Source organism: Manis javanica, chromosome 2, assembly GCF_040802235.1.
Source record: "Manis javanica isolate MJ-LG chromosome 2, MJ_LKY, whole genome shotgun sequence".
Lineage (NCBI taxonomy): Eukaryota > Metazoa > Chordata > Mammalia > Pholidota > Manidae > Manis > Manis javanica.
Genome location: NC_133157.1, coordinates 83,331,414 through 83,575,205, shown reverse-complemented (window position 1 = coordinate 83,575,205; position 243,792 = coordinate 83,331,414). Strand labels below are relative to the sequence as shown.

The window sequence follows — 243,792 nt, the reverse complement described above, 5'->3', positions numbered from 1 at the left end:
TATAAGACAAAATAGACTTCAAAACAAAGAAAGTAACAAGAGACAAAGAAGGACATTACACAATGATAAAGGGGTCAGTCCAACAAAAGGATATAACCAATGTAAATATCTATGAACCCAAGATAGGAGCACCTAATTATGTGAAACAAATAATAACAGAATCAAAGGGGGGAACAGAATGCAATATATTCATTTTAGGAGACTACAACATACCACTTACTCCACAGGATTGATCAACCAGACAGAAAATAAGTAAGGAGGCAAAGGCAGTGAACAATATGTTAGAACAGATGGACCTAACAGACATCAACAGAACACTCCACCCAAAGAGCAGCAGGATACACATTCTTCTCAAGTGCACTTGGAACATTTTCAAGAACAGATCATATACTAGGCCACAAAAAGAGCCTCAGTAATACAGGAGGACTGAAATTTTAACAACGAGCTTCTCAGACCACAAAGATATGAAACTAGAAATAAATTATGCAAAGAAAACAAAAGAGCTCACAAACATATGGAGGCTTAACAACATGCTCCTAAATAATCAGTGGATCAATGACCAAATGAAAACAGAGATCAAGCAATTATGGAGACAAATGAAAACAATAACTCAACAACCCAAAATCTGTGGGAGGCAGTGAAGGCTGTGCTAAGATGAAAGTATACTGCAACACAGGCTTATCTGAGGAAAGAACAATCCCATATGAACAGTCTAAACTCACAAATAAGGAAACTAGAAAAAGAAGAACAAATGAGGCCCAATTTCAGTAGAAGGAGGGACATAATAAAGATCAGAGCAGAAATAAATGAAATCGAGAAGAATAAAACAATAGAATCAATGAAAGCAGGAGCTGGTTCTTTGAGATTATAAACAAAAGAGATAAACCCCTAAGCAGATATATCAAGAAAAAAAGAGAGTCTACACATATAAGCAGAATGAAAAATGAGAAAGGAAAAATGAACACCATAGAAATATAAAGAGTTATTAGAGAATACTATGAAAAATTATATGCTAACAAATTGGATAACCTAGAAGAAATGGACAACTTTCTAGAAAAATACAACCTTCCAAGGCTGACCCAGGAAGAATCAGAAAAGCTGAACAGACCGATTACCAGAAATGAAATTGAAGTGATAATCAAAAAACTACCTAAGAATCCCTGGACCAGATGGCTTCATCGCTGAATTTTACCAATCATTTAGTGAAGACCTAATACCATCCTCCTTAAAGTCTTCCAAAAAGAGGAGGAGGGAATACTTCCAAACTCCTTCTAGGAGGCCAGTATCACTCTAATACCAAAATGAGACAAAGACACCACAAAAATAGAAAATTACAGACCAGACCAATATCCCTGATGAAAACAGATGCAAAATACTCAACAAAATATTAGCAAACCAAATTCAAAAATACATCAAGAGGATCACACATGATGATCAAGTGGATTCATTCAAGGGATGCAAGGATGATACAATATTAAAAAATCAATCAACATCATACACCACATCAACAAAAAGGACAAATATCATATGATCATCTCCATAGATACCGAAAATGCATCTGACAAAATTCAACACCCATTCATGATAAAAACTCTCAACAAAATAGGTATAGAGGGCAAGTACCTCAACATAATAAAGGCCATATATGACAAAACCACAGCCAACTTCATACTTAACAATGAAAAGCTAAAAGCTTTTCCTCTAAGATCAGGAACAAGACAAGGATGCCCACTCTTCTCACTTTTGTTCAACATAGTACTGGATGTCCTAGCCATGGCAATCAGACAACATAAAGAAATGAAAGGCATCCAGATTGGTAAGAAGCAAGTTAAACTGTGACTCTTTGCAGGTGACATGATATTGTACAGAAAAATCCCTAAAGAATCCACTCCAAAACTATCAGAACTAATATCTGAATTCAGCAAAGTTGCAGGATACAAAATTAATACACAGAAATCTGTTGCATTCCTATACAATAATGATGAACTAGCAGAAAGAGAAATCAGGAAAACAATTCCATTCACATTTTAGGGAAATGCAAATTAAAACCACAATGAGATATCACCTCATACCAGTTAGGATGGCCAACATCTAAAAGACAAGGAACAACAAATGCTGACGAAGATGCAAAGAAAGGGGAATCCTCCTACACTGTAGGAGGGAATGCAAATTGGTTCAACTGTTATGGATAACAATATGGAGGTTGCTCAATAAACTAGAAATAGAAAAACCATTTAATTCAGTAATTCCTCTTCTAGGAATTCAACCAAATATAAAAAGATCCCTGATACAGAAAGATATATGTACCCCTATGTTTATTGAGCACTATTTACAACAGCCAAGACAGGGAAGCAACCTAAGTGTCCATCAATAGATGAATGGATAAATAAGATGTGGTACATATAAACAATGGAGTATTATTCAGCATAAAAAGGAAACAAATCCTACTATTTGCAACAACATGGATGGATCTAGAGGGTATTATGCTCAGTGAAATAAGGTAGGCAGAGAAAGACAAGTACCAAATGATTTCACTCATTTGCGGAGTATAACAACAAAGCAAAACTGAAAGAACAAAACAGCCTAAGATTCACAGACTCCAAGAAGGGACTAGTAATTATGAGAGGGGAGAGTGGGTAGGGAGGGAGAAGGATAGTAAGCGGCACTATAATTAGCAATCACAATATAGGTAGGTCACCAGGAGGGCAGTACACCACAGAGAAGACAAGTAATGACTCTATAGCCACTTACTATGCTGATAGACAGTGACTGCAGTGGGGTATGGAATGGGGTGAGGACTTGACAATATTGGTGAATGTTGAAACCACAATGTTGTTCATGTGAAACTTTCATAAGATTGTATATCAATGATACTTTAATAAAAAAATTTTTTGAAAAGGAGTAACGTGGTAGCACTCAGTCTATCTGATTTCAGTATTTATCATATACTATACATTTTTGCATGCAAGTGTATATATATATGTATATGTGCATATATGCATATAAATGTTAATGTAAATAATATTTAAAACTACATGTAGCATTAATGGAGGAAAAGATACAGAGATCAGTGGAACAGATTAGAGAACCCAGAAATAAACTAACACAATGTCCAACTGATTTTGACAAAGTATAAAAACAATTTGATGTAGTAAAATAAAACAGCCTTTCAACAAACGGTGCTGGAGCAAGTAGACATCCATAAGTGAAAAAAAAAAATTAACCTCAACCACAGTCTTACACCTCATAAAAAACCTTAGTTTAAATGGATCATAATCTTAAATGCAAAATTTAAGTTATACAACTTTTAGAAAGAAACATAGGAGAAAATCTTCAGAAATCTAAAGCTAGGCAAAGTATTCATAGACTTGATACCAAAGGCATGATTTATAAAAGGAAAAAAATGGTTAAGCTGGACTTCATTAAAATTAAAAAAACTTTTTCTCTGCAAAGACTCTACTGAGAAGATGAAAAGACAGGCTACAGCTGGAAAACATCTGCAAAGTACATACATAATATAGGACTACTATCTAGAATACATAAAGAACTCATAAAACTAAATGGTAAAATAATCCAATTTGAACATAGGCAAAGGACATGAAGAAACATATCACAAATGAGATATACAGATGGCAAATAAGCATATGAAAAGATATTAACAGTATTAGTCACTTAGGAAATGAAAAATAAAATCACAATATCACTTACATAACCATCAAAAAAAAAAAAGTGACACCACCAAATGCTGGCAAGGATGTAGAGAAGCTGGATTATTAATGCATTACTGGTGGAAATGTAAAATGGTACAGACACTGGAAAACAGTTTGGAAGGTTCTTAAAACTAACATGCAACTACCATACAACCTAGCAGTTGCACTCCTGAGCATGTATCCCAAAGAAATAAAGATTATGTTCACACCAAAACTATTGTAATGCTTATAGCAGCTTTACACAACCCAGATGTCTCTCAAAAGATGAATGGCCAAACAAACTGGTTTGTTACCATGGAATACAACTCAGAAATAAAGAGAGACAAACTATTGATACATTCAACACCTTGGATGAATCTCTACAGAATTAAGATGAGTAAAAAAAGCAGTGACTGCAATGGGGGTGGACGACAGTGAATACTGAAACCACAATGTTGTTCATGTGAAACCTTCATAAGATTGTATATCAATGATACTTTCATAAAAAAGAGTAAAAAAAGTCCCAAAATACTACATATTATATGACTCCATTTATATAAATGACAAAATTACAGAAATTATAGTAGTTGCTAAGAGTTGAGGGTGCTGAGCAAGAGGGAAGTTTGTACGGAAAAGGGAAGTATGAGAGATCCTTGTGATGGAAATGTTCAGTATATTGAACATATATCAATGTCAATATCTTAGTTGTACTATTGTACTATAGTTTTGCAAGATACTACCACTGGTGAAACTTAGTAAAGTGCACATGGGACATCTTTCTTTCTTATAACTTCATTTTTTCTTACAACTTCATATTATTTCTTATAACTTCATTTGAATCTAAAATTATCTCAAAATTACAAGTTTAATTAACACAAAACAAGATTAAAAGTTTGAAAAAAAAAAGTTTGTGATGTTCCAGAACATTTCATAGTTCTGGATTTTAGTATCATATACTAAATTATAGACTTTTATTATTATTTAAGTAAAAGCATTGATAAATAAAGCATATAATTCAAGAATTTCAACTTCACACAGTGGCAGTACTGATAGTGAGGTTTATCTGAGGTGCAATTACTACTAATCAAAGAGATTTTCAATGTAATATAACAAACTTTAAACAGGAGGCATTTAAAAATAAGCACTAAAAAGTAATGAGTAAGTACAAGAACTGTTGAACTGATTTTTTTTAATCTAAGGGGAGAAGAATGATCATAAAATTGACATATTTCATCAAGAAAAATTATAGAAAATGCAAATTTAAAGCATGGAAATGAGAAAAGGGTTATTTTTAAAAGCAGAGACAAAATGTTTAAGAAAATATCTCAAACCACATTTCATTAAAAATTTGAAAAAGCTGACATAACATAAATTATCAAAGAAAATATATGTGAGCAAAATTAAGGTTAAGATACAAAAATCTTAAATGGGTTTTCAGCTATAGTTCGTATGCAGTAACGAATCAACTTTACCCAAAGAAAGGTCTTGCTCTTTTGCCTCCAGCTCTTAGAAGGTAACTTCCAAACCTCTGGCATAGACTGCCTGGTAAGAGTGTTTTTGTTTACCTAGGGGCTTTGAGCCACACAAGATAGTCTATTCTAAGAATATGATTTATGGTTGCAAGGGAGGGGGCTTTGGGCCACATGGCAGCACCTTGACCTCTGGAGGGGCTACAGACTAAGGTCAGTCACACCAATGGCCAACCATATCTACATGACCAAGCCCCAATAAAAACTTGACACCAAGGCTTGGGTGAGCAACTTGGTTGTAATATTCCAAGTATGTTGTCACATTTCGTTGCTGGGAGAAGTAAGCACTGTCTGCATGACGCTACTAAGAGAGGACAACAGGAAGTTCTGTAGTTGTAATCACTTGTCAACAGATTTTCTTTACCCTGCTCCATATGCATCTTCCTTGGCTTGATTTTAACCTGTGTCTCTTCACTGTAATAAGCTATACCGGTGAGTATAAAGGCTTTGCTAAATTCTGCGAATCCTTCTAGTAAATTATTGAACCTGAGGGTGGTCTTGGGGACCTTCTGAACTTTGCAGATGGAGGAAAAAGAAAAGTTAACAAAAAATTACTGCAAGGAAAGATGGTTTTACTGCTGATAATTTGAAATTTCTAAACAAATGATCTCCATGTTACAGAAATTAATGCAAATTTTTAAAGATGCCAAGTGGCCCAATTAATCTTATGAAATTAACATCAAAATGATACAAAATACAAAGCTTTAAAATGAGCAAGTACTTCAAAACATGTTAAGTTAAAAAGCCTGCCACAAAGGACTACATATTGTATATTTCCATTTATATGAAATGTCTAGAACAGGCAAATCTATAGAGATAGATTATTAAATTAGTGGTTAGCTAAGACTGGAAGGGATGATGGAAGGAGGTTTGTGGGGTAATAGAGGTGAGAGGTTTCTTTTTAGAGTAAAAACATGTTCTAAAATTAATTGTAGTAAGGGATACATAACTCTGAGAACTTATTGAAAGCTACAAAACTGTATACTTTAAATGGGTGAACTATATGGCATGTGAATTATATCTCAAAAGAGTTGTTAAAACTATAAATAGCAAGCGCACACATAAGTTGATTAATTTCATTGATCACTATAGATCCTACAACAAATACTAAAATAACAAATATAACTACATTACATATGAACCATCCACTATGACCAAGTAGTAGTTATCCTGAGACTGAAAAGATGGTTTAATATAAAAAATATATTTACATATAATTTTTGCCAAGTTTACTTTTTTAAGTTCAGTTTCATTAGATAGCAGACATTATCTTTTAATCTAATATTTTATCAAAATCATACCATATAGTTGTTTTTTTTTAATTTTTAATGAGGCATATTTGGATTCTCCTGGAAGTGACCATTGTGACTGACTTCCCAACACTGATTCCATCTTTCTTAAATAATTTAGTCCTTATTAATTAAGACCAATGTCTTTCTGCCAGAAAATGATTAGTTGGGGGATAGGAAAACCTAAATTCACTGGTAAAGCAGAATGCTTACTCTTGAGTGAGTCACAAGAAATTGACTTCTCTTATTTGCTCAATGTGAACATGTACAATGTTATTACTGGAATACATCATCATATCATGAGGGAAACCAATCTAGGTATGGAATGAATAGTATGGATAGGAAAGTAGTGTTTTGTATTTATGGTAACATAGTTTAGTCAGTATGTTATTTTTGTTACTTACAGCCAAAACCAACCTAACAAATATATTTCACTTACATGGTTAAAAGGAATAATAACAATGTCTTAAGCTTAACAATGAAATTATTTGACAATGAGCACTAAAGAGTTCTCCACAAGAATTAACAGTAAGTATGCCTATTATCAAAGATTTCTATATTAAATTGTTATGAAAACTAACTTAGCATTGAGAAAGAACTGTAACTACTGAACAAAAATATAAAATAGTATCTAATACAGTTATTAGGTGTCAGGAATTGCCTTACATACATTAACTCACTTAATCCATAAAACAACTCTATGATGTAGATTCTATTATCCTCACTTACAGGTAAAGCTAGGAGAATCCAAGTAACTTAAGTAAGGGCAGGAGTTTGTATTTGTTCCCAGGCAGATGGTCCCAGAGACCATAGTCTTAATATATACCCTCTTTCATAATTTGCCTATGGCACACATATGCAGTCTAGATAATAAGCACTAAAACTCTTAGAATTACAAAGAATGCTTGATAAAAATTCTAGATGTAGGGTTAAAGGAAAGAGTTAACAGCTGGTTCCTCTCCTCTAGCCTCATGAATGGCTACAATTAATTTAGGAGTGTATCTACAAAGCTTCCATAGTAAATAATCATCTCGACTGAGGATTTTTACTGGACTAAGCACCTGTAGCTCATTGTTTGCCAGAGTCCAGCTCTGGCAAGTCCAGGAGTCCCTGAAGGAGGAACGGTGTTGGCGACTGATGGAATGAATGAATGAGGACACAGACTAGCAAAAGCTGAGTCTGGCCTGTTTTACTGAAATTTAGCAAGGTTATATATATTTTGAGTATGCAGTTTTACAAATATCAGATCATTTGATTCTTTCAGAAAAAATGTACACGTAAAGGTCAATCTGTAAAGATTAGATTATTGGTACCTTAGCAATCATTAATTTTTTGTACTTATGCTTGCTTGGCTTCCCTGGTGGTCTTGGAACAAACATGACTTGTTCACTCATGGCTGGTTGGCCTGGGCCTTACTTGCAGTTTCTTTATTATTGATTCTAAAATAGCCATGGTTACTATTCATCTGATTAACAAATATAGCTAAGTCTATTTTTCTAGGTCTAGAGCATTACGTGCGGATTTAAAGAAAAACATCAAAACAGTGTATCATTAAAGTAGTGTAGCAAGACTAAGCTAATTGCAATTGTGGGAACCGAAAACTTTGTCCTCTTGGGTAGGTGCCCATTTTCATAGAGATGAAAGCGTTGCACCTGGGGTAATGAGGTAAGGGGATAATTATCACTGAATCAGAAGGCATGGGGCCCAGTCAGGCCACTTCTCTTCCTCAGTGGGGAAGCAGAGGCATGTCTATCTTAGAGTTTCCTTAAACCATTTACAATAATATCTGTAGTAGTGATCTTTTCTATTGGGAGAGTCTCTGTAATCATGCCAGGCCCTTTTACATGCCTTCATTCATGCTGATTTTCCTTTATTGTTTTATTATTCCCCGAGACCCAACAGGTCTAGGAGTCATTTAGAAATTCCTCATGGAGCAGAGCTGGGCAGGGAGAGAGAACTGGAACCTACTTAAACAATTATTATTTATTATAACTTGATACTTGTTTCCAATATCTTTGCTGCATCCTCCTCCTATTATTTTTTAATAATATGTTGAAATGGTAGGTAAAAGTAGTAAAGATTACAGTTTCTAATAGCTGTTTAACACAGTTTACTTTTTCATAAAAGGTATTTAAATCTTGATGTAAAATAAACATGGAAAGTAGAGTTTAGTGCAGTAGGAAAGCAAGTGTAGACTGTCAGATCCATGCCTACAAACTGGGTATTGATCCGAGCGAGACAAGGGCAACAACAGCCATGGGAGCAGAAGCTTTCTCTCAAAACTGTGGGGGGTGGGGGTGAGGTTCTGAGCCTCACCTCTGTTGACCCCCTATTGTTTACCTGATGGCCCCCCTGTGACTGTGCCTGTCTTAGTTGTTCCTCCCTTGAGGAATCCTACCCATCTCTGGCTAACCATTCATATTCCAGGGCCATACAGAGAGATGTAAAGTTGGTAAGTGAGAGAGAAGCAATGTTCTTTGCAGATTTATGCCCTGTGGCTTCTATGCCCAGCAGTTATCTTGAGGTATCTTTACCACCTGGAAGAATTAGGGGGGTCTTGCCTCTAACATTTCTCTCAAAGCATTTTAAATTTGGTTTTCTAATTTAGGTGTATAAGTGACTAATAACAACATTTCCAAACACTATAATAATAATGAGAGATAGTGGGGATGTTCATTTCAGAAGTTGGCTTTGCAGTTTCTTCTTTCCAGGTATCTGGGCAGTGCCATCAGACTCGCGGTTTGGCCTGGCTCCTGACAATTGTTGAAATTATTTATCAAGTAGTGAGGGAGCTATATTCAAGATGCAGCTGTACCAGAAAATGGACTCCAGTATCCCTAAGGAGGCTACTTGATAAACTATATAAAAGCTGAAGGGACCCTAGAACTAATGGCATCCCTAAGATGAGATGGATTACCCACATAACCTCATCTCTTATCAACGTGCCTATATTGCATATATTAAGTAACATATGTGAACATACTTCACATATGTGAAGTAATTAGGACTTTGGAATCCATGCTGGAAAAACACAAATACCTCTTCTATATTGCTGCTGAGCATGCTGTTTATTTTCATGTCTATCTGTATCCCTTCCTAATGCTAAGTTAATTTAAAGCTGTGTGAAGCCTACTGTGTCTTATGAATTTGTTTCTTCCTCCAAAACCCAACCACTGCTGCATAATGGACACTGCACAAGAAGATACCTATTGATTTCCTATATACCTGAAATAACTAGTTAGAAGGTATACTGCAGAATAGCATCCTTTAACAAAAAGAACTATAAAACAACACTGGCAAGAAATGTACATTAATATTTAATGATGGCAGGTAAAATGAGATAAGCATTTTCTAACTCTTCTTTGGCAGAAACCTAATAATATACTCTTTCTATGAAAAAAAATTATTTATTAAAACAAACCTTTAAAAACGTTCCTGTCTTTTTAACCACTCACTTCATTTTTTTTTTTTGAGAGGGCATCTCTCATATTTATTGATCAAATGGTTGTTTACAACAATATAATTCTGTATAGGGGACTCAATGCATAATCATTAATCAACCCCAAGACTAACTCTCAACAGTCTCCAATCTTCTGAAGCATAACGAACAAGTTCTTACATGGTGAATAAGTTTTTACATAGTGAATAAGTTCTTACGTGGTGAACAGTGCAAGGGCAGTCATCACAGAAACTTTCGGTTTTGATCATGCATCATGAACTATAAACAATCAAGTCAGATATGTTATTCATTTGATTTTTATACTTGATTTATATGTGAATCCCACATTTCTCCCTTATTTATTTATTTTTTAAATAAAATGCTGAAGTGGAAGGTAGATGGAAGATAAAGATAGAAAGCATAAGTTAGTGCAGTAAGAAGGCAAATGTAGATGATCAGGTCTGTGCCTATAGACTAAGTATTAATCCAAGCTAGACAATGGCAAAAAAACGTCCACGGATGCAGAAGATTTCTCTCAAAACAGGGGGCGGGGTGTGAGGTTCTAAGCCTCACCTCTGTTGACCCCCAATTTCTCACCTGATGGCCCCCTGCGATTGTGCCTGTCTTAGGTTGCTCCTCCCTTGAGGAATCATACCCGTCTCTGGCTAACCAGCTGTCTTCCGGGGCCATATAGGGAACTGTAAATTTGATAAGTGAGAGAGAAGCAATATTCTTTGAAAAGGTTAGTTTGTTACTTCTTTGCAGATTTATGCCCTGTGGCTTCTATGCCCAGCACTTGTCTTGAGGTATCTTTTCCACTTGGAAGAATTATGATACTCAGTAATTTTAAATATGAGGCACAAATTCTACTAAAGGGCTGTAATTAGGAAGGAGGAAGAAAAGCTATAGAAGTAGCAGACAGAACACTCACTTCATTTTTAAGAATGTGTCTTAAAGAAATATTCAGTCTAAGCAAATATATATGGACAAAACTACTCATCACAGTGTTGTAATAAAAAATATTTTTAAAAAGGTAAAAATAAATATGACTATTAGTAACCATTAAAAGAATGCTTTTGAAGAATGTTAAATATCTTAAGATTAAAGGAAAAAAGTAGAATCCAAGACTGTATGCAGAGCATAATTCCATCAGTTTTACACATACACATATACACATACACCATTCAAGTACATATGTAGGATATGCACTAAAATATTAACCATGTTTTCTCAGAGACTAGGATTATGGCTAATTGTTGTTTTCTTTTTATACCACTAAAATTTAATCTCCATGAGAGCAAAAATACATCTGTTCTGTTCACTGCTATTTTGAAAATGCCTCATGTATAATAAGTGCTAAAGAAATATACTTCAAATGAATACATATTTTTATCTTTACACTTTCCAAAATAAGTATTTATTGTTACTAATAGGTCAAATTCAATAATTACTTTTAAATGTGTTTATGTATATATATATATATATCTCTGTACTTGAGTAAATTCTATTTACTGATTAGTAAATGGGCTAATTTCTATATATGGGCATTTATACATCATGTAACTCTAATTCAAAAGAATTTCCTCCCCAACTCAAGTCTATGCACCTAGAATATCAAATTTTTATTGGTTATTTCCTTTGCTCAACAAATATTTAAGTATATCTACTCTCAGAATCTTTTTGACTTACATTTTCCCTTTTATTCTCAAATTCCACACCAAAAAATACAGTTAGATAGATAATATAATTCAGGGGAATAAACTTGGGGCCTTATTAATGAAATGTTTTCACAGAGAGAAGGTTTTGTCCTTAATAAACAAAAGTTTAAAAGGACATTTGAAATGAAGTTCTAAGTGATTATCAGGGTTATACAAAAGTAAGGAGCTTCTTAATAAAAATTTCATTCAGTAATGTACGTGGAGTTTTGAGATTCTTCAGGAGAAACATTGGGTCTAAAGAACAGATGTTTGACAAACTCTTTGATTGCAATGGTGAAGGCCAGTTCAAACTAGTTTAAGTAAAAAGTAAATTTAATGATTTACTGAATTGGGAAGCCATAGATACACACAACATCTGGCATGGTACAGTGAAATCAACAGACTCAAATGATATTATCAGGGCTCTCTTTCTCTCTCCACTGCATCATTTTATTACTCAGCCTAGCTATATTCTGCACACAGGCTATAATCACATGGTAATCAATACGGCCACCAGCAAGTAAACCACATCTTTCGAGCTTAATATCCCCAGCTTAACTTTTCCAGAAATAGAATTTCCCTGTTTGTCTACATATAAACCCTATTTGACTTACGAAAGTTGGTCAAAGGTTGAGAGCTCAGTCCTCTAGACTGCCAGGTCTGCCCAAGACTTGTAACACTAACCACACTGAGTAAGTCAAGGGGTAAAGTTAGAGGGAACAGTCCCCACAAGAGTGTCCTCACCTCAGAAACCAGCCACAAGTTCAGGGGCCCTAAAAAGCCACCCTCACTTCTGACAAGCTAGATACAAATTCAAGGGTTCCCATGACCACCACCCCAGGGTTCCATGATTCACCTGAACGATTCACAGGACTCAGGAAAACATTAGATATATCACTACAGTTTTATTACAGCAAAAAGTTACAAATTAGAACCAGTCAAAAGAAAAGATGTATGGGGCAAAGTCTGGATGGGTTCCAGATGCAAAGCTTTCATCATCTTCAGGAAAACTTTACTATCCCAACAGCAATGTATGGCAATGTATCACTCTAAGAATACTGTCTGCTAAGGAAGTCACCAAAGTCTCCATGTCCAGAGTTTTTGTTAGGGTTTAATATGTAGGCATAATTGATAGGGTATTTGCCTTACGTGATTTAACTTAATTTCCAGCCCATGTATTTCCCAAAAGTCAGCCTGACAGCATGTGATCTGAGGGGCCCACCATGAGTCACTTTGTTAAAATTAACTACTAGGTGTCACCCAAGGGACTCACCATGACTAACAAGACACTTCTAGAAGGAAATACCAAGGGTTCATATGTTACCTCCTAGAAATTGGGGACAAAGACCAGATTTTCCTTTCAGCTGTAGCTAAATTCTTTATTACAAAGCTCTAGTTGCCTATCTCTTAAAGAACTGATCACTAATGCTTTGCAAATGAAATAATCTAATTGGCCAAACTGGATCATATTTCTATCCCAGTGGCAGGAATATGGGGTGCTGGAGACGAAGTTCCCAGAAGGAACCAGAGAGGGTAACCAAAACCAGGATAATACATATACATATATAATATAACCTTTAGTCCACTACAACTGGTCACAAACATTATAGTAGTTACCTCTTACCTGCAGTTTCATTCATACAATTTTAGTTACCCATGATCAACCATGGCCGGAAGCAATCCTCCTGACGACCTGTCAGAAGGCCAATAGTAGCTTAACACAACTTCACAATGCCTACATTATTCACTCACTTCATCTCTTTTGTAGGCATTTTATTACCTCACATCAACACAAGAAGAAGGGTAAGGACAGTGCAGTGTGGTATTTTGAAAGACAGAGAGAGACCACATTCATACAACTTTTATTACAATATACTGTTATAATTGTTCTATTTTATTTATTATTGTTGTTTATCTCTTACTGTGCCTAATTTATAAATTAAGCCTTATCACAGGTATGTATGTACAGGAAAAAACATAGCACATATAGGATATGGCACCACCCATGGTTTCAGGTGTCCACTGGAGGCCTTGTAATGTACCCTCATGGATAAGGGGTACAACTGTCCTTTGTTATAAAAAAAATTCAGACTTTAAAAACAAATGATCAGAAATTAATCAAATAGAAATCGTTCTAAGTAAAGCATTAAGCATGAAGAGCATGGTCTCAATATTCATCTATGGTACAAACTTTAAAATTAGGAATACATTTTTCCTTTTCTTCTTTCCTTTTAACTGGAATGCCTAATAAATACAACTGTTTTTGTTTGTGGAAAAACATCATTCTAAGCCTGTTTTCTTATTTGCAAAATGAGGTTATTACTTGCCCACTGCAGAGGATTTTTAAAAGATTAGAAGACATGTTTCTACAGTTCGAAGCATGTCTGGCATCTGATAGATAATATCGAACTGATCCATTGTTGAAATTGCTGCTGCTCTAAATTAAAAGCTCAGATACAGCAAGTGAGATGACCAAATTTGAATGTTTACTACCCAGGAAAAGCAGGACTAAGAATAATCACCCTTTAGTGCTTTAGAATGGGAGCGCAGTGCATAAAGGAAAGAGATTTGAGGTGGGAAGCCAAAGCCCCGCTTTCATGATTCCTTCCCACCATTTATGTACTGAGTAACCATGGGCAAGTCACTTTACCTCTACTGGCCTCAACTATTACATCTTAAATGGGGGTAACAGTACTGTTTTTTTTTTTTACTAGATTTGTCATGTGATATTTTGAGAAAGTATTACAAAGATAAGTGGCCCTAGTAGTTTTATGTCTATCTTTTGCTTCATACATATAAAAGAAACACAACACAATTAAGGCGAAGTATCTAAATTTCAATTCCTTGCATAATTATTGTGTCAAGAGAAAAAAGTTATTTCTATTACTCCACAAACATGAGAAATACCTTGCCACATTAAACAAGCATAAAATGTTAAAGATATATCTAGTAGTATATGTTATGTCAAGGGTTACAACTTATGACCAAGATGGAAGAAAAGAGATGGCTGTAAACTTCTATATTTAGAACTAACTACTACCAATCCTGTCAACTGCTGGAATATTGACACTAGTACAATATGACAGAATTATGAATAATATCTTCTGAATAGCCAGGCTCCAAGTTTCATGGGAAAAAATTTCTCAGACCATATCAAATACATTTCATTTCATTATATGATAGATCATATGATTTAAACAGTCACTTTTAGCCTAAAAGAGTTAGTAGAATTTCTAAGTTGTGACCAAAGAATAATCCAGGCTCAAAGACAAGCTTTTTCATTAATAATGAGCATCTTCCCTTTTCCAACTGAAAATGTCAAAGGACTATGCTGATATTATTTTCCACATAGTCTGAGCATCACAGTATTTCAAAGAAGACTGCTTCAAAGCCAGACTCCCAGCCTGGAAATCTTCACACCACCTTCAACTCTGCCATCTCTTCAAGCCCTGAACATTCAATCAGTTATTATATTTCCTGGGTTTTTCCTTAAAATAGCTCTCAAATTTGTTACTTTCTATTTTCTCTGCTAGCATCACAGTACACATTGCCACCTTTTGCCAAAACTTTCTCCTTTGGTTTTTCTCCCTTCAACACTGCCTACATATATATCTCTGTCCATTTATCTCCCTAAAATAATGCTTACATCCTGCCATATACTTGGCCCAGGAGCCTAGAATCCAGTCAATCCTTTGATTTCAGGGAGAGGCTTTTTAAAAGAATTAAAGTCCAAGTTCTACTTGAAGAAGTTTTGATTTAATTCATGTAGGATGAAGCCCAATTATTAATTTTTCTTTCTAAGTTCCTCAGATTGTTTCTAGGTGCAACCAGGTTTGGGAAGGACTGTGATGAATCTCGAGTACCTGTTAAGCCAAACTAGAACTCCTACAGCAGACACTGCAGGTGCGCGGCCCAGATTCCTTCCAATTCCTTTGCCCTTTCTGTATGCCCACCCCCTATCTTTGGTGTGGATTTGCTCCAAATGGCCATGAGAATATACTACTCTTTCCTGATGACTACCTTTGAGCACTAGAGCACCTCTGTCCCTGCAGCTGCAGAGAAAACGGAAAGGCCTGGGAGTGTATATCCATTGGGACAGTCCACAGTCAATGCCTAAGTAATGTGGGAATGTGAATGCCAAGCTCCCTTATCTGTATCTGGACATATCCTGAGGTGTAATTTACATTTCAGAACTCCCGGCAGGACCAGGCTGAGATGGGGACTTTGCCTAAAAACACACACACCCTTGCTTAGCTTCCCTTTCCCTTCACTCCCTTACTTCTTCTGGGAGCACTTCTTTAAGAAGTCACTTGCACACAAATCCTCAGCACAGTCTGCTCACAAAGAATTCAACCTGTTTTGACATTTTGGTCAAAACAGCTCACTACTTGGACCTATCATCTTTTCTGCAATTATCCAGCATGCCCCGGGGGTCCTAGTTTTCTCATTCACTGTGCTTATCGACAACACTCCTTAAGCATCATGTTTCACTTCACCCAAGATGCCTCTTACCCGCCTCTGTGACCATCACAATTTCCTTCCTTTCAAAAACAAGCTGTAGATATCACTCCTACCGCATGCAACGCCGAAGGCCCTGTCCAGGATAGGTACTCAATAAATATGGGTTTAACGGGTACTGCCTCCTCTGTGAAACTTGCTATGACAATTACAGCACACATACCTCTAGCTTCCATATTTAATGTCAAATTCACACTCATTCAATCAAAATTTGTGTACTGTGTACCAAGGAACTGTGCTCGTCAAGGGGAACGAAACCGTGAGTGAAGCTATTTCTGTCTGCTATGGGGCTTAAGTTAAGTATACTGACATTAAGGGAGTAGTCACATAAATGTTAATTTATAAACATGAAAATCTAAGGTGAGATAAATGGTACTGTGAGAGAATATTAGAGTAGTAAATGCCCTATCTAGGACTTCTCTGAATAAATAAGAAATGGTGACTTAAAATTATGGTCCTGTTCTCTATAGTAAGGGTTCTTGGTCTTCTCTCCTTGAACTTGCATACAAATTTTGTGTGATGATGTAGTATTCTTTTACTGGACCTCCAAAAGGTCCATTATCCCAAATTTTGCACAATGCCAATCCTGTAGAAAACAATGCCATGTTTACTAATTGCCTCCTACATGTGCCTGCCTGTAGGTCCCTGTTCACAAAAACAATATTTTTCTTGCATATCTGATATCATTTAATATAATGTTAGACATATGCTCATCCCTTAACAAGTATTTGTTTTCCTTACTCTATTTTCAGCCTAAGAATTTCTATAGAACTCAAGACTCTAAAAAACAAATAAGAAAAGTCTCTTTATTTCTTTATTGAATAAGAGCCCGTTTTGAGCACTTCTGGGTGGAGTGAAAATGGTTATTTGATTTTGTTTGGGTACCAGAAAAACAAGAGCAACAAAACATGATTTGCATGTTAAAACCTGCTTGTGCTAGGATAGTGCCCAACAACTGTTACTATCATATCCTTTCAGAGGTCTGTTTCTTCAGGGATTTAACACTGCCATTCTGGGAATTCCCCATGCTTCCCCATCGCCTGAACCTTAGCTACCCTAAAGGTATGTTACCAGGTAAAAACAGAAAACATTCATTTCATACACAAGAATATAAAAGCTGATTACAGATAAAAGAAGATGTAAGATGCAATAATGTTGATACTTAATAACAACTCAGGTACAAACTCTGATAAAGTAGTTGAAATCTATAGTTCATTTTCAAAGCAATATTTAATTCATGGTTTCTTATTGATGGTTTTCCTTTCCTGTTAGCATATGCGATCAAATGTATGTTGAATGGTTATGTATTAGAAATCAAGTCTCCAAAATTACTTCCCATACAGGGAATGATCACAGGGAATTAAAGAGTATAATATCACATAATTTTGCCATACATGGCTTTTACTTTTTTAGGGCCTTTGAGCCTGGATCCACGTTTATTAATTATTTTGTCCTCCCAGTAATGTTGTACGCCCACGGACACAGCAATTCTCTAAGCTAACTCTATCCTTTCTTCTGCTGCTTCATTGCCAAGTAAAGGAAAAATGGTTTTACTATAAATAGGGATAGCTCTGATTTAGCCCCCATTATTTAAGTAATTTATTCTTAAACATCAGCATCTGAATTATTTTTTTAACATTTTATTAGCATTTTTATTATTAATGGCAAATTATCCACTACATACTTCATGCGTGATGAAGACCTACTGCTATGTTGATATCCCAAAGCTGGCCTCAAATAATTAACACTAACTTGCCTATTCTAACCAAAGAGCTGCTAAGCATCTTGCATGCCCTCACAGAATTGAAAGAATTCAGTCCTATATTAAGCAGCTCCACTGTCTGGAGCGCTCACATGCATTGAAATACTACCGTTATTTTTCTTTTCTTCCTACTGAGTTTTGGCCAGGAAGAAGGGAATGAAGGCAAGGGTAACCACAGTGGAAGGAGATAGGCTGAGGAATATGGAGGAGGTTTCACAGTGTACTGTATATATAATGTGATTGTGAGTGAGTGCTATGGATGAAACGATGTTTAGAGGTCAGGAAAATAGCTTCACTGTGCCCCAGTGACTGGGCTGTCAAAAACGAGGGAAGATTCACTAAAATAGCAATGGGATAGGCCCTAAATGTTTTTATTTCACTTCATTGTTAGCCCAAGAACGCCAATGTTCAAATAGGATTCATACTTGGGTTGCTTTCACTATACAAATAAAAGAACCCAAGAATTTTTCTGTAGCAGTGGATTTTTTAATTGGCATATTAAATCCTCACTACCCCAACCCCCATGCCAAGGCACTCCACCAGTGACTTCGATCAAGCCTTTTGTAGAATTATGAACTTGGAGAGCTTTTTAAAGGAGAAAGAGATTGAATGCCAGGTGGGATTTAGCCAAAGCTGTCACAGCTCTGGTTGTTACCCTTCATAATCCATCTTGCTGAATCAAAAGCAAACTGTGAGCAAACAGCTTAGTCAGTTTGTTTGAAGATACACTCCTGTCTTTCTAGGAGGGATTAAGTCATGGCTACAGTTTGTTTGGAAAATGATTATCCACATGAAAATTACTCTTTGGGCCAAAATGTTTTATAACTTCTCATCTCAGGATCACAGTGATAATAATGCTATAGTTTTTATAGTGAAACACAGACCTCCACAGTCTTCAAAACATTGTTGAAATTTTTGCATTTGTCACAAGAACACAGAAAATGTTAACCTTCAAATTTGTAAATAATAAGGACTCAGGTTTTGCCTTTAAAGAGGAATCACAGCAATACCAGATGTGGAGAGAAGGGGATTATTCTTAGCATTTATTATAAACCCTGGGCTCCATGAAAGCCACACTCATGCTCTGCTGCAACAGGGGAGACAGATGAGGTGGCTGAAAGCTTGAGCAAGAAGGAAAGAATAAAATCATCCCTGTGATACAGGACCTCAGAAGTGTTTTTTCCGTTAGAACAGAGTAATGTTAAATTTTCATCAAGGCAAATGGATCTAAATCCTGGAATAGAGTGTAATCTCTAAATAGCTAAGCAAACAGCCTCCTTTTTATCACCAAACATTGAATTTGAAACTCAAGGTATTTTTGGTACTCAAGTAATCCTTGAATAGAGATGGGGGAGGAAGATTATTCAACAAACACTAAATGGTTGCTATGTGTCATGCACCATGACAGGTCTTAGATAAGCAGGATTAATAAAACACTAGCCCTCTCTTCTGGAGCTAATAGTCTGGTAAAGGAGCCAGACACATAAACAATAGACTACTAAGTGTTATGATAAAGACCAGAATAGAAAGGTAACTATTAGGTTGAATGATGCATGAAAAAAACAAAACAAAACAAAAAACACTTCATTTGTTTCCCTTACAGGCCCTTTATAACCAATCTGAGGATTCACTTTTCTCTTGCCCTTTGAAGGAACTGTTGGGTGAGGGGAGATCCCATGTTTTTCTTGGACACTCTTCTTTTAAATCACTTGTAATGCCAAGAATAATCTAGCTCACTAAGTGAAATGTCCAGCCCAGTTTATTAATCAAAACAATAACTTTACTTAAAGTTAAAGCTTCTTCCCCCTGCCAAATTGGAAGGGCTTTCAGTCTGGGAGACCTAGAGCAGAGGAGAAGGGTATGGTTTTTCTTTTCCCCTATTTTCCCACCTTGCATTTTCTTCCCCAACCAACTCCCCACTCCCCACAAATTTGCCTCTGCTTTCATCAGGAATGGAGCTAGGCAAAGAGAGTAAAAGGAAGCATTAGGAAATATCCTGACTTTTAGAATCTGAACAAAATATTCTTTCTCTCATAAAGCGTTATTTATTTATTCCACAAATATTAATAGAACACCAATTACATTCCAGCCACTGTTCCAAAACAGGGCAAGAAATCAAAGTCCCTGATTCCAGACATTATAGTCTAGTGGGGCCATAAGTCAACTATACACACACACACACACACACACACACACACAATACACACACATATATATCACATATAAGTTATATATAAAATATGTTCGATGGCGACAAGTGCTAATGGAAAAGGATTAAACAGGACGAGGGAGCCAGCGTGAAGAGGTAAGTGTTATTTTACTTAATGCAATCAGGAAAGCTTTCTCTAAGGTGCTATTTGAAGAGAAACCTGAAAAAAGAATTGAAGGACTTAAGCTAAGCAAATATCAGGGTAAAGAGCATTCCAGGCTGAAAGACCAATAAATGCAAAGGCCCTGATTTTTGCTTAGGCAATGCTTAATACATTGAAAGAACAGGAAGAAGGCCATTAGTATGAGTAGAGTAAGCAAAGGGGAGAATGCTGGAGATGAGACCACAGAAATAGAGGGAAGTCAGATCATAAGGAAGGTACACAGAGGCAATTGGCTTTTTTCTGAGTTAAAAAGCAAAACTGTTAGAAGTTTTGAGAAGAGATGTGAAATGATATTTTTTTTTATATTTAATCTGGCTTCAAGGTACAGAAGACAAACATGTAAGGCAAACATGGTAGCAGCAAGACAATTGGGAGGCTCCTACAGGAATTCAGGCATAACTGATGGTGGCCTGAACCACTATGATGGAGGAGGAAGTAAAGAGAATTGCACAGATCCTCAATATACTACAAAGAATTTAATGATGGACTAATTATGCAGCATGAGAGTGAGAAAGTAGTCAAAAAGCTGACTCTAACTTTTTGACCTCAGAAAATTGAAGAATGTTTTCTATTTACTGAGATAGAGAGAAAAAATGTGAGATTAGTTTGGTTTTTACAAAAAACGAGGGTTTTGTTTTGTACATGGTAAGTTTAAGCTTCTTATTTGAAATCTAAATAGATATAGAAGTAGAGAAATACAGCCTAGTCAGCACATAAATAAATTTAAAGACATGAAAAAGGAAATGTGTGGATAGAGAAGTGACCTCAAGCTAAAGACCTGAAAAAGAATGGTTGCTACTACCTTTAAGATACTTTAAATTGTTAGGAAGAAATATATTATCATTAATGAATCACATATCACCTTTAATTACATATTCCTTAATTTAAAAACCTGTAAATATGAAAAAAGTATAACACTTTATATCTGATTTTAATGTTAACCATAAATCATGAAAGTAAAATGGTAGCTGGCAGCTTAGAAAATTATCAAACACATTTTACAACTAAAGACAAAAAAACCTTAAATAAATGCTTAAAATAAACTCAAAAAGAGTTGCTCATAATTGTGAGTTGGAATCAGTTGCTTTTATTGCCATTAAAGGTCTAAAGTCATGATGACTTTTTAAATAAAAATCAGTTTCAAGTCAAATAACTAATTTCCCTCATTTGAAGCACAACCATATATCTCCTAACAAAGATTCTGCTTCTCTTGGCAGTGATAACACCGTACAAATACCTACAAATGTGAAATTAGTGATTCTATTTCATTTGATATTTTCTAAGAGGATACATGCAGATTGAACTTTCAAATAAAACATGGTCATACATGCTTTCATGTTGCATGATCATTGACCCTAGTATACTCCAAGCCAGAGAGGGTAAGAATTAATATTGGCCTACCAAACATCCCATACCCTGTTTTAAGAATAAAAGGAGTCTTGTTATATGTCAATTAAATCTTTCTTTAAAAAAACAGAATAGGAGCCAGATTTCTCACTATTGGAGAAAGGAGTTACACATATGGACAGGGAAAAAACTAAAATTAGCCCTGCAGTGTTGGGTGTTTGATTGGAATTGGGAGATATTAGTGTGAACTCATAGTTTTCAATGTATATAGATACAGAATAAACAGATACATATTATACATGTATATATACAGCTTTGTCCAAAGAGAAGGCATACACACTTCTCATACTAAGCACCCACATATTGACTTCTAAATAACATACACCAGCAAATGCAACCAGCAAATGGCTGCTTTGAGGACTGCTGCAGGGAACATACAAGATAGTCTTGATAGATGTTGGTGTATGGGAAAATAAAATGTTCAAAGAATGATGGAGATATATCAGAAAGATCCAGAAGCTGGTTTTAAGGGGCTCCCACTGTCCAAACCTATGACAATATGAACATCAAAATAAATATTGATAGTAACAAACTATAATTAACTAAATAAAATGAAAACCATGAGCACATATGAATATAAATGAATGAATGAATGAAAAGTTTGATGAATAGAAAGATATAAACAGTCTCAAAGTACCTCTCCACAAAATAGTAATTACAAAAAAACAAGTATAAAAAGCTGGCAGACAATAACTTAACCACATGATTAAATTGAACATCACCAGTAATGGGATTAATAAAAAGCATGCATCACTTTACAGGATGAAATAAGAAGTCAGTCTCATTTGTATGCTATTCCTACCACAGACATATAACCTAAAACTAAACATAGGAAACATATGATAAACCCAAATTGAAAGACATACTACAAAATGATTGCAATACTTAATACTTAACACAGTCAAGCATCAACTGAGGAACGGTTCCAGACTAAAAAAGACTTTTCATTACACAAATTTTCATTGTTTTTTACAATGTGCATTTACTTCCTATTCAAAAATTTTATTCATTAAACATTTTAAATAAATATATATTTTTTAAAAATGTTAACAGTCAGACCCAAAAAATCCTATCTCAGGCTATATACTCCAGAGAATCACCTGAAAATTTGCACAACAGGCATATACAAAGGTGTTCATGGCAGCACTGCTTATAATAATAAAAAACAGGAAACAAATATTCAGAAATCAATAAAAAACTGCTGAATCTCCATTTAAAGAAATACTATGCCACAGTTAAAAGGAATGAGGTGCATCTATAAGCACTGTTAAAGGTAGACTGACAAGATACAAATAATAGCAGTAATAACATGTTATCTATTGGGGAAATTAACAGAAATTCTCCTAATTAAGTACAGACACTGCACTTACTAGACAATATTTTAAATCAATGGCATTAAACATATTCAAAGAGCTAAAGGAAACTATGAGCAAAGAACTAAAGGAAAATAGGAAACGGATACCTCAACAAATAGAGAACATCAATAAAGAGATAGAAATTACAAAAAGGAACCAAATATAAATTTTGCTACTAGAATGTATAATAACTGAAATGAATAATTTACTAGAGGAGTTTAATTGCAGATTTGGGCATGCTGGAGAAAGAATCAGTGAACTTGAAGATGTGTTAAACAAAATTATCCAGCCTGAGGAACAAAAAGAAAAAAGAAAGCTTAAGTACCTACATTAATACCAAAGTGAATTTCAGAGGAAAAAAAGATTATGTGGGACTGAGGGTCATTTTGTAAATAAAAAGAGGTCAATTAATCAATAAGATGTAAGACTCATAAGCACTTATGCACCTAATAGAATTTCAAAGTACATGAAAGAAAAACAGCACTCCAGAGAGAAAAGAACAAATTCACAATTAAAGTCAAAGATTTCAATAGCCCTCTCTCATTAATTGATAGAACAGATAGACAAAAAAATCATTAACAACACAGAAGACATGAACACACTACCAACTAATTTGACATAATTAGCATTTACACAATACCCACAAAGCAACACAAGAATATACAGCACAGACAAGATTTCTCAAGATAGAATATACTCTGCATTAAAACATAAACCATACATACACACAAATCACCAAATTTAAACTTTTCAAATTAGACAGTATGTACTCCCACAATGGAATTTTTTTAAAAACCAATACCAGAGATGATCTGCAAACATCCCCAAATACTTAGAAATTGAATACACACTTCTAAATAACCCATGGATTCAAGGTGAAATGAAAAGGGAAATGTAAAATATTTTGAACAGAGAGAAAACACAACCGAAATTTCTGAGATGAAATTAAAGCAGTGTTTAGAGAAGAATTGTAGCATTAGATGCCCATATTAGAAAAGAATGGTCTCAAATCAATGACCATAGTTTCTATCTTAAGCAAAGGGGGAGAGGAAAATTAAACATGAAGTAAGGAAAAGAATGTGAGGCAGGTAGTGCCGGGTCACAGGCAGATGAAGTTCAGGACCCTTGTAAAAAGCCCCAATCAAACTCAGCCACTTAGATAGACCTCAGCTGCTGTGACTGGTTGTGCCCTATGCAAATAAAGCTCAGCCATACAAAGGTACATAGACCTTAGCTGCTCTATGCAGATGAAGTATTATACATTCAGCCAATCAGGAGTGAGTTGTGATGTCATTAATTCAGTTCACTATCTGGTTGGTGAGTGAGACTGCCTCCTTTCAAGAGGCAATATAAACCCCAGACAGGGCAGCCCTGATGGCCATCTCTCTTGGAGTCCCTCCTGGCCAGCAGGAGCTCTTGCTTTCTCTTTTCAGTGATTAAAAGAGCTTTGCTGATTCCTCCATACTCTTGTCTGATGGCTTCATTGTTTGTCGCCTCAGAGACATGATCCTAGGGAAAAGGCATTCTGGCTGGTAACAAAAGGAAATTAATAAAAAAAGAAGAAATCAATGAAAGAGAAAAAAGAGAGAAAAATCAATGAAACCAAAAGCTTGTACCTTGGGAAAAAAAAAAAAAACCCCAGCCAGACTTACTATATAAAATCTGAAGACACAAATTATCAAGATCAAGAATAACAGAGGGGACAGCACTGTAAATCCTAAAGATATTTAAAGAATAACAAGGTAATTATCTCAACAAATTTTCACTAACAAGTCTGAAAACTCAGGTGAGATAAATTTAAGAAACACAAACTATCACAACTCACTCATTATGAAATAATTTGATAAGCTCTATAACTACAAAGGAAATTCATTTAAAATTTAAAATCTCCCCCCAAAAAGAACTCTCCAGATCTATTTGATTGCACTGGAGAATGCAGCCATATGTTTAATAAAGAGTTACCACCAATTCTACAAAATCTGTTCTAGAAAATAGAGGAGGAGGAAACATTTTCCAATTCATTTTATGACATCTGACCCCAACACCAAAATGAGACAGTCAGTAAAAAAGTAAGAAAACTACAGACCAACATTATTTAAGAATATATATATATGCAAATGTCCTTAACAAAATATTAGCAAAGAGAATTCAGCAATATGTAAAAAGAATTATACACATAATTAAACAGCATTTATTCTAGGGATGCAAGGCTAGTTCAATATTGGAAATCAATCAATGTAAGTGCCTTATTAGCAGGCTAAAGAGGAGAAACCACAAGATCATATAAATTAATGCAGAAAAGCCATTTGACAAAATTCAACACCCATTCATGACTCCAACTCAGAAAAACAGCAAAAGAGGGAACTTCTTCAACTTGATAAAAAGCATCTACAAAAAACCTACAGTAACATATTTTTGGTGGAAGCCTGAATGCTTCCACCCGAAGATCAGGAACAAGGCAAGGATGTCTGCTCCCATCACTCTCATTAAACACAGTGTTGGAAGTTCTAGCCAGTTTTATTGGTATGGTGATCAGAAAGGAGGAAATAACACTGCTCCTATTGTAGATGACATGACTGTCCACAAAAAAAAACCTGAAGAAATTCTCACTCTCACACACACACACACACACACACACACACACACACACACACACACACAAACACCTCCTGGAATTTACATGTGAGTTCAGCAAGGTCTTATATATAAAATAAACATAGAAAATCTATTGTATTTCTATATATAGCATCAATGAGTATGCAGACAAAAAATGTTAAATGTGTTATACCATTTACAGTCACTAAAAAAACAAAATATGTATAGGACTTGTATGATAAAAACTAAACAATGTTGATAAAGATATTCAAGAAGACCTAAATAAACGGAGAGCTAAACTATGTTCATGGATTAGAAGATTCAAAATATTAAACATGTCAATTCTTTGCAAATTGATATACATATTTAACACAACTGCAATCGAAATCCCTGTAGATTTTTGGTAGACAAGATTTTCTACAATTTATATGGAATGGCAAAGGAACTAGAATAGATTTTTAAAAAGTTAAAAAAGAGGAATAAAGCAGGAATAATCAACCCGACAAACTGTAAGAATTAGCTTACTGTAGCTAATGTAGTACTGACTATGTGGTATTAATAAATAAATTACAAGATCCTTCAGGTCATGAGGTCTATTTGTGCAATTCATTCTTAATTATATTAGTAATGTGTTCACATTCCAGATCTGAGACAAAATGAAACCATTCTCATTAAGGTTAAATATCCCATTTCTAAACAAAAATAAATATCTCATTCATTCTATATTGAAGTTTTAATTTATTTATTTACTTATGTCCTTGCTATTGATAGCAATATAGACTCTGGGTTTCCTACTTGATTCAATTCAGTCATTATCAATACTTATTTTGGTGCCCAACTTTTATATTTAGCTGGTTAATTCAGTCTGACTTCTGTGTTTTGATTTATCATTTTTTACTTTCTGGCACAAATGTTGCAGGCTTTTCCTATGCTTTTCCCTGGATCAGCCCAGCTATTTCTCCAAGTAACCCTGATTCCTTTAATGGAGAATGATATTTAGAAGCTAAGTGCTCATTATTATTAGGATGTCGCTGATTTTAGGCCCTCTCAGTGATCAGAGCTAGGAAACGTGTACGTTTTCCAAGCAGTTGGTTCACTGGCTTCAAACTCGGGAAAATCTAGCACTGAAACAGGTAACCACGTGAGTGGAGAACTCATCTAAGGGAGCTGAAGAAAGAAAGAAAGCACGTGGCCCAGAGCAGAACCCTTGGTTAATCAGACATTCGGGAAACGCTTTACACAGTTTTGGAATACGGCTGTATATAAACAAACACAATTGTGACCAAACATGGCAAGCAAATTATTAAAATTTCAAAAAATTATGAACTACCCAAATGTCAACAGAAAAATGTCATATTCTACCACTTAAAAGGATGTAAACAAAAATGTTTCTGATAGTTTATAATAATATAAAAGTACTTATGATAGTGTTTTCCCTTTAAAGTACTTGTTATTTAAGCCATGTAAAAATGTGCATTGTAAAATCTGGAATGAGATGCATCAAAATGTTCATAATAATTGTTTTCAATGTGGGATTCTATAAGGTTCTTCCTTCTACTTTTCCATATGTTCCAAATTCACTACATACTTCTAATAGAGGAAACAGTCACAAAAAGGATTTTCCTCCACCTCTTACTATGATAAATCATGGTGACAATTCCTAATTAACACATAAATATATTAACACCTGCAACCCGAGATTTTCTGCCCTATAAACAAGCCTGCAGGACTGTCTGCCGGACAGGCTGCTCGGGACCTGCTTCCCTGGATCCTGCAGGGGCGACCAACGGTTCTCCTCCCCGCTCTCTGCTCACTGACACTGATGCCTTGACAGGCCCGGCGTTCCCCCAAACCATTCCTACCTCACTCACTGCGGGGTCCCAGGAGCGGTGAGAACTCCTACGGCTTCTCCGAAAACAACCAGCCAGCGGTGCGCATCCGTCCTCTAGTTACGTGTCCTGAGAGGGGAGGAGATTCCGGTCTTAGCGGACAGACTGGCACCTCGGCCTCCCGCTGCCCTGACCTGCCCAGGCGCTTCGAGGCCCTGGAGCCGTGGGGCTGAGACCCTGTGCTGACGGGCGGCCCCGGGGCCGGTTCCCTGACACCCGCCCCCAGCAGTGTCCAAAGCTTTTCCCTGCCCCCTCCAGTGCTCAGGACAAGCCCCGCTAGATACTGGTCCTCACGCAGTAGATGAGATGCGAGACTCATATAACCGATGAGATGCGCGTCTGGCCGCGTCCCCTCAGAGGAGCTGCTTTGCGCACGCTTAGGGACGCGCTGTCAACGGCCAGGCGCAGCCACGCCCACTCGCGTGCGTGCGGTTGGGCGGTGACGCCGTGAGGCCTGGCCGTTAGGGGCGTGCGTGCTGTCCGGTGGTGACGCCGCGAGGCCCGGACGTTAGGGTGGAGGTGGCGGGCGGGGGGGTGGTTTCTTCTGGCCGGGCAGAAACGGTTACCCCCAGGAGCGTCCAGAAACCGTCCCCAGGACCTGTCTGTAACGACCCCGGTGCTGCTGCCATTATATAAACAAACACCAGCCTGACAGGGTGTTCGGTTGGGACAGACATTCTGTCCCTGTCCTGGCCCATGTCTGGAAACTGCTGAGTCCTGGGCCTGAGCAGTTTGAGGCTTGAGCCTCTCACCAGCACGTGGCTTTTGGGTGCAGAGATAAAATCTCACTTCACCCTCAGGTGGCTGCCTAAAGCTCAGTCAGAACCCCCAAAAATAGCTCGTGAGGGCAAATTCCTCAGATGGTGCACTTGAGCCCCATGGCCGTCTGGGTAGGCAGCCTCAGCACCCCAGGGTCTGTGCCCCTGCTGTGAGGCCAGGACTGCTGCCCACAACAGGTGGTCAGCAGACATCTGGGGAATGAGCAAGCAGAGCAAGTCACTCCTCACCAACGTGGTGCCTAGTTAAGTCCTTGAGAAGCCAAAGTCCTGAAAAGAAAATAGTGCATCCCATCTATGAATTCAAAACATTTTTCACAGCGAATCAGAAAGAAGCCAAGTAAAATTATTACCTGTTCCTTTTATGACAGCCACTTCAAAGATTTTTTTAAAGTACCAAATATCAAATTCTCCCATAAAGCAGTCCATCATTTTTCCTATCCCCTTTTGGGGGAACCTGCTCTGTTAGGCTGCTCTGAACACAATGGGGAGTCTTATACATTACTCTGCATGTCTTACTGTGACCTGGATATTAAGTTTCAGCTTTATCTATTTTTCTTTTCCTTTTAAAAAATTGTGGTAAAACAGACATAACAGAAAATTTTCCATTTTAACCATTTATGCCTCACAGTGCAGTAGCATTAGGTACATTCACATTATTCTGACCATTATCCCATCCATCTCCAGAACTTTTTTCATCTGTTGAAAAAAACTATTTCTTCACTCTTATTGAAGGACTTAACATTTTAAGTTCAGATCTCCCTACGACCCTTTCAGTTTTACAGTCTGACTGGAACTGATTCACTGTTTTTTAGGAATAGCCGGGCCAGGCTCTTCTCAGTGGACTGGCCATTTTGGAGTCAGAGTTCAGGTACACCCTCAGTGTTTGGGAAGACCGTTGTGGACTTTGGACATTGATGGGGTCAGTGAAATTCTAACATTTCAGTGAGTCCTGTGGTGGTAATTAAACCCCTTCCTGCAAAAAGACCACCAGAACCCCCCCCACCCCCAGAATTCTGATTCCTTCTCCAAAGTGTGGATTTCATATTTCAGCACCAATCAGAGCTCCCAGAAGTGCCCTCCAGCCACAACACAGAGGCCCTGAGGCCCTGGGAAGCTCTTGCCGGTTGCTAGACTTCAGGCCCCCAGGGTAGCCCCAGGCTGGACTTTGTGTCAAAGGACAGCACAGCTCAGGGGGATGAGTGTAGTGCAGATGACGGTCCTCCAAAACATGACCAAAACGAAGCTGTTTTGCGTTAAGCAGTCACAAGCTGCAGTGTCATATTCCTTATGAAATCCAGAGGCATCCCTTTATATTGCTCATGACCCTAGGGTAAGGTTTAAGGAATGAAGGAACACCTAGTAGCCAAGAAAACATTGAAATAAGGGAAAGAGCTCCCCCCTCACCTGTATTTCCTACACAGTGCTAGCATACCTGTGATTGTCCTGCTGCACATTCCTCATTTTCCAATAAAAGCTTAGTTTAACAGGGTAGAGGATGGGATCCTAACGAGAGTGCTCTCTGAATGCTGCCCACCACTCTTAAGTAACCCCAATAAACTCATTTACTCACCAAACCAAATCTGTCCAAGTCTTTTGTTGGCCAATCAGCGCCTTCTCAGTTTGGGGAAGGAGCTTCTTTTATGTCTCCTTGGGAATTCATGCAACAGTGAGGAATATGGCCCCAAATGCACTTCACAGCAACTAAGAAAAAGGGCCCGTGAGAGGCTTTTCTTTCTGGCTCCTAAGAACTTGCACCTACTGATTCTCACTGCAGCTGCAGGAAGAGAGCTGTGGTCTGGCTTCCTCCTCCTGCAGGAGCAACAGCCAGCTACCCATCGTGGGGCGTTGCCAGTTTCAGCCCAGAGGTCACAGCACTGATGACCCATTAGGCCCCCTGGAGTGTCCTGCACGGCCTTTCCAGGATGGGGCTGTGATCTTGACGGTCCTCAAGCTCTTCTCATGGGTGGCATTGTATGACCCCTAAGTGTGGCTTCCACATTTAGGACCCACGTGGCTCCATAACCTCATGGACAGGTGCCCATCCTTATTACTGCACAAACAAAAGTACAGAGATGTTGCAGTTCGTTGCTTGGATTTGCTGGCATCCTCCCTTTGCCCCTTCTGCTGTTAACAGAACCACCTCTGTGGGGAGAACTGTTCCTTCCCAGCAACGGTCCCAGGGTCACTGGGGCCAGGCCCGGCAGGGAACTCTCTCCCCAACCCCACATATACCCAGGGAGCTCTGGAACCCAAGCTGGACCAGTCAGAATCCCTATCTGGGATCTGACATGCACGCTGCCGGAGGCACCCGCCCGTCCCTGGGTTCCAGCGGCTGGTGCTGCGTTCCTGCGATGGGAAGTCTCCTGGAGGTGGGAGGGAAGGAAGTCGACGGTCAGGAGGGAGGTGGCAGAAGAAAAGCAGGTTCCACTCTTCTAAGGTGGCCTCAATTACAATTTCAGTGCCGTTTCCTAGGCATGTCTAGGTGAAGTGTTAGGTTTTCTTTCATTAGCATTTATTTTATCATTATAATAGCAAACCATGGTTATGATGGGCAACTGGGGCAAAACAGAATCGAATTGTCTTCCCAGCACCACAGAGAAAATAATTGCTAACATTTTAGTCTTTTTTCTTCCAATCTTTTATATTTGCCCCATTGTTAAAGCAGTCTTTTTACTAGAGATTTGTCACTTGGACCTTATGTCACTTCCAGCCACCATGAAGGTCACAGGTAAGAGTTTCTAGCTGTTGTCTGGGCACAGGGTATTCTATACTTAAGAAGACAGGCATCTTTTGTAGTAGATTTCTCTTCCTTCTTCAGGGCACATTCCTCCACATGTGCACAGACAGAAATACAACTCCCTGTTTCCCCGACTGCTGGGACTGAAAGAGTCAGTTTGGCTATTTAGTTCTTTCTAAGAAAAATGGAAGGAGGCTCTTTTTTAAAAAGTGAGAACAGACGTGAAAATCAGCTGGGCTCTTGTTACTTCCCTGCACCACCCCTGATTTTAGGAATAATTAAGCACCTAAATATTGGGTTGTTTTCCATTTCCAGGACTTTAGGTTTAATGATTTTCTGGATTTTGGATCAGTTTGCCCCATGATATGGGGTACTGGTGAGGGAAAACAGAACAAAGGAGAATTTATTTTGAATTAAAGACCAGGAAACTAATGCAACACGCAACAGTTTATTTTTAGAAAAGCAAAAAAACCCCAAAAAACAAATAAGAGAAACAATTTTTTTACTACATATTATAGATTAAGTAAAAATACCTGTATTAATATATATGTATATACATACTGCATATATATATATATGTATACATATATATATACACACACACACACACACACACACATGACATAACATTAAATTACATGCTTCCCAGGACAGAAGAATTAAGACATGTTTCAACATTTAAAACTTTCACAATTTTAAATCACTGCAAGAAAACTTGCTTCTTTTATATTTTCCTTTTAAGATTTTGAGTACAGCAAGTTGTCATACCAGAACCTAAATGTGGGAAACCCCAGCTGTGCACAAATGGTGCTGGGCTTCCAGGAACCCTGAGTCCGGGGGGGTCCCCTGAATCCTCACACAGGTCTCTGTTACCCTACAGTTGTGTCCACCTTCTCCCTGAGATGAGAGGGAATGATGAGGCGTGACAGAATGTAGGGTCCATGTGGCTGTGCACATGGATGTTTAAAAAAAAGCAAATGAAAACATGTCTTATCATAGCAAAAGCACTGGCCATGAGATCTCACTAGAGGAGGACTCCTTTCTCCACTTTCCTTGCCAAAGGAAAATAAAAATTTCAGGTAAAAAAGACTGCAGGTGAAGCACCTCTGGCGATGATCAGCTTACAGCAAGGGACAGAGAGGGAGTGTTTCCTTGCAGACAGCTCCTGGCTGATGGGGATGAGGTCAAACACACCCTCTTCTGCAAAAGGCACTCACGTATTGTCTGTTTATAATCATACAGTGGGATCCCTTACATGGGATTCTTTCCTACAAATATAAAAGAGATACACTGAGGATATGTTACAACAAAGAAAAGAATATAAGAAATACATATTTGGGATAAATATGTGCTTTTTTTTTAAAGGGACACTCAACATAGTAATTAAAAAATTTCATTGAAAAGATAGGAATTCCAGTAAAATTAACAGTAAGAATCAAGATACTGGAAATTGAGAAATGGAACCCAGAACATGGAGGGAAGGGATGATAGCTTTTCAAATGGTCAACGGAAAGAATGTAGTCTGCTCTTGAACTAGAAAGATTATTGACACAACAGAATGTCTGAGCAGGAGGGAGGTAGCGGCAGAGAAGTAGGTGAAGCAGGAGGGAGGGTGGCATCCTGCATGAAGTGGGCAGAAGTCGGGATGTACCCAGAATGTCCCATGGAAAGATGGGCTATATCCCCCTTGCTTCTGCAGCCCTAAAAGACCCTGTCCAAGACAAAGCAGCCCTCACCGGGACACAACGGAGCTAATGGAATTATAAGATGTGCCACTGTTGCAGCTTGAGTCATAGGCCTCCAGGCCATTGCCATCAAGGTTGATTTTGAACACAGAGGACGCCTTCAGTAGAAAGTCTGCGGCATCGCGGCGCCCCAGCTCCCGCAGTTTGGACATGAGGATGCCCACTGTGCTCTCAGGGAAGGAAGTCCATTCCCGGAGCAGTGCATGGACTGGGCTTGGGAGAAACTCCTTGGGCACCCCATTATTGGTGTTGTACTTTGCCACAAGGTCAGGGAGACCCAGGTTCATGGCAAGAAGGCACCAGTCCTTCCCCATGGGATCAGGTGGGTCCAGCAGGCGACACAGTTTCCTCTGGGTCAGGAGGTTCAGATCTGATGCGTGGATGTCCATCCCCAGGCTGGCCTGCGAGTAGATGTCATGACACCCAAAGCACATGATGCTGCTGAAGCTTTCCCGGTACCCACCCATGGTGTTAGTCAGCGAGGTCTCCTTCAAGGTCTGTGCCCGGAAGAAGTCCCGCGGCTGGTAGATCATGACAGGCTCATGGTGCTCCCTCAGCTGCTGGGGGCTTAGGTAATGCTTTACCGTCAACAACCCTGGCAGCGTGGTGGCCATGACGTTCTCAATGGTGCTGCACACTGAGTCCAGCAGGAGGCAACACTTGATCTTTTCTGTCTCCAGACCTCGCACCTGGACCTCGATGCCCTGGCCGTGGTTGACTAGGAGCACCAGCAGCTCGGCCCCTCGGTTGGCAATCTTACAGCCATTTACCCACAGACGGATGTCCGCGTCCCCCTCGGTGCTCTGCTGGTGGATCCACCGGCACAGGTTCACCTGGACCTTGTGAAAGATGCCACATGGGAAGGGGGTGAGGTGCTCCACAGGGACGATGCGCACACCACCATAGACCCTCACCTCATCCTCTTCATCTGTCCAGGAGCGGTGCAGGTTGTCTGTCTTAATCAGGGCAGGTATGTCCACCATTGTACCACTGCTCAGGTCCCGGGCGCAGATGTCCATGGCATCTAGGATCTGCAGCAGCTCCTCCACGTCACTGTCAGGCACCAAGCGCTGGACATCCTCCATGGTGTAGCGGCCCCGGTAATGGTGCAGGGCCCGTGGGGTCTCAACAGATAGAAGTTTCCCCAGGACATTGGTGCAGAGCCAGCGGGGATCCAGGAGCAGAACGTCCTGCACGGTTTCACTCTGCATGATATTAATCTGTCAGAGAAGACAACAGGAGGTCAAGCCTAGGCATAAATGTGGCCAGATGCACCATATGACTCTCTGCAAAACTGAGCCTTGGGTTGAAAATTTCTGTAGGGTACAGCAGTTATAAGTTTAGCCACAGGAAAGGCATTCAGTGTAACAGTAACTGTGATTCAGTCCCACACACTGCTATCTCAGGGTCATGAAACAGGCTGAGGAGTGGTCCTGTATTGAGGAGGCTGAGGACACAGATGACTAAGTGGGTCCTGGAGAGAAAAGGATGTTAGAAGGCAACTGAAGAAATGTAAGACCAGGGCACCGGTTACAGAGGGCAGTGACAGCCTGGAGGAAGGGCTGGCGGCCTATCACAGGAGGGCCACCTGATTTAGATTTCCTTTCTTTTCTTCCCTCCTTTGCTTAGGTCTTCGTGTACTTTATTAAAGTCTCAAAGGCAAGGAGAGATGCAATACCAAATGACCTAGAAACTTACTGGTCAAATTCCAGAAGGCATGAGAATACTGTACCAAAGGAAGAAGTTGAGTATTATTAAGATTTTTTTTATATCCTACTGGTTATACATTGTATAATGTGAGCTTTGATCCTGCACTTATTGCAGCCCTTGGATTCAATCACTTTAAAAGTCCTGCTGGAGGGGCCAGTAGATTAGCAGGTCATTTCAATGGAGTTCAAAAGTTGACACAGTCATTGCTTGAGGCCCTAGTTTTCCAAATCACTGGCTTCTGGACTGTTTTAACTTCCAAACCTATATGATCCACATCAACTAGCTACAAGGTCATACATGGCACTGAGATTGGAGAAACAAGCTTCTGGTGTTTAAACTTCTCAGAACTGATCCTGTTTTGTAATACTCAGAACTGCTCTTTTTGGCTCAGACTCGCTCACTCTGTCTCCTGACTTCACAGGACAGAGGAATGCACAGGCTCTGTCCCCTTTCTGGGGACAGGCTGTGATGCAATTAGAACAGGGCTCCCAAATCACACCCCAGCACTAAATGTGACACAACCAGGAGCAAAGATCCCCACGTCTCGGTCATTGATGGGGACACTGTTTGCTGTGGTTTAGTGTCTCCAGACATGGCCTTAATGCTGATCATCCATCATCTGTGAACCAAAGAGGTCTGTGTAGTGCTGAGAACAGCCCGTGGAGTGCAGCTGTCCTGAGGCTGTGGAAATCCCAGCTAATTGGCAGGTGCCCCTTGGGAGAAAGGAGAGGTCCTGGCATCCAGTGCAGGGGGTGTGTGCCCCTGAACTCACAGAGAGCCAAAAAACAAACCAAAGCAAAACAAATGACCAATTTTAGGGTGAACAGCAGAGCAGATAACCACCTTTAAGAAAATCATATGAGGCTTCCATGTATTTGGAAAATTGTGGATTGCTGGGCAGTTTGAACTTGGCCTCCTAGCTTCATACCACCCTCAGATGCTGGAACTGGGCACAGAAATGACCCCTGGGGCCCCTGCCAGACCCCCCACCTTGGCTCTAGGAGCCTCACCTCGCCAGTGCTGTGTAGCTGCTGGGCTATGCACCTGAGGTCCTCCTCACTGGCCAGGGGGTTCAGTTGGTCCTGCACATCATACACGAACTGCTGTAGGGACATCAGCTGGTTGGGCCCATTGAGCTTCCTCCAGGAAGGCAGAGTGGAGATGATTTTCTCACATAGATGAGTCATTGCAGGGCATACCTGGAACAGAAAGGGTGCCACAGGTCAATGTACAGCTGTGGGGACACAATGATGGACACAATGCCACTCATTTCTGCAGGCTGCATGTAATTCTTCGCATGAGTTAGTGTTTTTTGGGGTGGGTACTGAGCAGTTCTTTTTTAAAGTATTGCCAATAAGCAGAATCTGTCATCAAAGATCAAATTCTGTAGAGGCTTTCCTTTCTAATGTTTATGTTAAAGTATGATGGTGAGGCTTCTCAATGCTTTGGAATTGTGGACTCAACCAATGTTCACCAACTCCTAACGTTTTACTCCCTGCCTCCCTCTCTCCATCCCTCACTTGGAGCGACTGCTTCAGCTAGGCAAAGGTCACTTTAGGAGCATGGAGAGAGGCAGAAACAATAAACACCATTATCAATATTAAAGTGGGTTTTGGTCCATAAATCAGGTATTCATGGAGTCTGTTGTTGAAAAAATTATTTCAAATTGAACTAATTAATCTTGGTAATTGGCTTGAAATACGTTTTTAATCTCTTACTTGATTAAATAAATCTCTGAACTTGCTTACAGACTCTTATAATCAACGCACCTTCCTGACTACATACACCAGCCATACGGTGCTCTGCTTCACCGATCAGGCAGTCTTCTCTTGAATCCTTTTATACCAGCTAAACTGTACTCCCTATTCAAAAAACAAAATTCCCAGGGACACAGGCCCTTTCTTTGATGGGTGCCATCTGACTGACCTCAGGAAATGGGGAAGGGGGAATGTTAGGCAGATGAGCACACCACATCCCAGCTCAAAACTCTTCAAGGGACTCCCTATGCCTGGGAGCAGGGGCCCTAATGCCAGCTGGTGGGGAGGTACTACCCAGATTGCTGTTCCCAACCCACATGCACTAGTTCTTCCAAGGCCTGCCAGACTGCTCCCCACCACTGACTGTGCCATAGCGGGGACCCATCATAAAGCAAGAACCAGGCTTCCTGAGCAAGCGGAGAGTTCCTGAAAATTCCAGAAGCAAATCTGGAACTGGAGCCTGGTGCTGGAAACACAGCACATCCCATCAGGGAAGCAGTAAGTTGTAAGTGGAGGGGCAGCTGCCAGGCATGGAGAGAGGGTGCTGGGAGGCAGGGCAGGAGCATTCCGGAGCACTTAGCAACTTGGCATTGGGATGTTTGCCCTGAACATACCCATTTAGGAGCGCTACATAAAACATAAAGCCGCTGTAATCGGTAAATCAAAAAATAAAAAGTGAATGGAATAGATTAGTTAGTGTAGATGTTAATTACCACATCTACAGAAATGTAATAGGAAATAAAGATGTTATAACAATTTAACAGGGACAATTTTTATTTTATAAATGATCTGCTACACCTGGCTATCTGCCTCTTGGGCATACTCACTGAAACAATCTGGCTCCGTATTTCTTGCAGGTGATTTCGAAGCACCTTCATGTCCTTAGAGCCTGAAGCCCCAGCATCCAGAACAAACAGCTTATTTGAAATGTGAAGATCATTCCCGAACCTAAAGGAAGAGCAGTGGCCTCATCAGAGTGACACAGACTCATCAGTTATTTCCACGCAGGGCCAGGTTCTCACTGGTCCAAAAGGCTGGTCAGAGGCCAGGAAGTCCTGGTGACCTTGCAAAGTCTCCCCACCTGCTGTTTGCTGGACACTGTCATGTACACCAGTAAAGAGGCCTGGGGACACATGTGTGGTCTGAGTCATACAAGCAGACACCTCAGATGCCACAAAATGGCAGGAACACAGCGTGGAAAGACTTCAGCTTCCCTGACACAGGAAAAGGGAGGCCTAATGTGCTCACCTTGCAAGTTAGGATAAGGGACGCTATTGCCAGTTGATGGAGCAGACAGAGAGCATGAAAGTTCCACCCAGATTTACAAATATTAGTTCTGTAGTTTTTTACAGATTAGTTTTGTAGCTTTGTACAAATACACCTTAGTTTTCATGTCAAAAAGATAACAGGTGTCTTCAGTTGACACACAAAGAATTTGAGTACAGAGTGCAGGTTCAAACAGACACTAAGTAAAAATACACATTTTTACATTGAGACCCTGTGCATGTCTATATTTATAAGTGGAACAAAAATTTACAAAAGCACTTGATAGGAATGCTCTGTGCACTCCATCCCACTTTAAAGAGTTGCTCAAGGTCTATTAAATGAATTTCATGACCCCTTAGTGTGTTTTACCTTGTATTTTGAAAAAATGCTGCTCAGCGGTAGATGATAATTATCAAAAGAACTGAAAACTAAAATAATTAGAAAATCTGAGGATCTGAGGTAAAGCATAGTGACAGTAGTTGACAGTACTGTATTATATAATTGCTATTTGCTAAGTGAGTAGAATTTAACGTTTTTAGCATAAAAATAAAAGAAGATAAATGTGCGAGGGGATTTATGTACTCATTATGTAGAGGGGAGGAATCTCTTCACAATGTAAATGTACATCAAATCACCACGATATAAACTTTAAATATTTTACGATTTTATCTGTCAGTGGTATTTCATTAAAGCTGAAAAAATATACAAAAACCAACTAAAAGCAGTTACTTCTGCACAGTGGCACCGGGAAGTGGGGAAGGCAGTGAAAAGTCTATTGTTTTTTAATCCCTTGATCTTTCCTGCTGTTGGATTAGTTATATGTGTATTTATTGCCTTGATAAAAATGAAAATACAACAAAAAAGGCAATCAAGCAAGGGGCCTTTAATTTCTTTAATTCCTTTCTCTGGTCACATGATTCGGTTGCATTGCCCCTGCAACCACCCCTTACCTATTCCTGATCTCTTTCAGCAACGATATGTCTTTGTCATATCCAAACTCGCCTCCAGCTGGACGTGGGACATTCATGATGTCGGCGTGGGTGGCCACCAGGACAACTCGGAGTGGGTTCTTCAGCTTGCCACCGAAGGCTGAGGGTGCGGAACAAACCGTTTCAGAGGTGGGTCCTCCTTCCCGGCTGCCTCTACCCCCCAGGCACTACAGGGTGCACGGGCCTCAGGCCACACTGTTTCTCCAGGTGGATATGCAACCTGCCTGCAGACTTGAGGGCCCCACATCCGCTGTGCAGTATGACCTCTCGGCCAGGTCAACGAGATGAGCTTACTTTCTGGGCTCAGGGAAGGTGGCTGGAAGTGAATCAGAGCTGACCCAGAATACGAGGCAGTTTCTCAGCTCTTCCTCTGGACAGTCCCTTTGCATGGTGAGGGGAGATCTAACCTCTGACCAGGGGGTGCCCATTATGAACCGCAGAGAGCTTGCATGGTGAGGGGAGATCTAAACTCTGACCACAGGGTGCCCATTATGAACCGCAGAGAGCCCCCTGCATGCAGCAGTACCACAGAAGTGACTCAGGAGAGATCCTCCTGCCATTTGCTCCTGTAGGAGAGCCTCCCACTTACGGAGGGTTTAAAACAAAAATGTGAAAAAAGGATGAGAAAGCAAAAGTAGAGGTTCCCTGAGGGGGAAGAAGTCCAATAGTTTGATTATTATATATGCTTTCCAATGAAAAAACTGACTGTTGAGTTTTACATTTCTCCAGTGAAGGCTGCTGGTTTTGTTGTGTGAAAAGAACAAAGAAACTTCTCCAAATGACTTGCCCTCTAAGAATAAAGTTAAGGTGATGCATTCAGTCAGTATGACCCTGTGCTGTTCTTCCACTCCCGATGGGCAGAGAGAATGAAGGTGAGCTTATATTGCTTAGTAATCGTGCACCCACTAGGTAAAGGGCCTGCAGCTGTCAAAGGAGGTATGCCGCTTTGTACCCAACAAAGTGACTGCAGCTCTATGGGTAGAAAGAGAGAGAGAGAAATGGTTCTCAAAGAATTGATCAGGATTGGGTCTTTGATGCAGCAAAATACAACATGACACAATTCCTTGCCAGGAAAAATGAACAGCTGAGCCTTAGGATGCTTCCAGAGTGAGCATCTTCTAGCAGAAAGGAAGGACCAAGGGAGGTGCGGGCCAGGGGGAAGGGCTCTCGCTCCCCAGGGGTGTCGTAGCTTACCTATAGGCTCTTCAACTGGCACAAGGGACTTCAGGAAACTAAGCCAGAAAATCACTTGGTTCAGCTGGATCTCATAGGGTTCTTCCAGACTAAAAACGATGACATGGATGGATGTGGGATCATTTGCAGCAAAATAGTCGTAACAGCAGAAGTATACAGGATTTCCGGAGAATTCCCACACACTGAAATCACCGACTCCTACAGAGACAAAGATTACTGTTGTGAAATGCCACCACCAAAATTTCAATTCCAATTTTTCTTAGCATGTTAGGGATTAGCAGTAGAGAGAATGCCATCTGGAGCACTGATCTGTTTGTTTATGCATCTACGTCCATATAGATCTATATTGGTAATACATATCTGTGGGGAAGCTTGGGTTCCTATGGCCAGGATCCTCACTGAACTTAAACCACCTGATGATGTAACTGGCCTGTTGCTAGGCTACCGCTTCCACACCTTTAGGCAATAAGCTATTACTGTGCTATATAGAGAGCTTGGCCCAAGGCTCTGGGTGGAGGCAGAGAGGCTAGTGCTCGACCTACCGCTGGGAGAACAAGCCAGGTAATAAACTGTTTCGTCCCAAAGAAATGTTCTATTGTCATTTCTTTGGTCTCACTGAATCCATAGTGAACTTGTCAGGGGCTGAAACCCATTGGCAAGACAGTATCTCCCTTACGTGTATGTGCCTATGTCTGTTTATACGTCCATGCCTTTTGTCTATCTATAAATCTAGAATATCTGTGTCTGGTCATCCATTTCCCTAAATACATTTATTGTTATATCTGTATCTATATCTCTATCATATTTATAATTTTCTGGGATGGCATACACACACACAACGCTCACATGCACACATGTGTACATGCCTATAAGCATACATGAAAATCCGTATACACATTACTTTTTTTTCCCTCCAAATATTGGTATGTAAAAAAAAATAAGAGAGCACCACCTGGGCAAAGAACAAACATCGTCATGCTGCTTACACAGAGGCATGAGTTATGCTACATCCATAAGAACACTGCTTTAGACACTCACATCTTAATACAAACACTGTACCTTTACCTATAGAATTTACTCCTGATGAGGAAGGAGTCAGGGAACAAACTACCTACTTTGGGTCCCTGATTGTCAACTCACAGTGAGAGAACATACACGAGAGTGAGATTCTGTATTCTCAAGTATAAATTCTCTTCAGAACATAACAGGGTATATAATGTTGAACATAAAAGTCACTACAAAATGTAACCTTAATTGTAGTTAAATCGTGACAGAATTCTCCTCCCCCAGGTGCGTGAGTGACCTGTTCAGGCTGGTCAGATGCCAGTAGGCTGCTGTGAACAGGTGGACGATGCCATAGTTGGTTAGCATCTCTGCATAGGAAGGATGTGGGTGGAACCCTGAGGAGGGGCGGTCCCCGAGGCCTGTGCTGAGGGAGGCAGCAGAAGCCTGGGTGGAAGGTTGTGTGGTGGGGGGCAGCTGCTCCCTGTCCCAGAGTTGTGGGTATGGCTGGTTTTCCTGCACACGTGTGTGGGTGAGATTCTGACCAGGAAAGCCTCCCAGTGGAATCTCCCAATGACTGTCCAGACACATGGGTGCCCCCAACTCTCCACTGCCACATCCCGCCAGGATGTGACCATCCACCCACTGGCCTCTGGGACAGCCAGGCAGGACCACTTGTGCTGTAGGATTTGTCTCCATTTCCCTAATTCTTCCTTATGGTGGGTGCTTATTCTGTACCAGAAATTCTGCAGGCAAGAGTCATTTTGGAAGATCCACAAGGCTTCTTAGAGCCTCCTCTTGGAGCACAGGCATTCTCGGGGAGGAAAGCCCTACGGAAGGTGCAGAGTTCTGGGACACAGAAATAGGCTCCTGAGCATGGACAGTATTGGAACACTGAGTGTGAGCACCAAGGCCTCTACTGCAGGGCCAGCTCTGCTCACCGACCTCAGCGGGCACTCCTTTCTGAGGGCAAATTGCACATGAACTGTAATTCGGCTGCACTAGGGCCAGTGGTTCTCAAAGTGGTGTTCCTGGTAAAACAGCAGCACCTGGGAGGCCTGCAGACCTGCTCTATTCTGCACTTGGGCAGGCCAGGCAGTCTGCTTCCACATGCCCTCCAGGGGATCTGCCTGTGCTGTAAGCTGAAGAACCACTGCTTTAGCTAATACAAACAGAGCTTCTACTTTACACTGGGGTTGGGATATTAAATGGGCCTTCATGAAGATGCTCCCAATTGTGGCATTCTGGGTATGTCCCCAGTGCCAGACACTACAGCAGGCCCCTAAACATCAGCTCACAAACTCCTCACAGCACCTTTATAAGGTTGGTATTATTGACCCCATTTTACAGATTTGGAAGCTGAGTCTCAGAGACATGCTGCCTCCCTGTTCTAGTAACCTGGGCCCAGTTGGGGGCCCTGTGGGTGCAGCTGAAGGGCAGAATGCTTGATGGAGTAAACCTTTCTTGGTAATATTTAAGACTTCACCTCTTGGAAATGTTTGAGAACACACTTGATATTTCCCTATGGAAAAATTGCCTGTGTCTCTATCACAGAATTAGCCAAGACTGAAGGTGTTGAAAAATAATTCCCTGCATATCCAGATTTATTAAACTGCTAGTGGGATTGTATTATATGTGATTTCCCATCCAACCGGATGTTTGGCTCTACTTCAAAAATTTATCTGACAATCATGTATGAAGTACCTACTGTGCACCCAATGCTTTCTGGGGATGGCAGGGTGTTGAGTTTTACTTTGTAGGGGTATCAACCCGCCATGCTTCTGTCCTGGGTCACTCCCAACATCCCTTTGCACGGCTCTTCCCCTGTCCTTTTGGGGCTATGACAGATGCCCACCAGCACAGGCTCCCTTAGGGGAAGGACTTACAGCCCAGCAAAGGGAAGCGTGAGGTCCTTTCCCTTGGGGGTGGCAGGGCTTACCATTCAGATAGGCGTTCTGGATGTCGATGGCTTTAGTGGACTGGTCATCGGCAGAACAGTGTGGGTGGTGGGACGGGGCCACCAACACCTCCAGCGTCCCTTTGGTGAGGCCTGGCTCGAACATCATGCTGCGGCTCCTCACGCTCACATTCTCACAGCCCGGGTACAGGGTGCTGATGCTCACAGAGACTGCAGGCCAGAGAGGAAGCTGGTGAGACCTCGCACAGGGCAGTGTGCCCACTCACTCTCCCTCAAGCCTTTACCCATGTGTTGTCCCTTTCTGATACATTCTCTGTCCCCATCACACTCCTGCTTCAGGCTGGGCTTTGCGAACCCCATGTGTGTGCCTTACAGCTGTGTTTCTACGGATGTACAGTTGATTCTCTTTGCGCCACCTCCCATGTCCTGTTCCTGCCCTGCTCTGGGCCCTAGAGGCTGACCCCATGGCCTCCATCTCCCAGGCTTGCTGGTCATTTGCCTTCTGGTTAGGCTCAGCCAGTGGGAGGCACCAGAGAGCCTGGAGGAAGAGGAAGACAGAGGTATTTCTCCCCTCCTCACTCCCTGCTGCTTCCCAGACATCAGCTGTGCCTCTCTGAGTCTAGACCTCTCAGGAGTGGCTTCACCCCAGGGCTCTGGCTCTCACAGGAAGACTTCTGTCTCATCAACCCCAGGGGATGTAATGCTCCCCTCTGTTCCAGGCCTCTGGTGTATGATCATGTTTGATTTCACGTGATTTTCCCAAGACTCTGCCCTTCTGTAAAGTCCCATCAGAACCCCGACTTATGCAGATGAGATGATACTGCTCTGGTACACCAGACAGTTTTAGGTTGAATGAAAATAACTATATACATGGCAGGCCATGGCATTAAATGACACTGAACCACACAGTGAGAAAGTCAGTCCTGTGGAATTCCACTGGAGGCTTTTCTGCTGCTCTGGTGGCCAATCTCAGTTTGTGCCATGAAGCCTTGAGCATCTTTTCACTCTTTGCTAATCTTCCCATTTACCATAAGGAGGGAGTGGGCAACTGTATATACTGAGATTTTAATCACATCATTTGCTGTTCACTGAATTTTCTTGTATTTCTGGCAGTAGTACTGGTTTTACATTACAGAAGGTTATTAACCACTTCATCTTCAAATCAATGTATTTTAGTAGTAAGAAGGTGAATCAGCTTAAAATTACATAGGCAATCATGGTGGAACTTGGGGGAGAGGCAGCTGATTAACAGTGCGGGGGGGCCCCGTGTCCAGGCACAGAGCCTGTGGTTCCCAGGGACAGAGCCCTGGCTTACTCACTGTCACAGTGCTTGCTGGCTTGCCTGTCTCTCCCAACAGACCCCCATCAGCATGTGAAGGCAGAGCTGGTCTGTCTGGGGGCTCCATGAGCAGGATTGTACCTATGGTTGGTACCTTTGGTTTGCAGTTAATAGGGACACACATTGCAAGGAAGTAAAGAAATGACTATTTCACCCGGCACATCTGGCTTTGAAAGTGGTGATCCAAACACAAAGGACATTCCTTGTTTAAAGACCAAAGTTTTCAGACTAAGACTTGGACACGGGAAATATCCAGGGTGAGCAGGCTGGGGAGTGGAGCTCAAGGGCAGGGTCAGGGATAAGGGAAGGAGAGGGCAGTGAGATGGAATGAGTTATTCATATGTATGTGTTTTCTCTTTATAAAAATAGAAAACTTGGTGAACAAAAATGTAAAGAGGAAAACAAAATGACTTGACTTTCAATGCCAAAATGGTCCACATTTTAGTGTATTTCGTAGCAGGTCATTATTCCAAGTCTGAGAAAAGCTATATGGTTTCACAAGAATGGGTTTGCCATTCCCCAGGCTGTGAAGCCTTTGCGGAGGACAACAACTATTAGGACAAACCTTGTTTTAGTGGCATGTGGGCTCCAGCTTGCCCAGGGAAAGGAGACCAAATTGGGTAAATGACAGCCATTTCTGCACATCACTGACAGTTTTCACTGGGAGGATAAAAGGTTGGACAGGCTTTGTTCACTGTATTAGAAAAATAGTAATTTCACAGGCAAACACTGTTATCAGATTAGGACATTATTTTTGGTAACTACTGACCCCTAGTGGTGGAAAGTGGTGGCAGATCCTGATGGAGAAGCTCTGCACCTTGGTCCAAGACTCCCTCCCTCTGCCGGCTCTGGGGAGAGCAGGCAGCAGCCTCCTGCTGCGCTCCTCCTGGGCACTCGCTCCCCCACTGCCCTGGTACTTCCTGCCTACTGTGGAGCCACAGCAGGGCAGCTACAACACTCAGTTGGCCACAAAGTGGATGCATGCGAGACAGGCAAGCAAGCATGGGGGGTTGGCAGGCAGGTGCGGCAAGCCTTGCAGGCAGGGGCCGCCAAAATCCACCCACACGGCCTGGTCTTGTCTCCTGGCTGGTGGCTCAACCTTTAGCATCCAGCATTTTCAGCTGGCAGCACAGAGGGCCTGGTCTCTAAAGGCAAACCAACGTCCCACTGTCTGCATGACGTAAATGTGCACACACTGGCATCCCTTCCCATGAAAACAAAAAGCCTGATCATCCTAATTCTAATGAGTTCATGGGGCCCCCGGGTGCTAGCAGTGAGACCATGCTGTTTCCGGAACCAGACCTCCTTCCCTGCAGGACATAGCCGCCCTGGGGAGCCTGCCACCATCTCCCAGTCTGTCCTCCCAAGATGACCACCGTGGCACCTCACGCATGTGTCTTGATCTGCTTTTCCAAGGCCTGACTTGCTGCTGTTTGGTGGGGGTCAGGAGGTGAGCTGAGCTGGCCAGTCTAGGGCTCGCAGGCCCCAGGCTCCCTGTGTGGTGGCCTCCTGCTGGTGGCCCCTCAGCCCAAGGTGTGCTTGCTCCCTGCTGGGCAGGGGAGCTCCTGGCTCTCCTGGGCCTCAGGCAGGCTTAGATTCAACTGCATGTGAGACTTTTCACTTCCAGGGACTGTTTGGATAGAAACTTTCCCCACCCTTTGGAACAAACAGGCCACTGGAGAACTAAGCAACACAGGCCTCTATGGGGCTACCCATCTGTTCCATCCTTCCTAGGCCTTCTGTGAGATGACCGCCTGGCTTTGGCCAGACAGATGTGGGACTTAATTCCACCTCTGACACTGACTAGGGGTGATCTTAGCTCAGGCATCTTAAACTCCACTGCATCCCCAACATGTCCTCTCTATCACAGGGCAAAATGTCATGCATGGGCTGGGGGAGTCACTTTCTGAGTTCTCTTCTGGTCCACTGGCTCTGGAGTTAGGGAGCTGGGTGGGGACAGGACTGAATGCAGAGTGCCTTCCTCCCTGCCAACCCACCCCAGGCAGGAAAGCATATCCACTGTAGCCAGAGCTTCCAATTCTCCACAAAAAGCCAAATATCCAACATTTTAGGTGAAATCTCTTGATTTTTAAATGTTGGCACATAATTTTTTCCCCTCTCCTTCCCCATACTGGACAGACACTGCAGCTGAACAGGCCCCAGGTTTTGGCCTTTACATTAGGCAGACATGCCTTAGGTCTATGAGCCTCAGGTTGCTTTTCTCTGAAATGCGTTTATGAAGCAACCTCACAAGTTGTGAGACTCCCATAGTAGACTCATGCACAGCACCTGGAACACAGGTCACCTACTGCCTTCATCCCACATGGGCCTCTCCACACTTTATTGCCTCTATACGGGTTTTGCTGTGTCTCCAGGGAGCTGCAGCCTTGCCCGCTTGACCACCTTCTGCTGTCCCCAGGCCTTCTCTCCCATCTTTCCAGCATTCGCTACCTTCTCAAGTCTTGCAAATCCCAGGGGCTTCCTTTTAGGGAAGTGACCACAGAGAGCAGAGATGCACTTCCTTGGGGCTTGTGACATCACTCCAGGGGGCAGTGGGGCACAGTTTGAAGGTTTTCTCCCTTCAGTTCCTTCTGGTAGCAGAGCCAGCATTTTCTGGACCACAGGACACCAGGACGATTGTGAAGAACTAAGTCACATGGGATAAGGAAGAGCAGTGCTGGCCTCCTACCAGTGCTTTCAGAGAAGCCCAGCCCCACTCATGAGTCACCTTGACATGGAAATGACAGGTTTTGTCCAGGGAAGGCAGTCCTGAACTAAGGAGAGAACAAGAGAAATGGCCTCTGTGTGAGGCCCACACCAGCTCTGTGCTGGCTGCAGATGTGGGGCTTGGTTGATCATTAGAAAGCTATAATATCCTGGAGGGAATCTTCAGTCACTGAGGCCCGTGACCCATGTCCCAGCACAGGCTGAAGGACTTGGTTACACACGGAGACTCTTGCTGATATTCCAGCCAGTGTAAGCTGCACTTTATCCAGAATCTACTTCTGGATTCTTCCAGATGTGGGAAATTGACCAGGAGAAAGATGAATGGAGATGTTACTCCTGAGAGGTGAGGGTTGAGTTGCAAATAAAATCTCTTCCTCCCAGGAATTCATATGCCACTTGATGTGTGGCTAGTTCAGTTTAACTCATAGGCTCCTGGGGCATAATCTTCACTCCAGTGAGGACTTAACAAAATTCACGATCACAGATCCAGATAGATCTCTCTGTCTCACACACACACACACACACACACAGTCTCCTTCCCTCCAATTCCTAAGTGCTTAGACTGGAGTGACCTTTTGTCACAGCAAAAAAAGCTGGCTCCTCCTAGGGGTGACTTCAGAAACCGCCAGAGATGCTGACCTTGAACTAGAAACACAGTCTAGTCCAGACACACAGGCTGAACCCACCTACTAAATCTGGAAAAATACTGGCATCAGAGAAAACATGAGGCATCTTACATCCCCAAACTGGACCAAAATTACCCTGGAAAATGGAGAATGTGTGCATGAAAATGCCCTTACTCAGATGGAGCTACAAGCATCATTAATAAGCAGTGGCTTTAGCACCTGACACTCTTGAACGGAGCTGTGTGACACCGAGCAGCCACTCGACCCCCGCCCTGTTAAGAGTACCCCAAAAGGCTGTCTTATGGATTAAATGACGTGTCACATGAACCACACTTGCCTAGTTCCTGGCACACAGTTAGTGCTCAATGAGTATCAGCAGTGTTACCAATGTTACAATCATTTTAATTGTAAACCCACTTTGGTTATTATTTCTTCCCCCAGTTTCAATTCCAGGGCTGTGTTCAGAGAAAAGAAGTTGAAAAGAACATGAAAGTCTTAGCCAACTGTCCCCCATCCCCGAATACTGCTCCCCAGACATCCTCCTTGGGGAGAGATGGAAACACAAACCGTAAACAGTTGCTTTCATGCTAGGAACAGATATAAAAGTTTGCAATATCATTTATAGAAAGTGAATTCAATGCATAGAGCTTCAAAGTTGACACCATTTAGGAAACTCTGAAATTCTCTGTTCCTATCTCTGTAAAACTAGATTCACTCTGAAAGGGGGGCTCAAGAGAAATTAACACCCCAGATTGCACAATTTCTGTCTGTGCACTGCTGGTGTTTCTCCCTAGGGAAGGACAGGGAACCCTGCAGTTCTGTCTGTGAACCCACCTATAACTGGTCTGCAAAGGCTGGGGAAGACAGCAAAGCCTGTTTCAATCAGGGTCTCTTGGGAGCCGCTGGACCAGCCGTGAGAACCATTCAGCAGGCTTTCAAACCAACCCACTTGGAGTCGCGCAGGACAGGTGTTTCCTTGCGGACCCAGGTGTGTTGCTCTACGTTCCTGCGTTGCCGGGTGTGTCTGCAGCATGCCAAGTAGCCTGAGGGGAGAGGCCCGGCCTGGAGCCAGGATTCCATCTGGGCAGTCTGCAGTGTGTCAGCCCCCGCTCTTCTGACGCCCAGGGCAGGGTCCCCGAAGAGAACATGGTGCGACTCTGCTCTCTGTGCGTCTGTGGTTGTGGCCTTTGTGTCAGCGACCACGATGTCAGCGAGGCCCTTTCCTTGTCACAGGGACAGTCTGCACTGCAGGCCAAGAGCAGGTGGAGACGAGGCCCACAGCCAGGTGGACCACACCTGAAAGCCACCCAGGCAGCAGGTTCCAGTCAGAGGCAGCCAAGGGACAAAAATAAAGCCACCACTCATCCTAGACTTTGCGAGGAGAAAGGGCAAAAGCAAGCACCTCGTGGAGGGACAGCAGCTTGGGGGAGGCACCCACCTGCAGGCCTGGAGGCCAGGGGTGAAGGCGGGAACCGGGTGGAGTTGGTGGAGGAGAGTCTGGGCCGGCGTCTTCTGAAAAAACTCCTCAGCAGCCCGCACTTGAGAGACTCCACGAGGGTGGTTTTCCCAGACCCAGAATGGCCGAACAGCTTCAGTTTGATCCTCGGCTGGAGGTTCTGTGTGGGTCGCAGCTGCTGGGTGAAGAGTCCTCGGTGCGCGTCCTGAACACAGACGAAAGAGGAAGAGAAGGGAGGCCCTGAGCAAACTGCAACTGCTGATTCTCATGGTTCAGAGTCCCTGGCTATGTCTTTTGCGTTCTGTGATTTATTCTCTATTTTTTGTCTTTTTCTTGAAGTATAATTGATGTATAACATTATATTAGTTTCAGGCCTGTAATATTGTATTGATATTTGTATATATTGTGAAGTGATAATAATCTGGTACCACAGTTACAAAATTTGTTAATCTTAGTATGAGAACTTCTAACAACTACTCTCTTAGTGATGTTCAAAATGCAGTTCTGTCCTATTAACTGCAGTCTCCATTCTGTACATCACATCCCAGGATTTATTTAACTACGCTGGAAGTCTGTACCCCAGTCTGCAATTTTAGCTTACTGAAAGTCCACTTCCATACTGCCCATGTTAAGGCAAACTTTTCCTGGCTTTCCTGCTCAATGTCAATGGAAAAGAAGGCAGCAAGATCCACAACATGATACATTCCTACTTCCTGACTGAGGGTGCCCATCAGGTCTGCAAGAAAGGAGACAGCAGCATGCAAAAGGGGTAGGATTTTATTTAATTCTCTGTAATCCACGGTCATACAACAGAGGCCATCTGGCTCTTTTACTGGCCATACTGGGGAATTGAAAGGACTACGGGTAGGCTTTATAATACTCACCCTCTCCAGTTCCTGGAGGGCTTCTCCAATACATTTATGCCCTCCAGGCAGTTTGTATCGTTTGGTATTAATCACTGACCGAGGCACAGGTAAAGCTATGGGTGGGTGCTTAGCATGTCCCCTCAGAACTGCCTTCACCACACATATCCTCAGTCTGAACTCACCTGCAGAGGTCTGTAACCACAGGCCCTGCAGCAAATCTATTCCCCAAATATATTTGGGGATGGGAGAGATACACATAACACATTCTTTTACGGGTAGACACCCTATTCCCAATGGGATTCTGACTTCAGTCCAATAGCCTTACCCCCAGTATCCATTTATAACAGCAGGGGTCCTGGGAAACCGCTCAGGGTTGCCATAAATCACTAAACACTCTGCTCCTGTGTCTACTAGAGCCAGGACATGTACGTTCACTGGGGACCAATGGATTAGTATTTAAACATGTGGTCTCCAGTTCCCCTCAGTCCCTCAGGGTGGGTACCTCGACCCTCCCCTGTCAAACTGTATCCCCCAGTCATCTTCCTGCACAGGTTCAGCCGAGGTCGGCTCACTCTCTAGCAGGAAGTCTTGCAAACACACAGGCCACACTTGTAGCTCTGTCTCCAGCCTCTGCTTCTTGGTCCTCAGCGGCTAGGAACAGGTAGGTGCTCCAGTGTCTGTTGTTGCCACAGCTTCAGTAAAATTCTATTTGACTTCCTATCTAATTTCTCCCTGTCTGCTCCTGCCCCTATTAAATCAACCTACATCTGGAACCCTGCGACCTTCAAGGGCCCTTTAAATTCTTCCTTTGAGTAGCAGACTGCTTTTCCTTCTGTGCTCACTGCTTCAGCCTCTCCCAAGTCAGCTACCATATGGGTAACCTCACTTACGGGCTGCTCTAAATCAGGGGCAAGAATGGCTACTGCGGGCCTACAGCAGGACACAGGAGACATGTGAAGCACCACATTTCTCATCCCCATAGTAAAAGGCTCCCCACTTGGCCATAATTATCTGGATTATACAGGGTATTTTTCATGCCTAACTCTGGTAACACCTGTTGGAGCTCAGCATACATCTGCCATCTAGTGGGGAGGATGGTAAATTACCCTGATTGGGCCATACAGCGCAAAGCATGGCCATAACCCAATTGAGGAGACAGTGATTTTCTGGGGTCTGATATGCATTTTGTAATCACTGCCTTAAGGCAGGATGAACAGCCAGGGAAGCCAGCTTTCCCATCTCTGATCCAGACAGAACAATCCCATCCCCCCACATCCCAAAGAGGCAGGAGCCAAGCTAATACTTGATTCTGAAGGCTTTTTTGCTGAAACTGGGAGCCCCACCAGCTCAGCCTGAGTACAGGAGCAGAGAGCATGGAGTACTCCACGCCCTGGAGAGGGGATTGCGCCCCTCCCAGAGGAACCTGCGATTGCTGTGACTTTATTTTCCTGACTACAACTGGGCGAGCTTTCAATAGAAGAGTCCTTCCCTGGCTCCTCTTCTATTTCCAGGTCCGATGACACCTTTCTCACCATCCCCCAGAGCGCCTACTCTGTTACACCCTTTACCTTTTCTACAGTGCCTCGCAGCAGTGCTAGCTCAGTCTTCAGCAGCTCTTACCTTCACCTCAATACCTTGCAGCTGACATTCTCATGCTGCCTCTTCCTGTGCATTTCGTACAAGTACGTCCTTCTCCATGGCCTTTGCCTCCTTCAGAGCACCTTGCAGCACTGCCATCTCAATCTGCAAATAATATTTTACCTCCTCCACTGCACCTCACAGTGTTTCTCACTGCTGCTTTTTCTGCTTTCTACAGTACTTCTTCATGGCCTTTCTCTCTTCCACAGTGCCTCACAGCAACACCATTTCATTTTTTAACATATCTTTTACCTCCTCCAAAGCACATTGCAGCTCGAATTCTCATGCTTCCTCTTCTTGTGTCAACGCCATTTCATTCTTCAACAAATTCACAGCATTGGCAGCTTGTGTTCTCATGATGCTATTTCTCATGACTCTTGCAGGAGCATGTTCTTCTTATCTATAGACTCTTTTAATACTCTGAGAAACAGTCAATCCATGGTTCCCGCCGCCTCACAGACACTGTTTCTCAAGTAGACACTTGTTATGCTGAGGGCCACCTCTACTGCCTCAGGTGTCACCTCCATCTGCCCCCAGTCCTGGGGCAGGGCCCAGTCCTCTAAGAGGAAAGACACCTCAGACCACATGCCCATTGGGTGACACTTAAATGTCTCTCCATCCATAGGGGTGACCTGCTGGTGCACCCCTCCCATGAAGGCAGCCTGTTCCATTCTTTGGTCTACAGTGAATCCTGCCGGATATGCCAGATGTCTTGCCTGAGGGTTTCAGCCCAGAGCAAGGTTACTATAGATTCAGTGAGACTGAGAAATGACAATGGAACATTCTTGGGGTAAAAGGGTTTATACCCAGCTTTATATTCCCAACAGCAGGTTAATCACTAGAATCATATATGCATCCAACAGTCTGCAGGTCCATAATCCACTTCCATCTCTGCCTCCACCAAGAGCACTGGGAGAAGCTCTTTATATAGTGACTCAGTCAATAACAGCTTTTTGCCTACAGGGTGCGGATATCAGTAGGCCAATTACATCAAGTACTTTAGGGTCAGGTGAGGATCCTGGCCATAGGAACTTCCATTTTCCCCACACCTATGTTGCAGATAATTTTGCTGTGTCCCATGGCCTTGAAAAAATTTCATGTAAACTGCACATCAGATGAAATTCACCAGTTAAACCATTTGAAAGGTGGACAGTTGAGAGCTTTTGGTGCATGAATGCTTCAAACTGTCAATTGTGTCAGAGCACTGCCACCCCAAGAGGAAGCCCCATACCCAGAAGCAGTTACTTCCCTCTTACCTCTGCACAGCCCCAGGCACCACCAAGCTGCTGTCTCCATGCATTTGCCCATTTCCATGGCATTTTGATGCTTAATGAACTGGGTAGAACCATTTCTATGAAATGATTGATCTACTAGTGAAGCAGGGACACTCTGTTAGCCTGGCCAGATGCACCTGCTCCTCTCTGAGTGGCAGGTCTGGGTCCATATGACCCTGTGATGGGACCAGGTGCTGAGATGGGGCATCATGAGGAACAAAGCTAAATCCCATGCAGAGGTTGGGGGACACCACAGCTTTTCCACTTTCTTCTTTCTCAGCCCTTCAAGGAAAGCAAGAGTCTCCCCAACTCTGGATAATTCATGATTCACTCACTACTCACTCATTCACTTATTTATTCATCAACAAACATTCACAGAGGGACTCACCTGTGCCAGGCACAGTGCTAGGAACAGGAAGATGTAGACTCACCCCTTATCTGTGGTCTTGGGGAGACATGTGACTATAACATCCAACATAACATGCCAGTTTTTGATGGGAAGGTGTTGACAAGGGTCCTCTGTGCACCCAGAGAACCCACCTCAAGGTCTGCATAGTGAGGCATCCATCCTGCCACACTGCCTCCATCCCAGCCTTACACCTTAGCCTCCTTTTTGACCAGCCTGGCTTGGCCCTGGCTTCCCTACAACCACCTGTTGGGGTTGTGGCATGAAGCCTCTTCTTCCAATCCAGGACAAGCCCCTAGGCTTTAACCTGGTAACTCCCATGCAGCCATAAGTCCATATTGTTGTGGTATCTCCTCTAGCTCCCTCCCCAGCAGGCTCATGCGGGGGTCTCCACCCTGACCCACCAGCCTGTAGGTAGCTGTGTGAGGCTCTCACCCTCTGGACCAGGAGCCAACTTGATTGGAATGCAGTGTTCCCAGCACCTGGGACAGGCAGAAAGCTCAAGGAAGAGGTGTTGTATAAATGACAGGACTGAGGTGAGCCCTGCAGGAGTACTTCAGAGGGAAGAGGCTGCCTTTAGTCTCAGTGTGACCCGGGAGGCCACCACTTCCAGTTCTGAATCCTGGACGCACTGATGTATGGATGATGTCTTCCAGCTGAGTGCTATTACTTCCCTCATTAAAGACCCTGCAAGCTCAGAAAACAAACTCCCAGCTCTCCTGAAGGCTCCAGTGTTCCTATCCAGGTTTTGTTTATAAACTGTGACTCTTCTTTCTCAACAAGGCAACACCACCCCCTCCGGAAATTTCGGAAATTGACAGTTGTGCATTTTGTGTGTGGCAGTATGCCACTGAGGGTAGGTGCCAGGTGTCCCAGCTCAGTGGTAACGTTCACCTGGGTCAGCTTGACGTCTAAGTGTCCGCTGAGGACATGTGTACAGGAGGAAAACCTGTTTATGATCATCTGAGCTTAGGGCTGGACATTTTGCATTTGAACCAGAGTTTTGAGGAGCATGACTTCATACATACTGAGGTTTTCAAGACTGTATTTTATAAATTGGTGGAGGAATATATATATATATTTCATATATAATATTTCATATATTTCTTGAGTTCTGTTCCCTGACTTATGAAAAACAAGTAATCATGGAGCCTAGCACTTCTGGCCACTTAGGGGAAATGGCAGTTCCTCAGATCTGTGGGAGGAAGGGATGAACCAGATGTGCAGGCTGAGGGCCGAATCCCAGAGAGGGCGGTGCTGGAGCTCCCAGCACTGAGGGGCACCCAGAGCCATTTCCAGTTCTGCCCACTCAGAAGGCACTTCCCAGGTAGCCAAGGTCTGCAGTGCAATGTGGCCATGGGGCCTCTGGATGTGAAGTGAGATTTATAACTTGTTACCAAATGTCTAGCAGAAGGGAAAGGGGTGCTCCCCGTCCTGGATTTTCTCAGACAAGGGGCACATCTCTCAGTGCCTCATCATCCCTGAGCAAACGCCCGGATCCCTGGCCTGGGTCAGCAGCCTCCGTGACCTTGGGGAGCAGCAGGGGGCCAGGCTCAATTCTTCAGAGACGCAGTTTGAGCCTTCACCTGGGGGCTGAGCTCCTCTCAGAGCCAGTTCCCAGCTCACAGCTGTTCCCAAAATAATAATCTTCAACAAGGAATCTCATTTGTCCAGGAAAACGCTGCCTTACCTGAGACTCACAGCTCGGCTTCTACGATGCCCTTGATTCCTGGTGGTCACAGGAGCACGCTGGCACTTTCTTCCCCGTGGGGATGATTGGCAGGTGAGGACAGCATGTGGAAGGCCAGAGGGTGAAGGGGCTGCTGGTGTCCGTCCCCTCCTGCTCCTCTGCCCAGGGGCCTCCCACGGCTCCCCAGCCCCTCCCTGCCCTCCCGCAGGCAGCTGTCAGCCTTGGCTGGATGGACTCAACTGCCCTTCACCTTGTCTTGGGAAGAGGAGCCTGGAAAATCTCTCTCCTCCAAGAGGAAAGAATTTGCGCAATCTTGAAAAACGAATGATACTCAAGTCTTCTCCTATGTAAGGAAATCTGACCTGGTCCTGCAGGGTGATCCCTCCTCCTGGTCACTGCAGTCCTCAAAAAATTAGAAGCACCGAGTTTGATACAGAAGTACAGACAGGTGTATTTCCTCAGCGTGTGGGGTGCGTTTTCACTTCTCACCACTAGGTGGAGAAGCGGGGGGGGGCGGGGGCGGGGGCGGGGCCCAGGCTCGTGCCTCCAGGAAGGCAACCTCCATCCCCGATGGTGCGTGCTCTCCGCGGTGGACTCCGGTTTTGGCGCATAGAGGGCGGAGGATGCTGAGTTTGCTCTAGGCTAGCTCTGAAGAGGGTAGAATATCGATTTCTTTGTAGGGGAACACAAAAGCACATCGTGCTCTATAGTTAACAGGAGCTCCAAGACCAGCCTGGTCAGGCCCTCCCCTCAGTAACACGGCCCTGGGGGAAGACTTGGGACACCGGTGCATCCTGAGTTCTGGCTCCAGCATGGAAACACTCTCCTGTGTATCCCCCGCATACCTCAGGCTGGCAGGTGTGGCTGTGGGCCTCTTGCCAGCAGGGTTCCCGGGCCTGGGATGAGGCGTGAAGCAGTAGCAAATCCCAAGCAGTCAAATGAACCAGAACCTGCCTTCCAGGTGCCAGCAAGGAGCATGTGTGAAATGGGAGCCAGAACGCGCGCTGTTCCCCGTTTATGAGCTTTAACCGTGCACTGTGTTTACACAGGAATATGCGCCTGTTTGTCTTCTTGCCCAAGGTGCACACTGACCTGGACATTCCCCAGCCAGGCCCCGTCACCGCTCCTGGCCACCAGATCACCTTGCACCTGGTCTGCCTGTCTGAGCAGTCACAGGGAAATTTCTGAAGCCAAACTCAGATCTTGCTCCCACCTGCGTAACACACCTGGACCCAAACCCCATCTCCTTACCAAGGTCTGTGCAGCTGGCCTGTCTCACTGCATCTCCTCGGGCGTCATTCTCCACAACACCGCCTGGCTCCACCTCTGGCACCAGCACATCACCCCTTCTTTTGGTCTGTTTACTGGGACACACCCGGCGCTTGGCTGCCTCAAACCCGTTGTGCTCACCGTTTCCTCTACCTCCCCCCAGGCCTTCCCCTCTGCTGCCTCCTCCTTCTTGTCCTTTAGGTGTTGCTTGGAATGTCACCATCAGTCTTCCCCTACTCGACAGTGCCAAGTAGCCCCCGTCACACTTTGTCTCATTTCACCCAGTTTGAATCCCTTGCACTTGCACCAGGGCTGTGCAGCAAACCACTGTGCAGAAGGCCAGCTGGTCTCTGTTTTGACCGCCTTTTATCCAGAGAACAGCCTTTGACAGTAGTAATGAAGGGGTGTGGCTGTGTTCCAGCAAAACTTTATTTACAAAAACAGGGCCAGCCAGCCCTGGCTCACAGTCCATGGTTTGACAAACCCTGATTTATCATCTCTCTCGCATTTTTCTTTTCTGCTTATTGGCTGAGTCTTGCCTCTTTTGTTCACTGTTATCTCTGGTGCCTAGGACACCTCCTGGCATATGTAGACACTGACTTCTCTCTTAAATGCACATTATTTGGTAAGTGCATTGCTCTTTGAAGTCCTGGCGCATCTTGGTCTAGTTTCCTTTCTTCCAGCACCTTTGCCTCCTGGCAATTTGCCTTCACATTCTCATCAGCAAAGATGACTGAACACCAGCAGATTGACAGGGAAGAGTATTCCCAACCTGGGAAACCCAGATAAGAGCAAGGAGAGGTGACATGGCTTTTTGCACATGGCAGGATACAATTAGACCCTGCGAGGATGTAGCAGCAATTTTTCATTATGTAAATGCCATTTACTAGTGGTGAATTTTAAATTCTGGGCAAACTCCCAAATTCCCCTATTTTCCAAAATATTCCTGAGCATCTGTGTTCACTTGTTTTCTCTTAGGCTTAAGAAAGTAACTAGCTTTAATACCAGTTTAATGGAAAACCTGATTAGGACAATCAAACACAAAAAAATAAGCCAACTCCCCCAAGCCCCATTTTAGTATTTTAAATATTTAAATATTTAATATTTAAAATCAGATAAGAATGGGACAGGCAGAGATAGTAAAAATGGATGCTGATGCAAAATCAAAGCACAAACCCCTCCCTGCCATAACAGTAAGAGCCCTCCTGTTTTCTGACAGAAGGTTTGGCTGAGCTACATTACAGTTCTTGGGCAGGTGTGTAGGCCTGAACTGGGCTTGTTTAGTTGAGGGAATAGTAGAAGGGGCAGCTGCTTTTGTGAGAAGGTGGTACTTACATCCCAAGGTGTGCTTATGGGGAATCCCTGAGGCCCCCAAAGCAGTGGTGTGCTGGTCAACCAGCTCTCTGGCAGGGCCGGGGGTGGGGAACCCTGATTTGTAGTGTTTGCTTTGCTCATGGTAGAAATACTCCACCACAGCTGATCTCAAGCCCCCAGTGTGATCCATGAACACACACCTGGGAAGAGATGTGTGTGCTGGGCTGTCCCAGACAGCACTAGAGGCTCCAGTGCACCACAAGACCCAAATCACTTCAGGATGAGCTGCATGTGAGCAGACCATACCTCCCCGTGATCTTCCTTCCCCCACAAGCCTAGGCCTCAGCCTCCTTCACCCCAACCCTGCCCAGAGGCATCGGCTGTGTGGTCTCTTCTCCTCCCGGTCAGCCTCCTTCATTATGTAAGGATGGAAATCTAACTCCTCTGGCTTGTCTTCCACTGCCCCATGCAGGTCAACAAGACGACTTTGCTTACTTCGTGGGGAGGAAGCCCCATGGTTCCCAGAGTATGTTTAAAAACACATTCCTACGCCTATTCTAACTGAATAGAAGTGAAAACACGGGAAGCTTTCCTGTTGCTAATTTGCCTCATTTGGAATCCCAAGGAAATGGCAAGGCCATTTAATGCTAACTAACACCCATGCTGTCCCAGATGCAGCCTCTTCCTGCGGATGTGTTTAGGTCTTAATAGAGGGTCCCCAGGGGGTGTCAGGAAAGGGGTGTTAGCGTTTCCTTTTGGTTTGGTTTTGGTTTACACAATGAATGGGGAAGGGAAACTATACTACATTAGATGCTTGTGGGTACTGTCCTCCTGCAAGGGCGGGAAGTCCCACCCACCCAAAATGGGGGCAGCACTCCAGGGGAAACAGTGGGGAAAAAAAAGGAGAAAGTGTTATTGAAAGTAAATTGGAATAAGATGCTCCTGAGTATTAATTCTTCATTCCTCTTACCCATTACATATGGTTGTGGATAGTGTCTTCCTCTATATGATTCAAGATAAAATTGTGAGTAAGTATAATTTCCTGGCTCTCTCCGCAGGTATTGCCTGCTCCTTGCAGCAATTTGCCACAAATCCTCACCGAGATATTCTCCAGGGATGTTACCGTGACATTCAATCATTTTCAAGAACCAGATTCCAGGACTAGTTGTCCCCAAATCCCAAGCAGTTATTTATTTGGGACTTTAAAGTCAGAATGTGGTTAGAAATCTTGGCAGCCAACTCCTCTCTTTCTGGCTAATCAGGTAGCTGAGGTCTAGAGTCTTTTGAAGGAATGATGGAGGCAAACATACACAGTCTGCCTGAGCATGGAGTCTAGGAGACTCTGCTGAAGGGGATGTCCAGTTTCCCGTGGAAGGTGACCTGTGTATGCCACAAGGTGGATGAGCCCAGCGCAGGCAGGTGGAGCGGGAGGACCATCCCTGGCTGGGGAGGACTCGGCACTGAGGAAGCCCTAAGCCTTCTGAACAACTCTAAAAGCAGACACTTCCACTTCAGGTCTGAACCTTGGCTCTGCACTCATTAGCCTGATTGAGTCTGGGTTTCCTGTGGGGGCATCTCCACCCTGGGGATGCTGTAAAATTACAGTGCCTGCCACACATCTCAAGGATTAAATGGTGGCTGTTTCTAAAATAACTCTCACGGGTACCCTGCCACTGTGGCCTTGCTGACACCCCCACATCTGCTCCCAGGGGCTGGATCACAGGAGGGGCCACTGAGGAACACCTTCATGTTTCCCTGGAACTCCAGAGTGGTTGGTTGGCTGGATACCAAGAACAGCAAACATACGGCACCTACTGCATGCAGGCACTGTTCTAAGGACATCATTTACATCATCACTATCCCAGGAGGTAGCATTATATTCACCCCTTTTAGTAAATGGGGAAACTAGGCACTGGACTGTTAGGCAGGTGGCAGCACTCAGCCAGAAAGTGGCAGAGCTGGGATTTGAACTTAGGTGGTCTGACTCCCAAGTCTGTGCTCTCAGCCATTAGCCTGTATTTTGCTTCTCAAGGCAAAGATGAGAGGGGAACCTTTTCGTGGATTCTGGGTGCTAAGAGATGATGCCCTTTGATCACAGATATTAAAATGAGTTTTTTCACCTTGATGCCCCTTAGAGAAAAGTCACAAATTGGTAAAACGCTGAACACTGTACTAGTACCTCGCCTATCCCATTTTGGAAAACCTAGGCACCAAATAACAAAGGAGCAAACTGGTGAAAGAAAATAAAGAAAATCCCAAAATGCGTCAGTGCAAGAACCTCCCCCACACTGAATTAAAACTTCTAGACCAGAAAGCAGCAGCCACCTTCGCTCAGGCACATGGCGTTGGCAGCAGTACCACAGAAGCTTCGTTTTATTCATATTGCAATTATAAAAGCAGTGTAAATACACTCAGATCAGATTAGGGGAGAAAGTGCCTTTAACCCCACCCATCAGGTAAAGTCCTGGCTATTGTTTCAAGTGGTCCTTTTTCTGGGCGTTTATACATTGCTTCAGACCCGTCATTGTAATGATACCCGGATTTGTACCCAGGATAGCCATCTGTTTTTAGATGGAAGGAGGGACCCTTCTTGAGGGGTAGATAGACGGCAAAATGGAGCACAGTCAAAGGAAAAGCCCAGTCCCTCTGCCAGAGGAGGGCGTTTCTCTAGGTGGCTCATCGGAGGACTGGAGATGGAGGTGGTGGGTCTGCAGCTGAGTCCTCCTGGGTCCCTGTTCTGTGGTAACAGCACTGCAAGTCTGGAAAGAACATGGCATCTGGATTTCCCAGTGTGCTTCACTGTGAGAAGTTCTGCCCACTGGGTCAGCTGAGCCCACAGACACCAGGAAGGACAATGCCGGTGCTCAGATTAGGGACTACAGCGCTGGGAGCAGCCGGTGGGTCAAAATCCTGCTCTGTGCAATTTGGGGCACCTGAAAATACCTGACTCAGCACGTTTATGTTCCTTGTAAGGTGTTAAGCCGAATAACATGCTGCTTTCTAGACCAGGGGACTGTAATAGCAGCCTAATAATTAACAGTAAAAAGTAAAAAACAAAAACAAAAACAAAAAAACAATACAACAAAGAAACCTGAGCCTATGGGAAGGCCAGATTTCAGTTTCTCTGCATGACTGATGGACACTCTGTGGATGACAGATTCACCTCTGCCCTTGTATCACGACACTGTGTCTATGAGCATTAAGACTCCACACTCGCATGCAGGGCACCCGAATGTAATTTCAGTAAATGCAGAGCCAGTGTGGCCTGGAGTTGTGTTTCACCTGGCTGACATGCTGCTTCAAATAAAGAGAATTTAAAGACCAGGAGACTGTGTGGAAGTTCACTGCTGATTTGCTGACAGCCCCTTCTTGTTTTGCTTATTGCCAAGGTTTCCCTTGTGTTCCTCGTGCAAATTGTCTTCACAGTGAGACAGTCCATGGTGGTACGGCGTAGAACATGAAGCCCAGTTACTTGACCTATTTCCTGTAAGCCCATGTAAGGCTGGGGGAATTTCTCCCAGACTGCTCTCTTTCTGGAATTTGCAGCACAAAGTGAGATGGAGTCCCCGCAGTGGCCTGGGGACCTGTTTTCCTCAGGCCTCTGCCCAGCGCCTTTGTGGCCAGCTCACAGACTGGAAAGCACAAAGGTGGGAGAATGACTTATGCCCCGGGTCAACTCTAAGCACTAGGGAGAAATTATTCCCATCTGTGGGTCCTCCACCCACCCCCAGCCCCAACCAGCCATGGGACCACTATGAAAATTCCAACTTTCAGTAGCTGTGAAAATTGAGACATTATTATCGTCCCCTCTGTGCTTTTCAATTCATGTGGCAGGGCCTTTGCGGGATGCCCCAAACTTGGTTTGCACAATACCTCTTCAGTGAGACTCAATTATTTTTCTGTTTCTATAAAGTTATTTTTGAAAAATTATTACATGATTTATGATAGGAAACTTGGAACAATATAATCATGTTTAAAGGAGAAATAATTACAGTAACAAAATCCCAAAGCATCACTGTTAAAATCTTCTTTCTTTGTATTTTTAGCAAACTTAGGTGGGATTATGTGCACATCATTTCTCTTCTGCTTTGAAGCCCAGGAACATCCTAAACATTACATTCCTGTTACTAAAACCTCTTCAGAAATATTTCAATGGCCAAAAATCATTCTATTCTATAGCTGCATGACTATTTACTAGACATTATTGTTGATCATTTGATGTTTCCAACTTTTATTAATTATAAGTGTAGCACTGCAGTGAACATCTTTGCACATAAAATATTTTTTTCCCCTGCATTTCTTTCATTTCTTTGGGACTGGGTCCTAGACACAGAATTCAAAGCTTAAAGGGTGTGACTATTTTGAAGTCTCTTGATATACATTGCTATGAGGTGCGCTAGGAAGGCACACTTTCTTTTATTTAATTTTGTCATGTTTCTTTAAGCCTCGGAGCAATATGTTCAATGAACAGGAGCACACATGGCATCATGGACCTCAAACAAGAAGCAGAGTCACCTTTCTCATTTCCCCTCTACTTTATGGGGGCAGTTATTACAGGAGGACAGGAGGAGGGAAGTCAGGTGCAGCAGCTATAAGGAGGCCAAATGATTTCCAAGTACTGATAGAGAAGAAGACACCAGATAGGTGGTGATGCACTTAGGAGAACTGTATGCAAACCAGAGGGTGGGGCAAATGCCTTTCCTATAGCCTGTGTGCCCAAAGCCTCATATTGTTCATTCTCATCCTTTATAAGGAGAAAGTCAGAATTTTTCCCATAAAACCAAAGAATTTCAGACCAATAAACAGAATTTCTCACCTTTCGGAGTCTTGCAAGGAGACCTGCTACATGCTCATGCTGTTCTGATTTAGCAAGATCTTCTGCTGTCTTTCCATCCTGTTGGAGAAAAATGATTAGTTTCTGTTCTTCGCACAAGAGCAGTGTGTTCCTTATACCATTTCCATCATCTGAGGCAGAAACAAATATAAATAGCATCAGGAGCAAATAAAGTGGACAAAAAGAGCACGTCCTGGAGTCTTTCCCTTTCCGTGGGCTCTTTGTTTCACTTGATTGCTCACGAAAGGAAGAAACAGGAAAAAAATTGTGCATTGGTGTCGGGAGGTTCAACACTGAGATGTCTCAAGCCCACAGGCTTTAATCAAACTTGATGCCTCGTTAGCAGGTGGATTACTGCCTGTCCTGAACGACTCTCCAATTAGGCAGACAATAAAGATTGTCATTAGATGCCAAATTCTAGTTATTGCAAACTAATGTCTTAAAATCCTTTCATGGACAAATCTCAGCACTCATTATTCTAGTGACTGGTAATTATTGTGCATTTCAAACAATAGCCTGAGTTTTACAGACCATTTTGATCTTAAGATTTTTGGGTAACATAGAAGGAGGAAACAAGGGCCCACAGCACTTCAGTGTTTGCCTTTTAATTAGAGACTTTTCATATGGCTGCAGTTTCATAGTCAACGGATATATGTGTTTCTACATCGTGAATATGAATGACACTGGCTCACATGTATTGAGTGCCTTCTATCTGTGCCTGAGCCGCGCTCAGCCCAGGGCTGGTCACATGCCACCAAGGAGGAAATGGAAGCTTAGGGACTGTTTTGCTGTTTCAGAAATTTACACATTTAAAAGTAGAAAAGATGAGAAGCAATTAACAAATAAATAAAAGCAATGTCACTTTTTATCAAGAAGAGTAAGGGCATTGTGGCCTCTCAGTGTTTACCAGTCAGTGAACCGTCCGCTCTGGTAGAGGCATAGGGATGCCTGAATCTGCTTGACAGCACAGCTGCCAATTTCTTGACTAGAGTCATAAGGTAAGTCATGCGTGTGCTGCCAGTAAACAGCATTTCTCAACCTCTGCACTACAGACATTTCGGACGGGAGGGTTTGTTGGGCTGTTGGCCCTTTGGGAGGTTTAGCAAATCCCAGGCCTCTACCACTAGATGCCAGTAGCATTCTCCTTCCCCAACTGATGACAATCCAAAGTGCCTCCAGGCACTGCCGAATGTTCCCGACAACTGTTCCCTGAGGGGCAAAACTGCCTGGTTGAGAATCACTGCCTCAGGCTGAAGCTGGCTGCTCAGATGGGTGATCCAAAGGAGGCGTGCTGTAGGGTCTTGTTGCCTGTAAAGCCCCCAAATGTTCCAAATGGGTGGGCAGGGGCATCCAGTCTGCCTGGGGTGAATTAGGTGTCTTCTCAGACACTACAGCCCCACAGAGATCCGTGCCAAATGATCTAGATCCTTTACTGACATCATAAGGGTCCTAGTCCAGCAGTGCCAGACCTCCCTGCACCCTGGCACCACAGGGTCTTGGGACCTCCTGGGGCCTGGCTTTCACCCAGACAAGTGCTCTGCTTTTGTCAGTTCCAGGTGCAACCCCAGAATCAGGGTTCTTAGTGTTCCCAACTGATTCTACTTGGTAGTAAAGTTTGGGAACCACTGCCCTAATTGGAAGAAATCTGAGCCTCGACTTAACTTGTCTTCTGTGTGTCTGGCCATAACATACCTCTCAGAGACCTCAGATCTGCATATCACAGAGGCAGATAATATTCACCAGCAAAGGTTACTCTCCACCCTTAAGCCTCTGGAATGTCATGAAAACCACCACCAACAATAATTCCTTATGTCTGTGCAGAACTTTACAGTTTGCAAAATATGTTGCTCTAAAGGACATTATCCAGGATGCCAAAAGCCATGTTTGCCCGTGAAGTGGGAAGTTTGAACTTTGTAGTTAGAAGCACCCATGTTTAAGACTTGAATCTGCCCCTCACCAGCTGTGGGTCTGCCAGTTGGTCTCCTAGAGCCTGGATGGGAAGAGATGACCTCTGTTCAAAATCAAATAGAAAGAATGAGCAAAGTGCCAAAAATGGAAAAGCAAGCAGCAGTAATTACTAATAAAAGACCTGAGACTCTCCCCAAACTCCCTGGCTTTCTGTCCAAGAAAGATGAGGTAGGAGCTGGATCACTGATTCTGGTCTTGCTCTTCTATGTACCCCTGAGCAAGGTGCTAACTTCTTGGGTCATGCCTGGACCACCAGCGATCTTAACACTCAGTGACCAACTTGTTACAAACAGTGGTCCAGCAAGGCCTCACTGAAAAGGTGATATTTGAGTTAAAACATGATGGAGGGGAGAGCCCGCCATTTGGATACCTGGGGAGGTCCTGCCAAGAAACAGCAAGTGCAAAGGCCTTGAGGCAATCAGATGACTGTCATGTTTGAAGAACATCAAGGAAGCTCATGTGATGGTGCAGGGGAAGAAAGGGAAGGAGGAGGAACAAGAGATGGGGGGTCAGGGAGCCAATGTGAGGGGCAGAGGTTCAGGGACACCCCCAGGGTAAGGACTTTTACCCTGACAGAAGGTCTGAACAAAGGAGGGACATGATCTGACTTATGTCTGAATGGGGTCACACAGGCTGCTGTGCAAGGAACAGACTGGACAGGTAAGGGTTGAAGCAGGGAGGCTAATTAGGAGACAAATTACACATGATCACAGCCAAGGGCTTGCCGCCTCGTGGGAAAATCAGCAGACAGTTCCAACAGAGCAAGGAAGGGGACAACTCACAGCCTTTAAAGAGGGCTGGGAAAGAGACGCCTGAAAGTTGAAAGATGAGGAGTTGGTTTCTTGGGAGCTTCCTGCCACTAAAGTCATTCGTCACCATGTGCCCAGGCACCTGCTATTAGGCTTTAAAAGTCTCTCACTCTGGAGGCCAAAGCACACCCTGTTGCCTACAGCAGGGGGATCTGTGTGCATGTGTGGGCCCTATATGCAGTGGGTGGATGGCGGACACAGGAGATCCCAGAGGGACATACAGCATATAGCAACTCTACGAGGTCAGGGTAAGCCAGGGGCTTCTGAGGACCAAGCGGCCAGACACATATAGGAGCCTGTGCATGGTCAGAGGCTGAGAGTGAGAGCAGCCTGGGAGCAGTCACAGGGCGGGGAGGGGAGCCGGGGCAGGGGGCTGGAGGGCAGCAGGCAGCGGGACCAAACAGCGCAAGAGGCAGGGCGCTGGAGGAGAGCCGGCAGAGGCAGGAGAAGCAGGGGCGGGTAGGTTTTCTTATCCAAGCCAGGAGAGACTGTCAAGTAAGTGTCAAGCCCTGGAGAGGTAGGCAGTGAAATGGGATTTAAAGGAGCTGCTGGCACTTGGTTGAGAAAGACTATAAAGGCAAGGAAGTGATTGTTCCCCAAGTCAGAGGTGGGTGACCCTGGGGAGGGAGAGGGCGACGGCAGGGCCAGGCATGGGGACCTCTTGGGGGAGCTTAGAAGTTCTATTTCTTGAACTGAGTGGGGAGACAAAGGTATTTGTCTTATAATAACAAGCTTTACTTTTGTTTATATGCTTTTTTTAAAAAGAAAAATCTGTTTTACTTTACAATACAAAGTTTTGAAGTTGAGGCCTACTAGGAGGTGACTGGGACTCTGCCGAGAGGCATGGGGAGCCCAGGACAGACTGGGGAGGGGAGGAGGGGCGGGGGCGAGGGCGAAGGTGAGGACAAGGACAGGACATCGAGGAAACGTCAAGTTCTGGCTGAGAAAGAGGGAAGGCAGCCACTGGAGGGCGCGGGAGGCTCCGGGAGTGGCTGATGGCCCTGGCTCCGGCCAGGAGAAAAGCTGGTGGAGAGGGGCTGATCCCGCTCCTTCCAGCAGTGCGGCATCCCTCCCTGAGCGTAGCTGCTCAGTGCTTGGAATGTGGCTGAGGTAAGATGTGCCGTGGGTGCTAAACACATGCTGGAATTTGAAGACTTAGTACAAATGAGAGAATATGAGAAATACCTGAGTAGTTTTAAATGACAATATTTTACACATCTTGTGCTAAGTAAAATATATGACTAAAATTAATTTCCTTAGTTTTTTTCCTTTTAGAAGTGGCTTCTAGAAAATTCAGAATGACACATGCAGCACATACTATCACTCTATTGGCGACACCCTCAGCACACAGAGGGGTGTCCTTGCTTGACGCCTGGGACGGTGTCCCCTGCTGTAAGAGGAGACAGACTCTGCACTTGCCTGTGGGAGGCCATGGGCAACTGGCCCTTTTTCCTCCACCACGGGGCCTCTCCACTCGGTTTCCCAGCCAGCTGTCCTTTAACTCCCGGAAGGTGTTGGGCCCCCATGCTCGGGCCCTCACACATGGCACATCCAGACTCCTGAGGGGTGCCCCAACCTCTGGGAACTCCCTCAGGGCCCTGGATCCAAGCTCCCCCTGGCCCCGTCCCACCACAGTGTATTTGCTGCTCTTACTCTGGGCCTGACTGTTCATCAGACTGGATGTTACCTGAGGGGAGCTCACCTCCCCGTGTTCTCGCGTCTCAGCACTGCCTGGCGCACGTCATGTACCCAGTATATGTGGAGTGAAGAAATGAGTGAGGCCCCGTGAGGTGGGTCTCAGGTACCAGGAAGGAACAGCTGTGAGCAGAGGAGGAGTGTCCCCAGTGGGCTGGGGAGGGCAAGGAGGCGCCCAGGGCCGGCTGCAGGGAGAGGCTGTGGGTGGAGAGCAAGGAACAGCTGCTGTGGGAAGGGCAAAGGGAAGTGATGAGGCTCACCAGGCTCATGGGTCCATCCTGAGGACCCAGCACAGGCCTGGGCCACACCACACATTTTAATGGCTCCAACCCACCTGCTGGGTTTGACATCAGTTAGCGGCTGGCATCTGCAAAGTCATCCTTGACAGGTTTTTTGAGGCAACATCTGTGACAAACCACTACTTTCTTTATAAAGTGCATATAAATGCTGTATCATGGACCAGGGGCTGGTCATCGATGGCACATCAGGCCCAGAGGCCCATGCATGGCTCTGTGAGAGCCTGTGATGGGCTAGGAGGTAACCTAAGAGGGATGCCCCAGGGAAAGTACTGGCAATCACTGGGCCTGCGGAGAAGCCCAGCTCAGGGCTAAATACTGCAGAGAGGAGACCCACTACTCAAGGAGGGAATGGCATCAAAGTGAGACCAGTGAAGCCAGGGAGGCAATGTCCTAGACTAGGGGGTCAGTGAACATTTTCTGTAAAGGGCCAGACAGTAGGTATTTTGGGCTCTGTGGGCCACAGGGTCTCTGTCGCAATTGCTCATGAAAGCAGCCACAGACAGCACGTAAACAAGGAGTGTGGCTGTGTCCCAATAAAACTTTATTTATAGAAACAGGCAGTGGGCTGGATTTGGCCTGTGCACCATAACTGGCCAGCCCATCTATGCCTCTCTAAGAAATGGGGCCGTCCTTCCAGCCTCAGAGCCCTGACGGTCCCAAGGCTGGCTGCCATATCTCAAGCTCCGAAGGATCCCCTTAGAGAAATGCTTCCTGTCAGCCAAGCACTGGTGAGTTTCGGGAATCTCCCATGTAAGAAAAGGGAGACTCAACCCCCTATTGGACCAGAAACACGTCAAATGGTAATATTTCTTCGCATCAGTAAAGTGGCAGCCTTATCTCATTAGCTGAGGTTGTTTTCCTCTCTGGCATTTCAGGAAACGTGAACCAAAGGACTTCTGCTGGGGGATCTAGAGTTCGGAGTGAGGGGCAGAGGGAATGAAGAAATAAAAATACCTTGCAGGCTTAAGAGCAAAGTCACTTCTTAAATCAGAGAAAGTAGCTCTTGTCTGCTGTTTCCACCCTGACGGGTCCCTTCCTTGTCCCTTCCCAAAGAGCCCCCAGCACCTCTGGTGCCCTGCAGTGGATAAGGAGCCTTCAGGAAAGAACCCCCGCCCCCTCCTCCATCCCCCGAGCTAATAAGACCTGCAAAGGCACTGCATGTAACATGGGGACATGGCCAGTGGGAAGTAGCAGGCGTTCCTGGCAGCACAGGAACAGCGAAATGAGAAGAGGACAGAGAGTTAACTGGATATCACCCTGGGTCTGCGTGGGCAAATGTTTATGTAACCACAGTGGAGATGCTGTACTAATAGCAGCCTGTCTGCTTTAGAATGCAGTTGCCAAGCAATCCCTTTCCTCTCATGCCCAGGAGCCCTGAGATGTCTATGATCGCTTTCTCCTGCCAAAAGGCTACTCACTGAGGTCAGCACCTCCACGTTGGCGCCTGTCAGGCAGAGGTAGCGGACCACGTCCAGAATCCCATTGTTGGCTGCAAGGTGCAGAGGCGTTCGTCCATACTGGAAGAAAGAAAAAGACCAAGGACAGTCCTCCTCATGACTGTTGCTGAGGATGACATGTACAGAGTGGATCCCACAGGGCCAATGTTGTGTGAGGGATCTCGGATCCATGCCTTCTCCTGCGGGAGGAAGCCAAGCAGAACATTTTCAAGTATTAGTCATTTAAAAGAGTAACTTCAAAATAAAACTTCAAAGGATGAACAAGTGGGAGGCTTATCACAAGATAACTAAATTAAGTTTCCTGCTGCGCCAGCAGAAAGGAGGCATGAGTCAGCGCTTAAAGGGCCCCAAAGTTCCAGAAAGATCTGCACCCCAATCCAAATTTAGACACAGTAAAGGAAGGAGGGATGGAAGGACGGCTGTTGAAAACACACTAATGAGCTGAAATTTCCAGGCCATGCCCATCAGGCCAACTTTTATGCCCGTGGTTCCCAAACTGTGTGCCAAGGCACCTCAGAGTTGTGAGGTGAATTCATAGGGTGCTGAATAATATATTAAATTTCTGGTGGAACCAGTGGGTTTGGATACCAGGTGAACTGCCAGCTCCAGGTAGTTCAGAGTCTCAGCATTAGATTGCACTGCCTTCCTTTTGCTGAGATCATGTCTTTGCATGGCGGGGTCTGGCAGCCACTGTAATAAGCAAGTTTCTTGAGAAATCAGTGTAAAACAGAAAATAAGGGGGGTGATGACTGAATTGAGTCAAGGCACACGGATCCCATTAATACAAAATTGTGGTCATGTAAGAGTGAAATAAAAAGAATAGTTTCTTTTCAGTTTATATTGATCTTTTTTCCTAACAGATCCTAAATATAAATATAAATTTTTACTGAGTGGTCTGGACTGAGCTGCTTAATAGACAAAATAGGTGTTTCTTTTTTCCTGGGAGAACCATGAAGAATATTACTGAGACATTAAGGATGTTGAGAACTGAGAAAGTTTGGGTACCTGTTTTCTGTTTATTTGCAAATACAGGTTTTTGTTATGAAGTTACCACATTCCCATTTAGAATATCCCCATAACAGGATAGGAAATACGGTAAAAAACAGAGGTGCCCCTTCCCTGCTCTTCCCGCCCCTGGTGCTCCGACTGAGAGATAATCCTACTTACCCTTTGGTACATGTCCTTCCAAGCATTTATCTATGAATCCATTCAAGGAGATAAATAATTTGAAAAGCCAAGACATGCTCATACTGTCATGATCATTTTATTCTGTGAATACTTCGTCCAGGTCTGTAACTCAATCTAACACATTCTTTTAGATTCCCAAACACTATTCCATATGCGGATATGTCATCATTCATTTGCCAGCCATCTAAGGATGGATGCATAAGGGGGTTCCATTTCTTGCCTGTGTAAATAATGCCCCAGTGTGTGTACAAGTTCAGGCTATTTCTTCTAGAGTGATTTTGAAAGCATATATTAAGCTTTCAAATACCCGAGAGTTGAAGTGAGAAGGAAAAGAGGAGGCCTTGGAGATTTGGATGAAATGTTTGAACTGCGTGCAAGGAAGATGACCTTGGCAATGGAATGGAGGGTTCTAGAGCGGAGAAGGACAGCAAGGGAAGTGGGAGGGAGGAAAGGGACCAGGAAGTTTACACTTTTGAAGGAACCCAACCTTTGACAGAACAAAACCCTAACTCCTTGGCGGTAGAGTCCAGGGCTTTCACCCTCCAGGCCCAAGGCCCTTCTCAGCTGCATTCCCCCCTCTGCCCATTCCCTCCTTCCTGAATACCTATAGTGCTTTGCCGGCAGGGGCTTCCAGGGGCTCCCAGTCAGTCCCCAAACACACTCACGCACCACGCGGTCTGAAAGATACTCTCCCTTCTTCATCTGCCAAAGTCCTAATCATTTAAAATGATCACCTCTGAAAAGCATTCCCTGGCTTCTTTAATGTCCAGATGGCCTGAGCCTCTGTCCCAGCAGTGACCGCAGTGAGATGCTGTTCAGGGACAAGCAGCATGGGGCTGAGAACAACTCCCGGTGTTGTCCACAGCTCCCGCACACCAGGCTGTCAGAGAAGGGCACTGCCATGTGCTGGGCAGGCCTAGGGTGCTCATTCATGCTCACAGAGGTGTTTGCACATGTGAGCAGGTGCGTGTAGGTGAATGCATGTGTATGACATGCTTTATCTTCACTGGTAAGAAGAACCCACCCAGAGGAAGAAACGTTTATGGGCGTGCACTCTGCGCCATCCAGCTCAGCTCCCCCAGGTGCCTCCCAACACGCGGAGTTCTACAGCCACTCTCCTGATTTTCACGAGAAGACAAAAATGTCTGCAGTCTGCAATGAGCACCAAACATAGTGCCAAGTCCCTGTCACATACTGAGGATAGGGGTAGGAGCTCAATGGCCATCTTTGTCTTGCAGACACTGAATCTTGGTAAGGAAGAGGCAGGGCATGGCACGGGAAAGGGGGTGAAGTCTGCCCGTGGGACACGGGCTGTCACTGTGCCACATACATGGTTACTAGGGTAAGTCCATGTAAAGCCAGATATGCTTTTTGGGGAAATAATGTCTTCCTCTTACTTTCTGCACATCTTTAAGCACTGCTAGAGCCCCACCCACTTTCCTAAAAAAAAAAACAGAAAAAGGAATAGAGAAACAAAGCTGACATCAACCCTTCTAAAGAAGGTGTGAGGCCCAGAGGTGGCAGTGCACTGGGCCTCTGGGCACTGAAGGCGCCCTGGGGGCCTGTCTGCAGGTACAAGAACCAGAGCTGCTTATCACCAGCAAGCTGATGCTCTGGGCTGTTTCTGAGTACTGGTCTGAACCATGCTGGTGATTTCAAGAGGCTGAAATTGTGCAACTAATGGTTCTGCTTCACCTGAGCTCCATGTAATGACAAAATCATCCACCAAATGCCTTCTCTGGGCCACATTCAGTAAGAACACATTTGTGGGCATATATAAATAACCATAACCATTTGCAGAATCAAAAGCATAGAGACTTTTCCATTAACTACACCAGTTGTTTTTAAACATGAAGTCTAGGATTATCTTGCTGGGTATTTCAGTGTACCTTGCATACAGGTATGGGATAAACACCTGATCCCTTCTTTAGATGAGTGCCAAGCAGTATGACACACTTTGTCCCTCCCCTTCACAGGAGACAGCTAAGCCCAGAAGCTGTGCACACACATCCAAAGCTATTCAAAAGAGTACCACAATGTTCCCTGAATCTGCTTTTTATTCATTTAGACACTCTTGGAAGGAAAGCGAAGGTCTTGATGTTGCTTAATATTATACTTGGCTTTCCCCTTAAGGCACTTACATAACAGACTTGGCAAGATTAGAATGGAATAAACTAAGAAAGCCACCAGCAGCTAATGGCTAAGACCTGGGATACTGCCTTTTCATACATCTAGAACGTGAAGATTACCAATTTCAATTTCCACTAGGATTAATCACATAATATACAAGAGGAATAATTTTTTTGTAGAAGAATAATTTTCTGGCTGCTTCAGATATTCTTTTACTTCAAACAAATCATCATAAAATTCTGCTGGCATCATGCCTGCCATTTATAAACAAACATTTCCCACACTTAAACAGTTAATTCTACTTGGATGTTGTTATTAGCACAATCATAACAGAACAGTGCTTGCTTACCATAAAGTTACATGGACAAAACCACTTGAATATCCATGTTCTATGGTACTTGGTGATGAAACCCTAGATGGTATTCAGGGAAAAGGGAGCATGTGAGCTAACTTACCTAAGTCAACATACTGGGTTTTTAAATCAACCTAGATGATGTAATTGTTTATTCTCACTTCTTTATTATTCACCAAATTACAGTGTGTCTTTAGTCTTACTAACTTTATTTAGCACAAGAAAGGTTATTTAGCACAAGAAACATTTGATCATCAAACTCTCAGGAGGGGAAACATAAGAAGTAAGAAATCTGGTCCTAGGAATCTCAATCATAAGTCATTAGCTCTTTTCCTGAAGATGTAGTGCTGCAGAAAGATACCCTAATTTATACCATGTTGTTTGATTCCTCTACAGGACAATACAGCTCCCCCAACCCCACCATACACACACTCTTTCAATGCTCATAGTGGTAAGCCAGGTATGAAGTATTTATGAGTGTAATAATTTTCTGTTACTCTAGAAAATTACTCCTAAGTCATATGTAAAATATGACTTAAAGTGGAGAGTCCTATAAAAAACAGCCGGTCCATATGAGTAATGCTGACTCTGAGCAATGAAGAGATGCAGAGAGAAACTTGGCCCAAACCCAGTAGCAGGGCAACGGACAGACACAGGCGGCCTCTGTGGGGACCTTTCCCTCCGGCGTACCTTGTTTGAGATATCCAAGCTGCAGCTGGCTTCACAGAGGGCCACCACAATAGGCACGTTGCCGTCTTTGCAGGCCACGTGCAGAGGGGTGTTGCCATGCCTGTCTTGGAAATCGACGAAACATCCCTGGCTGAGGAGAGTCTGGATGACCTCCATCTGACATCGTCTCACAGCAAGATGAAGAGCAATGTGTCCGTCCTGCAACAAACACCAGGCCCATGAGCGCTGTCCCTAGCACGTGGACCTGGCCACTTGCCTTTCCTGCCGCCACTGAGCCAGGCTTACCTGGCAAAAATCGCTCCCACAAAGTCTGGAGGAGGATTAGAAAACCCAAACTTTACTCCTGTGGGGCGGAGAAGAGGCTTCAGCCATTCCACTCTGACTAATCACAGGCTAAAGTGGCCATCAGTGTGATTAATCTAGGCTTCGCCAGCACTATTACAGAGAAAAACTCAACACTTCTTTTTATCTCTGAATTTATAGGACCTGAGTAATCATTGGTACTCTAATGGCCTGCTTTACCAGTTATTTGAAAAACACTTTCAAAAACGTTTGCTCAGCAATGTTTACTAACCAGTAGAAAGCCTATGATTTTGTTTTACATTAGGAGAAACCAAGAAAGTGACTGACATGATTTCTTCAAGGTCTGTCACATACCTGAGAAGCAAATAGAACGACCTCTGGCTCCCATGGAAAACCAGCCTGGGAATTCCTACCAATTATTACAAAAGCTCCTGGTATTGAGTCAGGAGCTAGGAAGGGTTTGGAAACACTCCTGGGACTTAGCTGCTCCAGGGTTTCTCTGCCCAGCACTGCTGATCTTGTGGGTCTATCCCGTGGGTGGCAGGATGTATAGCACTACTGGCCTTTGTCCACTGGATGCCAGAGGTGACCTCCACCCTCACCGTGACCACCAAAGGATGTCCCTGGCCATCATCAAATGTCTCCTGGTGACAGAGTTGCCCCCAGTTGAGAACTGCTTCCCTGTACCAACAACACCCTCCACAAATGGCAGTTACCAAATTCCCTAGAGTCCCAAATCTAATGATATATGACATCATAGCCTCACTTAAGTACAAGTTCACAACAAAAACAGATTATGCTGATTTGCTTAATTAAAAAACAACATCTGGTCTAGAACTGAGATTGTTCAACAATTACAAGTGGTCTATAGTCCCTCTATGAAACAGCAGGTGATGGAAGTCAATAAATCACCTATTTCTTTGTTTACCTACAAATTACTAGTGTGTTGCCAATTCTGGTCCTAAATGAGGATTATCTTGGGCTCAAAGATGATCACTGGACCTGCTCCAAAGCTAAAATGTCTAAAAATTAAGGAGCACCCTGAGTCATTCCGGCATAAATAGTTATATGCCACAAATGAAAATTAATTAATAAACTGAATCTAGAAAAGTTCACAGAGTCTTTGGAACAGAGCAGAGAAAGAATAATTACAATTTGCTGCATTCAAGTTTATTATTTTAGGTAAACTTGTCAAGGAGTCTTGTGGTCCCTCCAGCCCCCCAGATCATTTCTCAGTAAGTGTGATGCATTTGCTCACAAAGTACCTTGTCAGAGGCATTAAGGTCGGCTCCATGTTCAGCCAGACACTCCACAATGTCGTGGTAGCCCCTGGCAGAGGCTGTCAAGAGGGCTGTCTCTCCCTCTCGGTTCTTAATGTTCACATTGCAGCCAGCTTCACAAAGGGCTTTGGCCACAGAGTAATAGCCATGCCAGGCAGCACAGTGCAGGGGGGTTTCTTCTTCCTGGCCAAGGAGACAAATGCAGAGGAAGAGAGAAGGCAATAAGATGTAAGAAAGGATGGCATGGTGAAAGTCCATGCCGAATTCGGCAGCGAAGTCAAGGCAGTGGAAAGAAAGAGCTTGTAGTTACTGGAGACAGTAATGTGAAATAACGGACACAGGTCTGATGTCTCTCCTTCATTTGTTTTCTTTCCTCAGTGCTTTTGTGTTGGATGAACTCGGCTTTCTCAGCATTTTACTGACAGCTGACTTTTGGGAATCTACTGGGACCACTGGCTCAGCTCTTCTGGACAACAAAGCCCCCAGTATGGGTGGATTTAAAGCATCTTTCCTGTAGAAGTGCATTTGTTTTTACTTCACCTGAGACTGCTAACAGTAGGAGAATGCTTCTCTGAATAAGAATTCTTCTAACAGTTAGAATGTCTCAAGATTTGTGCATGTATCTAACACAAAGATGTGCCTACTATTGCTCTGGGAGATGATTGTGATAACTGTGCTTTAATGAGTCAAGCAAAGGGCAGGCTGTGAGGTCTCTTGGGCTCTAAGACCTAGATGCTCATGGTCAGCATCATCAGACACATATTATCTAGCTAAGAAAGGCTGCTGTAGTGTAGTGGTTACAAATATAGAACCAGACTATGTGGGTTTGAACCCTGGCTCCACCACTTATGGGCTGTGTGACCTCAGGAGAGTTACTGAACCACTCTTTGCCTCAATTCCCTCTTCTGTAAAATGAGAACATTGATAATAGTAACATACCTCATAGGTTGTCCAGAGGATTAAAAGAATGAATGAATGAATGTCAGTGCCTCTGAGGCTCTGTCCTCTGTAAACAGAAAACCTAACTTGGATAAAGCTCCAGAGGACTCAACCGTATCATCTGGCTGCCTGCACATCATGCACAGAGCAGAATGAAGCGAGGACTTCCACTACCATGACCCACCTTGTCCTGGAAATTGGGGTTAGAGCCGAGGCTGCACAGTAATTGAACCACATCGGCGTGGCCGTAGCGAGCTGCCACATGAAGGGCTGTCTCTCCAGACTGCAAAAGAAAGGGCCATAGGTTCAGAGCTGTCCGTGGGAGCAGGAGGCGAGGATGAGAACCCACGGACTGGGGGCCCACTCCCACACATGCCCTGCTCCACGTCTTCCGCTTTGGTGGGGCCTACCCCCGCCAGGCCAGTTGCCTCTTTGGTGACTGGGCAGGGGCCTCAGGTGGAGTGCCCACCAAGCAGCTAGGGTCAGACCCTCACACCTGGTCACCCTGTTTGTCATAAGCCTGCCCCAGGGAAAAATAATTTTCCTTTTTGGTGAGGGCTATTCTCAGCCTTCTTTATATACTGATATTTCTGACTATGTGATTTGTTTCTAAAACACAAAATTTCTTTTTTAATAGTAAGTTCTTTAAGCAGTTTCTCATTTATTAACAAATTTCTCATTTCAATGTCTATGTGTACAGTGTTATTTCTTACATTCTCAGAGTTACCAAAAAACATCACTGTTAGCCCATGCAATAACTTCCTGTGAATTAGTAATAGGTGCCACTTCCTTAAGATATTTTACTTTCTGCACCAAAAAATTGTCAGAATAAACTAACTTAAGATGAAACAAAGCAAGATGCTTGTTGCCACTAGACAGAAAACTGCCATAAAAAATACAAGTATCTTTGATGTAAATGTCATCCTTAGATATGGTACAGTGCACAATCCATACAACTACATGTGGTGGCCCCAAATGAACATGACAAATTAGTCTACAAGAATTAGAAGCAAGAAGGGCCGCGCACTATATACAACATATGAGAAGGTGGGAATCCCAGGTGCAGGTTCCAGCCTTGCTGACTAAGCCACAGGATTGCTGTGTGGCCCGAACAGAACACGTTCACCTGAAAGGAAGGTATCTGCCAAAGTCAATCATTTTCATATTTTTGCCCCACAATGCCTTACTTTCCATGCACTGTCTCATTAAGCCATTGCCAGCAACTGGGAAGTCGGCCTTGTCAGCCACGTCTAAGAGGAAGAGGATGGTAAAGAGATGCAGCACGTGGCAGGTCAGTGAGACAGTCAGGACTCGGCTTGTTCTGGTTGCCTTTCTAGCAGAACTTAGAGTTTTCATGGTCGGAGGAAGACAATTCATGGCTCGCATATTCTGCCAACTATCTAACGGACTTCCGCGAAAAACAGATTCTGATATTAGATCAAGCCAGCAGCGTAAAAAAACTTACAAATTAAATTCTCTGCAGGAAGATGCTGGTCCTGAACTCTTCCCGTTCTTTGGGTCCCAATGCACATGGCATGCTAACACTCACTGCGGCCTTTTATTATGTGCCCTGTCCCTAAGAAAGGAAGTGGCCTTACCTTGTCTTTAACATCCAAAGGGCATCTGTTTGCACTGAGAAATGTCAACGTCTCTACATGGCCATGCCGCGAGGCCCAGTAGATGGCATTGGAGCCACCCTGTACAGAAATCAGTGAAGAGTCACATATCCTGAGAGCTGGTGGATGTGAACGCGCCTCTCACCCAGACCCGCTCCATTTCCCTCTCTGTGACCCCACCCTCCAAAGGAGCTTCCAAGGGGAATGGAACCCCCATTTCACTCTTCAGTTCTGATAAAGGGACCAAGTTAAATAAGATGTTAACATCCGGGAAGCTGGGTGAGGGAACACAGGAGCTCTCTCTACTATCTTTGCAACTTTTCTAGTAAATCTACAATTATTTCGAAAAAGAAGTTGTTCTTCTTTTCTTAAAATCTTCATTTCAACCTCTGGTTAGAATTCCCTCTATTGTCAAGGGTGGGATCCAGTCCACTTACAGCTCTGCAGGAAGTCTCTGGAGGCGGATGACACATCCATTGTAGTGACTATGGGCTGCTCATCAACTGTCTATACTTCCAGTGCAACTACAACTCTAAGTGTAGCACCCTTACTCTGTTGCCCTGATAAACATGCAGGCAAATACATTACTCATGAGATTAATTAGATAGTGAAAACTTTCCCAAATGTGACGTCTGATAACACTGTTGAGTCAATGTGATTGGTAAGGAGTGAGTCTGGGGTACTGCACAAAGAACAGCTGATGTCAAGCCAGCAGAGCCAAGCGGGAGGGGTGTCTGCCTCTCTCTTTCCAACGTAGGTTAGGTGGGACCAGGCTGTTTATAGGAAACCGTTCTTTATAGGAACCTGAGAAATGCAGTAGGGCACACAGGTATTTTTCTAAGTTACCTCTATGATCAGGGAATTTGGGAACACTTAAAAGATTAATTCCTTTGCAATGAAACAGAATAATGACCTTATCCTGGATATCGATTCTTGAGCCTCTTTTAAGGAGCAACTGTAGTATCTGAATATTCCCACAGCCAGCAGCAATAAGTAACGGAGGTGTCCCATGCTGGAATAGGAGAGAGAAGAAATACTACTTTTCAGGTTTAGTAGGGAAGGAAAACTGTCATTGCTGTTGCACACACAGGCACGTGGCTACTACTGGGTAGCAGGCAGGGAGAATCAGGAGAACACACAGCACTTGCTGGATTCAGTCAAAGGTGACATTTTCATTTGCGGGATGAGTACATTTAAAATTTCATGGTTAGAAGTGCAACAGGTACACGTGGAAAGGCTTTGCATGAAGAAAGGTCCTCAGTACAAAAGACCTTATTTCTCGCTCAATTCCCTCCCCAAGCTGCAGTGATTTTCCCCACAGTATGTAGATGGCAACAGGGAGAACAGAGCTGCAGATGTGGCCTTTCCAGCTTGGACTTGGAGGTGCAGTCAGTGTGACCCTCCCACTCCCCCGCTGTCCCTGGCAGAACATATCAGACCTTGTTGGGTTGGTTGACGTCATAGTTGGACAATGAGCCCAGGAGGTGCTGCAGGCCTGGGACGTTGTCGTCGTTGATAGCATGGATGATGGCTTTCATCACAAAGGAGTCCTCTTCATCCTGAGAGAGACAATGAAGAGAAAAAGAGTTAGTTTGCTGGACACAATCCTCTTATCAACATAAGAGAAATCGACGCTCATTTGTTAAAAGGAGCCTTCCAAGGAAAGCATGTCACCTCATCACCAAATCCATGGGGTCATGAAGGGAAGCAGGCTGCTTTCTGCCACTTCCATGTTGGAAACTAATGCCATCCACTATTCACCTGTGCCTTAATGCCACCTGCATCATCACCCGGAGAGCAAGCAGCTTTCCAGATTTAGATTTAGAACAATAATTGATGACCGACTACTCTTTGTGTTTATCTTAGGAATCTTTCAAAATACACAGCCCCAGAAACCACTGTGGAAATTGTAGGTATAACTCAGCCTCTCATCCTAGATGAGGAAATCACAGAACCAAGGAAATGATGCTTTTGAATAAGATAGTCTCAATTTGTGATTTTTCCAATTACAGGATTATCATTTCTTCAATTACAAGAAATTCTTCCTTCTCTAGGGATAGATATGGCAAAATACTCTGAAAGCTGTTAACAATTTTTTTTACAAATAGGCTGTAAAAGAGGCAGAAAGGTAAAAATAAAGGCCAGAAAAAGGAAAACAGATACCTTTCTAATTACAAAGGGAAAATAACTAGAGAATGTCGAACAAGTTTGTTAAATCTTTGCCACTTTATCAAAGTTTTTCGTAATAAGATATTTCCAAAATACAGTCCACATTAAAACCAAGGCATAAGCTTGAAAAATTCCAAACAAAATTTCTGGATTGACAGAGGGATGGCTGCTAAAATTTCAGATCTGGAAAAGTGTATCTACAGAGGCCGCATCTCTGCTCGTGGTGATGGAATAGCGAGCATTCCTCTGCCTGCTTTTTCTTCTCTATGGATTTGAATTCAAACAAATTTCACGGAGTTCTGATAACATTTGTGTTGAATACATGCTTAAGAATGCCACTGGTTTTGCCACTGGATGGCGAAGAGACCAAGAGAAGCAGGGAGAACAGGAGTGGTGAACAGACAGTTAAAGCCGGGACCAGGAGGGTGGGATCTTCCCACCTGCAGCTCCTCCTACCCAGGCCCGAGGCCCTCTCCTGCCCTCAACTTTTGATTGCAACACTTGTATCTTCCCCCAACTGATTATTCAGGGTGATTTTAATTTACAGTATTTGCAGTATTTCATCATTCTCATTATTATCTTACTTAGATGAATAGTTCTTTTTTGTGCACAGACCCACTGCTACCCTCAGTTTCAAAACCAGCCTCTTCCCCTTCCTTCTACTCCTAATTTGCCTCTCTCTCTCTTCCTTTTTCTTTTTAACATCTCCGAGCCCTTTCCACTCTACAAAGCTAGCTCTGAAACCGCAGCGAGGCAACCACCTTCAGGGAAAGGAAAGAGTTGGTGAGGTAGGATCCCACCCTTGGGGTCCCCGGATTCTACTCAGGGAACACTGACTATTCAGATACTGGAGCTGGTTCCCACCCAACCACCCTTTCTGCCTTTCTGGAGTTCCCTTTACCTCCGTGGTTCACAAAGCCCCGTTGTCTGACCATCAGGGGAAAGTCTTGTTGAATTCAGATGTGTCCAGTTATCTGAAGAGTTAACCTATGATTAGGTTTCAGTTTGGATTAGAGGAAAAAGATTATGAAGTTGTTTTCAAGGGCCTTGGACAGTTAATGAGATGACAGCCAAGCAAGTGGGTTTAGCCTCCTGGTCTGCCACCGATAACACAGAACGCCCTCCTGCATTCCCCTCATTTCCTGGTGTGAGTGTGTGTGTGTGTGTGTTCGCTTGGGAGGAGAGTGCCTGCCCCTCTTGTACTATTACCCTCTGCCAGGCAACAGAGTGCTCTTGTTTTAGTTCATGAAAATTAGAATAAGCTCTTTCCTCTTCTACTGGTTAGTACTTTTATCAAACTGAGTTGGGGGAAGGAGGAGGGGTGGAAGTGCCAGAGGTAGTGGGGTGGAGTGGGTGTAGCGCCACCAAAACAAGGAGAAAAAAGGACAGAAGCAACAATCCGATACACCAGATCAGCCACGCCACCTCCACACCTCAGAGGAGGAGGAACAGGCCGGACATGCCGTGACTGCACGGTTCCTCAGTGGCTGGACAAATCAAACAACTTACCCGTTCCAACTACACAGCGCTGAGAAAGACCCTCCCCGAGGCGGACCGGTCTGCTTACCAAAGTGTCGTCACTTCTGGCAACACTCATGTTACTTCTGGACAAGAATGACCGGGACAACCTTTGGCACAGTGATATCAAGCGGACGGATTGCTTTAAAAAAAAAAAAAGAGGAGAAAAAGGCAAGGGAAGAAGAGAGCTTAGGTAACAAAACTCAAATCAGTGCAGATGATACAGTCTTCTGAGAGGCATCACTGCTGACCGAATGTGCTCAGGGGAATACGCTGTGTCATATTTGCTTAAAGCATTATTCTGAACATCTCATAAATCCACGCATCATGAGAGAGAGTTTCTTCTTCTGCCTTATTATTTTTAACCCACAGCTGGATGCCCTGCATCCCTTCTCTCCTGGTGTTCTCTCCTCCTTGGGGAAGAGACCTTACACTGACAAACCCCTTGCATGCCCCCCTCAGAGCAGCACAGCATGGAGAGGCCTTGCCTTGCGTCCTTGTGCCAAGCAAGCTAGTAACGGCACCTAGTGTGACCATCACAACTCAGACAGTTGTTGAGCATGTAGGGGACTGCCTAATCTATAGGACAAACAGATCTGTGCTTACTCTCAAAGGCAGAAGCAACAGGTAAAGATTGTGTGTATGTGTGTGTGTGTGTGTGTGAGAGAGAGAGAGAGAGAGACTTAGGGTAGTTGGCTCTACATTTAAAGCCTTTTGAGAGTAAGAGTCACATTAAAGTAACCCAGTGCTGAGGTCTTCCTCATCCTTATCCTGGCACCCCCAACCGAATGAGTATAAAAATGAGGCACATTTCTACCTAGCGGGGAAGCATAGCAGGTACCCACTTCCTCTGGGCTTGGTATCACCATGGGCCACAGGAAGCCCTCCTGTCACCTTCTGAACCCTGATTCTGACTGTCCACAGCTGGCTGGACTACCTTGGAGAGCTGTGTCCCACACAGGCCCTGCAGAGGCCACCCACCCCGCTGGGGAGTACACGAGACACACTGGATATGAGCATGGCCTCCGCCCCCTCCCCACAGACCATAGCTGGATTTAAGGAACTGTTTACATAAGTTCTGGAATAAACGTAATGCCATGCTGCTTACCACAAAGAACAAACGCATTTAAAATGTGGCTTGTTGCAGTTAGAAAAAGACTGCACTATAATTTTATTGTGCTGGCTCAAAACCTGCCCTGGGAATGGTTTTGATTTTAAAAATGCAAAATTACATGTGAGAAGATGAGTTAAATAGGACTGAAATATTATTTTTGCTTGTCTTGAAAACAGGGTAATGGTGCAAAAGACTACACATTGATTTTATTTTTTAAGATGCATTTTTTTGTATTACCAGCATCAGGAAAGATGAGGACTGACCAGGGGGAGCACTACAGAGGAAATCATATTAGTGAATATGTCCCTATCAAATAATCTTACTTTCCATTTTTTCCGGGCTGCGAACTTCTTGAATTTCTCCATGTTTACTGCCGATGCTTTTCTACTAAGTGCTTGTTGGGAATCTTTAGGCTAAAATGAAAGTCCGACAAAAAAAATTTAGAGCTCTCAAATTAGGGAAATGTGTTACACAACAACTTTATGAAACCTCTCAGTATTTGGGATACTTATACATTCCTCTTACCGAAATAACAAAACAAGTTGGGATGATATACACGATATTGAAACCTACTCCCTGGAGCCTAACACATGAGGCTAAGAGTGTGATGAACTCCATACACACTGAAAGTTGGAAAGTTGAGCTTGGATCAGGCTGAGTTATAATTTCCACAAGAGAGTTTGGAAATGTCAAGAGTCATGATGAGATCATGTTAGGAGGCATCTGAACTTAATATCATCAAGTACTTTAGAGTTGGTAGGGACCTGAGAGGTCAGCAAATTCAGTCTGTCCAATAGCATTAGAATCTCTTGTACTGCATTGTTTTCAGGATGCCATTTAGCTTTACCGCTGAGAGGAAGAGATACCCCTGCCTTCTGCAGGAGCCCACGCAACTGCTGGGTGCTCCCACAGGCAGGGCTCTCTGCTTCCCAAGCCTACCTCTGTAACTGAGGTCACTGCATCACAGTCTGTTGATGGATTCCATGATTTTATTCTCTAAATACCCTGTTCCTCCACCCTTCACCCTCTCTGCTCTAGCTGAAGCAAAGTCAGTTCCTGCACCCAATGCAGAGACAGGCATCAGGCAGGTCATGTAAAGGTGTAATATGCCAAGGGGGTGCCACAAGCTCTGGCACAAAGGCAGCTGTGCCATGTCTCCTGAGGCCTTGTGGAATGAAGGCTCAGTGTTGGCAGACCTTCAGATTTTTCAAGAGAAGCTGGATATCCAGATTTGATATATTTAAATTCTGGAAATCAATTAAAAAAATTCAAACCAAAATTGGTTATTGAGGGGACTTGCCCTCCCATTCCCCGTTTTCAATCCTGCACCGCGGTGGCTTACTCCTCTCCACCTCCATTACCACTAGAACACTGCCATCTGTCAGTTGTCTTAAAATATGTAACCAATAGCAAATACAATACACCCATACATGTCCTGTGCTTAGAACCAACCCATGGTAACTAGTAATGCCCTAGGACAAACGAATTCCAGGATGCCCTAGAATACCCAAATGCATCACAATATACAACTCACCTTGATCCAGGGATGCTGCAAACTATCTTGAATTGTCATTCTCTTCCTTTGTGGAGGGAGGGGAAAGAAAAAAGCAAAGCTGTGACCTAAAAGCAAACATGAAGGGTGTTCCCACGCTGCTTGGGCCCACCAAGCACATGCTATGGAAAATGCAGTTCAGAGCCCCTTCCCGGAGAGAAGCCAGAAACCCCCACGTTGGTGTGATGACGTCTCCGTGCCTGCAGGGACTGGCTGAGCAGGTACTAAGGGCCCTGCCAGCATTTTCTGAAGTGTTCCACATGGCGTGCTTCCCTTCGCCAGGGAGACAACCTTGCATCACAAACGTGGCCATGTGCACACACAGGTGCTAACCTTCATCAAGCTGAGGCCCACGGCCAAATACCTTTCAGGAACAAAGGACACTCACTTTGGATCTTTGATGAGGAGTTTTCTTATGAAATCTCTGGCTAGGGCACTGGTATTACTGAAGTACTCTTCCTCAAATTCATAGTTGACAGCAGATACATTTGCTAATGTTTCTTGCTTAGTGTCTCCAAGAAAGGGGGAGGCCCCACTTAGGCTGTTAATAAAGTAGGGCACAGAGCATGAATAATTACCTCATGTGCAGTCATTTCATTCCTATAATGTCTGATAAGGGGAATGAGGAGCAAGATTATAATCTGGTGGCTGGGTGGTCACCTCAGATTCAATTACACTTTATAGGACATTTACTTGTCATGCACAAAAATGTCAGCTTTAGGCATAGGATGCATTTACACAGTTAATTTGGAACAGGATCTAGTAGTTAAAAAAAAACTGCTTTCCAGTTTCTCGGCAGTGATGGACAGCAGTGCTTTTTTTCAGTGATTATGCTGTAGTTTATGATGACTCATTTCAAATCAGGAGAAAATGTTTAATTAGTATAAACTAAACCCGTTTCTGGGGGTGTAAAATGAATATGTTTACATGAAAAGCATGCATAAACTGAAGAGATCAACATGACACATAGAACGGTTAATAAAACATATGGTCTCAAAGGAAGAGGGAAAGAATATGAGTTGTAGATTTGATACTTACAGAATATAGGTTATTACCCCAATACTCCTAGACACACATAGAAAACAAAAATACATGTCAGAAGACTAGTAAAATAAATCAGAAAGATGACAACATCAAGGGCACATGCTCCTTACCACATATCTGCCTCAAGACCCAGAGGTTCATAGTTGACTATCTCAGGAGCTGAGAGGAAATAAACGCCCATTCAGTTTTGGAAGGAAACAAACCAACCTATCTTTATAAACAAACCAGAAACATGTACTAGGGAAATAAATGATGCTACAGCAGGGGGAAGTTCGCCAGCATAATATTCATGAGAAATTAATGACCACAGGAGTAAAGAAACTTACCAACAAACTCTGGTGTCCCAAATATGTTTTTGAATTCATTTCCAAAGTCAATTTTATGGGCCAACCCAAAGTCGATGATCTTGATCCGAGGTTTGGGGACATTTCTATCCAAAAGCATGATGTTTTCAGGCTTGAAGAAAAGAAAACAAAAAATAGCACAGCCACGTTCATAGCAGTATTTGTCACATGCACAATGAAACCCCAGGTGCATCAGATGATAACCAAAATGTGGTCTATACACACAAGGGAATGCTACTCAGCCTTAGAATGGAAGTAAATCCTGACACAGGTTACATCATGGGTGAACTTTGAAGACATTAAGCTCAGGGAAATAAACCAGACAAAAAAGGACAAATACTGTTATGATTCCACTTAATATGAAGTACCAAGGATAAGTACATTCATAGAGAAGCAGAAAGGTTGCCAGCAGCTGTGGGGAGGAGATGGGAGCTGGTATTTCATGGATATATAGTTTCAGTTTGGGAAGACCAGTAACTTCTAGAAATGGATGGCAGTGATGGTGGCATAACAATGTGAATACACTTAATGTCACTAAACTGCATCCTTAAACAGGGTTAAACTGGTAAATTTAACATTATGTTTATTTTACCACAATAAAAAAAAGCTATGATATGTTATGCTGAGGACAAGGTAGGAGAATAGTACTTCCTTTCCCCCGAAAAATAGCGATAAAAGGATAGTTGCAAGAGAACACCAGGAAAAATGTCTTGGTTTAGGTTCTCACAAAAGCAGATCTGTAACAGGGATCCAGGTGGGAGGGAACACTAGGGAGACTGCCTGGTAGAGGGATGGGGAAGCCGGAAACAGAAGGAAAGATGCCAGTAAGAAGTGTCTTACTTACCAAGGCAGTACAACAAGGCGGGAGTGAATGGAGCCCAGTCCCTTGGGGAACTTGGGGGCAAAGAGCAGCACTCGAGAGTTTTCCAAATGTAGCACAAGGAGGTGGGGATATTTATCCACAATCTCCCAGTGCTCCATGGCTAACAGCTGCTTCTCTGCGCATTTACTCTGGCATTTCCAGCACCAGGGGCTAGAAACCAGATGCCAAGCAAGAGAGCCATGTGTGTGTACAAGTCTTTCAGTTGTAAATTAGTGAGTGTTTGGGGGATCTGGGTGGAGTCTTCATAGCTCTGTCACAACAATAAGTGTGGAGAAAATCCTCCCTGCTCTGAAGTCTTATCCTAGTTCCAATGATCTGAATCATTCACTTGGCAATTGATCAACTTGCTACTCTGTGATTATCTTCTCACTGCCTTAGATTGTACCTAGAACTTTACAGTTCACTTCCTGTAACTCATATGTATGAGACCATAACCTCTGTGACAGTTGGGAGCAGGATATGCCTTTTTATCTCCCACAACACCTTGCCTCCAGCCAGGCAAAGACCCCAGTTAGCCAGTCTCAGAATTTAGCTTGATTGATTGCCAATGAGAGAGTCAGGCCCAGAAGCATTTGCATCAAGATGGAGAATAGAGATCAAGACATCCGCCAACTTATACACCCTGTAGTCAAAGGAGGATGGAAACTGGGCAGCTAGTGGCCATGCCAGGCTGAAAATACCCCATAACCAACAGCAGCCCCCATTTAAAGATCTGGCTGGTAAAAATCCCTTGATTCTTCACCAAGGATTCTTGAATACAACCATTAATCTTAAGCCTCTAGCCTACGAAGAGGTTTGGGAATCCCCAATAGTCATGTGTTACAGACTTTTGATTCATGGTTGATTATATTGATTGTTTTGTTTGTTAAACCCATACAGGAAAAAAAGTGCATCTCTTTCAGATGCTTCAACTTTTCTTAGCAACCAGCCAAGCAATGCTGTGACCAACATAAGCTTCTATCCCTTACACTCAGCAACATACCTTAAGATCAAAGTGGGCGATCTGAAGGGAGTGTAGGTAGTAAACACCATTTAGAATTTGTTTGAGAAATTCAGTGGCTTCCTCTTCAGTCAAAGATTCCTTTTCAGCTAAGAAGTCAAACAGCTCACCACCTGCAACGCTGCAAACCAGGACAGAGGTTATTGGTGACAAGTCTGTTGCACACTGATTTATTCTCACATAGACTGTTGGCACACTCAAATTTCAGGCAAAAAAACTGCATAAAGACATGCTTAAACTGATAAGCAAAGACTCAGAATTCTCCAGGCCTCTCATCACCGGATGAGAATCTGCATTCAGGTACATTTGTGCTTGAAAGCACTTGGGTATCATTCTCCTAATGGGCTGGATGTTCACAAATGAGGGGGCTTGGAGCAGAGATATGGTGGGTGAAAAAAAAAGATCAATGTATCTCTTCAAAAATATTTAGAGGTGAAGTCTTAACACTGATTAAAAAAAAAAACTACAAGCTAACATTCTATAGAATTTATAGAATATGTCTTCCAAGTCAAATCACAGAGTACCTGGAAAGTTCACAGTTTACACACCAGTCAATTTTTTTTTTTTTTCAATTAGCAATAATCGTGCCTCGGATAAACCTCATTGGCTACGATACTGCCACTGCGCAAAGCTCACACCAGTCAATTTTTAAAAAACCCAATCACAATATATGGCCTGATAAGGACTTTTTTCTTGTTTTGTATTTGTGTTATGTGTAAATACTTACATAATTAGAAAAATCACATTTAATGAATCTAACAAATATCTTAACTAATAATAAATTTACACAAAATTGAGATGCACATGGTTGGTTGGGGATTTATTTACTCAGTCCTTCTGGCCAGATGTTAAGTCCCTGGAGGGCAGAGGTCAGCCCCTGGTTGTTGGCTCACAGCTGTCCCTACCTCCTGGCACAATGCCGGGCACACAGTATGAGCTCAAAATTCATTTGTCAAGTGGATAAATGAACAAGCTCCCTTAAAAACATCCACCGCAGTGATTAATGGCAAATAACAGGGAACTTTTTAATAAGAGTTTTTATAAGTTAATCTTTATCAAGTTCAACCACACTTTCACAACATAATAATTAATTGCAATTATGCACATAACTGCTATGTTCATTATCCTTCTTTCAGCAAGGCCGCTCCATAAACATACCTACCACATCTATAGCCAGAATGAGAAAACGGGTGCTCATGAAATGAAACAATAACCACAAAGAAGCCACATTCTTAAAGAAAGTTTCAGATCGCACCCCTTGGCCATCCACGTTGCTGTTTTGGCTAGCTTAGCCCTGGGGCCACTGGCATCAGAACTGCTGAGGGTATTTAAAAATGCAGATTCTGGGCCTCACATGCAATCTTCTGAGAGCTTCCAGAGTGGGGACTGGGAGATGCGCATTTTCACAGGTAGGACAGGTGACTGATTGTTAGCATGCTAAAATGCGAGGCCTGCTTTCCAATGTCTTAATTACACCCTCCTGCCAAGGCCTCACAGTGAGATTTAACTCCGGGATGTTTATCCGGAGAGTGAGGTGACTCCTCCACGTCTGGGGTCCCAGCAAAGGCCTCAGGTGGATCTGTGACACTCCACAGAGCCTCATCCAGCCAGGACAGCCAGGAGCCCACCTGGGTGGCAGGCCCTGCAGCTGATGCCAGCATGACCCAGCCTGGTGGCATCATAGAAAGGGGGACCCCCCATTCCTGTGGAATGCCATGCCAGGGGCCCAGGGCAGGCTCCAGGTATGAATGCCCCTTCCAGCCCTGCTTCTCCCCTCCCCCTCGCACCCAGTGGTTGGGCCGAACCCACACTCCTGGGGGTGGTCCTCCGGTGCCCACAGTGCCAGCCCAGCCTTTCTTCCCTCTGCCCCCCGCTGAGAAGCATCCTTGCTCCCACTTGCTCACACAGACTGTGCTCTTAAACACATCCACAAGTTTCTGGACAATGAGGAATGCCTGGGGCTTGGCTGCCTGGAGTTGGCACAAATCTTCTGGCGCTCAAACAGCCTAGTGCTTAGTGAGGCCCAGTCCTTCCCTGCAACGCCATGGCTGCCCCAGGCCAGGCCCTTGTTCCTCCTCTTTAGCTGGCTTTCCTTCCCTCACGTCTAACCTGTGCTTCTTCAGGTCTATGAAGAACAGCCTATTCCATTCTTCTGAGGGTTCCCTGACACAGGACAGCAGAGGGTAAGGAGACCCCGGGTCACATCCTGCCGAGTTTACCTAACCTCAGAGCCTGGGATCCCTCTTCTATAAAATAAGGAACAACTGTATCCCCCAGAGTTGCTGTGAGGTTCCAGGACATGTTAAGTATCCTCAGTGCTCAATAAATGCTGCTGTGCTTCATGTCTGGCTTCAAACCAAAAGTCCTGCCCCAGCAGTGGTGGTGCACTGGTCCAAGTTTAACAAGGGGCTCTCTGGGGCAGGGGGTGGAGCACAGCCCATTTCCGAGATGTCACATTCCCACAAGGGTCATTTCAAGCCATCCTGTGATAACAGTGGCTGTGTAGTTGGACAGGCATCTGTGCAAACAGCTGAGGGACCTGGGCCCAGCTCTTTGGCCCACTGAGGCACTCCTTATTTTCCAAAGATGGTGTAAGAGCCTGTCATGCCAAGCACTCTTCTGAGCTGTGATTTTGCATCTGTGGCTCCACCCCCTTGAATCTGGGCAGGCTGTGACTGCTTTAACTGCTCTGACCCATGACACATGCTGTGGCCACTTCAGCCTGCTTCTTCCCAGCCAGGGATTCTGCATCCTGCCTTTACGTAAGCAGTGTTGTGATACTGAAACCGTCATGCAGCATGGAAGATGAGACATCCCTTAAAGAGAGAATGAAACTGGGAGTATGAGCATGGTAGGGTTCTTGGAAGTGGCCCCTCTAGCCCAGGAGGTCAGACTGTCTGAACCTTTGCAGAATTCATGTGCAAAATAAAACAGTCATTTTAATTCACTCTGGTAGACACCGTGAGCACCGCCTGTGTTCCCCTTGGAGGAAGGCCCTGCTGTCCCCGCTGCTGGGGTTGAAATCAGCATAGCCCTCAGCCCTCACTCCTCCCGCACCCAAAGTCATGTCCTTTCCCAGGAGACCCACAGCCAATGGTTGCTCAGGGTGGGAACATAAAGGTGGGGTTGACAAACTTCTGTGAACAGCTAGGAACTAAATATTTCAGGTTCTGAGGGCCATACAGCTTCTGTTACAACTCCTCCTCTCTGCCCAAGTACTGTGAAAGAAGCCTGAGACCATACGTATAAGTGAAGGGGTGTGGCTGTGTTCCAATAAAACTTTATTTACAAAAACAGATGGCTACCTGGATTTGGCCCACAGGATGTAATTTGCCCATCTACCCCTGAGATAAAGGCTAGGTCATCTTGGCCCAGTCTGGGCTACTCTCAAGGGTCATTCTGGCTCCAGAACTCTCTGCTGGGCCAGCTGGGACTGTCACTGAGCTGTAAGGCAGCACAATTTCTCTGTCCACTCCTACTCCTTCCCCTCCTTTCCAAGTCTTGCTTCTAAGGGCAGTTCTTAATAAACATCCTACAGGCTCTTCATCTCAGAGTCTGCTTCCCAGGGAACCCCCACTGCACTGTACAAAACTTGAGGGTAGTTTATTAACAGCAGTAGGTGACCAGAACACTCATCATCTTAAACTGGGTCTGTCTACTTGGTTCGGCTGACAGAAATCACCTTTGCCTTTCTCTGGGCTGAGTTGCCTTGGGCCCTATTCACTCTTCCTCTTGAGCAGCTCAACTCTAAAGTGCTTATCTGACCACAGAGGTGAGAGTCAGAACAATCCTGGGGCCCCAGAGTGAAGGGCCAGCCTGCAAAGAGGCACTGCCTGATCAAGACAGAGGGAAAGGAAGCATGAATCCTTACAAATTTCTCCATCTACCTTTCTCCAGGCCCTGTGCAAACCACACGCTGATCATGGTGTGACATGTGCAGGGACTGGTTCAGCTTGATGTTAGGATGGTTGGGAGAGCCCCCATCTCACTGGCCTGGACCTGTCACTGGTCGCCTGCTGCCCTGAAGGGCCTTCATACATATTCAGCCTCCTTCATGCCAACATAGGAAGGCAGAGGTTTTAGACATGAACATCTACTTATAAAATATTTAGTCATTAATCACATGGAAATGAAATGACTTCAGCACAGTCTGGGAGCACAGTAAGTATTCAAATACTCCCCAAATCTCAGAAGGGAGAAAGTGACTTGAGTATTTCTTCCATATACATGTTTAGAACCAGAACTTAAATGCTTACAATGTTGTTACCAAACGGCAGAATGTTAAAAAGATCAGTCAAAACCTCGATACTTTTCACTCTTTGTTCCAGATTTGCTTAAGAAAAGGAAGACTGATGGAGAGAGATGAGCAATCTGTGCAGCAAATTTAGAAAGCAGGCCTAACCTCCTTTATTAAGTCTTTGAGTCAGAGTGTTTTAAATTACAGCATTATTATGGAAATGATGTGAAATGCATGCTAATAAGCAATGGCTGCTTTCACCAAGAGGGCTGGAGAAAACGTAGGTTCCTTCTCCCCATCATGCCTTTCACTACCACCGATGCCTCCCCTAAAAGGTAGATGGAACAGAATGTATTCATGACACACTAGAGTTTTAAAAACAAAGTGGGCCTTGGGGGTGATGTAAGACAGATTACTACAGAGCCCCAATTTCTAAATCAAAACACTGTTCAGGGTCCCTGACTCTTGCTGGGATTTTTCCAAGATAGAGCAGGACTTGATTCTGGACTCGGTCTGGTCATAACCTAAACTGCAGGGGATCTTAGCTACAAGCGAACTTCACCTAATGAGGCATTTCAAGGCAAACATTATGGCTCTTCAGAGTTGGGCTGGGTTTCCCTATAAGGTGCCACACAGCAAGTGTGTGTAGTTGGTGAACTGGGGGCCAATCTGGCACATAAAAGTCCCAGTGAATGGCAATTATTATTCATAAAAAATACAGCTGCTGAGTTCCCTTCCAAGGACAGGGGAAATGTTTTACCTCCTTACCTTAGGGGGTTTGCTCCTTAAACAGTGCTTTCTGAAGAGGCTAGTAGTTTTGGTGGCTTCTTCATTAAACAAGATTAAATGCAAAGTGCTTGGCACCAATACGGTACATAGTAGGTGCTCAGGAAATGTCAAAAATCCTGCTTTGATGCCAGAATGGTTCACAAAGCTCTAACTGCTCTCACACCTCCAACTCCCAACCCAGCCTCCAGGCTACCATGGATCCACTCTCTCTAGAGGCTCTGCCTGATCCTCAAACTCCCCAAGAACTAACAATTTTATTTCAGTTCCTTTGCATCCAGGTAGACATGGGTCCTCTATAATTCAAAAGGGCAGACTGTTGGAGCTGGCAAGATGCCCTGAAATGGTTGTGCATATGTGTGGAATTGATCTACATGCTTTTAGGGAGACATGCTTCATGCACGAGGGACCAGATCTGTTAGTTTTGCCACCTGTGGCAAGAAAGGGAAGATTCCAAGCTTGCAAAAAATACCCACATCTGGAAGTACGCTGGGATGCCCAAAAGGTCCCTGCCTCAAAAATCTGGTCTTCTATCATCATAAAGGACTAATCTGTGAAGCTGGGTTAACATGTGGCCTCTGTGGACAAAATGAAGATTCTAAAGCAATCACGGGCATTCATAAATGAAAGAGCAGAATCATTACTTTCTTTCAGTATCCAAGATGGAAGTAGAATATTGGACTGGTATAGAAAAATGCATCATGATTTATCAATACCAGCAGGCAGACAGGACATGGGACCAGAGCACAACATTCAGCCAGTAGTGGACCAAACATAATATGTGACTGTACTGCAGTCCGAGTGGTCCCCTGAAATGATTACCCAACCCCCTCACTTAAACGACAACAAGTTCACATTCAAGGCCAAATGAAGGGGCCGAAGTCGGCTGAAGCAGACTTTCAAACAGGAGGCTGCAGTTCTCAGCTAGAGGTGGTTCTTTAAAAAAAAAAAAAAAAAGCCTTATTTTTTTTAAATTGAAGGAGCTTTATTATGTGGAATATAATGAGGCATTTATAAAACAAGCCAACAAACCTAAACCAGCTTTGTGTCTCTCTTCCTATTTCAGGGAGCAGAATCTACTTGCCCTCTGTCTATTGACTAGGTCAAAATGATTGCAACTCTTAGAAAATATGCTACTGATTCAGACATGTGGCTTGTTGGAGCCAGCTCTCCGAAAAAGAAAACCTTGGTGGTTGGTTTTTGGGTGATGTAGGCCTGCTGCTCAGGCAGGAGGGTGACATGTCACACTCACAGGATGTCTTACGTAGGTGGTCATCACACCTACGGTGGGTAATGCAAGCCACAGCCTTCCCACACCCAACTTGGTACTTACTCATTTTCTGATTCCCTACTTGCATTTTTGTTTCCATATTGAATAGGGAGAGAAGGAACATGGGAAAGAAGAATGGATGGGGGTGGTAACATAAAAATATTTCAAACAGATAAAATCAGTTTAAAGCTTCCAGAAACTTCCACAATGGAGTTCATCAGTTCAGAAAGGGAAATAGAAAAGTATAAGACAGCAAGAACAAAAAAACTTTGTCAAACAATGGCTTGATGTGCTTCCTGAATAATTCCATGACATCAAAGGATGTGCCCTTGGAGAGTAATAGCGTGCAAGAAAGGAGTGTATAAGGAGCCCAGCTGGATGTTTGCAGAACCTTGGGTTTCTGGGTTAGAGGGGTCCCAGTTCTGTGGGGTGGTGGGGAAGAAAGCGAGGGTAGAGAAGGAGAGTTAAAAATGAAAGTATAAACAAATTTGGATGAGAAAAAGCAGATGCTCGCATCAGAGAGGGAACCCGGGGTCAGAGTAGATCCTTAGCAAGAGTGCTGGGGATGCAGGGTGCACTCAGAGCTGGAAGCACAGGCCAGTACCCCACCAACCAACATCCTAAGGACTGAAGATAGCCTTGGGCCCCCTCGTTCAAGTGAGATGTGGAGTCCAGAGAATAATCAGGAAACACCACACTGACAAGGAGGGTGATCACTGATCACATGAGGCTATTTATAAAAGACTGTCCCCTCCCTGAGAAGTTCTAGGAAGTGAGATATTCAGGAATGCTGGGCATAGGTGGCCCGAGGAATGGCGGAATCCTTGGCTGGCCTGGTTCAGACATGAAACCCCTTAGAAAGGCCACATGTGGCCCTCTGGATAGGCCATCCTGGAATTCAGTGGCTCAGCTTGCCAATGCCAAGTCATTACCACAAATGGGGTACATGTGTGTAGAGGGGCAGGGGCCCCAAGCCTCAGGTGTTGGGATGGGGCCCAACAGTGCCTGGCTGGACCTGACAGTCATCATTTCCAGCCACAAACAGCCTCACCTGTTTACCCCGTACTCTGAACAAGTGATCACGTGTAACATCACCAGCATGATGTGACAGGGAAGAGAAGCATTGCTGTAAGCAACATGGTGGGGGAGTGTGGGTGGTTAGAGATGGAGCTGAGAGAGAAATTAGTTTCTCTTTCCAGAGAGTCCCTGCAGGTTTCTTGAACTAAAGAACTCATGCAAAGGGAAATGAGAAACTCCATAGCAAGCCTGACCACAGCATGCGCCAAGCCTCTTTTTACTTTAACGGCTTCAGTCCAAGCTTTGGAGACCCATAGAAATAATTAGGCCAAGCAAAGTGGGGCAAATGGAAAACCTGGGGCGGCCAGACGTCTCTTCAGTGGGTCGTTACAACTCATGCTAGAATAAAAGGCCAGTGGGAAGTAATCCAAGCTCGGACAGCCATAGATGGAGGTTTATTCCAAAATCAATCTGTCTCATCTAGTTGAAAACAAGGGAAGGCTAGTGTATGGGAAAGCACAGGGACCCATCTCTCCTCCCACTCCTTGACCGGGTTTATTCTCTGACAATCCAGCCCAAAGAGCTCAGGTGAAAGCTGCTGATTGTTGCTGACGAGCTGGAAATCCCAGGATGAGAGACCACTCGCCCATCAGATATGGGGCACCAGCCAACCCAGAGGCCAGTGTTGCCTGTTCTTTAACCATCCCCAAGACGAGACTTAAAATGGGCGTAATGCAGACTGGTCTTTCCCTTGAGTTCAAGGATGGATTGGAGGTGGAGAAAGAGTTAGAAGAGGAGGAAGTGGCAAAGGTAAAAGAGTTGGCATTTGCAGAGCAGGTGGATCTTTTCCTACCTCAGTTTCCCCACTCTGAGCTCTGAAGGATCTGCCACAGGCAGAGGAGCTGAGCACCCTTACTGTCAGCCTCGTGAAGGGCAAAGGAGTGGGTAGACTGAAACCCACTGGAAGAGGAGGCAAGAGCAGGAAGCCACTCCCACAGGAGGCCTCTAAGAAAGAGGAGGTGAGATTTGGATTTTATTTCAACAGCCTGCTTAGCCATGGAAGGGTTTGAGAAGGGATGGCTCTCTGTAGAAGGCTGTAATGGGCAGAGGTGACTGGCTCTCTGTAGAAGGCTGTAATGGGCGGAGGTGACTTGATTTTCTCAAGAGCCCACCTTCTTTTTCTTCTATATAAATGGCAATCAGCAGCTTTAATTATAGCCACCCACCCCTGATTATCATTGGCATCTAGCATTATAACACCAGGCATATGGAAGGTTCTCAATTCCTGTCCCTTGGAATCCCATCCACTATCCTTCTATCTTGCTCTTTCTCCATCCCATGCACCCAACTTAAACATATGGTCCTATGTCCCAAGACTTTTAGCCTAGGAGGAAATTAGCTAAGGTGAGAAACCATTCTGTTACCAGGAGACAGGCTACTTTCCACGGGTCACGCATGACAGAGTTTTTTGTTGTTTCCTTTTTCCAACCCTACTGTTCTTACTCTAGAAAGACCCCTCATTGTTGTTCACCTGTATCTCCTAGCCAGTCTCCCTGACGGAATTCAACCTTTAAGCACTTCTATGGAGCAATAGTGCTAGTATTCATGTCCCCTTCTAGATGCTTGAGATAGAAAGACAAATAAGTAAAATATCAGTCCACCCCTGGAAAGGTCAAAACCGATTACAGTAGAAAGACACATAAACATTTAAAATACAGTATGGCAAGTACTCTAATCACGCACTTTCAAAAGATGATGCAAACACACATAAGAATGCAATTAAATCTAACTGGGGCAGGTAGGAAAACCAAAGAGAGGTGGGATGTCTGAGTGGGACTTGGACAGTTGAGGAGGAACCCTCCTGGGGAACGAGTTGGCATGTCTGGTAGAGGATACAGCATAAACATGGGCTGGGGGTACCTAAGAACATGGCATAATCTGGTAAAGGCGAGAACTTCTCTGTGGGTTGAACATCAGGGGCGGAGATGAGATGGGTGGAAAGGAAGTGGTTGGATACAAGGAGATGGCTGGACATGAGTTCAAAGACCCTAAAACATTCCACTAGTTCTGGGCTTCATTCTGGGGACAGGAGGGAGCCACTGGAGGTGTTCTGTATAGCTCTATTGAGATATAACTCACATTATGTAATAGACTCTTTTGAAGTGTACAATTTAACATTTTTAGTATATTTATCAAATTGTGTAACTACCACCACAATCTAACTTTAAAACATTCCCATTACCCCAAAAGAAACCTTGTGACCACCAGCAGCCAATCCCGTTTCTCACCAATACCACCCCGCCTGCCCGAGGAAACCACTCTTCTACTTCCTGTCTATACAGATTTGCCTACTTTGGACATTTCACATAAGTCAACTCATATGATACGTGGTCTTTGGACACTGGCTTCTTTTGCTAGCGTAATGTTTTCAAGAGTCATCCATGTGATAGCATCTGTTAGTAACTCATTCTTTTTTATTGCCAAATAATAGTCCATGGTATGGATATGTCACATTTTGTTTATCCACTTATTAGGTGATGCATTTGGGTTGTTTCCACTTTCTGAATATCGTGAACAACGTTGCTATAAATTTCATACATATATTTTTGTATGGACATGTATTTCCATTTATCTTGGGTAGAGGCTGAAGAGTAAATATACTGAGTCATATGGTAACTCTACTTTGAATATTTTGAGTACTGGCCAAACTGTTTCCCAAAGTAGCTAATCCATTTTATATTACATTACACTATAATTATATCACAGTGTAATACTTTGGAGGGTTGTCCCAATTTCTCCCAAATCCCACCAACACATGATATTGTTCATGGTTTTTACTATGAACATCCTAGTGGATGTGAAATGGTCTCACTGTGGTTTTGCTTTGAAGGGATACCTTTTAATCACAATGAATGACATTGAGCATCTTTTCATATGCTTATTCACTGAAGATTTTTAAGCAAGAGAAGTAGTGGATTTGTAATAAATATGGAGATGAACTGTAAGAAACTAGAAGATGCTGAATAATTCAGGGAAGAGTTAATGAGATCCTGGACCAGGGAAAAAGTATGAGAATTGCAATAAAGATTCAGGAGCTCTTTCGGAGGCGTAACTCCCAGGACTTAATGAATGACTGGCTGTGGGACACAGTGGAGAGTAGAGAGAGAAGGAAGAAGCAAGGATGGTCTGGGCAAGGTCCAGTCTGGGCAAGTAGGAAGATGGTGATTTCATGAACCAAGCTAGAGAGAAGAGGGGAGAAGCAGGCTGCAGATGGGAGCTATGAGTTCAGCTTAGGACCTTATGTTTGAGGTACCTGGGGAAGATCCACTTAGGTGGAGATGCTGAATAGACAACTGGAGAAGCAATTGTGGGGCTCCAGAGAGACCTAGAGGCATGGCTGTAGGGGTACCAGTATAATGGGAGGTGACAACTGAGTATCTTGGGTTGCATATACACTAAGAAATTTCGCAAATTATGAAGCATTGGCTGGGGTCCTTTCAGTGGCAACTAAAGAGATGGAAGACAAACAATAAAGTTGACCTGCGGAGGGAATAAGAGTCAAGGAAGAAAAGGGGGCAAGTGCAGAGTGTTCTCCATCTCTGTGGGAATCCTTCCCACTGCATCCATGAGATATGTGGGTGCCAGCACGGAGAAAACTGTTTCTTCAGTGAGGACGGCAGCATGCAAAAGGTAGAAGAGGCAGGCAGAACACAGCTCTACTGTGGGGTAAGTTGCCCTGGGAATGGAGAGCTACCACCTGCCAAAGAGCCAGGACTTCTAGCCCTTGCCTTCCATGTCTCTACCTCCTCATTCCAATAACGTTTTCAATAAATGAAAAATAGGGCAAACAAGAAGGGGTCATGCTTAAAAAAACTGTACTTCCTTTTTAAGAATTTGTGATGAGCACACAGCCTTTGAGAAAGGAGGACATGAGATAAAATAGATTCTAAGCATCTAATAGCAAATTATGTATTCTTCAGTCCTATAAAGATTTCACTGGGGGAGCACCAAGAAGTTTGAATTGTAATTACTTAGTGTCGAAAGGACTAGGGAACTGAGAAAAATCCCTCTAAACCTAGAGCAAGAGTATTTTCTGTTTATCTCTCCAGATTCATTCTCTACCCTCCTCCCTCCAGTTTGGGGTCCAGTTCTCCATCCATTCAGTCCAGAGACTGAATGAGAAGCTTCCCTTCTCAACTGGCTTCTAGTTTGGTTTGTCTGACAGGGAAGGAGGATGAGGTCAATCCTGCCTGCCCCGCCAGGTTGCCATGGGTTGGCCGAGTCCCTCTACTCAAGGCTCAGCTCAGCTCAGGTGGCTCTCTCCATAACATCACCATTTCCAGGTTCCCCAGGGCACCTGCCTTCCTACCCTTCAGGTCGAAGGGTGGTGTAGCTCCTTGGAGGACTGTCACTGGTCTATTGAGCACTTCCCTATCCCTCATTTTCTTTAACCCTTGGACACACCTTTATTAAGAGAATCTTTATCAAATGGTCTCTAAATCTCCCTGTTCATGCATGCCATCTACCTCCTGGTAGAACCCAGAGTGGTGTGAATCAAATCCAAACGTTTAAGGTTTTATTTCTCACCTAGGAGACTTAGTCAGGAGTATGTACTGAAAACCAAGCAAGCAGATCAGCATCTCACAAAGGTAAACGTCCCTGTCACTGGTCAACTGGCTCTTGACCACATGTGACCCTTCTATCACATCATTAAGTTCCTGCTCTGTTTACACTTTCTGCACATGTATCAGGTCAAGCACAAGTGCTGTGGGTGCCAATGCAGGACACTCTTGCCCTCAAAGAAGCACACTGGGGGTGGGGGCAAAAAAAGCACATGCAGCTGTTAACACCAGGGCTCTCTCAGAGCCATCCTGCCGCTTAGCCTTCACCACCTCCACAGGACTACTGGAGTATTTTCTACCCTCTCCCCGTATCATGAAAATGCTAAGAAATGGGGGACAAGAAAACACAGCTGCTGGAAAGAGAAACAGAAAGGTCCTCAAGAGCCAGGTTGGCTTTCAAAAGCTGCTAAGGAAACTGAGGAGGCATAATGTGGTTGAAGGGCCACTGGACTGTGAGAACCACTGCCCTGGGGTAACAGTCCAAGGTGACTGGCCAGCCCTAGGTGAGAGTGAGGGTAGCAGGTTTGGAAAGCCTCCTTGCTCCAATGTGGTCTTTTTTATTTCATTCATGCTCCCTGCAACCCTCAAAGACAACCTTCGAAAAGATAGGCAGTCGGTCCTGTAGGCTGCATTTTACAGGGGCTTAGCAGAATTCTAGGACTCAAATAAAAAAGTTCCCTCCCCAAGAAGCTGCTGTCTGAGAATCAGAATGCCCAACCCTGTATGTGGACAGAATGGGCACAGTTTTCAGAATCTGTGGGGTGGTGGTATTATCACCCTCCTGGGGTTGTACCCAAGGATTAAATGAGATGGCATAAGGCAGGGGTCCACAGCTGCTGACAAAAAGGGTCAAATGAAGGGCAACTTCCCTTTCTTTTCCAAGGAAAGCCTCTCTCATCTTTTATCTACATCCTCTTTCTCAAAACAGTTTACAAAGATCTGCACCAAACTGGAAGAACTTTAAAAGAAGTGGGTATTCTATCCTATGCTTCTGAAACAGTCAAATTCACTTGGGTTTTTCCATAAAAATATTGATGGGAAAAGTCACTGATACTTTGGTCATCTAGAGAAGAGCAAGTACTTCAGCCCGTGGTCTCACTTATGCATAATTTTGTCAATAAAGAAGTATTCACATCATGCGGTAGCCATGCCTGCTAGCCATATTCATTTAGACTGGAAATGAAACTGACATTTTAGTATGGAATGAACAAATATTTACTGCTGTCCCCCTAGACCCCTGAGGTTCCTCATTTGCATTACAGTAATTTTGACTATATTAAAAACAAATTACACTTATGAAAAAAAGGGGTTAAACACAAGAAGATCATACTCAGTTGTTTGGAAATACAAATTAAGTGAAAAATGCAATATAAATTGTTTTTAGAAGTATTTTCGTTTGTTTTTAAAATAACATCTTGTGATAAAATGAAGCAGAAGGGAGGTTCCAAATGGCTGAAAATAGTTTGGAGAGATTGTTACGGACCTGTCCTAGACACTAGCCTAATTAAGGGACTCCCACCCATGACCTGTGGTCTGGATAGTCTTTCTTCTGAAGCACCAGCTGCTGGACAGTCTCCCCAGCCTCCTGTCTCCGAAGCTGACCCCAACCCCCACCCCAGAATCCTGAGTACTGTATGTCTAGACATGGCTGCCATTTGACCTGCATGGGAGAAAGCCAGGCAGAGGGTTTGGGCTAAGCCTGGACCACCAAGCTGGTAGCATTCAGCCTGGGAGGGCCCTGGGTGCGGAGAGGTTGCCAAGTGGTGCAGGGAACCTGTGACTTGTGATTCAGTAAGTATTTCTCAGATATTTATTTCTTCTTATGCAAAAAAGAAACTATGGCAAGCAGTACGGAGGCAAAACAGAGCAAAAGGGGAAACCAAATACTGGAGGGGTTAGTTGAAGCCACGATTCCATAGAATTCCCTTCTGGTACCCCCTCCTCAAGTGCTGGCTCGGAGAGTGGTTCACTAAGACAGAACAGTAACATGTGTGATGTGACTGTGTTTCCAAGAGGAAGTGTGAACAGTTCCCAGGGATTTGGACTGTCCCAGAGCATCATAAAGTACAGTCTGTGGTCCCGGGGAGGGGGTCTAAGAATAGCCCATGAGTAGAGCTATGGATGTCCCCCGAGGGTAGTGACTGGTAACAATGTTGCCCGGTTTACCAAACTTTAACGATGATGACAGATCTTCCTTGGAAAAAAGCCAGAATTTCAAAATACTTACTATCTATAACTCATGTATCTAGCACAGAGAACATCGAGCCAGACATCAAAATCATGAACATATCATTAAAAATCTGCTCACAGATACCACCTGTCATTTGCTTCTCATGATTTCCATTGTCCCAATTTTTCTAAGACTGTCCAGAAATCAAATAATCCACTTATGTGAATGAAAATGCCCATTTAATAAATACTGAGGAAACACTTCGCAATAGAACTGGCAAGAAGTAGGAGCATGGGGGAAGACATCCACACGGGGTTTTATTTTCAAGAGAATGCCTGAGTGGAAAATAACCTATTGTACGTGATTTAATTCTGTTGTGAAAGGTTGAGACTGTTACCAAATGCACTTCAGTTCTTTATTCTTGCCAAATAATAGATACCCGAGGAGCCAGATGCCAAAAGTGTAACCCAGAACAGATCTTAAAATTACCTTTGTGAATAAAAACAAAAGTTCAATAAGTCAAAAGAGCTGGCTCTGGCTCAGAGAATAAAGAACGAATGTAGAAGGAAAGAAAGCATTTAAGAAATCTGAGTATGCTTTTGTGTCTTATGAAGACAATGAGGGGATCAGAGAACAGAGTTGAGGAGAGGGAGGGGGATCCTGAAAGGCCTCCAGGATCGGATACACCTGAGCCTCCAGCATCGCTCTGGCCCTATGACCGCATTCAGTTTAGCAACTCTGCCACTTCTAACGTAGCTCAAAACCACCACTTTAGTCACTGGGTTTCTTGAAACACTCCTGCAATTCTAGATTTGCTGACAGCGCAGCATGAATTCATCTACACACATCCTCTGTGCTGATATACCATGACAAAATTCATATTCTTATTATTTTGCTTCTCTGCTTGGCTATGAAGGAGTGAACCAACTTAACAACGATCCTACATAGAGTGAGATAATATTACACAAATGTTTGAATACAACTCATCAGTCGTTTGTGATGAACAAACTGAATTCCAGAAATTATTAACTGAGACCAGGTCAAAAAGCAAGCTTAAGAGGGGAGCTGTTACTCCATAGGTATAGAGTTTCCATTTTACAAGATGAAAAACTTTAAGAGATCTATTACACCAAAAGGCGAATATAAGTAACATTACTGTTCTGTACACTTAAAAACAGTTGAAATGGTCAATCTTGTAGTATGTGTTTTTTAACTAACAATAAAAAATAAATAAAATGTGCCTTTTTAAATTAAAAAAGAAACAACAAAGAATGCATTGTTCATTCCATACACTGCCCTTGGCTACAACCATAACATACTGCACTAATTAAACTGAATTTCCTGTGACAGACACACACACAGACACACACACACACACACACACACACACACACACACACACAGGCACATACACAGAAAGCGAGCAATGGTTAGAAAAAGGATTTACTCTGATTTACAGCTCTATGTTAAATTCTAAGCAGAACAAATAAGGGGGAAAAATTCCCAATCTAGGAATTATAGTTTTCCCTTCAACTAGTGCTTCTGTATTAGTTGGCTGGGTATGCCCTAACCAAGTCCCACACATTGGGTGGCTCAAAACAACAGAAATTTATGTCTAATAGTTTTGGAGGCCAGAAATCCAAAATCAAGGTGTCTGGCAGTCTTTGTCCCGAGGGCTCTGAGGGAGAGGCTGTTCCATGCCTCTCCACGTAGCCTGCAGATGCATCTTCCCACTGCCCCATGTTCCCCGCAGGCCTTTGCCCTGGTCTCTGTCTTCACAGGGCCCTCTTCTTATGAGGACACCACTCATCATGGATCAGGGGCTGCTCTAGCCCAGAACGACCTCATTGCAGCATCTGCAAACAGCCTGTTTCCAAACAGGTCACATTTGAAGGTACTGCAAGTTAGAACTTCAATTTATCGTTTTGGGGGACACAATTCAACCTTTTAATGGCTTCTCAAAGGGGAACCCCAGACCAGTAGCACCACCTCAGAATTTGTTTAAAATGCAAATTCTCAGGCCCCACGTAGCCCCCACTGAGTTAGAAACTTGGAAGTGCAGCCAAATAACATCTATTTTAACAAGGCTTCCAGGAGATTCCCATGCATGCTAAAATCTGAGAACCACTGTTTCACACCATACTGAACATTCAGAACATGTAATACTAAGTGTGTACCTTGCCCTTCCAGCAGAATTACTAGCCCTTTGGGACTGTGCCTCTGACTGTAAATATCACATGTTGTTTCTCCCACAGTAGTGATCAACTAATACTTATTGCTTAAATATAGCAGGTAAAATCTGTGGTCTGTGCAGGTCACATGGGGCCTTTAGATGGGTTTTATCTTTTTATGAATATTATGAAATAAGTACCAACATTACAAACATAGCTTACAGACTTTTCTTGAAAAAAAAATGCAAGATTTAGTAACACTAGATCCCAAACTCCCCATGACCACAATCAACAGATTGGTGGGTGTCCCTTTGAGGTAATGCATAAGGGTTCCAGTTAGCCATAGTCCTCACCATTCCCTGATATCTCCCCAACACTGAGGCTTTGTGAAGCCTAAACCTGTTCATTTACATGACCTATTTGGCCCCTAAAGGCATTTGGGTTTGAATGAGCAGAGGAGAGTCAGACAGAAAAATATATCACTCTCCACAGCCTGAAATACTTAGCTGTTTCTGAACAGCAAGTTTAGGAATGGAATGCTTCAAGCCAGCATCTCTGATTAGCACCAACTTTAAGTTCTTAGAGTTGCTTCATTTTTCACCAGGTAACAGGTAAGCTGTGAAATGACTCAAGCACTGAAGCTCAAGGTTGTGTAGTGGCTTCCGCATGCAGCCGTGAGGGTGAGGAAGAGCAAAGTAAGAAGAGAGTTTTGTATCGGTATGATTGCGGGAATATGGAAGGCATGAAATTGTGACTTTGAGACATCTCACATGCCTCCTTCTTCGTGTACATGCTATGCTGGGCTGCAACAGCAGATCAGCAATGAAAAGATGATTTTCCTGTGAAGCAAGCAGGAGGACGTCACTCTTTAAAGCTCCTTTCAGGGCTTCCAAAATTTTTAAAGGGCAGATCCTGGACTAGGATTTGACAACGGTGCCTTTGACACAGACACCAAATAATTTCTGTACAAAGGACTAAAAAGATATCATTTCTGCACCATGCTCAGGTAACAGGAAGCAATTCATTAAGTAGCACACATAATAGTGGTTTAGGAGTTCTCTGTCTTGGTGGTAAGGCTGGGCCTGGAATCTGGAGGTAAGAACTCACACATAGAAGTAGAGAAAGGCACAAGTTTCCAACCAGGGGACAAGCTTTACCAGTAAGCCTAAAGAAGCCATGGAATTCATCCCAAAGCCATACATCAGAAAAATACAACCACTCAAAGTTACTGAACCAGAGGATTCAGAAAAGTGGCTAGTGTTATGTAATAGTGCTCTTTTCTGACAAATTCTTAGATTTTATTCTCTCCTCAGCCACACTGTACCTCAAGCATTCTTAAGAAGGAAAAGAGATGGAATATGTCCCTAATGACTCAATCTTCCTTTAGAGCTATTAGAATTTAGAATGACAATAATTTTCTCACAGGCAAAGATGACTATTCTTCCTGGGCAGACCTAATATTTTGAACAGTCTATTAAAAATTAATAGACTCTTCAGGGCAAAGTAAATATATAACAAATGGGACAGGATTGTGATGTGGAAACAATAATGTACTTTTCCTTCTTGGTACCTAGTACCATTTTATTAGGCAGGGTTTTCCAGAGAAAGAGAACCAATGTGCAAAGAGAGAGAAAGAGATTTATTATAAGGAATTGGCTCATGTGATCACAGAAGCCAATAAATCCTAAGATCTGAGTCAGCTGGAGACTCAGGAGAACCAATGATACAGTTCCAGTTGGAAGACAGGAAGAAGCCAATGGCACAGCTCAAAGGCCATCATGTAGGAAGAATGCCCTCTTATTTGGGGCAAGATCAGCCTTTTTGTTCCGTTCTGGCCCTCAACTGATTGGATGAGGCCTACCCACACCGGGGAGGGCAATCTGCTTTATCAGTCTGTTAATTCAAATGTGAACCTCATCCAGAAACATCCTCACAGACATAACCAAGAATAATGTACCAAATGTCTGGGCACACCACAGCCCAGTCATCTGACACATAAAAGTAACCATCACAACCCCCTACATGCCCAGCAGGTGAAAAGGCAAGGGCGATCAGCTCACAGGGGAAGCTGGAATCTGTGAAGAGCAAATAACCAGGGAAGAGAAACACACGTCTGACCCCAGGAGGAAGGGGCCATCTCCTAAGGTCCCTCCTGCCCCTTCCATCTAACAGCCACTCCTGCTGAGCTCACTGAACTTTACTCAAGGTTGCCACACAATGAACTATGTAAAGCTGTGCACCACTATGCACCTACCAGAATGGCCACAGTAAAAATCAAATACTGACAATACCAAGTGCTGGTGGAACAACGGGACCGCTCAGCCCCTGGGGACTGTAACATGGCCCAGCAGCTTTAGAAAATGGTTTGGCAGTTTTTTATAAAGTTAAATATACAGTTAGCGCATGAAACAGCAATCCCACTCATAGGTATTTACCCCTAAGAAATAAAAACGTACATCCATACAAAAGTCTATAACTAAATGGTTACAGCAGCTTTATTCATGATCACTAAATATTAGTAACAACCCAAATGACCTTCAGTGGATGAATGGGTAAACAAAGATCCATTCAGGGGAATACTACTCAGCAGTAGAGGAGCAAAGGACTATGCACAAATCTCAGAAGCAATATGCTGAGTGCAAAAGCCAGCCTCTAAAGATTGAATACTGCATAATTCTCTTTATATGATTTTTTCAAAAGGACAAAACTTCAGTGAGGGAGAGCAGCTCAGTAGTAGGAGGTGGGAGTAGGGTGTGACCATAAAGGGTTAGGACAAGGGCATTCGTGGGCTACTGGGACTGTTCTGAACCCTGATTTGGGTGGTTACAAAAATCTACACATTAACTTCCAAGACTTTGTACAACCAGCAGCAAAACTTCTGTGCACCATTTTAGAAATTTTAAAAATCCAATGGTAAATAATTGTATATCACCTAATTTACTCACAGGATAAAAGCATCTAACAGAAAGTACCTGTGGACTGGAGTCAGTCAACAGAGCTGAATCCCAAATATACACACCCAAGTGGCAACAAGAAGAGCAGTAACTCCCAGGCATCAATCGTACAGTTTGGTATGAAAAAGGATAAGTGCCATTCTGGAGTCACTGGGCACAACCTGGCAAATTCTCTAAAAAGGCAAAACAGTTCTGATTTGTAACGCTGCTTTCCCAGGAACTATGTAATACACAGTCTCTTACAGTAGCCTTAAGGGAGGAGATGTAGGCCTCAAGATGGTAGGATTGGCCCTGGTTTTTGATCTTGGTTCACATGAAGCCACAGTGAGGATGACGTGGCAATTCTTTCCTCTGCTGTATCCTGAGCAGGCTCCTTAATCCTCTGTGCACCCAGCATCCTGCTCTCCTTTTAGAGCAGTGCTTCTCAATGGGGGTAGGAGGGGGATTTTTGCCCCCCACAGGACATGTGGCAATGTCTGGAGACGTTTTTGGTTGTCATGGCTGGGGGGTGGGGGGATGTGCTATTGGCATCTGGTGGGTAGAAGCCAGAGGTGCCACTAAACATCCTACAGGGCATGGGACAGTCCCCTAAACAAAGCCTGAACCAGCCCAAATGTCACTAGTGCAGAGGCTGAGAACTTCCTGCAAATGTGTATCTCACTCACCCACAAGCCAGACGCTGGGCTAGGTATTTTTCAATTTTTATCTCATTTATCTCAAGACCCTTTGAAGTAGGTATTATTAACCCTCATGTATAGTTAAGAAGGTTGTTGCTCAAACCCATAAAGGAATGTGCCCAAATCCCAGTGACAGACAAGAAGCTGTGGGTGCCTCCAGACTTGACTGCAAAGCCCAGGGCACCTGCAGTGTGGGGCCCCGGGGTCTAGGCTGGGCCTGCCCAAAACCTCTCTTCACTTTCAGCAACTCTGGTCTCAAAAAGCACCTCTTAGTCCCAACAGATCTGCAAACATGGGGAGATATTAGACTGGCACAAGGGCAAATCTGAATTCTAGAGGCTTCCAGGAAATGGGTGGGGCTTATCAGCATCAAGAACCACCAGGATTGGTTTGTCACCAGGCTTCAGAAGCTCCATCGTTCCCTCTACCCTCAGGACAATGTCTCCCTCCACCCAAACAGCCCAGAGACATACCCTGCCAAGCTCTTACAAAGCTTCCTCTCTTCCCTCACTGGTCTGTGGTGCTGGACTTGGTCAGGAGTGGCACACTTGGGCAGGGGCCAGGGCCAGGGAGACACATCAGAGGACAACATGCTACACTCAGGTTCCCATCATAATGTCTGAGGGGCAAGGTGTGTTGGAGAAAATAGGCAAAAAACTTTAAAAATAAGTCTTATAATCACCTCTGAGTGATTCTGGTTCGATTTTACCCTATTGCATAAATTGTGTTGAGGATTCCAACAGTTAAATATCGGGGTGGGGGGAGTGTAAAGACACAGGGGAAGGGAACAGAAGGAGAAAACAGAGGAAGGCAGAGGAGCATTATGACAGGAGAGAGGACATGTAACGCTTAACATAAAACTCAGAAAGCAGATGATCTTACGACAAATGCAGAAGAGCCCCAAGTTTTGGGGACCTGCTTGAAATCAGGTGGGACTGCAGTCAGGGGGGCTGCTCTGCAGGATTATTCTAGACAACTGCAGCTAGGCCCCAGGGCAGGCAGCACACTCGTGGCAAAGAAGAAGCCATCCCAACATGGCTGCAGGGCAGGCCACTGTGCTGTCCTGCTGCAGGGAAGCTCTGGGTTGGCCTCAGCAACTCCCTCAGCCCTCGCCCCTGCCTACCCCTGGCCGGGCCACAGCCACACAGACAGCACTCACAGTTCTAAAACCAGGATGACATCTGTCTTGTTCTCGTAGACCTCATGCAGGGTGATGACATTGGGGTGCTGGATCTCCTTCAGGATGCTGACCTCCCGCTCAATGTCTTCGCGGCTCACGCCCCGCCGGCTGGATTTCGTCCGCCTTTTCTTGATAAATTTGGCGGCATACTGTAGACCCGTGCTTTTCTCACGGCATTTCTTCACGACGGCAAACTGCCCACTGAAGGCAGAAGACAGAAGAAGGCCCAGGTCACTTAAGACATTTTTTATTGTTCACTAAAAAAAGCAGGATTTGCAGAAGGCTGTAGCATGAGGGAACAAAAGCATCACGAATAGGCAAAATCCCAACTGCAGGAAATTAACAAATTAAGTAGGACTATTTCTTATGACATTTCAGTTTCATTAAGCCTGTTTCTGTATAAACAAAATTTCAAGGAAGGAAAATTCTTTTCTTGAGGTACAATTTATTGGATGGGCAATAATGCTTCCATTTCTGTGCTCCTCTCCTTCCCTCCCATTTCAGATCCTGGGACAGCAGGAAGAAGCTCCCTCATCTGACCTCTTTCTGACAAGCTCTTTTCCTATGTGTCTAGAAGAACAAGGGACTGGGAAAGGGAACTGGTAGAAAAATATACCTGCCTTCAGTGACAGATTTCTATCACCAATATATATCAATTGAGATATTCAGAACAAAAAAAATGTGTACAGTTCACCCCTGAACAACATGGGCTTGAACTGTGTGGGTATACTTGTTATACAGATTTTTTTTTCAACAAACATACTAGAAAACTTTTCAGAGATTTGCAACAATTTGAAAACAAAAAGGCCTTTCTCTAGCTTACTTTATTATAAGAATACAGTACATAATACATATACAAAATATGTATTGGCCAACTATTTATGTTATTAGCAAGGCTTCTGGTCAATAGTTGGTTACCAGTAGTTAAAGTTTTAGGGAAATCAAAAGTTACATATGGTTTCTGACTGTACAGGAGGTCAGCACCCCACACTGTTCAAGGGTCAGTTGTATTTTGTTCACACTTCAGGAACTGATAAGCCATATATGTTAGTTGCTTCTCTAGCACCACCTCCTTTTCCTCTTTTACTAATTAATAGCTATCCCTGTGGTTCTGGGGAAGCTGACTCCACTCCCAGATAGGTAATGGTCATGTGAGCTAGGCTAAGCCAATCAGGGAGGGCACTGTATTTCTGGGCTTCAGTGATAGGCGCATGACCTAAGTAAGACCTTTCGGAGAAGCAGAGACAAAAGACTTTTTCTGAGGCTCTTTTCTCTTCTGGATGTGAATAGTGAACTATATGACCCCAAAAGCTACTGCCAGCCACCTTGGGACCAGAGAAGAGCCATTCTTGGTTTGAAGTCAACTTTTGTAGAGGCAGAGCCAGCCAAAGGAAAGAAACCAGGTTTGTGGTAACGCTGTGGGGTGGCTGATCAACCCTAGCCTGAGGCCATCTCCCTGTGGATTTCTAGGCAATATAAGCCAGAAAACTGCCTTTACTGCTAAAGTTAGTTTGATTTTGGTTTTCTGTTTCTCGCAGAGGAAAAGTATCTCATACATCCAAAGTTATAGCATATAACCAGAGCCTCCTACTCATCTGTAACATAAAATAATAACAGAACCTAACACAAAATAAGGTGGAATAATACAGTGGAAAGATCGTCCTTTTATTTTATGCTGGCATCCTTGCTTATTCCCCAGCGCCCAGGGGAACTATCCACCTATCACAGGATCTGTACTTTTCTTGGCACCTGCTGGAGAGCTGCTCAGTAGAGAATTATCAGTTATTTTTAGCTAGCTTTATTCTCCTCACACGGAGAAAAAAGGGAGAGAGAAAATCAATTAATAGTAATATTTTGATGTTAAAGAATGGATACTTTAAAATGTAACTTTAGCATTGGAGGTCAGTGAAAAAAACACATAGTGGAGGATTATTTTTATAACAATGTCAAATTTTTTGCATGACAGATTATGAATCACCTTTTCCCCCAAATCACACTGGAATGTTAACCTCGACAGCCCATAAATTCACTAACTTAAAGAGTCCTGGGACCTGTTATGACTTTATTACATTTTCTGACTTCTTTGAGGAGTAAAGTACTGGGCCTTTTCTCTGGGGGGGCGGGGATTGGCAGCAGAGATGGGGCTTATGGATAAAAGAAGAAAAACAGCCTGAACACACAGCAAAACTAGCGAATGCTTTACAGAATCCAGTGAAGTGGTGCTACTATCCCCATCTTTCCTCAAAGACAGTGTTATGTCCCCACTGAGCACTCTCAAGGGGCCCAGGACACAGAGTGGGCACTGCACTGGCCCAACCTGGGACCTCCACCCACAAGCAACCCGTGCTTCCAGAGCCCAGCCCGGGCATGCCTCTCACACAATCACAGGGACTTGTCTCAAGGGCTGTAAAGACTCAAGGCCAGCTCAAGGGAGACTCAGTGGTTTGGATTGCATCTTTAAAAAAACAAAACAAGATCAAAGACCCAAAATTAAAACTGATCATGAGAGCCATGAAGAATTTAAATACAAGCCTAAATTCAAAGACCATCCCCAACTGTGTTTTCACTGCCAAATGTTCCATGTTGACCTTTCCTGCTTTTAATTTTGGGCAGATGAGAGCACCCAAGCCCACTCACCCCAGTGGTTTGTTAAGGAGAGACACTGAACACCCTGTGTGCAACACGATCCAAGCTGGCCATGTCAGCCAGGTTTGCAGAGGAGCATTTGGAGCCTAACTCCTTCACCAGATGATCAATCCCTCACTTATACTTCTGGGTCACACATAGGGACAGTGGTGGCAAAGGAGGAGTTAAGGGACCAGCAGGTAGGAAAGGCCCCTGTCCAGGAGAAGATACAATTCTAAGGTGCATGGCGGCTAACCTTGGCTGCAGACAGTCAGAGAGGTGTAGAATGATTTTGAGGCTGACTTTCCAGACCCATCTCAATACTGTCTCTTTAAGGACACCTTTCCTTATTTATCTCCACCTGCCCACTGCCTGGCCACAGCCGCCTTGTCCGCACCGTGCTCTCTCCTGCACCTGTGAGTCCACAGAGCCCCCAGGTTTTCACCTACTTCTATCCCCCTGAGACTATGATTCCTTGAGAACAGAGGGCTGCAGGCAAATCTTTACGTCCCTGGAGGAACTGGGTGATGCTCCTCTGGGAGCCCACAAGCAAGGTTTATATGCTGCCCTTAAATTCTGAATCTAGAATCCCCAAGACCAGAGGTTTAAACTGAAGATGCTTCACTGTAATTCAACTGAGTTGAGTGGGGCTAGGAGCACAGACTGCCTGTGTTTGTCTGGGTTCCCCTGCCCACTGGCTGTGTACTGTGGACTCATGTACTACTTAACCACTCTGTGCCTCGACTTCCTTATCTGTAAAGTGGGTCTAATAGCAGCACCTACCTTGAACTGTGTTTTGGGATGACAGGGAGGGATTAAATAAGCTAAAACATGAAAAGTGCTTAGAACAGCACCTGGCAGTAGGAAGTCTTCAATAACTGTTATGTTTTACTAGTCTTTGACAACTGGAGTTACAGTCATTAGCTTAGAGCTCCTTAAATCTCAAAGCACTGCAGTATTACCCCAAAATACCTCTCATAACTATTAGAGGGAAAAGAACCCTCAGGAAAAACACACTTTATGGGTAAAGTGTGTAAAACTACTGCCGAATCCAGTGGCTGCTTTAATCTTCAAACATGTTATCTGCATCCCTTCCCCAAGCAGGGTGAGTGATACCGGTCCCCACTGCTTCCTTCAACACCTGGGAAACAGTCACAGCCCAGTCAAAGAGCAGGCAGGGCACCCTGGAGAGGCCCCAGGGCCTTGATGTGCCCTAGGTAACTGTGGGGAATTTTCCCAGCAGAATCTCCCAGGCAGCCAGCAAACTGAGGACTGCCTCCTCGGAGAAGGAATTTTCTCAGCACAGCAATCTGCTTTGTGAGGCCCAATTTAAGTTGCACTGCTAGTTAATTGATGCTTGATCTTTTCCTTCCTGGGCAGCTGGCCTCAGCCCCCAGCTCCCTCAAGCCTACTGTGGGGGCAGTTCTTCTCCTCCAGTCTTCTCCCTACCTACCAACAACTGAAAAACCAATTTGTTCGGGTTTTGGAGGCCAGGGCTTCTACATCCTGGGCTCCCAGAGCAAGAACCGGATGCAGCTTCCAGGGTGAGCTCTGAGCAGGGAGGAAAGTAAATGCACACAGACAGGCAAGACTACTGCCGCCCCCTCCTGTTAGAAACCCGGGAGGACCCTCAGCGATGGACACTCACATGGGAGCTGCAACCACGGTCAGTAGATGGGGAGTGTGTAGCTTCTTTACTGGGAGGAAGAAACCCACCCTATATTAGGACATTTACAGTGACAAAACAGAGCACACTTGTGACCCTCCCTTTTGCAGCTTCCATACTTGCACATTCACCTACTCACTCCAATTTATTTATAACCTTAGTTACAGTTATCTCTTGCACACTTCTGAGGTCATTTGTGGATCTAAGTGGCCCAATGTGCATGTCCTGGGGCTGAGGTCTATCCAGGTGAAGTCTGCCTTCTTGTTCCAGCTCATCCTGTAAACAGTGTCCTTTTGGTGGTCTGTTTAGTGCCTTGTTTTCTGCTTTCTGTGCTTTTTGTTGATGGTATCACTACTTAAAATGGCCCCATGCGTGACATCCAGTGTCCATAAGTACAGAGGCCATGATACTCCTTAGAGAGAAAATATGTGTATTACACAAGCTTTGTTGGGCATGAGTGATAGTCCTGTTGGTCATGAGGTCAATGTTAATGAATCAAAAATGTACACTAACTGAGGTGCCTTTAAGCAAAAACACATAAAACAAGATTACCCAGTGATCTGTTGACAAAAATGTTACAACCGGAGGCTCAAAAACCTAACCCTGTATTTTCTCTAGGATGAATGGTTCAGTACTCCTTGATTCAGTGTTTGCAGTGAATTTATAGAACATAACTACCACGAATAATCACCATAATTGCTGTTTTTTTTTAGACCCGCTAACATTCTGTAATCTGATAACTGACAAGAGTTTGTTGCACGAGGTACAGGCAGCCAAATGCATTTTGAGATAAAAACTTTCAATTAAATGTAATAAATATTTATTACTTACTAGAAGGGTCAGAAACAAAGATCATGTGACACATCCTTGCTTAAAAGAGTTTTGTACTAAAAATAATTTGAGTCAAAAACAATCACAAGTTTTATTAAAAAGAAAAACTTTGGCTGAAAGGGATCAAAGCTTCATAGGGAACAACCTGCCATCCAATTTCTTTGTCCAGCTTTCTAATACATCTAATTTGATCACTACCTTTGCAGTCACTCAAGGAACCATAACCAGGATTCTATAAAGGAGATTTCACACATATTACCTTATTAATTATCACAATTTCAGGAGAGTCACATCATCACCTCATATATCAATGAGAAAACCAAGCTTCAGGGAGATTTTTAAAAATTACCCCAAATCATCAGCAAGTTGCATAACTGATAAGTAAATCCAAACCCCAGTGTATCTGCCTCCAAAGCTCTACTCACTGAACCCCACTCCTGTACTGGGCTCGGGCCCATTTTGTTTGAAATACCAGTCACCTGCCTGTGAACTTACAGTCGGACTAGAACATCATTCTAGAAAAGAGCTTTGGAAGGCGGAGGCAAAGAGAGGAGGCCTGTGGTCAAACACATTTGGGCAGTGTTGCTTTCCCCTTGCCACTGACAGTTCAGCAAGTGTCTTAATTAATTAAAACCGTGTTTCAACACACTCTGAGGCGCTCTGCAATAAAACGTCAGCCACCCTTGTGTGTGTGCTTCATAAGCACCACCCTAACAATTAGAGAATCATAGAAGATTCTCAAGGTCAGCACACCAGGATGAATGCACACATTTGTGAAGTGTTTGTGTGTTTGCAGGTCTCACACCTTTCACAGTGCATTAAAATAAACCTGCTGACCTTTGTCTAACACAGTCAGGTTTTCTTTCAAATTCATTTATTTGTGGGAGCTACGTTCACTTGGGGAGAGATGCGTTGGACATACAAGGTCACAGATGCTGCCCTCAGAATGGAAGAAGAGCAATCTGGCTGGACACAACAGTTTGTTCTGCCTTATGGGATAAAACCTAACTTAGGGTCTAACATTTTCATTGCTGACCTTCATCTAGATACCACAATAGAACAAGCTCTCCCATCCGGATTCAAAAAAGTGACTAGATGGCATACAATTTTTTTTTTACTTTAAATGTTTCTACCCAGCACATAGGACAGTTAAAAATTATTTATATAACTATTTGTTATTGTGAATTCCCAACATTAATACTGAAAAAAGATCTGGCTTGAATCAACCAGCTGACAAGCTCCATCTCTTCCCTCCTCCCAAGTCTTCCCAATAAGGTTTCTAATTAACACAAAGTAAGTTTAACTTTTGAATTCATATATCAACCCCTGGCACAACTTTATGGGCCAACCATTCTTGAAGAGCTGCCTTGAAAGAGGGGTAGCAGCTTGAATCCTGCTAGAATTCTGGGATTACATGTCTTAAATGAGAGATGAGGTGATAGAAATGAACTTCCAGGATGAGTTAACATCTGGTAATAATTCATACATATGGCAGTGGAAAAGACGCCCAAGGGTTTACAGACTGAAGGTAGAGACAAGCACGGACCACCACCATGTGGGAGGGGCACTAAAAGGATTTGACCACTCCAGGGGATGGGGTGGGCTCTGGAGACCCAGGCTGTGTCTTGAAGGCTGAGTACCAGTCAGAGGTGAAGCAGGCATGTGTGTGGAGGGCCAGCATAAACTGAGGCAAGGAGGCCATGAGAGAACCTGCGTAGTATTTCTGAGAAGAGGGAGTGGTGGGGACATGTGAGGACAGCCCTACAGACAGGCCCTGCCCAGGAAGGAGCAACGCCAGCCCCAACTCCGCCAATGCCACAGGAAAGCAGGGACCTCTCTGAGCCTCAGTTACCCCTCTGTGCAAGGACAATGACAACATGAAATGGGGCCATGTGTGTGAGTGTACACTGTGTTCTCTAAGTGCATCAGCACAAGTAGAGGGTAAAATGAACAAGCTATCTCACTTCATTCTTCACAACAGAGCCAGATGGTAGGATTTCAGCAGCTGAAAAGCAGCACCAAATTTCTTCTCAGCATTTTTCTACTCCCAACAACTTTGAAATCAAGTGTTAGTTTGCAGCATTTTTTTTCCCATTAGGGCTCAGCAAAGTTAATTTTATTTTGGATGCAGACCTATTCCATTTGTCCCCATTGTTCCCCAAAGGACCTTGTGGCTTTGCTTGGATGTTGGAGTTTTACCTTGTGGGTAGATGATGAGAAGCAGATCGCACTTTTCAAAGACAGCTCCAGTCCCATCTTCCATGTCATATGCTATTCCACAGTGTGACCCTGCCTGTCCGGGCATGAGAGGCTCTTATCCAATCTCCTGGAATCCTGGAATCAAGCCTTACTTGACCAAGAGAATGTGGCAGACGTGATTCTGGGGCTTCTGCCTAGGTTTCTTGGAATGCACGTTCTTGGGAGCTTCCTTCTGGAACCCAGCCACCCTGCTGGGGGAAGCCCAGGCCACATGGAGAGGCCATGTGAGGATGCTCCCATGCACTACTCCTGCTGAGCTGACAGCAGCTTTAAAAGGTGGTTGGGTGAGTGGCCACTGGATACCTGGCCCATCAGAGCTTCAGATGGCTCCAGCCCCAGCCAACATCTTAGTGCAACCGCATGAAAGACCCAAAGCAGGAACACTCAGAAGCATGAGGGGTCATAATTGTTGTTTTTAAACTACCAAGTTTGGGGCAGTTTATTATGTGGCAATGGACAGGTGGAGCAGCACCAAGACATTCTGGATGGTGGGCTTGACTGGACTGATGACCTGAGAAGCTGAGGGGGGGAAGGATTCCACACAGGGGATGAGGGCCAGCAGGTGACCAGGCCATGGACCAGCCTCATGGCAGAGAATGGGAAGGAGCAGGAGTGCCCAGCCATCCTGAGCCAGCCCACCCAGGCTCATGGAGTCCTCCTGTGACATCAGCACATGTGGCTGGCTCACTTTTCAGGTGCTTTGCCCCTCATCTTGGCAGATCCCATGTCTCCAGGAAAGAGCTGCACCATTTAGGAGGGTCCTCTGTGCCAGAAGCACAATCAACAACACACCCCAAGGACTCTGGCTGAAATGCTTTCACAAATTTCTGGCTGAGCCATGCTTATTGCTCACCTCTAATTTACCCTTTCCCATCTTTGTGATGAACCAGGTCTCCATCCTGAGAAATACACAAAGCCAAATGCTCCAGGAAGACCCAGGAAACATACTTCTACCGAATCTTCACGCTGACTGGTCCAAATGCCCAGGGCATTCCCACAGTGACTCCGCTATTAGGGGAGGTCAGGTGAAGAGAAGCAATTTGTCCTTGCTCCATGGAAACCTCTCCTCCCATCCTGACTCACTAGCCCCAAGGACTTCGGCAGATGAGAAAGGCTAGCCCTGTATGGATCTGGGTACATCCGACCAAGTTCAATCCCCTGGCATGTTTCGGTGGCACAGCACTCAGAACTGCTTTCCTCCTGCTCTTTGAGAAGCCACTCACAACAGGAAGACAAAGCATTTTTTACAGAAAAGCAAAGCCAGTGATTTACTATGATTATTATTAAGAACAACCCTCCAAAAATTACTTTGAACTGCTACCAGGGTTCAGTCAAATGGCACATGACGTGGAGAACAAGGGCTTCCCCCACCAATGAGAAAGTGGTGCCAACTGCCAAGGTCCCAGCAGGGCGAGGCAGTTCACCAAGGAGACAAACAGCAGCATGTCACCTGGGAACCGGAACACACGTGAGTTAGGAGTGAGATACAGATGCGAGGTGCTGCTTAACGGTGGCTGGGACACATGGGAGTAACACGCTGGGCAGAGGCAGCCCCTTGGGGACAGCATCCTCCTGGAGGACAGGGCCACACAGACACGTCAGCGCCTAGGAGAAGAGAGTGAAACCCAGGTGCCAAGACCAGGGGCGGGCAAGGATCTGGCTCCCACACAAGTGTGGTGCTGCCAGTGGGTCAAAGAAACCAAATACAGGGAGTATCGGGTAGCTTGAGCAGCCTCCTTATAATTAAGAAATAAGCAAACCAGAGCAGGCGAGGACTCAGAAATAAGGAAGATTAGAACGACAGCAGTGGGTCCTTGGCTCACTGCACTTGTCCTGATGGTACCTCTTGGAGGGCAAAGGTCTGAGATCTATCTGGAAGAGCCTTTCCCAAATGAAGAGATGCTGCTTGGAGAAAGGGTTTCATAGCCAAGCAAGTTTAGGGAACAGTGAGGAAACAGTCACAACAGGTCTCTGCATGTAGGACTCTGCCCTTTCTCAGAGGGGGTCTAGCATTCAATGTTTCAGAGGATTGAGGTCTGTTGTTAACCACACAATCCTTTGGTTCTGGCTCTTTGGTTTTTGTCATGAGGCATTTTGACGCCAGTTTTTTATGAAAGTTTGCTTTTGATCTTCTCTCCCTGTTCAATGGTCAGCTTCTTGAGAGCTGGCACTAGACTCTGAATGCAGTGCTTCCTTTTAATTTTCAACACAGAGCTGCCCTTTGAGGCTATTTCCTAAGATAGGATGCAGTCACAGTACCCCTTCTCTGGGCCTGGGTGGAGCTGGGCGCAGCTGGGGAGGAACAGTCAGACCTTTTTTGGGGGGTGTCTGGACGGTTAGAAGGACGGGGACCAACCGCATCAGGCTTGGAAGAGGAAGCAGCCCACTGCCTCCTCTGGCCGCTGGTCTGTGCTGCTTGAGGAGACAGGATAACCTCACTCCTGACAGAAGCCCGGTACCACTGGAGACTAGTTTTTCTTTTCTTTCAGATGGTCTGTTGGGTTGGTGTGTTTGGTGGCAACAGAGAGCAGGCAGAGCACCACCACTCCTGCTGCCTGACTGAGAGCCCTCGCTGCCACCCTGTGCCAAGTGAGGGTGGTGGTGGGAAGGAGCCCGGGTCCCGTGGAACCCTTGGAGCGAGTCCTGAGGCCTCCCTGGTACTTGATGCACACAAACCTGGAGGTGACGCCGCTATCTTGTTCTGGGGAAGTTCCTTTGGTTTCTGTCACTCGTTGCCATACCTCATTCTTGCCTGATCCAGATACGGCCTGTGAGTGGGGATTTACCACCCACAGGGACTGATGAGACATTGGCACGTAACAGAGTGGTGAGGGCAACAGGACAGAGGCGAGCAGAGTGAGCGAGGGTCCCGCTCCAGTTGCGGGCTTGGGGCCGTCACCCACTCTGCTCGGCACCACCCCTGGTCCCTAACTCAGGGCAGGCGCAGAACACCTGCTTGGTGTTAATTTTTTTTTTTTTTTAAAGCCCAAAGGGAAAGGAAGAAAAAAATGTATTGGTACTTACACTTGATACTGTCTAAACAGGATCCCTAATGGACCAGACACATAAATAAAAACAATACTACAGATATTTTCTCCAAATATATAAAGTCCTACATCAGAACCAGGACCTCCTCATGAGTCCAGTTTGCTATGGAGAGACAAATGTCCTTCATCAAAAGGTGTCACACTAGGATAGGCCTTGCCATTTAACTCACAGTGACCAGGCCAGACAACCAGAGGTCGGGGCTCCCTGCCCCAGTGTTCAAGCCGCACAGGGCCCTCTGGGTGTCCAGCTGGGACTCAGAGGGGTCAGTCCCTTGCATGATCACTCCGACTTCAGCATGCTGCCCTTCGGGCCAATCCCATTATTTGCATCCCCTGACTTTGACATGTAATCCCCTTTCAGCTACTGGGCCGAAGTTAACTAACTGGACCATAGGGTACAATCTGTTCTCAATTCGGCAAGCTGCTCTCAAGGTAGAAAAACTGGAAAGGGGGGCAGGAGGTTCAGCTGACTTCATGGGGAAAGAGAAGACACACAAGGAGTTGAGTTCAAGTTCCTTATCCCACAGCCAAGAAAAGGAAAGTCAGCTTCATTCAAGGAGCTAAGATTCAAGATGGGGAAAACTAGCCAAGGTAACACGAAAGGAACTGTTTGTCAGAGTCTGACAGGCATAGGTGATAACTGTGCAAGTACTTCACTGAGTTGCGTAGATTAAAAGTAGCTTACAGGAACTGTGGCATGGTCCTCCCTGATATGGACTCTGCCCAGTTCTGCAGCATGAGAGAGACTGCACAAAGATGTTTGAATAGTTCCCTGTTTTCCCTCTCAACGTTAGGTGGAAATACTATTAGCCTGTGTGTTTTCATGGCAGGTTTGGGACCCTCTGTCATGCTTTGTCTTTGGACGAATTCACTCCATTTTATCCTAAGTCAGATCTGCATGGTGAAGAGTTTGGGCTTGAGTAACTCAGAAGAAATTCAAATATGCTCATTGGTACGTGATTTTCAGTACAGCCATGTGACTGATGTGCTTCAGAGACACCATCCACAGGCTCTGGAGACTGAATACGCTGAGGCTGAGGGTTTTACTTCTCTGGGGCGGCAAGTCACAGGCCCAGGTCTCAACGAGTCAGTGAGTGGTTGTCTGGCCATCAGCCCAGACAAGAGGAATCCTTTTTACAACGTTCTTGGCCAAGCACTGTCCTATGATGTCTACAGATCTGTCACCTTGGCTCTGAATCAGATGGGGACTCACCTCACAGAGGAAGCCCAGGGTGAGGAGAAAACAGGAGGCAGACCAAGGGGGTCACTTCAGGCCAGGCAAGATGACGCTGGCAGGAAATTCACTGCTGGAGTTACACGAAGAGACGGCTGTGCAGATAAAACTGAAAGATGATAAGTTAAAGAGAAACCAGAGCTCCCAGGAAGTCTGAGTATTCCCTCCATGGAAGCAGAACTCCCTGGAAGCCTGCTCTGTGGGCTCGCCTCACCCCCATGATCCCACTGGACAAACAGGAAGCTTATGGGCAGAGGCAAGATATGCCCAGAGACTAAACACACAGAAGATGCTACTTCTCCGAGCCAGGGGGACTTCTGAGGAGCAGATGTCCCTTCTCAGGCCTTAGGTCAAACACTAAGAAAATGAAAAACAATTTGCGTGTGTGAGGTATCCAAGTGAAACCTCCCAAAGCAGGGGTTGCAAATCAAAGACAAATCTTTGTGGGGTATCACTTCCTAAGAAAATGTGGAACCTGAATTCAGGAAGACTCAGAGTGGTCATGCAGTGGGGCTTCAGAAGCTTTGTCTGATGGAAACATAGCCTGCTGGCAGGCCCAAAGGGAGGCGCCTTGGGTGAGAGGGCCTTAGATTCTGCAGAGCTGAGTGAGGCCCCCAAACACCTCCACTGAGGTCTGCAGAGTCTTGCCTCTTAGATCAAAAGCCTATGCTTATTACAGTCATGTGGAACACCCAAGCCAGGCAGAGCACCTGGTGGAAAAATCCACCACGTGGTGGCAAGACTTCCACACAGGTAATGAGGCCCAAAGGGCATGGCTGCTGGAGCCCTAGAGCAGTGGACAATCTAACAGGAAGAAACATTCCCCATTCCCGAAGGCAGGCACACCATACGTTATGTGGCTGCTCATTTAGCCTCCCACTCTGAGTGGGGACTTCTGGGGGTTCTAGATCCCCTCCAGAAGTGAGGGCAGCTGGACTCCAGTGTAGCAAGGTGGTGTCATGGTGACAGTGAGGGGACGTGCTGGCTAAGAAGCTAGAGAAGCCCAACACACGATTTGGAGCTTACTTCCCACTTAACTGGCAAGTGAATGGCACACAGACAGAACCCAGTTTCCAGGGACTTCATGATTTGCTAGGCATTCATGAGAGATACATCACTAGTTACTATGTTTAGGACCATAAAAAAGTAACACTGGAAGAATGGCTTATTGAGTTTGAATTTTAATCCCTTCATAGTGCTCTCTACCAATATGTCAGCTTTTAAAGATTGTTTATGTCATACTGGCATATAGGATTCTTTCTGAAAATTAACACCACTATTGGGTCCCAAGAGCCTAACATGGTGCATTCAATAAAATTTTGAAATTAATATATGTTGATTTAATCACCTTGTAGGTTACCCTAAATTTATACGCTGACTACCTATCTGCTTAAATTATTCCCACTGACCTGCTGGACCTGGAAGAACAGTTGCTCTAGTATTTTAAAATATCACAAAAGATGTCTCTGGGCAGTCCATGTATGTGTATTTTTGCCCAACACTTCTGGGGTCCACTTTGTACTGGGTCTGACGGGCCCTCTGGGAGCTGTGCACCTGCCTTAGAAGCTTGTCAAGGGAACAATAAGTGTATTTGAACTTGTACATTCAGTTGAAAAGCAAAGGTATGGCACAGCCTTCACAGGGGCTATTAATACTTCAGGGAAGTCTCCTGGTCTCCTTGGGAGTTTACTTCCCACTTCACTGGCAAGGTCTCTTTGGGGCTAAGTGCTTTGCATAAGCAGATGACTTAGGCCATACCTTCAGGTAACTGGGGCAATTCCGTAATTGGGGCATGAGCTAAACATTTTCTAAATAACAGTTTTCCATAGCCAGTAAGCAATCTGTAATTGGCCCTTAAAAGGCCAATGCAATTTGCAAACTCCATGAGGTCGGATTCCTAAAGAATGGAAAATGGAAAAGCAAGACTCATCATCTAGTATCAATACAACAGAAGAGTACTGAGATTTGACAAAGAAAAAAACAAACAAACTTAACAGAAGACTGGTAGAAAAAGGCAAAAAATGGCTGCTATAATAAACATGTAGGGAATAAAATTAACTCTTTTAAGCTTCCATTTTTTCATGTGTGAAGCCAATGATATTCACTTACAGAGGAGCTGGGAAAACACTGGGTAAAGGGGAACTGAGGCTTAAATTTAGGAAAGAAATAAAAGATTGCCTGGCTAGGCATTTAAAAGAAATTCAAATGTGCAGGTCTGAAAAAGTTAAACCTCGGTGTGGCAGAATCAATCTCAAATCCTTGGTGATAATCTTGCACAAAGGTCAAGGAGTGCACTGATGTTCAAAAGAAGAAACTGGATCCCTCTCTAAGATCAATTAGCTTGTTACTAGTTCCCAGCAAAAACTGAGAATTGATTACTGATCAGATGAATTAAAAACGACAGGTGATCAATGGGCAGAAAAACCAGCAAGAACATTCCTCCCTCCCTCATTTGGGCTAAAGGATTCAGAAATGGGAAAATATGGAGACAAGAAATAAAATGTTTTGATTTCACCAAGGCCTGTGACATAATTCTTAATGGTATTTTTGTAGATGAAATGGTGACTCACCATGAGGCAGATTACGGCAGGCCATAAGGCTCTCAAGTATAGCATGGCCCTAGACAAGACATTTCCCAGCGTATCAGATAGAAGCATAGTTACCACATTTTTAAATAACTAGTCCAAGAGGAATGACTGTATTCACAGACAGAACCTAGAAACTAAGTTATCTCAACATGCTGAATAATAAAATTCATATGAGAAATGAACACAAATCCCTACAATTAGGTTCAAAGAAATTAACCTCACATGACAGCAGTTCATATAGAAAACACCTGACAATTCTAGTTGCCCGCAAAAGACATAAGCCAAGTCACTGTTAACACTGTGGGAAAAGCCCCAGTATATTAAATGGGTGCAGTATTTTTAAGGGGTACATTCAGCATGAGTTGGGGCCACAAACCAGGGAATTTACATTTCTGATATGGTAAGAAAGATGATAAACAGTATAGGTGGCAATCAGGGGAAGACCAGGGTAAGAAGGAGGTTTTGTTTCTGGGCATGAAAACTGTCACTATCTGAAAGGTTATCAAGAGGAGTGAGGCCACCAGGTGGGAATGAATGGAAGGCTGGACAATGGTCTCTTACATTCCTTTCAACTTTGAGATACTCTGCTTCTGTGGGCTACAGAAATCATGGCTCTGGCTTACTTTCACTTACCTAAAAGAACACATATTATTGAGTACAGTTGAAATCCTATGACAGAATTTCTTCTTCAATCATTTTCTGAATCTCTGTTATTCTAATGATCTTCCCAGATCAAAACTCAAAGTAAAAGCTATATTGTCATCAACTGCTCTAGACTCTACTTGGAAATATTTTATGCATCTGCACCTTAAGATTAATTTTCAAAGTGACAGTACGAACAACCTGAGAGAAAACGCATTGTGGAGGGAAAGAGTGCTAGGCCAGGAGACAGCAGTATTGATGCTGACCCCACCCTCCCATCTAGCATCAGTGGGAACACTAATCCCTCAATACCTTTTCTGAGCTTCAGTGTGGTCATTTGGGAAATTAAAAACAAAGAAGCTGAGATTAGTTATGCTTGGTTTTAACTGTAAGACTCAAAATTGATTAAAAGATGTGATTGTGTTTTATATACTCCATACTGTTACACAAATATAACATTAATATTTGAAAAATGTTTAAGTGATATCACAGCTGGGAATAAAACTACTGTATCTATGTCCAAAAATCCTTCAAAAGGTTCAAGTGAGTCTCTGATATGGGAAGAAGGAAGGAAAAGATCTTTTCAAACAGAATTTAAAAACAGCCAATTCAAGTCTTCCATAATTAAAACTCCAAACAAATATCCATACAGATAAAATTCACCTCCTGCACGACACTCTGACTTGTGAGTTTTGGAGGCAGAGGGACTGGTTTTGAATCCTGACTTTGTCACTTACTAGCTGTGTGATCTTAGGTAATTTATTACTCAACCTCTCTGCAGCCTCAGGTTCCTCATCAGGAAACAGGGTGTACTAACTGCACCTATGTTAACCAGCTGTTGTAAAGATTAAATGAGTTATACATGTCAAGATCTTTCAAAACTACCTGACACATAATATGGGCCATATGCTTGTTATTGCAATTAGAATTAGTAGTACATGTAGTTGCTTAAAACCATCTGCATATTTAAGGCACAAGCTAAGCCTCATATGTTGTCCTATTAGAGAAAATAAGACAAGGAAACACCTTTCAAGTCCTCCCCTACCCTGTTTTGGAGAAACCATCTTGAGCAGAGACTGCTGATGGCATTTTCCATGAAGGCTTCTGGCTTCAGAACAGCTTGGCACATAGGGATGGTGCTATCTGTTTGGACATATAAAATACTGAAATGTTCAGGGTAAAGACAAGGAAAGCATGGGAACAAAAATGGCAGACTTCCCCATTGTAGGTCCTTAATTAATATTATTCTGATGTTGTTCTGGACTAACTTCAGGAGTGAGTGGATAATCAAATGCTGGGGGTGACCTCAAAGCTGCTTGTCCATCTCTTAATTAGAAAGCTGAAAAAGAAAAACCCTAATTGAGACTGTTTCTACTTTGAATTTGAATATGTTCAAAGCAGCCTCAAATTTCTCAAGCTACCTTTGTGACTTTGATCATTTAAGACTAACATTTATCATGCACAAGAAAAACAAGATTAGCATTCTCCTGAGGTACAGAAATGTTCCGTTTCGGGAAACGAAGCATTAATGGAGTAGAGAACGATCTGGTCTTGTTTTTTTCTTTCATTATTACTAATGTAGATTCGAAACACTATCTACCTGCAATGAAAGCGAGGAACATGGAAGAGAGCCTCTGCCTGGGAGCTAGCTTTGAAACTGTGCCCATCAGTCTGCCCATATGAACCAGGCAACCTGTGCAGCTACTAGAACATACCACGTACTTCCAAGTCCATGCCTGTGGGTCTGTCTGCAGATCCACAGAACTCAAGAGGAGAAGGAGGGAGTTGTGACCCTGCTGGGACTCACACCTCACCTCCCTCTTCCTCTCAGCAAATGTTTGCTCAATGGGTGGATGAACTGATTTATTCAGCCTCAGACTTGGAATTCCAAGTTTCTCTGGTTAATTTTTGATTCATTGGCCCAATTACTAAAGAGAACATTAATTAGATGTTTTTCATTACTGGATCTGTAGAATATGGTAAAGATATGTAAACAAACTGAAGAAGGTGACTTTTAGGAAGCTGAGTTAACTTTAAAATTGCTGGGTGTCACATCATTACATAACTGATTCAGAAGAGTTAATGTTAGTAGTTCAGGGTAAAGCAAATGGAACTGAACTTTGCACTGATTCCAAAATCTAACCTCTCTTACACGTACATACTTGGAATAAAATTTTATGCAAGAAAAGCTTTGAAAACTTTAACTATATTAAAGTTGATTCAATTTCTATTATCTATATAGTACTAAGGTCAATTATTTGCTCAGAAGAAATGAATTATAAATATGCAATCTTCATAATAGGACATACATATAAGCTTAAATTTTAAGCAATAAACATTTTAAATTAAACAATAACCTAATGTAGGGCAGAGCTGTCCAAAATAAATATAATACAAGCCACAAATGCATAACCCATGTGCAATTTAAAATTTTTGAGCAGCATGTTAATAAAAATAAAAGGAAATAGATAAAATTAACTTTATCCTAAAGCATCAAAACATTACAATTCCAACATATAGTCAAGAATTTAAAGTTATGACATGGTTTATTTTACTTATTTATTTCTCTTTTTTGGTGTTTGAAACCCCAGTGTGTGCTCACCCACAGCACACCTCAGTATGGACCAGCTATACTCCAAGTACTCTATTGCCACCAGTGGCTAGTGGCTGTTGTATCAAACAGCACAGCTTCAGGCTAATTTTATAGTTCTAATATAAAAGTGGGATGTAGCTTGATTATCTTATTTATAGAAGGGAAATGGAAAGGATACTTGTAAAGTCACCAGGAGGTGAACCACTGCTAATTTAGCACATTAATCACTGGACGATGAGAGATACCACAACTGACCTAGTTAGAAGAAAAATAAGAGACCAAAATTCTCTTGGAAACCCTGACTATGTATTCTGGATATTTTTCTTAAAAATATGTGAATACATTTTCAACTCCACTGATGGGCACTAAGATGGTTTTCCTTTTAAATGTACTCTCCTCTTTGTGGAGTATGGAAGCCAACTGGACCACCCACACACTCTAACAAGCATAACAAGCATTTTTGTACTTGAAACAATTTGCCAAGTCTCCATCAGCCTTCCCTAGCAATTTCCTGGTACTTCGCCATTGGTTCATGCTGACGAGCTAAGGCTCCAAAAAGGCAAACCTCAGGATTTCTATGCAGCCTGTTACCTGAGGCTACCAAAACACATCCTGCCCCAGTGAGGGATACAGACACAGATTCTGATTCAGCTCATCTAAAAAGTTGGATCCTGTTTGGTAAATTGGTTTTTCCACCTCATCTTACTCATTATTTCTCCGCTCCTCCTGCCAAAAGACTAAAGAGAGAAAGGAGAGCAGTGATAGATAGAGAAAAAGTCATGGCTGGACTGGAAGTTTCCAAGGAGGCCAGCAGAGTGGGCAAGTCATGGTGGACGCAGTGGGCAAGTCAATGGAAGAAGCTGCTCAGAGAAGGACTACTTGGAAATGGAGATTTTGGTGGAGTCTCTGGCAGTGGCCATAGAGTGGAAGAAAAGGTTCCTGGTAAGGAGGTCAAATAATAGGATGCAGGTGCAAGGAGGTTAAACCATCTGCAAGGAGGTTAAAGTTGCTGACAGGCTGGCAGGGGAGAGGTGAATGGCAGTCTGCGTGCCTAGTATCCCTGCTCATAACATCTGCTCTCTAGACACTGTATTTCATAAACACAGAGCTGACTCACTTCTTTGTCACTTGTGAGCGATCGTAATATCGATACCCATTGTCTTGTCAATGGGTTTCAGCCCTGGGCAAGTTCACTGTGGATTCAATGAGACCGAAGAAATGACAGTAGAAAGTCCTTGGGGTGAAAGGGTTCTACCCAACTGTATTTCCACGGCAGCAGGTCCATCACTAGAATCTCATCCACTCAGAGCGAGTCTGCCTGCAGCAAGCTGGTCTCTGCCTCTGGGCCTCTGTCCTTGGCGCTGCCACCCCTTCAGCCTCTGCTTTGCTCTCCTGCAGCCTTGCAGCCATGACACCGTGTCACCCAGAGCACTAGGCAGAGCTCTTTATATGGAGTCAATAGCAATGTATTGCCCACACGTGTGTAGTGAGCTAGTCAGCCAGGGTCAGGTGAGAATCCTGGCCACAGGAAATTTCATTTCATCCACACTCGTTATTTCCCCTTGCTTGTAAGATGCATAAGAATTAACAAGCCTCTTATATGGGACTCACTAAATCTGCGCCGCAGGCTTCCATGTGGAGTGTTCAGTGCTCCTACAAAAGGCAGGTTTAAATATGCTACTCAGCATTTTGGGGCCTCTACCTGAATTCCAGGTGCTTGCTACTTGCATTCATTCATTCATTCATTCATTCATTCACTCAATGAATATTTCTTGAGTACTATCTCTGTGTCAAGCACAGTATGTTGTTTTTTTTCTCCCCAAAATATCACAAAAATGGGAATCTATAACAATGGTATTCTTTCCTCTTCTGGCTGAGAGTTACACTCTCTGGGAGTCTTTGCCCCTGTTTACTGTTCCTTGGCTTTCTTCCTTCTCCCTAATAAATAAGAGATAAATGTCATGCTATTTTAAAAGTGACCGACTGTATCTGTTGTTGACCTGGAGAAAACAGGTCCCAAGATACTAGGGATCAGCTACTTCTTAACAGAACGTGAGCACACCGTGCGTCCACTGCTGCTGAGGCTCTGGTCATCAATATCTCAGGGTCCCTTATGGCACAGAGCCTCCATGACAAGTGGGGACGTTCGCCAAGTGTGACTACGGTAGGGAGAAAAGCTTCTTGGTCATGGAAAACCACAGCAGAAGCAACTGGAGTGTCAATCTCAACAAACTGGACAGCCACTGCTGACCACACTTTCTGAGACCTGCCCCCTGTGCAGAGGAACAGTGAAGACTGCCACTGAATTCAACCTTTACTGGGCCCAGAAGGGTAGATGCCACAGTCCCAGAGACACTAATGATCACTGTTTCTCTCTTGGCTTTTTCATGACACATCAACCTTTTAACTCTCTTCACCTGGTTAGGGACTGAATGTTCTGACTACCACCCTCCTCCCAAATTCATATGCTGGAACCCTAAATCCCAGTGTAAAGGTATTTGAGGTAGAGACACCAGAGCGCTTGTTCTCTCTCCCTGCCATGTGAGGACACAGCGGAAGGGTGGCCATCCACAAACTAGGATGCCATCACTGGAACCTGGCCATACAGCACCCAGATCTCAGACTTCCAGCCTCCAGAGCTTGCAAAAATAAGCTGCTATTGTTTAAGCCGCTCAGTCTGTGGTATTTGTTATGGTAGCCCAAGCTGACTAACATACACCTCCAAATTCCCTTTGCTTTAAATCATTGAATACAATCAGAAAGGCTGTCAAGGTTCTAACAATTCTTCCAGTATTACTTGATGTGCATTTAATTCAGGTCTCAAACTCAAAACTTCAGGCTTGTGAAGACCAGAGGAGACGGCCACATCCCAGCAGAGCATACCATCCATTTTTGTGCAGAACATAAAGCTGATAATTTTAAGTAGTCTACCTTTGAAGGACTTCTGGACTCATTTTCTTTTAGAGCTTAGTTATATTTTTACATTTTGGACAGCCTGGGGCCACTATATGTGAGGCCTTGTTAGAATTAAATTGCAGTTAAAAGTTATCACATTAAGCTCAATAGTTTCAAATTAAAGAAAATGAGTGGGAGTAAATGTTAAAGACTACATATGACCTCCAGGTGCATGATCTACTCCAGGTGTTGGTAAACAGCTGGCTTGTTCTCCCCCTACATATCCTCACTCCACTGGACAGAGTTCCTCCAAGTTTCCAGGTAGCTTCAGTCAGGCAGGTTTTGAGGTTAGGTCTGTTTTGTACACAGGTCACATGAGCACATTACTTTTGATCCACAACAGTTTATCTTCCACATGGCCAAAGGGAATTGGGCTAGTTAGGAAAAAGAATCCAATTCTAATTTACATCCCAACCTTACTGCATGTGTGCACATGTGCGCACGTGCACACACACACACACACACACACAGAATATAATGGTCTCAAAACTGAATGGGACTACATGCTTCCAGAAAAACAGGCTCCAGAGTCAGCTTTCTTTATTACTGATCATGATAATTATGCAATTTTAAATCCATTATTATTTCAGGCTATTATTATAGTTAAAATGAACTACATTTTTAAAAAAGTCACAGCTTAGTCCCATTAAGCCACCATGGTTGTGCTCAGGCAAACCCTGAGTCTACCTGCCTCCATATGTAAGAGCTTTAATGATGCCAATCAGGACACAGGAAGAAGGTAACTCCCAGCCAGACCCCACTCATTGCTACTCCCAGCTCCTCCCTCCTAGGAAGGAAAAATGAAAACAAAAGCACAATAAAGCTATAAAATTTGAAGAATACAGTTTGTGTCCAAGGAATAATAAATATGTTCATGTACCTCCAAAAGCTATGTGTCCAAACATCTGAGAGAACTGCCTGCATCTGTGTAGACAATGAGCTGAGAGTGATTAAAGCAGGTCAAGAGAAACAGCTCAGGTAAGTTACATGATTTTTATCTAACTGAACAATGTGCTCACTCTCCTTTGACTTTGTAGTTGGGGGAGTGGGCTTAATGGCTCCACAGAGGTATGTGTCATCTGCATTTTACAGTGGAGTCCACACCAAGTTGTATAAAGGCCACATACCAAAATAACAATCAAGTTCACATTTAATGTCCTCTGGTGCTTTGGGAACCATACTCCTTAAAACTTTAGAAAACCTTGTTAAGAGTTTAACTTCTCAGTTCTACCTGGGAGATTTATACGTGGCCACGTTTACAGATGCAACCTAATCACCTCTGGGACACCACTGAACAGAAACAAAGGAGCCTTAGAGCAGGAGCAGGTTTGTGCAGTCACGCTTACACTAGCTTTCATACAGCAAGTGCTCAATAATATCTGATGAACTAAACTTTGAAACCAGAAATTCCTCCAAAGATATGATAGCTAGAATTCATGACTGTGTGGTATGCTATGGAGATTTTATTTTCCAAACCAAAAACTAGGGCATGTAGTCTTAAACCTAAAATTATACTTATGAGGATGAAATATTCGAGTCTGCTTCTGCACTGGAACCCCGCCCCTTTTGTTAGCTTCTTATTGCCATCTCTGCAAAGATTCTTTCGCCATATTAAGTAACTATGTGCAGGTTCCAGGATTTAGGAGGAGGGCCCCATTAGGGGCCATTATCCCCTCCTACCACACCCCCAGATATATAGACTAACTAAAATCACGTGCCTTTTATTTATTTATTTATTTATTTATTTATTTATTTATTTAAAAAATTGGAACAAAAGGAATTGTCTAGAAGAAGGAGCAGGCTGGTAGTTCTCTCTCTAACCAAAGCTCCCCCACCCAATTAAAGTTTTCTCTGCTTACCTCCTCAATAGTTATTTATCTGCTACAACCACTGTCTTTGAATAAGTAAGGCCTTACTATTGACTAATTCTGTTATTTCTTTAACATAGCATACAGTTTAAGTGAAAGATACGCTAGGGAGTCCATACCAGGCCGGTACTAGACCCCTGGATACTTAGAACATGCTCTCATGCTGTGCATTATTGCTGTGCCTTAGAAAACCATGGACCAAAAGTGGCTACTTTCTAATTTTAGGTATTTAATTTTTACTGGAAGGATGGATAGATTTGATGGATGGATGGATGGACACATCTAGGAGCCTTTGAGATAAAAGCAAGACCATCAGTTCACTCTTGCAGCATTAGTTGATTTCCCTAAACTGAAAAAGAAGAATCACTTTGCAAATAAACAGAAGAGAATGTGTAAACCTGTGGCCTCGACCCTGATGTAAAAGAGTTCTGTCCTTCTTCCTGCCTTTGTCCCTTCTGAACTCCCACCTTCCAAATAATATCAAGTCCTTAGAATTCCCCAACAGCTGGGCCTCTGTTGTTATTCTCCATAAGACCCAGATGCTCTAAGCTAAGGCATAAATTTAAGCTGGCAGGAAGATGTCTACACTTCCAAAAGCAGAGCACCTAGGTGTCAGAAGAAGCCTCATGGATTAGAATGATGATTCACTACTTCCCTGCTTCCAGCACAGACCTTTTCCTAGGGGGACCGAAACCTAAACACATGTTACCTGGTTTTGATTGGTATGGTTTAGCTAATTGACAAGCTGGAATGGTTGCAAGATGTTAAATGTGGGCGGCTGAAGCCCTAAACCCCAGTGCATGGTCTCGACCTCTTTTTCATAAGCAAGGCACATCCACCTTGAAAGGGAAGTTGACAGTTAGAAGTCATTAGGTGCTTCAAGCAAATATCATTTGTCAAGGAAAGCCAAGAGAATGGATTCTCTGATTATTTCAGTTGGGGGTTTTAAAAGACTTCCCTGCATGATGAACTGAAGAAGTGCACCTGATAGTGTGCATGCATATGTGCGTGTGTGTGTGTGTGTGTGTGTGTGCAGATGTGCATGTATGAGTGTGTTGGGTGGGGGTGCAGTATCACTTCACCATCAATGACATACACCTTGGTGATCCAGAATAACGTTAACCTGGATTGTAAAGTATGCCTTTCACTGCAATATTCCAGAGCATTTATTGAGGTTCTCTTTAAAGTGTCATCCCCAGTGCCTTCCTGGTAAATGCTGGCATGCATGGACGGCATAAACGGGTTAAAAGGTACAAAGTTACTAAAGATGACATCCAGATACAGTGAAACTGGAACTACAAGAGACTAAGCTGAGAATTCCAGATGGTCTCAAATCCCAAGATGAAAATCCCCAAAGTAGAGCTGTCAGATGTTAAAAGATAAACATGATATGAAAATTGAATGAAAGGCACATAAAGACACATGGGTGCAGAAATCTGTGACCACATTCCTAGAGAGCCACCAGAAAGCAATGACACTGACCCTTCGCTCAGCAAAATGACAAGTTTTGTCTGCTTGTTTTTGAAGATAATAACCGTTAGCAAAGGTACAAAGAAACACTCTCTGAGGGCAGATTGTGAAAATGGCACAGCTCTTTTAGAAACAAACGTAGCACTATGTCACGAGAACCTTAACATGTTTGTATCTTCTGGCTCAGTGATTCTATTCCAGGAATCTATCCTCAGGAAATTGCCAGAAAAACAAGGATTTATTTTCAAGGATATTTGAACTTAGACGGGAAATGGAATTAACTAGAGAGAAATGGCTGAGCCAATTATGACAAATCCACATGGTGCAATGTGATGCTGGCTTTGAAAATGGAATACAGAGAAGGATCCAAAATTATCATAATAAAATATTAGGTGAAAAAACCAGGTGTGCAACTATATATATGATCCTAATTTTATATTAAAAATGATATAAAGTGTAAGACTGGAGGGTAATACTGCAAAATGTTAACATTTAATGGGATCTTTGGAGGAATAGGATTATGGGAGATGGATATTTGTTTTCTCCTCCGAAGTTTCCTAGGCTTTTTGCAAACTTTCTACATAAGCACATGTTATATTTAAAATCAGACGACTACATTAGAAGGAATGAGGCAGAGGCCATGGAAATGTTCTATGGCTGGTGAGTAGCATCTCACCCAGTCCCCAGAGGCTCTCTGAGCTTAGGTGACAAAAGAATTTCTCCCAGAATTCCAACATCCCACCCCAAGGAGTAGATGGAGGAGGAGAAAACAGAAGGAGGTGTGGAGGCAAAGAGGGAATGAGAGAGAGGACAAGACAAACTCTTTAGAACAGAATTTTTCAATCCTGTGTGCACATGGGAATCACCCCCAGAACCTTTAAAAAAATCCCCCCCATGCCTGGGCTATACCCAAGACTCCTTGAATCACAATCTCTGGGGACAGGGCCCTGGTGCTGGTATTTTAAAATGCTCCGTGGGGGGAATTCTAAGGTCCTGTAAGGTCTGAGAACACAGATGTAGACACAAGTGACTCAAATGTTAGTATGCATTCAAATCACCTGGAAGTCTTGTGAAACACAGATCACAGGGTTTCCCCACCCTAGATTTACAATTGATAAGTCTGGGATGGGACCTGAGAATGTGCATTTCTTACCCATTCCCAGGTGATGGTCCTGCTGGTTCTTTGAGAGCCACTGTAGAACAATGGCTTCTCGGATTTATCCTAGTGACCGTGACTTCCACAACTGGTTCTCAGATAAATATCCATGATAAACCAGATTATAATTTCTTCCCCTAATTTTTGACTGCCAGGTTTTTTCCAAAGAAGGCAAAGGAAAAATCAAGACAGAAAGAAATGCCCATTCATTGAGCAGCTGTTGGGATCCAGGCACCAGGCTGGACCCATCACATCCTCTAGCACTCACTTCAACCTCCTGTAAGGAGGGCATGGCCATTTCTATCATAAGAAAATGAAAAGTGAGAGCCGGAGAAAAATGGCAATTTGCAAGGAATGGGCAGCTAGTAAGGGAAGAGCAGCAACAAGACAGCTTTTTGTTGGGGGGTAGGGCAGGGGGAGCCCCCAGCTGTGCCATCTCTGCAAACGCACCAAATCTCCTTCGGAGCCACATAGCCCCACCACCCCAGACTCACCCTGCCTCTTCTCTTTTCTTCCTCCTCACATCGACTCCAGATGTCACAGTAATGAATGGCTATGTACAAAGGATAGAACTCAAGTGTCACCAGCTCTTTGGGGAGCAATATCTCCATTCGGGAGAGACAAAGCATTAGTTGTAGCTCCACCTGGGAGAAATGTGCAGCATACGATGGGCCTGTCAGGGAGGACGACCAGCCCAGGTTATGCAGCAGGAGGTGACAGTCATTCCTCCTGGGCAGACTGCATGGCTTGTCAGCTGTACAGACTCAGAGAGAAGGGAAGCTGTGAACTTGGGAGCACCTTTCAGCATGCAATACCAGTTGCTGGTAGTTTGAGGAAGGAGTGCATTCTGGGCCCCCAGCGGGCTGAGTTCTGGCTGTGTGATCTCGCATAGATCACAGACACTCCCAGGGCCCCAGTTTGCTCACTGTTTTATAAAAGCAAGGCTGGTGTCCCCATCTGGAAGGTGGGGAGGAAGCTGTGTGTTTCAGAATCTCTCCAGTGATAGGCCAGACTTCGCAAGCTCTGACTTAGGAATGTGCCACCCCATGCGCTCTGTGGACCAGCAACATCGGGCTCATTAGCAATGCAGGCTCAGTCTCCAGGCAGACCTACTGCATCAGACTCTTCATGTTCTCAAGACCCCAGGTGATTTCTGCGCACACTGGACTTCAGGAAATGCTGGTTTAAACCTATGATGTCATGACTTCAAGGACAACATAATATATTGAGCCAATATATTGGCTCCTGGGACCCAATCTAAACACTTGCTTTTCATTTTGCTTCATACTTAAAATAGAAACCAATTAGTGTGAGGATTGTAAGTGGTAATGCTTAGAAAGGGCATGCATGGTATAGTGTGAAAGGTCAGTAAGTCCTAGTTTTGTTTTTGCCATCACTATTATTATTACCTGCTATTTTCATTGGTCTAGATTTACCAAAACTCAAGACAACCACTGAGGAACAGGAATTCCAAATTCTCAAGCAACTGTTTCCTTGAGATACTTTGCTCCCAGCCCCCAGCATTCAACAGGCTCCCCAGTGAACAAAAAGCACTCAAAATCTTGCTCTTGCCTAACACTCCAAAGGCCAGAGAAAACACAGTACCCTGGCACAGGGGGTCACCAGCCGAACAGCGGGCTCAGCCCACAGCAGTCAACTCCTCAGTCACTCCCGGGAGAAAGCAGGCTTCTAACCCCCACCACCGTGAAGGGCACCAGCACACCACCTGCACACGACAGAGAACCAAGGGACTGCCGTTACCCACCTGAAAGCTGAGTGCCCCCACCTCACCCAGCCAGGCACCCATTGCCTGGAGGTAAATGAACAGTGGGTAAATGCTTTGTAAATGGATTTAACCAAAGCTGAAATGCTGGCAAGCAGATGGCCAACCACATAATGCAACCATCAATTTGTGTCACTGGGGCCTCTCTGAAGAGGCAGGCTGAGTGGGGAGGCCAAGCTCCCTCTGTTCCCTTCTCAGTTTCCTCCTTTGGTGTGATGTCTTTGTCGGGGGTCTTAGGGCTGGCCTCTTGGCCTCTTCTGAATAAGCCAGGACCCTACTTTGCCACATTCCTCTCATTTGTAGGCACCAGGAGAAATCACTCCAAGAATTAGAATTTCCAGTGCAAGCCCCAGCAAAGTTCTGACGTTTGCTCCAGGTTCCCAGCAACACTGACTTAGTAAAGAGGGAAGCACTGTGAGCCGAAGCCTGGGGTCTCCCAGCTTGTCCCCAGGTAATAGCTTTTTGTTTCCAGGGCACAATTAAGTTACTGTTGGCTTTTCTGGTGTGTGTACCTAATACACAATGCCTTCCATTCTCAGGAACTAAAGAAAACAGGCGTTGGCATGAGGTGTCCACATTTTCCTTAATGAAGTGAATGGCCCAACCCGAAATTCAAGTGCTAAACTTTCAAGGGCAAACAAAAGGTTCGTGTTCCAGTTCGTTCACTGAAACCAAGTAACTTTTATATCAGCCTCGAACCCTGGGAGCGTTGACTTAGTGATTCTTCTCTTATCAGCACATTTAGGGGTCAGTTCCACATGTAAGCAAGGAAAACAATTTGAGCATATGACATTTTGGATGACAGAAAGTCACTGAGACTCATACCCAACACCCTATGGGATCCTGAATGGTTTCTCCCTCTCCTGTCCCTGAGGAATCAGGCATTTTGGACATTTGAACAGGAAACTCAGGTTTGGAATGGTATCTCCTAAATGGCCTTAAATGATGACTCCCTTCCGTCAAGAAACTTGTGAGAAGTGGCCGTGGTAAACGGGATTTCTACTCCCCTCACAGAGGTTCTCTGCTTAGAGGGGTCACGGGAACGACAGCTCTGCAGTATAAAACCTACATTTACTTACGCTGTGTACAACTGGCTATTAATTCCCATTAACAAAATAATCAAAGAAAAGAGAATGGCCCAACTGAAAGGTAACACTTCCAGAATTAAAGCCAAGTGTTTGAAAGTACATAAAGAGGACACACGGTAGATTTACCATAGTATTTTCCCCTTTTCTAACACACAACTTGTAGTATCTCTCTGTTAATAATTAAGCTGAAATCGGAAGGGAAGTTTCTAGTAGACCGTGGGTCATAAACAGTCAGAATGGAGTGTCTCTTTTAGACACCAGAGGGAAAATGAGGTCAGGGGTCCATACAGGCTTAGGTGAAATTGGATCTGTAGTGTTTAGATCTTCTCCTTCCTGGACTGCAACTCACAAAAATTCTTCCCTTATCACAAAGTAACAACAACAAAGAGTTTTAGCAAGTCACTCAGTTATGCAAAGATCAACACCAAAAGCACAATGCAAACCTCAAGATAAGGGGAATAAGAATCAGACGTGGGAAAAACAAACTGCTTTTGTTTCATAAGCTTTCCTACTCACTAAGATCCAGAAACACAAGTATTATGTCGCCAGAAAAAAAAATCGTCACATTCACAGGCCTCAAAGTTGTATTTTATGGTGATTTCTTTAATCAAAAAAGAGTCACTACAACTTGATTTACCATGTTGGTCAAAGTTGTCGTCTGGGGTCTTACAAAGAACAAAAGCAAGGAGACAAAAGGCTCTCAGTCTTGCATTTATAGCTGTTTGGCACTATGTCTATAAACCGACCTCCCAGGCAGGAAGCAACGATCCAAGATCAGTGGGTTGGAGGAACTCTAGAAGCCAAACCAGAGAGGGGCTGCCACACACCCAGCCTGATGCCGTCTGATCCCTCCTCTCCGCAAAATGCAGCCCATCCCACCCCACTCCCCAACGGGGAAGAGCCAGGTACCACAGCCTCTGGACCTTAACTGACATCTGATTCCAGAAATGGATTTTCCCCTCAAGTGCTTGCCCAAAGTGGGATATGCAAGTATTTCTATTTATCAGTTGCAAATAGTGTGTATGTATGTGTATTCGCACAAAGGTGCCCACTCCAGGGTATAGGAAGGGCTGCTCATAATCTAAGCCAGTGGGGCAAGGCTGGAGGTGGGGCCTTTAAAGATACAGATTCCAGGGCTTCTCTTAGGTTCTGAGTCAGTGGGCAGGGCAGAGCCCAGCAATCTGCATTTTAACAAGCTCCCCAGGGGCTTTGATGCAGTGAGGTCAGAAACTCAGACCTGGAGTAATGGTCCTCAATGAGAGTTATGGGGGGCTGCTGGGAATGCAGGTGCCCCAGACAGACCCAGGACCAATTGGGAGCAGCAGGTTTTAAAGCTCTGGAGATTCCCCAAAGGCCCCAGCTGAGACGCAATAAGGCAAACACAAACTGGTGCCGCTTAACAAAATGAGGATGGCCTGATGCAAGAGAAACCCCCTCTCCTCAAATGTTGTTTTAATCACTCCTGCTGGGTTGACACTTGCTTCTGGGAGCTGATTCTACATTCCTCTAATACTCCTTTCTCAGCATGAAGATGGCTCATCAGCAACCCACAGCCTAGCCAAATTACACTGAGTCCCTCCCTGCCTTCAGGTCTGACCCTGCATCTCTGACGGAGATCAGCTCTCCTGATGTCCAGGATGCAGATCATGGACAAACTGCAATTTAAAAGTGGACCTGTTTTGCAATAACCCCAAAAGGATGGCTCAGACAACCCTTTCACCCCTTTAGAAGTAAGTTTAGAAAATGGTTTTTAATGTCTTCTGTGCATCACCCAAGGTACATGGCCTCCCCTTCTATATCCTGGTGGACTATAACTTGCGGGGTTCAGATCCCTAAGCAGACAGGACAGGGAAAAAACAGTTTGGCCGCAAGGCCACACCATTCACAGTGCATGTCATTTTCCTATTCTCTTTAGTCAGGATTCATGGAAGCCAGAGCAGACACAAGAAGGGGCCACAAAGAGAAAAATTTTCCCCCACAGACAGGATTAATTATAAACTAAATGCTTCAAGCTCCTTTAAAATACAAGTAATCCTCAAAATAAGCTAAGCTTCATTTGCCAGGAGTGTTACCTTAAACTGTTGATCAAAATTGGGAGAGTTGCGTGGATCATTTTGTTCGAGCCACAGTGTTTTGAAAAGAACTGAATTCACTGTCAATATTTTAGAGCTCTAATGCTCAGCATTGTCAAGACTTGGAAGAAATGGCAGAGCTAGCCCACATCCCCATGTACAATGACAGCAGTGAGCAAGGGCTGTCCCTTTTAGATGGCCTTGCTCTCCAGCTGGACACAGGCCTCCCCACTCCCTCTTGTCTTACTTCTGGTATGTTTTACAATAGGCATCTGAGTGTGCAAACTTCCTTAATCCATGACTCATGCTAAAGGTGCAGAACTGGTACATGGGCTTGTAATCACATTTTTGGTGTCCTACTCATTAATGAGACCTTGGATGGTCACTACCTCCTCCTTGCATGGAGCCTTAATTTTTCTTTTGCATTACTGTTCTAGTTGAACAGTGATGGCTTCTTGAGGTGTCTGTTAGTATTAAAAGGAACTGACTGAATGTGAACACAAAAGTGTTTGGAAACTATAAACCAGTATGCATGTAAATGAGTTGTCCGGTGAATTTAAGACTGGCACTCAGAAAACTGGAGTCATGTCTGAGTGGCAACACCATGGGGGTGATCTTAATGGGGTTGGGCTCCTTGATTAATGGGAAGGATCTGGGGGATCTAGGTGGGAGCCCCATGGGAGCAGAGACTGAAATGCCAGCACCTAAAAAAATGCAAATCTGATGGGGGCTTCCACCCCTGCAACCTCCCCCTGGAAATCAAGAAGATGCCTGTTCTTCAGCTCAAACAAAGGGACTAGTTTGGGAGGCTGCAAAGTACGTCCTCACAACTGCTCCTCCAAACTGCCTCTTTACTTCAGGTGTGACCCCACATCTCTGATGGAGATCAGCTCTCCCAATGCACACCTGGTCTTTCTCCAACAGGAAGACACACAGGAGGAAGGAAAGACATAGAGGAGCTGAGAAGAAAGACCTTATTCCTTCCCCATCCTCCCCACAGACTTTATCTTTCTCTATATTATCAGTTTAGTAGGTTATTTGCATTTTGGCAGGATTTCCCGTTTCCAGGACCTGTCAGTGGAGTCTGGAGGAGACGGCAGATGGCCTGCTACACAGCTAATTTGAGGCCATATTCAAGACAATAATCAGCTACAGACTGACTTGGCACTAGCCACTATGGGAGGCGACGCCAAGCATTTCTAAAGTCCGCCACATCCCCCTGACTTTGTCTTCACTTGCTTCGCCAGTACAAAGAGTATATTTTAATCTCATAATAATTTGCTTTGGAAGGAACCTGAGATTTCCTAAGTAGTGGACTATATCTCCAGGTGAACTACTGCTGTGAATTCTGGGGCATTCTCTTTGCATTGGTAAACCTTCATTAGTCACTTTTGCTATTTTACTTTCCAACCAGTCACCCAAAAACACAGCTATCATCACCTCCTGCTCCTTCCCTATAGACCACAAGGATCTGTCTCAGGAAAGACACTGCCAAACACCCTACTGAAATCCTCTATATGCCATGACTACATCTCTCTCTTCCCAAAGACCACTGGTGTTTTCGAATAAGAAAATAAGGCTGGCCTGATAGAACCAGCTTCCTAGTGCTCACTGGCTTCCTTTCATCCTTCTCAGAACCCAGCTGGTGTGTCCGTCCTGTCCTACTTCTTGTTCATAAGGTCTACAAAGTCGGGGGTTTTGTTTTGTTTCTGTATTTAGCATGTGTCACATTCAGCTAGATATAGTCTAAGCTAATTGTGTAGCCAACAGTACTGACATAACTGGTTCTCCTCACCTTATTTTGGGGAGATCTTTTCAAAATCTGAGCTTATTTAGAACAATCTTTTCTCAATAAATATTTATCTCCTCCTACCATTCCTCTGTGATTACAGCCGGCTTAAATGATCAGGCTCACTTCATTAGTCATATTCTCTACTCTGTGACTACAGCTGCCTCAGTCAAGGCTCATTCCTATTATTTTTCTCCAAAAACCTCTGAGGTCCTATCTTACAACTGATCATCTTTCTTGGGAATGTAGGTTATCTTCTGTGGCCTGGTTGCTCAAAATGAGGACTGTGGGAGCAGGTTAGAAATGCAGCTCTCAGGCCCTCTCCAGAAAGGCTGATTCAGAACCTGCATTTTAACAAGATCTCAGGTGATTCATGTGCACACGATCAAAGTTTGAGAAGCACTGCTGTGGGGTAGGGGGGTCCAGTTATATCCAGGACTCGACAGCCATGCCCCCTCCCACCTGCACATGGCAGCTATTCTCCATGCCTGTCACCCAAGCAGACTACCATGCCCACTCTGTGCCAGGAGCTGAGTAGGGGCCCAAGAGTCATTGAAGGAAAGGGAACAGCCTCTTCCCCTAGGAAGTCAGCATCCAGGAGAGACACTCCCTGTAAATGGCCCCAGGGCAATGGAGAAAGGACCAGAAACAGAGATGTGTATGGAGGGCTCCTGGGGGAATCAGGAGAGGCACCTGGTCCTGAAGGCAGGACTAGGACGTTCCAAGGAGGGAAAGGAAAGGCAGACATTCTAGACTGAAGGTATAACATGTCTAAGAAGGTGCCCAAAATCTCATCCTATTGGGAAATGGCAACAAGGTCTGAACCACGGGGCCACTGAGGTTAAGTGCAAGGAATGGGCAATAGTCAACCACCAGGCACAAGTGGCTCACCTCACAACTGTTGGCTTGCTCAGTTCTGTGGGTTGTCACAGAACTGGTGCAGCTGGGCAGGTCATTTACTGCTTGTGGTATTGGCCGGGCTCATTCACATGTCTGCAGTCCAGAGCGATTGGCTGGGGCTGGCTGGGTCCCAGGGCCTCACTCATATGTCTGGTGGTATGTACTGGCTATTAGCCGGGCCTCTCACTGCATGTTCCTCTCATCTTCTGGGAGGCTACCCAGAGCATCTTTACATGGTATTGAAGTGTTTCACAAGAGCAAAGCCTGGCCTTGGAAATCACAGGACACCCGTTCCGCAGGACTCTGCTGGTCAGAGCGAGTCACAGGCCCACCCAGATTCCAGAGTGGGGAAGCAGAGCAGAGCCAAACTAGCAGGAGCGTGGCACACAGGCACGCATGGTTCCTGGGAAACCGTGAATATCACAGTTCCACCCAGAGCGGGAAGAGATATGATTAGTGCAAATGTTCACACTTTTTCTGTAAGCCCCTTAAATCCAAAAGCATTCGAGGAGCTTAAAATCCTATTTACCTTCCTACTCAGGGAACTCCCACGGTTCTTTCCAAACAGTGAGTAATACATCCATGAGGATCAATTAAATTCTCATAAATGCACATACTGACAAACTTAGGAATTGGGAGTTTACCAGGAGACAGTTAATAAAGAATAAAAAGTCTCTTGCAAAAACTTCAGGGAGACTTAGAATAAGAACATGATCATTTCAAAATGAATATCTGCTCTGAAATTCACCAGGAATAAATTTCCTGGAGGACTGTTGCTCTCCTTCCATTTTCCAACCTTCACTCGAAGTTCCATCATTTGTCTTGAAGTAAGAAAATTCAAGAGGTCAGCATTTGCTTTAGGTTCCAGAAAAAGGCAAAGCAAGTCATCATGCCTAAGCTGAATCCTCTAAATCACTATTTAAGCTTAACGCACAGCAAACTGTCTTTGCTCCGCAACAGCAGCAGACTGCTGTTTCAATCTGTCTTCCTAATTTGGACAGCTGACAAGCTATCATTTTATGAGTTAGATTTGGCAAGATTTATTTTCTTCTGGACATGTGTCTGACATTAACTGACATAGTATGGGAAGAGGATTATACGGGGGCAATCTCAACTTTCTTCAAGTGTAAATAATTTAGGGACCTGAGCAAGTGACACAGTGCTGACCCTTTTCCTGTAAAAATTCAACTCTTCATAAAGTAACTAATGTGTCAATTCTACCCATCTCTATTTCAGGGTCTTTTCTCTTCAGCACATGGTAGAAGGGAAAACCCCTCATGTTCTTTAAGTTAGGTGTGGTCATGTGACTTCTTTTAGCCAAAGAAATATGAGCTGAAGTACTTGTATTAATTCCAGATAGAAGCTTCAAGAGTCAGTCCTCAATCTGCCACATCCTCTTCCCTCACTAGCATGACTATAATTGTCCAGACAGCAGAGGCTCCATTAGCTTCGGTCCTGTAGTCGGCCAGGACACATGAGACAGAGCCTCTAGCTGAGGCTCCACCAATTAGCCATTGGTGGTGTTTGCTACAGCAGCATAGCTGTGCCCATCCTAACTTACCTTCTATGGACATATAACTCTCATTAACTGCTATGTTCAAGAAAGTGATAGACCACTTTAAGCAAGACACCTCCTGGCTTTAGAGAAGTTTAAATGTCAGTAACTGCTCTGTACTTCCCTCTGGCTAGTCACTCCTACATCTCCCCTCTTGCTTGTCTTGGGTTTAGGAAATTGCTCTGTTTCCTTTCTTCACAGGAAAACCATGGAAATTAAGGCAGAGATCTTGGGACATATCAAGTTCCTTACCTGCCACAGGACCTTTGCCCTACCTCCTTTGATAGCTGTCCCCAGATCTGCTCATGGGACGGAGAATAAAAGTGCTGCCCATTAAAGCCATCTCATTCACCATCCTGACCCCGAAAGGCAAACAGTGAGCCACTTGACTAATGTAAGCAGCAAGCAAAGTCTAAAACCCAGGCTGTTTTCCTGGGCTCATTCCTGAGTCCTGCAATGCAGACTTGTCCCCTGACACCAGCACATGCACTGTATGGAACCAGCTCCTATCTGCCTTCTATTTCCCTGGAATCTGAATTTGCCTTTCCTGCCTCTGTACAGCTCAGTCTGCAGGCCCCTGTGCCTGAGTCTCCTCTGCTCCTCCATGAGGTTTCTTTTCCCTGGTCCTGTAGCCATGTCCCCGCAAAGCCAGCTCCTGGATGCCCTAAATCTCCACTAACAAGTGGCTCAGAAACACAACTGTGCCTAGACTCCCCGCTACTCCCAGTGAGCCCCCAGAAGTAAGGCTGGCCCCCTGATGGCCAGTTCTTGCTTTGCTCCTTTTAGGAGCCAGGACTTAGCCCAGTCCCAACACATCCTGTGTCCCCTTCCTTTGCAGACCCACAGCGAAACCAGAGGAAGACCGAGGTACAGGTCTGCTCCCACCATGAGGGTATCTGCGCAATCAGTCTGTGCAAACAGGCATCAGTCACTCTCCCCCACCCTTTGGTGGAGGTCTAATCACCATGAATGCAGGTCTTTATTAAACTGCAGCTGGATGAACTGTCATCTGAAAGGGATTCCTTTAAGGGCCAACCCTTTTTTCTCTTTTACATTTTAAAACCCATTTAAATAGAAGAATTTTAAACAGACTCCTGCAGCGGAGCCCTCCTGGGCAGATGCTTTATCCCACACTTCTCCATGACCAGACACAAAGAAGCGGAGACCAGACACAGATACAACACAACCTTTACTCTATTTTTGGAAAGAATTTAGGGCCTGAACCCACAAAAGGAAGCTGGCATACTCTAACAGCAAAAAAGCAGTCAGATGTCTGTAGTATCAAAGGCAGGCCATCTGAAAGAGTCTGTGCTCCAAAGCCTTGGAACCATTGCCTGAACCCCGAGAGGGTGGACGCTGAAGACCATCAGGTGCAGGTGGGGCGGCTGGCAGCCTGCCTCTGATCTGCCCGCTCCCGTCCTCCCATCAGAATCTAATTTTATTTGCAGCCACAGAGTGCCTTACCTCCCATGCTCTGGTGGAGGGTCAGGCTGCCTTGGGACACAGTCTGGCTGATGAGATGTGACTGGAACCCCAGAGGGCACTTCCGGGGAGACTGTTAAGGAGGCCAGTGATGCAGGCCCACACCCCTTTTGCTCTTTATGCTTCTCTTTGTCTTGCTTGAACCATGGACATGTTGACGGAGCTATCTGCTCCATATCCATGGTAGATGCTGGCCATCATGGAGCCTCACAGAGGACAGTGACCCCTACGGATGGCAAGGCAAAAAGCCAGGTCACTCGCTGGGCTGCCGCATCACCAGGCCACCTACCTCTCCACTTTTGGAGACAGAAAATCTGAGCCTTAACTTGTCTGAACTACTATTACCCAACGTACCCTGAACACTGCCCAAATGCAATTCCTATCCAACCAACCATCAGGGTCATGCCCTAGGAAGGCCGGGAAATTTCTTTTTTCTTTGGAAAATCAATGACACAGAGAAACTAAAAATCAGTGGAAGGTTTCATCAGACAGAAAATCCACTCTGGCTCAACATACTTGGTCCATTGGTGGAGATGATGGGGAAGAGTATAAAGTCTCAACTCCTGCTGCTCTTAAAATATGAAGTAAATGCAAACTGCTCATCTAGTATAATACATAGATATTTTAATTATATATTATATTTTGGGGAAAATGGGAAGGAAAGGAAGAAAAAAATAAAACAGAAGGGAGCCCAAATGCCCATCAAAGGATGAATGGGTAAGAAAATGTGGTACACAGACGCTGTAAATTGTTATTCAGCCTAAAAGAGGACATCCTGCCAAATGCTATACAACACAAATGAACCTCCAAGAAATCAAGTCACAAAAGGACAAACGTGGTGTGCTCACCCTTAAGAGGAATCTAAAGAAGTCAAAATCATAGAAACAGAAAGGAGAAAGGTGGCTGTCAAGGGCTGGGGGAAGGGAAATTAGTGTTCAATAGGCACAGAGTCTCGGTTTTGCAAGAGGAAAAAGTTCCGGAGATTTGTTGCACAATAATGTGATTATACTGAACACACTTAACTGTACACTTCAAAATGGCTAACATGGTAACATTAATGTTATGTGACTATAACCACATTAAAAATAATATGAACATTAAAAATTACATATAGAAGGGGAAAGAAGGGCTGAGGAGAGTGGAGACATCACACATGGTGGAGGGGATCACCGAACCGAGGGAGGCGGAGGAGTGAGGCAAGTGGGGACAGGTGGGAGGTTCTCTGAGCACCCCTGTCAAGTCTAGTCACCCTGGGTCATTTGCTGGGGCCGCAGATATCCAGTGTTCACATCAGAGTCCATCCAACACCCATGACTGTCAGACATTCACTGCTCCCTGGTCCCAGTTCAGAATGAACCACAGAGTCCGCACCATGCAGACGTTATGAATGAATGCTAGCTGTTATTTTAGGGGGATGAAGGGAGAAGAAGGTACAACTGGAGCATGCATGCATACAAGCACACACACTCATGTCTCCTTGCAGAGAAAGATGGTGAATCGCTCATCTGTACCACCATGTACCAAGTGCAGAAGATTCTGATGAAGCACCTGAGGTGGACAGCACCTCCAGATGGCCCACCAGCTAGCAGGCACTGTTACCAGACCTGGGTGACCCGGTCGCCCTCCTCCCACCCACCCATCAAGAGTCCATCCACCAGGAGTGTTGGAATGAGGACCACGTGTGTGAGTCTGCATGGGGGTGCAGCCCAGGACGCCCCAGAGGCTGTTCAATGAGACAATTTAGGGATCCATGGAGGGAAACTGTTACAGCCCATGTCAACAGAGACCCCTTCCATAGCCCATTCCCTACAGGGACTCTGTGGTCACAGCACAAACCTGGGACCAGCTTTACCTGGGATTTGTCCGTTTCCCTCAAAAGAGACATTTCCATACAAGACTGTCTTGCTCCTGTCCAATATACTATGCCACGATGTCTATCTACATGTTTGGACATGCATATATGTATATTCATATGGGGACATATATACATGTCTATTTGTGTGTGGATAAACATATGCATGCTTATGTGTGTGGACATATACACATGTGTTTTGTATATGGAGCACATTATCAAGTAATTCCAAGATCCTCTATTAAGAATTTTAGTTGAAGGGTTACTAGAATAGATCTCTTACTTTCTTTTTTAGACTTGCTTTATTTATTCTCTCTCATTGGTCTGTGGGTTTATCCTTGGGTTTTGAAATGCTGCCCAATGGGTCACTCATGTCAAAGGGCATGACCCTGGGATGCTGGATGCATGGTGGATGGATGGTAATGACAGGCCAGGAGACCCACTGTGCAGATAAGACATCAATCAGCCACAGAAGATTCTGTGACCTTGATGTGAAACCAGACAGATCGCCCACCTCCTATACTTGGCTTCTGAGGGGCAGGCAAGACGGTCAGACCTGCAACAAGCTAACTACCAGCTATCACACAAGGCTCTTCCTCATGATCCTGATCATTATAATTTAAATGAAAGATTATGGTTGGATGAGGGAAAAGAAAGAAAACCAAGGGATTGCTTACCAACTTTCCCAAAAGACACATATAGGTAAAGAATTAGTATTTTTTAAAAACCAATATGTTTTTCTTTTAAACAGATTGTTTCTCAATGAGTAATGTGTTAAGAAGTGTGTCAGGGATAGAAAAAAATCTTCTCATGCGTGTTCCCAAAATCATTCATCATAAAAGCTATGGACAGTACAGTGTTATTTTAAATGTGTAATTTCTTAATGCGCATGGCTTTACAACTCACAAAATGGGGTTCTGTGAGTCACAGAAAGAAAAGGGTAATTTTCTTCGTGAGACTAACGCTGTGCATCCAGGACGGGGAAGGTGGCCAGATGTAGTGAGCAGCCAGCAGCACAGGAAGGCAAGGGACAATTCCTCTCAGAGGGTCCAAGCGGTTCCTTAGAGGGCTGCCTGGTGGGTGTGGGGCTGCCCGGTAGTGCTCACTTTGAACAAAGGGATCTGAGAATGAGAGTTACCTCTGGTCTCAGAGAAACACAGGCCTCACAAAGCCAGACCCTGGGCTGGAGAAGCCATGCGGCTGAGGAAGGCACGCCCCTGCCTTCCCACAGAGCGGCACAGGGAGGGGAGAGGGCGGAGACCAGGCCTCGTCCTTCCTCTTTTCTACCCACAGGGGATGTGTGCAGCTGGAGGCCAGAGGGAGCAGGGGTAGGGGAGCCGAAGACCATCCACCCACCTCCTCTGCTGGGCTTAGAGAAGCTCCTCTGGCCCTGACCACAACCACCAGCTGGCCCCTCAGCACATCGACTCAGAAAGAAGCCCAGACCTACCTGTGTGACTCACCCCTATCTCGGCCTGGTGGGGGGCAAGTCCCTTCCATGCCAGTCCCTTATGGAAAGAAACAATGAGGAAAAGCAATCCTGCCACCTCTTGAGTGAAACCTGGAGAAAGAAATGCCTCTGGAAGGGATGCTCCAAGGAGCCACACAGGCCTGGGTAGAGCCTGGTGCTACTTAGCCTGGCCTTGGGCAAATGCCTTCACTCTGAGGGACCAATGCTCCCCTCTGTGAAAGGGTGGCCAAGGCTATGTCTTGGTGTGAGGGCACCACATGCCTCCCCACCCGTCCCCACCAACCACTCCTCCCCATGACAGGAGCACCATGGGGTCAGACTGTCTTGTCCACTGCTGGGCACCAGGGCCCAGAATACTGGCCAGAGCATGGCAGTTTTTCCAACATACAGGGAGCACCTCGATGAGCCAGAAAGCAAACTGAAGCCCCTTACGAGCAGCATGAGGCTGCGCGCCTGGGGGTTGTGGGCGCACGTGTGGGCAGCGCACCCAGCCCTGCCGCCTTTACCGAGGGAGGCCTGGCCACGGCACTTCACCTCTCTGTGCCTCGGGCTCCTCATCTGTGAAGTGAACGCAACACTTGGACCAGCTCACCAGCTGTCGTAAAGACTGAACGGACAGCACACGAATATGCACTGAGGGCAAAGCCCACTAGAGGCTCAGCTGCGTAAGTCGTTCCTAATGAAACGTCCACCCCAAATTGCCGTCTCCTGTTTTTGGGTCCTGCATCCAAAAATGACAAGTCCCAGTGACCAAGGTGAGAATGCAAATAAAAGGCTCCTCGTCTGCTCCTCAGCATAATGACGGTCACACTCACTCTGGCTTCTTTCTTCATAATACCTCACTTTCCTTGTGGCTTTTTAGGAACAAAACAGTATCTCCCACAGTGGCAGCCATGACTACCTCCATGTCTGGAAATAATAATTTTCCTGTGCACACTGTTTAATCATGTTGATAGGGAACTCATCTACCTTTTAGGTAGCCAGTAATTTTTAAATTTCTTGCATGATTGCATATTTGGGCTGAACAGTAAGTTCTAACTTACTTCTAGTGCTCAGTTGTTTAAATTTGGGGTTCCTTTTTTTTTTTTTTTGGTTTTTATTGTCCATTTGCTAATATTTCCAGAGGAAGAGTACCAGATGACCCCTGGGTGTCATTCTCAGTTTCTCTGTGTCCATGAGAGAGAAGGCAGAGGACAAAAGGAAGGACAGACACACTGCTTTACAAGGTTAAGACCAAGCTTAGTTCTGACCTAACTGCTTCCAGATTTAACATCTGCTTGAGAATGTATTGTTACAGAAACGCTCTGATGGGGCAGCTAGGTTGGGAACTGGGTCTTGTGGGATCATAACATTCAGTAATAAGGAACTTACTTTGCTGAGAAAGAGGGATGTTACATAAACCCCACATCCTTACAAGTCCTAACAGTGATGCTGCCTGAGCACACAGCTGTCCCCACCTGCTTTGCTGCTGGTTCTGAGGGGCCGGTTCATAGTTCCTCCTCAGTTCCTGTAAATCACTGGCTCACTGAACCCTCTTCACAGCCATCATTACAACCTTGCTGCAAGTTATGGCACTGAACATGTCACCAGCTGAGCTTCTCTTTAAAGACCTCGTGGAGAACCAGCTGAAGCCGAGAAAGAAGCCCCCTGTGTAGGTGTCCAGAAGAGGTGGCCCCGGAAGCCAAAGCGGGACCAGCTGCCTCCATCCCTCCCAGAGTAGTCCAGTGGGCCCAGAACAGTTGATGGCATCTGCTCTACTCCAGGTTGCCATGGAGATGAGTGGTCTCCAGGATTCCCTGGCTACAGATCAACCGGTACCTTCCTGACAAGGGAGCTAAGCGAGCAGCCCTAAGTCACGGAGCAGCAGCAGGGGGCTTGGTGTGCAGAGTGGATAGCTGGGGCCTGATCTTCCCAACCAGAAAAAATGTCCTGGCTTAGTCACTGGTATGTCTGAAAGGAGAGGATTTTTTCCTTTCAACGGAATATTCTAGATGAAGTGGCAATGGCTTATTTTTCAGTATAACAGTTTTACTGCTTCTTCCAGTAGTTCACAACTATTTAAATTAATGATTGCTAATGAGCTAACAATGTGCCTTGAGGCACTACAGAAGATGGGAAGAAGAATTGTAAAAGTGGTAGTCAGCAACAAGAACCCTTCAAGGCATCATGGCAGCAAAAACAACTCTCTTTGACTTCTTGCACCTGTTGAAGAGATTACTGATAGCACAACCTAGTGAAAAATTATAATGAATAAATAGCTCTTTAAGAACTAAGCTTCTTAGGTGAAAATAAAAATTTTGGCTGCTTTATGCTCTGGAGCAGGATTTCTGACCTGGGAGTCTGTGAGTCTGCTGGGTAGTGGGCTATGTGTCTTTAGTATCTTGAGTTTTTCTGAGAAGGGGGTATATAGCTCTAAACTATTCTTGAAGGCAGTGCTCAAAATGTTATTTTACATAATTGACAGCAAAGTTGCAAAATCTGGTTCCTTTTATTCTCCTGAACATGTCAAATCAGTGGAAGGCACATACTAAGGATGTTTTCTGGCCTCCCTCTCTACTCCCCAGGCTATGCCTTTCATCCTCTCTCTTCCTCAGCCCCTCCTTGTCACTGTCATCTACAGAATGCTTAGAAAAATAAATATTGAGCAATGTACGTGCCAGACATGATGGCTCAGTGGTGGGAATAGGAGGATAAATTAGACAGGGTCCATGTCCTTAAGGAGCTCATAGTCAAATGGGAGAAGAGGACACGTTAAGTAGATAACCTGGTACGTGTAATAATTATTGAGATGCACAAGGACAGAAGCTGGGGCAGGGTCAGAGGGTGCTGTGTAAAATCAAATTTCTCCATCTCCCAACTCCACTCTATGTCACAGACAAAAAGTCAACAAAGAAGATATTCTAAGAGTCTGATGAATGAGGTTTTGCCTGGTTTCTTGCCTCTGTGACTGGCTGGAACTTAAACATCAGTAACAATGTCAAGGACAAGATGTATCTTCTCAAGAGCACATTGTTAGCTCATTAGCAATCATTAATTTAAATAGTTGTGAACTACTGGAAGAAGCAGTAAAACTGTTATACTGAAAAATAAGCCATTGCCACTCAAGAGATAGAAAGTAGAATGGTGGTTCCCAGGGGCTAGGAAGAGGGGCAGGAATGGAGAGCTTGTGGTTCATGGGTACAGCTGGGTAAGGTGGAAAAGTTTTGGAGACAGCGGTGAGGGTTCTACAAGAAGGTGAATGTACTAACGGCAATGGAATGTACTCCTAAAAATGATTAAAACAGTAACTGCTATGGAATATACATTATCACAATTTGGTAAAAAGCAGTCTTGATTTTTCCATATGTATTTGGAAAAAAGAGATGTTGCCACAGCCCATTTCTGCCTGCATGCTGGAGAGAATGAGTCTCCTGGGCCCAGAGTTGCATAAACCCTAATGTATGTATGCCGGCTTCTTCCCTATTTTCCAGACAGCAGTGTCCCTGTCATTGCTCAGCCACACACTCCCCTCCTTTCTCTTTTCTGGGACGTTCAGCACAGCTGGGAGGGAAGCCTTGGCTTCCCTGACAGAGCCACGTCTGACCACATCCCTACCCTGCCCCGGAAGTGGCCACACACCCAGCACCAGCTGCCTGCTCCCGGGGCTGCCTCAGGTCTACAGAGTTCTGGCCCCAGACGGTGTCACATTTCCATGACTAACAGCCTGAAAGTGAGCTGCCTGGGCAGAGGGACTTGGACAGGAGAGTTACATGGGCTTCCTGGTCATCTCAGAACTTGATCTTGGTTATCTTGGAGACTCCATGCCCACAAAGCCCGGGCTACTAGCAGCTGAGATTATCCGGGGGGTGTGCTTCATCTAGATTTGCTTGTGGATGGCTGTCCACAGAGGGATCTGAACTCCACATCTGCTTCAGGCTCGTGTGTCTATCAGCAGTGCTGCTGTCAAGAGATGACAGCACACACTGATGCTTATCTTCAAGATCCTCCTTGGGCTTATGCAGCTACACCCCTGGTTTTATTACAGCTTCTCTCTGCTGGTGTTAACAGGTCCTGAGCTGCCCTAAAAGAAGATGCAGGTGCTGTCCTGCTAGGTGGGCCCCCAAGGATGCCCAGGTCCCCACCTGTCCCCCTTTTTCCAAAAGCTCTGGGGGATTTTGGCTGCTTCCCTACCTTCATCAGCCGCTAGCACAGGTTTGGGGACTGGGACAATCTCCCCAGCTCCCCCATGGCTTTGCTGTCCCAGATAATGGGCCCTCAGCCATTGGATGTTTAAGGATTTCATCACTAACCTTACAGGGAGGCCAAATGATCCTGGCTGAGAGTCTAAATGAAGGAACATGAAGATGTGTAGATTTAAAAAGTAGGATCTGTGGTGTGTAATCGCTGTCTCCTGCCTGGATTCTATCCCAGCAATGCTGCCCACGGGAGGTGGGGTGACTCACCTGGGGTCCTCTTGCCTGCAGAGGAACACCCTTCAACATCTACCTGAAAATAGGCCCCCAACCCACTCCCAGGGGGTGGCCCCTCTGGCTTCTAAGTAGGTGAGGGAACTTCTTCCTCCCAGATTCCTGAAGGTTTCTACCTTGGGCAACAGGTTCTGCAGAATCCTGAAAAGGACTATTTATTTTAATTTTATTATATATAATAATATAACACACACACACACACATCTTTTGCCTTTGCCTTCCTGAATATTGCTGCTTCAGGATGCTGGGATATCTCACCCTTGTTCCTGGTCCCAGGTCCCTGGGATGATCCAGGGGTTCAGACCATTCCCTGCTTGTCTGGAAGTCTGGAACCCCTGGCAGGCGACCTTCTCGGCTGGCCCCACCCTCTCCTCCTGAGTGGTTCCTGGAGCTTTCAATCATTTCTGCACATCTTTAAGGCACTGCTTATCTCCAGATGAAGCTGGACACCTCCACCCCTCTTCAGGTTCTATGTTTATTTCACACCCTGGCTAAGGCCACTGCCACACCTTGACCCATTTTGCCCCTCCTTTCCTTGGCCCAAGGAAATTTCTGTCTCAGATGTGAGAGTTTACAGCCCAGTGCCCTGCCATCCTGGTGTCCATTCCAGCCCCTCCTCAGGGGCCCAGGGATGTTGAATGCAGGCATCATCCTTCACCCACCCTCTGCTCCTCAGAAAGAACCTCTGCTTACTCCTAAAATAATCATGGCTCCAAACCAAAAGCAACCTGAATGCATTTAAGTTCCTTTATAGAAAAGACACAGGGGGTCATTTTGGCACACCTGACTCTTCCTGGTGCTTTATCACCTGGCAAAATCAACCCTTGCTAAATACTACATACCACCCACAGGTCTACCAAATCAGCTGAACCTCCATCGCTAATAATCAAGTACAAACTGACTCTCATTATTCTTTTGAATAGCTTCTATGTTGTAAAGAATACCTGTGGCCAAATGTCAGTCATTCTACAGAAGCCACTTTTTGGTAAATATGAAATTCACTCATTCTTCCACTTTCCCTGAGTAAATATTTCCTCACAGCAAATATTTAAGGGTTACTGTGGAGATGACCAGTTGATAGGACCTTACATGCAGGGAATTCTCCATCTCTTGGTTATAATTATAGAAAAACAGAAGTTTTGAGCTATTTTATTAGAGATTATTTATTTAGTCTAATCATCTTCATTTCACAGATGTGGAAACAAGTCCAGAGATTCACAATCGCTGAATCTCAGTAGGTGGAGCTAGAAAGAGATGAGCCAGCAATTCCACACCTAAGTATATATCTAAGAGAAATAAGGGCACATACTCATAAATAGACTTGTTCTAGAATGTTCCTAGCATTGTTATTCAGAATAGCCAAAACTTGTGCCCACCACCAGGATAATGGCAAAACAAACTGCTATTCATTTATATAATGGAAAACTACTGAGCAACAAAGAACAAACTACAAATATTTTCACAACAAACTAGGTGGATCTGAAAATTATTTGTTGGTGTTCTGGGTTGAATTCCTCCCACCTCCCAAATTCCTGTTTTGAAGTCCTAATCACCAGTCCCTTTGAATGTGACCTCATTTGGAAACAGGATGGGCACAGTTATAAGTAGTCAGATGAGGTTACAGTGCAGGAGGGTGAGCCCCTAGTCTAGTATGACTGGCGTCCTTATAAAAAGGGGCGATTTGGACACAGAGACTTGAGCACAGGGAGAACACTGAGCAAAAACTGGAGTTATGCTGCCACAAGTCAAGGAACTTCTAGAAGGTAGTAGAGAGGTCTGGAGCACATCCTTCCCTGGAGCCTTCAGAGGGTGCGTGACCCTGCTTACACCTTGATCTTGGACTTCTACCCTCTACACCTGTGAGATAACAAAATTCTATAGTTTAAGCCTTCCAATCTGTGGAACTTTGTTTCAGCAACCCTAGCAAACTCACACAGGTGGCAACAGAGGTCTTACACAGAAGAGTACACACCATATTATTTTATCTGCATCGAGTTCTAGAACAAGTCGAACAAAACTCTAGTAAAAAAATTAGACCAGTTTCCTTTGGAGGGGTGGGGATAGGAATGACTAAGGGGCATGAGGGAACTTTCTGGGCTAATGTTAATATTCTATAATTACCGTGACGGGGGTTTGGGTTACACTGGGGTAGGCATTTGTCAAAGCTCATCAAAAGGTGTGCTAAGGATTTGTGTGTGTCATTATATGTAAAATTCATCACACATACAAAGAACCATGAACAAATACTGAATTCTAGGCAGTGATATGCATGCTGAACAGTTTAGAGGATGGGCTGTACTGGTATTCACAAGTCACTCTGAAATGCATAAAAAAATGAAGATGGTTTCATAGAGGGCTAGATGCATGAACAGATATTCAAGATAAATAATAAAGCAAATACAGTAAAATGTTCATGGTAAAATTTAGATCATGTACATATGGGTACAAGCGATAGATTTTTTTTTTTTTTGTCAATTCCTCTGCATAGTTGAAAATTTTCAAAATTGTGGAAAACTTACCAGGCCCACAGTCTGATCTCTTTTCAGGCTCCACTGACAGCTGGTATGATCACATGGTGGTGCTACTAAAGATCTAAAAGCCAAGTTAATGAAAGGTGTTCTGAAAGGAAACTCAACTCTGGGAGAAAGGGAACCTTACTTTATGGTGAAATATGTACTGTGTAAGATGAGGAATGTTTTCCCACTCTGACCTGTTTGTAAGACTCAGTTATGTGAGATACCGATTTAAAAACAGAAGACAGTATGGGTCGAATCAAGAACTTTCTCTTTATTTCAGAGATGTCTATTCCTAAATACCCTGAGGATAACCTGCACCAACCAACTACATAAAAATTAAATTAACACTCAGATCAATTCCCCAAAGATACATTCTTCACAGCCTTGCGTGGAGGCTCGGCATTGACAGCAACCCACAAACACAGAGGCAGGCTCTGAAACACACGTAGGAGGCTCTGGTTGAGAACCCCAAGCAGGCACCCAGAGGAAAAGCAGCACCCTGCTCTCCAAGGAGACCCCCAAATGCTGGCTGAGAAAGGGTCTCCCCAAGAGAAAATTCTTATAGGAATAAGACAATGCAATGCTTTCCTCTCTGAGTCATCAAGGTAACTATGCATATGTTAATTTAGTTGTCAATCAAAGTGTTCAAGAGAATGTAAATCAATTCAAATGTTCAATAACGAAATGGTATTCATGGACGTTACCAAGCTTATTATTTTGCAAAATAGACATGAGAATAGGAAAAATGTAGTCCATAAAATGGTGAGGGAGAGAAGAAACAAAATGCTAGGACCCTCCCACCCAATTCCCCCAAAAACAATCCACAGGGAGAAAATAATCATTCTGGTGTTATAGACAATATTACTCAGGTTCATAGAGGTTCCGTGATTTACACATCACACAGCTATTTAAGGAGCAGACTCAGGGTTCAAACTCAGGCCTTCAGACTTCAGCCCCTGTGGTAAAAACGTTGGTGTTTAGGAAACAACTATGCCCGTCAAAGCCAATGGAGGCTCAGCAGAGGTGACAGTCAAGCCAGGCTGCCAGGGTGTGAATCCAGACTTCCTAGCTGTGTGACCTTGGGCAAGTGACTATCTCTGCTTCATTAATGTTTTCTATAGAATATGTAATGTTTTCTATACATTGCATAATCTGTTTTCCATAGAATTTATAATGTTGTCTATAGAGCACGTAAGTCATAGCTCTTACTTGGCAAGCCCAGATAAAGTGCTCAGAAGAGGGCCTGACAGGATGGTTCTTGCTGCCAATCTGAGTTCTCTGCTGGAAGGAAGGGCAAGGCTAACAAAGAGATGAAATGGAAGGGAGTGAATGGGGCAGGAGAAAGAAAAGGGGAGTGTGGGGCGAGGGGCAGGGGAAGAGAGAAAAGGAACACATATCATCATACAAACCCACCAGGCAGGCTGTTGTATTAATCATGCCTTTTCATTTTTATATCCTTGCTGACCCTGGGAAGACTGCCCCTCCCAGAACTGGCCAGTTCCTGGAGATAAACAACTCACCTGCCAGGGCACCTACATACGCAAATCACCCAATCCAGAGCCAGACCCCCCACTTCCTCTCTCAGGCTGTCACCATGTGGGGCCACCATTCCTGTCTTAACCACCCAGGCTTGGGCATCAGACAGCCTGGGACAGAGCCTCCCTGAAACTATTCAAAACAGCGGGTTGGGTCCTAAACCTTCTTGCCCTGCTTGCTTCCTACAAAAGCCACAGTAAAGGATCTTGCCCACAGTCTCCTCTCACACCCTCTGCCTCCTGATGATCCCGGTACTTTCCCGTGTGGCCCCCCATGGTGGCGTGGTGGGACCCTTCCCATTGGGAACTGTAACTCTCTTTTCCACAGCAGTCCTGTCCCGACCTGCTGGCCTCACCATATACGAGTAATAATAAACTTACATCTTAAAATACTTTCTGCCACCACACCCCCTCTCACCACCAGAAACTCCAGTTTGTTCAACCAAAAATCAAGTTCCCAGCCAAGGAACTGGGGTGTGTTAATCAACTGCAACTGTGCTGTGAGAGAACCGAGGCGAAGCACAGCCCAGGCATCAACCGCTCTTCCTTTACTTTTTTGGGAATGCAGCAAAATGGTCCACCTTACATGGGGGCCATGAGGAATCATTCCAACTCAGCTATGCTGGGATCAGGTAGACTCCCTTTACATTATATTTGAAATGTCTCATCCAAGGTCACCAGCAAGGGTGAGGCTAGGATTTGAGCTTAAACATTCTGACTGAGGTCTGTCTAGCATTCTTTTTCTAGTTCATTCCACATTCACCTAAACTTGAATGGAATTAATAAATGACCCAGAGTCTTGTGTGTGGTCTGCCTCCAGTATATATTAATTTCAATCAAAGCAGCCATTTAAGGTCTCTTCATCCCAGATAACTGCTGGAGTTGAAATTATTAATAATAGTTTAGCTTTTGGTTCAAGAACCATTTCTAAAGATAAGCACTTCCTAACACCTCATCAGGGAGCTTGGTCTGGGAGAAGCAAGGAGACGAGGCTACAGGCCTCTGATTTTTCTGAGTAAAAGGTGTTATGCACTTCAGCAACTGGTTTGACAACCTCTGCTCTTCAGAAGCCCTGTCCTTGCAGCCAAAGTACAGGGGTTGAAGGGTCCCCACCAGTAAGATGGCAAACTTCCGGCTTCTCTTCAGGGTCCTCAGTTCCCGCCAGCGCCACCTGAAGCCCAATCACCTCTCGCCCCCCTCCCAATCCCAGCACCTAGCCAACAGCCACCAGCCCCGTAGAAGTGACACCTCAATCAATTCATGCCCCCTCCTATATAACCCAGCACCTTTCCCTAATAAAGCGGAACTCTCCGGTGAATTGCTGCTATGTGTCGCTCCTTTCCTTTCAGGGGTAGCTGACAGTATCTTTAGGATAAGGTGGCAGATTTGAAAAGCATGCAGTGAGATGCCAAAATAACCCAGAGTGCAAGTGCCCACTATGCTGGAGGCTCAAGAATGTGCCGCAAAGGTGCATAAAATCCTTTATCTGCAAGAAAGCAGAGCTGCAGTGCCAGTTCCAATAGGGGACGGGGGAGTACAGGGACAGATGAAGATCTTCATTTTTAAAAATTTTGTCCTATAGAAAGATGCCTTTCTTCCTGCCTTTCAGATACTGGTGGGGAAAGTAGCTTTATGTCAATCTTAAACTCTCATTTAAAATTTATCATTATCCAGTTCCCCTACATGCCCTGTTTGAAGCTACAGAGACATAATCCATCTCCCTAGTGAGAGCCTGGAGGACAGCACAGTCTGTTGGGACTACCCAAACCTTGTTATTAAAAAGAAATGCTACAGTCACTAAATATATTGCAAAAATACTTATTTTCAGAACATTGTGTTTTGGAAGGAACATTAGACAAATTTTCAGAAATGTGTGTATATGTATACACAACGTATGTACACCAAATATTCTTGAGTATGGTATTTATGAAATTTTTCCCTGCTCATGCATGCAATATTTAAAAATTAAAATCTGGTGAGCTCACTGATTTGTCTTCATTGTTATTAATCAATAAGAAGCATTTATTAGCTCAAAATCATGACCGTGATTTCCTGAAATGGTGGGCCTGGAGAAGATTTTTCCTGTTTTTCCAAAATTTGGACAGTGAATTATATTACTTCTATAATCTTTCTTAAGCTAAGCTAATATATTTATAAACCTAGCCATGTATATGCCTCTTCTGAAACTTTTATCTGAAACAATTTTATGGACAAAATCTCTGCCTTCTAGGGGATTATATTTACAACTTCTACCTTCATCCTCTCAACAAGAGTTTATTTTTAAATATGGTAGATCACTAATTATGGCCTCATGAAATTTTCTAAGTCTTCAACCCTTAAGCCTACAGCATGTTATAATAAACAAAATCCAAACACACAAGACTATCATGCATTGAATCTGAGTATTTAAAAATTGAGGCTTTTACATTTTCCCCCAGTTGGTATCACGTCATCCATCTCATAATCTGTACTACCACACAATGCAGTGCTTTAAAAAGCAACCGCAGAAAAACCACAGATCACGACAAATTATTTGCACAAATCTCCAAGAAACAAAAAAATAATCCTTAAAATCGATTTGGCTTAGTGTATTGTTCTTAACTATAACAGAATCTACTTATCTACTGCCAGAAAATATTTATTAATAATAGTGTATTTTAAGAAACTGTGTTCAAAATGATTAATAGGTATACTCAATTAGTAAGCAATGGAAATTCTCTATATGAAAAGTGATTTGTAAGTGACAGGCACTGAGAAAGACCCAACCATATGCCCAGTAAGGAAGTGCCCCAAATTTCCTTTTTTCGTAAAGACTTCTCCCTGTTCCTTCTTCAGTGATAAGGCATGTTCCTTATCAGATCATTGGTTTAGGCAAGCAGAACCCTCACAGCCTCGGATTACATATTTTGCACATAAATGTGAAACCTTAGAGAATACTTTCAAATTTTTGAGGTTAATATTCTCTAAACTTGTTCTTTATGGTATATGCCGTATTTTAAATACTTAATTATTTAAAAAGTTCTCCCAAAATGTCTACATGCTTACTGTAGAAGCAATAAAAATGTATTTTCTCAACTGTCACCCATACACATTAAGATATTTAATTATAAAAAGACCAGCTAACAATGAACCAAGTTACTTGAACATCTATTTATGACCATGATGGTATTTTAGGTATTTCAGTGAACTCTGTGATGGTGAGCAAAGAAATGTGGACACCCACATTCAGTTAAGTAGAGGGCTGGTGGAGTGGCTCCACACTGCCTCTGAAACCAGGCAGCCCTGGGCACTGGCAAGGGCATTAGTCCTGCATCAGGCCGACCTGGGCTTCACTTCTGGCTGGCCATTGTCTTTAGGCCACTTACCCACTCAGAGTTTCTTCATCCTTAAAATGGTAATGATCCTTCTTAACCTCGCAGGGTTTGAGGCTTCAGTAAGTAAATGGATGTAAGCCAACCAGCACAGGAGGTACTGGATAAATACTGATTTCTTGCAAAATAGAGAACTGACATGCATAAGAAACCCAAGTTGGAAGCCTGTAGCCCAGGCTGGCTCCAGGAGGTGATGACATGAACGCTGCTGCTCTGCAGTTTCATGCGGGCTAGGCAACACAGTCAGAGGTGGGGCGCGGAGCACAGGGGCAGGTATGTTTGACATGCTTCAGTTCATGGCCCGGCATATCTGTTTCTCTCTGTGTGACCATGAACTTTACTTCGTCAAGCCTCAGTTTTCTCATCTGTAAAATGGGCATAACAGCACTAACCTCTTCAGATTGCTGTGATGGTTTGTGGGATAATCTATAGAAAGCACTGCTAAACACTAACACTGTCTTGATTTTTCTTTGCATGCAGGAAATGTTATTATTTTTTATAAAGTAACTTCTGCACCTTAGAAAACATTGTATTATTTTTTCATTGTATGGAATTAAAGTGAGCTAATCATTATGAAGTCCTATGGGTATAGATTAATATGAAACTTTGCTGACAAACCCTGTAAGTTATTTTTCTTTAAGTAAATCCCTGACTCCTACCAAAGCTGAAGTTTGAGGTCTAAAACAATCTGATTTTTATTTATTTTCTATTTTTATTTTTTTGAGAGGGCATCTCTCATATTTATTGATCATAAGGTTGTTAACAACAATAAAATTCTGTATGGGGGACTCAATGCACAATCATTAATCAACCCTAAGCCTAATTCTCAACAGTCTCCAATCTTCTGAAGCATAATGAACAAGTTTTTACATGGTGAACAAGTTCTTACATAGTGAATAAGTTCTTACATGGTGAACAGTACAAGGGCAGTCATCACAGAAACTTTCGGTTTTGATCACACATCATGAACTATAAACAATCAGGTCAATTATGATTATTTGTTTGATTCTTATACTTGATTTATAGGTGAATCCCACATTTCTCCTTTATTATTATTATTATTATTTTTTAAAATAAAATGCTGAAGTGGTAGGTAGATGCAAGATAAAGGTAGAAAACATAATTTAGTGCTGTTAAGAGGGCAAATGTAGATGATCAGGTGTGTGCCTATAGACTAAGTATTAATCCAAGCTAGACAAGGGCAACAAAACATCCACGGATGCAGATTTCTCTCAAAACAGGGGGGTTGAGGTTCTAAGCCTCACCTGTGTTGATCCCCAATTTCTCACCTGATGGCCCCCCTGCGACTGTGCCTGTCTTAAGTTGTTCCTCCCTTGAGGAATCTTACCCGTCTCTGGCTAACCAGTCATCTTCCGGGGCCATACAGGGAAATGTAAAGTTGGCAACTGAGAGAGAAGCAATATTATTTGAAAAGGTTAGCTTTTTACTTTTTTGCAGATTTATGCCCTGTGGCTTCTATGCCCAGCATTTGTCTTGAGGTATCTTTACCACTTGGAAGAATTATGATACTCGGTAATTTCGATATGAGGCACGAATTCTACTTAGGGGTTGTAATTATAAAGGAGGAAGAGAAGCTATAGAAGTAGAGATGGAAGAAAACATGGGAAGATTGATTATTTCTTTGACATATCTTCTTGTAGTGCAACATAAGCATGTATAGGTTTTAAATTACTAATTAGATTGTGTGCACACATTAACATAATAGGAATACAGCTACATAACCAAAGCAGACCTACAATTACCAGCCATATCCAGTGAAACCAAGAAAATCAGTTAGGCACCCTAGGCATTTGTGAAAACTTATCAATGATATGATGGATGATTTTTATTTCTTCAAAAATTTATTTAATTCTATGTATTTATTACATACCATTTTTATAGTTAAGAATACCATTTTTAAAGATAATCACTCTCAGACCCAAGGCACAAGCAACAGCAGAAAACAACAAAATCTAATTGTAAACAAGAAAAGCACAAATACATATGGACTGCATAGAAATGTGACAGATACGAAAGAGAAAACTCACTCACATTAGTAACAATAATGGCCATACAGATCACAGTACATGTTCATACATGACAGTAAATAGTAGTTCCTGAAAATCTACCCTTGAGAGGTTCTAACTCTTCTCATTTTTATTTTCAGTTTGAAAATCATTCTCCCATTTCCTCTTCTGTATTTTTCAATGGTTAGACAGTTTTGAGGAACTTTTCTGGAAGTCAGAAAAATGTTCTCTAATGAGATGCAGTGTGCTCTCCTGCCTTATGCTTTTCTCCATCACTGTGTATGTGTTGGGAGAAGAACCCCTTGTACTTGAGCTGGATGTGAACTACACGGGAATATATGAGCATTTACCAGAAACACTGATCAAGGAATGAAAGCAGGAATCAAGACTCAGTGTTTGGTAAGAAGATGGTCGATTTGAATATCTTGATTTGTCTTTTTGAGAAACAGTTTTGATAATTTACACATAATAAATCTCATTACTCTCCAAAAATTTATAGTATTTTAATTAAAACGTGGTAAAATATGAGAATACTCCTGGAAAGTCTTCCAAATTATTTCCATTTCTGTGTGTTTAGGTTGGCATGAAAGATTGATACAGACTTCCGTGGTAGTCCAATGAACTTGGCTACAGAGAAAACAGTTTGGGGAGAGTGCCTTTTGTAGTTCAACAAATATTTGTATCTCAAGTACATATCAGTCCTGTAAGTTAAAAAATGATTAAGACATAGGTTCCCCTAGAAGGCTCACAGTATGGGAAAGAGACAGAAAAGTAAGCCATTGCATTTTGGTATCATGTGTATAATAACAGAATTATTTACTGAAGTCACAAGGTTAGTCTATTAACAACTACAATTATTTGTCTTATTACACTGATTTAATAACAGTTAGGAAAAGGTTTTACTTAGCTTTCATTAGCACATATAATCTATACAATTTAAATGATACATCTATACATCTTAAACTTCAGTAACTTTCTCAGTTTAAGTCTAATCACTTTAATAACACACAGGTTTTCATAAAGGGCCTCCAAATATGTATACAATCCAATTGGGGGGTTCAGCCCACTTCTTGAGACCAAATTTACTATCTAAGAAGTACAAAAATTAATTCACAGCTAACAACTCAATATTACCTAATTTTCTAAATTGAGTTAAAATTAATTAAAGAAACAAAACCCAACAGTTTATAAACTGCTGTTTTATTAATTTAAATTTTTAAGTATAGGTAACTTTTAAGTTTTTAATTAATCAGATGGAGACTTCTGGTTTTTTAATCTCTCACGATTTATTTTTAATTAGGTGGGCAAATCCTGTAGAACTAGCCAGCAAGAAAACAGCTGGGCAGAAAGTCACTCTTGCTTAAATATTGGGTCTCATTTATTTCAGTATTTTTAAAGAATTCTCTTCAAATTTTTGTGCTAATAACAGGTGCCCCAGACATGTGATGATTTCAAATAAAGATCTTTTTTTAAGAGAGAAAACAATAGAATCTTAAGGTCAATGGAAACATATTAGCTCTTATATATACAACATGGACCCCAGATCTGAAAAATATACACACGCACACATCTACACACACTCAGACATCTACATACACAACTGGGAAATGACTGATACTGAATAGTGATTCCTTTGGGTGCTGGGATTTATTTTTCTCTCCCTTTTTTTTCCCAATGACCATGTGTTACTTTTATAATTAGGAAAAAAACTTTAAAAAAATATGTACTCCAAGAAGGCAGATCCCTAAACCATTCTTTAGTGTCATTATCTGTTCAGTTATTAGCATACTATATTTCTGTGGGAAATTAACATCTAAAATTGACTCCAAAAAGATCCCACAACTATAGTCTTGGTGAATTCCCTTAAACAATGACATTGAGATTGTAGCTTTAGCTTTAATTAGAATCCATCTGACCTTAAAGTAAAAATAGGAAGATACTGAATTCTTCAAGCCATCTGCTGAATTACAAAATGCTGTGGACCAGTGAAACAACTGTCATTCCCATGGGACTGAGGATAAAAGCTGGCAGCCACTACTTCGGTGAATGAGAGCACATTTCAGCCCCTCTCAACCCTCTGGGCAGCTCCAGGGCTCTGTTATCTGAGGTTTATAGCTTTAGGGGGGTTGATTTCATGAAGATGCTCCTTCCTTGGCCTCAGGACTAATCTAGTCCTCACCAAGATTTTCTTCTAACTTTACAGCTGCACATTTCATTCCATCTGCCGCTTCCAGAAAACCTTCTCCATTAAGAGCAGAGTGTGAGAGATGCATTTCCTGTGGTCATCTACTGCTCCTTCTGAAAACACACAAACGTATACACACCAGATGTATCACACACACACACACGTATCACACACACACCCTATACCTCACATATTCTACAGACACACACAACCATCCCACATACACACACCCCATATATATCACATGTGCCACATACACACACACATCCTATACATGTCATGTACAGAAACACACCATGCCATACCCAGAAACATCTCCCCGGACACTAAGCCGGCCAAGAGGAGGGAGCTAAGGCAAAGTGTTGCATAACTGTAGACACTTCTCCTCGATATCCAGTTCTTCAAAGTAAAATTTAATTTAAAACAACTATTATTGCCAGATGATAAAACTGACACTGCTACTCCACTATAAAAATATAAAATTATCAGGTTCATTAAAATTCTTTCCTCTCCTTGAATCTTGTGTATATATATTGTTATGATACCTATTCTATACAACTTGGAATTTAAATAAGAATAAAATATTCTCAAAGAGGGTATCATTTGCCCTAAAGCCAAATGGCATGGAAAGAGTAACTATAAATGCAACCATTTGTGAAAGGAACTGAAAATAGCATAATACTAGTTTCATATTTAGAGCTGATATGGGTATAGGGTAACAGGATGGAAGGGTGATAAGGAAAACCAGGATAATTGTTTTACAACTCCCACATGATTTACAGATTTTTTAAACTAATTAAGCTGTCAGAATCTTAGGCTCTTAGTTTTAAAAATCAGTACAAATAAAAGCTTTAATTATTTAGCATTTCTCAGGAGTAAAGAATCTGTGTCATTAAACAACCTTTGGGTCACATTCTCATTCACCCAGTGTCTTAAAAACACCTTTACTTACTGATTCATGTGCACTGTGACTTACATCTTCTCCCTTTATTCACCCTGACAATGCGTTTGCAGAGGACCCCAAAGTCTGTACTCTCTGTACTACAGTTCCCAGAACAAACCAAAGGGCAGTTGACTTAAAACCCACTGAGTCTTGAAGCCTTCTCCACACTAGTGCCTCTGACACTGGGGCCACTGTGGTGGTAACTACTGCCGTCACTTCCCATCTCCCAGAAAACCAGGGGATTGGTCTGAGCAGTAACCTAGCCTACAAGACAACAAGGAAAGTTAAAACCACGGGTGACTACACTTGCTGACACTGTAATGTGTCTGCAAATTAACACATGCTAAGAGGGCAGAAACTACATGTCCTCACCAAAAAGAAGTGTGTTTGTGTGTGTTTGTGTGTGTACAGTGACAGACGTAATTAACTAGAGGGGAGGAATCCTTTCATACCACATATGCATTTTAAATAATCAAAAGGTACATTTTAGTATCTCACACATTTACCAGTTGTATCTCCATAAATCTTAAATACAACCATGCATGGGGGGCCTGCCTCACCTAGAAGGGTGGGGCTAAGGGGCAGGTATAATGGCCTTACTAAAAAAAAAAAAAACAGTATCATCTTGTTTCTAATTAACAAGATAAAACATCTACTGTGGAATTTTTGAAAACTGATGAGCCAAAGGAAAAGAAAAATCTCTTCCCAGATGTAATTTTCCACCAAAAGATAAACCACTACTGGCCTATGGTTTGTATCAGTCTAATCCTTTTTCCTTCCTCATATATATGGACATATTAAACTGCCTTAACAATATGCCTCAGGCAAAGTGCACTTACTGCGCCATCATCTATCTAAAAATAATACATTTTATTTAATAATTTTTTAAAGAATTGGTGAAGAAAGTTTATAGATCTAGAAATATTCTAAGACAAATAGAATTATATCCCTATGAGATAAAGGGAAATAAAACTATGAAGGACTATGTAATTTAACTAGGGCAGAGACTACACTTTTTCTTGGAGGAACAAAATTTATAGACAGTATTACATTAAAAGAACACTATATATTTGACATCAAAGGAGACCTTCACACACGAGAAACTCCAAGTTAGGACTAACTGAATCATGTAAATTACTATAATTTTCCATATAAAATGCTGACCTCATCTAAGAACAAGTTTCAACTACACAAGTTTTCTTTTTAAGCACTCTCAAAACTTAGTAGGGCTTATAACTTTTATGTAACTCAGTATCAAAAATAGCTTAATTTCATGTAAAATAGAATTTAAAACTAAAGCCTAAGAACACTGGCAATACAGCATATTCATAAGCATCTCTGTGGATTTTGTGTTTGAAGCTGCTAAGGCAACAATAATCCAGGGTCAAATAAACCCAAAAAAGGGGGCTAACAGAACACTGTTCATAGGCGGGGGTGACCACAGAACAGGGGCCATTACAACAGGCCAAGCGCAGCAGAATCTGCCTGAGGCTAGCAACACACAGAGAACACGAAGAAAAGGCATGCTTTCTGTATCAGACATTTATCCATTTATTTCATGTGGTTTTCCAGAAGCTGAGGACTGATGAAGAGTTTTTACTCTTCTCTGCGAGTGTGCAGTGTGTGTGAAAACACGGTTCTACTTTCTTAGCAAATTTTAATTACACAATACAGAATTATCAACTATAGTCACCATGTTTCACATTAGATTCTCAGACATTATTCATTGTAGAGCTAAAAGTTTGTACCCTTTTACCAACCTCTCCCTATTTTCCCACATCCCCCAGATCTTGGCAACCACTTTTCTACTCTGTTTCTATGAGCTTAACTTTAAGAGTCCACCTACAAGTGAGATCGTGCAGTGTTTGTCTTTCTGTACCTAGTTTATTTCACTAGCATAATGCCCTCAGGGTCCACCCCTGTTGTCACAATGGCAGGATTTCCTTATTTCTCATGGCTGAATAATGTTCATACATATATAAATAAAAACTGATATATACATATATTATCCTTTGATTGACATTTGGGTTGTTTCCATGTCTTTGGTATTGTGAAAAATGCTGCAGTGAATATAAGGGTTCATGTATCTCTCTGATACCCTGTTTTCATTTCCTTTGAATATATCCCAGAAGTGGAATTGCTGGATCATATGGCCATCCTATTTTTAATGTCTTGAGGAAACTCCATTCTGTTTTCCATTGTGGTTGCACCAATTAATGTTCCCACCAACAGTGCACAAGGGTTCCCTTCTCTCCACATCCTCCCCAACATTTCTCTCTTATCTTGTTGATAAGGCCATTCTAACAGGTGTGAAGTGATGTTTCAGTGTGACTTTGATTTGCACTTCCCTGATGTTTAGTGATGTTAGGAGCACCTCTTCATATACCCGTTGACCATCTGTATATCTTCAGAAAAATATCTATTTAGGTCCTTTTCCCATTTTTTAATCAAATTGTTTTGTTTTTCCTATCGAGTTAAGAGTGCATTATGTATTTTGGTTATTAATCTTTTATCTAATATATGACTTGAAAATATTCTCTCCCATTCCATGGGGCTGCCCTTTCATTCTGTTGACGGTTTCCTTTACTGTACACAAGCTTTGTGGTTTGATGTAGTCCCACTTGTTTATTTTTGCTTTTGGCATCAAATTCCCAAAAATCATTGCTAAAACCATGGTCAAGGGGCTTACCCTCCCTATGTTTTCTTCTAGGAGTTTTATGATTTCAGGTCTTACATTCAGTCTTTAAGTTGATTTTTGTGTATGGTGTAAGACAGTGATTCAGTTTCACTCCTTTGCATGTAGCTGTCCCGTTTTCCAATCCCATTTATTGAAGAGACTGTCCTTTCACCACTGTAACATCTTGACCTTTGTTAATAGTTGACCATAAATGGGTGGGTTTATTTCTAGGCTCTCTATTCTGTTCCACTGGTTTATGTATCTGTCTTTATGCCAGTGCTGTACTGTTGTGATTACTATAATTTTGTAATATAGTTGAAATTAGGAAGTAGTTTTATTTGTTCTTTAATATTCTGAATTGCATGCCTTCTTAAAAAAAGTTCTTCCTATTAACAAATACATTTGCATGAATTGAATTCATCATAGAAAGCAAATCAAGGAAGAACACATCATGCTTTTAAAGTACACAACAGGACAGTATTTCACTTGTTCCTAACAGGATGAACACTGAGTAGGCTTAAAGTCATTTTGCGGATCTGGAATGGAATCAAAGTTAAGGCATCCTGCCAGTAACTCAAATTAACTCAATGGAAAGAAAACAATCACAGAGTATCTGCATGGGGATCCACATTGTGTTAAGGGCCATGGAAGATCCTGTGGAATGTCTGTTAAAAAGGACTTAGCAGGACCCAAATGGAGTCACTGTGCTAACGCCCATGTCAGTAAACCAAGAGGTTAACAGCTAACCTAACTGCAGTTTCAACAGCCCCCCTAGAAATGTAACATTTAACTAGTCATCGTGGAATTTTCTGGTCGGCACTAGGAAATTTACTGATCAGCCCCTTCCATTTCCCTTAGGAGGGCAACCTTGGCTGAAAAATGCTTTCTTTGCTAATAATTTCCTTTATTTGCCTCCCTTTCCTCTTTACATTTTTTTTCCTTTTCTATAGCTCCTTCCTATCACTAGATGGGATGCTGCCCAATTCATGGATCACTGAATAAAGCCAATCTGATCTTTAAATTTACTTGGTTGAATTCTTGTTATTTAACATGTCCAACAAGGTATTCCGGCCCCAGAAATAAGAACTGGGAGGGGCAAAATCTGTCAATTAAAAAAAGTTCCAAGCCAAACCAGTTAGAATAGCATTGCAGCATTAAAACAAACCAAAAAAAAAAAAAATTGCCAGAATAAGCCATCTGCATTTTGGCCCCATGGGTGGTATACAGCACAGCGTACGTGTACTGATACAGAGGACCTAGTGTTTATTTACATCTTTCCCTAAGATTTCAAAACAGCTACAAAATTTTTAAAGATTTCCCCTAAGAAACTGGCATAATAACTCCTGCAGGATCATAGTAGGGCCCCCCAATACCATGAAAAATGCTTTAAACATTGTAAAATACTATGCAAATAATGCACTTAAAGAGGCCATAATGGCAGAGACCTCAACACTGTGAGAAAATGAAGGAACACAAGGGTCAATGAGGCATAAACTGTTCCTGTCATTAAAGGATTCTTTGATACCCAGAGCTTCCTCACTGGTAGATGGCTGCCCACGCATGTCACAGGTTTTTCCAGGAACTGCTCTCTGCCCGCCTAGAGGCTGCTCACACCACAGCACGGCACTCCCCAGCTGGCCGGGCCTCTGCTCTTGCAGGGCACCTCTCTGCCCATAAGCAGATGCCACTTTTCTGCCTCTCTCAGTCCTTGGATGCTCTTGTGGAGCAGAGCCAAGTGGGTTCAGGCAGAAGCACAACACACCTGCAGGAAAGCGCAGGCTTCTGGAGGATTTCCAGCAAAAGGAGGTGGTCAGGGCCACTCTGGGGAAGCCACACAGCCAGGCTAGAAATGGGGTGGCCACATGCTTCCTTGGTGTTCACAAACACATCAGCTCATAGAGAAATGGTATTCTTTCAGCCTTAGGAGACTCCAGTGTCCTGGCTCTCGCTGTATCCAAGAATTAAACCATGCAGGGTTTGAACTCACTGATGGCTGACGTTCCTCCTCTCCTTTCCTTTCACTTTCTCCTATGCTTTCCTTCCTGCCCTTCCTGTTCTCACTCTCCATTTTCCCATTTAAAACTGTCCTAGGTGACACTTCTTTCAGAGCATGTGTTTTGGAGAAAAGATGCAATAAAAAGTCTCAAACATTTGCAATAAAAATTCTTTGTCAACGAGTTCAAAAAGTAAAAAAAAATAAAAATAAAACCACATCTGCTCATAGTCAAGACACTCAACAGAGACAAAAGTCTGAGATCTTTAATGTTACAACCCCATCCCGGTGTCCCGGAGCTGCTGAGTGCAGTTCTCTCCCAGCAGCTGCCTCTGAATCTACTTTCCAAGGGTTCCACTGCTTTATGGACAGTTTTCTTCCTTTATTTTATATATAGACATTTATACACATATATCTGTATATTATACACACATAGATACAAAATTTTACAATGTTATTTGTGTATAAACACACACACATATATTTATTTTTTGAACTCAGGTTTTAATTATATTATAATTTTCTGTTTGCTCCTGACTGCTTTTAATGCCTCCCTTTTATTCCAGTCAGGGAGTAAAAATATTTGGGCTATGCCTAATCAACAATGGAAATAAAAGTAACCCATAGATGAAATGTAGTAACATCTGCAACTTATGTTGAAATGCAGCAAAAATGAGATGGAGTGATGGTAGATACATGGTAGAGGAAATAAAGCAAAATGTTAGTAATTGTAAAATCTATGTAGGGGCATATTGGTGTCCCCTGTACAGCTCTATCTACTTCTCTACATGTTTAAAAATTGTCACCAAAACACAGAAGAGGTTAGAAAAAGGGGAGAAGAGGATAGAAAAGGAGAGATGATTTTTATTTTTCTCTTAAAGCAACAGAGGGCTCTACTATGGACACCTAGCTCTGGGATTCCAACACTAAACATGCTTTCATTGATGAGCATTTTCAAATTTTTAGGGGTATGAAAAGTGCCATCAAAATAAAAATTATTACATTATAACATAAATGGATTTATTAGTTTAATATGGACTTATTCAACTAATTTAATACACTTTAAATCTCAAAATGTTAAACAACATAAGGTAATGGCACAAAGTGCCTCACCAGTGAGGTCCACCAGGGGACTTGCACACTGTTCCCATGCAGGGCTAGGCAGTCAGTGTTTTCAGCTTGGAAGACTACAGGTCTCTGTCGTAACTACTCACCTGGACTGCTGCAAGATGGACCGAATACAAACTCGTGTATGCCAAAAGAACTGTATTTATGGATATAATATGAATGTATTTACTATAAATTTCAATTTCATATAATTTTCATATGTCATAAAATACTACTTTTCTTTTGATTTTTTTCCCAGTTAAAAATGTGAAAACCATTTGTAGTGTGATGGCTGTACTAAAAAGGTGGTGGGCTGGACTTGGCCTCGGAGTCATATTTTGTGAGCCCTGATGTAAATAAACCACAGGACCCAGGCCCCGTCTGGCACCAGGTAATCATGACATGTGCTTACCAACAGGAGGAGATCAAAAGGGGTCATTAATCCCAGTTTGGCCAGAAAGAGTCGGGCCTACCTCAGTACTAAGGCCTGTTTAGGAATGGCTTGTTCATAACAGTGACTTAAAAATGGAAAGCCAAGAGCCAGGCCTGCAAGCTCTCAGAATTACCTGTAACAGATTCTGGGAAACATGCCCGCCCAGGGGGCACATAGGAGGAAAACTGCACAAATAAGGGAGTCCCAGGGACTTCTCTGAACTGATACCATCTCTCAGACACCCCACTCTCCTGCCTCCAACATTGTCCAATATTCTGTGAACTTTCTTCCATGCCCCGGCAAAACAGTAAGATCAGCATAGCTTAACTTTCGGGCAAATGACCTTTTAAGTTATACACAAAATGGAGTCCCTGTTTGAAATCCTGAGGGATTCCATGCCCTCTGCTGAGGAGGGTTTTTTCTTAGCATTCAACACGTGGCAGTTCCCTGCCTCTATGCGCTGGTCCTGGGTCACTACTCCAGAGGAGGTCTACACTGGTCTGAAACCCACCGGTCTTCACTGCCCTGTGAATGCCCTTCTGCACCTGGCCTGTCCCTCACCACTTACAAAGCCTTCAAAAACCCTTCCCTATGCTATTTCTTCTGTTTTCCCCAATTACAAAGTAATGCCAGCTCAACGAGGAAAATGCAGGAAAGCCCACAGGAAAAAAATCAGGTCAGTTTTCAAATACTGTTTCTTCTTTGAATAACTGGCCAGAGGCTGGTGGCCACAGTAATGGACTCTAGCCAGTTCCTGGCAGCAGGCACAGGGCACAGCCCCCCAAGCGGAGGTACAGGGGCAAGAGGGGTGCTGAGTGTACCACGAGCCCAACTTGAAGGAAATGAAAAGCACAGGGAGCCCACCCACTGCAGGCAACACAAAGATCAGACCACTGTCTCCCTGAACAATGCGACAACAGTCTTTCAATCTCTCTGTTCCCAGCTCTCCTCTGTCCCAATTTCACTTCCTCTCCTTCTCTGAAATAGTTAGATACTTCAAAATATATATCTACATCTCTACTTGACTTTCCAAAGGGTAAGCATTTCTTACATTCATCAGTCCTATTTTCAAAAGAACTGGTGCTAATCCCTGGCTCACAGGATGGAAATTACTGGTAAACCCTCCTTTGAAGGGGAGGCCTGCCTGAATATGGAGAGGTCATTGATCTGGCCCCAGTGATTACCTTTGTTCCTGAGAGGCTGACCTTCAAAAGGGCCCCTGGGGGATTTCCTTGGATGTCTGCTCCCACCTGCCACAAGAAGGGTCCCCTCTGCACAGCTTTGACATGTGGCACCACCCGAACCCAGCTGACATACAGGGGAATGGTCTGATTCAGTCTGTTCCAAAATATCAGAATGCCCTATATGAAAGTGGAGCTTCAAAATTAAGTAAAATGTGTATCTTCTTAAAGAGCCAAATTAATATTCCTCAAACAGAAGGAAATTATTCTGGAATCTTTGAAGAAACACAGTGGATGGAAGAACTGTTCATCCATTATTAAAACTAAACCGGAGAGTGTGCTTTCTAAATGGGTCCAGAAAAGCTGACTTACTATGACCCTCAGAGGGACTGAGGTTGTTAGCAAGCTGAACATAAATTTTGCATATGAAACAAACTTGAAATGGACTTGCAAATTTAAAATCCAGGTACCCTGCGAAGGACTAAATGGATGAACTGATGATATGGCCTGTGTTTGTGATGCTGCGTCTCTGAGGTTCATGTGGGAAGAGCTCTCAACTGATTCTGGAAAACGCTATGTTGCTATAGCATAAGCTGCAGTGAATGGAATAATACCAACACAGCACAAGGGAAACCATGCAGGTTCTTGCTGGGATATGATGGGGCAAGATTAGGCTATGTTTTTTCATTCTAAATGCAGGACAGTAGTGGGGAGGGAGGGTTAAATAGTAATAACAAGCACTGCAATGAGAAGTTATATACAAGCTCACATTTAATGCCTGCTGATCTCTAAGGCAACTCTCTTGACCTTGTTTTGCAGATGAGGAAGCAAGAATTCTGAGAAGCTAGGGAACCATTAGATACTCCCCACAGCAAGTATTCTCAAGAAACCCAACATTTAAAGGGAGATTTACAGCAGGACCAGCTCCCAGTACAACAGAGAAGGTCTGACCTGCAGTGGGAGCAGGTGACCAGGAACTCTCCTTGGGGCTCTGCTGGGCCAGCCTGGGCCCTTGGGGCTTCTTTGCTTCCGGCAGCCTCAAAGCAGTCAGTAGTCCTTACTGGAAAAGGGATGGAGGCTGCAGTCCCTGAGCTGTTAAAGCTCTGTCTCCTCAGTACAACCTGACCTTCTCTCCAGCTTCACAGTCAAGAAAGAAAACAAAGAACCCAAAACCGCCATGTATCCCTCATGCATACATTCACTCCATAACTTTTTATTGAGCACCTACTGTGTCAGGCACTGGTCTACATGCCTGGAATAAAGCAACTAAAATCTCTGCTCAAACAGCCAGAGAATAGTACCCTGAATTAAAAAGATGTGACAGTAAAGTAAGGTCAGTGCTAGGGGCTGGGGAAAAATAGGGCAGAAAACAGGATCCATTGTGAGAGGTGGGAGTGATTTTTATAGGACAGTAAAGCTTAGCTTTACTGAGAAAGTAACATTTGAACAAATGTTGAACAACGTGAGGGTTAACAGGGGGCTCTCTGTGGGAAGACAGGCAACACATTCTAACAGTGAGCTTCCAAATAGAGAGTAGACATACTTAGTCACGCCAAAGTCCGCACAAGTCTAATGTAGGTGAGTATTCGGAGTATGGATGTCAGTCTCACACTGCACATTAGTATTAGTGCCACTAGCATGTTCTGTGGTGGCTTATTAAGTTTATGGAGGTAATTTGAACTACCCATGTCTACAGGTATATATAGTAATGTGGGATGCACACAGGCAGTGTGAATGCTTCTGAAATTTAACTTTCCTTTTTAAAGTCCCTAGAAGGCAGCAGCAAAGGTGGAGTAATGATTTCAGTTTTCCAATTAGAAAATGATCACTTGTAGATAAGACCTTAGCCAAAAGATGCTGTCCCATCTCAGGATTTTCTCCTGGCTTAGCATGTGTGCTTCAAAGGAGAAGTATTTTAAAGGTCACTTGCAAGAGAAGGCGGATGTGAAATAGCCACCCGAGGGAAGTCCCAATCATTCAGCCAGTAACAGGTCAAACAGGAGCTCAGTGTTTGGAAACAATCCAAAGAAAACATTAGGTTTGTGTTTTGATATATTGGTTAATGGAAGACAGTAGTGTGTGCACATTTATATAAGGCACTTTAGAAGTGTTTGGGGATCCTGTGCCAGATCACCTTCCTTACAGGCCTGGGCTCAGAAAGCATCGGAACAGTACTCCCAGAAGCTCATCTCAGCAGGAAAAAGCACTTTGTTGGGTCCGACTGGCCAGCTAAGGCTTGTCCCACAACAGAGTAGGGTCATGCCCCACGCATGGTGAGCAATGACAGCTGCACAGACACTCTCAAGGAACCAAGGGCTTGTTTCTGGACTTGCAGACCCAGCAAAGAGCAATTCTGTGCTGGGGTCTAAGAGGGTAACATCAGTGTCAAAGACCCAGGAGGCCACCCCCTCCCAGGCCCCCATCCTAGCAAAGAGGAATGACAGGGCAAGTGATCTGCTCAAGGACACACTCCTCTCCAGCACACTGTTGAGGTCAAAGGCCAAGCTTCCTCAGTGCCGCTCTTGTGTATTTTCAGTCACTGGGAGACCAACACCTGAAGAGGCAGCGGGCCGCCCGAAACAACACTGCCTGTCAGTGAAGTATGCGGATGCCACTCACCTCACAGGAGGGTGGAGCCCTACACCAGGCTTTGCTCTCATGGAATCTTTATGGAATTCTGCTCCCATCAGCTCACAATTACAGACAACTAACAACACCTTTGGCCCTCCACCCTGAGGTGTCCACTCTCAGCCTGTCCAGGACTGGCAGATGCCGGTGGCTCTGTCTGTCCCCTCCCCTTTGACCTCAGTGCTGAGAGCCTTCCCCTATTCTAATGGGAAGAAATTGAGCTAAACAACCCTCCAACTGTCTTTGAAGTAGAAAACAAGCATATGCAGATGGTTTAGTCTGGGTACTGCATTTTCAGAGAAACGCTTTTATAACATTTCTAATTGGCCTCAACATCAAAGAAGGCATGTCACTCACAAGAGAGTGCAGCAGAGAATAATTACAGATGGCTAAGTGGTGAGATGTCTGCCAGATCTGGGCCCAGTGACACCACCACCACCTCCACCATCTTAAAGGACCACTCAGCACACAATTACACAGGGTGTCTTAGGGGGTGCTGCCTAAAAAGCTTTACCCTCAAAAAGATATCAAACATACTTGATTAGTACCCTAAGGAATCCCTAGAAAACTTCCCACCCACTAATAGATGGCAATTGTCAAAATACTAATAATATACTGGGAAATCCCAAAAGTCCTCCAGTCATTGAATGGATAAAGGGTGGTATAGTCATACAATGGAATACTAAAAAGGGATGAACTAATACAGCAACAATATGGATGGACCTCAAATGCACTGTTAACCACACTTAAAAGATACATATGCTATGACTCCCCTTCTACGTCATTCTCAAAAAGGAGAGACTATAGGAACAGAAACCTCACCAGTCATCGCCAGACACTGGGGGCAGGGGGTGGGAGGTGTTAACTAGGAGGGGCACAAGAGAGTTAGAGGGGATTGTAGGTGGTACATCTTGATTGCAGTATGGTTATGTATTTTTGTTGAAACTCAAGGAACTGTACAATAAAAAATATAATGTCACTGTAGGCAAATTATACCTAAAAAAAAAAAAGGGCAAAAAAATATCTAGTAGTAATCAGGGAAAAGAGCAATCAGCAAAGAATTGAAATATTTACTGTGGCTAGGTAAATTTCATTTAATATTTAAAAACAAAATGTACATCTATTGGTACATCGGTGGTTCAACTGACTGGTCATGTCCTTCAAAACAACTGGCTTGTCCCCCTATAGCAAGAGCAGCAGGGACAGATCATGAAGCTTCTCAAACATCCAAGCACCAGTAGGAGCTGCGCGTGGCGAGAGGAGCCGGGCCAGCAGCACAGAAGCCACAGTGCCAGGCCTCGGAGCGCTCACGGTGGGGAGAGGTGAGAACACCCACAGGAGGTCGCCCACAGGTCCGCAGCCTGGGCAGGGCTGCCTTGACACAAGACCTCAGGTTATTTTTGGAACTTGACATTGTGTCATTCATTAATTCAACTCATTTTTGAGCTAAGCACAGTGAAAAACAGAGATGTGGAAGGTCCTGGAATTCACCCTCACACCCAGAAAGATATGTTATGTTCTTGCACCCCTATTGCTTCCATAGGGCCACCCAAGGCTTCCCTGGGATAAAATGGGACCCTGGGGTTTTTATCTGGTTTTTTTCCCCCCATGGATATTTTTCTTGTATTGTGGTAAAAGACAAATGAAATAAAATTTACCACTTCAACCATTTTTAAGAACACGGTTCAGTGGCATTCAGTACATTCACATTCACACTCTTTGGAAGGAGAGCGAGCCAACTGATATCCACTGGAATCTCGTGAGGAGACGGTTCTGTCAGGGAATCCACACCAGCTCCACCTCAGGCTTCAGAGAAAGATGCAAACTCAACGTGTCAAGTTGGCTTCCCAACCTTTCCACGCTGCCCCACGGAACACACAGAAATGATGTCCACGCTGCCGGCAGCCTGAGTTAATCAGCCTGGGGCTCTGACGCCCCAGTCCCTGCCCGGCCACCCTGAGGGTGAGGGGATGGACGGCCCAGCAAGGCTGGGTGCCCAGGGTGCTCCTTGATCATCCTCTTGAGGAGCCTGGGAGGACAGATCCCCAAGGCTGCTTGCGAGTGGGTCTCGAGACTTGGGAAACTTGAGTTCCAGCGTCAGGGCCCCTCAGGCCTATTTGGAGCCCCGCCATTTTCTACCCTTGTTTGGAGCCCCCGCAGGACACACACCACTTGCCTTGCCCAAATGACAGGGACTCCTGACCTAGGAGCTGAATGCATCCAGTCTAACTCCGTCAGCGGGCATATGAAGAGACCATCTTTCAGCAAGTTCAGACAAGGTCTGACTAGCATGTCTGTGGTTTGATCTGAGGATAGCAGATACAACACCTGGGAGCTCGTACTTCCCTCGCATGAGATTTCATCAGACTAGGTCAGGCTTCATTCCTGACGCCCCCCAACAACTCACATGGGCTGCGCAAAATGGCCTCTTTGCTGTTGCCCTGTAGCCACCAAGAGTGCCAGAAACCTCCCCAGCTGAAGCCACCTAACCTCAAAATGTGTTTGATGGTCAAACGGCAATCTAGGGGCTCACTACCCGGAAACAGGACACTTGGAGCCATCCTTCACTTTAAGCCCAAGTGAATTCCAAATGGATCACAAATTGAAACTTAAGTAACAAACAATAAAAGTACTATAAGAAGCCACAGAGAATATCTGTTAATAAATTCAAAGTGGGAAAGGACTTCCCCAACTGTAACATAAAACCCACAAAAGAAGAAAAAAATCCAATAAAAAAACATCCATTTGAGATGATAAAAAAGGTTCTGGAGTTGGACAGTGAGATGGCTGCACAACAATGTGAATGTACTTAATGCCACCGAACTGTATGTTTAAAAATGGCTAAAATGGTAAATTTTACTTCATGTATATTTTTCTGCAATACAAAAAGCACATCCATAGGCAAACACCAGAAATAAAGTCAAAAGACAAAATACAACTTAGAGAAAAGATGTGCAAATCATGCCATAAACATAAAGCTATTTTTAATATATAAAGAACTTCTACAAATTAATAGAGGTCTACAAAGCTATTGAAAAATCAGCAGTTAGTATGAATTGAAGGTTCACAGCAAAGACAAATAGTTCTTAAACACATGAAAAGATGCTTAACACTCATTCATATTTAAAAATTAATGAAACTACATTTATCAAAGTGGCAAGAACCCAACAGTTGCAGAGTGAGTAAAGAAATCAACTCTCAGTTGTCAGTTGTTGGGCTGTAAACTGACTTATATTTTATGAAGAGCGACTTGGCATATCTACCAGACTGACAAATGCTATGACCTTTGGCCCAGAAATTCCACATCTAGAAATTCACCCAATGGATAATATCAACAGTTCATACTAAGGTAGTCTTTGCAGAATTATTTGTAATAAAAAAATGAGAAAAGAACCCTAAAAGTTCAAAGATAGGGAGTGAGTGCAATAAGTTATGGTAGACTTATGGAACAGAAAGATGCATTTGTTTTTAAACAGTAATGCAATGATCCCCAAGATGTGTCGTGCGGTGAAAAAAACCAAGTGCGAAACAATGTATTTCATCTGATACCATTTCAGGAGAAGCACAGAAATATTTATAAAGCTTATGGACTTAAACATACATGGACTGCAGCTGGTAGGATCCCCATGAAACTGAGGAGCAGACAGGAGGAACACTACCTTTCCTTGGATATCCTCCTCGGCTTCCATGCCATGTGAACACGTTACTCAATTTTAGAGGACATTAAGGTACTAACTCTCTTGTTCCCCATAACTGGCCATCCCTATTGGATACTGATGACCACTGGAAGTCACTACACCACTAGACAAGAAGGGATTCTCTTTCTTAGAAGATGGGGGAAGAAAAATGCTCAATTAAATACAGCTGGAATAAAGGGGCATGGGAGGAGGGGCTGTCCTCTCACTTCTTCTTTGAATCACACTGCCGGAGTGCCCACGTTTCCTCACTGCCCACCATGGACCTTCTCCTTGTGCAGTAGCAGCTGGAGTCCCATCAGCTAGCTCCAGACCCCAGCCTTGAAAGCTCCTCCATGCATGCTACCAACACTTACTGAGTCTCCAACCACATACTCAGCACCATCCTTGGGACTGGGACTCAACAGTGAGTCAGACAAGCACCTACCTTTTCAGACCTTAACAATGGAGCAGGAGGGTGCCAGAGTCTGCCCGTGCCTCTCACAAGAGCCCACTGGAGACTGTGCAGGATTTGATGAGTTGTGTGTTAAACACAGCCATGTGAAATACTACAGAATCAAACAACGTCCCAACCCGTCAGGACACCAAAAGCTGAAAAGACAGTTGGCATGACTGCCATCAGCAGTGCTAGAATTTAAAGAGGGTTCAATTTCATGAATAGAATTTATGCAATGATGAGAAATAACCTAACAAGAGATCGCATGTCAGAGTTAATGGCAATACATTTACTGGGAAAAGAATTAGCAGATGGGAGTGCAATTTCATTTGTCAAAACATTACTGACCAAAAGTCGGCCACTGCAAAAATCAGCGAACACATTCTCTAAGACTCAATTGGCTACATGGAATTTACAATAAAAAGTATATATATTTTGCTATTATTTGTAAATTGGGGATTATACAGGCTTTATATCAGTAGAACTTATAATTTTATCAATCTTTATAATCACATACACACATTTCAATTATCACTGAACTGAACTCTGCTGCCTTGAGCTCTGGTTTCCCAATCTGTACAAGAAGCATAAAACCCACACTTCCCACCTCTCCTCAAGGGTCAATAGGAAACTCTAAGCTATAAAGTTGAACTGATTCATCCCACCCACGGTGGCTGATTTTGAAATACTGCTCCAACAACTCTCCCCTTTTTGTTCAGCTTTCAGGCAATGGTCTTCTTGCCTTTAGCCTCTTTCTAATTGCAGGAGGAAGGGCAACCCCAGGTCTAGGGCTGTGCTGCACTGAAACCTCTCTGCCTCCAGTTGTCCCTGTCCCCATCTGCTCAGGGGTACACCCTCCCAGACACACTCACAGCCCCACACCCAGCTGTTCCTCTGCTTGCCCAGAGTCGAGGAGGCTCACTGACAGCTTGTCCTCAGGCTGTCCGTGTCCCCAAGCCCTCAGCAGCACAGCCTATTTTCCCATCAACCACTTAACACTATTCCACAGAGCCTCCATTTCTTTTCTCTGGGTGCAGCCCCAAGCACTTCCTATAGAACTAATTTTAAACCATAATTAAATCCTCTCCTTTCAGAATACATGATACACCTTTCTACATGTACTACAATCAATTAAAATATTCTGGGGAAAAGTCAAATCTATATTAAGACTTCCTTTTCCCCTTCTGGAGCCCCAGTTTTTAAGCTTCATAAAAAGAGAGCAAATTTGTCAGGACTGACTGACAGCAGGGAGACTGTCAATTGCCAGAAGGTTTAACATCAAGTCTCTTCAGTTTTTACTCTTAAATTGCAAATATTCTAGGGCAACAGATGTGTTGGAGACAGGCTGTTCACAAGCACAGCCACAGATCTGTGCTGGTTTCTCACAGAGAGCCATGCTCACTGTGACATGGGCCAGATCAGCACCTGGTGCCTACCGCCTCTGGGACCTACTTCCCCTTCAGTAACTGAAGCAGGGTCAACCACAGAGAACTCCCATTAGCACCACCTCATCGCCATACTTTAATATTAAAAAATATATATGATACTGAGAATAGGTACCACGATGAAAAGTACAACAGATTTTGGGGAAATGATCACTAAGCTCCAATGGAGAAGACGCAGCTGCTTCCCACATCCTGCTCTCCAGCTAGCAGGATGATGCAGGTCCCCACTTTGTACCTTTATGGGGCTGTCATCTCTCAGGGTTATTCCACGGAGGAAAACATACAATGCATCTGAAGGAACTTTCAGTAGTTATTTGTCCACCTTTAAAGCTACTATGGCTACAGTCCTTCATTCGGAGTTTTGTGATTATGACCAGTAAAAGTGTGATTATGACCAGTAAAAGAATTGATCATCAAACAACAGACATATCTGGAATACTCTCTCCTTGCAAAATGCTGAGGACAAAAGGACATCTTAAGGAGCTTACAATCTAAGAAAGACACATACACGCCTGCATGGCCAGCAAGCCTTGGTGGGGACTCTAAATGCTGGATGAATGTGACAAAGAGGAACTGCCTGCAGTTGGCAAGAGGAGGCCACTACTTTGAAGTGGGATGTCAGGAATGATTTCCCAGACAAATGGAATATAAACCCAGTATTCAGAGTAGAGAGGAGGGTCGTCCATACTGACAGTGCAAATTCTGCTTATCTGCACCAGTAGAAGGGAGCAGTGACATGGCAAACCCAGCGTCATTTCTCCACTGTCACTTGTGGACATCCCTTTGGGGTTATTCTCCATCTCCTCCACCTCCCCCTTCCCTACCCTGGCACCCCCATCTGTTCTTCACTATTCTCTGCCCCACACCCTGAACAGCCCTGGCTTCCTATAAGTGGTTAACGGGAGGAACTGGCAGGGGGCTGGCAGGAAGGAGGACACAGAGGTCAGGGTGTTTCTTGCCTGAAGTGGCACATGGCCCTCTTCGGTGGCTCCAGCTCAGCCCTAGGTGTGGCACTAGATCCCCAGACAGTGTTCTTGGCCATCCCATAACCTTCACCTGAGCCATCGGGGTGGACTCGTTTCCTGCCAGCACCCGGCTCACACATTTTCTTTCCCAGAGCTTCCAAAGCAGTGTCCTTCCCATCCTCCCTACAGGACTTCCCTCTGCAGCTGGCTTCCACACAAGAGCCCAGGCCCAGGGAGCTGGGAGACAGGGCAGAGACGTCACACCTCCAGCCAGGGGTCCCCAGACCTGACCTTCTACCTTTCAAAGCCCTACTGGGAGGGGGTATATATGAGGAGTGACAAGCTATGCGGGCTCCCCACGGGTCACACAACAAGCCACACATCCCACCTGCTGGAGAGGCAGAAAGGGGACTAAGACAATGAAAAGAGAATACAACATAAGGATTTGTCTAACTTTGACTAAGAATTTGGAATTGGCATTAAAAAAAAAACATAACTATTAAGCAGGTTAAAAACAGAGTCACCAAGTCAGCAGCAGAGTGCCACCCCCAGGAGAGCACAGGGTGGACGGAGGTCAGGGGGATGGAAGCAGGCTCTGAGCGGTGACTCAGGGCAGCCTGCCCAGCGGGGAGGGGCACGGCCTGCGGAAGCAAGATGTTAGCCATGGGTGGTTCTCACACCCAGGCCAGTGACACCCAGGAGTCTGACCAGCAGCCTGTCTAGGGCTTACTTGTGGTCAGTCCCACCCCAGGCCTCTGGGACACAGCAGGCCGGTCCCCACCAGGGACAGCCCCTGAAGGCTAGATTAAAATAACTGCCCCAGGCACCGTGCTCATATCATTTGACAGCCCATCCATGCCCTCCCCTGCTTTCAACCCCTAAAGTCGATGTCTTTTTTCAAAGGTGTTCTTTTTGCCTATTGGGTACAGGGCCCTTCTTGCCTACTACCAGCTCCAACCCGTGGGCCCATCAGCCCACTCTTCTCTGTCCCAATCCTGTAGACCAGGGTGCTCAATAGGCAAGGGGAGGAGGTTGCCCCCAACAGACATTTAGCAATATCTGGAGACATTTCTAGTTGTCACAACTTGGGGCTAGTGGCACCCAGTGGGTGGAGGCCACACCGCTAAACATCCTATAGTATGTTTACATCCTATAGTACACCACACAGACCCCGCCACAAGGAAGCATCCCAACCGAACTGGCACTAGACTAGTTTTGATGCTAAGAAACCCCGTGGTTTAGAGGAAGGAAGGAAACAAGTACTGAACACATCATATGAACCAGGCACTGTGCTAGATGTTTTAAAGTTCTTTAAATGTCCCTCCAAGACAGTGACAGAGGACTGGCCCCACCCATCACCCAGCCTGCAAACATGGCTTGGCAGTTTGGGTGACCAGCGGTGCCTCCACCATTTTAAACACATCATTCAAAGCCTCTGTCTTCTGTAACCTCGATTTTCTCATCTGTAAAGGGCAGATTTTCAATACCTACCTCCAGCCCCTGGTCTAGAAGGGGCTCCCAGGAAATCTTAAGTCTCTTTGTCTCCTGCTTCATATCTGATTTCCAGTTTCTTCCAGGGAATATATGGGTAGACAGACAGACAGACACACATACACACACACATCCACCCACTCCATGTCCTTATAAGAACTTGAATAAATGCATGAGTAAATGGATGAATCCTCTAAGTCAGAATAACCTCTCCTTGCCTGAACTCCAAACACAGGTTTTCAGACTTGGTTTCTCTCACTTTTTATTAGGCTTTAGGATCACTGGCTGTGTAAGGTCTGCCCAGCCTGCAGGATTAGAAACTTGCTGAGATAAAGGTCCAGCCCAACCCCCCAGTAAGTGCCGCACCATTCAGATGTCCACCCAACCCTGGAAGGATGACTAAATGAAGGGCAGAACTTACGGGTCCTGTGAGAGTTCCATTTAACAGACTATTTATATTGGCTGTTTACGGTTAGCGTGGCCACTCCGATACATCACTTGAACTGCCCTTATAGACTCAACTTCCAAGTAGTTTCCTTTTCAAATCTGTGGCATCTACTAGTACTTTTACAAACTAAAGACAGCCACTCAATGGGCCTGAAGAATAAGGAAGCGCCCTTTTAAAGAGGCCTCTTGTGCAGCAGCCATGCTCCTTGAACAAACAAGACCCCAGTCCAGGGGAACAAGGGTGGGCACTCAAATGTGTAAGTGGGCATTTACTCAACAGCAGCTGGCAGAGCCCGCCTCTCCTCGCTATTAAGTAAATTCTAACAATTCAGCCTTTCAGCCACCAACCTAATAGGCTTTTCTTGGCACGGGCAATTTTGGCTTGGCCAAACACTCATTTTCACATCTTAAATCAGGACGTGTCAGAATTGATGCAGGCTCAGATCTGCTGTCTGCCTTGCATTCTGTAGCAAGCTCATCTCGGTCGGCAACTCAGGGGTCCCTGCACTTATTTCAGACTCCTTTCTCCATAAATATCCGTAACAAAAATCAGTGATTTGCTTCTCTGATTGAATTCCTAGGGTCTTACTGGGTGCTTACGAAGGTTTTTAATTTAAAAAGCAGCTAGAAAAATGAAATCAACTTTTCAGGAACTTGAGGCACACTGTATTAAAGCAGGAGTTTGCTGCCTGACACAGCTCAGGTTCCTAATAATGTCTGGATGACATCCCCTCTGAGCATTTTCCAGGAGCTCTGTGCCTGAGTAGTGAACTCCTGTCTGTAGTGCATCTCTGCCCTTGGCTTCCCCAAACACAACTCAAAAGGAGCTTCTCCCTCCCTCCTGCCAGGGCTCTGGGTGGATTGTGAAAATGGCATCTTTTTAAGGTCAGTCTCCAGCAACCCGCATCTAAATGCACAGCTACACCTCTAGTTAACTTGTTTCTCAGGTGCTGGAACCTACCACACTGTCAGGCAGGCTCACTGAGGGAGCCCAGCACATAAACAGAATTCTGGGTCCCACCCACCACAGGGCTGCAAGGATCAGACACTTAGAGTTGAGGCTGGCAGGATGAGCTCACCCTGTGGGCTGAGCCAGACCTGGGGAGAAAGGAGGGGAGAAAAGAGAGCCAGGAGGGTAGGAACAGAGGGGTAGCAAGCCCCCACCCCACCCAGCCCTGGCGTCCAGGCCAGAACCCAGGTGGAATGAACGGGAAGATTCAGAAGCACGTTACAGTCTCTCTCTCTTGCTCCATCTCCCTCTCCCTTGGCAACCAGCTGCCACTTCTTGATCACTTACTGTGTGCCTGGCACTGGGCACATGATATACATCCTCACAAAAAACCCCTGAGCTACGTATGATTATCATTCCCATTTAACAGATGAGAAAACCGAGTCTCACAGAACTCAAGTGATTTCCCAAGGTAGCAGCGAGTACACTGTGGAATCAGGGATTTGGGTACAAAGCTCTGAAACGTATTCTAATTTCTGGATATGCACCTTCATAATGAAAATAAACAAGGCCTCCTGTGTGCTTGACTTAATCCCACCTAACAAGAGACACAAAAAGGCTTATAACTTTTTCTAGCTTATAACTTCTCTCTAATCTACATGATTTCTAAAAATTATCTTCATCAAAGAGAATGTTGCTTTTGAAGATAAGGCCTACAAAGGATGGTCCATATTAATTAGTAACATTTATTGAACGGACATACACATTCAATGTCTGAATCACATTTAGTGAAACAGAGGGACTCTGTGCTTCCACACTGCCTCTAGGCCTACCTTGCCTGTCCGCTGCTCTATTTGCGAGGCATTCCTGTCTCTGTTCCAAAGGAGAGATGGGGAAAGCGCAGACTGATAGGACTGCATCCTGGAAAATATTCCACTTGTACCAATTCACTTCCTCTCCCAAACAATTGAGCCAGCTGCCTGAAGCTCTACGTGAGTTTATCATGCTGCTCGGCGCAAACCCTTATCCAGTCTAAACGGGAAAATTGTAAACATCTGCCATCTATCTCGAAGGTGGCTTGAATTACAGTGCAAACAAATGCCAAGAACAGAATCTCCAGCCGTCTCCCACAGGCCCACCAGCAAATGGGATGATAGGGAGGATTTCACTTTATTCCGATTACACAATGTAGAAAAAGTGACATTAGGGAGAAAATAGAGCAGAAGTGCCATAAGGCAGCCAGGCCTTGCATTCAGCCACTGCTCGTATGGTCTGCAGGGCAAGTCAGCAAGCCAGGGAAGGGGCTATTCCCTATGCTATGGTGGGGAGGCAACGAACCTTTGATTATGTGAAACCAGGGAAGCTCCTGGGAACAAACCCAGGGGAAGTCTCTGGCCTCACTAACAGCAGTTCGCATGGTGCTGATTCTAGAAACTCTGAATGGAAAGACAACATTTAGAAAGACTACTTTCTATATTCGCATCCCAGGTGTACAGTGGAAAACTCCTGACAGGCTCTGCTTTCAGTTATAGTGATTTATATACCAATAAAATAGTATATGCAAGACAGCAAATAACCTCTTAGTGCTTTTTGGCTTCGTGGATTTCTAAGGACAGCTTCTCTGTGTACTACGTACAATTCAGCATCTCAAACTTCAGCAGTCACCTGTTAAGTCTATTCTCTGCAGTATCTGTACACTTACAGTACCCACAGCTCTGTTATTTTTTTGTATAGCGAAGCAACTTGTAAATCCCAGTCTATTAAATATTACTCAAAAGGTTGCAGCCTTTCATCATTTTCCCAGAGACACACAAGCTGCTTATCCATAAACCACAGATGGCCAAAAAAAAAAAACACTGAGTTCTACAAAGAGGAGGTAAAATGGTTTAGAACTCCTCCAAGGAGAGCAGAAACTTAAGAACTGAATCGGCACTGAGTGCTGACCTCTGCTCCCCCAAGCCATGCCCTCTCGTCCCAACAAACACATCCCTCCACCGCTTTCTCCTGTCTCACCTAAGTCATATCCCACCCATACAGCCAGATCATGGACAGACAGGTGACTTACTAGGTGGACACACCGACTGGCCACTCATAGGAAGTCTCACTCCTTTTCATAAGCGATCCAAAAAAAGGTATTGATAATTCTCCCAACGTTTCTTTTTCAAATGGAAAATTCTACAGTGGAGGGAGCCAAAAACAAGAGATAGAAGCATAGTCTCAAAACTCCTGGCAATCTTTTTAGGTTTAAAAGAAAAAGTCTCCCTGGTTTCAAAGGTAGGAAACAATCAACTATAAAAAGAATTACTACACAATGGAAAATATGAAATTTAGCTCATTCCTTGTAGGTGAAGACTTAGAATATCAACTCTTCTTGAGATACTGAAAGGCCAGCCCCATCATCACATCGTATCTAAATAAGAATAATCCGGCAGTTTTGACAGAAAATAAGATGTGTCCCAAAAGAGAGTTCAAGCTCAAAGCCAAATTTCCCAACTGAAACTACCAGGCTTATGACTATAAGCACCATCAGTATAAACTTTTCAAACACCAGAGATCAGCAGTTCACAGCATTCATTTATTCAAACACATTTTTCCTCAGCCACAGCTGAGTGTGTGTGTTCACAAAGGGAAAAAAACCAACATTCTCCCCACCTCTTCCTGCTCCTCACATCTCAAAACATGACTTACTGAATAAAACGTCTCAAGCTCACAACTGAACTGTGGGCAGGCAGGATGTGAGGGAAAAGCCCGTGATCATTCCTTAGAGGGAGGCAACATTACTCTCAAACGGCCACAGTGCAGCGGGCGAGCCACACTAGCTCTCAGCGTCGCCCAGAAAAGACAGGAGTGCCGAACAAGAGTCAGTGAGGATCAGACCTGTCAGCCGTCAGCAGAGATCAGTTCCCAGAGCATGACTGGTTCTGTTCCATTTTGTTTTGGACTGGGATTGAAAATAAGACACAACCTGTTTAGGGTTTAGACATTTTCATTGTAAAAACCTCCTAGCGCTTTAAGCCTAGAGATGGCACACAATTCTTTGCTTTACTTAAGAAACATTTATGAGTTAGACCAAGTTATTTTAACCCCATTTTAGTTAGATGCTATAGAAAAATGGAATGCCAATCTTTTTTCTTCCACTCTCAACTAACTGCACATTTAAAGGAATTCATTGAAAATTTAATGAAGTGATATATGGGTTTATTACAAATAATTATACTGCTATATAATCTCCTTCAAGGCCAAGAGATGATACATTGTTTTGATAATTTACCACAACAAACCACCGCAAAGCAATTGAGTATTACCTTCCGCATAAAAGTCTGGAACAGTCACACACCAGCCGGAAGCCAGACAGACCAGTGCCGCTTAATGAAATGAGAAACTACTTGTTATTTAGGGGCTGGCCTCTCAAGCAGAGCCAAAACTCTTATACATTACATTACTCAAAAGTTAATAATAAAAGTGGTCTGTGAAATTTCTACAAAGCTAACCTATTAACTTGGGGAGCTGGGTTAAAGTAGGCCATGCACTCACCCCATTGAGAACTGTGTGGCACCAGCCGCTGAAAAGAGGAAAGAGGTTTCCAAGTATAGGAAAGTGCCTGTGGTGTCCTGAACTGGAAGGGCAAGCTCCAGCTGGGGTGAAAACAAAGGCCTAGGTGAACAATGACTGGCTGCTCCTAGCCATGCCCTCCCATGCAGGTATCAAAATGGTTTGGCCTTCGGTGGCTGTCTAAATCACCTCTCTCAAATACCAACTGTAACTGGCTTCCAAAAAAGTAAAGTTGTCCAATCATACACAGTACGGAGCACAAGCTGAAGCAGGCCTGGCCCAGGATCTGGGTGCCTCTCTCGCTACCTATTAACCAGCTGCCTTGGGAAAGCCACCTGGGCTGAGCACACACACCAGACAGGATGAGAAGGGAGGACTCTCGGATCACCCCAGCCGCTTCTAGCATCTCCTAGGGTGTCTAGGGCAGCCCTACTCCAGTGGAAGCCCCTCCCCTCCCACCGGCTGGTGGCCTAGTCGCATGATCAGAAATAAGTTTCTACTAAAATCAGGTTTTATTTCATCCATACATAATGCCTGGTTAGCTTAGGTACACCATTCTAGTTGGCTAGAATTAAGGGTGAAAGTTCATCCCACATTTCCCTGTGGGAAGCCAGGGGGTCCTCACAGAGGTCAGACATAATCTTGGCCTTGTTGCCCATGGGCCCAGACCTTGCCCCACACACCACCACCACCACCACACACACACACACACACACACACACACACACATCTAGAGGGATCCAGGAGCACTGGTTTGTGTCTCCCCACCCAGGGCCCCCTCCCCCTGCCCCAACTGGAAGGAAGTGGTCTCTGCCTTCATGGGGTTCAACTTTGCTGGGAGACAAGAGGACAGGCCAATCAATATCATCTCTCCTGATATAACCCCTGTAGGTAATTACTGAAATTACTCTGTGCCTCCATCTCTGTAAGCTTGCTGTATATTGCTCACAATGTGGGTTTGTAGGGGCATTCTAGTGTTATGAAGGCTGGGTAAGACACCAGCTTAGGGTAGAGGATGGGGGACCAGGAAGTCAGCTTCCATGCTCCTTGGCTGCCCCATCAGTCAGAGCCTCAATCCCCTGCATTCCCAGCCACATGGAACCTAAATTATGCCTTCCTGGAGCTTGCAAGCAAGCATTTGTCCAAGCTGACACCTGTTTCCATCATCACGCCTTTCCTTTACATCCTAGAAGACCATCATTTAGACCTTCCTAAAATGCACAGGATTTAAAAGTCACTGAACATTACCTCTAAAATATACATTTGAACTTTATCTCTCTTAAAAGTTTGTAGCCTTTCCTATCAGAGGAAACAGCTGAGGACATACGGAAGCAGAAGTGCCAAGGGAAAAAAACCCCATTCAACACACAGGCCTACCAGATGATCTCACTCGTCAACCTCGTGTGCCTGTGACTCCCACTTCAGAGAGCAAACATGCGGCAGCTCCCTCCTCCTTCCATGTACACAGGATCACCGTAATTCCTAGGAGTTGACAGTCCCTCCTGCAGTCCACAGTAAACCAAATGAAAGATGTCCTTAGCCTGTCAGGTTTATTACGATTCCTTCCTTCAATTCAAATGCCTATGGATTTTATGTCAAAATGAGAATGTTTTAAATTTGAATTATTTGCTTCCAGCAACCATCCAAACCAATGTAAAATATTTAATGCTCCACTTTGTTTTGCTTAAAACTGATCTTGTACTTGGAAATTTTGGCTGCTGTATACATTCAGCCACAGAGAATGCAAAACCAAAGGCGGCTTTTATTTTTATGAGCTGCAGCCTTTAATATCCTAAGTTCATCTCCACCAGAATCATCACTTATTGGGGCCATATATATGTGCATATATAATATATGTATATATACATGTGTGTGTGTATGTGTTCATAATGCCTTACATATATTAATCCATCCATTCAATCAGCAGGCATTTATTGAGCACTAAGTGTCATGCACCTAACTAGTCATTAGAGAGAAAAAATGATGAGCAAGTCCAAGGTCACAACCCTGTGACAACCTGTGGGGAAAGAAGATAACCAAATAAGTAATGACTATGCAATGTGTTAAATGCTGGGATGGGAAAAACAGGTCATTAAAAATAATATCTTAGGTAGTAACTATGTGTCAGATGTTTACAGCCACTGTCTCTAATTATCCTACAAAGGTAGGAGACTCCCCACTTTCCAGTGAGTGTCTGGAGGCTGTCCTACCCCACACACTTCCTCTCCATCAGCCTCAGCATCCCTGTTTGCATCTGAAATCCCATTCTGGTCTCAGTGTTGCATCTGCTGGCCTGCCGTGGCTCATTCAGGCATTAATTAAACGTTTGCCTGGTATTATCCAGCATGCTGCACACCCGAGGGAAGAAAGGCCACAGAATGCACCCAGAAGGGGTGTTCTAACTGGCTACAAGGGGCAGTCCAAGAATGCTGCCACCAGGAAGCACAGAGACAGCATGGCGTGGTCAGTCTGTGGGCTCGGACCAGGAGGGCGCCACACACGCAGCATGTCTTCAGCTTCTAAAAGGCAGAAGCCATTCTGGAGGGATTTATTCTGGAGGTGGGACCCAGCTCTTCAGATCATGTGAGGTCAGAGAGCAGAATAGGAAAGAAGGCCAGGCCCTCAGGCAGGCAGTGCTCACAGTGGTGCCCAGACGGCTCACGGGTTAGTCTGAAACTCAGCTAAGGGTATAACTGGAAACTGGAGCCTGACAGTAGGACAAACCAGCTGATAGGAGATGATAAGGCAGCCTGGGCATTAAACTGACCCAAGTGTAGCAGCAGGGGGAGAAATCTGCCTTTTAAGAATGTTCCCAGAGACCAGTACATGTGATGGGAGCAGCTCTTTGTTGCACCTCCCAGGATGGAGAGGGAAACCCCACAGGGCCTCTTGGAGTCAACACAGAAGGTCACCACGCTTCTAAAGATGACAGGCCCTGTTCACTGCAGGGACTTGCTTCCACTTGGAGGGTATGCAAGGTGGAGGACAGAGTCAGAGTGGAGAGACCAAGTGCTAAAGCAACACGTCTCCCCACAACCCCTTCTCTACAGGGGACCCCCTCCCCAAACTGGTAAAGAGATTCTAAAAGAATACTGAGTTGTAGGCCAAGTTATCAACCTGCCTGGTACACCCACATGTCTCAGCCAGTACTGCAGATGATATCTATACTTGTTTAACTCTTTACTGCTGACAAAATACTTTTGTATGTGTCAGGTTACTTGATTTTCACAGCAGCTATGAAATAGGCACTAGGCCTCTCACTTACTAGAAGATCCTGAGGGTCCAAGAAAGTTAAGTGACCTGGTCAAGGTTATGAAGATCCTGAGGGTCCAAGAGAGTTAAGTGACCTGGTCAAGGTTATAAAGCTACTAAGCACAGTCGCAGAGTTGGATTTTGGATGAGAATATCTGTCCTGTAGTCTATTGGCTATATCACTACTATAATAATCAAACTTTATGAAGTTCCTTCAGGCATTAATTAAACGTTGACAGCTCTTACAGCAGTCCCAGGCAGTACACACAGACACACACTAAGACACAAAGACACATACACACTCACACCCATACGTATAGACTCTTTGTTTTCCTAAAAGAGAATAGTAATAAAAATAATAATATATAATAGTATAAATTATGCAATAATATATAAATACTTTTTATAATAGTATTACTAATAATAATACTAAATGAGTGAACCCATCGTCCCTCCTCTAGCTGTGGAGTTTGCCGCAGTGTATGTGTAAGTTAAGAGTGTAGCTATTATTTAGATGACTGCTTGAGATAGGCAGATAAAGCCTGAAATCCTAGATGTTGGGCTTCTTTTAACTCACTGTTTAGAACGATCTGTATTATCTGCCCATTTCCGTTTTCTGCCACTAACCTCCTGCTCCAGTCCCAATCCTTTCCCAGTGATACGTGAAGCAGCATCCTTCCTACATGTCTGTCTTACATCAGGACTTGACTTCAGGAAGTGGCTATCTCCGAGGCACACATAAAAATCATAAGAGTTATGAAAAAACTTCAGAAAAAAAAAAAAAACTATTTACCCCCATTTTCAGGCAAAAACAAAGCAGCTCTACCAGATACAAAATCCCCCAACTCCTGGTTTTTCAGAGCACTTCTTTCAAATTCATAGGTCACATAAATGAAATTATTCAATAAACAACTTGTCAATTAGTCTTGCACAGTAGGAAGAAAGGTATACACAGAAATGTAGACAGAGAAAGTCAAGGCGGAATCCTAGTTGACAGATGAACAAGCCACTTCCCAGCACAGAGACAGAGGGCTCGTCACCCCACCCACAGTGTAAAGATCACAAACCCCCCGCCAGCCACAACCTCATTTTTCTCCCTTCTCGTAACACATAATTCTACCAGAACAGCTTGATGAAAATAAAGTCACTATACTTGATCCAGAAAGCAATTGTCTCACCTAATTTTAATCATCCCCCTTTTTAAGAGAATTTATGTAAGCAGGCCACACAACAGAAATGGAATTAAACGATATTCTTTCACAGTTTTTCCCCTGCCTCCCACAAGAAAACTCCATATCCCACTCATTTTGCTGAAAACCACAGGAATAAAGTGATTTATTTCTAGTTAAAGATTTCAACCACATACTCTTAAACCTCAAACATATCCATGAAAAATAATTTTTGAAAGCTTTCTGCCTCACTGATTCACCCAGAAATCTCTAACATACTGTAAGCTCCACCTAAACACAGGCTCCCAGGGATGTCCTGAGTCAATACTAAACACACATTAGTATTCTGTTACAGTAATTTTTTAAAAATTGCTTTCATTCTGCACAATTATTTGAACTTGTAGAAAATTTAGTTAAGCTCAACTTTCGTAATTCTCATTAGGTAACCTAGGGTGTGGGTGTTTTCGAATTTCCTTTTCATGAAAAAAAAGGAAGCTTTGTATCACAACATCAAGTGTATGTGGAAAAATACATATTTTAATACATGTATAAATACACACTTATTTTTTTTGTTTAAAGATTTTCTTGCCTACTTTACTCCCAACCCAAACACACTGCAAATGCCCCATGCTCAATGTAAATTTAGGTGTGAAAAACTAGGTTTTCTGCTAAAGTTAGGCCAGAGCTCAACACAGGCAGTTAGTTACACACCCAGTCAAGGGGAAACTGATCCAGCCCTTAGATGCCCCCAACGAAACCACCCTTTGTTCACCCAGAAATGGAAGGACTGTACACTCAGAATCACAGCTCCCACAGCAATAGAAGCATGCTCTGAATTCAGACAGCCATATTAGATTCTCAATCATTTGTTAAAAATTTAACATTGTGAATGAAACCACAGCAACCACTAACACCGACTGGATAACTAAATTCCCCATTGGAGGATGTTAGAAAATCCAAGCCCAACATCAACATATGGCAAGTCTCCATGTCTGACCTACCAATACCTGCTCGTGTTACTCTGCAAATTCAGAAAGAGGGAAAGCATTAAGATTTTAAAAGTCCATTATTTTGTACTGTTTAAATCACATGTAAGAACTAATGGCAGGTACAACTGTATCTTAGTGTTTCCCCTTTTTGCCTGGAAAGCACAAAAGTTACTGCAGACCATTATGTCTGTTCTTGTTGAAGGGTCTTGATCAGTACACTCTGTATCATAATCTAACAGCGAAATTGCCTCCCCACCCCCAGCCCCTTGGGTTAGGTGGTTTATTTTGGGCCCCTATTCGGAGCTGGGTTAGTACCTCTTTTCTCTGTAATTTGTGCATCTCTTGGAAGGGACAGGGAGATGCCTGACTTAAACTCCATTTGTTTACCACCCACTGTCCCTAGTATTATGCATTCCCACCACGCAACAGCGTGCGCTCCCGGCACCCCCAGTACCTGCCAAGTTCCTCGCCGGTGTCGTAGTAATCATCCACGTTTTCCTGCCTGAACACAGTCATGATAAACTGTCACGCCTCACCAAAACCCAGCGCACTTCAGCTCGGCTTTCCAAACCATCACCACCGCTCCTCCGCCTCCGTGGGCCCCTCATACATCAGCCTCCAATCCTTTAAAAACAAAATGGCAATAACAGTAATAAAATGACGATCCAAAAAGGAAGCTGACCTCCCCAACGCTAAGAGCTGCTTGCTGAAGACCTCCCTTCCCGAGCTGCCCCTCCCCGCCGGGTGGAGAGAAGCACCCTTTGTTAAAACCAAGGACGCCCCCAGCCCGTACCGCCAGTGCACGCGTGAGACCCCCATAACCGTACCCCAAGTCTGCGCCTCCAAAAGTGGGGCGCTGTGCACAGATACGAGCCGGCTCCGGAAGTGACTGGCCTCCCCGCCTCCCCTTTCTCTGCACACACGCCCACCCAGCTCCCCACCTCCAGGGACGCCGCGGAAGAATGAAGCCCTCGCCCTGGCGGAGCGCGTCGCGCGGGAAGCATCCCTCTCCAGCCCGCAGCGGCGGGGCAGCCCCCGCACTTCGCGGGTCCCCGCCGCCACCCCTCTCCTCCCGCGGGCCAGAGAGTCCCCAGAGGCACATTCCTGGTGACTCCCGCTCCGTTACCCGGCCGACCCGGCGTGCGGCCGCCCGGGGGAGCAGGGGAGGGAAGGGAGCGGCCGAGGGAGGCGCGGCCGCCCGCTCCGGGTCCCAGCGCCCCGACACAAAGCGCCCGGCCCGGCCCGTGCCACCTGTTCCCACCCGGCCTGGGGGTGCCTCCTGGCTGCGGTTCCACTTCTCCCCGCAGTCCAGTTTCCCCGCCCCGGCCCTTTGGTGGCCGTGGGCGCTGCCCGGGCAAACCCCGCCTTGCCTCCGCCGCCGCCGCTGCTGCTGCGAAAGCAAAAGCAGGCGGCGGGGCCCGGGAGGAGCCAGGGACCCGTGCGCGGACACTCACCCGGAGTCCCTCCGGAGCGCAGTCGGGAGCCGACCGTGGGCGCCGGCGCTGGGGACACGGCGGGTGGCAGCGAGAGCGCACAGAACGAGCGGGTGGGGGACGCGGGCCCGCGCGTTCGCCCTGGCGTCGGCGCGGCGGGGATCTCCCACTCGGCTCTGGAGCAGCCCGTAGGCGCCTCGCCGCCTTCCGGGCGGAGGGCGGCCGGCAGGCGGCCAATGGGGGCCCCGCGGGCGGGCTGGCTGCACGGCCCACCCACCTCCCAGCTGCCTGGCCGGCAGGCGCTGCGTTCTCCGCGGCGCCGGCTGCTGCTCCCCGCTCGGCGCCCGGGCTCGCTGGCGCGCTCTACCGCGCACCCCCGCCACCCACACCCTCCCCCGGAGCCTGGGGAGCGCGCCGCGCGCAGCGTGGGCGCCCCACCTGTGACACGCCTCTGCGCGGCCCGCTCTGCTGCGGTCCAGAGAAATACGATTCCTTCGCTCTGCTACATGTGTACCGAGCGCCCGGCGTGTGCCAGGCACGGGGCTCGGCACTGGGAAATCAGAGACCGAAATCGATTTTTTTAAATCCCTGCCCTCCTGAAAATTACACTCTTGCGGAGACGATAGGAGATAAATCTGTAGGCAAATAAGTACGATCATTTTAGAAGAGAGCAAATCTATGGAGACATAATACAGGATAATGGGATAGAGAATGGTAGGGGGAACAGCCTCAATAGATGGGGTTCCTCTCTGGCATAGGTGTTTGAAGCTGAGAGCTGAATGGTGCGAAGGTATGCAACCAGAGAAAAGGTTAAGGTCTCAGAGGCCCAATGGAGCAACGGAAGCGAAGGGTTTCTGTGTGCTTTCCATTATGGTGTTGACTGTTAATGGTTGGTCCCAAATGAAATGTGCAAGTAGTGTGAACATCGGATTCCAAGACTTGGTATGGTAAGTATGAAAAATACCTTGTGAATATTTTTATATTAACTATATGTTCAAATGCTACTATTTTGGATATAGCCAACCCATAAAATAGATTAAATACAATATATTATTAAATCAATTTCATCTTTTCTTTGTAAAATGTGGTTACTAGAAAATATCCCAACTATGTAGCTTGCATTATATTGCTGAGGGCTCTGCTGGTCTACACAGAGACCCCATATCTTGTGGAGACCCCTTACCCATTCTCTCTACTTCTTAAACCATGCCTGCCCCAAGCACAAAAAAGATAGTTCCCCATAGAGACCACTGGGGATACCCCCAAAAAGAGAAAACCTCCTACAAAGAAACCTACCTTACTGCCTAGAATTACAAAAATCCGTTTGTGAGCTCTCTGAGATTTCAGATCCACATAGTTGTTCATCATATGCCCAAATTTTCTAAAAAAAATTATCTTTGGTGCACCAGAAATTTTCAACTGTAGAGATTTTGGCCTCCTGAGGAAAAAAAAAAATGCCCTTCAGAACTTATGTCAGACCTTTTTCTTAAGTGTGTTTTATTCAGTGGCCCTCGGGAAGGGCAACATTCATGATTATGAAATCAAGGGAGGGTTCCAAACTGGGAGGTGGTATCAACTGAAGTTATGAGTTTGAGAATTAATACAAAAAGATCTTGAGAGGTGAGAACACAATCAAAAATAACAACAAAAAAAAGAAGTGATTCATCTGGGAGAAATGCAAATGAATACATTCATTGGGGGCCAAAATTAAAAACACAGATGTTTAGGAGAAACTTGGGAAGTGTTGATGATAACTGCTTTATGGGTAATATTTTTCCTATAAAGTAACTCTAACGCAGTGAAAAGAATTGGCGTCATCTGGGCACTAGCATGTCTTACCTACCCTAATTTGATGTGTTGATCACAGATTGGATGGAGGAATGAAAAAGGGTATGGAATTAGGCGTCACAAAATCGGAGCTGATTTTGGTGGAACCATTAACAATTGAATGACCTTGAATGTGTCCCTTACCCCTAAGCTTCATGTCTGTGCTAAATTAGGGAAGCATTTTAGAGAGGAAAAATGTCATAGTTGAAAACATGCCCAACGATTCAATCAAGAAGTGAAATCTAATTTTTCTCCCCATGAATATGAGTTGAACTTAGTGGCTTGCTTCTAAGAAAGTGTGAGGAAATGACAAATGTAATGTCCTTCCAAAGCTAGGTCATAAGGTCTTAGAGCTTCTGTCTGACTCGCTCTCCCTTTCTTCTCTCTCTCTCTCTCTCTCTCTCTCTCTCTCTCTCTCTCTCTTGCTCTTGCTTGCTCTCACCCTTCATTCTGGAAGCCTTCAGCTGCCATGGTTACTCTGGGACTGCCATGTGGAGATACCATGTGAAAACACCACAGAAAGAGAAGCCCAAGGAAGCCCGCTGTTTCAATTCTACCCCTAACCCCACCCCAGCTATTTGTGTTTTCACCGCCAAAGTGCCAGTGAGCAGAATCAATGATTGTGACTGTTTTTAAGTCATTATTTTGGGGTGTTTTGTTATGCAGCAATAGATAACTTGTAAGAAAGCTAGAAAGAAAATAAGAAAACTTAACTCTTAACATGTACCAGATGCGAGGCAGACTAAATTATTCTCTTGCTTAATCTGCAAATAACTCTGTAAATTAGCTGTTTTATTTACACTATACTTAACCTTCTTAGTCTCAGTTCCATCACCTGAAAAATGGGGACCATAATAGACCCTTGCACATTCCTCAAGAGTTGCTGGGAGAAACATAAAGAAATAAGGCATGAGATAGGGCTTTGTATGTTGTATTTTCTATCATGTTCCAAGCAAGAAGAGCTCTGAAGGACATCTCTCAAATGGAAGACAGTACAATAATTGTTAAATTATGGGATTCCAGTTGAGAAAGAACTTCCATGAAAATAAATGATTATGATATGGACTATGGATTATGATAATCATGGGGATAGCTCAAATATAGACTTTAGAACATTATTTTACATCTGTATTAGGGTAAAATAACTGTTGCTATGAAAGCCAACAAATGTCAGAGTTTTAACACACTAAAGGTTTATTTCTTGTTCTCAGCGCAGATGTTTGCAGGGTGTGGGGAGAGGGCTCAGCCCCACATAGTCATTCAGGAACCCAGGCTTCTGCCTTCTAAAGCATCCATAGTCCCTCAGTGGATGTGAGTTTCTCAGTTGATCCTTTTCTTCTATTTGCCGATGAGAGAAGAGAGAATCCACAGAGGATTGCAATGGAGGTTTGTTTAGGAGGTCAAGTTTGAAGTCTAAGGCTTAATGGTAATGGGGACAAAATGTTCTAAAGTCAGTCAGAGTGGACCACATTAGTTCAGTTTACCTTTGGGTTTTATTTTCATAACATTCCCTTGGCTTTTATCAAGGGCTAATATTTTTCAGCAGCCCCATGAAGAATGTTCCTGCGTTTGTGGTTTCCCTACTGAAAATGGTTTCCCCACTATAGAGTTGAGTGCCTCTTATGTAGGCAGTCACATAACTGGTTCCAATACCTTCCAGCATCGTGTACCAAGAGAAATCTGTCTTCACCACAGGATGCTTTTTTGTCAGACAATGAAAATTATAAAACTCATCCTGTTCTACACTTTCCCCTGGATTCCAAATAGTACATGTGGTAAGCTGAGAAAGTATAGTCCTCCAAGTAACATCTAATTCACCATATTCTCTGAACCAAGGATAAGCACATATTATCTAGTATATTTAGATACTAAGGATGCAGAGATAAAAGGAACTTCTTCTGTCCTCAAGTAACTCAGTCTATAAGGGAGACGATGAACAAAGAGACAATTCCATTACATTGTGATTGTGCTAGATATAATCCAGTTATTTCTCTAGATTCACTCTTTATCCTTCACCCTTACAGGTTTGCAGACTGAGGTTTAAGATTATTTTCACTCATTTTTTGTCATCTGGTTGCTGGTCAGTTTGCTCACTGGGGACCCTGGCATGAAGTCAAAGATGGTTATTTCCTGCTTTTTTTGCTACAAGATTGTGTCTGTCACTGTCAAATAAAGTTTACTACTCCTCAACAGGTAACCTCTTCTACATGATTTTCTCTATCCAGTTATTGTCTATTTGGACCCAGAGTTGATGCCACTCCACAGTTACCAACCTGGGGTTCCTGTCCCATCCCTTGTAGCTTTCCTGCACCTCTCTCACACCTCCTTAAATCATCCTAATCTGAGTGTGCCACCTCTTTCCTCCAGGACACTGACTGGTAGTATAATGAGAGAGGAATCTCAGACTTCTGTTGAAACACAAAGGAAAGGCACTTAATTCAGACAAAGGCCAAGGATGGTGGGTGAAAATAGGGGTAAACCTAGGGCTTTGGGGACATTTCCTAGAGGAGCTGATATCCTAACAAAACATGAAAGAAGACTAAGAGTTATCAAAATAAAATGGTGGGTGATGGGGCGGTGGATTGCAGGGCAGTAGGGATGGAGAGGAAGGTATCTAGAAAGAGGAAATCACAGGTGTGAAATAGATAATGTCTCATTAAGGCATCTGTAAGAAATCAGAGCTCAGGCAGTGAAATGGCAAGAAGGAAGAGTAGTGGAGGGAGGGATCTTTTTTTATAAAGCCCAGGATTGGGGAAAGAGTGGAGAGAGAAGCCAAGGTGGATCCCGACTTGGCAAGAGTATGCTCAGCACTTGGGGCTTCACTCTGAAGACTTTTTGATACCCAGAGTTGATTACTGCTAAGGCAGCATATCCTTAGAGGTGGCATGTAAAGAAAAACAAGATACTGTTGAAAAACAAGGTGTAGAAGCCATAGAACTTGTTTCTTTAGGAAAAGGACAGAGACAGGATGCTATCTACTTTTTTGGTTGAGTGATTGAGTAGATTTTGCTGCCCTATAGGCTGAAATATAGGTGTACAAGCTGTTCGAGGAAAGAGAAGATGAGATCAGCCTTGGAGATATGAAGTTTGAGGTGCCCATGGGGCATCTAGATGAGGTCTAGGTGGAGATGGGTACCTATGGGGTACATGAGGATGATTCTGGCATACACCAGGAGAGTGGGGACATGAAGGTAGATGAGGTCATCTCAGGCAGGATGCAGAACTAAAAAGATTCTTGGGAACAGAATCTGTGCTAGGGGTTCTGGGAACAGAAGCACACCAACCAAGCAAATACAGAGGAGTAAGTATGCCTGGCCAGTAGCTGCAGATTGCCAGTTAGTCTGATGAGCAACAATTGGTTTTACTTGTGTTTTTTGGGACCAGAATGGGTATCATCAGTGGTGGTGAATTAAGACCTCATGAATGTCATCTCTCAATAGAACTATTACTAAATTGTTGCCATTTAAAGAAGAGATATACAGAGTATGTGGCTTAAAAAAAGTAGGAAAAAATATTTTAGTCATCTGTCAGGCAGTTAATAAAATATTATATAATTTTCCTGCTTTTATGACATTTATGGTGTTGGTCAGCATTTTAATCATTTGTGATTTCTTTTCTCATTCTAAATAAAGAGTAATTTTCAAAAACAAAACAAAACAAAAGATCTCATGAATATCAAGTGCCTCATATTCTTGCGCATATACACCGCATCATGAATATTTGCTGTCTTCTTGGTCTAATAAGTTACTAACTTCCTTACGTTTAACACATCTTGTGAGTTTCATCCATACTATTTATTTTCTTGTTTTCTATAGTAAAATTGAATATTCATAAACAAAATCGCAAATGCACATTACACACCTCCTTCTGAGCTCGAAATCTTGTGAAGCACCTATCTCACCCCTTCTACCACCATTGCTCCAGACTCATGGTCTTTTTATAGTCATGGGTTTAAAGATAAGGGCTTCACATTACTTCCCTGGCCCTATGAACTGGAGGGCCCACTTCTCTATCTACTTTCCCTCTGACTCAGTTTCTTTCCAACTTTCGCTGATTGTGCCCTGTGGTTTTAAATGCATCTCTAAATTAAACCACTAAATCCTTTGTAAAAACAAGCAGGTATAAATAAACACATACAAGTCACTGACCAGTGTCTGAAAGGCCATAGGAGATTATAAATGTCTGTGGTTACAGGTTTTGCCCTTAGCCTGATTTCTTTTATGTCTAGTCCTTTTTCTTTTAGGTTTTGACACTACCTGAAGCCAGAGATTAGTAACTCTTACCAGCACTTATAAAACTCATGACTCAGAATGTCAGGTAGGTTCCTAACTAAGGTACAAAGAGCTGCTTCTAAGCAGTATACATTCACTCACTTTACTATTACCCTTGACCCTTAAACAGCATGGAGTTGAACTGCACAGGTCCACTTATACATGGATTTTTTTCAATCAATATATGGGAAATTTTTTTTGGAATTCCAAAATATATTTGGAAAATTTGCAACAATTTGAGAAACACATTTTCTTTCCTCCAGCTTATTTTATTGTAACAATACAGTATATAATGTATATAACATACAAAGTATGTGCCAATTGACTGCTTATGTTATTGGTAAGGCTTTCAGGCAACAGTAGGCTCTTAGTAGCTAAGTTTTGGGGGAATCAAAAATTATAGGCAGATTTTCCTTTGCCCCTAACCCCCATGTTGTTCAAAGGTCAACTGTACATACAAATTAGAATTCATGAAGAATGTACCCTTTTCCCCATAGGAATCCCCTGCCATTGGATTTTTAGTGTGGTTAGCTACCAGATTCTACATTCCCTTTGAGAATGTGAAGATATAATTGGGTATAAGAGTGGAACATTCTAAGGAGTTTCTGTTTTATCAAACAAATTTAAAGCAAGACTGAAAAAAAAAGTCATACAGTAAGAAGCACTCAACATTATTCAACCATTAGAAGTAGATGTACCAATAATAATTCAAGATAAAAATCTAAACTTACAGCTACACTGATTTAGTGAATATTGTTATATTTATTTTCTATTGCTTCTACTTTTTTTTTCTGCTGGTGACTAACGAACCTCTTTAAACCATCAGACTTAATATCATTGATTTCTATTTTCTTGTCTGCAAAAATTATGGTAAGAATATGTTCAGTCAGTATCAAAATATGTCTTTTTTTGGGCAGATAGGTGTAAAATATTATAGTAGATTCAATGTCAATGAAAGCCTCTAGGCTTCTTGGTGTGGTTTCATGAAATTCAAGTTCCATTATTCAAGCCAGTGAAGTGATTTACAACCTTATTCATAGCAGTTTGGTAGGATTTTTACAAACACTGCTTTTTTAAAAAGACAAACTTGTCATAAAGTTTTCCAGAAGGTTTTGTCAGTTTGCAAATAGAGCAATAATCTTTGACCCATTCAATGCTGTATTCTCCTACCAAGACCTCTTAAGTTTATACACCTATGAAATTGGTGTTTTCTGCTTATATAGACTTAGTAAGTTCAAATATTTTCTTTTCTTAAACCCACACAAGAAAAATGGGTATAATTTGTTGCTTAATTACTACTGCAGTTTTCTCTTACTTTTCAGAAATTTTGAGATGATGAAAATTTCTGAGGAAATACCCCTCAAGAACATTATGCTGGGCTTACTGCATCTTAGGAATCCAGAATTACTTCTGACAGTTTAATGCTCATTCATTTATTCAGTTATTTACTGAGTGAATAACACAGATTCTGGAAAGTATGATTTATAAGAAGCCACATTTTGTTTTTCTTCAGAATTCTCTTAATGAAAGGACCCACTTGGTCTTTTTGAAATTTCCTACACAATTTTCCAAGAAAAAAATTCCCCAAATGGAGCTCTCCAGCTGCAATCAATGAAAATAGTCCCTAATCAAGGTTACCAAAAAAAGGTACAGAAGTTAAAAATGCATTTCCCATCTCTTCTGCACACCTCCATCTACTCCTCCTTCTCCGGTCTACTCTCTTGAAGTTTACAAAACAGATTCCCCACCCCCACCCCCAGTCCCAGCCTAAATTTGCATAGGTGATCAATTTTTCAAATATTAACCAATTAAAAAATTGCATTGTAATTGATTTAAATATGTCTTTTAAAAACGGGTTTTGCCTTTGGAGTAATTTGATTAGGTATGTGATTATAAGCCACATTTAATAAGCTTTTAAAATATTTGTAGGCTCTTGAGTGTTATAAGTCTGTTTTACGTTTTTTAGAATATCTCAAAAAGATAGTATTAAAAAAGCATGATACTAGGCACATGGTAATACATGGAGAGTACTTTCTCCTGGGTTAATTATCTTCTAATGTAATTAATTAGCTACAATAATGTTCTGGTATATATACAGACTTTTAACCATAATGCAACCCATGGTAAAACAGACAGCTTTTTTCCATGGGAAGAGTGTGATAATTGGAGGTTGTGTTCCTGACCGATTTAGCATGAAATAAATCATGGCAGTAAACAAAAATGGGCTGTAAAAGCATAGACTCAGCAACTGTAACTCTATGAAAATACAAACAAGTACAATTATGTTCCAAGCCTAATAAAATGGGTATAAATGCAGTGTACATGTCCACCCCAGCATTCCATTGTTACAGATACATGTTAATATATATAACATATATATAAAAAATACACATAAAGTGCAACTTTATAGTATCATAAATTCTAATTAAAATAGTATGCTGAATAAAATAAGTATTAATTAAATGGTTTATTAATAATAGTTGTGCTTGCCTCCTTGGAGTCTGGAAAGACTCTGGGGGTATAATTGCCATGGGCCAGGTTTCTAATATCTGCCCAAGGAGGTTTGAGATGATTCCCCTTTTTCTCTTAGAAAAGCTCCTTAAACCAATAAGAGGCCTTAAACTTATTAATGCAGCTTCAAAAGATGGTATGAGGTACTCAGCATGTGTTACTTGCTGACACCAATGGTTGCTACAGAGACATTTTTTTAAGGATCCCAAATGTGACCAAAAATAACACCCCTTTACTGTTTACTGCTTCTGCAATTCATTTAAAAATGCTGTTTATCATGAAATATAAGCAAGCCCCCAGGAACGCAATACAGCACGGAGAAGACAAGTAATGACTCTATAGCATCTTCCTATGCTGACAGTGATTGCAATGGGGTGGAGCCGGGGGGTGGAGGGAGGAGGGACTTGATAATATGGGTGAATGTTGTAACCACAATGTTGCTCGTGTGAAACCTTCATAAGATTGTACATCAATGATACCTTAGTTTAAAAAAAAAGAAAGAAAAGCCCCCAGGAAAAAATGCATAACAGCTTTTCCAAATTCATTGGAAAACCTTGAACTTTTTAATAGTCTTGTTTTCTTATAGAGTTGCCTAGAGAGGCATATGTCTAAATCTGACCAACCTGAATTGTTCCCTCAGTCTCTAACAGAAGCCAGGCTGTGAACCTAAATGGCATTTGGAACCTGGCAGTATGATGAGTAAGAAACCCCAAACCTTCTAGCTGTGATGTGCTAAAAACACAATAACATATAACAAGCATCACTTAAATGCACATCGGCACCCAAAAGAAAGTAAGGAAGATAAAGCCACAGGAATACAGGAGGAAGATAAAAGTGGATCCTGACCACACTGGGGAAAGGTCTCAGCCTCTGGAAAATAAGGGGTTGGATTTCTAATACCCAAGTGGGACAGGGGATGAGACTTCTGCCAATTTGGGGTAAAACAGTTTCAAAGAGATTAAACCTTCAGTAAGGGGTGGCTGGATAAAAATCCACCCATTTACATGGGCTGATGACAAGCTGATCTGCCATAAAGTGCATGAGATTTTGTAACCTCAGTCCTCCTCCTCACTTGGAATTGAGTTTAAAATTGATACTTCATGTTGACCCAGAATCACCTGCACCAGGAGTGTGGTCCTGTACTGGTAAACACCTCTAGAGGAACCTGCCGGCATCCCACACCACACCAGGGAGGATACCCAAACTCCACTGAAGATGAGCTCACACTCAAAAACTATAAAACCCTTGAAGAATCAAAACATAGTTAAGAATAACCAGGTTTCCCTCCCAAGAATGTCAGATAATAGGACAATCAGAAACTGTAAAATAAGAGTGTTTAAAATGATTAAAGACATTAAAGAGGGGATCCAACTTAAAAATTATAAAAGGACACAAATTGAAAACGGCTGGTAGGTGACTTTCAGGCCATGTGGGATGCAAGAACTTCAAAACAAAAAGAGTCATGAGGATGTGGAAAAAAGGGTATCTTCCTACACTGTTTGTGGGAATATAAATTGGTGCTATCACTGTGGAGAACAGTGTGGAGGTTCCTCAAAAAATGGAAATAGAAATACCATATCACCCAGCAATTCCACTTCTGGGAATTCACCCAAAGAAAACAAATGACTAATTTGAAAAGATAAATGCACCTCTATGATTATTGCAGCATTACTTACAATAGCCAAGATAAGGAAGCAACCCAAGCGCCCATCAATAGATAAAGGGATAAAGAAGATGTACATGTACACAATGGACTATTACCCGGCCATAAAAAAGAAGGAAATCTTGACATTTGCTACAACACGAATGGTCCTAGAAGGTGTTATGCTCAATGAAATAAGTCAGGCAAAGAAAGACAAATACCATATGATTTCACTTGTATGTGGAGCCTAAAAAACAAAAGAGAAATAGACCCATAAATACTTAGAACAGATTGTTGGTTACCATAGGGAAGGGGTGTGCATGGATGGGTGAAATAGGTGAAAGGGATAAAGAAGTACAAACGTCAAATTATAAAATGAATTAGTCATAGGAATGGAAGTGCAGCATAGAGAATATAACCAATAATATTGTAATATCTTGGTATGGTAGCAGGGGTAACTACGCTTACTGTCAGGAGCTCTTAGTAATGTATGTAGTTATCAAATCACTATGTTGTACATCTGAAACCAATATAATATTGTATGTCAACTATTTTCCAATAAAAAAATAAATTTAACTTAATAAAAAAGAGTCATGAAAAGCCCAGCTGTGGGTCTTACATGTTCGACTAAATTGGATTTTTCTCTATACACAGCATTCAACCATGAGTATTTTCAATGGCTGCTATTTCAAGGTAAGAATGGGATGAAAGTGTTCCACTCCTTACGGAGAAATAGCAGATTTGTGTGGTTACCAAGTAGACCAGACATACTTATGAAATTGTTTAGTGATCAGAAATTCCTATTGGGACCTTCTCTGCGTTTGAACAATTTTGACATTTTTTTAAAAACCATAAGGTATTTTTCTTTTATCACTTAAAAAATAAATATTTCTATGTGGCTACATTTAAGTACGTTATACTTTAGGCTCCTATTTTTTTCTTTTTAAGATCAGTTGTGATATTGTTCCAATCTGTTCACCTGTCTTTCTGAGGGTCCAGGGTGTAGATGAGGAAGGTTCTGTAAGGTAGAACTTGGTAGAACAAGTACAATGCTGGAGTTGAGGAAACCAGGGTTCTACTACTCACTGTGCCATTAACACAGCCATAGGGCCTTGTGCAAGTCATGTGAAAGCTCTCAATACCGATTCCTCCTTTATTTGTTTTAAACAAGTTTTGTATCAGACAAGTAATATAAGTAGGTAAAATAACAAACAAAATATGTGTGTGGACCAGGCTCCACTGGAGTGTAATGGCTGCCTGACTTTTTTTTAAAGTTTGAGTTTATGTTTTAGAGCAGTTTAAGATTCACAACAAAACTGAGGGGAAGGTACAGAGATTTCCCATATAGTCCCTGCCCACTAAGACATGTACAACCTCCCCAGTTATTAACATCCTGCACCGGAGTGGCACATTTGTTAAACATGAGAAACCCTCATGATCGTCACCCAGAGTTCATGTACATTAGGGTTCCCTCAGTGCTGTACCTTCTATGGTTTGGACAAATGTATAATGACAGGTATCCACGATTATGGCATCATACAGAGCAGCTTCACTACCCTAAATCTCTTCTGTGCTCCACTTATTCATCTTTCCCTCCTTGCCAATCTCTGACAACCACCGATCCTTTTACTATCCCCAAAGATTTGCTTTTTACAGAGTGTCATATAGTTGCAATAATATAATATGCAGCCTTTTCATATTGGCTTCTTTCACTTAACTTACTAATACACATTTAAGTGTCCTCCATATCTCTTCATGGCTTCATAGCTCACTTCCTTTTTAGTGCTGTGTAATATTCCACTGCCTAGATGTACAACCATCTGTTCATCCATTCACCTACCAATGGTCATCTTGGTTGCTTGCTAGCAGTTATGAATAAAGATCTATAAACATCCATGTGTGGGTATTTCTGTGGGCATGTTTCCAGCTCCCTTGGGTAAATACCAAGAAATGTGTTTGCTGGCTGCTGCTGAGTTATGTATGAAACTGCCAAACTGTCTTCTGAAGTAGCTGTACCATTTTGCATTCCCCACTAGGAAAGAATGAGGGTTTCTGTGGTTCCACATCATCAGTAGCATTTGTGTTGTCAGTGTTTTGGATTTTGGCTATTCTAAAAAGTATGGAGAGGTGTCTCATTGTTGTCTTAATTTCATCTCCCTTATGACATTTCATGCGGAGCATCTTTTCCTATGCTCATTTGCCATTTGTGTATCTTCTTTAGTGAGGTGTCTCTTAAGGTCTCTGCCCATTTTTCAAATTGGATTATTTGTTTTTTGTTGTGAATTACTATTTCTCAAGCTGTCTTCCATGGAGTTCATTTCCTTGGCATGTATATTCTGTGCAACAGGTATAATCTGCGAGGAAGAGCATTCCATGGTCAGATAAGCTTGGGGAATTCTCAAATAAACACAGCTAAACAGTTTCTCCTCAGCACACCTCTCAGACCTTTAACTCCCTAGTGTGTGGGTCTGTGTTCCAAGCCAGGAATTTGGTAAGCCAACTCTCTAAATTGTTGGACCTCCATTTTTGTCCAGGAACATGAGACCATCTAGGAACATTAGATGTTGGCAAGCTGCTTTGTGTATCTTTCAGCTCCATTGTTCTGCATATAACCAACCATACAGATACATTCTTGTTTATATGCTATGTCTAAGTCAATTTAGGTAGATATAAATGCAATTTATGCCACTTTATCAAAATTATGACTGTGTACTAAAGCATTTCCAAATTTGGAAACTTTCCTTTAAGAATATTAAACATCCTTTAAGAATAGTAACTCATGCCCTGGTTCCTGCATAAACTTTTCCCTAATAGTTATTGTCTACATTGATCTCTCTTTTCTAAACTGCTTTGACCCCTTAGCTCTTCCTATGTAATTTATCCCCAAAGATGTGTTACCTTATATAGCCTTTATTATGGCATATTTGATGGTCTTATTTCTCAATATAGAGTTTGCTTCTTAAGGAATGTGCCTTGGTGTTACTGCCTAGTGTCCTACACATAGCCTACCAACACATGGATTTTAATTAAAACTGCCAGATGATTGTTTCTTTCCTAGGCATACCTTCCTTCCTTCCTTCTTTCCCTCCTTCCTTCCTCCCTCTCTACTTTCCTTCCTTCCTTTTTTGATTAAATATATGTTAATTGAAAGCATAACAGTTATATTTGCTTTCAAAGTGGATCACAGTAGCACTAAATGAGATCAGCTGGCTTCTGATGCACCCTGCAAACTGCTGAAGTGCACCAGGGCACAAGTGTTTCTAAGGTACAAAGTGGGCAGCACTTTAAACCATGCATCATGGCACTCTTTCCCAGTGACTGATGGGTTGTACATCTGCCAAAAAATCAGAGAAAAATTTATTTGATGAGGACTAAATGCATTGTCTTTTGCCAGAGGAATAAACCATTTTAAAATATGATTGCAAGTTCTATGCAGCACTACAAATATTTAACACATCATGGCCTGCCCTTGGAGTGTTTTGTGATGTTAAATAGCATTAGGCAGGCAGATTTCTCAGGATTCTGATTACAATGCAGAGGGAACCAAATATTTGTTAAAAATCTGTCATCAGGGAAACCCAGGCCTTGCAATCTCACAGCTAGCAAGAACTGTGAGTTCTGTACAAATGAGTAACCTAGACACAGGAGCAACACAAATACCTGGCCTGGAAGTGATTCATAGGATTGGGGGCAGCACGATACAGGCTTTACCAGGATAATCACTTTTAAAAGGAATGATAAAATTGTTCTAAATATCATTGAATTGTGTGCTTAAAACAAGGGAATTTCAATAAAACTGTTAAAAACAAAGAGCTTCATAGTTTTATCCAGAGTGGTAATGCACGTACTACTCTGATGTGGAGAACCTACTAACTTTCACTTACTTTCTGGTGTAAGCATTTTGTAATATCTCCTTAGTTGTCAGAGAACTTAGAGAATTAACATCTTCATCAGTTGCTACTACAATAGTTTTGTTTAAAATAATTGTTCACAAAATGATTGTTCACAGTTTTGTGCTGAAGGACAATCTCCAGTATAATGACATGCAAGTTTCATTTTTTCAAAAAGCTTTTCATCACCGTATCGAAAACATGATGTGTTTATCTCGCAGCAAGGCCGTTAATTAAATACCTGAAAACAGACAGCAAAATGTAGCATGCAAGGACGATCTCCAGTAGTTATAAGCACACAAATACCTGAATAAAGCATTGTTAAGTGACACTGAAGGGTTATGTTTTGCCTATTAAGATAAATGAGGATGTGACCTCAAAGAACCACTGGCGAGCAGCTAGCAATGGAAGTTCCCAGTCAGTCTCTCATGCTGCGTGCGTATGATTTTCCATTGTCCTGCCTTCCCTGCAAAGCATTCAAACCAGTTTTCAGTGATGGGGATGTGGCCTGCCCCTTAATTTTAATAGGCAATCCAAGGAGTTACCTTTCACTTTAGTCTATGCTTTGGTCCCACAAGAGGGTGATTACCTGGGGATACATCCAGTTTCTTCTCTAACACCTCTTGCAGAGTCATGTTTGATGAGCAGTTACAGCAGCTGAGGTCTTACCTCAGGTTTTGTAGTTTTGTCAATTGTAAAACTATCTTGCATATGTAAAGTATTGTTAATTACTTATTTTTCTACTCCCACTATATGGTTCCTGCCTTTCTGATCTCTATGAAGCTGGTGAGACTGAGCTACTTTCCCTCACTCCCCACCCCCACCTGCTCACCTGATTCCTCACCCAAAAGGTCAGTACAGTTGATCTCAAACATCATGGGTTTGAACTGTGAGGGTTCCCTTACATGCAGATCTTTTTTAATAAATACATTGGAAAAAATTTTGGAGATTTGTGATAATGTGAAAAAATACTTTATTTTCTCTAGCTTACTTTGTTGTAAGAATTATACTGTTATAATGTTATAAAACAATATACAAAATATGTATTAATCACCTGCTTTAGTTAAGACTTCTGGTCAACAGTAGGCTATTAGTGGTTAAGATTTTGGGAAATCAAAAGTTATATGTGGAGTTTTGATGCATTGGAGGGGGCAGTGGTGAGCACCCCAACCCTCACATGGTTCAAAGGTTAACTGCAACCTTTCCTTTCTCCATTTAGCCACATTCCCCATGCTGTGAGTTTGTGGTGTAGATAGACGTGCTGAGCTTTTAGGTGCTTCTATGTGTTTCCTTATTACCAAGCTGTCCAGGAGAGATGGCAGCAAGACACCAGCCCATCTTGGCACCTCTAGTGCCCCCGAGTTGGCACCTTTCTGTCTGGGTGGGCTTGAGCCTCCTCAGTGCTGTTGTGAAGCACTGATTCAGCTTCCAGGCCCCTTGTACCACCCTTGCTCCTGGGATGTGAGGGATGCCCTGACCCCTATCTTGAAATGGCAGCCCTGATACTCTCCCGTAGTCTTGCAAGACCCTGCTCCCTTGGGCAGTCATAGGATGTGCCCCATGTTCTCCCTTCAGGAATGGTGGACTGACCTTTCCAGCTTCTGGGAGTCTACCTAGCAGAAAACCTCCTGCTGCCAGCGTACTGGGGGACTTTGCTGAGCTAAAGAGAGCCTCCTGGCCCTAGTTGCGTTGGGCTGAATCCAGTGTCCCCAGAAGTGGAGTACAATGGTCCATTTCTTTTGCAAGAACTTGGGAGAACTATGAATGGGTTACCCCAGCTTCAAATCTCCTGGTGGGGTTGTCTGTGGCCTTGGTCAGCTCCACTTCTCCCTCAGCCAGATCCTACCTCCTGCCCTTCCCTTCCCCGGATGTTGATGTCAAGAACACTCACTCACTGACCTCCTGCAGGCCAGTCTCCTCAGCTCAAAGACCCAGGAAATCCAACCTGCCCCATGCCCCTATATCTGGACCCCAAGGGCTTCTGAAGTGACAGCCTCTGCTTATTTGCTTTCATGCATTAAACCACCTGGATTATACTGTGGGTCTCTGCCCACCTGGCTGGCCACCCTCTTGCTAATTATTTCCAGAGGTAAGGTTAAGTTCAGCTCCTGCAAATTTTTGAAAGAAGGCAAGTTTATTGAGGTTTCATATATAAGCTTAAGGAAGCTTTCCCCCTGCATGAAAACAGCAATTAGAATATTTTCTATGCCTGAGCGACCTTGATGTTGAGTATAGCTATTTTCTTTCTGTGGTTATTTTGCCTCAGTTTTCTTTCTGTTATACTTAGAAACCGCTAACTTTTCTAGAAGACAAGATGAACCATGTCCATCGACTTTCTTGTCCCTTGACTTTTAACTGCTCTTGCTCAGCCTGGTTGGTTGATGAGCTCACTCTTGAGTTGAGGAGCCACCAGATAAAATGCCGTATGGAGACACAGAATCAAATAAATTGCATAACCGCAAAACTGCACTGGTCGCGATTTTATCTTTTCTGTAATGATCCAGAAAGCACCATGAAATCTTGAAGAAATATGAGCACCCTTTTTGGAATTTCCAGTTAACAGAGGTTTGGAGGTGCTGAGATATTGCTGAAATCTGCTTTAATGACACACAGAAAGTGAATATATCTGGTGTACTGATATTCTTGTCTCTGCGTTGAACTTGAGCCATGAGGTGCAGAGAAACTGGTTAGTTGGATAAATGGTCCACACTTTGGATTTCTGTTGTCACTTTGGTGGAAGGAAGGAATTGGGTTAGTGTTGCTATGGACTGCATATTTGTGTCGCCCCCGAATCCCTATGTTGAATCCTAATGCTCAACGCAGTGTTATTAGGGGTGGGGCTTTGGAAGGAGATTAGGTCACAAGTGGGATCAGTGCCCTTACTAAAAAGACCTGAGAGAGCTCCCTTGTCCTTCTGCCATGGGAAGACACAGCTGGAGTCTGTAGTCTGCAAATGGAAAGGAGCTCTCATCAGCACCCAACCACACTGGCACCCTGATCTTGGACTTCCAAGAACTGTGAGAAATAAATGTCTGTTGTTTATAAGCCACCCAATCTGTGGCATTTTGTCATAAAAGTCTGAACAGACTAGGACAGTTGTCTAGCTCTGTCTATGATCTGTCATAAAGCTTGTTACACCAGAGAGCAATCTTATTAGGGTCCTCCAGGTCAGGTGGTTTGGGTGAAGGGCCCCCGCATCTTTACTTCCATGTTACAGTTGATTCTCAGGAGTAGATTCATGCTCACCTTTTGGCTGACCTCTCCCCTGAATGATGGATAAGGCCATCTACTTACTCACAGTGTTTCCCTTTGCAGCTTTAGTGTTTATTTCTTCTGCCTCCATAGAATGTTGTTTTGAACTCCCAAGAAGAAAGAATAAAACAAGAAAATAGAATCTCACCAATTTCTGGTGGGAGTTGTTTATATTTTATGACCATAGATGGTCTCTGCACTAGATACTTCTTTTTAAGTCTCAGCTCCAACCCTGTGCAAACATGAGCAAATTACTGAAATCCCCTATTCCTCAGTTTTCCCTTAGAAAAATGGGGACAATTAGTACCTACCTCCTAGGATTGATATAAGTTTCAAGTGTGTGCATAGTCTGGGGCCTGGTACATAGTAGGTTTCAATGAATATAGATTTTATTCTTATTCTTTGATCTGCGATATCATGACCATCACATAAAGTTGTGAGGGGTTGGATGATTGCTGTTATTGAGGTATAATTAAAATAAAAAATAACACTTACAATTAAAGGGCACTGTTTAGTCTTTGACAATAGCTAAATTTTCACCCTATATTTCTTGTGCTGTCATTTAATCACAGAAGAAGAAAGACCTGGCATTGACTTTAATATAAAGGTCTACAGAGGGATAACAATTCAATAGATAACAATTTATGAGCTCAGAATTCATTCCTCAGCAAAAATAGAACAGTACAGATTTCTCACATACTCTACGTTCTGAGGAAGGAAAAAATAACTCAAAGAGAGAAAAGGATAAAATAGTGTAGGAGGGTTTCAAACTGGGCTGGGAAAGAAAAGTCTTCTGGCTGCTCCTTTGAAGTCTGATTGAAATGAGTCTACTCTGTACCCAAGAAACAAAGGCATGAGTTGCAGTGTATGTTTAATTTTTGCTAAAAATATGTAGTTAAGTGAAAGCCAAGGAAATATTTTCATTTAAGAGAGGCCAACTTTGCTGTTGTTTTCTGCGTGGGTGCAAAGTGCTGTGTTTTTATTCTTGCCAATCAATAACCAAAATTCAGTCTCAATCCACATTCCCACTGAATGATTATACCCTCCTCTCTGATCTTTAGGGAGGTTAATGTCAAAAGCAGCAGGACTCCAAGGAAAAAACCTTTCTTTTTCCAGTGGAGGGCTGCGTTTTCCTGATGGACAAACAAGAAGGTACTTCCAATGTTCTACCAACATTTTTCTTGCTTGAATTTCAGCTCCTCTTGTAGATCACATATGAACATAGGCTAGATTCCTTGACACATTCTTCATTGTTTACTTGGGGCTGAGGAAGGAGGTATGCAGTCTGCTGGAACAGTCAGAACACAGGTTCAAAACCACACACACCAGCTTCTAACCCACAGTGCCACTTCGTACTCCCTGCCTCAGTTTCCACTTTCACAAAATGGGGAAAATAGTAACATCTATCTCATGGGGCTCTTGTAAGAAATAATGAAGTTGTGTGTGCCATGTGAGTTCATTGGAGAGGTAGTGAAGCAGTGGTTAAGGCTCTGGAGGTTTCAAATTGCCTGATTCTGAGTCCCAACTCTTTCATTTACTGGCTGTGTGATACTGCAAACCCTGTGGCTGGGGGTCTTCATCTATTAAAAGGGGATAATGGTAGCTGCTCCTCCATTAGGGTGAGTTGAGATGATTAAATGAATTAATGCATAACAACTAACATACGCTTGGCTACCAGTAATTAACATTATTTCTTCTTGGTCTTCTCTATTGAGAAGTCCGTTTTTCTTTAGTCTTTAGTCTTTTATACAGGGATCACTTTTCCATCCTGTATAAAATTTCTTTTATACCTGATTTCTCATTCTTCTGAACTGTAGCAATTTTTTTGTCCCTCTCTTATAGCACTTGTGCTATGGGACAGTTAGTTTTATGTGTCAGTTTGGCTGGGCTGGAGTACCAAGTGACTCAGTCAAACGCAGATTCCAGGGGCTGCTGTAAAGGTATTTTGCAGATGCGGCTAGCATCTCTGATCAGCTGACTTTAAGTAAAGGAGATCACCCTGGACCATGTGGGTTGGCCTCATCCCATCAGTCAAAGGGGTTAAGAGCAGTAACTGAGATTTCTTGGAAAAGTAGAAATTCTGCATCAGTACTAGAGCATCGACTCCTGCCTGAGTTTCCAATCTGCCAGCCTACCGTATAGACTATAGACTTGCTAGTACCCATGCCAGTTCCTTAAAATAAATCATAAATCTCTCTTTCTCTCTCTTTTGTTTCTCTGGAGAACCTTAATACATCCCGCCCCACTCCTACATTTTTCACTCTGTGTGCAAATTTTAGTTGTATGTGTCACCTGTTCTCCTGGATAGGGAGCTGCTGGAGGGCAGAGCACGTCATCCTGATCTCTCTCTCTGACCTAGGTGGTGCCTAAGACTGTATATCTGAAGCTCTTTTCACTTGGGTCTGCGCAGTATTTAAGCATTATTTTTACAGTTAGTTGCCAATATTAAAAAATATATTTCTCACAAAAATTTTGGCTTCTCTTATAAAATCAGTAGAGTTGGAAATGGGGCTCAGTCCTTCATGGAACAGTTGGGTGGAACTTCACGAGGGCTGTTGGCCTAGAAAGAGCTTTTATCCAACATACCTGACTATAAGCATCTGTGTCTGCCAACCCCTGATCTTTCAAATGTGTTTGTTAAATAAAAAAAAATGGGTGAATGGAAGATTTATTTAAATTTAGATTATTTTTTTTGGAATATCCATTTTGTTTTTAAAGCTGTGGTGGCCCAAGTGTTTGAAGGACTTCTAAGATTGTCTATGATCCATTTCTCTCTCTCTCTATTATCTATCTATCTCTCTATCTATCTATCTATCTATCTATCTATCATCTATTGTTTATCACATTTTCTGTCTGTATATCTATTATCTAAATTAAGTAACCTAATTATTTATAACCTAAATTATTTAAGCTAAATGTTTAATTAAATAGCCTTTGTTATTTTTATAGTATATTGATACAGCCTGAATTCCAGAGAAATAAAATAAATACTAGCGTGTTAGACTTGGGTAAGGGCCTTGGATATAAAGTTCCACCGATGACAAGTTGGGACAGTGGTTTGGCCTAAGTCCTCTTAACGAAACCTTGACTGCAATGAACTGCTCCTGGAAAATGCAGATACATTTTTACTGAATCAAGTAGATTTAAAATTACTATAAAATCTTGGTACTACTTTGAGTTCAGTTACCCCTTGAATAGCTATTTCTCATTTCCACTTTGTTTACTACTTCTTCTGTCTTATTTATCTTGCTTCACTCTGCTTAATGAAATTATTCTGGAGCCTCTCCTGATTCATTTCAAATTAGAACCAGACTGAATTAACCTCCAAAAACAGAACCACTATGGTCTGCTTTCTGTGAAATGACTTAATACCAAGTGAAGTTATATTCTCTGAAACTAGAAATTTGAGACTCTATTAAAACACTCAGCTGCTATCATGTATTGTGGGCAATTCAAAAACAAATGCCAGCCGTATCACACCCCTGGCTGAGTGTGCATCATAATGGAGAAACCAGAAGTAAGAAAACTGCCTACCAACATCTGCCTAGGGTTAACTAACAGGAGATGGGGCCATCCTGAATCAACTTGGGCAACTCTTTTTTTTATTTTTTATTTTGCTATTAGGGTATCATTGATATACAATCTTTTGAAGGTTTCACATGAGCAACATTGTGGTTACTACATTTACCCATATTATCAAGTCCCCCCCACACCCCATGGCAGTCACTGTCCATCAGCATAGTAAGATGCCACAGAGTCACTACTTGTCTTCTGTGTGATATGCTGCCTTCCCCGTGACCCCCCTATATTATGTGTGTTAATCGTAATGAACTTGGGCATCTCTTAATCAAGTCGCACTGGGACCCTCCTCCCCACATCTGTTTGGTGCCTCTAGGGTAGGATGAAAGAACAAGCAGTGGGGCCAGTAAGGAAGGGTTTAGCAAAGGTTCCCCAAGGGGCTTTGCTGACCACCTTATGGAATGTATAGAGCTGTGTGATGGTGCACCGATTTAATTGTTAGATGATGGAATGAATAGGCTTACTTAGAAAGGAACTGTAATTAGCTGTCACTGTCTATTCCCTGTTCTCTCAGCTGTGGCATTTTAGGACATGTCTCCATATAACACTGACATCTTTGCCTGCTGGCTTTCTGTTTGCTCCACAGGGTAGGACAGAAGTGTGGAATTGACACATGCAGCCCTCCCAGCAGTCTTCAGCTGGAACAAATATCCCAGCTCCCTCACACTGGAGGGGAAATGAGGCAAAGTCTGTATTGTTCCTTAAATTCCCCAGCAGGATCAAGCTCCATTTGTCCACAATGGTAACTTGCTCAAGAACACACCCTTTATTGACCTTCTTCCCTTCCCAGGTTCACTTCTCCACTCCATTGCTGATATTTTGAGGGACGCCTTCCCAAATAAATCATTTGCACTCGAATCCTTGTCTCAGAGACTGCTTCTGGGGGAACCCAAACCAAAACAAAATAGCAGCTATTCTTCCAAAATTTCTCCTTTGTCTGTGGAATAATACTGCGAATGCATGGGCTGTGTTGATTCATTAATTCATTAACTCATTATCTGCTTCAAGAAATATTGACTGAGTGCCTAGTTAATGCAAAATCACTGAGTTAGGTGCTGGAAAGACAGTAGTTAACAGACATGGGTCCTGACCGCTAGAGGAGCCTCTCCCGTAGAAATGTAATGTCAGCTACACATGTGATTCATATTTCCTAGTAGCAACATTTTTGAAAACAGAAAAAGGAAAAGAAAGGAACCCAATATGCAATTTCAATGTACAGTAAGTCTTTTCAATGCAGTATCCATTTCACATTTGCAGCGCCTCTCAGTTTCAACTAGCCACAGTTCAAGTATTCAACGGCCACATGTGGCTAGAGGCTCCTATCATAGAGAACAGCTCAGCTCCTGAAGTTTAGTCTACTGAGCATGAGGGAGGAGCCGGTCACCTTCATGAATGAATACACAATAGAAGGTTGGTCACCTAAACTGGTGGTTCTCTAACTTGGTATGTATCTGAATTGCCTAGAGAGCTCATAAAGAACCTGAGACCAAGGCTTGTGGGAGCTGGAGAGGGCCTGGCACCATGCATCTGCACCACGTTCATCAGGTGATCCAGACACACAGTGAAGTTGGACAACCTTTGCCCTGCCTTGCCCCAAACCTAATCTTCTCATTCCCAGTTCATCCTTTGATTACAGAAAATACTTTTCACTCCACCTTTCTAGCTTCTTGGCTGAGTCCCCTCTGTATTAAAAGACAGGTTAAGAGAAAAACAAACAAAAGTTTATTAACACGCATGCCTCACATATGCATGGAAGAGACCCAGAAAAACTGAGTAACACTCTCCAAATGGTCCAAGCCATCACCTTCAGTACCATCTTTAATTAAACAAAACAAGATGTTGGGGATGCAGGTAGAAGGGAAGCCCGTTATGGGAGGTGACCAGGAAGAGCGCAGTCAAGCAGGGTAAGGCTGGCGTGCAGACCTAAGTGGGGCCTTCTCCACGGATGAGAGTCTCTTGTAATTTAGAGTCATTCTGCTCTTCCTGGCACAGGGAGGGAGATATCCTGACAAATGGAGATGTCCCTTACAAATGTAAATGGCCCTTAAAAAGGGGTAACTCTACTGTTTTCAAAGCTTCACCTGTATTTGCAGTTTCTCAGAATAATCCCTAGGTCAAAGATCCACGTGTGTATTATGGGGTAGCATATTCTGCTACCCTCCTGAAGACCAGTATTCTCAAACTTGTTTGTATCTTGGATACACCTAGGGAGGCTTAAGAAATACAAATGCCTGGGTCTCACTCCAGAAACTCTCATTTTGTGGTAAGGAGTACGGCCTGTTTATCAAGATAGTAAAAGTCTCAGGTGATTATGATGCACAGCCAAGTTCGAGAACCACTGACCTAAGTTATGGTGGGTAACCAAACAGAGCGTACTTCAGGTGTGCACTTTTACAAACATATTATCTCTGTGCCCACCAGAAAGCATCTTGAAAGACACATACAGATATGTCAGAAAATGCAGATGAGTATAAAGGTGTTCTTCTTGCTCGTTTCTATTTTCGGAATTTGCAGTGCTAAATGTTCATGGCACTTGACATGCAAGATAGTAAAAAAAAACCCAATTAAAGAAATTCTGAGTTGGATCTAGATTTATTTGGAGTATTTTGGTGTGGGGTTTCTGCCTCTGATTTTCAACCCATTATGTTTGCTCTGTTGTTTGACAATGTTTTCCTGAGTGTTTAACTTTGCCTTGAATTGAGTGGTGCGGTGAATGTTCCTGCGTTTGCCCCCTGGAAGGATGGCCCTGTAGAGACCCACCAGAGGGGGTGAGACGCAGGAAGAGAAACCCGTTTGGAAGCTGGTGTGCAGTGAGCCGGCTTTCCGGGACTGGGTCAGATATGAGGGTATGTCTTCCTACCCTGTTCCTGGACTCCTGGTCAGGGTGGGCTATGCAGGGCAGGTCCTGAAACCTCATCTGTTACCTGGGAGTTTGCAGGATGCTTTTTGCCAGGTTGGCTGTCAGCAGTGAAAAACTCCTTGAAACATCAGGCTTTGGCTTCAGGCATAAGCCAGCTTTCATTTAATTTAAATATTGAATGAATTTAAGGCTATAAAGATTGATCTTGTCTGAGAACAGTTGCATTTATGTCTGAGTGGTCAGATTCAGCAGTGCTAAATTTTGTGTGCTTGCACAGATAATCCCTGGCGTTCGAGATTGATTTGAGATTGCTCACCATATATTACCGAAATGGAGACTGGTCTCTCTCCACCACTGCCTGATGTGCTGTTTCAGTCTATTCAGGCAAGTCACAGAAGCCATTTTTTAAAGTTCACTTTGAAAGTTGAAATAAAATGAAGCTCAGTCTGTTGCTATCTTTGTCTAAAGGTTGTCTAAATGGTGATTTGATCTGGTCTGACATATGTGACAAACTGAAGTAGAAAGGACGAGCAGAATTTTCATTGTCTGGTTCTTGCATCGCCCTCTTCAGTTTTCACATCCCTGTTCATCCATTTTGTTTTGCATTGCTTTCCCAGTGAACTTGACCTGAATTGATACACCCTTTCCAAGTAGTCAGTTATTACATTTTGTTTAGCACCACACAAACTGGTTTTATTCTCCCAAAACAGGATTCTACTTTGCAATATAAAATGAGGAGGGAAATACATGCAGCCAAGAGCCTCACTTGAGTCCGTTACAAGATTCAGTCTTGTCCAGACCTGTCTGAGGAGCTGGGGGCAGGTCTTTAAGAGGTGATTTAGAGGAGCTGATCTGCATCTGGTCTGTTTTTCATTGCAGGAGAGGAGAAGCATATTCTGGAGTGCCTGGGAGAGAGGGCATGGGGAGCGTGTTTGGGAGCTGCTGGCTCTCCACTTCCTGGCTCTGGTGGAGTTGCTTAGAGACCCAGCTCCCTTCAGCTCCTGGTGACAAAATGTAGCCCTGAGTCAGTGATCCTGTCCCACTGTCTTCCAAGAACAGGGCACCAGACTATCATTGAGGCTTGGTACTCTTGGAAGCATCCACAGAGAGCCAGAGAAGGGTCTTTGACCTTCCTCTGGTGGGCCCTGGCAGCAGGGGTGAGAATCTCTGAGGGCAGAGAGCATCCAAGAAGAGACCAGGCAGAGAGGAAGACTGTGAAAGTAACTCCCACAGCCTTTGGGTCAGAAATGGGAGCCCAGATAAGACACAAGCTGGGGACACCCAGATGTAACCTGTGACACTTTTCAGTGTTTCAGAATGGGTCAGGTCAGGATTCAGAGAAATGCAGGCTTTGCCCATTAACATGACTCCATTTATACTCATCTTCTTTATTACAGGCAAGCAAACTGGAATCACTTGGTTTCAGGAGCGAAGATTTACATTAGCAACAGACATGCTTCCTTAGCTGCACAGGCAGGTCCCTAAGTGGGGCAGGTCCATGCTGACAGACTGCACTTTCAGTCCAGTCTCTGGTTCCTAGAAACATACCTAGAAATCTTGCACTGGAGCATAACAGTAAACAAACTATGTTTGGGTTTTCATGGAGGAAATACCCTTGGCCAGCACTCATCTGCAGGAAATCTTCAGAAATGTGTGTGACGCCTGAAGAGGTGTTGTGTTGGGAATACCTTGTAATTAGTTCCAAACTCTTACCAAACAGCAACATAGTCTATAAGTTCTATGTAAACTCAGCTCACTGTTAGAGTCATGCTAGGTTTTTTTCTTTGCTCAAGATTTGTCATCCATTAAAAATGAAATCTTCTTTGGCTACACAAATTAGCGAATAACCTGAAATTGCTGCAGGGAACAGTTAGTGCAGTGGCAGTGGATTGTTTGGTGGGAAAACCGAGAGACCCAAAGTGGGGAAACCTGGGTCCCTCCCTCATTCACTGTGTGACCTGGAGCAAACATCTTCACGCTCTGAGCCTGGCCTTCCTGACTTGTAAAATGAGGGCTGAGCCCAGGTTCATATTCTATTACAACTGGTTAAATAACGTATTTGTGCTACCCATTTCCACAAGCTTGTCCCAACCCAGTCATCATCACTTTGTATTAGAACTTGTCACTTTTTCCACTTCAGTCCTAATAACTTTATGTAACTGAGAATTTATGTTTCAAATTCTGTAAGAAATTGCTTGGTGTATGACTAAAAGGAAACATCTCTGTAGTTTCTCCTGATTGCAACCTTCCAATTATGAATATTCATACAAGATAGACACTGATAAAATAAGTCACTTGAAAGCATATCTCTCAGCAATAACCACAGTCCATAGTCAGATGTAGCAGCATCTAGACCTGTTTCTGTGGAGACTCACACTCATTTATTTTCCTAGGGAATTTTCAGAAGTCTTCCAAATCCCGGTATGTTTTTTTTTGCTTCACCACATGTTATGTGGATACCTCTCTATGTCAGTATGAGAACTTTTCATGTCAAGAAATATAGATCTATGTCATCATTTTCAATGGCTTCAGTAAACTCCATACATAGCTAAGTCTTCATTTAATAACTCTGCCCTTTTGACAAGCATTGAGGATGATTCCATTTATAGCATGGGAACAAAACTAAGATGAATGTAATTCTATATCTTTGTGAATTTATATTCCTATTTCTCCATTTTTTCCCTTTAGATAAATTCCTGGCAGTGGAAATCCTAATTCAAAAGATACCTGGAAAGTCTGTTCCAATTTACATTCTTACCACAGCGTGTAAGAACACCTATTTCTCTAAACTCTAGCTCTATTGGCAATATCATTCTTTTTAATTTTTACTGATCACCAGACAAAAATGGCATCTTGTTTTATTTTTATTTCTTTGACTATAAGCAAGGTCAAATAGCCTTTTATGTGTTTATTGACCATTTTATTGCTCTCTTTTATGAAGTGTCTACCTTTTTATTTCTCCCATTTTTCTATGGGAAAATCTTACTTATTGTTTTTTAAAGACTTTTCCTATATTAAGGATAATCTATAAATTATAATACAGACTACATACCTTTATTCTCAGATTGCTTTCATTTTAAGTTAAGGCTCAATTTGTCTATTAGTGTGTCATTTATAAAATGGAAGTGAGCAGTGACTGCAATGGGGTGGGGCGGGAGTCTTGATAAAATGGGCGAATGTAGTAACCACAATGTTGCTCATGTGAAACCTTAATAAGATTGTATATTAATGATACCTTAATAAAAATAAATAAATAAATAAATAAATAAAATAAAATGAAAGTGAGTTTTCTTGTGAAGAGTAGATTGCTTTATGGAGGAGATCAAATATTTTTTATACAGTAAATTATTTTCAAATTTCCCTTTATTCTTTTCTTATTTCACTCCCACTCTCCACACATAACTCTTTCCTAATCCCCCAGCTCCCACTTCAGCTCCCCAAAAGTGAGGCTATAAAGGTACTCGGTGATTAGAGGATTTGAACATTTTGAAAGAGAAGTGGGTGGTGATGGCACGTTATTGAAACTTGAAAGAAAGCCAGTGTGATATAATTTCACATTGGGAGCTGATCACTATGGCAACAAAGAACACATTTTGAAAAATAAGGTTCTATATAATAGAATTAGGGAAGAAGAAATTGATTAGAATAAAAAGACTTTCTCTTTTGTTTCACTCTTTAACTTTATCACATGTACCAAAACTCTACATGAGTACCCAAGAAACATATTTCTGTTTTCAAAAGCAGACACATTCTAATTATGTTTACATTATATAAAGCCACAGAAGGAAATGATTTTGGTAATATTGTTTTCGTTTGTGATGAGAGTGACAATATCTCTTTGGAGTCTTTTGAGAAGTAATAGTATAATTTACAATAATATACAAAGCTTTGAATTCCTTTATTTTTTAACTTAATATTTTCATCTAGCCATTCATTCATCCAACAATTATTCACTGAGCCACTGTGTGAAGAACTGAGGATACGATGTTGAGCAAACTCAGGCCTGGGTCCCTGTTCTCATGAGATTCCATTTTATTGGAGATATTTTCTGATGTCCTTAGTCTTTGAAAAATGAATTCAGTAATACCTAATATTCCAGTGTATGTATACATGATGATTTAATTATCCTACTATTGTTTGACAAACTGATTTTAATTTTTTATTATGGTAGACAATGAGGTGATCAGCATATCTGTAGATTAATCTGAGTTTTTGGTTGTTTCCTTAGGAATGTTTCCTAGAAAGGGAATTATTAACTTAAAATACCTAGATTTCTTCCTTTAAAAAAAACAGAACTTTAAAAAGGGTAATATCACACAGTCTTTCCAGTAAAAAGATCATCTTATCAATAACACTTTTTCTAGAAATAGAATATGGGTGGGTAGGATAGCGCAATAAATTGTCTTCTTTTATAGTGTCTTCTAAAGTAGATTTTAAGTGTTGATTTTTCTTTAAACACCAAACCAAAGTTTATTAAAATGTCAAAATCCAATACAACTCGATGAATAGAAGCTTGTAGAGAAAGTCAGCTTTTGATCAGAAAGAAAAAAGATGCCCTATTTATGTATTAAGGTTGTGCTTAAGATAAAAATATGATCCAGTTTTGAAGTTAATTTGCTTCTTCAGGAGATCAGTCCCAGAGGTCAACAACCAAATTAGGAATGTTAGAGTTCAGGAGTCCAAGAAACCAGTCAGGAGTTGATTGCCTTATTGTGCTGTCATCATAACCCTAATAATTCTCTGTGACCAGCAATGGCTATTTGCCATCCCATTTTAATCTCCTGAAGATTTCTCATTGTATTTTTCCCAGAGTATTTAGTATCCATATGGAACACATTTTATTTGCTCTAAAGGCATTTCAGTTACATTTTCCAAATCTCAGACACACCAAAACCATAGTATTCTACAAAACCAAAATTTAAAAAGTTGATGCTTCCTTCTATTAAACTCAACTCATAATCTGCTCCAATGATGACTTCTCTGTTAGCCCCACTTTCCCTGGTGATGTAGTGGAGGAAAATGGCATGAATTTGAGTCTGGGGGGCTGGTCTTGGAGCTGAATTTGTAGGACTTCAGGCCTGTCACTTGGTCTCTATCTGAATTTCCTCACCCAGCTTCAGCCTCACTCTAGGAAGGGGTCCAACTGCATATAGGAAGTTGATGCCTCTACAATATCCTGGATATCTTCTTAATGCAGGAACCCTGAGATTCTCCTGAGAGATCTGGATCTCCTGGAATACAAGGGTAGTCTGTGGAGGACATTTCAGACCTTCTTGAAAGGAAAAAATACAACAGAGCACTTGTTTAAAAATAATTTGGGTATGCATAGATTCTGTTTTGTATGCCAGACTAGAAAGCAATAATTAATTCCATAGATCTTCAGTCCAATAAATAATTATTGAGTATCTCCATCTCATCCAGCTCCCTGCTAGATGCTGTGAAGATGGTTGGGGAGGTAGGGAGAGAAAACAGCAGAATGTGCAGTCTAAATGAGGAGAAGGACTTGACCTGTGGAGCAGGTTTATGGTAATACTCAGCAAGATGTGCTTCCATGGGAAAATGAATGGTGCAGCCTGTAAGACAGTCAGAAAGCCAGAGAATGTGGTGGCCATCAGAGGCATTCAAGCAGAGAATTGAAGCATGCACATGATTTGGAAAGGATGATCTGCAAGGAGGGAAAACCCAAGGGAACAGGAATAACCTGCCAGCAGGAAAGAGGCATGGAAAACAGCCATTTTCAGGGCCCAGTAAAGGAACCAGATTAGAGATTAGAGAGAGAAGAGATCCCACTGAGAAGGTGCAAGAATGAATTTGTAGAGCTCAGATTCAGACCAGTGTACACCTATCCCTTGCTAAGTGAGTATCAGTCATTCCTGCAAATCTTGCTGTTAAGTGAAAAGCCATTAAGTGGAGAAAAGTTTCATCAATTTTCCTAGGGAAAATTTGAATGTTTTCTAGACCATCACCAAGATGCCCGAACAATGTGCACAGATAGAAAAGCATATCAATTGAATACTGATACTTTTATATAGGTTCTAAAGAACAATTAGAAGGTTATTAATCCAGTTGGTACATGGAGTACTAAAGGTTTATGGTCAAAAAAAAAGAAAGAGAAGATAATGGCTCATAGTAGTTGATAGAGACGTGGAAGTTTTCTTTAGAGTGCACATTCTTCTTTCTGCCCCATTTGCTTTGCCAACTTTTCACCTTTTTGGGGCCCACATGTCTCTTGCACTACGATTGCACAGGAAAATAGAGTTATAGCTCAGGAAAACATCTTCCGGGCAGATGGAGATGAAACCAAAGTGCAGTGATGGAATATCTGGAAATAGAGGCTGCACAACAGGTGGAAGAGTAGTTGTGGATATTACTTCTTCATCCTTCTCACTTGGCATGTTTAGGCAACGCAAACCATCTTGGGGTCACCGAAATGTGGAACATGACCCCCAATCATCCTACCTTTGAGTCTGTGGGTAAACTTATGAGTCTGTCTCTTCCTGAACTGTAGTGGTGAGCATTCTATTTGTTATTTAGCAAACTTGTTAGAAAAAAGGAAGTAGTGATTTGAAAAGTGAATCTTTTCAAGAAGATGGTTGGGGAGGTAGGGAGAGTCATTCACTGAACAATTGTTAACCTTGTGAGGTAGGTCAGTACTTGGGAGGGAGAAAATGAAGCAGAGGTTTCAGGGAGGTAGCTCAGCTCCCAGTCTCGGAGACAGAAGCTGCTACCAAGAAATACCTGCTTCCACCTGTGTGCAGGTAATTTCCCACTGTACTCAAAGGCAAACAGAGGCAGCAGCCTCAGAACCTTAGGTACACAGTGGTTGCCTTTTGCTGTCAACACCTACAGAATGGGACATTCAGATTCCAGATTGTTAGGCATCATGTGTTCATAATACCTGTGGTCCCATGGGAAGTTTGTTACCTCTGTCTATGTAGGGCTTCCTTAGTAAGTACTTTCTGGTGCCCTGCCTACTGTATTATCAAAATAACAGAACAATATTACCAAGATTAATTCATTTGTTGTACTAAGAATTGTTTGATTTTCCAGTTTGATATGTGAACTAAGACAAATATTGACTTCACTGTTCAACTGGATACCTACAGCATATATATATATGTATATATATACATATATATATGGCTATTATGAATTATATTTGGGTAACTGAAGGGGGAGTTTCATAAATAATAGTTAACATTTTCCTCCTTATTTTGTTGATTTAAACAGGGTTCTGCTCACCAGGACCTGATAAGCTTTAAAATGGGGAAAGGGAAATCTCCAAGTTACATGCTGTTTGTTGAAGCTTTTTAAATCACATGGTTTTATTTTGTAAAAAAAAGAGTTAAAGAAAAGAAAAACCCAAACAAACAAGCAAACAAAAAACAGTACAGGAAATGAGGAAGCCCTGGTACACTCTGTTCTGAACTGCTATTCAGAGATGATCCCACTCACTCATCTATTTTGAGGTGAACATTCTGCCTGAGAGTCTTTTTCCAAAGGTGCTCATGGGCACGGCATGTGTCTCTAAGAAGGAGGAATCAGAGAAAACACAAACACGAGAGCGTGATTCTGCATTCCTACCATGACTAAGAGAAATAGATAAGCCAGTCATTAATCTTGCATAATCAGTTTTTTCTTGCTGGTCATTTTCAGTGTCTCTCTTGTCTCCATTTTCTCAAACACAGAAATAGCCCAGGTCAAATCCTGTGCAGGCTTTACCATTGGCTATTCTCAGAAGAAAAGGGCAATAAGTCTGTAGGTCTGATATCTAATTTTGGCTGAATATTTTTTCTTTTATCTCCCTCAAATGAAAGCAGATGTATTGTGAGGTTGAACTTCATGTTCACTGCTGAATTAAATAATAACTGAAGGAAAATGAGAGGGCTTCCAGTGTTTACTGATGCTGGACTACTCTGTTAAGTAATTAGTTATGTCTTCATTATTTTGTGGTTGATAATAAAGATGATGTTGATAAGTTATGCAAAAGTAATGCATGAAGCTTAAGGCATTGTGGGTCACCCTCCCTACTGAGATGTTAAATGGCTTTGAGGATTTTTCTGAATTAAAGCTAATTTAGTATGGACAGTGGAACAATTATATCAGAGGTATTTGTGTCTTCCTATGAATTACAGCTCTCAGACCTGGGATCCCTTGAGATTTACATATCCTTCAATCTTAATACAGAGCACAAATTTGGCCCTAGTTTAGATTCAGGGCAACTCTGACTGAAGGATTCTTAATAATTATGTGTGAAAGCCAAGACCACACATGTATTTTAATGGCTAAACAATTATGTTAATCGCTGAGTAATTTTCTATTACATATTTTAATTACACATTTTGTCCCAAGATTGCTTTTAGAAGTGGCTTCTCAGAACAGGACTGAACTTGTTATCCCCATTTAACAGAACAAGGTGCAAAAGGTACAGGTGCAAGAAAGCAGGTGATTCGGTCAAGATCATAGAAGCAAAGTGGAAGGTGGAATTCACAGCCCTTGAGCTTGAGTTGTTTGCTTAGTTTTCCTCTGTTGCTTCTGCACTGTTGCCTAGAAACTGAGCTATAGTACTTCCTTACCCAATAGCATAATATCTGCTTTTACCAGAACAGAGGTTTCAAGTGAAACTGAAATTCTTGTTAAGTCAAGTCTGTGAGTCTGTAGACGGCAAAAAAAAAAGTTCTGAAAAAAAATCATACTTTGTGGAGGTTGAATTCTGTCAAGATTTGAAAAAAGAATTCTTCTCCCAAGGACTTATTTAGTGTCACTTTTCTCTGGGAGTTCTTCTTCTGTGGTGTTTTTAACTTAACCATTGAGAGGTTATTTCAGTATACCACAGCCAAAAGGACTATGTTGCTCCCAAGAGGAAATAGTAATGAAAGAACTTTGGGAGCAACAGTAATAAGAGCTGATAATAACCACTCATTTCCTAAATGCTAACACTCTTTCCAAAACTACTTGCATATGGTGGTGTCAGAATCTGAACCTTGGACTTTGGTGCCCATGCACGACCATCGGGCTCACGGTGCTACCTTAGGATTAGAGCAGAGGTCATGAGCATGAGCTTTGTGGTCTGCTTCAACGTCCAGTCCTGGCTGGGGTTCTGATTACCTGGGGCATATCACTCTAACATTCTGGTCTTTCTTTGATGCAAAACAGGGAACGTAATCAGGTTCAGCTTTCATATTTAGTTAGAATGGATTTCAGGGCATAATGCACATCAAACAGCTTGCACTCTGCCTGGCACCTGGTAGGTGCTCTGTAAGTCAGTTACCACCAGCATCATCTATATTACTAATCAGGAAAGAGAGGCAAGGGAAAGAGAATCTATGCACTAAAGTGTGATAGCCTTTCAGAGTTGAAAGGGATCTTTGAGTTCACTGTTCAGCCCCATCATTTTCTGATGAAGAACTGAGGTAGGAGGGATGAATTCATTCAAGGTTCCCCAGTTAGATGATGCCAAAGTCAGTACAGGTCAACATGCTCAAGATGTGTCCGCCGTCAAGAGAGGGAGGAGTGAACAGAGGTGGAGAGCTGAGGTGGAGTGCAGAAATATAAAGCTAGATTCAGACAGCTTTGGGAGCCAGAGCAGGGAGGTGTGCATCTGTGTTTGTGTAGTGGTAGGAGTATGTTTTTCTGGGAAGTGGATTAGGGGCTGTGGCTGGTGGGGTGGAAGAGCGAAGACCACAGAACCATTGGGAATGCAGGGAGTCCTGCTAATGAATACATCAGAGCGGCTATGGGGAATGCAGGAAAGGCCCAGCCATGGAAACAGGATTTTTCAAGCACACCAGAAGGAGGCCCTCCCAGCGTGCTGGAGATGGGGACAGTGGGTAGGATGCAGGTCAGAACCTCAGCTACCCAAGTGACCACATGGCCATGCATGCTAGTCCAGCTGCCACCCCAGCCCATTTACAGGGGCATCTGCTGAGATGCCTCTTTTTAGTCCAGATGCCTATCTATGGCCACTAGGTCAGGGGAGCATCAGGGCAGGCTGCAGGTAGCTGGTGCTGGCTATGAATGGCTGCAAAGAGACTGGGACTTACAGCCATTAGCATCTCAATTTATCAGTCATCAATAACTTTTGGTTTTATAATACCCAAACCAACCATTCCAGACATCTTATCTGCCTCTTATAGGGTTTGACCTTGGGAAAGTTACATAAACACATGTAAAACAATTAAACATGGTCTCCAAAATGCTAGTTTTTATTTCAAGATTCTCATTTATAGAATTTAATTTCAGCGGTAAGGTTTTTAACAGAATAAATCAGCTCTACTCTGTGGCTCCTTATTCATCACTACAAGAACTTTTTCCTGCTGAATATTGTCCAGATGTTGTGCAACAGGCAGATGGGAGGCCTCTCACTTGGTAAGGTTGCTGGGCTGTACGGCATTCACACAAAGCAACGTGAAGCGTAAAGCAGTGCAGCTGGGGTGGAGAAAAATAGCCCAGAAGACCACAGCCACACCTGCACGACCACTCCGGGTCTGAGAGGCAGGATGAGAACAAAGGGGAGGGAAAGATAGGTCAGGTGGGAGAGATGCATGGGAAGGGGTGGGGGCCTGCTGAGGTGAGGCTTGCAGGACTGACTGCAGATGGGCAGACATGGGGGTGCTTGTCCTACACTGGGGCTTGGATATGCTGCAGAAGAGCAGCCAGGGGCTTTTGCTTTCCACTGATGGAAGTGTTAATTTCTTTACACATTAAGACATGTCAAAGCCTTTCCTTTGAAAGTCTCTCCTGAAAATGACTTCTGTGGGTGCAGGGCTACACCCCAGATTCTCTTCTGGGATTAAGTCTGGCTGCAGAAAAACTGAAGATCCACAAACTAGAGATTTGTTTCCTCTCTTATATAAGGAGGTTCTAGAGGTAGGCAACCTAAAGCTGAGATGTGTGGCTTCCAATCCTGGGTCTCCAGCGACTCCTGAGCCACCCAACATCGTCATGCCTTCTTTTTGGCTTATGTTAGCAAGCATCAGGTTTGGAAGCTTGTACACGAACAGTCTGACCTGATTATCCAGTGAACATGGCTCCTGGAGGGGGCATTGCAGGCTGGCATAGTGGCTTTAAGTGGTGTGGACAGAGAGGGCTGCGCCACCTTCTTCATGGCCGCTGGCCAGGCACCCAGCTACATCTCAGCACTGGGGTGCCCCATGAGCTGCAGAGACATGCACTGAGTCTATCTAGGGAGTAAAAGAGTAACTGAGCAAAGGGATCATAGAAGGAGTGACAGGCAGCCCTTGGCTTTAAGCGACTTCCCTGTAAGGCTACTGCAGAGGGGTGGCCTTTCAGTGAGAAAGTGGGGACCGTAATGGAAAGGTGGGGAGAAAGGCCATTGAAGTTCATGTCATCAGCAAGCCAGGCCCCATGATTCCTTCTGCTACACCATTTATGCAAGCATCTTCCATACTCAGATGATCTCATGGTTCCTGATGGCTTCTAGAGCTTTCACCACTAGATCTGAGTTCAGCATGGAATCCAGGAGAAGGGGAGGGGTGGAGGGGTTTACCTCTCAGCTGAGTTGGTCCCATTATGGAGGGTCTGGTGCCTCTGCTTTCTCTCATCGGCACCCCTTCTGGCAAAGAAGCCTGGGAAATGTAGTCTTTTCACCAGGCTATACTACAATTCTGCTTGTGAGGAGGAAGGAAAAATGGGTATTGTTAGGCAACTATTGGTCTCTGGCACACCTTGCCCCACCCTCATTAACATCTTTCATTCATGCCTCTCCTTATACCAAATTTCCTGACTTGTGTGATTCCCAGCTCTTTTCCTAGGCTTATTATTTATTTTGCTGACATGTTAGTGACTTGGAGGGCTTAATGTGAAAGGGTTACTTCACGAATGAACTGTTAATGGCAGAACTTCATATTATTGTGGCAATCTGAATATAAAGTGGGAGAACGAAAGAGATTACTAGGCAAATATACTTTACGCAGAGAAACCCACACCGCATGTCACCTCCTCCCTCAAGTCTCATGGACTTGCTTGCCTCCCTTCTCCCTTCCTGTGATGTTCAGAGCTGGGCTAGGTAACGTCTCCTCACCCTCAGGCTTCAAGTCAGTGAGTCTTCACTTTGGCTTGCGGATGAAAACACTCCTCTGTCCAAAATACATGTGCCTGGGCTCCATCACAGTCTCTGAAGTTGTATTATGATTATGTGTATTCTGAAAAAGCACCCCAGTTATACTGGTGGGCAATCAGTGTTGAGCATTACTGTTTCAGGCATTTCTGATTAGTGCCGGGATGTTTTAAAAGGTTCAGCCTCATCTAAAAAATGACCAAGGGGGACTTAGCTGAGTATGCTGCTCTCCCCCCTCCCATTATCCCCCAAAGGAAGCAGTGCTTGCTGGAATATGGAATATAGGGGATCCTTCATGAGTGTCTGAATCAAGATGCTGTATCAATGAGAGAGAATGGGGGACATCTGTCTGAGGTGCTGGAAAGGGATGCTGCAGTTTGCTGAACTGGACTTTCCTTGGGCCCTCGTTTTAAATTTGGTGGCTACCCTGTTTTTTCCAATTAGCTGTATTAAACATGTTATTCATGTCTGGGAATGTCACTTCCTTTGGGACACATTTCTTATTCGGATCCATGTGGTTCTTCTAGGGCTACCCATCAGAAAACCCCATTTCCATGCCCACCGTGGGACTGGTGTGCCATATCTAGCTGGTCCAAACAGACTCTGTTATCCACACATTTGCATTGTTAGCAAGTGTGGTTGGAAAAGAACCTTCAGGAAGGAGTCAACATATTCCTGAAGCTGAGGTTCCTGAAACTTACTGTTCCTACTTTTCCTGAAGTTTTGTTGTTAAGAAGTTCTTTTCATTTCATGCTACTGCATATGCTCCCAGTAAACTTTTTTTTCTTACTTGAGTTATTCAGAATTGATTTTTGTTATTTTCATCCAAAGAACCCTAAATCATACAAAAATTGACAAGAGAAAAAATGAGTTGCATGATATAGATCCTCAAGGAAATGTGGTTTATTAAAATTAGTTATTGAATCTAAATGGGGGAAATATAGTGAACATTTATGTGCTAAAATATATGGAGACAAGTTATGGACCAGCAAGACTGCTGGCTTAATTATCACCTGTGGTCAGATAGGATACCAGTGTACCTCTGAGAGTGAAATTCTTGGAAACTAAGGAGTTGTGATGTGAATCGGTTTCCAAGAATGAGCAATGCTGGGGACATAAGCCTGGGAGGGTTTCTTATGACATCATTGTATATTTTAATGGCTATATCAGACTTTGAAATTCTTACCTCAAGGTGTGGAATAAAACTCAGAATCTTTATGAGATTGTGGTTGAAACCCATTGTTGCGTAGTTATAACCAACGGTTTAAAAATAACATATAATAGAAGAGAGCACATTATATATAGTAGGGATAAGAAATGTTTCCTGTAATTTATGATTCAATTATATTCATATATGAACTTTTTGTGATATAAATTTATTTTATAATGTAGGTTTATGGCTAAAAATGCTTAAAGAACAGTAAATATTTATAGCTTGTTTTTGGCTTGTAAATGTGGGGCTAAAATAGCTAAAACAGAATTTCATAGATTGTGTAAGTTGCTAATTTATGCACCAGTTTACTTCACAATCTGATTCCTACTAAAAATTAAGGCTTTGACCAAAAACCTCAGTAACTGGCATGGGATAGATGGCAAGATTTGAAGGGCTTTTCAGATCCTCCAAACTTTCTAAGATGCTGTCTACAGATGAGGAAGCCATCTTTCCTTTCTAGGAGAAATAATAATTTTCCACATGCCCACTCATGCTATTGCAGTAAAGATCATCAGGATTGAAGCACAGTATGGTCAGGAGGATGAAGTACAAAATTCACGTGTCATGTCCAGGAGAATCTGAAGGGATCTGTGAATTGATATCATTAAAAGTCTAGACATATTTTTTGAAATGTATTTTGAGCATGCCTCTACCAGAAACGGGCAATTAAAGCATCTCAATGGGGATAGTGAGGGAGGGAAATCTCCCACTGCACAGAAATTTGAACAGTATATCTCTCTGTCCATTTTCTTGGAAGAGGAGATTATCCAAAGTAATAAGGATGGATTCCAATTTCTGGATGGTTAATCTGGCCAGGTTATCAGGGATTTGGAAAGAGCAAGATAAGAAGATTTGGACAAGGAAGTCTGGAGAAAGGGTCCCAAGTGTAAGAAGCTTTCTCTTGCATCTGAATGGCTGGGGAGAACTTGTCTGGCAGTGCCCTGAGCATCCCTGGGTCTAGGATAAAGAGCACTCTCACTCACAGGAGACCCACAACATCATAGAAAGCCATGGAGGCAGTGGCAACAATCAGTGGATGTAAGACTGTGGGTATAAGGGGCTGCCAGAAGTTTTGGGAGGGAAGAAAAGAGTGTGAATTGGCATTGGTGGAGCCAAATACAGAGTAAGAGACCTCAAGGTTAGTAGGGAACTTAGATGTTCTGGATTTGACCAAAACTAATGACAAAGTGAGACTGGTGGATTATTTGTCTGAGGAAGTACTAAATCTGATAAGGGTATCAGAAAAGGGGTTACTCAATAACTAGGACTCCAGCTGAGAGGGAACTCTGACCTTTCTAGAAGGACTCTGAAGTGATCAGGACTGATGGTCAGGGATCCAGGGAAGGGTTCCAGTCTTTGGGTTGACATTACCCAATATCTACTTTCTCCTTCTTTCTTACTAACATAAGCCAGTTTTGTTTAGGATGGTGCATGATCATGGCCCAGATCACTTGATTTCTTAGGCTCCTTAGGAATAGCCATGTGTGGCATGAACCTGAAAATCCATTGATAGGGCTATTAGTTTCCTGATAAACAGAAAGTCTCCACAGGTGTGCACTTTTTGTTCATTGACTGTCCCCTTTTTCTTGCTGGAGCACAATCATGATGCCATCTTGGGTATGTAAGGATGAGTGCTTCATGCAAAAGATGGTGAAGAAGCAAGCTAGGGGGATCCTCAGTGTTTGACGATTTCCTCAATTCACTGCATCAGCTCTAGACTTCCCACCTTCAGACTTCTTGTTTAAGGAGAAAAACAAATCCCGTATTTGTTTATGGCACACTAGTTGGGTTTCTGGTACATGCAGCTGAATGCAATGCTAACTGAAAGAGTTCTGTGGGTGAAGATGGACACATAGGCAGAGGCTTGAAGGATTGGTGTGTAGTTTCCAAATGTTAAAACAATTTTCTTTCTCAGTGTTTCACAGTTACCCCTGGGGGCATTGAGGAAAGGGCACCAGTTGGAATTGCTTGATGAGCTACAGTCTTATATTTATACAATTAATACAATGCATAATTAAATGCTAGCAAGTCCTCTCTGCAGAGAACAGCCCCAAATCAGGTAGATCTATATGATCCGTACATAAAAATCCTACCCAGGTAGGATTCAAAGCATGGAGGAGCCAAAGAGAACCAGTGGGCAGATGCCCAGTATTGCCCATTAGTGAAGTCACCTTACCTCCTCTGGGCCAGAGTGGTTAAGAGACAGAGAGAAGCCTGTGTTGTGCTTTGGAGCAGGGAGAAATCTGAGTCCTTTTGCATTTACATGTAGACTTGCTAAAACTCTGCCAAATCCTTTCTCTGACTTGGCTCATAATTTATAGACCCAGGCACTTTCACAGCCCATGGCTTATGCCATTCATCAAGTTTATGATGAGAAAATGTGTAAGTCATGAAATATGCAGAGGTTGGCACATAGAAGATGTTCGATGTAGTAAGACTGCATCATTATTTTTTTGTTGCTATTATTAGTAAAGTATGGGAGGGAGTTCAGTGTTTTAGAAAGACTGTGATCCAAAGACCTGGAATGTGATCTCAGTTCTGCTCTTAGCTTGCTGAACAACTTGGAAAAGTTACCCTCTCTTATGGCTTTGCTTCCTTCATTGGTGAAGGACTGAGAATTTGTATGCAACGTACAACTTTCAAATTTGACAGCATATAGATTTGTTTGTTCCTTAGAGTTGTGGAATATGGAGGCTTGCAGTCACTGACTTTCCTTGATGGCAGAGCCCACTAAGGGCTGTGACTTTCTGATTGCCCTCACACAATCAAGTGCAATCTGTTAGCCAACAGTACACATCTGAAACCAATGATGAAATGTCCATCTGGGCATGAGCCAGCCTCGCTGAAATAAGCTTTATGCTTATGATTGTGAGACTGTACTATTTGTCAAGTGGGAAGCAGCAAATACAAACCTAAGAGGCAAGCAGAACGCTTCCATGTGCTCAGAAGTTCTAACCTCTGCTGGTGGTAGTCAATCGGGCTGATGTCTGGGCCTGAACTCAGAGCTTTGAGGACCCCCTGAGATACTTCCTGACAGACTATAGGAGCAGCAAGAGAGACCGGGTGGAAACAGGAGGCCAGGTGATGCTGAAAGACACTTGAAGCTCCCATACACAGGTGCCCTTGCCTTTTGAAAGTTCACGTTAGGCCTCTTAGCTTTTACAGAAGATTTAAATTAGTACCTGTTTTCACTAAGTGAAAGAAATCTGAAAAGGGTTTATGCTTTTCCAAAACGGGCCACAACAATAACATTCAGCATTGGTTTTGAAGTGAAGGCCAGGGGTGCTGCCCAGCTCCTTCCTGGGAACTGCACTCAGCATCTCGGTATTACGCTGCCAGAGCTTTGCACTGTCTGTGAGCATATGTGCTTCAGCTTGATTTATTTTGTGCATCCATTAGATAGATGTGTCCTAAGGTATCAGAAAAGCCTGAGAGGTTATTTTTTGGAATCTGGGAATGCTCAAAAAATTTTCCATATAAATTAATGGTAATTTCTACTTTGCTTTACGCCACTTTGGTTTATGAAAGGTTTCATGGGAATGCACCACTTTCAGATAGCAGGGGAAACCTGGATATACGGTGACTTAACTAATGGGATGGTTGCCTAGCAACATTATTCACCTCCCCTTCCACACCCGTGCTTATAGTCTTCTTGTGACATCCTCGCTTCTTTCCTCTTTGGTATTAGCTTGATGTTTGCCATGAATCAGATGTCACTTAGATACAGTGTTTAAGGATTGGCGTGTAGATAAAAGGATAAAGAGCAGATTGATTTACTAGTGTTGTTTGGAAAATATACAATCCAGGTAGCTCTTTAAAAATTTAACTTGTGGCCATGTAACAAAAGTAGACTTTAAAAAAGATACATATCAAGGTTATTAACTGCAGCTTTGTTCATGGTGCCAGAAACATTTGGATGGTTGAATAAATCATGGTGTGTCTGTATATGAACTATTATGTAGCTATTATCAAGAATGACTTAGAGCTAGAACAGTTAGCTGGGGAACAGTTTTCTGAGGTTTCTTAAAAACTGAAGTACAGTTAACATACAACATTATACTCTTTCAGGTGTACAACCTAGTGATTCAACAGTTATATACATTACAAAATGTTCACTGTGGTAAGTGCAGTCACAAACTGCCACCATACAAGTTATTACAATATTATTGACTACATCCTTTATCCTGTGCTTTTCATCCCTGTGACTTATTTATTTTATAGCTGGAAGTTTGTACCTCTTTATCCCCTTCACCGAGTCCCCCAGTCCCACCGCTCCCCTGCCCTCTGGCAACCGCCAGTTTGTTCTTTGTATTTATTAATCTATTTCTGTTTTGTTTGCTTGCTTGTTTTGTTTTTTTTACACTCTACATATAAGTGAAATCATATGGCATTTGTCTTTTCCTGTTTGACTTTTTCACAAAAGGGAACATTTTGATTGCACGAAGAAGGCTGAAGAAGGAAATACCTAAAAGTCCTGCCCCTTACCGGTTCTCTCCTACACTGCACTCTGCCACTCTCATATCTATGCAGAGGTTTCGCTGAATACTTCTGGTGGGCAGGTGCCTGGAGATTTGTTGCAGGTACACTTTAAAATAGGGTTGAACAGTTTTGTTTTGGTGAATGTTTATTTATTTTCCGATTGTCCAAAAAAACCCAAACCACAGCATTTGCCAATGTGTGGTGTCAATGCTCTCACTATAGCCAATTTCAAACTACCAAAGTGCATCCCTGGGTGCAGAGTTGGGAAGAGAAGCCTGTACCCAGCTCACATGAGCTGATATGAACTGCTCTGTGGCATCCCTGGAAGAGTTTTAAAGCTTACTGTTTAAAGCAGGAGAATTTAAGACATCTGCCAATAATCCTGCAAAATCCAAATCCCAAGAGGATTTAGTTCAAAGGGTAAAGTGTTTCGAAAACAAAACCAATCCCAACTGCGTTCAGTTCCACTAACTCACAGATATGATTAACTTGAGCTTCTGAAGACACAAGGTTGGAGGAGAAACACAGCCCTTGAGCAAGTATCTGGAATATAAAAAGCACCAAATTATTGCTCACAAAACTTAAGCTATATTTGAAAAACAACTATTTCCTTAAATATTTGAGTATTCCTATTTCCTTAAATACTTAAAGTGACTTCACTTAAAACACTGTTAAAACTAAGCTTCATCCTAAGCAGCTGTAATCATTAAAGCATTGACTTGGTGGGCTGGATATATTTTCAAATATATGCTTAAACACATATGTAACCTTCAAAATAACAAATAACCATCTGGTAGGACCTAAAATCATTTTCATACCACCTGTGGTATTTGAATAGGTACTTGGAACATACTTAGTGAAACAAGGTACCAAGTAAATGATTGTCATATTAATATTCATCGGTGGAGTCTGAGTATTGAAAGGCTCTCTAATAACGCAGGTGGTAAATTCTCATCACTATATTTAGATAAGTCATCAGAAAACTTGGCTCCAAATTTCCTGACAAACCTTTAGGAAAAATCTATCTGACCTTTCTTTAAAGGTCACTGCTGCTAGGCAACACATTTCTTCTGGGATGCTGACCACATTTCTTAGATTTTTATTAAAGCACCCGTCTTGGTGGGGGCAGGAGGGTGAGGGGAACACAGTCAGCTTCTGTCTAACATGTCAGTGGGGGAGGAAGTTCAGGCAAGACCACAGGACAGAATACAGAGTGTTATGAATTTCCCTCCCTGCTCATGAACATCTACGGGGGCCGGTGCTGTAGGCAGCAGGCAATAGATTGGAAAATGAGAAGCTTTGGTGTTTCAATCTTGGGTTTGCTGCCTACTCGCCAGGTACTCATCAGGCAGCCTCCCAATCTTAGGTTCCTGTTTGTCAAACCAGGTAAAGCATGAGGCTCTCTCCAACTGTGGGGAAGATCAGATATCAGAAATGGGGGATATTGCCCCTTCTTCCCTCCTGCACTGATCAACTGCATCGGCAGTTATTCCCAACAATAACACACAGTGGATAATTCTCTTTTAATTCATTGATTTTTAACTATAACAGAACTAGTGCACTATAAATCTGATACAGATGTTCTATGCTTTGGAATTGTTATTCTTTTTCTTTCTTCTAAAGGTGTCTGTAGTGTTCAAACACAAATCCAAATCAGAGCCCGATTTCTTCAGGTGGTTAACTGAATCAAGAGAAGAGTTATTTCTACTTACCAGCTGTCTCCAGATTGCAGGGTTATCTGCATTCATCCACGACTAGTACATTCATAATTCATGAGGCTCTACACAGCCACTCGCCTTAATAGCCCTCATTTTGGAAAGGTCCTGCCTTCAAGCCAAAGGAAGTTTAACACAATGTTTAGCAGTGTTGAGATGCCTTGACTGACTATTCCTGAAATAAATGCTATGGGAAAGGAAATAGTTTCTAATTCATCTCCATTTCTCCTCTGGGCCAATCCACCCAGCTCTTCTCTCCCAACTACAGGAGAAGCACAGGGCTGGAAGATACAGGAGAACTCATAGCTGCTGAACCTGACTTCACCGAAGAGGCCAAGACAGCCCAGGGCATTTTCAGCCTTCCAAATACCAGTGGTTGAGCAGCTGGTCCTCTATTGTGTTGCATTTTAGGGCTCAGGGATTCTTCAGAAACCTGAACTTCCAGTTTCTCAAGAGACCAGTCATGGGAAAGGGCCCATCAGGAAGGGGGGATGCTCTCCCCTCGCAAGAGCTGATCACAAGTTTACAGCAGGTTGCTGTCATGGTTCCTCCCAAGGAAACTGCTCCTGGATCTGAGAGAAGGCCCACGTGGAAGCCAATAATACCATATGAACTGCAGAGAAGACTCCCAAGGAAAGTGGATTTAACTCATGGGCAACTATGATCTAAGAAAAGACATACATTGTCAAAGATTCTGACTCAAAATCTTCTTGGGGTGGGAGGTAAAAGCCACAGTCTGTGTGAGGCATGAGGTTGGCAGTGATGCGGTTAGCCTTGATGTCACCACCTAGCCTTGTGACTTTAGGCACGGCCCCTTGCTTTGTTGAGTGTCAGTTTTCCAAACAAAAAATCAGTTGAACAAAATACTTTCTAAGATACCTTCTAGTTTTAAGATTCTATGGCTCAGTTATGTACCTTTATTTCTGGAACTCCACTTATTCCTCTGAACTATTAAGTCACATTTCTAACTGGGATTGTAGTATTCATAAATTGACAGTAAAACTAATGAGATTAAGAATTTCTACAGTTGGATTTTTCCTCCCCGTGGCATTTCAATCTTCCAGGCTTAGAATTCAGTGCTGAGAATGTCACGGATCATGTCTTCACTCCCTTCTGCTTAGTCTCACTGATGAAAAATGGGAGATGCATCCTGGCATAGCAAGAATATAGCAAGCTTCAGAGCTAGAGAGATTTAGGTTCAAATTCCAGCTCAACCACTTACTCTCCAAGTAATGTTAGGTAATTATTCAAGGTGCTGTTTTCTGTAAACTAGGGACCAAGATGTGATGCCATGTGGAATTGTTGAGAAGATTAAATGTCCTCCATCTCCCAAAGGCATTTAATGGCTCACTGACTCAAAACTCACCTTCCCACTGCGTTCTTGGAGGTTTCCACAACCACATGGATGAACCATCTTGCATGTTATGTTTCAGTTCCTCTGACTCTTTGTGTTTATTATTTTTTGTTAACCCACCCACATTATTGGCTACCATGGCCATAACATGAACTTTTCATTGTCCCTAAATACATGGTCCCTGAAAACCAACTCTAGCATCTCATTAGATGACTACCTTTTATCCTCCTACCTTCCTTCCTTTAGAACCTTCCCTCCAACCATTTATCAACCACAAAGAGGACTCATGTCCTTTGACCCTACCATATTTTTACTATCAGGCACTTTACCATATCCTCGTTTCCCTTCCTGCTCAGGTTAGAGCCCCCGGTCCATCACTGTAATCCCCTCCTGCACATGCCATGAACTTTGTAGGTCTTCTCCCCAGTGGCTTACTTGTCTAGCAAACCTGAAATCTTGATTGAATCCAATTCTCCACTTCCTCTATATCTTCTCTTGAGCAGCTACTTAGTGCTGAGAAGTAACCCATCACTGCGTTGACTAGTTTTTATTTTGGTTTCATGACCACAAACCTCAATTACATATTCAGTGCCACCCCATAAACTTATTAAGCTTCCCGGGGGTCTTTATCTTGCCACTCTCCAAGATGACTGTTTCACACCTTGACTCCCCTCCGATCTTTTACATTCCTCCCAGTTCCCTCATATTCAACTAAGGAAATGGAAACCCTTCCACACTCCCTCCCTCATCTGCCTGTACCCTCCCATACTTCCCACAGTTACTATGGAGGAAGCCAGTGCCTCCACTTTGCTCTGGGGTTTCCTTTCCTCTTCGTGCTCAAAGGCTTTATTCCTGCAGTTATTGCCCCTCCCACCATGCAGCCTACTTTGTAGCAAGCACTGCACTGGCCCTAGGACACAATGATTAACAAGACTCCATTTGTTCCCTCAGGCTGTCCCAGATCGCTAGAGGGTTAGCTCTAAGTCTAGGGTTGTACGATCAATGCCTTTCTAGGGAAAGTGCAAACTTCCATGCAGATTCCGGTAGTTCAGGGATACATTAGGTCAAAGAGTTGGGATCAGGGAAGTAATTTCAGTGTTCAGTGGAGATTCAGTGGTAACAGCAAAAATCATCTTTGTTTATTCGTGGCAAATTTACTTTCCCATTGTCATTAACAATAATCTTATTCTCCTCTTATTAGAATCCTAGACTCCTTATTAATTTTCATAAAGTGAAATCCTTTCATTGGTGTAAGATCAGTCACTTAACTTGATGGAGATCTTACCTATGGTCTATTATTTGTGTTCCAAATATTTTCTTTTTCATTTTTTACTTGGTTTCCTCATATTTTATCATACAGAAGTCAAATTTATCTATTGCTTTATAATTTTGTGTTTTGCTGGCATGTTCTTCTATTCATTCATTCATTTAACAATTGCTAACGGAGTGACTACATTTGACTGGAGAATCCTTGACCCTAACCATGTACCCAAGGTAATCTCCCTCAGGCAACTTTCTGTTTTTGTTGGGGAAAAGGAGACTATAACGTTTGAACAAATAATAATTTCAGATTGTTTTAAGGGCCTTGAAGGACACAGAGAATGAGACAGCTTCTTACTACGCTGATGGCCAGTGACTGTAATGGGGTATGTGGTGGGGACTTGATAATGGTGGAAGTCTACTAACCATAATGTTGCTCATGTAACTGTACATTAATGATACCAAAATAAAAAAAATAAAAATAAAACCTAATGGCAATAAAGTAAAAATAAAAAGAATGAGACAGCTGACAGCACCCAAAGAAAGGTGAAAAAGCCACTTGAGAGAGAATAGTGGAGATTTCAAGGATGAAGAGAAGCCAACCAGGGAGTCACTGCTGGGGGAAAGGGGCTTCGGCAGCAGGGAATGGCAAGGACGAGGGCTCTAAGGCAAAGCAGTGGGCTGGAGAGCAGCAGCAAGAACAGCTTGCTGCAAATGGAGCTCTGTGAGTGAAGGGAGAGTGGTGCGATGTCTGGGGAGGTAGACAGACACGATCACGTAGGCCTTGCAGGTATTAGATTGAGTTCTAAGACCAGCGGGAAACTACTGAGGGGCTTTAATAGATGAGGGCACAGGAGGGCACCTGGTCCCCAGCAGCTGAGAAGGCATCGGCCTTCCTCTGTAGGATCTGGAGATAAGTTCACCTGATGAGAATCATCTAAAAGGGTCAAGGAGATTGTCCTGAATTATTTTTTGTTTGGGGATCCAGAGCCAAACCTTTTATTTTAGTATTTACTTTTTAAATCAGAAGTACTTACATGAACATATATTATTCTTTGGCTTTCAAGAGAGGAAGATATTTTTAAGGTAATACCCTAGAGGTTCGGATTTAGGGAATGCTCTATTTTAAAAGTAAAACTGCAATATTCTGAACATTGCATGAACTCCAGAAAGCAGAGTTCTTTCAACAAACACATGCAAGCAAAAGTCATTAATAAGATGCTAAACAGGAACCACGGTTTTATAAGAAGCAATCTTTGTCTTCAGGAGCCTAAAATTTATCAGGGAAGACAAGGCATGAATGTGGAAACCTACGGTATGTCACAAAGTTCTTCAAAGAGCAAAAAATGGAGCCTCATCATAGTCTGGTGTTGAACTACCCTTGAGTGCTGGGTCACCAGGGAAGCCGTCCTGATGTAGGAAGCGTTTGAGCGGGAGCTTAGGGAACTCTCCAGTAGGTGGACAAGGCGAGAGATTTCTGGCCTAGGGAGAGGTATGCTATGGAGACACAAAGGTTAGGAACATTTCAGGTAAGCCGACAGTAAATGTGGATGAAGACTGAAGTTGATTCAGGGGGTTAGTGAGAAGCATGGCTTAATGGTGGCTGGTTGAGGACAGAAACCCAGCTGCCAAGGTTGCAGCAGTTCCCACAGAATAGCATATTTGAAACTAAATACAAAATCCCAATTCTATTGGTTTTGTTTATCTTCTACCCAGAAACCCTCAGGTCCCTTTTACTACTTCCATGACCTTTATTCCAAAGGGATTGGTGTGTTTTGATCTCCAACATCCAGCTCTCCCTCTCATTGTCAGAGAACAGCCCTCAGGCTACTGCAGCACATTCCCTGCAAGATCAAAGAGCTAGAAGTTCCTGTAGTTCACGTCTCTCCCTGTCCCTGACTTTGAGCGAAGACAACTCTGAGGCATGACTTACCCTCTGGAGTCCCCTGCAGGGTCAGGCTGGACCTACTCCGTGGGACCTGGCCTGAAATCATGCCTCTACTTGGCTTCTTTTTTTAAAAATTTTATTGAAGTATTGTTGATATATAATCTTATATTGGCTTCAAGTATTACAACACAGTGGTTCAACAGTTATCCACATTATTAAATCCTCATCCCCTCTAGTGCAATTACCCTCTGTCACCACAGGAAGATGTTACAGAATCACTGGCTGTATTCTCTGTGCTGTACTACCATCCCTGTGAGCAACTTATATTACGACTGAGAATTTTTATGCCCCTTTATCCCCTGTACCTCCCCCATGGTAACCACTAGTCCCTTCTCAGTGGCTGTGAGTCTCTGCTATTTTGTTTACTTTGTTTTGTTTTTAGATTCCACAAGTAAGTGAAACCATATAGTATTTGCCTTTCTCCTACTGGCTCCTTTCACTGAGTATGACACCCTCTGGGTCCCTCCACGGTGTTACCTGACTTCTTCCTGTTCTGCTTTTCCCACTTCTCAGCCAGGCTCCTTGGAAAAGGTTCTTTAATAAATCACTTGGAAATGAATTCATGTCTCCAGGCCCATTTCTGGGGAACCTGCCCTAACATGTTAGCCAGGGGCTGCTTTAATTTCCTACCTGGTGCAGGACTGACCCGTGAATGTCACTGAGGGCCAAACAGCTTTAATGGAATAGCAAGACGAAAGCCCTACTGGGAGGATTAAAAGGAATAGTATTATGGACAATTTGCCATTCTTTTTGGGTGTCCTGTTCTTTTGGAAATGCTGGCAATTTGGGGGACATTTCTAGCCTTTTGCATCTTGCCTCCCCAAAGCAGCACTCAGAAAATTGAAATTCCCCAGCCTTTCTTGCAGCTGGGATGCAAGAATGTGACCCATGCAGCAGTGATCAGACACACCCACAGTAAACATCTGTTCAGAAATGAACAACTGGGGAAGAGATCTATTTGTAGACTCTTTTATTATTTTTGTTGGGTGGGTGGCAGTAGAGGCTTTGGTTTTTTGAAGAGCATGTTTGTGGGGTTGTGGTGCTGACTCAAAAAAAAAAAAAGAAGAAGAAAAAAAAGCTAATGTGAGTTGAGGAGCTGTGCAGGTGGGCAGGTTCTGTTGGACACCAGAGGGTAAATTCTTCTTCACTCTCTACACCCCTTGACCAACTGCTGTGAGAAATGTAAAAAGAGAGTCAATGTGAGATGGGCCAAAAGGAAAAGGAAAAGCTTTCAAGAAAATACAGGATGCTTGACCTTCACAATTTCAACCACAAAAATAAACAGACCTTTTCCCAGGTGTTTATAGAGCTTTTCACTGTCCCCAAAGAGCCAGATATGTCAAGAAACAGGACATTGTTTGCATGGCAAAATATAATGAAACTTCACATTTCACCCCAAAAAAGTTGCATGTTCCAGTTTCTTTTCTGGAAAGGCCAAGCTATCAGGGCATATTGAGGAGGCTACTTCTACTGATATCTAATGCTCTACATTAAAACAAAGGTGACTATTCCTTGCTGAAAATGTGGGCCTACATATTAGCTCTTGGCTTGGAAATTTGATTTATTCCATAAGGAACCAAAGTTAGAAAGCAAAATAGATAGTAAAAGGGCATGATGTTTGCAAAAACTGAGTTGGCCAGGTGTTTTAAGGCTTCAGTAAGTTAAAATTATATGATACTGGAGGAAGAATTGATAGATCAGTGAGAGATGTTGGCTGCCAAGTAGACTCCTGAGTATGTTTCAGGAGATAATATGTGTTTAAGGAAACATCACAAAAAATGGGGAAGGAATGAATTATTCAGAAGGTCATCCAAGTAAAAGCCAACATCGTGCTTGATCAGGAACAAGTTTAGGATAGTCACTATCCTGTTATTTCACATGGTTCTGGAAAAAAATATGTAGATTAATTATGCCCTCCTTAGTGGCAAGGATCTATCTAAGCATAAGCACTATGAAGAAATCAAAAAGAAAAGATTCACACTTTTGACTGTATTTATTTTTAAAATTTTGATATCATTAATGTACAATTACTTGAATGACATTATGGTTACTAGACTCCCCCCATTATCAAGTCCCCCCCACATACCCCATTACAGTCACTGTCCATCAGTGTTGACTGTATTTATTTAAAAATGTAAAACATTTATAGGCTTTAAAAGCAAATGGTAGTTAATAGGGAAGATAGAGGAAGTGAAGAGGTAAGTACAGGGTTAATGATGTGAATATATTAATATCTCTGATGACATTAGCACCCTAGCAATGCAACAGATGAAGACAAGGAATATATGGGATTCACAGAAGAAATCACACCATTTACCAAAGAAATGTAAGTTAAAACAGTGCAATGGTAATTGTCTCCCAAAACACTGGGGAGTTGAAAAGGCTGTTAAGAGTGTGGCCTACCTGCTAGGGTTCTGGTGAGAGTCAGCCCCATATTATGATACATAATAAAATTCCACATTATATATCAGTAACCTTGAAGTTCATACCATTTGATCCAGCAAGTGTGCTTAAAAGTACAGAAGAAATAATCAAAAGTCAGAAAAAGATTTTATACATGAGGATGTTATTTACAATGTCATTTATAAGG

At 43.3% G+C, this 243,792-nt stretch overlaps 2 protein-coding genes, 1 long non-coding RNA gene and 1 other non-coding gene across 8 annotated transcripts; 1 reads left to right on the top strand and 3 right to left on the bottom strand.

Moving 5' to 3' along the window:
* Positions 1–23,353: 23,353 nt before the first annotated feature.
* On the bottom strand, positions 23,354–27,969 carry LOC108387303 (uncharacterized). The gene is made up of 3 exons (XR_005053851.2): positions 27,836–27,969; positions 27,515–27,610; positions 23,354–24,586 (listed from the first exon to the last, which is right to left on the bottom strand). It is a non-coding gene; the product is annotated as an uncharacterized lncRNA (long non-coding RNA).
* A 3,522-nt stretch (positions 27,970–31,491) lies between these two features.
* DAPK1 (death associated protein kinase 1) lies at positions 31,492–193,642 on the bottom strand. 5 transcript variants are annotated; one of them, XM_073228745.1, is made up of 27 exons: positions 193,344–193,642; positions 192,344–192,513; positions 107,491–107,712; positions 86,410–86,548; positions 84,527–84,656; positions 84,311–84,359; positions 84,195–84,221; positions 83,545–83,697; positions 83,139–83,184; positions 81,928–82,017; positions 80,540–80,632; positions 78,243–78,362; positions 77,717–77,815; positions 76,786–76,884; positions 75,372–75,470; positions 74,234–74,431; positions 72,666–72,863; positions 68,267–68,365; positions 62,060–62,137; positions 48,769–48,991; positions 48,165–48,392; positions 42,660–42,848; positions 39,719–39,916; positions 38,486–38,624; positions 37,097–37,217; positions 35,523–35,711; positions 31,492–34,022 (listed from the first exon to the last, which is right to left on the bottom strand). In XM_073228745.1, the coding sequence occupies exons 2-27, from the start codon at positions 192,403–192,405 to the stop codon at positions 32,790–32,792; spliced, it is 4,521 nt and encodes a 1,506-aa protein (XP_073084846.1). In that variant the 5' UTR covers positions 192,406–192,513; positions 193,344–193,642; the 3' UTR covers positions 31,492–32,789. The 5 variants fall into 5 exon arrangements, with proteins under 5 accessions (XP_073084846.1, XP_073084849.1, XP_073084847.1 ...); XM_073228748.1 differs by lacking the exon at positions 193,344–193,642 and adding an exon at positions 193,151–193,231; XM_073228746.1 differs by lacking the exon at positions 193,344–193,642 and adding an exon at positions 192,831–193,096.
* On the bottom strand, positions 86,926–87,060 carry LOC118967768 (U4 spliceosomal RNA). Its single transcript, XR_005054998.1, has one exon. It is a non-coding gene; the product is annotated as a U4 spliceosomal RNA (small nuclear RNA).
* Positions 192,852–197,321, top strand: LOC140845536 (uncharacterized). The gene is made up of 3 exons (XM_073219934.1): positions 192,852–193,161; positions 193,197–194,269; positions 195,607–197,321. Exons 1-2 carry the CDS (start codon positions 192,852–192,854, stop codon positions 193,904–193,906), a joined length of 1,020 nt encoding a protein of 339 aa, XP_073076035.1. The 3' UTR covers positions 193,907–194,269; positions 195,607–197,321.
* Positions 197,322–243,792: the final 46,471 nt, after the last annotated feature.

Coding starts and splice junctions, on each gene's coding strand:
- DAPK1 (XM_073228745.1), bottom strand. CDS start 192,405: ATGACTGTGTTCAGGCAGGAAAACGTGGATGATTACTACGACACCGGC. Junction 74,432..75,371: donor ACCCCAATTTCCAGGACAAG/GTGGGTCATGGT, acceptor CTCCTTGGCCAG/GAAGAAGAAACCCCCCTGCA. Junction 35,712..37,096: donor TACGGAGCCAGATTGTTTCA/GTGAGTATGCCC, acceptor TTTCTGTTCCAG/GTATGCCCTGCAATGACTCA.
- LOC140845536 (XM_073219934.1), top strand. CDS start 192,852: ATGAAGCCCTCGCCCTGGCGGAGCGCGTCGCGCGGGAAGCATCCCTCT. Junction 193,162..193,196: donor TGTTCCCACCCGGCCTGGGG/GTGCCTCCTGGC, acceptor TTCTCCCCGCAG/TCCAGTTTCCCCGCCCCGGC.